The sequence below is a fragment of the Molossus molossus genome, unplaced genomic scaffold (genome assembly GCF_014108415.1).
Source record: "Molossus molossus isolate mMolMol1 unplaced genomic scaffold, mMolMol1.p scaffold_m16_p_11, whole genome shotgun sequence".
Lineage (NCBI taxonomy): Eukaryota > Metazoa > Chordata > Mammalia > Chiroptera > Molossidae > Molossus > Molossus molossus.
Window position 1 is genome coordinate 51,581,256 of NW_023425346.1, and position 244,833 is coordinate 51,826,088.

At 38.7% G+C, this 244,833-nt stretch overlaps 1 protein-coding gene, 1 non-coding gene and 1 pseudogene across 3 annotated transcripts; 1 reads left to right on the forward strand and 2 right to left on the reverse strand.

Moving 5' to 3' along the window:
• Positions 1-484: 484 nt before the first annotated feature.
• On the forward strand, positions 485-4,088 carry LOC118624992 (annotated as a pseudogene).
• A 26,860-nt stretch (positions 4,089-30,948) lies between these two features.
• BMPR2 (bone morphogenetic protein receptor type 2) lies at positions 30,949-224,594 on the reverse strand. Of its 2 annotated transcripts, XM_036254249.1 has the most exons (15): positions 224,590-224,594; positions 224,320-224,324; positions 205,951-206,057; positions 121,121-121,291; positions 118,914-119,084; positions 72,534-72,644; positions 71,697-71,788; positions 66,875-67,105; positions 65,617-65,731; positions 62,294-62,454; positions 61,187-61,334; positions 51,616-51,752; positions 37,535-37,707; positions 33,046-34,325; positions 30,949-31,576 (listed from the first exon to the last, which is right to left on the reverse strand). In XM_036254249.1, exons 3-15 carry the CDS (start codon positions 206,024-206,026, stop codon positions 31,326-31,328), a joined length of 3,117 nt encoding a protein of 1,038 aa, XP_036110142.1. In that variant the 5' UTR covers positions 206,027-206,057; positions 224,320-224,324; positions 224,590-224,594; the 3' UTR covers positions 30,949-31,325. The 2 variants fall into 2 exon arrangements, with proteins under 2 accessions (XP_036110142.1, XP_036110144.1); XM_036254251.1 differs by lacking the exons at positions 224,320-224,324; positions 224,590-224,594 and having other exon boundaries at positions 205,951-206,074.
• Positions 212,863-212,969, reverse strand: LOC118625892. The gene has a single exon (XR_004958750.1). It is a non-coding gene; the product is annotated as a U6 spliceosomal RNA (small nuclear RNA).
• Positions 224,595-244,833: the final 20,239 nt, after the last annotated feature.

The window sequence follows — 244,833 nt, forward strand, 5'->3', positions numbered from 1 at the left end:
CAGTTTGTCCCCAGCCCTGGTTGGTCGTTTGGGTGGCAGCCACTCGATGTGTCCCTTTCACGTCGATATTTCTCTCTCTCTCTCTCTTCCTCTCTTTCCCTCCCACTCTATCTGTACAAAAGATGGAAAAATGTCCTCAGGTGAGGATTAAAAAAAAAAAAAAAATTATTCCAAGTTTCAAATGTTAGATAAGACAGTGATGGTAGGTGATCAAAAAATATTTGTTGAATGCATGAATTGGTCAATTTAAAAAGTCACTATTATGTAAGGATTTGATCTCTTTTCAAATTAACCAGGCTATATACTAACTAAAAACACTGACAATTTTATTTCCAGCTGGCAGACAAATAAAATGTTTTCAAGAAGCAAAATATATCTACCCAGATTATGACGATGAAGTCAATATTTGGCCTAGACCATAGTCACAAAGCAACAATTTTAAAATGACCCATAAATTCTGTGAACTAAGCCACCCTTTTTGGAAATGAAGACTTCTGAGTTTACCGGACAAAGGTATAGAATTGGTGAGTACAGAGAGGGGCACTGAATCTCCTGCAGTTAGTTCCCTGGGAAAAGGTGGGAAGAGAGTTTTTGGTTGGTTGGCTGTTTTCAGCAAAAAAGAGTAGGCAGCCTATTCAAACCATCATTTCCTTTACCCTTGTGACTGTACCCTACTATGTTTCTAGGAGAGTATGTTCCTTATGTTTTGTCACTTCTAACTTCTGGATAACAATATAAGTGAAATGAATTTTCCACTGCTCCAGGATCAAAGGGGTTTTGGGCTTTGAGCTTTATGAATTCCAATCCCTGTTCCTTTTTTCTCAGTTTTAATGCCTGTTTCTCTGTCTCTGTCACACGCGCGTGCACACACACTCACACACACAGACACACACACCACATACACATACAGAGGCAAGGAAATACTTTTCTCTAATCACAGCTATAGAGGGACTTTGGGTGTTGGCTCACACCTTTAAGATGTCAATGCTGGCATGGGTGGAGCTTATCTGAAAAATTCAAGGAACTGTTTGAATTATAAGGGAAGTCCTTGCTTTGTCTGTTTTAGTTAAAATGTAAGCTTGAGCCCTGGCTGGTGTTGCTTAGTGGTTAGAGTAGCAGCCAGTGGACCAAAGAGTCACGGGGTCCAATTCCCTGTCAAGGGCACTTACCTGGGTTGCAGGTTCAATACCCGGCCCTGGTCAGGGTGATGGGGGAGACAATCAATCAATGTGTGTCTCTCACATCCATGCTTCTTTCTCTTTCTCCTTCTCTCCCCCTCCTTCCCTCCACACTCTCTGAAAATCAATGGAAAAAATATCCTCAGGTGAGGATTTAAAAAAAAAAAAATGTAATCTAAGTCAGAATCCAAATCAACTTATTTTGAAACCTAAAAAGGAAGAGAGATTAATAACTAATGTTTACTTTTTCCCTTTTTTAAATTAAGGAGTCTGTTTCCTTTGTATTTACCTACTCTCTGTTCGGAAAGGAGTTTATTTACTTAGGCAGAGGATAGCAGAAATGAAGCCCTTTAAATTTTGCTTTTGGGTGGAGTATTAAGAAAATACACGAAAGAAAAGTGTAGAGTAACAGAGTAGAATAACATGACACAAAGACATTGTAACTTTCTATAAAATTGGCAGCTTTGCCCCAGTCACACAGAACCGTGAAACCCAGGCTCCTGCCTCCCTTCAACCCCCTCCCGAGCAGGGCATGGAAGAGGAGATGGTTTGTGTTACACAGTGGCAGTTTAACTGGAGATCCAGATGTTTTAGAATATTACAAAAATGATCATGCCAAGAAGCCGATCTGTATTATTGATTTAAATTTGTGTCAGCAAGTTGATGCTGGATGGACATTTAACAAAAAGGAGTTTGAAAACAGCTACATTTTATATGTCAACATCATTGACCGAATTTTCTACTTGGTAGCAGACAGTGAGGAAGAGATGAATAAGTGGGTCCTTTGTATTTGTGACATCTGTGGGTTTAATCCTATAGAAGAAGATCCTGTGAAGCCACCAGCGGCTCCTTACAAGCACTGGCGGATTTACCTGCAGCTGTCATTACACCCCCATCCGCCCAGGTGGATTCATCCTCTGCTGCTGCTGCTGCTGCTGCCACCGCCTCCGTATCAGCTGATTAACCTTCCGCCGTATCTGGAAACCCTTGCCATCTAGGAGGATCCTCAAGACTACCTCTTGCTCATCAACTGTCAAAGCAAGAAGCCTGAACCCACCAGAACACACGCTGATTCTGCAAAATCCACCTCCTGAAACGGACTGCAACCATAACGTCCCTGCTCATAAAAATCCTGCGTCCTCCCAGAGCAAACACGGATGAATGGCTTGCTCCCAGCAGCAAATTGTGCACGACTCTCCGCCACCTCGAGCTGTCTGTTCCTGCAGACACCAGCCTTCACAACCTGCCCAGGAGTTATTCCCACCACGTTCTACCAAAGGTGTCTCCATCCGGTACCGAAGCCGATGGAGAACTCTATGTCTCTAATACCCCCTCTGGGACACCGAGTCTCGAGGCTCAACTGAGGCACGTGTCTGTGAGTTAGGACATTCCTTCCACACCTGGTAATAATCAGATTCCACGAACATTTCCAGATGGAACCCTGGGCCAGACGTCAAAGCTAGACACTATTCCACATATTCCTCCACCCCGGCCACCAAAACCACATCGGGCTCACGGCCGATCTCCTGTGGAAACGTCGGCATCACACGCACGGCCTCAGACACCGACGGGGGTCACAGCATTCCCACCGCAGGCCTGCCGCCGTCCCGCAGTCACACCCTCTCCACAGTGGATCTGAACAAACTGCGGAAAGATGCTAGTTCTCAAGACTGCTGTGATATGCCACGGACATTTCCAAGTGATAGATCTAGTTCCCTTGAAGGCTTCCATAACCACTTTAAAATAAAAAATGTATTGACAGTGGGAAGTGTATCAAGTGAAGAGCTGGATGAGAATTACGTCCCGATGAATCCCAACTCTCCGCCAAGGCAGCATTCCAGCAGTTTTACGGAACCAATTCAGGAGGCAAATTATGTGCCAGTGACCCCAGGGACATTTGATTTCTCTTCATTTGGAATGCAAGTTCCTCCTCCTACTCATATGGGCTTCAGGTCCAGCCCAAAGACCCCTCCCAGAAGGCCCATCCCTGTTGCATCCCCCCCCCCCCCAAAGGAACCTCAAACCGGACAAAAAAGGTCAAAGTCCTAAAATTTTAAGACCCAAACCCCATGGTTTAGAGCGAACTGATTCTCAAACCATACGTGACTTTGCTACAAGATGAAAGGCCAAGCCAGCACCTTTAGAAATACAACCTTTGCCAGAATGGGAAGAATTCCAAGCCCCAGTTAGATCTCCCATCACTAGGAGTTTTGCTCGAGACTCCTCCAGGTTCCCCATGTCTCCCTGACCAGATTCAGTGCATAGCACAACCTCAAACAGCGACTCACACGACAGTGAAAAGAATTATGTCCCCATGAATCCAAACCTATCCTGTGAAGACTCAAGTCTTTTTGGCAGTAACAGTCTTTTTTATTTTATTTTATTTATTTATTTTTTATCCTCACCCGAGGACATTTTTTTCGTTTTTGTTGTTGTTCAGGGAGAGAGAGGAAGAGAGAGAGAGAGAAAAAAAAACATTGATGTGAAAGGGACACATCGAGTGGTTTCCACCCACATGACCCAACTGGGTCTGGGGACAAACTGCAACCAAGGTACATGCCCTTAGCAGGAACTGAACCCGGGTCTCTCTGGACTGCAGGCCAACACTCTAACCGCTGAGCCAAACGGGCCAGGGCTGGCAGTAACAGTCTAGATGGAGGAAGCAGCCCCATGATCAAGCCCAAAGGAAATAAACAAGTGGAATACCTTGATCTAGATTTAGATTCTGGGAAATCCACACCACTCCCTAAACAAAAGAGCAGTGGCTCAGGAAGCAGTGCAGCAGATGAGAGAGTGGATTATGTTGTGGTTGACCAATAGAAGACCTTAGCTCTGAAGAGCACCCGAGAGGCCTGGACAGATGGGAGACAGTCCACAGAATCCGAAATACCAACCAAGAGTGTGAAATGAAAATGTTACTCTGCTGTGTCTGAACAAAAGAGAACTGAACTGTAAAGACGAATCCCATTTCACTGAAGATGACTTCACATCTCTACACTAGGTAGATCTTCAACTGAGTCGAGTTGAAGCCAAAGGACCTTTCAGACATAATCAAGCAATTTACACTGTCAATGGTGCTTTTTAGTATCTGAACAATTCGTAACATGTAAACTATGTGGGAAAATAGTGTTGTGTAGCTCCCAGAAAGAAAAAAAACACTTGGTTCCGTAGTTAACACACTTGTAGTATTACTGTATTTATGCACTTTTTCATTTAAAACATTGGTTGGGGTATTAGCAGATGTACCTTAAGGTAATTCCTTTGCAAGTTTTTGTTTTTCCTCACACTACTCTAGATAACAATACTAAGTTAACTAAGCTACTTTTAGATTTGTAAATTTCTCTTTAAACTTCAATGTAACATTAAGAGGAGAAGTAGTAGATTCACAACTGACCTTTCTACCTGACACTTCAGGTGGTAATCGTTAAACTACATAGTTGGACTCCTCAATCACTGCCTTCTAGAATGCTAAGGATAATATATGTACTGGCATTAGGACCTAGTTCTCTGGTTCATGATGTAGAGTTAGTTCTCAGTGGTAGAACTTTGTTATATTTTGTTAATTACAGTGTTCTTAGTTCGTTGAGTGAAAATTCTGCCAGGTGGGATCTTGTACCTTGGAAAGACTGAATAATTATACCACCATGTAAGCCTACAGATCACTGATGGCATGCAGTGATGATACGCTCTCACACTTGTTAACATGTATTAAACTATACATAATTTGCAAAACGTAGTTTATATAACTAATCAGGTACGTACCAGGCACTGATGTGCTAATACACTGATCGGGTTTAGACAGTGAGCTTTAATTGTGTTCTCCTTAGTCCTAATGTCTGGTTTCCAATTTGGAATTAATGACACAGTTGATATTCACTGTTAGTTATAGCAACATACTGTAATTATTTAATTAGTAATTCAGATTTATTTACTCTAAGAATGAAACTCTATCTTTTGAGAACATAGTGCCCTCTCTATGATTTTTTTAAAAAACTTTACTTAATATTCTTCTTGGCCTTATATTTAAATCCCTATGCAATTAATATTTTATACCTGCATTTAAATATATATATATAGATGTTATCTAAGTGATTCTCATATGTAGCACCTGTTGCTTTTCCAGTAAAAAAAATTAAGGATTTCTTTTTTGTTCAGATAGAGTGGGAGGGAGAGAGAGGAAGAGAGAGAAACATCGATGTGAATGGGACATATCAAATGGCCGCCACCCACATGACCCAACCAGGGCCAGGGACAAACTGCAACCGAGGTACATGCCCTTAGCGGGAACCAAACCTGGGTCTCTCTGGACCACAGGCCAATGCTCTAACTGCCGGGCCATACCGGCCAGGGCAAAAAATTAAGGATTTTATACTGTGATTTATATTCACTGTCCCAGTTCAAGAAATATTGGAGCCCTGGCCAGTTTGGCTCAGCATCAGTAACATTTGATGCTTTTGAATGTTTGCTTCTTTTTAAAATAAAAGCTAAAAACCCTGAAGTGAATTTTGAGGTGGATTTTTAAATAAAAAGATTGTTAAAAAATAAAAATTAAGCCCTGGCTGGTTTGGTTCAGCGGTTAGAGCATCAGCCTGCAGTCCAGAGAGACCTGTGTTTGGTTCCCGCTAAGGGCACGTACCTTGGTTGCAGTTCGTCCCTGGCCCTGGTTGGGTCATGCGGGTGGCAACCACTCGATGTGTCCCTTTCACGCCGATGTTTCTCTCTCTCTCTCCCTTCCACTCACTCTGAACAAAAAATGGAAAAATGTTCTCGGATGAGGATAAAAAATAAATAAATAAATAAATAAATAAATAAATAAATAAATAAATAAAAATTAAAATAAAAACAAAATTGGCAGCTTTTACATTGCTTCAAATTGCAGTTTTCTTGTTACCCTCTCAATTTATATAAGTACATGTTAATTTGAGCAATAAATATGTTACTGAAAAGACTATTTGTACCAGAGGAGAATCTTTTTTTTTTTAAGTATTGGTGAATCCTTTTATTGAAGAATCACTTTCTATTCTATCAAGCCAGATTTCCAGGTAGATTTGATTAAAGAGAGGCATACCTGTATGTTGTATAATAAAACATACACCTTTTGAATTATAGACTGAATTTCACTCAAGTTTTAATGTAGAAAAGCCAGTTTAGCAGGATTGGTAGCATCAATAACCTTCCCCAAAATGAAACTTTAAATTATTTATTGTATATTAAAGTTGAAGGTACCTAAAGGTCTGATTTGGGCCCCCATAATTTAAGTGGAAACACCACAGTAAGGATAGCAATAAATAAAGAGAGCATCTCAAAATAAGACTTAAAAAAGAGGCTAACAAGAAGGTGGAAGGGAATATTATAGTTTGGAGAAAAACTATAGGGGAGATTTTAACCTTAATTTTGAAATTTATTTAAAAGTATATCACCAACTATTTTCTTTGACATGAGCAACTAAAAGAATAAATATCCCAGAGTTATAACCAGAAAAATTTTAGGTGAGAAACAGTAAATATAAGTCTTGATTGTGAAGGTGAGAGGTAGATAGGTAGGTTTCTGAGGTCAGTATAGCACACAGCTCCACACTTCTTTGGTTCTGTCTGTTGTGAAGCAAGAGACTGAGAGCAAATGATTTTTACTCCCCATTCTCTCTGCTCCTACCATTCTAAAAGGCTCAACGGAAACTTCTTCTAGGACTTCCGGTCAAGATGGCAGCGTAGGTAAACGAGGTATCCCGTCCTCCCACAACCACATCAAAGTTACAACTAAACTACAGAACAACCGTCATTCAAAACTGCCTGAAATCATGCTGAATGGAAGTCCTACAACTACAGAATAAAAGAAGCAGCCACATTGAGACTGATAGAAGAGGGGGAGGCAGAGGGGCTGGTCCCATACCCACACGTGGCAGATAAAAATCAGGAGGACACCTTGGCTGGGAAGGTCCTCCCTGAGGACTGAGGGGTCACCGTCCCACACCAGGCGCCCTGCTAGGGTTCCAGTGCCAGGAAGAAAGTCCCCATAACTTCTGGCTGGAAAAACCAGCGGGAACTGAGCTCAGGAAGGCTGAGGCAGCTGGAGCCCCAGGCAGCTCCTGTTAAAGGGCCCGCGCATGAACTTATCGGACTCTCTCCCTCTAAGCTTGGAGGGAAGGCAGCTCGAGGGATGCCAGAGACATACAGGAAAGAACTGAGCTGTTTGGCACTGGAGCGAGATCTGGAGAGGGGGCTTTCTCCGGGACAAAGGTGCTGTCAGAGGCCTTTGTTCCTTTGGTGAGCCCTTCCCTGGGGTGGCAGACAGCCGCCATATCTGGGACTCCAGTAACCTGGCTCACACTGCTTGCCCCGCCCTGGTGATTCCCTGAGGCCCCGCCCCACCCAACTTTCAGGCCCACTCAAGCTGTTCTGTTGCTTAACCACAGGATTGGCCTGTCTTGGATCCTGCTTCAAGTTTTCCTAAATTATTTCAAACAAGCAGCATCTGGTCTCAGATAGCCCCATACCTCTCATTCAGTAATACACAGAAACACACACAGGGAGGCAGCCAAAATGAGGAGACAAAGAAACAGGTCCCAAATAAAAGAACAGAACAAAACCCCAGGAAAAGAACTAAGCGAAATGGAGATAAGCAACCTAACAGATGCTGAGTTCAAAACACTGCTTATAAGGATACTCAATGAACTTAGTGAGAACCTCAGTGAACTTAGTGAGGACCTCAAGAGCATAAAAAAGGACCAGTCAGAAATGAAGGAGGCACAGTAAGAAATGAAGGAGGCACTAACTGAAATAAAGAATAATTTACACAGATTCAATAGTAGAGTAGGTAAAACCAAGAAGCAAACCATCGATTTGGAATATACGGAAGCAAAAAATACCCAATCAGAACAGCAAAAAGAAAAAGGAATCCAAATAAATGAGGATAGTGTAAGGAGCCTCTGGGACAACTTTAAGCGTGCCAACATTCGCATCTTGGGGGTGCCAGAAGGAGAAGAGCGAGAACAAGAAATCGAAAACATTTTTGAAACAATAATGGCAGAAAACTTCCCTAACTTGGTAAAGGAAACAGACATACACGTCCAGGATGCACAGAGAGTCCCAAACAAGATGAACCCCAAGAGGCCCACACCAAGACACATCATCATCAAAATGCAAAAGGTTCAAGACAAAGAGAGACTCTTAAAAGCAGCAAGAGAAAAGCAGTTAGTTCCCTACAAGGGAGTTCCCATAAGGCTGTCAGCTGATTTCTCAAAAGAAACTTTGCAGGCCAGAAGGGAGTGGCAAGAAATATTTAGAGTGATGAAAAGCAAGAATCTACAACCAAGATTACTCTATCCTGCAAAGCTGTCATTTAGAATCAATGGCCATATAAAGACTTTCCCAGACAAGAAAAAGTTAAAGGAATTGATCACCACCAAGCCATTATTATATGAAATGATGGTCTTTTTGAATAAAAAGATAAAATATATGAACAAACAAAATGGCAATTAATACATGTCTATCAACAATTCAATCTACAAACAAAATGAACAAGCATAACAGAAACATTCTCATAGATACAGAGAACATTTTGTTGGTTGCCAGATGGGAGGGGGGTTGGGGGAATGGGTGAAAAAGGTCAAGGGGTTAAGAAGCACAAATTGGTTGCTAAACTGACAAAGCTCAAAGGGAAGGGTGTTGGGGGGTGGGAAGAAATAAGCCAAGGAACTTATATGCATAACCAATGGACACAGACAACGGTGGAGAAAGGCAGGAGGGGGATGAGAGGGAGCTGAGAGTGGGGAGGAGGAGGTCAATGAGAGAAAAATGAGGAACATCTGTAGTACATTCAACAATAAAGATAAAAAAGAAACTTCTTTTGTCTCCTTTTCTTTATCGAGTGTCCTTCCTTTTCTACTTTTCCTGAGCATCTCTTCTACCAAGTGAAAGACATACAAATAGAAAAACAGTAAGAAAGAGAAGTCTTTATGAAACCAAGCAGAGGTCAAGTATGGGGTGATTTCTGATTACCCCATTTTTCTTGGCGATGCAAAGTTTTTTTAAAAATATGTATTTTTTAATTGACAATATTACAGATGTCCCCCATTTTCCACTTTTGCCCCCTCTCCATCCAGCCCCTACCTCACCCCAGGTCTTCAGCACACTATTGTCTGTGTCCATGGGCTATATACTAATATAAGTATATAAATTCCTTGGTTAATCTTTTCCTGTCCCTGTCCCATCCCTCTACCCTATGACAAAATTTGTTTTTTATTTCAAGGAAGACATGTTGGGACAGGATAACAACTTTTTTTTTCTTTAATCCTCACCAGAGGACATGTTTAGAGAGAGAGAGAGGGAGGGAGAGAGAGAAACATCAATGTGAGAAAGAAACATCAAAAGGCTGTCTGTCCTTCACCAGGTATTGAACCTGAAACCCAGGTATGTATCCTGACTGAGAATCCAAATGGCACAGGATGATACTCAACCAACAGAGCCACTCTGGCCGGGCAGGATAACATAACTTTAAAAAAAATTTAGTTATTTACCCTATGAATGAGTATTGGACCCTTATCCATGTGCAGGTTTCAATGGGAGATAGGGAAGGAATGGAGAAATAAGATATAAGAGTGGACTTTCTATGGAGAAAGAGAAGTGCTCATCAGTGGAGGGATGGAACAAACTGCCTCATTCCAATTTTAGCCAAGGCTGCCTCTCAAGTTTATTCCAATATGCTAAGCATTTCCTCAAGGCCCTTATATCCTTGTTATGGATGGGATGAAATTTCCTGTAGGTAATATAAATGGGTATATCTTGTTGGGTAGAAGACAGGAATTGCTGGGTTTGGGAAGATTCCACTTCCCACCTAAAATAAGTTAAAATAAAAATGAATTTTAAATATTTGTAGGTTAAAGAAAACACAGCTGGATGGCTAAATTGAGTCCTAGGCTCATCAGTTTTTTTCCTTTCCTAGAGAATAGAGGTTAAAGTATTCTCTTTCTTTTTTTTTTTTTTTTTTAATCCTCACCCGAGGACATTTTTCCATTTTTTATTCAGATAGAGTGGGAGGTCTCGAGAAAGAGAAACATCGACGTGAAAGGGACACATCGAGTGGCTGCCACCCACGTGACCAACCAGGGCTGGGGACAAACTGCAACCGAGGTACATGCCCTCAGCAGGAACCGAACCATGGTCTCTCTGGACCGCAGGCCAATGCACTCACCGCTGAGCCAAACTGGCCAGAGCAGTATTCTCTTTCTATATGCAGAAAATAAAGACTAATTAAGAGGAAGAGCTAGATAGAGCATGATTTACATCGGTAGAACCTATTTCCAGAATTTTAGTCAAACTGTGAATTAAAGCAATCCTGGTTCTGATTCCTTATTTTAATTCTTCAAATCAGCTTTGAGCTGGGGAAAATAAAACATTTTTATGTAAATATCTTTGAAAGAATAGAGCTTTACCTCCCATAGATCAAATGTAAATTACTGCCCTTTTTGGTTCTTGTCTACACAGTCTATGTGAGGATATCATTCTTGATGTTGCTATAATTTTTCATGTTGAAAGAGGTCCTGTTTTAAAACATATAGAAGTCCTGCCCTGGTCATTTTTGGCTCAGCAGTTAAAGTGTCAGCCCAAGTACCAAAGAGTTGAGGGTTGCGGTTCGTCCCAGGCCCTGATCAGAATCGTGCAGGGGGCAACCAGTCTATGTGTCCCTCTCGTGTCAATGTTTCTCTCTCTCCCTCTCTCTCTTCCTCTCTTTCCCTCATTCCCACTCTATCTGAAGATAAACAGAAAAATATCCTCGGGTGAGGATTATAAAAGAATAAAATAAATAAAACATATGGAAGCCCTGAATGTGTGTGTTAACAGTAAAAACAGCCTTCCAATCCAAAAGGATTGTTGTTTGGAAGATGGGGAAAAATAGTTTCTCTTTTGAGACCATGAGAAAATAGTGGCTCATATTTAGGTAAAACACAAAATAATATTGAAAATTATCCAACATTTCTAAAATAGGTAACCTGAAGTCACATTTGAATCAGATATGATCTATGATAGCTCAACATTTCCCTGATCATTTTGGGGGTATTTTGGCTTATCAAGATAGAGTGATGTCTCATTCTTCCCTCACTATTTCATTTTCATCTTTTATAAAAGAAATATCCCCTGGCCAGTTTGGCTCAGTGGTTGGAGCATCAGCCTGCGGACCAGAGAGTCCCGGGTTCGGTTTCCGCTAGGTGCACATACCAAAAAAAAAACAAAAAAAAAACCTTAAAAAAAAAAGAAGCCCTGGCCGGTTTGGCTCAGCAGTTAGAGCGTCGGCCTGCGGTCCAGAGAGACCCAGGTTCGGTTCCTGCTAAGGGCATGTACCTCGGTTGCAGTTTGTCCCTGGCCCTGGTTGGGTCATGTGGGTGGCAGTCACTCAATGTGTTCCTTTCACGTTGATGTTTCTCTCTCTTTCTCTTCCTCTCTCTCCCTCCCACTCTATCTGAACAAAAAAATGAAAAAATCCTCAGGTGAGGATAAATTAAAAAAAAAAGAAAAAAAGAAATATCAGTAGCTGCATTACCACCTAAAGTTTCCAAATATGTTCTTATAATTAGGGAACTGTCAGTTTATACATCTGAAAGCATCTTAATGGAAACTTACAGAACAAAAAGCTTTATTTATTTATTTATTTATTTATTTATTTATTTATTTATTTTTATCCTCACCTGAGGACATTTTTCCATTTTTTGTTCAGGTAGAGTGGGAGGGAGAGAGAGGAACAGAGAGAGAGAGAGAGAGAAACATCGATGTGAAAGGAACACATCGAGTGGCTGCCACCCGCACAACCGACAAGGGCCGGGGACAAACTGCAACCAAGGTACGCACCCTTAGCGGGAACCGAACCCGGGTCTCTCAGGACCGCAGGCCGACGCTCTAACCGCTGAGCCAAACCGGCCAGGGCACAAAAAGCTTTATTATAATAGAAAAATGGTTCCTTTTTTTCTTCTTAATATACAGAGTAATACTGAAGACTGCTCAATAATTCTGAATATTGATAAGAATACAATTTTTAAGTAGAAAATAATCAGAGAAGAGAAAATAAGGAGAAAAAATAAGAAAGTTTCCTCAAAAATTAAATATCAAGAAAGCCAAAATCAATAATTTAGAAAATCTAAAACCTAAGTTTGCTTATGAAATGCCATCATTGAACTCTGTTAAACTTTGATAGAATTCTGGCAAGTGCTAGTATTACATGAAAATGTTTGAACAACTCTGGATTGGATACCTCTCAATGTCTCAGGACCTATAAATTATGTTTCATTGCAAGACTGAAGTGAAGTCATAACAAAATCATATTTGTTAAGTCCTGGCTTTGGTATTTTTGTTGTTCCAGAGAGAAGGGGTAACCTGTAGACTTTCTGTCTTGTTGCCCAAGTCTTCTCAGTCAGTAAGAAGCACTGAATTCTTCTAATGTAAATAGTGTTCACAGAACCATCCTGCTTACTATTCATAATCAATAAGAAAAGATTTATTTGAGGAGAAACGCTTAGACATTGAAAAGAATGGAGAGGACTCCAGTTCTTAGAACATGAAAGAAGAGAGCCGCCTAGTGGTCAAAATGGTGTACAGACATGCTGCTGGGCACCAGAGGAATGAAGTGTTTTACTGTTTTATTGAAAGCATTTAAGTGAACCCTGGCCAGTTTGGCTCAGAGGTTAGCGTCGACCCACAGACCAAAGAGTCGTGGGTTTGATTCCGGTCAAGGGCATGTACCTCAATTGTAGTTCGTCCCTGGCCCTGCTTGGAGTCATGTGGGAACCAGTTGATGTGTCTCTTTCACACGGATGTTTCTCTCTCTCCCTGCCCTCCCTCCCCTTCATCTGAAGATAAATGGGGAAAAAAAATATCATTGGGTGAGGATTAAAAAAAAAAATTTAGAACAGCATTTAAGTGAAGGACCTATTTTCCAATCCCACTCATTCTAATTCACTTTTTATTAAAACCATGCCTGCTGAATGTAATTCATGGGTAACAGTGGTACTCATTTATTTAAAATTATATATATATATATATATATATATATATATATATATACACACATTCTTTCATTTTGGTCAATTTTAACCTTAAAAATATGCCACAAATCTCACAGAATAACTTATTGAATGACGTACAGTTAAATTACTTTCAAGCACATACAGAATTCAGAGGGACTAAGATAGACATTAGATGAGAATCTACTTTTAAAAAATTATATGGATTATTTTGATATCAGCATATCAATTAATTAAAATTGTTACTTCAGAAAAAAACTGTTAAGACATTCTCCCTGATGCAAAACGCGGATAATCTAGTAAAGAGATAAAATAAATGGCAGCTATAAACGATAGAGTGCAAAAAGATAAGGCTGGAGAGGTAAGTGGTTGCTGCATGATAGACAACTTGGAATTTTAGGTTGAGCAGCTTGAACCATTCATTGGTAACCTGACAAGAGCATTGACAAGATGTCTGGCAGCAGAGTATAAGTTGCTTTCAGTAGGGAGAAATGAAAGAAGACTAAATGCCAACTGTAATTGCTCACAGTGGGTTTCTGAAGCTCAGTTAAGAAGGTGCAATTAACGTCAAGAAATTGATGGCATTCCTATACACTAATGATGAACTCACAGAAAGAGAAACTAAGAAAACAATCCCATTTACCATTGTGGCAAAAAAATTAAGATACCTAGGAATAAACTTAACCAAAGAAATAAAGGACCTATTCGCAGAAAACTACAGGTCATTGAAAAAAGAAATAAAGGAAGATATTAAAAAGTGAAAGCACATACCTTGTTCATGGATTGGAAGAATTAACATCATTAAAATGTCCATATTACCCAAAGCAATCTATAGATTCAATGCAATCCCCATCAAAATACCAACAACATACTTCACAGAATTAGAACAAGTACTTCAAAAGTTCATATGGAACCAAAAAAGACCTCGAATAGCCACAGCAATCTTGAAAAGGAAGAACAAAGTTGGAGGGATCACATGACCAGATTTCAGGTTATACTACAAAGCCACTGTAATCAAAACAGCCTGGTACTGGCACAAGAACAGGCATATAGACCAGTGGAACAGAACACAGAACCCAGAAATGGACCCAAGGCAATATGCTCAATAAATATTTGACAAAGGTGGCAAGAGCACACAGTGGAGTAAGGACAGCCTCTTTAATAAATGGTGCTGGGAAAATTGGACAGCTACTTGCAGATAAATGAAACTATACCATCAACTTACACCCTACACAATAAACTCAAAATGGATAAAAGTTAAATGTGACTCACGAATCCATAAAAATCCTAGAAGAAATTGTAGGCAACACAATTTCAGACATCATACGCAGCAGAATTGTCACTGACATATCACCTAAGGCAACAGAAACAAAAGAGAAAATGAACACATGGGACTACATCAAACTCAAAAGCTTCTGCACAGCGAAAGATACAATCATCAAAACAGAAAGGCTACCCACTGTATGGGAGAGCATAATTGCCAATGATATATCAGATAAGGGGTTAATTTCCAATATATAGAGAGTGCTCATACAACTCCACAAAAGGAAGACAAAGAACCCAATTAAAAAATGGGCAGAGGAACTAAATAGACACCTCTCCAAACAGGACATACAAATGGCTAAGAGACATATGAAGAAATGCTCAACATCACTAATCATCAGAGAGATGCAAATTAAAACAACAGTGAGGTATCACCTCACACCTGTCAGAACGGCCGCCATCAACAAATCATCAAACAACAAGTGTTGGTGAGGGTGTGGAGAAAAGGGGACTCTAGTGCACTGCAGGTGGGAATGCAGACTGGTGCAGCCACTATGGAAAACAATATGGTGTTACCTCCAAAAATTAAAAATTGAACTTCCATTTCACCCAGTGATCCCACTTCTAGGAATATAACCTAAGAAGCCTGAAACACCAATCAGAAAGAATATATGTACCCCCATGTTTATAGCAGCACTATTTACAATAGCTAAGATCTGGAAACAGCCCAAGTGTCCATCAGTAGACGAATGGATAAAAAAGCAGTGGTACATATACACAATGGAGTACTACGCAGCTGTAAGAAAGAAAGATATCTTATCCTTTGAGACTACATGGAGGGACCTGGAAAGTATCATCCTAAGTGAAACAAGCCAAACAGAGAAAGACAAGTTTCATATGATCTCACTTATTTGTGGAATATAATGAACATAACAATCTGAGGAATGGGGTAGTCCCAGAGATGTGGAAATGGGGTACAAACTGACAATACCTAAAGAGGGGGTGGTGGGGGAGAGATAAACCACAGAACTTATATGCATGTATGCATGAACAGTGGACATGGACAAAAAACTGAGGAAAGGGCAGGGAGGGAGGAGGAGGGGAGAATCAGTGGGGTGAAAAGGAGAAACATCTGTAACAAAAATTAATTAAAAAAAAATAAGAATTTGAGACGTGAAAAAAAAAAAAAAAGAAGGTGCAATGGAGTCCAGCTGGTGTGGCTCAGTGGTTGAGCCATGCACCAAGAGGTCACCAGTTTGATTCCCAATCAGGACACATGCCCAGGTTGTGTGCCCTATCCCCAGTAGGGGGCATGCAAAAGGTGGCTAATCGATGTTCTCTCTCACTCTCATTGATGTTTCTATCTCTCTCTCCCTCTCACTTCCTCTCTCTCTCAAATCAATAAAGGGGAAAAAAAAGAAAAAGAAGAAGGTGCAATGGAGCCCCAGCTGGTGTGGCTCAGTTGGTTGAGCTGAGCATCATTCCTAGCACTGAAGGGTCACCAGTTTGATGCCTGGTCAGGGAACATATAATCTCTCTCTCTCTCTCTCCCCCCACCCCCCTCTCTCTCAAATCAAATAAAGAAAAAAGATGTAGTGGAGTTATGAGGAGATAGGTGTAAGAGTTTTTACTTTTAAATTTTATTGAAAAAATAATTTTTTACTTTTCTTTTTTGTTTTATTTTTTCTTTATTGATATGAGAGAGAGAGAGAGAGAGAGAGAGAATGAGAGAGAGAGAGAGAGATCAATGAGAGAAAATACCGATTGGCCACCTCCTACATCCCACCACTGGGGATTTGACCCACAACCTGGGCATGTGTCCTGACCGGGAATCAAACCAGAGACCTCTTGGTAAGTAGGTCGATGCTCAACCACTGAGCCACACCAGCTGGGCATTACTTTTCTAAATGTAAGAAGATGTAACTCCTAGAAGGCATTACCAATGTTATGAAAAGGAGTTTAACAAACTTATTTATTTTAAAAACTAAATAAAATTTAGTTTTTTAAAAAAAAACAAGTAACTCTGATGTTCTTAAAAAGAATAATTTGTTTCCTTATATTTTTCCTTAAGACTTTAAGCATATTTTCAATGACCTCCTATATAAAATAATGATTGGTTCAATCTATGGCAAGGTTGCTAAGCAAACGAAAATTTCCCTTTGTAAAAATTAATAAACAGAAACCTCATTCAAAGTTAAATAGGGAGGCCAAGCCCTGGCCGGTTTGGCTCAGCGGTTAGAGCGTCGACCTGCGGTCCAGAGAGACTGGGGTTTGGTTCCCACTAAGGGCACATACCTCAGTTGCAGTTTGTCCCCGGCCCTGGTTGGTCATGCGGTGGCAGCCACTTGATGTGTTCCTTTCACATTGATGTTTCTCTCTCTCGCTCCCTCCCATTCTACCTGAACAAAAAATGGAAAAATGTCCTCGGGTGAGGATTAAAAAAAAAAAAAATTAAATAGGGAGGCCAGAAGGGGGAGCTCTCACACCCTCCCTGATCACAAAACCCAACAGGGAATCTCTCAATTTCCTGTTTCTCCAGACTTGCAAGGCTGCATGTTCCACATTGCAATTTTTTTGTTGTTCCTGAATAAAAGCTGACTGACTTTTTGTTTACAGTTGACACCTTTTATTTATTCCATTTATCACATTACCAAGAAAACAAACATACATACATTTGGGATGTTTGTTTTCTTGAATAGGAGTTTGTGGGCTTTTCTACCTTCCTTTCTAATTAAGTAGAGAGGGAAAGAAGCGAGAGCTCCAGGGTTGAAAAGCTGGTTGAGAACTTGCTGGGAGAGGTAAGCACTGGGTAAGAGAAGGGGAGCTCTTCTTGGACGGATCACATTCTACAGTCACTACAACTTCCTCACTACCTTTCCACCACCCACCATTTTAGGATAATTTTTTGTTGCTATTGCTCCTTCTAAGGCTATTCTTGATACTCATTTTATAGGGCAATTCTGTAACAAATTGGTCTAATAAGGCACTAACTCAACAAGAACAAACTGAACTTCTTTGTGACTTACCTAGGGAAGGTTCTGTTCTTAAAGCATTTCTACAGATATTAGGTAAAAGGTGTCTGCATATACTTCTGGAACCCATTTGAACACACGCTGTCAAAACTGTTCTATTTTTATTATTTTAAAAACTATTCTATTTTTAAAACCTATAATGATAGTCTCCTCTGTTAGTTGCACACTCCTGGGAAATTTCTCTGAGGGATGATCAGTGCTTTGCCAAATTAGACCTTGAAGTTATGGTATCTACCTCTCCGGTGCTCATCTTAGTGGTTCCCTCGATTCTCTTTAACCGTGACCCAGTCTGCTTCCTCTTCCCTACTGTCATTGACTCAACCTTGGTTTAGGCTCTCATTATCTTTAAAAAAATTGTTTTTTCTTTATTGACTTTAGAGAGAGGGAGAGATCGAACAGCAATGAGAGAGAACATTGATTGGCTGCCTCCTGCATGCCCCCAACTGGGGACTGGGCCAAAAACCTGGGCATGTGCCCTGACCGAGAATCAAACCAGCAACCTCTTGGTGTATGGGTCGACGCTCAACCAGTGAGCCAAACTGGCTGGGCTCTAATTATCTTCTGTCAGTGCCATACTGATCTCTTTCTTTCTTTCTTTCTTTCTTTCTTTCTTTCTTTCTTTTCTTTTCTTTCTTTCTTTCTTTCTTTCTTTCTTTCTTTCTTTCTTTCTTTCTTTCTTTCTTTTTCTTTCTTTCTTTCTCTTTCTTTCTTTCTTTCTCTTTCTTTCTTTCTTTCTTTCTTTCTTTCTTTTCTTTCTTTCTTTCTTTCTTTTTCTTGCATATAAGTTCTTTGGTTTATTTCTTCCCACCCACCCCCAATCCCCTTCCCTTTGAGGTTTGTCAGTCTAGCAATGCATTTGTACTTCTTAATCCCTTCACCTTTTTCACCCATTCCCCCAACCCCCCTCCCTATTTAACTTTGAATGAGGTTTCTGTTTATTAATTTTTACATATGAGAATGTTTCTGTTCTACCTGTTCATTTTATTTGTAGATTCCATTGTCGATAGATATGTATTCATTGCCATTTTGTTTGTTCATATATTTTATCTTTTTCTTCAAAAAGACCCTTCATCATTTCATATAATAACGGTTTGGTGGTGATGAACTCCTTTAACTTTTTTTTGTCTGGGAAACTCTTTATATGGCCATCGATTCTAAATGACAGCTTTGCAGGATAGAGTAATCTTGGTTGTAGGTTCTTGCTTTTCATCACTCTGAATATTTCTTGCCACTCCCTTCTGGTCTGCAAAGTTTCTTTTGAGAAATCAGCTGACAGCCTTATGGGAACTCCCCTGTAGGTAACTAGCTGCCTTTTTCTTGCTGCTTTTAAGAGTCTCTCTTTGTCTTGAACCTTTTGCATTTTTATGACGATGTGTCTTGGTGTGGGCCTCTTGAGGTTCATCTTGTTTGGGACTCTCTGTGCTTCCTGGACGTGTATGTCTGTTTCCTTCACCAAGTTAGGAAAGTTTTCTGCCATTATTGTTTCAAAAATGTTTTCGATTTCTTGTTCTCGCTCTTCTCCTTCCGGCACCCCCAAGATGTGAATGTTGGCACGCTTGAAGTTGTCCCAGAGGCTCCTTACACTATCCTCATTTATTTGGATTCCTTTTTCTTTTTGCTGTTCTGAATGGGCATTTTTTGCTTCCTTATATTCCAGATCAATGGTTTGCTTCTTGGATTTACGTACTCTACTATTGAATCTTTGTAAATTATTCTTTATTTCAGTTAGTGCCTCCTTCGTTTCTAACTGTGCATCGATCATTTCTGACAGGTCCTTTTTTATGCTCTTGAGGCCCTCACTAAGTTCATTGAGCATCCTTATAAGCAGTATTTTGAACTCAGCATCCATTTCACTTAGTTCTTTTCTTGGGGTTTTGTTCTGTTCTTTCATTTGGGATCTGTTTCTTTGCCTCATTTTGGCTGCCTCCCTGTGTTTGTTTCTGTGTATTACTTAACGTGAGGTATGGGGCTATCTGAGACCAGATGCTGCTTGTTTGAAAGAATTTAGGAAAACCTGAAGCAGGATCCAAGACAGGACAATCCTATGGTTAAGCAACTGACAACAGCTTGGGTGGGCCTGAAAGTTGGGTGGGGCGGGGCAGGGCCTCAGTGAGTCAGCAGGGCGGGGCTACCAGTGTGAGCCAGGTTGCTGGAGTCCCAGATATGGTGACTGTCTGCCGCCCCAGGGAAGGGCTCACCAAAGGAACAAAGGCCTCTGACAGCACGTTCGTCCCGAGAAAGCCCCCTCTCCAGCCCTCGCTCCAGTGCCAAACAGCTCAGTTCTTCCCTGTATGTCTCTGTTGCCCCTCAAGCTGCCTCCCCTCCAAGCTTAGAGGGAGAGAGTTCAATAAGTTCGTGTGCGGGCCCTTTAAGGAGCTGCCTGGGGCTCCAGCCGCTTCAGCCTCCCTGAGCCTCAGTTCCCGCTGGTTTTTCCAGCCAGAAGTTATGGGGATTCTCTTCCTGGCACTGGAACCCTGAGCGGGGTGCCTGGTGTGGGACAGGGACCCCTCAGTCCTCAGGAAGGACCTTCCCAGCCGAGGTAGCCTCCTGATTTTTATCCGCCACACGTGGGTGTGGGACCAGCCTGTCTCACCACCGTCTCGCCTCCGCCCCTCCACCCTTCCTACCAGCCTCATGCAGCTTCTTTAATTCCGTAGTTGTAGAACTTCCATTCAGCTTGATTTCAGGTGGTTTTGAATGATGGTTGTTCTGTAGTTTAGTTGTAACTTGAATGTGGTTGTTGGAGGACGCGATACTGCATTTACCTACGCCACCATCTTGACCGGACGTCTTATCTCCATGTTTCTATATTCAACTCCCTCTAAATCCATTCTTTTGTATACTACCAGCTAAGTTACATAATTTGAAACCCCGTTTAATTCTTCCTTTGACTTCCAGGATAAATCCAAGCTCTAGCATAATATGTAAGCCCTTCTGTGATATAGTCCCACATGGGTCATCTAGGTTCCTCTGGTCATCTCTTTCCATACTTACATTTAACCTCCCAAACTCTACTCTTATCTAACATCCTCCCATCCCCTTGAAAAAACTCCACCCTCTCAGGCCTGTAGGGTTTTGTACATTGCAATTTCTGTTTAGAGGGACATTTCTCATCTCTTAACTAACTCCTACTCATATTAATAGTTAGGAAAGTTATCTCAAAAAGAAGAAATTGCCTCTGACTCATAAAACTGGATTAGGTATCCTTGCCACGTACTTCCATGATACCCTGGGCTTTCACTCTGTCACAACACTTATAATCTGTGCTATAATTTTCTCCAAATCTGAGAGCAACTTGAGGGTGAGACCCATGTTTTTTTTTTTATCCTCACCGAAGAACATTTTTCCTTTTTTTTTTTTTTGTTCAGGTAGAGTGAGAGGGAGAGAGGAAGAGAGAGAGAAACATCGATGTGAAAGGTACGCATCGAGTGGCTGCCACCAGCACAACCAACCAGGGCTGGGGACAAACTGCCACCGAAGTACAAGCCCTTAGCGGGAACTGAACCCAGGTCTCTCTGGACCTCAGGCCGACGCTCTAACCACTGAGCCAAACCGGCCAGGGCGAGACCCATGTTTTTATCTCCTACTAAAGTGCTTGCTACAAATCAGGTGTTCAAAAGTTTGTTTGTGTTTTTTAATCCTCACCTGAGGATATTTTTCCATGTTTGTTCAGATAGAGTGGGAAGGAGAGAGAGGAAGAGAGAAACATCAATGTGAGAGACACACCAACTGGTTGTCTCCTGCACCACCCCTACCAGGCCAGGGATGAATCACAGCCAAGGTACATTCCCTTGACCAGAATCAAACCTGCAACTCATTGGTTCTCAGGCAGATGCTTTAACCACTGAGCCAAACCTGCCAGGGCCAGAAGTTTCTTTGATGCCCCTCTGAGAAAGGAACTTGTTGGTTACAATAGGAATTGCATTTTATTTGCAGTTTTTCTTGTGACCCCATTCAAATGCTCTCCTTTCTAATCTATGATGCACACCTGTCAGTCTAAACTTCTTTAGATTACCTCTATCAAGGTCCTCCCGTCCTAAGAAATCTGTCTCCCTATTATCTATGACAGCAAGTCCAGACACCTGGGTCTGTCTTTCAAAAGTCTTATCTGTTTGGATCTACTTGTTCTACTTTATTTCCAGTCCCTATTCTCCCTTATCTCTGGTCACTTCAAATATTCTGCTTTCACTTTTCCTATTGAAATCCCACCTTTCCTTTCAAGACCCTACTCAGTAATAATTTCCTCACTGAAGTCTTCTTCCTTGGTTCTTCAGACACATATTGAACATATAGCTTACCACTTATTTGGGCACTTACACATCATCTTGTTGGGATGTAACCATTTCCTGGGTAGGCTTTCTCTCAAGTGATTTAAGTTCCTAGGGGACAGGAATCATGTACTTTTTTGTATCAATACAGAATAATGATTCAATTTCAAAAAAGTGAATAATACATTATACCTATAAAATTAAAGCTGTCTAAATATAGAATTTGGCCTTTAATTTGAAAAACACTAGGAAGTAAAAAGGAAGATCAATCACTAGCTTTAGTCAGTCCTTTGCAGAGAAGGATGTAAACTTGGAAGATGGATCAGATAGGCATAGGTGCAAGTGAGAATAATTTTACTTGTGGTAAGTTGTTATTAAAACAATAAGCAGGCCCTGGCCGGTTTGGCTCAGCGGTTAGAGCGTCGGCCTACGGTCCGAAGAGACCCGGGTTTGGTTCCCGCTAAAGGTTTGTCCCTGGCCCTGGTTGGATCGTGTAGGTGGCAACCACTCGATGTGTCCCTTTCAAGTCGATGTTTCTCTCTCCCTCTCTCCTCCTCCCACTCTATCTGAACAAAATATTGAAAAATGTCCTCGGGTGAGGATAAAAAAAAAAACCCAATAAGCAGGTCATTGTTACACATATTTCCCAGGTCATTATATTTCCTTTAAGGACATTTAGTTAACATCTTGAATATTACATAGTGGGTTCTGTACAGAATTGCAGTAACACCCTGTAACATGATACTGTATTATAAAATTTGACATGTGAATCAAAAGGAAAAATGTACTCCAAACCTATAATCACCAAAATATTATTTAAGGTGACAACACAGCCTATGGGAATAGGCCATGCAATAATTCCCTTGACATCTAGGTAAGAGTGACCCAGCACTCTTTTTAAAAAATCATGGTTGTCCTGTGGGTTGACACAGTATTCTACTCCAGGACACTTAGTTAATACAATGAATTAATCTAGAGTAAAAAACAATGTTGCCTTAACAAACTCATATTCCATTTTAACAAGGTCCCCTAAAAATACAAAGATCTAACTAAAAAGATTATTTGGCCCGGCTGGTGTGGCTCAGTGGTTGAGCGTTGACCCATGCACCACAAGGTCACCAGTTCAATTCCCAGGCAGGGCACATACCCAGGTTGTGGGCCTGATCCCCAGTGAGGGGCATGCAGGAGGCTGCTAACTGATGTTCTCTCTCATTGATGTTTCTCTCTCTCCTCACCTCTCCCTTCCTCTCACTCTAAAATCAATAAAGAAAAAGGAAAAAAAGATTATTTGATGATGTGAAGCACAAACAGAATGTTAGGTCAATAGAGACACTTTTTTTTTTTTGTACCTGGTAGCTTTTCAGTAACCTCAAACTGCTTCATGTTCTTGGATACTACCGCTGAACCATTATCATTTTTTAGTTTCTCATGCTATAACCAGAGATTGAAAACTGTAGTTCAAAGCAAAATGGAAAATACATTAGAATTTCATCTTTACCAGTTCTGTGGCTTTGGGCAATGTATTTAACTTCTCTGAGCCATAGTTTTCAAAATTTATAAAATGGGGACAGTAATATGTATTTTGTAGGATTATTGTGAGAATTAACAACATATGTAAAATAACATAGTGTCTGGCATATACTAGGTGTGCAACTATCACTGTAACATTAGGTGTTTTTGATGTATCATAATGAACAATGAAAAGTCAAGTTAGAACATTTAATATCTTAGTGCGAAATACCTAAAATATCACACTAACAATCACAATTTCTAGTAACATCATAAAATCAAAAGGTGTAATTACTTCCCTGGCTGGTGTAGCTAAGTTGGTTGGAGCATTGTCCCATGCACCAAAACGCTGCTGGTTTGATTCCTGGTCAGGGCACATACCTAATTTGTAGGTTCGATCTCCAGTAGGCAATCGGTTGATGTTTTTTTCTCTCTCTCTCCCTTTCCCTCTCTCTAAAGTCAGTAAAACATATCCTCGGGTGATAATTTAAAAGAAAAGATACAATTACTCTTGTCATTAATATGATCTTTAATAAATGGAATAATGCACCATTTACAGCAAGCCTTTTTTAAACCTAAAGAACTGTCTTAAAATCTCCTTCTCCAATGTCTCTGTATCAATACATTCTTTTTATTTAGGTTTATATATATCAAAGCACTTACTTACAATTATTCATAGAAAACTCTTTAGTGGCTTAATGTCAGCTTTTATAGTGGCATCCATAGATAATACAAAAGAAAAGTGATTTGCTTTACTTCATACACTGACCCATCAAACACAACTTATACAGCATAGCAAGGTCTCAGACAGCTTATACAAAAGCAAAATAACTGAAATTATTCATAAATTCATATATGATATTCTATCTGTAATGTAAGAGCAAAACACACCAACAAAAGATACCCGTTAACAAGAAAGAGGGTTCTGAGGACTTGACAATATTTTTCAGCCTTTCTTATTCCAGAAAAGCATCCTCAGAAATGAATACTCTGTAGCTTATGTTTTTCCTCTCTATTCAGAAAAAGCATGACAGCTATGCATCTCCATGTGTTAGCTACAACACCCTAAGTTAGTGTATTTTACAATTATTCACTTATCTTCATTTGAAAAATTATCAACAGAAAATTAAGGATGATCCCAGCTTATACAAACACTTATACAATATAATCTCCATGACAACAAGGCATACAAAAACTGTTTAAATAAATAAATGTGACCTGAAAAAGAAAAGCCACAGAAGCCAAGCAATTCAATGTTAAACCAGGACCTATCTTTGAATTGCATCTTTCAGTAATTTAGTTTTCTTATTGTTAAGCTTCTTTAAAAATATGTTTTCCTACCATACTTACAAGGATTGGTAATAAGGTGGAGAGCCTGAGGCAACAGACTGGTTACAAATAACTTCATTGCTAGGATTTTAAGTATACATCATACTAATTTGGAGCTTGAATTTATCTGATTAAAAGAAAAATTCCATTTGGATCTAACAATAGGTTACCATAGGTTACCCTCTCAAAATAACCCAAGCTATTACTAAAGCTATAATTTCATTAGTTCATTTGTAGAAGACAGTTTTATGTTAAATTACCTCCTGAAAAAAAATTTTACCTCGAAGGAACTACTTTACTAAGTTCTCCCATTAAAAAACAAAATCTGTCCCATCATGTTTAACCATTTGACCAAAGAACATAAGTGGTTTGAAGATGATGCTTCAACTATAACACCTAAATATGTTGCAACACGTAGCCAATTAGTTGAATCATTTTCATCTCTCTTCAGTAATTATAGAACTGGGCATGTTTTTGTTATGCCTATGTAAATTAGGTCAAATCATAAGATGAAACATTAAATGAACTGTGTATGCAACAAACACTTTAAATATTTGAGTAGATCTAATTGTTTACTACCAACTGAAGTTTTGCAATGTGCAAAGAGATGAAAGGGAGGGCCCCTGAGTTTTTAAGTAATCTTATGTCTCTAGGGTGAGTCTAAACATGAAGATGTTTCTGAAATCTTAAAGTACAAATAAAATAAAAATAACCCACATTACCTTTCAAAACAACAATAACAAAACCAAGTTGTAGTTTAAAAGTTATTTGCTTTAGAATTCAGTCTTAAACTGGACACCATAATGATGTGATTTATTTCTAAAGATTTCTCCTCTTACCCAGATTTTAAAATCTGGGTTTCAAATTAAGTTTAAATAATGACTGTCCCATGTTTAATAGTAATACTACAAACATCACAGCAATAACGGAATTGGAATTTTCAAGATATGATAAATTTATTTGGGGCATAATTTTAATACACAACATAAATTCTTCTTAAGTATTTACTTTCCAATGTATCAGCCATGAGATAAACTCCTAAATTTTTCTTTATATGCACACTCAACTTTAACCAGTCACTTAAAAGTTAAATGAAAGTTATTATCTAGTCCCTGTTGCAAAACAGTATTTCAAAAATGGTCTGCAAAAATGTTCATAGATAATACCTATTATAGGGTTTGCTTTTGAAAGTTAATGTTGTACTTTGTGTTTAATCTTTTATACAAAGAAATATGTAAAACATACATATTTTTATGAGGCTCAATCATAATGCTAAGCTTGTTGCAATATAGGTTAAAATTTTTTAATGGCAAATGATATACAATTCTGTATGCATGGCATTTTAGTTATAACTAATTAGAATATAAAATCATAAAATTCAACAAGAGAAAATGTTAGATGATACAAAGGTAAATTAAGTGACTTGCTGACAATCTGATGATTGGATTCATTGTCAAATGGTAACATCTTAATTTTCAATCCTATCCTATTGAACTACTGACTGAAGTAATGGACTTGAATTTAACAAAACATAATTTTAGGTGTTCTTAAATATAAATAGCTATTGAAAAAAGACAGGATTAAATGCTAAAGGAACTAAAGCAATTTTGTCTGAAGAACTGAGACTTAGTTGTTAAATGAGAAGCCTGAAGCATACTGAAGAATAACAGTGTTGAAAAGGATAACCAACTTTTCTCTCTCTCTAACTACTGGAGAAATGAATATAAAATGAAAACAGGAGGGAAGCAGAATAGATATTTTAAAAAAACTTTCCTGACACTCAAGATTGCAAGTCAGATAACCAAAGGATAGAATAAGTCAGACACAAACTAAGAGTTGATTAAAGAAAAGTAATGTTTAGGTATACCAGAGTACCCTGGGACTTCCTTTCTTGTATATTAGTTCAATCTGGGAACCTGTAGAAAAGCCTTCTTTTGAATAGTAACATTTGTGTAACTAGCTCAAACTGTGATTTGCAAGATTTACTTAAGTACATTTAGGAGCAGGTCATGCAAGGTAGTTTTGGATAAAGTTTGCATAGTTCAGAATCTAAAAGTTAAAATATAATTTTATCTGCTGAAGAGCAGACTGACAGTAAAAGGTATGAATATTTAGAAATATCCTAGTCTGAAAAAGATTCCTGGGGTGTATGTGGGAATGTTATGCAATTTCTAGAGTAATTGGGTCTAGACGATCAACTAATGTTGGTTGTCAACTTTCAGGACTTAGCTTGGAAGAGAAAGTAATATATAAAGCAAACTGTGAACAGTTATGTAATAACCTGCATATAACTGGTAATAAGTTCAACATAAATATATAAAATGTATAGAAATATAAGTAATCTAAAGTTCTAGGATCTAACTACCGCCAATGAAATATTCATTTTCATAAATATGGGAAAAAAACAAAAAGTTTATTGAAATATTTTCCCATTTTAAATGACTTTGAGCCCTGGCTGGTTTTGCTCAGTGGTTAGTGTCGGGCCGTGGACCAGAGAGTCCCAGGTTCGGTTTCCGCTCAAGGCACGTACCTCGGTTGCAGCTTGTCCCCAGCCCCGGTTGGGATCGTGTGGGTGGCAACCACTCGATGTGTCTCTCTCATATGGATGTTTCTCTCTCTCTCCCTCCCTCTCCCCCCCCCATCTGATAAATGCAAAATAAATAAATAAATAAATGACTTTGAAGAGAGAGGTTTACGGGGAATGGAAAGTCCAGTAAATAGCTGCAGCCAACCAGGTGTTCCATTTGGCTTTAAAAGCCAAATTTGAAAAATTTTAAATAAAAATACTTGCCAAATTTTTTTATAATCCCCACTGAAACACATATTTGAGTATCTTCCATAGTTTTCACATTCAGAACCAACGTCAATTTTCTGAAACATGCAGATACATGTAAGGAAACTATACAAATTGCTTTATTAGAAGGACATTATCCTTGTATCCTTCCTACATCCTCCTCAATTCATTTTCTGTATTAGTAAAATTTTCCAAAGTCACTAAAAGCAGAAAATTTCAAGATGGAGTCAGGATTAATGAGACTAAAAGTCCACATTAAATTAATTCCTCCAAGTCAATATGAAATCAATTAAAAAGTCTGCTCCCATAATAAACCATCTTCACTTTACCCTTAAAATTTACTTTACATTAACTCTTCGATATAAAAATGTTAGGAGTGAAGAGAAGTGATGTGATTTTAAGATTCATGATGACAGAGATGGGATTGAGTTTTGTCTTGAATTAGGAATTATTCAAGAAACAATTAGCATAACTATATCTACATGTCTTCTTATGGTTGCCTAACTTCTGAGTTCGGCTTATATACAAGCCATAATGACTTACAAAATGTCAGTACATTATTCATCCTGTCATACAGTGTGCAGGCAATATGGTATGGATGAGAGATGTAGAGACAAGGCAAACCTAGGTTAAAATCCATCTTTGTCTACTACTAGATGTGGACCTTGGGCAAATTAGTTTCTCCTAGCTTCAGTTTCCTCATCAGTAAAGGGGGTATATTAACTATAATCCTTATATGGTTGCTATGAGTACTAAAAGAAATGGTATATGTCTATACAACAAATAGTCAATTAGTTACTTCACTCCTGCACCTTCCCAAAACTTTTTACACTGATACCAGGTTTTCCTCCCATTACACATTTATAAAAAGGGGCAACATTTTTAGGAATTATAACTAAGTCATTTTTGTCTAAACACAATTCAAATCAAGTTCTTTTAATGGCTTAGTTCTGGCATACAATTACAATAGTTAAGGAATTTAATAGACTTTACTTACCTATTATAATGCTTTTAAGATTGTAATACTATCTTGCAAATGAATCTAACATTTTTCCATTAATAGCCTTTTATTCAAAAGGATTCAAATGTTTTCACACATGTAAAATTTTGTGATAGCAGATATTAACTTTTAAAAACATTTTATGATTAGATGAATAAAACTGGTAAACAAGTATTTTAAGTAATTTTGCTTGTATATATTCTAAAAGTAAACCAATTTGATGTATAATTTAATTTAAAATGTATTAAAATGATCTAAACTTTATATTAAGAGTCTACTAAAAAAAGTGGGAAAAGGAAATTATTTAAAACATGCTTGCATAAAATAGGAAACTATGAGTTCTTTTAATTTGGTATGTTAACTTTTAAAAGTATTTTATTACTAAATATCAAAAAATGTTGGAACACTTACAATCAACTGGCCCAAACACAAAGCATAGTAGAACGTAAAATAACTCTGTCAGGAAAAAAATCAGTTGGACCTCAAATGGTCACTTATCCAGTTGAAGAAGGACTGTAATTTATTTTTATTCAAAGTTGTCCTACAAATGTTTGAAAATAATACCCTAAAAGATATCTAAAGGTAAGAGAACTATGTGAAATTTTACTGGGAAAGATCTAATTTGTTGCATGATAAAAGAATAAACTAAATTAAAAAAAAACACAAAAAACATTTTATACCAGAAGACTGAAAAATAAATATATTAAGGGTCTGAATCAAGGTAAGGGCCAATAAAACACAAAAGGTGGAGATTCTGGGCCCTGGCTGGTTCGAGCATTGGCTTGTGCACTGAAGGGTCACAGGTTTGATTCCTGGTCAAGGGCATGCACCTGGATTGCAGGTTCAATCCCTGGCCCCAGTTGGGGCACATGCGAAAGAGGCAACCAATCAATGTGTCTCTCTTACATCAATGTCTCTCTCTCTCTCTCTCTCCTCTCTCCCATCCACTCTCTCTAAAAATCAATAGAAAAAATATCCTCGGTAAGGATTTAAAAAAAAAAAAAAAAAAAAAAGGTGGATATTCTGGGCATTAGTAAAATAACCTTAATTCTAAGAATTCAAAACTGTGTTCAGCAAAATCTAGCTGAATAAATGGTAAGTGCTGTAACATCTAACTCAAGATCATAGCAAATGGCAAACAAGAGAGGCTTATATACAAGTCTTAAGTATTTTGGACAGCACATTGGGAAATTTAGGCTATTTTTAGCTAAATGATAAAGACAGAAGAATATGAGTGAGGAAATATTGTTCAGGGGATTTTTATTTTTCTCTCAGCTTTTTATATCCCAGAGAAATCATGTAATTTAATTATATAATGAGTACTAAGTACTCTGAGACTGTAAAAGATAAGTGAGACCATGTTTGCAAATTGATAGAAAATAATTTGTGCTTATAAAAAAAGTCCCTTATTCATAAAGTGCTTTATTGGAAAACAAAAAACGCAGAGGTTGTTGTTTTAGAGATGAACATGGGTAGTGAAGAAGCAAAAGAAGCTTTTAAAAAACAATGTGATTTGATGGATATGTAACATGTTAGCACTAAAAGGTATAGTCGAAGATAATGTAAATAATAAATGCTGCTCACATATCAAAAATCATGTGAAAAATTTGCAAAAAGAGAAATTATAAAAACAGGATTAGTAAAAAAACAGTTTTCAAAAGAGAGAGGTAAGTCTCAGTCTGCTCCAAGATGATAGGTTTGGCAGCAATCCTTCCTTCCATAGGGATTTGGCATACCAGTTGAATGATTTTTTTCCACACAGTGTTTTAGGTCATGGGAAAAGGAGAGAAATCTCAGACAGTCTTCAGGCTTTGCTTCAGAAGAGGATAAAAAGATACTACAGGTTCAAAACTATGAATTAGTTTTGAAGTTATTTTAAACAGGAAATGTAATTTTATTTGAGTCAAAGATGACCTATTCAGAGAATAAAGGATATAACACTATATTGTCTTAACCATCTACCTACTTTAAAATTCCATATAAGTATAGCTCTATAAGTTTTCTGATAAAAATGTGCTTCTTAAATAAATGAAAATGGAACATAACATACATATAAAAATAAAATAAAATGAAAAAAAGGCTAATATTTGACTTCCTCTACTTTGTTCTATGCTCTCTTGAACTTCCAAAACCAGAACCAAATTATGTTTCTTAAAATGCCTGGAAGGAAACATTTGTAATTTGGAAGGTTAAAAGAAATAGCATTTCAAATTAGGTTTTGGTAGTTCCTTCTTTAGAGCCCTTTGAGACAATGTTTTCTGCATTTTCCATAAGGAGAGAGAAAGCAAAATATCAGGTAGTTGCTTTCTCATCTGCATAATCCACTGTCATATAATAGACCTGACAAAAGAATGGGAGAGCAAAATGTTCATATTATGGAAGAATGTACGTGTTCTATTGGGAAGAGAGCTTACAAGAAAGCTTATTTGTGGCTACAGACTATTGCACATTCAAACAAAACACAAGAGAAAAGAATGTCCAACAGATAATATGTTAGGAACGTATCAACATATAAAATAAACTGCTTGTGCCCAGAAATAAAACATGGATCCCGGACACCACTGAAGTCAAACCTGTCTTAATTTGTTTGTTTTGATGACCTTTAGAAACTGTTTCAAACTGATTATCAGCAATACATTGTTTTTGCTTTTTTTCTTAAAAAAATATTTTGAGACCACTTTTGATATACACACATATAATTCTGTGGTCATAACAGACATATATAACTTTAGTGAGACTAAACAAAAGTGCAAAACTTAAAAAAACAAATTAAAAAATATGGAAGCATAAGCTAAATTTTCTGCATAGCTGAAATCTATTTAAAGCAAGTCCTTGTTGCAGGGGTGGGGTACTGAAAGGAGGATAAAGCAGTTTTTTAAAAATGTCTTCTGTACGTTTAAATGATGCAAAAAATAATTTTACTCCATAGGCTTGAAAACATTTCACAGACAGTTCATTCCTATATCTTTAGACACCATGGTTGTGGCAGTGCCTCCTTCTGCAAGGTAAACAGCTGTGCTAGATTTGGAATGGAATGCCCTGTCACTGCCATTGTTGTTGACCTCACAGTCCAGTTGTTCTGTGGAGATAACCCATGTGGAGGGTCGCCACCGCTTAAGAGAATAGGGAGTTTTCACACGTTTCTTGATCTTTTCACCAGATCCTGATTTGCCATCTTGTGTTGACTCACCTACTGAAAATAAAAGTACAGAAAAATGAACTATATATAAAGAAACTATTAAAAAGTAAAAAGTTAGAGTTGCAACTCAAGAACAGATCAAACTGATGTCTGCAGGAGGTTCTAATGGACATTTCTTGAAATTGATGATGCCAGGAAGTATTTTTCTAGGTAAAACTTAACTTATTTTTGAGACTCATTAAACCCAATGTTTTTGTAACTGGTTAAATTATTCTATAGGGCAGCGGTTCTCAACCTGTGGGTCACGACCCCTTTGGGGGTCGAACAACCCTTTCACAGGGGTCGCCTAAGATATAACAGTAGCAAAATTACAGTTATGAAATAGCAACAAAAATAATTTTATGGTTGGGGGTCAACATGAGGAACTGTATTATAGGGGTGCAGCATTAGGAAGGTTGAGAACCACTGCTTAGGGCAAGGAAGAAAATATTTAAAAAGCACAAGAAGCAAAAACAGGAGAAAATTCAAAGCTCTCAGGTGTATTATCAAATCCTTTGGTTACTGGTAGCAATTCTAACTAGGCAAAAAAGCATTTAATCGTTCTACTTAATGCTCAAAGTGAATCAAATTATAAAGGCATTGGCAAATGTTATTACATAAATACTAGAATACAAATTTTCTAGTAATTCCCCCTTCTCATATCAGAAAAGACATTTTACTGATATGGAGTCTTGCCACAGGTCAAGTGCTCTGTAATACAAATCACACACAAAAAAGGGCTAGATTCTACTGATTGATTTTTGAAAGCCAAATCCTTTTAAGCCCATTTTGCAGTCTTTGACAACAACCATAAAACATGACTTTGTTTTTCTTCGTAAGTGCTGTCTATCTAAAAGAGAAATTATTTTGTATAATGATGTCTGTTAAAGATCCTGTCTTGTTATAATCCCTTTAGGGCTATAAACTAAGTATCAAACTGTTTATTTGTTTTAATTGTTAGGGGGCCCATAGCACAATGCTATATGCATGTGGGAGACTTAACACATAACTCTTGGAAGAAAATGACACTAAAAAAACAAGAGCAACTTTATAGTGACTTTTCTGAATTTTCTCTGGATTTTTAAGATTTATTAAATCTGATAAAATCCAAATGTGTATATAATAGATACTAATATGCTCAACAAACTGTTCCTAAAGTTATACTGGTATCGTTTTACTTAGAGATTTTAAACTGGTGAATATTTATTTAATCTTAACCATTCACAACAAATACGAATTGCATTATAAACCAGTAGCTACATAAGTACATATTAAATCACATTATTGTGACACTGACTTTTTAATTATCAACAACAAAATTACTCTTTTCTTTATTTTTGAGGTCCAGCTAAATGGCCCATTTTATTTCTAGAAGTGGTAAAAATAAATCATTGCTAGTTGAAACACAATCTGATTATATCTAAGTAATTACTTAAATGGTCCCAAAAGACAAGCAGGAGAGATCACATGGCTCCTCCACTTACATTGCAAATTGCTGCCATCAAGGACATTTGTGCCTGAAAGATCTAAAGAATTAGGCCTCTGTGCTCTTCTGGGTTTTGATGGTCCAGGATCTGCTACTGTGCTTGGGACATCCTGTTTAAGAACATCTTGCTCTAAACATGGATTACTGTTGTTGTTATTGGAATTAGTTCGGCCACCTTCTAGTGGCCGTTCCCTTCTGTCCACAAGACGATCCAGAACACCTTCATCATGGCCAGCCTGTTGCTCTCGCCTCAATAAAGGTTCATGCTCATCAGGGCTGGAATTAATATTCAGCCTCGTGTCCTCACCAATGAATTGATTCTGCAGCATTTCTTGGGCCCTATGTGCCACCGTGTTGGCTGTCTGGCCAGATGGTATTGCCCCATTAACATACTGAGTAGTGGCAGCATGGGCATTAACGTTGTGGTTTCTACCTGCCACACCATTCATGGTAACTGTAACCACATGAGGTTCTACAGCATTGATTGTATTCATCTTGGCAACTCCAGTTTCTACTTGTTTTAAGTTTGATTTGTGCTTGCTGCCAAATTTTAGCCGGGGCTCCTTTGTTGAATTTTTGGTGTTTAAAGGCAAACTAGTAGGTCTCTTAGGAAGGTTCTGTTGCTTGGGAAGAGGATAGAGCTGAGCAGGTGGGACATCAGGAATTAAACATGCTTGGCCATTGGCAGCCTGTGTGAAGTCCTGCTGTCCAGTTACTTCGACTGCAAGCTTTATTAGTGGGTAAAGCAAGCTAGAACTGGTACTGCTCAGTGGGTCTGGCCCACTGAACTGTTTAAGAGAATGCTCCATAAGATTCTCATCAGAACTTTCCTTGAGGTTCTTATCAACTTCTTTTGGGTCTAGCTTGTTGGTCTCCAAGTCTTCTTCTGTCAGCTGTAAGCAGACAGGGGTTGGACCAATTGGCTGTGAAACATTGGTGGCATGAAGATTTGTTTCATCTGAGTATGGCATCTCAGATATAGTGGTCATGCCAGTGCTTGGAGTGAGGCCAGTGGTATTTGTGGTTGTTGTGTTGGTGGACAGGCTGGTGACACTTGTTTCGGGGCTGGGGATTCGAGCTTGTGCTTGCTGTCGTTCATAGTTAATTGAGTTTCGATTCTTTTCCCCTGTGGTCAAAGGTGTGCTGGACATCGAATGCTCAGAGGAAATATTCTTTACAATGCTGTCAGTATGATGGAGAGAGTCTTCAATGTATGAGGAAGAAGAATAATCTGGATAAGGGCCAATCTTTGGCACACGCCTATTGTGTGACAGGTTGCTTAAAGAAAGGGAAAAAAAATGCCAAATTGAGAATGTACATTTATGACACACTGATTTTTCCACATCTAACACCTCTGGTTTTAAACTGCTTTCTATTTATAACCCACATCATTCTATGTTATTTAAAAATTCTAATCAAATAATGAAGTGTCAATTAACATATTAAATGCTAGTTTTATATGATTTAATCCTACTGGAAAACCTCTATGGATCTAGATATGATTTTTATAAATGTTTATTATTTTGGTTTATAGGAATTAATAAAAAATCCTATAGTTGTGTAACATTACAAAATACACCTTTTTTTAAAAAAATTGTTTTTTCTTTTTCCTTTATTGATTTTAGAGAGAGAGGAAGGGAGAGGGAGAGAGAGAGACAGAAACATCAATGAGAGAGTACATCGATTGGCCGCCTCCTGCATGCCCCCAAATGGGGATTGGACCCACAACCTGGGCATGTGTCCTGACCGGGAATCGATCCGGCGACCTCTTGGTGCATGGGTTGATGCTCAACCACTGAGCCACACCGGCTAGACTATACCTTTATGAATTGTATACCTGCACAAGTTTTGTGAGAGGAGGAACCATGAAATATGTTTCATTTATACTATCATAATTCTAGATACATAGTGGCTATTCAACAAATCAATTCAGTTCCAATGACCAAACAGTAACAACTACTACTAGGCTATTCCAAAGCGCTTCCATGAAAGGCATAGTCTAGCAATAAAATATATCTTCTCAGGGTAGACTGAGCCATATCAATGAAAGGCCTAGAGCCTAGAGTATGAATGTGACACTCAGACAAAGGATCAAAGACTCAGAAACATTCTCCAGTTATCAAGGCTTCTTAAGTCATCAACACACCTTGAAAGTGATGGTTCTTGAGCATCACACTGTAATACATTTATGTTATTTAAAATAAAAACCAGGGATAGCTTTAACAAAGTATAAACATTGGGAACATTAATAGATGCAAATGTTATAGGAGAAAAGCAGCAACTAAAAGAGAGAAAGGACTATGAAGAAAGACTGATGAGGTTATAAGGGAACGGCAAGAAGAAGTAAAAAGCTGTTGTACTACACAAGAAAAGGAAGTTTAGGAGGTATGGAGGTAAGAGTCAATACAACGAAACTCAGAGTGAAATGACTCTGGTATGAACTATCATTTAGGGGAACTACTTAGAAATGACAGGGAATGAGAGGAAGCATATAAGGGGTATAACTGAATGACACAGAAAGCAAAGAATGGCCAAAGCAATGGGGAGGATCAAGGGTTTCTTCTTACCATTCAAGAAAAGTTAAAAAACACTTAAAGTAGCTGACTCTTGAGAGAGGTACAAAAAGCATACCAGAGCACACAGATAACACAAAGATAAGGTGAGAAGAAAGCAGAAGACTATCCTTAGGTATGTGTAAAGTGAGAAAATTTATATTTAGAATTGCTAATCTCTACCTTCCTTGATTTGCTGATATATAAAACATAAGGGTTTATATGCTGAAGTTAATTTAACCTAAACATATGTAGTGTAAACCCAATTTTGGGCCTATAGTTCATAATACAAATTGCTGTTAAAATGAGAACAATAGAAAATAGCACAGAAAATGATTCGAGAATCAAGTGTATTTTTATTTGTTGATTGATTTTTAGAGAGGGGGAGAGGAGGGAGGGAAAAAGGGAAGTGGAGAGGGAGGAAAGGAGAGAGAGCGAGGGAGGGAGTGAAGAAGAGGGGGAGAGGGAGGGACGGGGTTGGGGAAAGGGGGAGAGAGAGAGATTTGTTGTTCAACCCATTCATGCTTTCATTGGTTGATTCTTTTTTTTTTATCCTCACCCGAGGACATTTTTCCATTTTTTGTTCAGATAGAGCGGGAGGGAGAGAGAGGAAGAGAGAGAGAGAGAGAGAGAAACATCGATGTGAAGGGACACATCAAGTGGCCGCCACCCACACGACCAACCAGGGCCGGGGACAAACTGCAACCGAGGTACATGCCCTTAGCGGGAACCGAACCCGGGTCTCTCTGTACTGCAGGCCGACGCTCCAACCGCTGAGCCAAACCGGCCAGGGCTCATTGGTTGATTCTTTTTTTTATTATTATTATTTTTTTAATCCTCATCCGAGGACATTTTCCCATCTTTTGTACAGACAGAGTGGGAGGGAGAGAGAGGAAGAGAGAGAGAGGGAAACATCGATGTGAAAGGGACACATCGAGTGGCTGCCACCCGCACGACCAACCAGGGCCGGGGACAAACTGCAACCAAGGTACATGCCCTTAGCGGGAACCGAACCCGGGCCTCTCCGGACCGCAGGCGGACGCTCTAACCGCTGAGCCAAACCGGCCAGGGCCATTGGTTGATTCTTGTATGTGCCCTGACCGGAGATCAAACCTGCAACCCTGGCATATCAGCATGACACTCTAACCAACTGAGCTGCCTGGCCAGGGACTCAAGTATATTTTTATTTCAATTTTCTCAGGTAACTTTTTCCTTGATGCTTTTCTGAAGATGTTTAGCATATATTAGATAAAATGACAAATTCATGGGAACACTTTTCCCCAAAACATGAAACAAAGAAACACGGGTGACAGTCTGAAAGTTTCAAATTTTAGAAATGTTTTTTAAAAAGCCCTTTGATTTAGAACAAAAAAAATCATAGTTCTAAAAAAATAAGTCTCCTAAAATAATGTTCATGATGGAATGGAAAGACCTTATGAATTGCTCTCATGTAAAAGTAGTAGTACTATATTCTATAAGAAAGAACACTGGATAAGAAGCCTGGAAACAATAGTCTCTAGTAAAACAGGTTAGATACATAGGCAAGATCACAGTTCCATTTTCTTTTAAAACACAAACAAACAGCAGGGGAAGTAGGAATAAATATGACAATATATATAGAAGTGCCTATAATCTTTTGGAACTATGAAAATGTTTTACCTTTATTATTGTAGGAAAGTTGGAGCATTAATAGAAAAAAACTAACTTCTTTTACTGTATCTTTAGATATTAAAAACCCCACAGATTCCATCTTGCATTTATATCAAACAAAAATCTTCAGTAAAAGAATGGGAATATTGAAAGAAATAGTGCAGCTTCAGGTTGGATGAGTTAATCACTGCACTATCTGACTGGTTTAAGAATATTTATTTCCTGTTCTGTTTAGTCTCAGTTTTCAATACTGACTAATGGAATGCTTAATGCTTTTGGTCTTACCGCTCATTCTGCATAGCAGTAGACATTGGATTGACTGTTGGGCTCACGGATTTGTTTCTTTCCCATATCATCATAAGTTCAGCCATCCTCTCCTCTGCACACTGTGCAGTAAGCCGAGCTTCTGCATCCTGGTCCCAACAGTCTTCGATTGTCTCTTTGAGTGACCTCACTGCCTGTAATAAAGCACATATCAAATAAGTGTATTTTTATTTATTTATTTATTTAATCCTCACCTGAGGACATTTTTTTGTTTTTTGTTCAGATAGAGTGGGAGGGAGAGAGAAGAAGAGAAACATCGACGTGAAAGAGACACATCGAGTGGCTGCCACCCGCACGACCAACCAGGGCCAGGGACAAACTGCAACCGAGATACATGCCCTTAGCGGGAACCGAACCCGGGTCTCTTTGGACCGCAGGCCAACGCTCTAACTGCTGAGCCAAACTGGCCAGGGCAACAAGTGTATCTTTAAAAAGAAAAAAAAAGTATTGTGTTTTTAGTGACATGCGGTAGAAGAAAAATCAATTTTCTTTAAAAAATATTTTATGTAACTTTAATAAAATATTTTAGACTTCAGAGATTTGTAAAGGGTCACAGTTCTCAAATGGTGAGTAGCAAGTAAGCAAGGAAGCTTTAACTTAATTCCTTGAAAAAGTATGCATAAGAGTAAGCAGTTGTAAGAAGTTATATATGTTTCTTCAAGGGCACAGGTTTTTGACATTGTTGACCCACTGCACTGCTATTTTGATCAACAGCCATTAATTCCACTTCAAAAATAATTTTTGAATTTGATGAAATTTTGGCACCAGGCTATCTTCAATTTCGAGGTGAGTTTTTTCTCCTTTACTCCTATTACAGTGCTTCATTCCAACCGTAAAACTTAAAGGCTTGGCATTTCTTCTTCCTTAAATTAGTTTCAATAATAGTATCAAAAGCAGTCCCATTCTGCAGTATTCATCTACATCAGCAGTAAACAATAATTTCCCTTTTGGAGAGTTGGTTTAAACTCCCTTTTAAAAAACAGATTTTTGTATACTTTGATGGACTGTCATCCAGAATATTTTCAGGCTTGATTTTTGAATTTTTTAAAAATTAATTTGTTTTTGTTACAGATGTTTCTCCTTTTCCCCCCAATGACACCCTTCTCCCCATCCCCCCCCCTCTATCCCCAGCTTTGTTGTCTATGTCCATTGGTTATGCATACATGCATATAAGTTCTGTGGTTTATCTTGGGATTTGTTTTTATTCAGCTTCAAGTTTTTCACCTGCCCTAATATTCACACTTTTTGTGCCCTTAAAATATTTGCAAAAAAGTAAGGCTAGGGTTTGCCAGTTTTAACAAATAAAAATATAGGATGGCACTTAATCTGAATTTTAGATAATTGACCAATCATTTTTTAAGTATATTTTAAATAATACTTAATCTGAGTATTTATCTGGAAGCCTAATTTCAGCCAAAATTGTTATTAGCAATCTTAAGAACATTTTAAATTTTTCCCAATAATTTGTGTTCTGTAGCAAACTGATCTGAACCCTGAATCTGCAGGAAATTTGATAATGTTCTTTCTGGAGATAGCTCACTGCATACCTGCACCATGGCCTATCTTTAACACCATCATCCCCACTTCCTTGACTCTTCTGAGCTGTCTGCCTCAGTGGCTGTCTGCCACTGGTTCTCTAATTTTGGCCAGAGCACAAATCAAAGAGGATATATTTTAAGGCTGAACTTTACATTGAATTTTGAAATCTATTTTAATAAATGTTCCAGGCTCTGAGTAAAATTAAATTCAAATAATAGATATAGACATCAATTAATAACTTTCTCATTACACAATAATAATCTACCTATTTCTCAAAATTTGGAAGAACCTGAAAAATAGATACTGGATAAGGTGGAGTTTCACAAGTGTGTGAAAGTTTGGTGTTTATGCTAAAAGTACAGTTGAGTCTATTTATGGTAGTTGTGTTCTATAAATTTGCTGAAATATACACTGAATTAGTGAACAATGAATCACTACTTGTAGAGTAAATACGGGTTACTGGTTTCCAAGAGTGTTTGGCCAAAATATTTTTGTCAACCAATTAATATAATCTTGTTTTATTTGTGTTTCTGTTTAAAGACATCTTTTAAAATATTATCAGTTTATTAACAGTGCATGCATGACCAACAATACTACACGTCGTGCCCTAATCAAGCTAACCTAGTACACATTTTTCTTCTTCATAAGGCACATCGCAGTATTCTTTCCCTTAGGAACACTAGCCAGCACTTCAACACTACATTCGGGGACCATTTAAACTGTGAAATCGCCATCAAAAAGCACAAAAATGTGAAAAACAAGGCACAAAGTAAATAGCAAAAAGAAGGCAGAGTACCTTGTCAGACCTCGGTTGGGAACACATACATCTGGTGACTAAAGTGTTTCACTGCTCTGCATATATCCATGAATGACGATAAAAGTGTGTTGAGTACTGATTTGGGGACTACAAATAAATTGTAGCAAGTAGTTGAATTCCAAATGTTAAATTGTGAATAATGCGAAAGACTGTATAAAATGAATTTAAAACTGATCTGTAGCACTGGCCGGTTTGGCTCAGCAGTTAGAGCATCAGCCCACAGACCAGAGTCCCAGGTTCGGTTCCCGCTAAGGGCACATACCTCGGTTGCAGTTAGTCCCCACCCCTGGTTGGGGTCATGCAGGTGGCAACCAGTCAATGTGTCTCTCTCACATGGATGTTTTTCTCTCTCTCTTCCTCCCTCTCTCCCTCCCAGTCTGAAGATAAATGCAAAAAAAAATTCTCAGGTGAGGATAAAAAAACAAAAACAAAACTGATTTGAAGATAAAGGGAATTTAGGAATCAATTATAACTTTTTTTTATTTTTTATTTTAATTCTTATCCTCACCCGAGGCCATTTTTCTATTTTTTGTTCAGACAGAACAGGAGGGAGAGAGAAGAAAAGAGAGAGAGAGAGAGAGAGAAACATCAATGTGAAAGGGACACATCAAGTGGCTACCACCCGCATGACCCAACCAGGGTCGGGGACAAACTGCAACTGAGGTACGTGCCATTAGCGGGAACCGAACCCGGGTCTCTCTGGACCGCAGGCTGACGCTCTAACCGCTGAGCCAAACTGGCCAGGGCATAACTAACTTTTTTAAAAATGTTTTTTATTGATTTTTTTTTTAAATCCTCACTGGAGGCTACTTTTCCATTTATTGTCAGATAGAGTGGGAAGGGGAGAGAGAAACATCTACGTGAGAGAGAGGCATCAACATCGATCAGCTGCCTCCTGCACAATCCCTATCGGGGATTAAGCCAGCAACCTGGGCATGTGCCCTGACTGGGAAATTAAACCACGCTCAACCACTGAGCTATACCAGCCGAGCATAACTAACTTTTTTTGTGATAAATATACTCTAAAAAGTAGTTATACAGCCTTGGCCGGTTTGGCTCAGCAGTTAGAGCATCGGCCTGCAGTCCAGAGAGACCTGGGTTCGGTTCCCGCTAAGGGCATGTACCTCGGTTGCAGTTTGTCCCCGGCCCTGGTTGGTCGTGCAGGTGGCAGCCACTCGATGTGTCCCTTTCACATCGATATTTCTCTCTCTCTCTCTCTCTCTCTCTCTCTCTCTCTCTCTCTTCCTCTCTGTCCCACTCTATCTGAACAAAAAATGGAAAAAGATGTCCTCAGGTGAGGATAAAACAAAACAAAACAAAACAAAAAACTAGTTATACATTTACCTTATTGGATTTTGATATTGGTTTGACAAAATAAAGTAGTCCCAAGTTATGAAATGAGAATTTTCTTTTTATTATTTTTAATCCTCATCTGAGGATATGTTTCTATTTATCTTCAGATATAGTGGGAGGGAGAGAAAGAGAGAGAAAGGGAGAGAGAGAGAAATATCTATGTGAGAGGGACACATCGACAGGTTTCCTCCCACATGACTCCAACCAGAGCTGGGGACAAACCTCAACTGAGGTATGTACTCTTGGCCAATGAACCTACAACTTATTGGTCCATGGGCTGATGCTCTACCCCTGAGCCAAACTGGCCAGGGCTCTTTTTATTTTAAAATAATTTCAAACTTACTTTTCTTGCCTTTCATGACCTTGACGTTTTTTAAGATTACAGACCAGTTACTTTCAGACACTTAATTTGTCTGATGTTTCCTCATGATTAGATTCAAGGTTTGCATCTTTGGCAGAAAACCACAGAAGAAGAGATACTGTGTTCTTCTCATTGTACCTGATGTGGTACACAAAATGTGATTTGTCCCATTACTAGTGAAGCTAATCTTGATCACATTATTGAGCTGGTGTCTACCAGGTTTCTCCACTGTAAAGTTCCATTTTCTTTTATATTTAATCAGCGATTTTTTTTTCCCATTTCAATCAGTGTTTTGGGGTAGGGGGGTAAGTATTTAAAGCCTCTGTAAATATCCAGTTCTGCATCATTTTCATCCACTAGTTTTAGCATCTCCTAATGTTTCTAGGCTGAATTAATTATACCTATGAGGCTTGTCAGTAACAATATATTTTTTTAATATGATAGTAAATCCATAACAGAAATATGGATAAAGTGTACATAAATAAGAAATGCAAATGACTTACAAAATATGCGAAGATACTCAACTTTATTCACTATGTTGAAGTAGTACAGTGTAGTAGTAAAGAATATTAGTTCAAGTTTTGTAGTGAGAGTACCAGTTCAATTAAAAGCCTGGCTTCAACTCTTGGCTCTACTTAAAACTGATAAATTAAAACAAGATCTATTTTTACCTATCACATTAACAAAGGTAAATAAAATTTTATAACACAAAGTGTTGGTGATGGGAAAGCATGTACTTTATATTATTGTTGGGAGTGCCATCAATTTGGAGAGTAATCTGGCAATAACAAATTTTAAATGTATTTTACCCTTTGATCCAGCAATACTATTTCCAGGAATTTAATTCCTTAACTGCACTTACACATAGGTAGAAAAAGTACATGTATAAGATGTTCACTGTAGTATCATTAATAACAGCAAAAGCTGAAAACTTCATATTCTCTTATAGGGATCAGGCTAAAAACTTATGGTATAATGTATACTGTTCAGCATTAAAATAATTAGAAAGATACATATGTTTCCAATTGCTAAATAAAAATAGTAAGGCTAAGTGAGCATAGTAATTTCCATTTGCATGTTAGAAAAAATATAAAAACATATAGCCTTGTAATACATAGAAATTTCTGGAAGTCTACAAAAAGAGCTTAACAGTGGTTGTTTCTTCAGAGGAGCTTTAGAATGTCTGAAGTAAGTGGAAGAGTTTTCACTGCATATTTTTTGTATTTCTAAAGAATAAGTATTGTTTGAACTCTTTGAATTTTTATTACATGCATGAAAAACATTCAATTTAAGTAACTTTGTTGAATAGGTAATATATGTAGATGTCACTAAATTCAAAAGGTCAAAAGGGAAATCTCCCTCCCATTCTTAACCATCAACCACCAATTTTCCCTCTATAGGCAACCAAACACATGCTATATATAAAACACATAAATTTATAGTTTCATTCATGTTCTTAATTAGTAAACATAAAGTTCATAAAGTATACAACCTGAAATCTTTCTAAAGCAAAAATTTGGACACTTTTCAACACAAAACTGAAAGGGACCCTTTCCTTTTCAATTACAAAGCACCACCTATTATACAAAGTCCCATTCACCAGCTGCTGCCCACAAGAGCTCAGAAACACCAAAATCCAAGTAGCTAAAGATTGTATATTGGTTATTTTCTATATCTTGAGGAAATAGAGATGTTTAACGAGCATAAATGTATTACTTTTCATATGGTTGGGAAATAATTTGCTAAAATTATTTTTCTAGCCCTGGCCATTTTGCTCAGTGGTTACAGTGTTGGCCCGTGGACAAGAGTGGTGGGTTCGATTTCGGTCAAGGGCACACCTTTGGTTGCGGTTAGTCCCCAGCCCTGGTCGGGGTCATGTGGGAAGCAACCAGTTGATATGTCTCTCTCGCATCTATGTTTCTCTGTCTCTCTCTCCCTCCCTCCCATTTTGATCTGAAGATAGATGGAAAAATATCCTTGGGTGAGATTTGAAAAAAAATTATTTTTGTAAAATAAGACCTTCATAAAGGCATTTTACTGGTCAATGACCCTGGTAACCAGTAACCCTGGTCTCTGCCTCTAATAAGTTTCCATTTTTGAAGGCAGAATCATTGTTGATGATTAATAGTAGTAGTTAACAATAATCTTATCTACTTTTTTCCTTATTTTGGGGTATTCAGCATTGATTTAGGTAAGCGCGGTATGGCGTCCTCCCACAACCACATCAAAATTACAACTAAACTACAGAACAACCATCATTCAAAACCGCCTGAAATCAAGCTGAATGGAAGTCCTACAACTACGGAATTAAAGAAGCAGCTGCATCGAGACTGGTAGGAGGGGCAGAGGCAGACAGGTTGATCCCACACCCACATGTGGCAGATAAAAATTAGGAGGATACCTTGGCTGGGAGGTCCGCCCTGAGGACTGAGGGGATCCCCGTCCCACACCAGGTACCCTGCTCAGGGTTTCAGTGCCAGGAAGAGAAGTCCCCATCACTTCTGGCTGGAAAAACCAGCGGGAACTGAGGCTCAGGGACGCTGAGGCAGCTGGAGCCCCAGGCAGCTCCTCTTAAAGGGCCTGCGGACTCACTCCCTCTAAGCTTGGAGGGGAGGCAGCTCGAGGGGCGCCAGAGACATAACAAGGAAGAACTGAGCTGTTTGGCATTGGAGAGGGCTGGAGAGGGGGCTTTCTCCGGGACAAAGGTGCTGTCAGAGGCCTTTGTTCCTTTTGGTGAGCCCTTCCCTGGGGCAGCAGACAGCCGCCATATCTGGGACTCCAGCAACCTGGCTCACACTGCTTGCCCCGCCCTGGTGATTCCCTGAGGCCCCACCCCACCCAACTTTCAGGCCCACCCAAGCTGTTGGCACTTGCTTTACCACAGGACTGGCCTGTCTTGAATCCTGCTTCAGGTTTTCTTAAGTTCTTTCAAACAAGCAGCATCTGGTCTCAGCTAGCCCCATACCTCTTGTTAAGTAATACATAGAAACAAACACAGGGAGGCAGCTAAAATGAGGAGACAAAGAAATAGGTCCCAAATTAAAAAACAGAACAAAACCCCAGGAAAAGAACTAAGTGAAATAGAGATAAGCAACCCAACAGATGCTGAGTTCAAAATACTGCTCATAAGAATGCTCAATGAACTTAGTGAGAATCTCAGTGAACTTAGCAAGGGCCTCAAGAGCATAAAAAAGGACCAGTCAGAAATGGAGGATGTGCAGTCAGAAATGAAGGAGGAGGCACTAACTGAAATAAAGAATAATTTACACAGATTCAATAGTAGCATAGGTAAAGCCAAGAAGCAAACCATCGATGTGGAATATAAGGAAGCAAAAAAACCCCCAATCAGAACAGCAAAAAGAAAAAAGAATGCAAAAAAGTGAGGATAGTGTAAGGAGCCTCTGGGACAACCTCAAGCGTGCCAACATTCTCATCTTGGGGGTGCCCGAAGGAGAAGAGAGAGAATAAGAAATCAAAAACCTATTTGAAACAATAATGGCAGAAAACCTCCCTAACTTGGTGAAGGAAACAGACATACACGTCCAGGAAGCACAGAGAGTCCCAAACAAGATGAACCCCAAGAGGCCCACACCAAGACACATCGTCATCAAAATGCAAAAGGTTCAAGACAAAGAGAGACTCTTAAAAGCAGCAAGAGAAAAGCAGTAAGTTACCTACAAGTGAGTTCCCATTAGACTGTCAGCTGATTTCTCAAAAGAAATTTTGCAGGCCAGAAGGGAGTGGCAAGAAATATTTAGAGTGATGAAAAGCAACAACCTACAACCAAGATTACTCTATCCTGCAAAGCTGTCATTTAGAATCGATGGCCATATAAAGAGTTTCCCAGACATGGAAAAGCTAAAGGAGTTCATCACCATCAAACCATTATTATATGAAATGTTGAATGGTCTTCTTGAAGAAAAAGATAAAAAATACGAACAAACAAAAAGGCAATGCATACATAGCTATCAACAATTGAATCTACAAACAAAATGAACCAGCAGAACAGAAACATTCTCACAGATACAGAGAACATTTTGTTGGTTGCCAGATGGGAGGGGGAGGGGGTAATAGGTGAAAAAGGTGAAGGGATTAAGAAGTACAAATGGGTTGCTAAACTGACAAAGCTCAAAGGGAAGGGGGTTGGGAGTGGGAAGAAATAAACCAAAGAACTTATGTGCATATATGCATCACCAATGGACACAGACAACAGTATGGGAAAAGATGGGAGGGGAGCGGGAGTGGGGAGGCGGGGGTCAATGGGGGAAAAATGAGGAACATCTGTAACACATTCAACAATTTTTTTTAAAGTAGAAATATATAAATAATGATATCTAACAATTGGGTAAATGCGATAAAGGGCATATCATTATTAACACTGTAAGGAAAGATAAGCAGAATAAAAAAGAAAAGAAAGACAAGAAGCTTTAAAAATACTTCTACCTAATGACAGAAAGATGTAAGTTGCGGCTCATGTGTGGGTCACAAAATCAAGTTAGTGTGTTGGGACCAGTATTTAAAATAAATGACTATCAAGTCCCCAAGCTGAAATAGTCTAGACTAAACAGAAAATATACCAGGATGTATAGTAGATAGTAAGGGTAAGCGTTATCTTACGACACTATGTCATGATGTGAACATGTACCTTCCTAATGTAGGTTGTGTGAGAAAAAAAATGTATGGAAAATGCTGAATTCTAGATCACATCAGAATTTGTCAAGAGAGAAAATGGAAAAACTGAGATAAATATGAAAAGAAATGGCAGCTTCTGGAGTATATAGCACATTTTGTAAGACTGTGTTTAATGGGCAGAAAAAGAAAAAGACTAGAGGGAAAAACCAACTGTGGAAGAGGTCCAACCTTCTATGCAACAATATATTAAAATAGTTGAGCAAAAGAAGTTATGCAGAACTAAGACTAAGAAATAAAGAGAAACTGGACAAGTGATTTTAGAAAGGAAAAGAGAATAAGCCGGTATTCAAGACAGAGTAAGAAATGGAAGATAAAAACTTGGAAAAAAATGAAAAGTATGAAGAATGGTGATGTAGTTGAACGAATTATACTTGAATGTTTTACATATTAAAAAGGTATTAAAAATACCAGAGTAATTTTGTTTTCTAATTTAAAATATTTTAATATAAAATATTTTATATTAAACTGTGTGATTGTTACAATAACAGACTTTTACTATAAATTCCAGAAGTACAGAAAAAAAGTTATCCATAAACCCAATATTCAGGTGTAACTATGGTTAACATTTTTATATAGTTTTCTCAGAAAGTATTTTCTATACTTTTGTTTTCATCAGAAAACTATTCTTCCCCATTTACTGAATGATCTATGTTTAAGTCCCTGGCAGTTTTTAAAACTATTTTTTACATTCATTAATATTTGAAATATTCTGAGTTCTGTTGCTATAAAAATATTTTTTAATTTAAATGCAACTATGAAGCAAAAGTGTCTTCTTTTAGACACAAGGAATTTCTCTCTTTATAAACTAAGCACTTGTTATCTAACTCTGGTACTGTACTGTCACTGCAGACAAGCAGTTCTAAAGACTGTAGCACATTAAAGTTAAATGAATTCGCTGGAAGTGAACCAAGTATTACTTTATCCCTTACCTAGCAACCTAGTCTAAATTTGGAGTAAAAAAGTTTTCAAGTAAATATGCATATGATGCATATCCTATAATGGTAGAGTTGCCAAGATATACTTCAAAATCATGAGTCTAATATCTCTGGTGAAATAAATAATTTAATGAAGATGAAGTTGTATTTTACTAAGCAAAATTTCACAAAGAGATTTTTTCTTTGAGGGATGCTCTACTTTGAGGCTGGCACATCTAACAAATACTTGAAAAGGATTCAGCCTCTCACCTGCTGCCAGGGACCTTTTAAAGATCTGTCCCATTTCTCATAGCAAGAACTGCAGTTTGGAGGCAATCACAGACATAAGTGCTTGGCAATAGGTCTTTAATTGCCTCATACTTAAAAGAAGATTGTAATCTCACTTGAAGCAGAAGCCTTCCTTGAAGGTAATCTACTGACACAGATGACCAATGGAGAAAAGATTCAATATAAATCTGTATGGAAAACATATAGAATATCTCTAGCCTCTCTCTGACATGCCACCATCCCATATAAGCCATGATCTAGAATGAAAATATTCTAATCCTACCAAGACAACCTAACATTTAAATGTGAAAATACATAGTAAAAAGATTTAAACTGTTTGATGAAAATTTTTTCATTTTTGTTCTTTAACTATCAAGAAAACTAGAAAGTGTCAAAAATTCAAATTTACACCTCCAAAAATAATCAAATTCCTAATACATTCTTTTTTTTTTATTCTTCACTTGAGGATATTTTTACATTTATCTTCAGACAAAGTGGGAGGGAGAGAGAAAGAGAAAAACATCAATGTGGGAGAGACACATCAATTGCTGGCCACCCGCACGATCCCAACTGGGGCCGGGGACTAACCAAGGTACGTGCGCCCTTAACTGGAATCGAACCCAGGCCTCTCTGGTCCGCAGGCTACCACTCTAACTGCTAACCCAAACCGGCCAGGGCTCCTAATACTTTCTTAAAACAGAATGCTCTGAAAAAAGTAAACAATAAAAATTTATAGAAATTACAAACATGACTGTGGAAAGTAAAATTTTAATGAACAGATAATAAGTAGAACTGTAAAGGTGAAAATAAATGAGTGATTTGAATGGTAAAGCTGAGTAAATCTTAAACAGTATACAATAAAAAAATTGGAAAATACATGGAAAAGAACTGAGACCTAAAATGTCAGGTGATCCAATATTTGTCTAAGGAGAATTACAGAAGAGAGAAAATACCTTTTAAAATAATATTTAAAAATTCCTCTGAATTGCCCTGGCCGGTTTGGCTCAGCGGTTAGAGCGTCGGCCTGCGGTCCTGAGAGAGCCGGGTTTGGTTCCCGCTAAGGGTGCGTACCTCGGTTGCAGTTTGTCCCCGGCCCTGGTCGGTTGTGCGGGTGGCAGCTACTCGATGTGTCCATTTTACGTCGATGTTTCTCTCTCTCTCTGTTCCTCTCTCTCCCTCCCACTCTACCTGAACAAAAAATGGAAAAATGTCCTCGGGTGAGGATAAAAAAAAAAAAAAAAAAAAATTCCTCTGAATTGAATAAATTTCTGAATTTTCAAGCTAAAAACCTATCCAGTAGTAAACAAAAGGTGTGAAAAGATCCATGCCTACATACATTCATGTGTAATTTCCTAATTCCAATGATATAGTAAAAGGCCTAAAAGCTTACAGAGAAAAGAAAACAAATGAATAAAAGAAAAAGCAATGGAAAAGCCCTGGCCCACTGGTCTCAGCAGCAGAGCATCGGCCCACAGACCAATGAGTCATGGGTTCGATTTCAGCCAATGGCACGTACCTCAGTTGCGGTTCATCCCCTGTCCTGGTCAGGGTTGTGCAGGACGCAGCCAGTCGATGTGTCTCTTTCACATCAATGTTTCTCTCTCTCTTTCTCCATCTCTCCCTCCCTCCTACTCTATCTGAAGATACATGGAAAAATATCCTTGGGTGAGGATTGGATTGGGGCAAAAAAAAGCAATGGAACAAAACTGGCTGGCACTGGAATTCTTATTAATACACCTGCATGCTAGAGGACAGTTGAGTAGTGGTTTCAAAGTTGTAAGGAAAATGAGTTTGATCTTGAAACTGTTACCTAGCCAAATTACTACTCAAATGTGAGGGCAAGATAAAAACATTTCTGAATGTGCAAGGATTCATAATGCTTATTACCCATGCACATAACTAATACACATTTTTTTTAAATCCTCACCCAAGGATTTTTTTTTTTTGATATTTTGTTCAGATAGAGTGGGAGGGAGGGAGAGAGGGGGTGAGAGAGAGAGAGAGGGAGAGAGAAACATCAACGAGAAAGGGACACATGGAGTGGTCGCCACCCACAGGACCCAACCAGGGCCGGGGGAAATGAACCCTGGTCTCTCCAGACCGCAGGCTATCACCACTGAGCCAAACTGGCCAGGGCACTAATACACATTATTTAAAGGGGAACTTCATCAAAGAAAAAGTGATTTACAAGAAAGAGAATGGAATTTGCACTTCAATGCCCGCCCCCCCCCCCCCCCCCCCCCCCGTGGGGTTGAATCTCTGAGGGAGGGGCCATCACCTCACCCCAGAGCCCTGGGAAGGAGTAAGATGGCCACCTTCCTGTGTGGCCACAACTCAGCAAAAGTTCTGAGCGCCCTCCAAATCCCGAGTGTCCCCACACAGTTCCTGTCCAGTCCGCCATCCCTCTGCGGGAGCCCAAGACAAAGAAGTGCCATCATGTAGAGTACTGAGGAAACTTTCCAGGGCACAGCTCCCACTGAGGGCTGTGGGAAAATAATCCACGAGGAATAGGAAAGAGTCCCGACATTAAAGGGAGGAGAGATGGACTGTGATTAAAAACAAAAAACAGACATCAAGAGATGACATTTTATGACCCAAAGATTTATCAAGTCAGTAATCCATTCCCCAGGGCCAATGTCTATAATCCTTCCTCTGCCAGTCACACCTACTGAAGAATTTTGCTGAACCCCCTGAGAAAATGGACTAATTTACTTGTTTCAAAGAACAAGAATGACATCTTTACCAGCTGTACTTTGTCTATAGAGGAAAGAAGCTAATAAAGGTAATAAAAAAAAAGAGAATGACATGAGATTTTTAAAAAAATGTTGCTTCTTAGTAGAACCTATAAAGAAGAAAGAAAAGAAAGACAAGAAAAAAAAATCAGACAATCCAGTGGATAGTGACTTTTGAAACATTCCTCCTCAAGCAGTAGGGGTTTACACTAACTAAAATAGTATTTTTAGTTCCTTCTCTATGAATCCAAGCACAATACTGTGTTTACATAATCATAATTATGCAAACTTGTTTTAGTTTACTTAAATTTTTAGATTTGTAGACAAAACAAAAATTATTTAATAATAGGTAATTACAAAACTAGGACAGGATAAATAAGAGATAAGAAATAAGAAATATAGTGAAGTTATAATGGTAATGTCTAGAAGAGAAAATTAAATTCAAAGACAAGAACTGCAGAACAATGTTAACAGGAGTTACTTCTGAAGAGTGGTGGTAAGGGCAGATAGTCTTTTCCATTTCCTTTTTTATGCTCTTCTATTTAATTGGGTTTTGTTTACTATGCATAGGCATAACTTTAAGTCTTAAAAAAAAAATTGTTTAAAATAAGAAATACAGTGTACCATCATCAACAAGGAGTAATTATGATAATATCATACAACGGAATAATGGCCAAATGGGGAGAAAGAGAAACATCTATATATATTGACATGAAAAACTGTCCATAATAAAAAAATAATAATAAAGCTTCAGAAATGATAGTGCATAATAAGATAATCCTACTTATGTAAAAAGAAATTTGTATGAGATAGTGTGGTATGTGTGTGTGTGTGTAAATGTTTGTAAGATGTTTTCAGTGTTATAACAACCTTTTACTGAAATGACAGAGCCTTTGAAGATATTTCAATGTTGTGAACTGCACTTGTAGTATGCTGAATTTATAGGCTGTACCTTGTTTTCTTTTGGTGTATCTTTAATTTCTATTAGTCACTGAATATGTAAGTCTGCACTAATTAACATTTTTGGTACCATTCTCAAGAGAGTAAGATGGAATTTCAGTAACATTTAAAAAATTAACTTGTTAATTATTCCTTTTGTTACCCAATCTGACAAACTTCACACACAATAGTCTCTCTAAATAGTATTTTATATTTGCAAAAATCTGAAACTGAACAAAAAACTTAAAAAATTTTAAACGTATAATGAAAATCAAGTTCAGTTGGATTTCTGGCATCAGATAACTCTAAAAAACTATTAATATTGTTAACAGTCTATTTTTGCTTCAAGCAATATTAAAACATGCTCAGCCATAAGTCGTCTTTTTAATAATTTAGTTTTTTCTTACCAGGCTATTTTCTTTCCAAGCTTCTGGGAACTTGGGTCTCTGTTTTTCCCTGGACACCAGAACTTGCATATCTTCAAAAGTGGGATGGTTTCCAACTTCTGTCTGAAAAGCCATCTGGTATTCTGGTACAGATTCACCTATGAATTTTTTTTTTTTTAAGGATAGAATAAAATGTCCAATTATCATAAAGTGATAGAATAATGGGAGTACTTCTGATATTAAGCATACAAAAAACAATGTCACAATCTTCTTTTTAAAAAAATTTTCCCAGGCATATTTGGAAATCCCAAATAATTCCTTTTTGGGGTCTTAATGCATTATTATTTTTTTAAAATATGTTTTTATTTTATTTTTCGAGAGAGAGAGGAAGAAAGAGATGGAAACATCGATGTGAGAGAGAAACATGGATCACTGCCTCCTGCACGCCCCCTACTGGGGATCGAGCCTGTAACCCAGGCATGTGCTCTGACCCGGAATCAAACGCGAGGGGGTGGGGGGAGTGGGGGGGGACGGGACGGGACACGACGATACCCTCTCAGTCCATGGGATGATGCTCAATCTACTGAGCACACCAACCAGGTTTAATGCATTATTAATAAATGTTTTTGGATAAGTTAAATGGTTGTCTCAATGATGAAAAGCTATTTTTAAATGGTTTCTAGCATTACTAAATTTAGAGAAAAAAGATTATTTCACATATATATGTGCGTGCGTGCACGCACACACACACATATAACTTGAATATATGTCTGAATTCTTATCCCATAGAGGGATCAAGGACAGTGAATATGAGGAAATGTCTAAGATATAGTACAACAAGCAAGTCTATGAAACCAAACATAACTAGGAGGGTTGTACGGTCATGTCTAATTATATCATTTGCTCTATTATAATGCAACTAGATTGTATCAAATATCATAAAAATGTTTATGATAATGGCCATTTGACAGAAAAATTAATATACTGATTTTTAAGAATTCCTCTTATCAAGCAGTATCTAGATCAAGGATTTTAAAGTATCATTAAGTATTCTACTACTGTTCAGTAAGCACACAGGGGCTTGTAATAAGGCTTATTATTTTTACAAAATGTGATCAAATTAAACTTAAAAAACATATTGAGCTACACAGAAGACCTCTGGGACCAACACTTAGAAAACCAATCACCTAGTCAAAATCTTGGCAAAAAACTCAGGGAGAAATAGAGACCTTTGTGTCTCATCACCACCACTCCCCTCTCTCACCACCCCATTAAAATGACAGGACAAATTAGAAGGAAGAACGCCGTGATAAGGCAATAGGTTCTAATCTTGGCTTCCTCTCTACCTTGGAAGTCATTTTTTTTTTTTTTATCCTCACTCGAGGACATTTTTTACATTTTTTGTTCAGATAAAGCAAGAAGGAAAGAGGGAGGAAGAGAGAGAAACATCGATGTGAAAGGGACACATCGAGCGGGCTGCCTCCTGCATGACCCAACCAGGGCCAGGGACAAACTGCAACTAAGGTACGTGCCCTTAGCAGGAAGGAACCCGGGTCTCTCTGGACGGCAGGTTGACACTCTAACCACTGAGCCAAACGGGCCAGGGCTTGGAAGTCATTTATAACTGTTGTGTTTCAGTTTTCTCCTCAGCAAGATGGCAATGTCCATCCTTCCTTATTTCACTCACATGAATACAAAGATTATAATGACTGAGATAGAAAGTATATTACAAAACATGTAATTTAAATTGTATGTTTTAATTTGTTCAAAAAAACCTATAAACACCGTCCTCTACCAATATTAAAAAAGGTTTAAAAAGATTAATTCTATAATGTATGTAGCATAGTCCAAAAGTTTTTTGAATATTACACTATCTAGCCCTGGCCAGTTTGGCTCAGCGGTTAGAGCGTCGGCCTGCGGTCTGGAGAGACCCGGGTTCAGTTCCCGCTAAGGGCACGTACTTCGGTTGCAGTTTGTCCCCGGCCCTGGTTGGTTGTGCGGGTGGCAGCCACTCGATGTGTCCCTTCACGTCGATGTTTCTCTCTCTCTCTCCCTTCCTCTCTCTCCCTCCCACTCTATCTGTACAAAAAATGGAAAAATATCCTCGGGTGAGGAATATTACACTATCTATAAATACAAATGATATTTTCACACACTCTAAACATTTCAGCAGGTACTTATTTTTTTTTATCAATAACCATCAACAATGAACTTGAAAGACAAAATTAAAGGATGCAATCCTTACAAATGGCCAAGAGACATATGAAGAAATGCTCAACATCACTAATCATCAGAGAGATGCAAATTAAAACAACTATGAGGTATCACCTCACACCTATCAGAATGGCCGCCATCAACAAATCATTAAACAAGTGTTGGCGAGGGTGTGGAGAAAAGGGGACTCTAGTACACTGCTGGTGGGAATGCAGACTGGTGCAGCCACGAAAACACTATGATGTTACCTCAAATAGTTAAAAATTGAACTGCCATTTGACCCAGTGATCCCACCCTAAGAAACCTGAAACACCAGTCAGAAAGAATATATGTACCCCTATGTTCATAGCAGCACTATTTAGAATAGCTAAGATCTGGAAACAACCCAAGTGTCCATCAGTGGAGGAGTGGATTAAAAAGCTGTGGTACATGTACACAATGGAATACTATGCAGATGTAAGAAAGAAAGATCTCTTATCCTTTGAGATGGCATGGAAGGACCTGGAGATTATTATGCTAAGCGAAACAAGCCAAACAGAGAAAGACAAATATCACATGATCTCACTTATTTGTGGAATATAATGAACTAAACAAACTGGGAACAAAATTAACCCAGAGACATAGAGGTGGGGTACAGACTGACAAGCCTCAGAGGAGGGGGGTTTGTGGGGGAAGAGATAAACCACAGAACTTACATGCATGTATGCATGAGCAATGAACATAGACAACAAAGCTGGGGATGGGGTAAGGGGGTAGGGGAGTGGAGGGTGTCAATGTGGGAAAAATGAGAAACATCTGTAACAAAAACAAATTAATAAATAAAAAATATTTAAAAAATAGGATGCAATCTTGCCAGTTAGTTTATCACTTTCATGAGACCTCATATGATAAAACCTCAACCCATATCATCTATAAACTGTAAGATATTTACTAGTATATCTTATCTCTTTAACACATATACGTAACCCACATAATACTTTTCAAGTGTTATTTATTAGTTATTATTTCTTCAAATGCTGGTTTAGTGGAATAAGTAAAAAATACACAATTTTTACTGATTTGTTTTAATCAGGTCTAAATTATAATGAGAAAACTTGCTAAATGAAATTGATGCATAATCTTGTTTTATGATTTAACATTAAAAATTATTAAATTTCTACTAAATTGTCATGGTTCTAAGTTCCATAGATACTTGTTTAGAGCTAACTTAATATTAGGCACTGGAAACACAAAGATGAATGTTAATGACAACATTATCATGGAAGATACTATTCTTACTGGATCTCTTACTGGATTGCCTTAAAACTTTATAATCACTGAATTGCTCAAGGGAAGTTTTATAGTCCCATTTTCTTTCAAACTGTCCAAATAGATAAAATATCTAAGACTATTAGATGCTATTCCTTGCTTCTCACATCATTTGCTATTTGTTACTTATGCCTCTAAGCAGTTAGGAATTTGTAGTTCCTTCCTTAAATTATACTTGTTCTCTTTCTCCCTTTTTCTTTCTCTTCCCTCTTCTTCCTCCTTTATATAAACTCAGCAGCATTTCATTCTTCCTTTGTAATAGAGATATCATTCATTCATGGTGCTAATATTTTTTCCTTTTTTTTTTTATCCTCACCCGAGGACATTTTTCCACTTTTTTGTTCAGATAGAGTGGGAGGGAGAGAGAAAGAGAGAGAGAAACATCAACGTGAAGGGACACATCGAGTGGCTGCCCCCGGCACGACCAACAAGGGCCGGGGACAAACTGCAACCGAGGTACATGCCCTTAGCGGGAACCGAACCCGGGTCTCTCTGTACCGCAGGCCGACCGCTGAGCCAAACCGGCCAGGGCTATTTTTTCCTTTTTATTAAATTTATTGGGGTGACAATGGTTAACAAAATTATACAGGTTTCAGGTGCACAATTCTGCAACACATCCATCCTAACTTCCACCCATCACCATTTATCCCCTTATACTCTCCTCCACCTATATTTTACCGTCAGCCTACATCGTGTTTCCATTTATTAATAAAACATGTACTGCATCTAAAGGTATATCACATTAGTTTTAAAAAAATTTTATTATTATTATATGCTATTCTTTAGGCTTATTAATATGTTTATTGGATCCTTTCTTTTTTCAACTTCCATCCCATTTCATTGTTAAAATTTTGAGTGCCCTGTATACTCTACTTGTGTTTTCTTAATATGTTTCCCTCCTATACTCTGTAATATTTGTCCTCTCTATTCCACAGAAACTCCTCTGAGAATACCAGTGACCTCCTCTTATTCAAAATCAAAGATCATTTGTCAAGTTCTATTTCCTTTTGATCTTTCAATTACATCTATTGCTATCAATCTTGGTTCTTAACATTTTCTAAAACTGACTTCCCAAATACTATGATTTCTGTCTTCTCACTGTTTTTCTGACCATTTGTCTTCATAACTAATCTGTTTGGGGGAGTCCCCCAATATTCAGTCTCTATTCAACAATTTTTCTCTCTCTTCATGTTCTCTTAGGAAAGTGCATCCACTCATAAGTTCTCAATTATCATGTTTGTGTAAACAATTCCCAAATAATCATTTTAATCTTAAATCTGCCCATAGCCTCTTTATTCAATTAAAATTTTTCTTCAGGTGTCTATCAAAACCCTATCCAAAAGTCTCCATAATTATACATCTTTCCACTATAAACCAGGATTTTCCCTAAATTCCTGGCTGCCACCCTTACTATTTCTCAGATCCCTGAATATTTTTCAGTTCCTTAAACTTTCTTCCAATAGTTAATCAAAACCACAGATTCCTTCTCTACTTTTTCTCTCACATGTGCATCTTCTTCCTCATTTCCATATTCAAGATTACAGCATATCTTAATGCAACTCTCTTCTTTTTCCTTTATTTTTATTTCTCACTATGGTTAAATATACACAACACAAAATTAAGCATTTTAGTCATTTTTTTTTTTTTATCCTCACCTGAGGACATTTTTCCATTTTTTCTTCAGATAGAGTGGGAGGGAGAGAGAGAGAGAGAAACATCGATGTGAAAGGGGCACACATCGAGTGGTTGCCACCTGCACAACCCAACCAGGGCCAAGGACAAACTGCAACAGAGGTACGTGCCCCTAACGGGAACCGAACCCGGGTCTCTCTGGACCGCAGGCCGACATTCTAACCGCTGAGCCAAACCAGCCAGGGCCATTTTAGTCATTTTCAAGTGTACAGTTCTATGGCACTAAGAATATTCACAATGTTGTGTAACAATCACCACCATCAGTCTCCAGAGTTTTTTTCATCTTTCTAAACTGAAACTCTGTATTATTAAATGTAACACCCTATTTCCTTCTAGTTCTACTAAAACTCTTCCAAGATTTAATTGCCTTTCCCCTTTCAAACATCTAATATTGCTCTTTATTATTTATCAGATGAAAAATAGTTATTCTTTGAATGCAATAGCTATTAAAAAAAATGTTGCTGATGACAGTGTACTAATGCTGAAACCATAAGAATTGTTTCAGTCAGACACACTTCTAAAAAAAAAACAATTCTAGGCTAGTATATTTTTAAAAATCTGTGGCCTAAGTTTCAATACTACAAGTGAAAAGTTCCAAAGTTCCAATAACTCCGTGATTCTACTACAATTCCTGCCATTTGCAGAAAAACACCTCAACACCTCAACCGAGTATTCTGTACTTCCAATTAACTGAAAAATATACTTCTAAATAAGAACTGATATAGTTAATCTAAACAATTTATTTCATTATATTTTAGAATGGGAAACTATTGTTAAATGCCTACTGTTTTTAAATTTTTTTCACTTTGTGATATACTCTTTTTTTTTTTTCTATTTTTATCCTCACCCGAGGACATTTTTCTATTTTTTGTTCAGATAGAGTGGGAGGGAGAGAGAGAAAGAGAAACATCGACGTGAAAGGGACACATTGAATGGTCGCCACCTACATGACCCTACCAGGGCCGGGGACAAACTGCAACGGAGGTACGTGCCCTTAGCGGGAACCAAACCTGGGTCTCTCTGGACCGCAGCCCAACGCTCTAACTGCTGAGCCAAACCGGCCAGGGCTACTCCTTTTTAAAAAATGTTTTTATTGATATTAGAGAGAAAGGAAGGGAGAGGGAGAGATAGAAACATCAATGGCAAAAGATAACTATCAATTTGCTAACTCCTACACGTCCCTTGCTGGGGATCGAGCCTGCAACCCTGGCATGTTCCCTGACTGGGAATCAAACCAGCAACCTCTTGATGCCTGGATTAATGCTCAATCACTGAGCCACACCGGCCAGGTGATGCTTAGTGTTTTTAAAGCAAAAAAATTTCAACCCCACTACTAATCTCTGTTTTTATTAAATAGTTCCATTTCATAAATTTGTCCAATGTTGATTCAATGTTTTTCCTTTTTCTATGTTTTTAATAGTTATTCCTATAAAAGAGACCATATACATAAAATGATTTTGTACATCATCTAGATTGAAGAATGCAATGCACATATTGGTAAAGTTTCTACATGACAATTATGACAGTGATGTAAAAAATCCTAATACAAGGAGAAAAATTATAAACTCATTTGGTTACCTGAAGTAAGCCTCAAACAAGCATTCACATTAAATGAGTGTTCTTTCATTGAAAGGATGAAGGAAGGTAAGAGGAGATAATTAAAAAAAGAAAGGAAGGCCCTGGCCAATTTTGCTCAGTGGTTAGAGCGTCGGCCTGCAGACCAGAGGCCAGGGTTCGGTTCCCGCTAAGGGCGTGTGCCTTGGCTGCAGTTTGTCCCCAGCCCCAGTTGGGATCGTGTGGGTGGCAGCCGCTCGATGTGTCTCTTTCACATCGATGTTTCTCTCTCTCTTTTCCTCCTTTTCTCCCTCCCGCTCTATCTGAAGATAAGTGTAAAAATGTCCTTGGGTGAGGATAAAAAAACCAAAGAAAGAAAGAAAGAAAAAAGGGTTGCAGATTGCTTTGCAGCTTATGCCTGGTGGCCTCAGGTAGAATACAGGCAGTGGCTGACCTTGCCCCAGAGCCAGCACACCCAGTGGACAGCTACAGACCATGGCGAAGCACCACCACCCAACCACCTCCAAAAGCAACACATTTAAGGAGTAGACTCAGTAGGTACCAGAGCCCTGATGAAGTAAGTCTTGCTTGGTGTGGTAGGTCCTATACAGCTGATCCTCCAAGGTAGTCAGAGATCAGTTGTTAGTGGCCACAACCACTCCTTACAGATGATCAACCTGAGTAAATCCCTCCCATTGACGTGCCAACAGCAATCAAGTCTCAATTACAACAGAAGGGTGTACAATCCACATGAGGAGTGTACCTTGAGGGCCCAGCTGGGGTGATCAGGGAGGCTACAGGACACCTACTACAATAGGCCACCCTAGGAAGCCTAGGAGACATAGCAACTCTACCTAATACATGGAAACAAACACAGGGAGGCAGCCAAAGTGAGGACACAAAGAAACTTGTCCCAAACGAAAGAACTGAACAAAACTCCAGGAAAAGACTAAATGAAATGGAGATAAGCAATCTAACAGATGCAGAGTTCAAAATACTGGTTATAAGAACACTCAATGAACTTAGTGAGGGCCTCAGGAGCATAAAAAAGGACCAGTCAGAAATGAAGGAGGCACTAAGTGAAATAATAAAGAATAATTTACAGGGAATCAATAGTAGAGTTGGTAAAGCCAAGAAGCAAACCATCGATTTGGAATACAAGAAAGCAAAAAAACACCCAATCAGAACAGCAAAAAGAAAAAAGTATAAATTGAAAAAAAAAAAAAATGAGGATAGTGTAAGGAGCCTCTGGGACAACTTCAAGCATACCAACGTTTGCATCATGGGGGTGCCAGAAGAAGAGAGAGGGAGCAAGAAATTGAAAACCTATTTGAAACAACAATGACAGAAACTACCCTAACCTGGTAAAGGAAACAGACATACAAGTTCAGGAAGCAGAGTCCCAAACAAGATGAACCCAAAGAGGCCCACACCAAGACACATCATAATCAAAATGCAAAAGGTTAAAGACAAAGAGAATCTTAAAAGCAGCAAAAGACTTAAAGCAGTTAGTTACCTACAAAGGAGCTCCCATAAGACTGTCAGCTGATTTCTCAAAAGAAACTTTGGCGGGTTTGGCTCAGTGTTTAGAGCATTGGCCTGTGGTCCAGAGAGAACTGGGTTCGGTTCCCGCTAAGGGCACGTACCTCAGTTGCAGTTTCTCCCTGGCCCTGATTGGTCGTGCGCGTGGCAGCCACACGATGTGTCCCTTTCACGTCGATGCCCCCCGCCCCCCCATATCTGAACAAAAAATGGAAAAATGTCCTCGGGTGAGGATAAATAAATAAATTAAAAAAAAAAAAAAAGAAACTTTGCAGGCCAGAAGGGAGTGGCAAGAAATATTCAAAGTGATGAAAAGCAAATACTTACAAAGCTATCATTTTGAATCAATGGACATATAGTTTCCCAGACAAGAAAAAGCTAAAGGAGTCCACCAAACCAGTATTATACGAAATGTTGACAAGTCTTCTTGAAGAACAAAAATATGAACAATAAAATGGCAATAAATATGTATCTATCAACAATTGAATCTACAAAGAAATGAACAAGCAGAACAAAAACAGACTCGTAGATACAGAGAACTTTTTGTTGGTTGCCAGATGGGAGGGGGGTTGGGGTAACGGGTGAAAAAGGTGATGGGATTAAGAGGTGCAAATTGGTTTTTAGACTGACATACCTCAAAGGGAAGGGGGGAGAGATAAGCCAAAGACCTTATATGTATATATGCATAATCAATGGACACAGACAATAGTGTGGGGAAGGCCTGGGATGGGGGCGGGGAAGAAGGGGTAATAGGGGGAAAAGGAGGGACATCTGTAATATATTCAACAACAAAGATATGTTTTTTTGAAAAAATGAAAGTATTCTAATTGATAATTCATTGCTTCTAATTCCTTATTGGGTCAAGTCAGAACACAATGTAAGTGTAGCTTTTCAAATGCTATAAGGCTGTATAAAGAAAATGATGATTGCTAAAGCAATCAGAAACCAAACTAAACATGGTTAGATAAGCTATTGAGAACAATTAATTAAATTGCACTCAGATGCAAACATGGAGTCCTTTTAAAAAGTTTTTCCTTCTGGGCTCAGCCTTTGGAGATAACTCTGCTGGGCCAGCACCTGTGCGCATTGAACAGTCATTTTCTAATCCAAAAAAAAAAGTTTATCCTTCTGGCTAATGATGTTTCTGAACACTAGATGGCAATAAACTAAAGGTTTAAATGAGAGTAAAAACACAAAAATCATCTTATTTAATATAGGTAGAAAAAGAAGATATAACTGCTTCACATCAAATTCATATATCAATTTTTGATAGATCTCTTACCTGGGAAGAGGTCTGTACATCTCATAAATATCTCCCAATAGATGAGTCCGAGAGCATACATGTCTACTTGTTTCAAAGCTGATTCACAGTCCCTCAGGTTCACAGCTCCTTCTAGAACTTCTGGTGCCATATATCTGATTGTACCAACCTGATAAATTAGTGCAACATTTTTTAGAATTAGAATGAAAGACATACATTAGGCAGAAATTATACATCAATTTCACACCAACAAAATGTTAATGATAAGTTATTTGACGCTAACCATGTTACTGAAACTGTTCACACCTGATTTTTCCATCTATAAAATGACCTTGTTGAATAATTAAGTGGTAAATACATTCTATTGAACAGAATCAATAAAAAACAATGAGCTAGATCGTCCATTGCATATCATTGTTAAAAAAAAAACCTGTAACGCCCTGGCCAGTTTGGCTCAGTGGTTAGAGCGTTGGCCTGTGGTCCGGAGAGACCCGGGTTCGGTTCCCGCTAAGGGCATGTACCTTGGTTGCAGTTTGTCCCCGGCCCTGGTTGGTCGTGCGGGTGGCAGCCACTCGATGTGTCCCTTTCACATCGATGTTTCTCTCTCTCTCTCTCTTCCTCTCTCTCCCTCCCACTCTATCTGTACAAAAAATGGAAAAATGTCCTCGGGTGAGGATAAAAAAAAACAAAACAACCTGTAAGACAGTGAGAAAACTGCAAAACAATATGTACACCATTTAATATTTTTAAAAATTCACAGAAAATATAAATGCATGTATATATCCGTGTATGTAAATGCAGAGAAAAAGGTCAAGAAGGGTATGTTCCACGTTGTAATAGTGATTATCACAAGGTGACTATGTTCTATCTCACCTTGATAATTTTACTCTTGCTTCAAAAATCAGTTCCTACAAACTTCCTCCTAACGCTTATCAAAAATGAGTTGGAACGGTAGTGGCTTCCATAATAAATTGATAAAGTTTATGCAGTGTCTTTAGTATTTCTTAATTTTCTAATTCCTAAAATGCTATAATTGGTAGCATATGAGAATAATTATCCTGAGAAGTTAGTGGATTCTTAAGTGCAATTTCAAAGTATGCTTGTGTGATTTCTTTTGTATATATTCACCTCACTTATGGCTGCATTATCTTCTTCTCCAGGGCGCACCAGCCTATTTCCAGTCAATCTCATGGATAACCCAAAGTCACTAATAACACAGGTTCCATCATTTTTCACCAGGACATTTCTGCTGTTTAAATCTCGATGGGAAATTGCAGGTTTATAATGATCTGTTTGAATAATTTCAAATATTCATTAATGCTTAAATAACACTACTGGACATGAAATGAGCATTCAAGTTATAGGGACTACTACATAAATATAAAAGATAGTGTTATTTCCTACCTATTAATTTTCTAATAACAAAAAAGGTCGTAAGAAATCAAAATTTCAACTTGCAATTACCACTATTTTCAGTTACATTTTATAACATAACTCCTGTTGTATGTATAATTAAGCTTTAAACTTCAGCTGCAACTAATAGCCAACATGCTGTTGCTTCTCATTTTAACGCACACTTGTTATTTCTCTTCATTTTAGGGCAGTGATTTTCAACCTTTTCCATCTCCTGGCACACATAAAGTAATTACTAAAATTCTGTGGCAATCAATGACATGTATTTTTTGATAATCTGACCATTAAAAAAAGGTATACTTTTTATTCATTCACACTGGATAGCTATTTTTGTGTTGGCTGTTATTATTATTATTTTTTTTAATGGAAAAGAGGTCAGTGCCCCTAACTAAATAATCAGGTATTGCATGTTTTAAAAAACCTTGTGGAACACCGGCTAAAAATTGATGTTTTAGGGTAGCAAAAGGAGGCAATAGAGAAAGGGATATTTGGTATAAACAACAAGAAAAGGCCATTGCATCTAAAGCAAGTATCAATAAAAAACTGACATGCCTCCAAAATCTGTATACGTACTTACACTTTTCTTCTATGGCTTAACAGATCAAACCTATGACAGAACATCCCAGTTCTGCCCTGAGGTTTAGCCATGTCCCTAAGCCCACCTCACTTCTTGAAATCAAACTATAAAGAGTTTTACAACAGACTAGGGGAACAAGTGGTGGAGCTGGTATTTCTCAGCAAGATGTGAAAACCTGTTTTCTGATTTTACAGAGAAGCAAAGCACTATTATGTTTACTCTATTACATGTTTATCATTAGGCTATATGTTCCATGAAGGCAGAAAGAATATGTTTTTCCTAATTCACAAGACCTGACACAGAGCAAATGCTTGCTGACTGAAAGAACGTATCTAACCTAAGACCCTCATCAAAAACACCACATATTTTTTTCTTTATAAGGAAACTTTATATAAATCTTACATTAGAAGCATAGCTCTTGAAATGAAAAAAATTATATGATACAATTTCTAAAATTTAAAATAACTCACTAGATATACAAAGAAATACAGCAATCCAAACAAGGTCAATGATGTTTGTTGAGTGTTTATACTGAAGGACAAATAGACTTAATATTTATATTTATTACTCTCGTTAACGAGTATTAGATTGCAATTTTACCAACAAAGAAACTAAAGACAGAGGATAATGATTCCTTTGGGTGTGTGTGTGTGTGTGTGTGTGTGTATAAATATATATATATATACACACACACATAATATATTTTCTTAAGTACAAATGGAAGAAAAAATAGTAGTTGCCAAGTTTCTTTATCTAAGAGTTGATTTTGTTCTCATTTTCTCCCCTTCTCACTTCCTGGGCCCACCTTCCAAAGCTTCTACTAACATGGCTCAAAACTCAACCCCTAAAAGTTTCATTTCTAATTCCGAATAAAATGACAACATAAGTATATGTAGTATAAGCTGACATTTATATAAAAAATTTATAGAGACATTGGAAAATGTTTATATATCAATAATACCAAATCAATACTTAAACTAAAAGATCTTACACATTATGAAAACCAGGTTAATAACGGGGAGGATGTGCAATGTTTCAGTGAGACAACCAGAGGGGAAAACTGGGTAGCATTTTCTGCTACTATTTAAAAAAAATTAGTTAGAAAACAGAGAGGAAACAAAGGAGGAAATGGAAAAGAAGAGAAGAGAAAATATAAGACAAGATAGCATTCATCGCCAATGCAAAGGATAAAACTATAGACAGTCCTTGTGAGACTTTTTTTTGCCTTTGAAGATCCCCTCTGTATTCATTTTGATCTTTTATATTTGGGGGTGGGGGAGTGTTACATAGAAAGGCGCGAAACATACAATGATTTTTGCCCTGGACAGTAGCATGGCACTAGGCAGATATCACAAAGGAAAGGAGGAACATAATATTATGATTAAGAAAAAAACCCTGGCCCTGGCCAGTTTGGCTCAGCGGTTGGAGCATTGGCCTGCGGTCCAGAAAGACCCGGGTTCGGTTCTTGCTAAGGGTGTGTACCTCGGTTGCAGTTTGTCCCTAGTTGGTCGTGTGGGTGACAGCTACTCGATGTGTCCCTTTCACGTTGATGTTTCTCTCTCTCTCTCTCCCACTCTATCTGAACAAAAAATGGAAAAATGTCCTCAGGTGAAAATGAAAACAAACAAAAAAACCCCCTTGCTGAATTAGGGAAGCCTTGACAAGGAGGATCAGTTCTGTGCTAAGCCAGCTCTTTAAAGGAGCTATAATAATATTTAAGAGTTAGGAAACACAGTCCAAATGGTTAACTTGCTAAAGCACTAGAGTGAGTGAGTGCATCAAGTTGCTGACACAGGTATAACATCGGTCAATTCTGTACGCAGGAAAAGCAAGATGTCAAGATAAATGAACTAATAAATTATTCAGAAGAAATTATTTATATATGAAGCAGCAGCTAGAAAAGATGATCCATGCCATTATACAATGGAAAAAAGGTCTAAGAAATTGATACATTAAGGATTCTCTTCACTAAATAGGTCAGAAAAACAAAAAAAAAAACACAAAAAAAACAATGTTCTGGGCTATAGTATGACAGGAAAATGCTGTAAGAGATGAAAGCTTGAGAAAGTGCAAAAGCAGATTTTCGCAGCAAAGCTAATTTAGAGGTATCTGTGATATGAGGTATATTTTGAAACAAAGTAAGAAAGCAAATAAATTAAAAGAACATTTTTTAAAGTATGCCTATACATTTATCTTTGCTGTGAGAGTGTTCAGAGCTTTAATCAAATTCTCAATGATATCCATGACCCCTCTAGAGCCTTGAAATTCTTTTTCTTATTCTTTCTATTAGATTTAAAATACATTTCTCATGTCAGATCTTTCAAACAGCTGGGTAATAAATAAATAAATAATAAATAAAAAGTGTATAAAATATACTTTTACTTTGAAGATATGAATAAAATCTTCCTTTGTTAATTTTTACTCCACATGAGTGTCATTCATCTTCTATTCATTGTCTTACCTCCTCGTGGTAATTCTGTATGAAGATAAGCCAGTCCTCTAGTCACAGAATGAGCCAGACGGCAAGAGCTTACCCAATCACTTGTATGGAGACTAAGATACTTGCATAGAGATCCCTATATAGAGGAAAAAATACACACACAAAAAAAGTGGAATTAATTTACTTGAACATGAGAAGGTAAAGTGAGAAGCCTTATAAAGGATTTGCATAGGTTAGGATTCCATGGAGATCTAATAAATTATGACATTTCAGAATCTCAAAGGAGTTAGTAAGACATTTCCGTGGGTAGTGAGAAGGAAAAAAAGAATGTAAACATTATCACCCTGGCCAGTATGGCTCAGTGAATAGAGCATTGGCCTGCGCACCAAAAGGTCATGGGTTTGATTCTCAGTCAAGGGCACATACCTGGGTTACAGGTTCTATCCTGGTTGGGACGAGTGTGAGTGGCAACCAATCGATGTCTCTCTCACATCAATGTTTCTTTCTCTCTCTTTCCCCTTCTCCCTCCCTTCCACTCTCTCTAAAATTCAATGGAAAAAATATCCCCCGGGTGAGGATTAACAAAAACAAAAAATTTAAACATTATCAATATTTATTTTTCCAATATTAAAAATTATGAACGGCTATTTTATTTCAAATACTTCTTTGATTTCAAATTAAGATAGAAAATCATAGTCTTTTAGACTCTTTTTTTTTTTGGTATGTGCCCCTAGCGGGAATCGAACCCGGGACTCTCTGGTCCACAGGCCAATGCTCCAACTGCTGAGCCAAACCGGCCAGGGCTAGACTCTTTCTTTACACTGTACCTCTTACCAGTACAAATACAAATTATATTGTTATGTTTTACAAGTAGAAAAGAGGAAACTTGTAAATATGTGCCAGTGCTACTCAAGGTACTCATCACAAACTATTTACAGGTATTACCAACCAGTCTGGAATAAGGAGCTCGCATCAGAATGAATGTCAATCAAGCAAAGCACTGCTTCCCTCATCAAGAAACTCTTATGGGGGGGGGGGGTGTTGGAAGGGATGGGGATACTAAACAATTAACTAGAGATTTAGTTAATTCACATTCTGATGTGAGAAACGTTGACGCTAGACTCATCTATTGGTTGCCAGGGCCGGGCACTGAACCGAAACCAAGACACATGCCCTTGACCAGAATCATACCTGAGACTCTCTGGTCTGCAAGCCAGCACTCTAACTGCTAAGCCAAACGGGCCAGGGCAATGTCAGTTTATTTTAATGAAGAACTTACATTGGGATAATACTCCATCACAAGCAAATACTCCATGCGTCCATCTGCAGTGACTCTCTCATCTCCAACTATAAAGCGAGCAATGTTGTCATGTTCCATCAAAGGCACTCTGTAAATGTTCTTCTCATTGATAAAATTCTGACGGTTTGCAAAGGAAAACACTTTTACGGCAACTGGACGCTCATCTAAGGAACCTTTATATACTGCTCCATATCGACCCCGGCCAATCAGCTGTAAATTTGTTTTGAAAAAAGCAAGGTATTAATTCAAATTACAATGGAACAATCAAATTTACCAAATTAAATGTAAATCTGTAAGTGTGCCACAGCTCTCTATTGCTTAAAGGTTAAATTACTCCATTATCAAGGAACTAATGAAGTCCACATTTTATATGGTTCAGGAAGCACCTACTAGACCCAGCCCTCCCAAAGACAGTAATATAAACTCAGAACAAATTTGTAAAAAGAAACTGAAAGTGCTGGAGAATGAACAAAAAGAATTAGATAGTGAGGGGAGTAACACTTAGATAAAAGGAAAGGCATAATATGAGTTACGCACTTTATTAGCTTTTAGCCTGAGAGCAGGCTGAAATCAGCTTTGTGCACTGGAACTACAAATGCAATAGAAAATCCATAATCTTTTTTGCCCCCCAGAAATCAGAGGGTAAAATTTGGGATCATCACAGTTGCTGAAAAGTGAGGGGAGAATTCCAGAAAGGAGAATCAGAGAAGGGGAAAACCAGTGAATGCATGGGACAAATTCCTGCTAGAAACAAAGTAACTGAACTGAGATTTGAGCTTCTGCCTGAGACTAGTTTGTAGTGTGTCCAACCAAGATAACTGCCTACTAAAACAAACACTGAGGGACTACATCAAACTTAAAAGCTTCTGCATGGCAAAAAAAACAAGCATCAAAATGAAAAGGGAACCCACTCTCTGGGAGAACATATTTGCCAATGATACATTAGATAAGGGCTTAATATCCAAAATATATAGAGTACTCATACAACTCAACAAAAGGAAGACAAACAATCCAACCAAAAAATGGGCGGAGGACCTAAACAGACACCTCTTCAAACAGGACATACAAAAGGTCAAGAGACATATGAAAAAATGCTCATCATGCCCTGGCCAGTTTGGCTCAGCGGTTAGAGCGTCAGTGTGCGGTCCAGAAAGACCCGGGTTCGGTTCCCACTAGGGGCGTGTACCTTGGTTACAGTTTGTCCCCGGCCCTGGTTGGTCATGCAGGTGGCAGCCACTTGATGTGTCCCTTTCACATTGATGTTTTTCTCTCTCTCTCCCCCTCCCATTCTACCTGAACAAAAAATGGAAAATGTCCTTGGGTGAGGATAAAAAAAAAAAAAAGCCCTGGCCGGTTTTGCCCAGTGGTTAGAGCGTCAGCCTGTGGTCCAGAGAGACCCGGGTTCAGTTCCCGCTAAGGGCACGTACCTTGGTTGCAGTTTGTTCCTGGCCCTGGCTGGGTGGTGTGGGTGGCAACCACTCGATGTGTCCCTTTCACGTTGATGTCTGTCTCTCTCTCTCTCCCCTTCCCCCTCTATCTGAACAAAAAATGAAAAAATGTCCTTGAGTGAGGATTAAAAAAAATGCTCATCGTCTCTAATCAGAGAGATGCAAATTACGACTATGAGATATCACCTCACACCTGCCAGAATGGCGGCCATCAACAAATCCTCAAACAACAAATGCTGGTGAGGATGTGGAGAAAAGGGTACCCTAGCACACTGCTGGTGGGAATGCAGACTGGTGCAGCTACTATGGAAAATAATATGGTGTTTCCTCAAAAAATTAAAAATGGAACTGCTACTTGACCCAGTGAGCCCACTTCTTGGAATATATCTTAAGAAACCTGAAATACCAATCAGGAAGAATATATGCACCCCTATGTTCATAGCAGCACTATTTACAATCACTAAGATCTAGAAACCACCCAAGGGCCCATCAGTAGATGAGTGTATTAAAAAACTGCGGTACCAATGGAATACTATGCAGCTGTAAGAAAGAAAGATCTCTTATCCTTTGAGACCACGTGGAGGGAGACCTGGAGAGTATTATCTTAAGCAAAACAAGCCAATCAGAGAAAGACAAATATCACATGATCTCACTTATTTGTAGAACATAGTGAACAAAATAAGCTGTCGAGCAGAAGAGATCCAGAATCATGACAAACCTCAAAGGGATGGGAGGGTGAAAGGGGTAGGAAGAGATAAACCAAAGAACTTATATGCATGTATGCACAATCAATGGACACAGTCACTAGGCAGGGGAAGGCAGAAGGGAGGTGGAAATAGGAAGGAGAGGGTCAATGGGGGAAAAGAGGGACATCTGCAATACTTTCAACAATAAAATAAATAAACATTGAAAGTGAATACACTTCAGAAGAATCTAAAGAACATAGGGTCTGTACAATATAATATTCATAATATCCACAGTGTAATTAAAGGTTACTTAATATACAAAGAACCAGCAAAATCTAAGCTGTTCTCTTTATTTTTGGCTTCTGGGGATTTCTCTCTTTTTTCTGGGGATTTCACTATTTGAAATAGTTTAGGGATTTACCATCATCTATTTAAGGATATTTATTATATTTCATTCACTGTTTCTACTTAAAATTTTTGTTCGTTTTAATCCTCACCCGAGGACATATTTCTATTGATTTTCAGATGGAATGGGAGGGAGGGAGGGAGGAAAAGAGAGACAGAGAGAGAAATTGATGCGAGAGAGGCACATTGATTGGTTGCCTCCCACATGACCCCAACCAGGGCCAGGCAGGGATCAAACTGCAACAGAGGTACATGCCCTTGACTGGAACTGAACCCAAGACTCTTTGTTCGGAGGGCTGATGCTCTAACCGCTGAGCCAAACCAGCCAGGGCTAGGTTAAAATTTTTTTAAATATTTTTACTGATTTTTAGAGAAAGGAAAGGAGAGAGAAAGAAAAGGAGAGAGAAAGAAAGAAACATTGATGTGAGAGTGAAACACTGATGGGTTGCCTCCTGCACACCCCCACCAGGGATCAAGCCCATACCTGGGCATGTGCCCTGACCAGGAATGGAACAGCAGACCTTTGTTTCTCGGGAGGACACCCAACCAACTGAGCCACACCTGCCAGGACTCTAGGTTAGAATTTTTTTTTTTTTTTTTTTTTTTTTTTATCCTCACCCGAGGACATTTTTCCATTTTTTTTGTACAGATAGAGTGGGAGGGAGAGAGAGAGAGAGGGAAACATCGATGTGAAGGGACACATCGAGTGGCTGCCACCCGCACGACCAACCAGGGCCGGGGACAAACTGCAACCGAGGTACATGCCCTTAGCGGGAACCGAACCCGGGTCTCTCCGGACCGCAGGCGGACGCTCTAACCGCTGAGCCAAACCGGCCAGGGCTCTAGGTTAAAATTTAAGAAATAGATAGAATGTCCTTTAGAAAGGTTTATCAATGTATGATTATATCAGCAATGTTTGGGAGGGTTTCTTTTTACTCAATCCAGGATAAAATCCTATGGTTTTAGTAAGTATTTTTTTTCAATTGGATATCTAATTATAATACATTTATTAGCCATACTTGCTTCTTTTGTGAATTAGTAGTTCATCTCTTTTGTCCATTTTTATGAATTATTGCTTTCATATTGATTTATATTAACTCTGTATTAATTTTTTTGTGTTGAAATACCTTTTTTTAAAAAATTTGGCTTTTGCCCTGGCCGGTTTGGCTCAGCGGTTAGAGCGTCGGCCTGTGGTCCCGAGAGACCCGGGTTCGGTTCCCGCTAAGGGCACGTACCTCGGTTGCAGATGGTCGCTGGCCCTGGTTGGTCGTGCGGGTGGCAGCCACTCGATGTGTCCCTTCACGTCGATGTTTCTCTCTCTCTCTCTTCCTCTCTCTCCCTCCCACTCTATCTGAACAAAAAATGTCCTCGGGTGAGGATAAAAAAAAAAAAAAAAAAAAAAAAAAAAAAAAATTAAAAAAAAAAATTTGGCTTTTAACTTTGTTATATTTTCCCCCCAAATGGAAGGTTCTTAAAAATGTTTTATTATCATCAATCTTCCACGTCTATTAATTAACAGTCTCTGTAGTATGAGGATCATAGTTTATTTATCCTAATAAAGAATAAAACATTCATCACAACAAACCTTTTAACATAGGTTCTGAGAAATTACCAAATGAAAATTAAGTTCAATGGAGTATATTAATAGTCCTATGCGCCTATAAAAATATATCATATATGCACAGACAAGGAATATTTACTTGGCATCTTTATTTAAAATCCAATATTTATTGGATTCTTCGTCTGGTACATTCTTCTCAGAATTGCACGTCCTTATTCCCATCCTCTGTTCAAGACTGTATTCAAAGGTTAATTCTTTTCTAAATATATTTACTTTCTTTTTTTTTTTTTTGGTACGTGCCCCTAGTGGGAACCAAACCCGGGACTCTCTGGTCCACAGGCCAACGCTCCAACCACTGAGCCAAACTGGCCAGGGCTAAATATACTTTCTTTAATAACCCCTTTTCCATAATGTTCTTATCTCCTTATCTGTTTTATTTTTCTCCATAGCATTCACTACTACTTGAAATAATATACATTTGTTTACCTTTTTGTTGACTCTCTGTCACTACAATATAAACCTCAAGAGGGTTATCTGTATTGTTCAGCTACATTCTCAGTGCCTAGAATAGCCTTTGGCACTAAACTGATACTCAATAAATGCTTGTTGAATAAATAAACAAATGATTTAGTAAGTGAATAAAGTCACTGTCTCAGATATGGGAGCAGAAAGAATGGTCCATAATCTAAGAGCAAGCTTACCTCCAACAGTTTCAGATTATCTAGGTCAAGAGAGGGCTCTGATGCTGCTGCCTCCATCATGTTCATACTGTGAAGACCTTGTTTACGGTCTCCTATAGGAATAGGCAAAAGAAGTTACTTCTCTTAAAATGAAGAGTTTATTATACTTTTTTATTACCTTACCATTAAAAAAGAATAGCTACAGATGAGTAGGCAGCAAGACTTATGCCTAATGTCAATGGGAGTAAAACTATTTACTAATCTAGGAATAAATAAAGATGAATGATGAATAACATAAAAGCCGGTCTGGGAGATGATTCCAGTAACAAACCTAGTTTAAAACCTTAAGAAATTCTGCTAAGATATTAAAGATAGTTTTATTAAAATTATTCAAATCAATTAATGAGTGCTGATTTCCTAAAAGCTCACCGAACCTAAAATTTATTAGATAACTAAACATTTGATGATACTGAGAAATTACTGTTATTTTTTTAAGATGTGAAAATGGTATTGTGGTTATATATCTTTTAAGTCCTTCTATTTCAGCAATAATACTAAAGTATTTATAAATAAATAGTATGTGATTTCTTTAAAATAAACTGGTGGCACAGAAGGGTGTAGTGATGGGGCTATAGATGATATATAGATGTGATAATTGTTGAAGCTGGGTGATAGGTATTTCCTATACGTTTGAGACTTTTCATAAACTTTAAAGGAAAAAAGTTTGTTAAGAGAGAAAGATGGGAGCTATTGTACCACAGAAATATTTTTTAGCATGGAGATTTTAAAAAGGAGAAAATAAACTTCAACTAAATGGCATGTTTAATAAACAATAGAATAAAAAGTGATAGTTTTTACCTGTGAGCATCCTGTATCCGAAGCATAAGGCAACTATCAAAACAGCTAATACAGAGACTGATGCTAAAGCGATGATTATTGTTTCATCACGGTTAAATGAATGAGGTGGACCTAAGAGAAAACAAAATTTAAAATATAGTTATTGTTAAAGAAGATGTGGTACATGTATACAATGGACTATTACTTGGTCATAAAATAGAATGAATCTTACCATTTGTGATAACACGGGTGGACCTAGAAGGTATTATGCTAAGGGAAATAAGTCAGACAGAGAAAGACAATACCATGTGATTTCATTTATTTATGAACTCTAAAAAACAAAACAAACAAACAAATAAAGTAGAAACAAACTCAAATACAATGAGCAAACTGATAGTCGCCAAATGGAAGGGGTGTTGGGGGGATGGTTAAAACATTAAGAGAATTAAGTACAAATTGACAGTTATGAAATAGTCACAGGGAGGTAAAGTACAGCATAAATATAGTTTAATAATGTTATTAACTAAATATGGTGTCAGGTACTAGACATTTTGGGGGATCACTTCATAAGTTATATAAATGTCTAACTACTATGCTGTACACCTGGAAATAATTTATTAAATATCAACTATAAATAAAAAAATTTTAATGTAAAAATATAGTTTTCCTGCCCAGCTGGTGTGGCTCAGTGGATTGAGTGTCACCCCATGGAGTGAGAGGTCCCGGTTTGATTCCCGGTCAGGTCACATGCCTGGGTTTCGGGCTCAATACCCCAATTAGGGGCGTGCAAGAGGCAGCCGATTGATGTTTCTCTCTTACATTGATGTTTCTCTCTCTCTAAAAAAATCAATAAAAACACATTTAAAAAATATACATAGCTATCTTTTTTTAAAAGTATTTTCTTAAATACTGACAGAAAGGCTGTATCAATATATAGTCAAATCAGCAATGTTTTTGCATCAAAAGAAATAGATTATATATATTTAGAACACTGAAACCCCTGTTATATTCCTAATTATTAAAATATTAACTATATTATGGAATAGCATAGACAGAATAGTAATATTTAAGAGAACTGTCTTTGGAATCACATTTGGTTTTAAATCTTGACTTAGCAACTTATTTGACTCTTCTGATCTTCAGTTGTCACATCTGTAAAAATAATACTCTCTACCTCACAAGTCTTCCATGAGGCTTAAATAGAAATCTAAGTACTTAGTACAGTTTTGAGCATATATTATGTATGCAATAATGGTAGTCATGTTTACTAATATTATTATGATTAAAAGAGCCTGGTTTGTTTGTTTTTTAGTGGTATTTTTTTTATTTATTTTTATTTTTTTATTAATTAATTTTTGTTACAGATGTTTCTCCTTTTTCCCCCACTGATTCCTCCCTCCCCCACCCTCCCTGCCCTTTCCCCAGTTTGTTGTCCATGTCCACTGTTCATGCATACATGCATATAAGTTCTGTGGTTTATCTCTTCCCCACCACCCCCCTATTTAGGGGATTGTCAGTCTGTATCCCACTTCCGCATCTCTGGGACTACCCCCTACCTCAGACTGTTATGTTCATTATATTCCACAAATAAGTGAGATCATATGAAACTTGTCTTTCTCTGTTTGGCTTGTTTCACTTAGGATGATACTTTCTAGGTCCCTCCATGTAGTCTCAAAGGATAAGAGGTCTTTCTTTCTTACAGCTGCGTAGTACTCCATTGTGTATATGTACTACTGCTTTTTTATCCATTCGTCTACTGATGGACACTTGGGCTGTTTCCAGATCTTAGCTATTGTAAATAGTGCTGCTATAAACATGGGGGTACATATATTCTTTCTGATTGGTGTTTTAGGCTTCTTAGGGTATATTTCTAGAAGTGGGATCCCTGGGTCAAATGGAAGTTCAATTTTTAATATTTTGAGGAAACACCATATTGTTTTCCATAGTGGCTGTACCAGTCTGCATTCCCACCAACAGTGTACTAGAGTCCCCTTTTCTCCACACCCTCACCAACACTTGTTGTTTGATGATTTGTTGATGGCAGCCATTCTGACAGGTGTGAGGTGATACCTCATTGTTGTTTTAATTTGCATCTCTCTGATGATTAGTGATGATGAGCATTTCTTCATATGTTTCTTAGCCATTTGTATGTCCTGTTTGGAGAGGTGTCTATTTAGTTCCTCTGCCCATTTTTTAATTGGGTTCTTTGTCTTCCTTTTGTGGAGTTGTATGAGCACTCTATATGTATTGGAAATTAACCCCTTATCTGATATATCATTGGCAATTATGCTCTCCCATACAATGGGTAGCCTTTCCGTTTTGATGATTGTATAAAAGAGCCTGGTTTTAGCCCGGCCAGTGTGGCTTAGTGGTTGAGCACTGACCCATGCACCAAGAGGTTGCCGGTTCGACTCCCGGCCAGGGCACATGCCCAGGTTGTGGGCCCAATCCCCAGCACGGGGCACGCAGGAGGTAGCCAGTCAATGTTCTCTCTCATCGATGCTTCTATCTCTCTCTCCATCTCCCTTCTTCTTTCTCTAAAATCAATAAAATATATATATATATTTTTTAAAAAGAGCCTGGTTTTGTAGGCAGTTAAATCTAAACTGGACTTAAAACTCAGTTCTTCCACTTATTGTATGATCTTCAAAAAATTTCTTTTACTGTCTGAGCCTAAGTTTATTCAACTGCAGAAAGAGAACACACATATGTAAATCACAGGGCTATTATGAGCAAGCAAACCATTTTATATGTTAGTTCCTTCTATGGATCAGATCATGCCTAGATAAATACCCTTTAGGATGGATGTCTACAAACTAGAGTACATCCAGAAGACATGAAGGTATGTGAGAACTCTGAAATGTGATGGGTAAAAAAAAAGGAAGTATCTGGTACAGAAAAAGAGAAAATTTGAGAGCATATGATAGCTGTCTTCATGTGGAAAAATAGACTTGTAGCTAGAAAGAATAACAAGACCCAATTAGTGTGTGTTCAAAGGACAGCAGATTGAAAATACTGTTTTCAATCCATGGTTGGTTAAATCTGCAGATATAAAACCTGGGAATATGGAGGGTCAACTGTGTAATCACAGAACCAGCTCAAACTGGCCCTACTCTGTTTCTAACAAGACACTGAGTTGCTTTAGAGAGACAACAGATCAAAACCGCAAGGCTGCAGTAGAAGCATAGGACAGAACTATGACCTCCAGTTACACCTGGAACCAAAGTCTCACCACCCATCCCCGTACCCAGAACCCAAGGACCAAGACATAACCACAACTTAAACACCGGAGCAAAGGTTTGTGGCTCAGGAAGATTCAGTGCTAAAGCCTGTTACCATATCCAACATGGCCAAGGTCCAATGCTCTGCGTTCAAAACCAGTCCCACCAGTGCTTCCACATACAAGCCTATTTCCGCAACCCCTTAAAATTCACCCCAAACCCTGGATCAGGGAGACAATTTGAGACTTGCCTCCTTGCTAGCTGACTTAACAATAAAAGCTTTTCAAAAGCTGGTGCCACAGTATTGGCTCGTACGCACACTGGGCAGTGGGGCCCTCGCTCTGTAACAACTGTATATTTACTGAAAAACACACATGCATAAATGGACTCAAGCAATTCAAACCTATGTTGTTCCAGGGTCAACCATAGTGTATATTATGGACTGAACTGTGTTCCCTCAGAATTCATATACTGAAACCTTAACCCTAATGTCATGACTTTTGGAGAAGGGTTCTTTGGAAGATAATTAGGTTTAGATTAGACCGTAAGAGTGGGACACCACTGATGAGATTAGCGCCCTTATTAAGAAGAGACAAAAGAGCTTTTTTTCTCTCCCCCCTGTGAAGAAACATCAAGAAGGGGACCATCTGTAAGCAACAAGAGTATCCCACAGAACCCAGCCATGCCTAATCTCTAACTTCCAGCCTCAAGGTCATATTTTTTTTAATCCTCACCCCAGGACATTTTTCCATTTTTTGTTCAGACAGCGTGTGAGGGAAAGAGAGGAAGAGAGAAAGAGAGAGAGAGAGAGAGAGAGAGAGAGAGAGAGAGAGAGAGAGAGAGAGAGAAACATCGAGGTGAAAGGGACACATTGAGTGGCTGCCACCTGCACGACCAACCAGGGCCGGGGACAAACTGCAACCGAGGTACATGCCCTTAGCGGGAACCGAACCCAGGTCTCTCTGGACCGCAGGCCAACGCTCTAACCACTTAGCCAAACCGGCCAGGGCTCAAGGTCATTGTTTAAGCCACTCAGCCTATGGTATTTTGTTACAGTGTTGGGTATTAGGTATATGACTATATAAGAAAAAGTAGAGAGTACACAGAACCTCCAAATACCCAACACTATACTTTAGCAACTACCAACATTTTGCTATCCAATGGAGAGAGTTCAAATAATTGAACTCGCCCTGGCCGGTTTGGCTCAGTGGTGAGAGCATCAGCCTGCAATCCAGAGAGACCCAGGTTCGGTTCACACTAAGGGCACGTACCTTGGTTGCAGTTTGTCCCTGGCCTTGGTTGGGTCATGCGGGTGGCAACCACTCAATGTGTCCCTTTCACATTGATGTTTCTCTCTCTCTCTCTCTCTTCCTCGCTCTCCCTCTCACTCTACCTGAACAAAAAAAATGTCCTCGGATGAGGATAAAAAAATAAAAAATAAAAAAAATTGAACTCATGACTTCCTCAAATGGTTTGTTGCTAGAAACAATGAGGGGATGCTGTTGAATGGACGTTCTACTAGAGTAACAATCAAGTTCACATGTGTGCAGGTGATGAGTACCATATTTAATCAATTTTAAAATGCACACTGATTAAATCTAAAAATCTCTTAAAGTGGGAAGCATCATACAATAAATAGATGGTATTTTATCACTATTTCAGTGTTTTTCTTTCTTACTGGTTAGAAAATAATGGTAAGTCTTTCAATTGATGGAGTTTTAGATAAGTTCAAATATCACATCAGATATGTTAAAATGTGAAAAAGGTGACTTTCAATTCTATTTAGGGTATAAAAAGACGTAAGAGAATTTTGCTTCCACCCTAATAACAAGCCAAGACAGGCTAACAACAAACCAGAAAACCTACAAAATCATAGCCTTTCCATTAAAGCTCATTAAAAGCTAAGTACACAAACACCCAATGGATTAAAAACTAGAATATGACAAACTCTAAGAGAGAAAAGACCTAAATTTGCCTTTATCTTTGGTGATACAGTGAGCAGAGGAGGGCTCTACCATAGATCTGAGTAGGCAAAAACTGCTTCCTACTCACATCTACATTTAAAAAATTCTTTGTTGCTGCTATTGTTAATCCTCACCTGAGGATATTTTTTTCCAACGATTTTTGGAGAGCGTGAAAGGAAAATTTAAAAAATTCTTAAAGGCTGAATACTGGAGAGCATGACAGTTAAGAATACCTAGGAGCCACAGACACAAAGAGAGTTTGCAGTTACCTACCAACTCTTTTCTACAAGCCTTCACCAAGTACTCACAAGTTTGAATAGAAGCAGAACAAGAGAACTGAAATAACCCTCTGAGACAGTAAGTACCCTCAGTAGGTACACAGGGCCAGCTTAAGTCTGAGGATAGCAAGAAAGCTAAGACAAACATTCTCAGCACTCCAGGCCTTCACTAATTATAAGACAGTGTCCACCTGTGGCTCGGCAAAGGGCAAAAAAGTTGACAGAGCTCTTTCCATCCCACAAACAGTGATCCTAAACCCTACTAAAGTGAACGTTTATCCTGCCCTCAACTCACTTGAAATCTATAGTGAACTGAATCAAACTAAGGCAACAGCAAAGCCCAGACACAGCTCAGCTACAGACTACATTCCATTCACTTAGCACACCACCATTTTGGTAGCTTGACAAAACAGAGTGTATCCTTTTCTGAATATACATATTATTTATTTTAGACTCTTCTTTTAACCTGTAGTATTCATTATTCAACCAAAAATCAAAAGACACGTGAAGAAGCAAGAAAATATGGTTCAATGTCAAGTCGCAATCGATGAAAATATCCAGCGAAGACTTTAACGTAACTATGATAAATATGTCCAAGAATATAGTGAAAAAGGTGGACATATGACTGAACAGATGGGAAACATCAGATGAGATAGAAAAATTATTAGAAAAGTGCCAAATGGAAATGCTGGAATTTAATGTATGGTAGCAAATCTGAAGTATTCTTTTAATGTGATTATCAGCAGAAAGAGCACAACCGACAAAAGAATCAGTGAACTTGAATACATATCAGCAGAAATTATCCAAACTACATCATAAAAAGAAAAACGGGAAAAAAGAACAAAGAATTCAATATCTATCAGGCAATACTAAATGGCCTAATATACATGCAATTGGAATCACAGTAGGAGAGAGAAAATGGTGCAGAAGAAATACTGTAAGAGGTAACACCAAGACTTTTCCAAAACAGATGAAAGACATCAACTCACAGATTTAATCAGCAAACTCCAAGGATCACTACAAAGAAAATCTTATTGATGCACATCCTAGTCAAACTATGGAAAGTCAAAGATAAAGTATTTTTCCAATCCACATATGGCATTTTAAACAAAATTGAATTTACTATATCCAACTTTGTTCTCCTCCTTTTCAGTTAGCACTATCCTATATCATTAAGAATCTTTAAAAATGTTAAAGTTGTTTATACTTCATTGCCTTTATTTTATTATTATTATTTATTATTATTTTTAACCCTTATCTGAGGACATTTTTGCTTTTATCTTCAGATAGAGCGGGAAGGAAAGAGAGAGAGAGAAACATCAATGCGAGAAAGACTGGTTGCCACTCACACGACCCCAACCAGGGCCAGGGACAATGTGCAACTGAGATACATGCCCTTAGCAGGAATCAAATCTGGGACTTCCCGGTCCATGGGCCAATGCTCTAACCACTGAGCCAAATCGGCCAGGGCTATACTTCATTGCCTTTATTTATTTATTTATTTATTTATTTTTATCATCCTCACCCGAGGACATTTTTCCATTTTTTGTTCAGGTAGAGTGGGAGGGAGAGAGAGGAACAGAGAGAGAGAGAAACATCGATGTGAAAGGGACACATCGAGTGGTTGCCACCCGCACAACCAACCAGGGCCGGGAACAAACTGCAATCGAGGTTCATGCCCTTAGCGGGAACTGAACCCGGGTCTCTCTGGACCGTAGGTCGACGCTATAACCGCTGAGCCAAACCGGCCAGGGCTATACTTCATTGCCTTTAAAAGAAACTTGTAAACATGTTTTTATCTATTCATAGAATAGTTCAAATCTTCTGTTTATTAAATTTTTGACTGATTATTAATTACTAAAAAGTGGTATTAAAATCTTCCATTACAATTAAAAACTTGTCTCTTCTTTTGGTTGTATTCACTTTTGTTCATATATTTTAAGGCTATATTATTAGCTGTACACAAATTTTCAATTGTTCTATCTTCCTATTAAATTGGACATTTGTCACTATGAAGTGACCCCCTCTGTGTCTAAAACAGGCACACAATAAACCAAATACACCGAGCTCGCTATATCTTGGAATAATCATGAACATATAGGATTATCAAATGATTTCTTTAGAGTGAACTACAGAAGTAAATAAGAAGAGGGTGACAAAACCATTTAAAAGATGTTCTTAAATACAGTTGAACTGTTTTCCAAAGTTGTGGGCTGTTGAAAAATCACTAAGGCAGATAGATCAGCCTGATATGAAACCAAAAGGGCTGGGGTGCTGTTTGTGAGGACAAGCTTGAGGCTAAGCATAAAGTTAACAAAGACACTGCAAAAAAAGTAGATTCTGTAAGGAATCAAAGCAGTTGTAAATCAAAAAATGTTCTTCACACATGTGTATGTCTGGTCAAAAAGTAGCTTTTTCAACATTATCTATATGTAGATGGTTTTGTTAATGACACCTCCACATTACAAAGCAATGGTAGCATCAGAAATATATAATCAGGTAGTTTTACTCTGCAAAAGATCCATATTTATTCAGCAAAATTAACAAACATGGCACTATCTCTAAAATAAATAATGAGATCAAACTCTTTATGGATGGCACACATTAAAAGGGGGGATGAGCTGGAGGTGTTGTTCAATGGATTGGCCATCATGGACTGAGAGGTCCTCGTTCAGTTCCTTGTCAGGGCACATGCCCAGGTTGTGGGCTTGATCCCTAGTGGGGGGTATGCAGGAGGCAGTGAACAATGTTGATGCTTCTCTCTCTCATTGATGTTTCTATCTCTCTTGTTTCCTCTCTCGCTCTAAAAAAATAAAATCAATAAAAACATTTAAAAACTAAATAAAAAATAAAAATCAATGAAAAAAACAGCCTCAAGTGAGGATTAAAAATAAAAAAGGGGGTGGTGGTGGCTCTAAATAAAAAGCCAGTTATTCTGCCATGGAATTCAATAAATTTTGCAGTAGATTTGCTCTTTAACTACCATGAGGAAACTTGAAATAGCTGAGAGATGAGAAGAGCTATAACCACTCTTAAAAATGGTAGTTAAGCCATTAACAAAGGTTGTAGAGGGTATGACTGAAACGTGCTTCAAAAGAACGTAAGTGCTGGTTTTGCTTGGAATAAAAGGCAAGATAGCCTTGAATGATATGTTCTCCTATGCATATCAGATGTAGACAATCCATGAAGTAAACTACTGGGATAGAAATATGCAGTACTACATTCCACATTTGGTCTAACTAAAGCCATTCTTAAGTAGGTTACTAATGGCAGAGTTAAATATTGATTATCTAAGCCAAAAGTGAGGAGCTGGAACTTAAAAACTCTAAATAATCTTTTTAACAAAAAACAGGGAAAGAGATTTTTGCCCTAGACCTGACTCAACTGTTTAGCTGTGCAGGAAGAAACATGTGTGCTAGAAAAATCTCTTTGAAGTGGAGATACAGCAGCTAGACTGATATCTGAAATATGTAGATTAAATAATAGTATTAATCAATTCATGTACATCATAATTTCTTTAACAAATATACTTTATTTTTCTATTGAATATTTTAGAGATATCTAAAAAACACATTTTAAACTAAATGCCTTATCTTCCCCCAGCAATTTCCCTTATTAGTGAAAAATGATTAGTAAAGCAGAGCCAAAAATAGGCCAATGAGTATCTACAACTAAATGTTTTTTTAAATTTGAACGATTTTGTATAAAATGCTCTTAAAAACACACTTTTTTCCTGTCTTCATAAATTTAATATATTGGAGTAAATTTTTTTTCCCCTACATGATTGGGGACATAATTTTGCATGTCAGTTAGTCTATGGTGACACTCTCAGGGCCTATTAGGGATTCTCAGATCGTTATGTTTTCATAAATTATTGTATCTGATTTTCAAATTTTCCATCTCATCCTTTGTCTTCTCTGTGATGTCAATGTGCTTGCCTTCATGTTTTTTAATAATAATTTGGGCTTTAAAAACAGACAGCCTAACTTGTTATAAATGAATGTAAAGAAAACAGACTAAAGGACTTTTCTAAATAATTTAAAAGTGTTAATACAAAAATGTTGCAGCATCTATCTTGGCTGCTTATAGTGAGGAAATCTCATAGTACAGGCTAGGTACTGTAGCAGTCCATGAAATTAGAAATTATCAGAGTTCACTGAAATTCTGATTCCCAAATATACCTATCAGTGTTTGGTGTGAGAAATTGCCCAGGTGGTCAAACAGATATGTACTTCCACAATGCAGCTATTGGTGCTTTTGGAGGGTGGGGGAAAGTGAGGCTTATCTGATTGTCCTTTTTTGAGAACACCAATGTATGCTATCCATGCCAAATGTGTAACAAAAAATGTTTCAAATAACAAGTTTTGGAGTTCAACTTTATAACAACTACAAATAAATAATAAATAAATAAACCTGAACCTGTTACATGTTTCTAGAGAATGCCAACAATTAAAGACAAGTAAATTTCTTTTTTCTTTTTTTCCTTTATTGATTTTAGAGAGAGAGGAAGGGAGAGGAAGAGAGAGAGATGGAAACATCGATGAGAGAGAACATCGACTGGCCGCCTCCCACATGCCCCCTACTGGGGATTGGGCCCACATCCTGGGCATGTGTCCTGGCCGGGAATTGAACCAGTGACCTCTTGGTGCATGAGCAGGACAAGACAAGTAAATTTCTTAATGATAACAACTAAGTAGCATTTTTAGCATAGATTCCATCCATTTACTATGCTTTTCTGAGTTTTTGTACATTCAAATACATGTTTTTAATGTTTATCTTCTGTGCTGTTCCTAAAACTTTGCTATTAAAATATATTAAACTACTTTTAAAACATTGGTTATACTAGGTAACTTTTAAGGTCCTTCTAATTTCAAAATTCTGTATGACTTTTCAGTTTTTCTTGAAGCCTTAGTTAGCATTCTCTTTGCTTTTATTCCCAAATTTACAAAGAAAATACAACATAACTTTTACATAAAAATATCCAAAATTTGAAATAGAAAATATTAATTCATATATCAGGAGGATTTAAAAAAAGTGTTAAGTAGAGTTTTTAAACATGTTTTTAAAACCCATGCTAATGGTTAAATATTTCAAATGAAAAACTTTCCAGGATATGTCACATGGTCTAAAAATATGAGATCCCGGAAAAACTGCCAGAAAAAATATTTCAATATGTGCATTCACATATGTGTGCAATAAAAGAGGTCTTTACCCAGAAAAAACTAACTTCTATTTTTTTAAATTCTTTCTTTATGATATATATATATATATATGCTATACCTGAAATTGTTTTGTTCCCCTGGTTCTAATAAACCCTCTTCCTCCCTATTAGCTTTCTCAGTTAAATACTCAGCCAAATGTAAACACTGCTATGTATGCCTGCGTGCAATGGCTCAGATTGTACAAGCAAGCACTTCCTGAACGCAGAACAGACAGGGAACTGCTGTCTGCCTCATTGGAGCCTGGGATGTTTCTGTTTACAAATCCTGGAGCCAGGCAGGGGCCACTACTGGAGGCGTGCTGTTTGCTTCCTTGCTACACTCAGCCTTTGTCTGGGTCTGTATCAAAGAAAGAACAACATTGTTGCATGTGCAGCAAGCAACAAAGGAAATCTTAAATATAACACACTGGTGGTTATGTTGGCTCCTAAATCTTTTACGCTGTATGAAAAAGCAAATTAGGGATTCGTTATCTTTAAAAAAAAATTTTAAGCAATGTATTTTTCATAAAAGCAGGGGAAAACCATTTAAAATCAAGACAATTAATGTGATCAGAGTTAAATGAATCCCTTAGCAAAATAATTCAGATTGCTAACTATCGTTTCTATAATGATGATATTTTTACAGAGCCCATTGTTTTAAACAAATACTTCTACAAGGAATAAATATTTTTTATTTATTTTAATTAATATGTTTAGTACGGTAACTATAAAATAAGCATAATCAGAATAATGTAATGTTTAACGTCCTAAAAACAAGTTGAGAGGAGGTAGATTTATTTTCTTTTCCAAGCTGGTATTTAATACTATTTAAGACTTTAAATTTAACTTGCCTCAATCATTATGAATAGACTTAGTTTGTAAGAAACAAATAACAACAATAAACAAAAACAGCCCATACTCTGCTGAGTCCAGGCATTTTTATGGCTGAATTATAAAATGAATACATATTGGAAAACTAAGGAAGAGAGAAAGAGAACAAACAGTCTGAATTAAACAACAACAAAAAAGGTTTAAAAAGAAAACAGGAAAGACATTCAATGCCTAGCTTTCTTATTAATTTCTTAGTTTTGTAAGATTTATAATTTTAATTTCTTTAAAATAGGTGTTTTGTGATTTGAAGAGACTGAATTTCAGCATTATGTTTCATTTATTAAAGAATGAATTAAAATTAACAGTTTAAGTAAAGATAAAAATAGCATTTAAGTAAATACATTGATTTTTTTGAAAACAAAAAAGTAGAAGATAAAAATTAATCTGAAACCTATGCTACATTTAAAAATATTCATTGAAGTATAATGAAAACACCATTAAATATGTTCTCAAAACGTTTTTGGTATAATTCTCTCAGGCCTACTTGCCTCTGTTCTATTCAGATTTTATTTTCTTTTTAGGTTTATACACAGACAGAATAAAACAAAAGGTGTTGCTACCCCATGTAACAGTTTTGAAGATGATTATACTACTTCTTAGAAAGCATCAATCAATCAAGGTCCCAAAGAGCTAATTAAGAAAAGTCAATTTGAGCCTAAATTAACATTAGAAAAATGGAAATCTAATCACTATAATAATTGTTATTTAAAACAAAACAAAACCATGTAAAAATTCTCACAATGCAGAATCAAACCAAGAGTTGAATCACTCAGAGATCCTCAATCAAATTTTCTAACTGGTCTATAAATGATACTTACAAGTCCAGAATTCATACTCAAGACCCTTGTTCTCAGAAAATGACCATGAAATAATTTGATTATAAATATGGAAATTATAGTTCCAGTTATTTGCTGACTAGACCAAAAATATGAATTGCATTATACAAATAACTACTCCCCGTTTGATGTTCTTTAAATTATGATAGTAACTTGTACTCACTTTTTTTTTTATCCTCACCGGAGGACATTTTTCCATTCTTTGTTCAGATAGAGCGGGAGAGAAAGAGAGGAAGATAGAGAGAAACATCGACATGAAAGGGACGCATCGAGTGGTCGCCACCCACACGACCCAACCAGGGCCGGGGACTAACTGCAACCGAGGTACATGCCCTTAGCGGGAACCAAACCCGGGTCTCTCTGGAACACAGGCCAACGCTCTAACCGCTGAGCCAAACCGGCTAGGGCTGTACTCACTTTTATAAGAAAAGCATGAGAGACATGTAAAAATAAAAAATAGCTTTTTTCAAGTTTTTCCCATATTGTTTTCCGTCTTTTAAACCCTTTAAAAATTATAAAACATTAGCCATATGCACAAAAGTGCTTATAATATAAATCTACAGTTTAGTAAATTATTATGAAGTAAACACTCACATATAGTTACCACCTGGGCCAAGAAATAGAACATCCAGAATCCCCCAAACCACCTATCCACCTACCTGCTCCTTCTTGGTCATAACAGCTTTTCTCCTCCCCAGAGATAGCCACTATCCTTACTTTTGTGTTAATCATTTCCTCATTTTCCTTAATAATATTACATTCTCTGTATGCTTAGTTTTGCCTATTTCTGAATTTTATATAAATAGTATTTTTGTGCCTTGCTTTTATTTAATAATGTTTTGAAGACTTAACCATGCTGTTGTGTGTAAATGAAATTCATTCAGGGTTACTTTTCTATGTAACAAATACAGTTATTTTTCCTTGTAATGAGTCTGGAACTTTTGATAATTTAAAAATCACTGTAGGTAATCCTTATTAATCATCATAGAAACATTGCATAAACATATATGTTTAGTTTTTCAGTTTATTCAGTACTTTTATTTATTTTTACCCTCACCCAAGGACATTTTTCGATATTTTGTTCAGAGACAGTGGGAGAGAGAGAGAGAGAAACATCAACGTGAAAGGGACACATCGAGTGGTCACCACCCACACGACCCAACCAGGGCCAGGGACAAACTGCAACCAAGGTACATGCCCTTAGTGGTAACCGAATCCGGCTCTCTCTGGACCGCAGGCCAACGTTCTAACTGCTGAGCCAAACCAGCCAGGGCTTATTCAGTACTTTTAAAGTATCCAATTTTGTTGGCAAGAAAAAACAATATTAAACAAAGCAGACATATGAAAAGGCTGCACTGCACATCCTCTTGCTGTTTCTAATTTTGGGGCAGCAGAGGCAGTAAGTAGCTAGCAGCCAAGAAAGCCAAAGTTAATAAAAGATGCACTCTAGGGTAGAAACAGAGCAGAAATAAAAGCCTTTTGAAAGTTTGCTTTATGCCATTCCACTTTTACAAAATATCTCCATTAATACGTGTTTTTATTAACCAAACAAAATCTGAAGAGGATTTCTACTTTTATGAAAAAGGCTAAAAGTGAATATAGAGTTCAGCGTTTGTTTTACAGTGAGTTGTTATAGAGGCAGCACAAACCTGAGCAGAGAAAGTGGCACTGCCAACCCCCTTCTGTGGGAACTACACTCAGCAGCTCAGCATCAACCTGCCATTGCTTTGAACTATGTATGTGAACATCTGTTCTTTACCTTGATTTATTTTGTGCATCTGTTAGCAGCAAGATGTATCCTAAGGTAATTGCTTCTTTGCTTTACTCCATTTTGGCTTACAAAACATTTCATAGGAACGTACTACTTTGGGTTGTGGAAGAAATCTTTTTCTGAAACCAATAGAATCCTTAAAATTCATCTCTTCCACAGTTCTCAGATTGTTCTCTTATTCCCTACCCTGAAAGCACATTCTGTATCTTATTTGACAATTATTTAAAAGGGACCTTCTAAACATACACATCTGGTCTTCCATGAAAGGATAGTAAAAGAATAGTATCTTCATCAGATCATCATTGATGGTTCTCACCCAAACTGTTAATAAATAATTGCTCGGCTCCTACAAATCCCACTCCTTATTTAGTGAGAGTAGAGAGTTAAAGTGACAGAAAACCTGGGGCAGTGATGAGGCGAACGGAGTGTAGAATGTTGCTGGTACTGTTATCATTCTCCAACACAGGCACTTATTTTTCCTATCTCCTTAGCCCTTCTTTAACCTAAGCTCTCTTTTTAACTTAGCTTCTTTTTCATGTTTCCTTCTTTCTCCCTGTCTGAGAACTTGTCCTAGAGGCACCACATGTCCTGCTTAGAAACAAGGAAGCAATTGCAGGAAGTCCTATTTTTAGTCCAACTCATTCATAGTTTTCAAACAAAAACAAACAAAAAACCTTAGTTATGATTTTTGTGAGGTAAAGGTGAGATAAAAGCAATTTAAGTTAAAAAATATTTTAGTACTGTATCAAATTGCAAAACAAACCACATTAATCTTTTTATATGAGTTACTGTTCAACAGCTCCAATCATCTGATAGGTCCAGCACTTTCAAAAATCATCAACTAAAATCACCTAACAACAAAAAAAAATTACTGATCTTTAAAATAACTGACCGGCTATTTTTTTTTTTCTGACAGGCTATATTAAACAATGTAGAAAATTACACTACTAAAACATTTGTATTAAAAGCTATCAGAGTAGAAAATAATTTTTTTTTTAATCCTCACCCCAGGACATTTTTGCATTTATCTTCAGATAGAGTGGGAGGAAGAGAGGGAGGGGGAGGGAGGGAGGAAAGGGGGGGGGGGAGAAAGAGAGAGAGAGAGAGAAAGAGAGAGAGAGAGAATGAATCATCAATGTGAAAGAGACGCATCAAGTGGCTACCACCCAAACGACCCCACCAGAGCCAGGGACAAACTGCAACGGAGGTACGTGCCCTTAGCGGGAACCAAACCCGGGACTCTCTAAAAATAATTTTAATTTATACCTTTTTGGGGTATATTTTAACTTTATTTTTTTTTTTTTTTAATTTTTCTTTTTCTTTTTTTTTTTTTTTTTAGCAAGAGGGAGAGAGGGAAGAAGAAAGAGAGAGAAACATTGAAATGAGAGAGACACATCGAGTGGTTGCCACCAACACGACCCCAACCAGGGCCGGAGACAAACTGCAACTGAGGTACATGCCCTTAGCAGGAAACAAACCCAGGACTCTCCAGTCCGCCGGCGGACACTCTAACCGCCAAGCCAAACCATCCAGGGTTAGTTGTCTATTCTTATATACAACTATTTTTGTTTTTAAAGGAATGAGACATACAAAAAAGGAGTTCATACTAAATATATAGGTGCTAAAAGAAATTTGCTTTTTAATTTAGAAAATAACTCTTTTTATTTCCTATTTTGCTCACTTCCTTGTAATAGAAATATATCCACATGGCCTCATGGTAGATGGGACTTTGACTTTGAATTTTGCTGTGTGACTTGCTCAGGCCAATGGGAAACTGACAAATATAAAACTAACAAGTGATCTAAACTATGCTTAGGTAGTAGTGTTTGCACTCCTTGTGGCCAAGTAATACACTATGAGAAGAATTCATTCTGAGTCTATTAGTAAATGCTTCCCCTTGATCCTGAGCCCCAGAAAGAGAAGACCTGAACTGACCCTGTAGTCTGGGGCTAAGGCCAGCCTATATGAGGCAAATTCCAGCTACTCTACAGACCTGTGATCATAAAAATACATTTTTGTTAAAACTATTGAGTTTGGAGGTAGTGTACTGATAAAGTACTACTGGCAATAGCTGACAAATATAGGTCCATGTAACATCTTATGGAGATATGTACAAACATATAAAACTTTCAGTTATCTAAAAATTAGGAATAGTTTGGAATAAATTTTTTTCTAGTTCTACCCTTGTTTTTTGTTTTTTTTTCTCACAACTGTAGAGTTAGTAATATCCAAACAAAAAAATCTGTAAGTAATGCCTATAAACTCCACTATTAGCTACAAAATCAGTTTTTAACATTGAAAATATTATGTGTTTATTTAAAACATAGCTCTTCCATGTTTTGTGGGATAAGACGTAATACAACGATAAACATTTCATTTACCTTTTATGAACTTCAGTTTGCAAGACGAAAAGTATTCTGGACAATGATTGCAGAACAATGTGAATCTACTTAAAACTACTGAAATGTATGCTTAAAAATGGTTACAATGGTAAATTTTGTTACATGCATTTTACCACAATTTAAAAAGTTTAAGTGAATGGTTTTCACCTTTTCCAAATGACTTTTATTTATTTTCTTTAAATCATCACCCAAGGATATTTTTCCATTTATCTTCAGATAGAATGGAAGGGGGAGAGAGAATGGGAGAAACAGAGACATCAATGTGAGAGAGACACATCAATTGGTTGCCTCCAGCACATCCCCGACCAGGGCTGGTAACCAAGCCGCAACTGAGGTACGTACCCTTGACCAGAATCATACCCGGGAATCCTCGGTCTGTGGGCCAACCCTTTAACCGCTAAGCCAAATTGGCCAGGGCAGATGACTTTTTATTTTTAAAATATCGAGGATATATAAAGAAAAACCAGAATTTATTAACAAAATTTCCAGTATTTATAAAATGCTCTATAGATACTATTGGTACTTATTTCAGTGTGGTTTTAATCTATGATAAAGGAAATAAAAATGTCCATTTCCTTTTCCTCCACTTCAAAACACTGACCTCTGGTCAGCAGCTTTGGAAGCTGGAAATACCACATAACTTGCTCAGTGGTTTGGTGCTGATATGTGTATGATTCAATTTTTTTAAAGAGGAAATAAGTAATCTTTTACTTCTTTAAAATACACTGCAGTAGACAAAAGTCTTCCAAAACATGAAAGGACTCAGGACAGATACAAAAAAGAAGTCCTTGGTAGTGAAATGTACAAACTACTGTTTTCAACACAGGTATACATTTTATTGGGGGGGGGGGGTCTGTTAAAATTGCTTTCAAAATCTCATATTAAAATTAGTAGGAAAAATCCTATTTCACTGTAATTAAAAAAAAAAATCACAGGCTGGAAAAAAAAAAAACCACACCTCCATAAACTCTGCAACAGAATTAAAGACCGTCATCTCTTTTCTCCATCTTAAAATACTTCAAAATACATCATCATGAATTTTTCTTAACATATAACCATTCAAATGTTGCTGTATCATAACACTAAACCAGTTAATCTTATTGAAGAAGACATTTCACCAAGCCTGGTCTAGCAATATCAGTCTTCCCATCAATTAATCATTAACTCATTCATTAATTTAACAAAGTATTGAACATTCTGGAAATGCAGAGGAATGAGTAGAAAACAGGGATATGTATTAAAATAAGTCGAGACCTATGGAACGATGCTAGGATTGAAAGGTAACCAAATTAAATGTTAAGAGTATGAGAAAATGTAAATAATTTCAAAAATTGAGCATCGGCCTTTGCACCAAAGCATCACGGGTTCAATTTCCAGTCAAGGGCACATACCTGGGTTACAGGTTTGATCCCTGGCCCTTGTCAGGGTATGTGTGGGAGACGACCAATCAATGTGTCTCTCTCACAGCAATACTTCTCTCTCTCTCTCTCTCGTTCTCTCTCCCCCCGTTCCTCCCTCCCGTCCAGTCTGTGAAAAATCAATGAAAAAAAAATATCCTCAGGTGAGAACTAAAAAAAAAAAACAGTTTACTTTAGTGCTTAGTAAATGATCGAGGGAATAAATGCAAAATGAAGTTGTCAACCAAAAAATGGTCCAATGATAGACATAGTCAGGTAACTGCATCTTGATAATGTAACTTCTCCTTGCTACTTAAAAAATGTCATAGTAGCCCTGGCCAGTTTTGCTCAGCGGTTAGAGTGGAGGCCCTCGGACCAGAGAGTCCCGGGTATGGTTCCCGCTAAGGGCATGTACCTCAATTGCAGTTTGTCCCCGGCCCTGGTTGGGGTTGTGTGGGTGGCAATCACTCGGTGTCTCTCACATCGATATTTCTCTCTCTTCCTCCCTCTCTCCCTCCCACTCTATCTGAAGATAAATGCAAAAAAATAATAATAATAAAATCTTTTTAAATGTCATAGTAGATACAATAAAGACAGCCTCTTTAATAAATGGTGTTGAGAAAATTGGACAGCTACACGCAAAACAATGAAACTAGACCACCAACTTATACCATACACAAGAATAAATTCAAAATGGATAAAAGACTTAAATGTGACTTGTGAATCCATACAAATCCTAAAGAAAATGTAAGCAACAAAATTTCAAACATCACACACAGCAGAATTTTCATTGATATAATGCCTCAGGCAAGAGAAACAAAGGAAAAAATTAATACATGGGACTACGTCAAGCTAAAAAGCTTCTGCACAGCTAAAGAAATAAGTATCAAAACAGAAAGGGAACCCACTATATGGGAGAGCATAATTGTCAATGATACATCAGGATAAGGGGTTAATCTCCAAAATATATAGAGTACTCATAACAACTCAACAAAAGAAAGAGAAAGAATCCAATTGAAAAATGGGCAGAGGACCTAAATAGACACCTCTCCAAATAGGACACACAAATAGCCAAGAGACATATGAAGAAATGCTCAACATCACTAATCATCAGAGTGATGCAAATTAAAACAACTATGAGGTATCACCTCATACCTGCTAGAATGGCTGCTATCAACCAGTCATCAAACAACAAGTGCTGGAGAGGGTGTGAAGAAAAGGGGACTCTAGTACACTGCTGGTAGGAATGCAGACTGGTGCAGCCACTATGGAAAACAATATGGGCCCAGCCAGTGTGGCTCAGTGGTTGAGCATCAATCCATGCATCAAAAGGTCGCTGGTTCGATTCCTGGTCAGGGCACATGTCCAGGTTGTGGGCCCAATCCCCAGTAGGGGCATGTAGGAGGCGGCCAATCGATGTTCTCTCTCATCAATGTTTCTATCTCTCTCTCCCTCTTCCTTCCTCTCTCTCGAAAAAAATCAATAAAGAAAAAAATAATAAAAAGAAAAAAACAATATGGTGTTTCGTCAAAAAATTAAAAACTGAACTATTTGACCCAGTGATCCTACTTCTAAGAATATATCATAAGAAGTCTGAAACACCAATCCGAAAGAATATATGTACCCCTATATTTATAACAGCACTATCTACAATTGCTAAGATCTAGAAACAACCCAAGTGCCCATCAGTAGGTGAGTGGATAAAAAGCTGTGGTACATATACACAATAGAATACTATGCAGCTGTAAGAAAGAAAGATCTCTTATCCTTCAAGACGACATGGAGGGACCTGCAAAGTATTATGCTAAGTGAAATAAGCCAGTCAGAGAAAGACAAGTACCACATGATCTCACTTTTTTGGAATATAATGAACAAAGTAAGCTGATGAACAAAATAGACCCAGAGACATAGAAGTAGGGTCCAGAATGATAAACTTCAGAGGAGGGGGAGGGTGGAAGGGAATAGATAAACCAAAGAACTTATGCATATAAGCATAACCAACAGACATAGACAACAATGCTAGGGGGGAGGGGAGCAGGAATGAGAGAAGGGTGTCAATGGGGGGGAAAGGAGAAACATCTGTAACAAAAATAAATTAATTAAATAAAAAATGTTTTAAAAAATAAAATAAATAAAAAATGTCATAATAGAGTTGAGGATATGGATGGAATTGGGAGCAGAATTATAAAACTAGCAAAGGGTACCTGAATAGTACTTCTCTCTTCCACCTTTACCCCACTTCTCATATTCATATATTAACTCCAAAGCTCCCAATTTTCTCTCCCTACTAGCATTTCCTATTACTGATCAAATTAGCAAAGAAACAAACCCATGAATAAAAAAAAATAAAACAAAAGAAAAATAAAAGAACTTGTGCCCTTGTGTACCATTCTGAATTTCAAAAAAATGTCAGGTATCAAACCATAAACAAAGATGATGAAACTAGTCAAGGGATCACAGTAGTTAAAATATGGGATCACATGTTTTTTTTCAAGCACAAGAACATTTCAAACTCTTAGCTTTACTATGTGCAACTAAATCTTCCTAGTACAAATGCTATTCTCTGGTGTATAACACTATTTATCCAGGAAGTCAGGTCTTCATCTGTTCCATATTAATGCTATTTCTGAAGAGTAAATATATTTTCTATTTTTTAATTTTTTGAACAGGTAATACACTGACATGAATATTTCTATATTCACTGAAAAGTCTCTTTCATACTCCTAGACCCCATTAACCCACACTCCTGCATACACATACACTCATACATATACACGTAAACAGTATTTGTACTTTCTTGTGTATCCTTTCAGAATTTTTGTGTTTAGAAGCAAATTTGAATACATAGTCATATCCACCCCCACATTTGCAATAGCTAACAATATGCCAAGAAGATCTTTTTAAATTAGTCCAGAGAAAGCTTTTAATTCTATTTTATGTTTCACACTATTCCATTATACTGTTATACCAGAATCTTTTTTTTTTTTAATACTCACCCAAGGACATTTTTGCATTTATCTTCAGATAGAGCGGGAGGAAGAGAGAGAAACATCGATGTGGGAGAGAGACACATCAACTGGTTACCACCCACACAACCCCAACAGGGCCCGGGGACTAACTGCAACCGAGGTACATGCCCTTAGCGGGAACTAAACGCAGTCTCTCTGGTCTGCGGGCTGACGTCTAACTGCTGAGCTAAACTGGCCAGGGCTACCAGAATCTTTTAACCTATTCTCTATTAATGCACATTTAGTTATTTCTACTATTTTACTAGAACAAACAATGCTGCAATGAATGACTTTGTTTAAAATCATTTCAAAAATATATGTAGGATAAATCTGTAGAATAAATTCTCAGGAATGGAACTAATGAGTTTGAAATTCAGATATCCTAACTTCAAAACAGCTTATTAATTTAAAAATTAAAAATTTGACACAATTCTAATATCTTCTGGATGCATTCTCTGGGATTTACTTTCTATCAAATGGATTAAGGAATAGAAGGTATAATACAGTGCATCCCAACACTTTTAAACAATTGTTACTCACAAAATACATAAATGAACAGGAACAATCACATGTGCATTATCAATCATAGTTCTGAGAGATCTTTGTAATTATCTGAAATATCTGTCCTATCCAGTCTATAATCAACAAATTGTGCTTCTGAGACATTACCAATTTGAACACTCTGCAAACCACGTCACTACCATGCACTGTCTTAGATAATTGTTACTGATTTATTACCATGGCATGATTTTTAAAATGGACAATTAGTTGTTGTTTTTTTTGTGGTACGTGCCACTAGCAGGACTCTCTGGTCCGCAGGCCGACGCTCGACCACTGAGCCAAACTGGCCAGGGCATGGACAATTCATTTTTAAAAAATAACTTTAGAACAACACAACCATTGAATGCCTTGAGTGTTTAGACTCTAAAATACTTGAGCAGCTGAGTGAACTCAGGCTATTATATTATATTATATTATATGTAGAACAGACTAAGGGAGTTTATTTATTTCCTAGAAGTTAATCAAAAGTTCTTGAGAAACACTTCTCAGATTTTTTTTTTTTTTTTATCCTCACCCGAGGACATTTTTCCATTTTTTGTTCAGGTAGAGTGGGAGGGAGAGAGAAGAACAGAGAGACAGAAACATCGACGTGAAAGGTACACATCGAATGGCTGCCACCCGCACGACCGACCAGGGCCGGGGACAAACTGCAACCAAGGTACGTGCCCTTTGCGGGAACCGAACCCGGGTCTCTCTGGACTGCAGGCCGATGCTCTAACCACTGAGCCAAACCGGCCAGGGCACACTTCTTAGAAATTTTGAGGCTGCAAAAGAATCTTCCAAAGATCTCACGCTACTGCCCCTAGGAGTAAAAGCCCATGCTGATATACATATATAGGGGAAGGCAAGTGAAGGAGTGGAAAAAGGGGAAGTCCATGACAATATCCTGAGGCTGTTAGTGTATGTGCTTAAGAAAGCATACCACTACGATTCAGGACTTCAGTTACTAAAATATGCCTGAAAGAAGGCACCAGGGAGCAGGTGGCAAAGAAAGATCAGGGGCCCTGGATAAAGTGGCTCAGTTGGTTGTGTGTCATTCCATGCATCAAAAGATTGCCGGTTCGATTCTCAGTCAGGGCACAAACCCAGGTTGCAGGTTCGATCCCCAATTGGGGTGCGTTTTGGAGGCAACCAATCCTTGTTTCTCTCTCACATCAATGTTTCTCTCTCTCTCTCTAAAAAAATTAATTAAAAATATTTTTTAAAAAAAGATCAGGGAGTTGAAGGGAAGTGGCACAGCTGGACTATGACTGGTTCTTGGAAAAACAGAGAAAGAGAGCTAAGAGAGAGCATTGGAGTAGAAATGCCCTTTACCATTCATCAGCCCCGCCCCCTTACTGCCTCTCCGTAAACCCACCCCATTCTCTTAGAAAATTACATTGTGTAACTATAAAAAATGTGATAGATATTGTAATAGCTATTTTGATACTAAAATGATTATAATAATGTTGACAGATAGGTAGACAAGGACCAATCTTTTTTTAAATCCTCACACAAGGATATGTTTATTGATTTATTTAGAGAGAGAGAGAGAGAAAGTCACAACTTGGGTATGTGCCCTGACCAAGAATCAAACCCGAAACCTTTTGGTGTACAGGACAATGCTCCAACTAACTGACCCACCCAGCCAGAGTAATAAGGGGCAATCTTAATATCCACTCTTCCTTCATTCTAGTGTGCCTTCCTGAAATGCAAAGGTTAGAAAGCAAAAAGCCTACATTTCCTAAAATCTTCTGCAGCTAGGAATTAGATCTGATGTAATGTCAGCCAAATGAATGCACTTACAAAAGATTTGGAAGGCAACGGTGAGATGGATCAATTCTTCTACTATTTCTAAAAGCAAAAATGGCTAGTGGAAACTTAATCTTTCTGTGCTGTGTATTAGTTTCCTATGAATGCTACAACAAATTTATCACAACGCTGGTGAAATAAACAACACAAAATTTATTCTCTCATGGTCTGGAAGCCAAAAGTCTGAAATCAGTTTCACTGGTTTAAATCAAGGTGTTGGCAGGATTGTGTTCCCTCATTTCCACCTCTGGTAGCTGCTGGCATTCCTTGGCTTGTGGTTGTATCACTACAATGCCTCCCCTAGTCACACTACCTTCTACTCTGTATGTCAAATATCCCTCTGCCTCTGTAAGACACTTCTGATGGCATTTAAGGACCACATATAATCCAGAATAATCTGCCCATCACAAAACCATTAATTTAATCAACCACATCTGCAAAGATCTTTTTTCCAAATGTAGAAACATTGACAGTTTCCACAGACTACAATCTGATATCTTTGAGGAACCATATTTAACCTTCCATATGCTGTATCAGCGAGACATGTACCCAGTCAACCAATTCATGGGTATAGAAAAGAAGCACTAAGTACTCTGCTGGCGCAAGGTATGGCAGGTATTGCAATAATCTGAATCAGCAGTAGTGGTTTCCAGAATGGGGTGGCTTCCTAATATTTGAGTGGCAATATGGTTCTAGAAGAGTCAGCTTTCTCAGAAGAGATGTTAATTCCCTTGCCCTAGTTCTGTAGTATGGCTTTGGAAGTCATTCCTGAAAGTTCAAGCTAGATTCTCTATGTCCTTTTTTTTTAAGTGACATTTTGAGAAGTGCTTAACATTATTTTGAAGTTGTTAGTGCATTTCCAGGCAATGCTGTATCTGCTCAACTACTATTTTATTTATCAAAAAGACAAGAAATAACAAGTGTTGTAGAGGATACATAGAAAAAGGAACCCTTGTGCAATGTTGGCAGAAATGTAAATTGGTGTAGCCACTATACAGGTGCCTCAAAAAATTAAAAATAGAACTACCATATGATCCAGCAATTCCACTTCTAGGTATTTATCCAAAGAGAACAAGAACACTAAGTCAAAAAGATATATATAGCATGCTGGAGTGGCTCAGTTGATTGAGCGTTGTCCTGTGCACTGAAAAGTTGCTGGTTCAATTACCTGGCAGGGCACATGCCAGAGTTGTGGGTTCGATCCCTGGTAGAAGCACGTATAGAAGGCAACCAATCAATGTTTCTCTTTCTCTCTTTCTCTCTCTCTCTCTCTCTCTCTCAACATGGCATCTGGTGAAGATGATAAACAAACGAACAAACAAATAAATAAGTAAATAAGAAAGATATGCCCTGGCAGGACTTGCTCAATGGTTAGAGTGTTGGCCTGTGCACCAGAGGGTCTCTGGTTTGATTCCTGGTTAAGGGCATATGCCTGGGTTGCTTCTCTGAAAGGCAGACAATGAATGTGTCTCTCTCACTTCTTTCTTCCTTCCTCTCTCTCTCCCTCCCTTCCTTTTCTTTCTCTCTCTCTCTCTCTTTCTTTTCTCTTTTTCTATCCCCCTCCCCTCTTCCCTTACACTCTTGTCTTTAAAAAAAAGATCTATGGAAAAAATTCTTGGGTGAGGATTAACAAAAAAAATAAATAAATAAAATAAAATAAAAATACATAAATAAATATTACATATACACACCTGTAGTCACTGCAGCATTATTTACAATAGCCAAGATAGGGAAACAACCTAAGTATCCATCAATGGATGAACAGATAAAGAAACTGTGATACACATACACACACACAGAGAAATATTATTCAGTCATAAAAAAGAAGAAAATCTTGTCATATGTAACTACATGGGTGGATTATGAGGGCATTATGCTAAATGAAATAAATCAGACAAAATACAGTATAATCTTACTTATCATATGTAGTACATAAAAAAAAAAAAAAAAATGAACTCACACAGAGAACAGATTGGTGGATGCCAGAGATGGGAAGTAGGTGAAAGGTGTGAAAGGTACAAACTTCCAGTTATAAAATTTTAAAAAGTTATGGGGATGTAATGTACACCACGGTAACACTAGTTAATAACACCGTATTGAATATTTGAAAGTTGCTAAGAGAGTAAATCTTATAAGATCTCATCACAAGAAAAAAAATATTCTAACTACATATGGTGACAGAAGTTAACTAGAATTATTGTAGTAATCATTTTACAACATATAAAAATAATGAATCATTCTGCTGAGTACTTGAAACTAATATAATTTTATATGTCAATTATACCTGAAAAAAACCAACATATTTTAAAGACAGTTATTATTCAAATAATAGCTAGTTTAATGTTGGTTTTGAAAATACGAAGTGCTTTCATGTGTCTATTACTCAAGTTTTTATGAAACATTGACATCTGAAACCACTAAATATTTATTAGATGGAGAATTAATTTTTTAAATATTAAAATATGCAGACAATTCTCAGTAATCAGAGATACTACAAGGAAATGAGGCATAGGTCAAAAAGGTAAAGTGGAACACACATGGAAATAAAATTTATATAGAAAACCTGAAGAAGTTAAAATAAAGACAGAAATTATTTCTTGATCTATACCCAAATTTGTCTAGTATTTCAGAAGACATTCTTTTTAAATATCAATCAATTCTACCATACATGCTTCAGACTCAGACTTTACAGACCAAAAGCTGGAGTTTGATAGTTATGCCAGGTTAGTCAACAGGTTTTACTCTGCTCATCAGGACAATCAAGTAATATAAATTTTAAAAACACCCACATGAAGAGGGATTACTTTTTTGAGAAAATAGGGACAAAACAGGTAGGAATGGGATGGAAATGACATTCAATAGGGCAGAGCTAACAAAACTTCAGAATGAAAACTGACCAACACTATATACATGTGTAAATAGAATCTTGCTACTACTGCATTAATTATTTAATTAAATAATTAATACCTTTTTTCTTTTTTTAATCCTCACCCTAGGACATTTTTCCATTTTTTGTTCAGATAGAGTGGGAGGGAGAGAGAGGAAGAGAGAAAGAGAGAGAGAAACATCGACATGAAAGGGACACATGGAGTGGCTGCCACCCGCACGACCAAGCAGGGCCGGGGACAAACTGCAACCAAGGTACGTGCCCTTTGCGGAAACCGAACCCAGGTCTCTCTGGACCACAGACTGATGCTCTAACGGCTGAGCCAAACCGGCCAGGGCTAAATAATTAATATCTTTAATTTGTTTTTCTTTATTGTTTTTTTAGAAAGAGAGAGGGGGAGAGAAAGAGAGAAGCATCGATAAGAAAGAACATCAATTAGCTGCCTCCTGCATGCCCCACAACCTGGGTATGTGCCCTGACCAGGAATCAAACCAGCGACCTCTCAGTGCATGGTTGACGCTCAACCACTGAACCACACCAGCCGGGCAGAATTATTATCTTTAAAGGATAAATACTTTTCTCTATTTCTCTTGTACCTTCTCCTCTAATATTTTTAACAAGTATATAAAGGAACAACATATTTTGTTTTGCCTCTTGCTAAAATGCTTCATAAAGTACTAAGCAAAGTCCTTTTTAGCTACACTTATAAGCCATTTTGTGTCTATTCAATCACTTTAAAGCAATCACAGATGCAGTAAACACTGAGAAATCACTATAAATTCACAATAGCTAAAAACCTACCTGTAGCCCTATGCCAATATCAGCTTCTTTGAATGTAGGCTTTCTTTTCTAGCTTGGTATGAGATAAAGACATTTACTGCCAAACACTGAAATTAGAATTTCTAATCTTAACTGTAGAGCAAAAATTAGAATGTGATTTTTTTTTTAATCCTCACCCGAGGACATTTTCCCATTTTTTGTTCAGATAGAGTGGGAGGGAGAGAGAGGAAGAGAGAGACAGAGAGAAACATCGATGTGAAAGAGACACAAGGAGTGGCTGCCTCCCGCAGGACCCAACGAGGGCCGGGGGCAAACTGCAATCGAGGTACGTGCCCTTAGTGGGAAACGAACCCGAGTGTCTCTGGACCACAGGCCGATGTTCTGACCTCTAAGCCAAACTGGCCAGGGCAGAATGTGATTTCTTAAACCCAGTTCTAGATACAATTCAATCTTTTCTCATCAACTTGATCCAACCAAACACTTAATGAATAATGTAAATAAAAGAAAAAACCTTTAATACTAAATACAATGAATTGGGTTTAATATTTTATTATTTTTTTTAATCCTCACCAAAGGATATTTTTTCATTGATTTTCAGATAGAATGGGAGGAAGATAAGGAGAAAGAGAAAGAGAGAAACATCAATGTGAAAGAGATACATCAATTGGTTGCCTCCTCTACAACCCTGACCAGGGCCAGGGATAGAACCAGAGCCGAGGTATGTGCCCTTGACCAGAATCGAACCCTTGACTCTTTGGTCCACAGGCCAACACTCTACCCACTGAGCCAAATCAGCCACAGCTATTTAATATTTAAAAAAATATATTTTTTGCCATCTTTTCTACTACTTAGTCATTTTATTTACTTTATGGTTAAAGGAGGTTAATTATGCCAATTCCAGAAATCTTATCAAGAAATTATTACAAAATAAGTGTCCAAATCTTTTTTTTTTTTTTTTATCCTCACCCGAGGACATTTTCCCATTTTTTTGTTCAGGTAGAGTGGGAGGGAGAGAGAGGAACAGACAGAGAGAGAGAAACATCGATGTGAAAGGGACACATCGAGTGGCTGCCACCCACACGACCGACCAGGGCCGGGGACAAACTGCAACCGAGGTACATGCCCTTAGCGGGAACCGAACCCGGGTCTCTCCAGACCGCAGGCCGACGCTCTAACCGCTGAGCCAAACCGGCCAGGGCAAGTGTCCAAATCTTGCAATAATTATACTTCGTTCAAACTCTGGAAAAGTACAAACCTATTGGGATGAATTAAGTATATAAGTAGGTACAAGAATACTGTAGATATAAATTCTTTTACTTTAAATAAAGGCTGACTTTCTTTTTAAAAAGAGTAGGTATTGCAAAGTCTCTCATGGTTGGAAGACTCAGAATAATATAGTTCACTTTCCTAAAGTGTCAGACTTCTAGTTTTAGGTAATATGTGACACGTATTAGTAAAAGTTAGTTTTCTTTCTTTCCTCTGCTTACTAAAGAAGGAAATTTCAACTTAGTAAAAGAGTACCTCTATTATCTCTCAAACACTTGCTTTAAGTATCAGACAATTTAGCAAGCAAATGTATCTAGACAGTTAGTAACAGGGTTTTGGAATTCTGGTCAAGATGGCGGCATAGTATGGTACTCGCCTCCTCCCACAACCACACCAAAATTACAACTAAAAAAAAACCATCATTCAAAACTGCCTGAACTTGACCTAAATGGAAGTCCTACAACTACGAAATTAAAGCATCAGCCACATCAAGACTGGTAGGAGTGGCAGAGGCACGGGTGGGCTGGTCCCACACCTACGTGTGGAGGATAAAAATCAGGAGGGCTACCTCAGCTGGGGAGGTCCTCCCTGAGGAGCAAGGGATTCCCACACCACACCAGGACCTCCAGCTCAGGGTTCCAGTACCAGGAAGAGAGGTCCCCATAACTTCTGGCTGTAAAAACCAGCAGGAATTGAGGCTGAGGTTGCCAGAGTCCCAGGCAGTTCCCCTTAAAGGGTTCACGCACAGACTACTCAGACCCGCTCCCTTCAGGCTCCAGCATGGGGAGGCAGCTACAAAGGCACCAGAGACATACAGGGAAGAAGTGAGTTGTTCGGCATTAGTGCGACAGCTGAAGAGGCAGCTATCACCCAGACGAGCTGGTGGAGGCCACTGTTCCTTTGGTGAGCCCATCCCCGACATGGCAGGCAGATGGGTGCTATATATGAGACTCCAGAAACCTGGTTCACATAGTTTGCCTGCTCTGGTGATTCACTAAGGCCCACCCAAGCTGTTTCCAATGGCTTTACCATAGGACAGCCTGTCTTGGCTCCTGCTTCAGATTTTCCTAAATTCTCTCAACCAAACAGCAACTGGCCTCAGCAAGCCCTGTATCTCTCACTAACTGGCCCCAGGTCTGACACTTGAAGCAACCAGCATTGGTCCACAGCTTGGCTTTGCCTAGGCACCTCCAAGACCAGCACAAGAAGCATCCATCTGTAGATTGCTTTGCAGCTTATGCCTGGTGGCCCTAGGAAGAACATAGGCAAAGGCTGACCTTGCCCTAGAGCCAAGCCAGCACACCCAGTGGATAGCTTCAGACCATGGCGAAGCACCACCACCCAACCACCTTGAGAAGCAACATACTCAAGGAGTGGATTCAGTGGGTACCAGAGACTTCCTGAAGTAAGTCTTGCTTGGTGTGTTGGGTCCTATACAGCTGATCCTCCAAGGTAGTCAGAGGTCAGAGGTTAGTGGGCACAGCCAGTCCTTGCAGATGATCAACCTAAGTAAACCCCTCCCATTGACATGCCAACAGCAATCAAGACATAATTACAACAGAAGGGTGGACAGTCCACACGAGGGGTGCACCTTAAGAGCCCAGTTGGGGTGATCAGGGAGGCTGCGCCACCGGTCAATATACCTGTCAATAGGCCACCCTACCAAGCCAAGAAGACTTGGCATCTCTCCTAATACATAGAAACACAGGGAGGCAGCCAAAATGAGAAGACAAAGAAACATGTCCCAAATGAAAGAACAAAACAAAACTCCAGGAAAAGAACTAAGCGAAACAGATATAATCAGTCTAACAGATGCAGGGTTCAAAACACCGGTTATAAGGATGCTCCATGAACTTAGTAAGAATTTCAAGGAACTTAGTGAGAACATCAAGGAACTTACTGAGGACCTTAAGAGCATAAAAAAGGACAAGTCAGAAATAAAGTTTACACTAACTGAAATAAAGAATAATTTACAAGGAATTAATAGTAGAGTAGGTGAGGCTAAGAAGCAAACCATTGATTTGGAATATAAGGAAGCAAAAAACACCCAATCAGAACAAAGAAACCAAAAAAATGAGGATAGTATAAGGAGCCTCTGGGACAACTTCAAACCTACCAACATTCACATCTGGGGGGTGGCAGAAGGAAAAGAGAGAGAGCAAGAAAGTGAAAACCTATTTGAAAAAACAATGACAAGTAAAGACAGCCTCTGTAATAAATAGTGTTGGGAAAATTGGACAGCTACATGCAAAAAAAATGAAACTCGACCACCAACTTATACCATATACACGAATAAACTCAAAATGGATAAAAGACTTAAATGTGACTCATGAATCCACAAAAATCCTAGAAGAAAATGTAAGCAACAAAATTTCAGACATCACACACAGCAGAATTTTCATTAATGCCTCAGGCAAGAGAAATAAAGGAAAAAATTAATAAATGGGACTACATCAAACTAAAAAGCTTCTGCACATCAAAAAACAAACAAACAAACAAACAAACAAACAAATAAACAAAAAACAAGCATCAAAATGGAAAGGGAACCCACTATATGGGAGAGCATAATTGTCAACAATACATCAGATAAGGTGTTTATCTCCAAAATATATAGAGTACTCATACAACTCAACAAAAGGAAGTCAAAGAACCCAATTAAAAAATGGGCAGAGGACCTAAATAGACACCTCTCCAAACAGGACATACAAATGGCCAAGAGACATAAGAAAAAATGTTCAATGTCACTAACCATCAGAGAGATACAAATTAAAACAATAATGATGTATCCCCTCACACCTGTCAGAATGGCTGCCATCAACAAATCATCAAATAACAAGTGCTGGTGAAGGTGTGGAGAAAAGGAGACTCTAGTACACTGCTGGTGGGAATGCAGACTGGGGCAGCCACTATGGAAAACAATATGGAGTTTCCTCAAAAAATTAAAAAGTGAACTGCCATTTGATCCAGTGATTCCACTTCTAGGAATATATCATAAGAAGTCTGAAACACCAATCAGAAAGAATATATGTACCCCTATGTTCAAAGCAGCACTGTTTACAATCACTAAGATCTGGAAACAGCCCAAGTGTCCATCAATAGATGAGTGGATAAAAAAGCTGTGGTATATATACACAATGGAATACTACACAGATATAAGTATTCTTTGAGACGACATGGAGGGACCTGGAGAGTATTATGCTAAGCAAAAAAAGCCAATCAGAGAAAGACAAATATCACATGATGTCACTTGTGGACTATAATAAACAAAATAAGGTTATGAACAAAACAGACCCAGAGACATAAAAGGAGGGTACAGACTGACAAACCTCAGTAGAGGGGGATAGGGGGGAGATAAACCAAAGAACTTATATGCATGTATGTGTAACCAATGGACATAGACAACAATACTGGGGGGGAGGGGCGAACAGGACCGGGAGGAGGGTGTCAATGGGGAAAAAAGAGAAACATCTGTAATAAAAGTAAATTAATAAAAAATAAAAATAGAAATAAACAAAAAAATAATGACAGAAAACATCCCTAACTTGATGAAGGAAACAGACATACAAGTCCAGGAATCACAGAAAGCCCTAAACAAGATGAACCCAAAGAGGCCCACACCAAGACACATCATCATCAAAATGTAATAGATTCAAGACAAAGAGAATCTTAAAAACAGCAAGAGAAAAGCAGTTAGTTACCTACAAAGAAACTCCCATAAGACTATCGGCTGATTTCTCAAAAGAAACTTTGCAGGCCAGAAAGGAATGGCAAGAGATATTCAAAGAGATGAAAAGCAACAACCTACAACCAAGATTACCCTTATCCTGAAAGCTGTCATTTAGGACATACAAAGAGTTTTCCAGACAAGAAAAAGCTTAAGGAGTTCATCACCACAAAACTAGTATTATATGAAATGTTGAAGAGTCTTCTTGAAGAAGAACAAAAATATGAACAATAAAATGACAACAAATATATACCTATCAACAACTGAATCTACAAACAAAATGAGCAAGCAGAACAGAAACAGACTCAGATACAGAGAACTTTTTGTTGCCAGATGGGAGAGATTAGAGGAATGGGTGAAAAAGGTGAAGGAATTAAGAAGTACAAATTGGTTATTGAACTGATGAGCCTCAAAGGAAGAAGGGAGGGGAGAAGGGAATAGATAAAGCAAAGAATTTACTTAAATGCATATATGCACAACCAATGGACACAAACAATGGTGTGTGGAAGGCAGGAGGGGGGCAGGAGCCAGGAGGAGGGGATCAATGGGGGAAAGAAAGGGAGACATCTGTAACACATTCAACAATAAAGATAAGTTTTAAAAAAATAGTATTTTGTTTTCATCTTACTTTTTTTTTGTTAATGCTCACCTCAGGATATTTTTCCCCTTTTTTTTGGAGACACAGTGGAAGGGAGGAAGGGACGGAGGGGAAAGAGAGAGAGAGAGAGAGACATCAATTTGAGAGAGACACATCAATTAGTTGCCTCCTGCATTCGCCCCAACCTGGGCTGAGGATCAAACCTGAAACCCAGGTACATGTCCTTGACAGAAAATTGAACCTGCAACCCTTCACTGCATGGGCCAACACTCTAACCACTGAGCAAACTGGCCACGGCTAAATAAATTATTTTTAAAGTTACCTTCTACTTATGATACTGGTTTTACATTTACAGTAGTGATGAAAAGTTTCCCTTTAAAATATATGCTTTTTAATTAGATGATATGAACAAAAATATTAAATAATGTGTCATGTAAATATAGAAACATTTGTAATATGTACTCAGTGGTACACAGATGCGAAAAATCATGAAGGGGCCCGGAAGGTGTGGCTCAGAGGACCGAGCACCATCCCATGGACTGAGAGGTCAGATTCCCAGTTAGGGCACATGCCCAGATTGTAAGGGTTGTGGGCTTGATCCCCAGTAGGGGGCATGCAGGAGGCAGCCAATAGATGTATCTCTCTCAAATCCATGTTTCTATCTCTTTCTCCCTTGCTCTCTCTCTAAAAAAATCAGTAAGAACTTTATTTTTATTTTAATCATGAAGGGGTCCTTGAATTTTAGGAAATGTAATCAAGTATTTTTTTTTATTTTTTATTTTTTATTATTATTTTTTTTTGTACAGATAGAGTGGGAGGGAGAGAGAGGAAGAGACAGAGAGAGAGAAACATCGACGTGAAAGGGACACATCGAGTGGCTGCCACCGCACGACCAACCAGGGCCGGGGACAAACTGCAACCGAAGTACATGCCCTTAGCGGGAACCGAACCCGGGTCTCTCCAGACCGCAGGCCGATGCTCTAACCGCTGAGCCAAACCGGCCAGGGCTCAAGTATTTTTTTTTTTAAAGTCTTTTTTCTCCCCCTCCCAAATGAATGAACAAACAAATATAAATAGGGCCCCTGGTTTGAGTGTGGTGGTTATACAACAACTGAATATATAGATTAATGGTTAAAACCAATAGAAAGTAATGGTTAATAGCACATACTCTGGAGGCAAAACACCTAGGTTTTAATCTTGGCTCTACCACTTATTAGCTGTATGACTTGGTAAATTACATATCTGTGCCTCAGTGTTCTCAATGTTAAATAAGAATATAAGAGTAACCATCTCCTATGTTTCTGTAAGGGTTGAGTAGAAAGGTTTAAAGCATATAGAGGAATACTTAGAACACTACAAACACACACTGAGTACTCAAATTTTTACTTAGCTAGTTTTTATTTCACTATATATTAAATGCTTGACCTGGCCTGTGTGGCTCAGTGTCAACCCATGCACCAGGGGGCCGCTGGTTCGATTCCCATCAGGGCACATGCCTGGGTTGTGGGCCCAGTCCCAAGTGGGAGGCATGCAGGAGGTGGCCAATTGATGTTCTCTCTCATCAATGTTTCTAACTCTGTCTCCTTCTCCCTTCCTCTCTCTCTAAAATCAATAAAGAAAAAAAAAATTAAAGAAACAAACAAGAATATTAAATGCCTGAATTCCCTTTATGTTTACTAAAAAAACACTGCTGTCTAGTAATCATAATCCTGATAAAGTAAATTAAAATTTCACTACTAGATTTACTCCATCTGGAATAATATTCTCTAAGAATTTTAAGTTTATTGCAAGTATTTTATGAAGCAAGACCCATTAAATAAATAATACTAATATCTTAAGGCCAAGAAGAAACAGAATAAGAACAGCTTTTGTTAATGGGAAAGGAAGTACAATGCCTGAAAAAGTTACCATATCATACTGTATACAACAGAGGAAGAGTTTTTCCAAGAAAAAATAAAGGACCTCAGAAAATAAGATCTCAAGGGAAGAACCTTGAGATCCTTATTTTCAAAATTATGTCTAGAGTCAGGTCTACTTGTAACTATGTATTAAATAGGCACAGAACTACTGGCAAGTATTTTTTGTTTATTTACTTATTTATTAATCCTCACTCGAAGACATTTTTGCATTTATCTTCAGATAGAGCAGGAGGGAGAGAGGGGGGAGAGAGAGAGAGAGAAACATCGATGTGAGAGAGACACATCAACTGGTTGCCACCTCCAAGACCCCAACCAGGACAGGGACAAACTGCAACCAAGGTACGTGCCCTTAACGGGAACCAAAACCCAGGACTCTCTGGTCTATGGGCCGACGCTCTAACCACTGAGTCAAACCAGCCAGGGCCTGGCAAGTATTTTTTAAGTCTGCCAATAGAAAAGGATATCTTTGAAAAAAATAATAATTGAGGTATTAAGACACAGAATATGAGTTATCAATCCATAAATCTGTTCATCTCGAGCCAGTTTTGTCTTAGAGAATTATCTAATAATGTGGTTTGTGGTTGAAAACATGCTATGGGCCTCTGATGGCAAACTCAGATCTTAACCTTAGATCAGCAAAATAACTGACATGTATTTCTAAATATCAGAGTTCTTTTTTCACCCTTTCCCTTTTTATTTTAAAGGGTAATAATTCTTCTAAATGGAGGAAAACAACATGTATACTATACTTCAGATGCTGGGATTGAAGAAAAAGGCTCTTTTTGAGAATAGAGAGCTAGTGTCCTTATTGGCCAGAAATCATTTGTGATCTATAGTCCAAATAGAACCTTAATTTTTATGGTACACAACAATGTTCAGATACCATTTTCCAACATTAATAATTATTTAATCATTTTTCATTGATTTCTTAGAGAGAGAGGAAAGGAGAGGGAGAGAGATAGAAACATCGATGAGAGAGAGTAGCATCAACATCGATCAGCTGCCTCCCCAACCAAGGATGGAGCCCACAACCCCAGTATTTGCCTTGACTGGAAATTGAATCAGCACCCTCCTGATGCATAGGTCAATGCTCAACCACTGAGCCACACCAGCCGGGCCTATTTAATCATTTTATAACAGACATTTCATTCATGTCTCAACAAAAAATATCAGACTTCCCATTCTATTAAATTTTTAGGAAATGGTCAGAATAGTCTATGGAGATTTCATTTATTTGTGCCCTAATTACCTCGAAAAAACTATATAGTTTTGTAAGACTACACAAAATCTGTAATTAAAAAAGTAATTTTAGAACTGGAGGGAAGTGGAGTAACCTTTCTCCAATCCCCTAAACTGTACATCAAAGTAATCCTTGAGTGATTATAATGTGAGATTCTGTGGCTCAGCAAAATATATTCATTTATGGTCATGTGGTTAATTTGTCAGATTTTCCCAAACAACTCCCCCTACATTATTCTTAAAGATCAACTGCCACCATATGCTTTAGTTTATATCACTTAAGTACCTCATGGTCTTCACCTGCAACTGAGGGTGGTAAAAAAGAAACATTTTTTTTTCTGAGGGAAGAGAGCTATATCTTGTCATTCTCAGCCATCCATACAATTCCTTTTCTGCTGCTAGGTCTAACCCTACTCAATGTGCAAGTTATAGCAGTAAGAAGGCAAGTAAATATGTGGTGGAGAATACTGTGTAAATGCACAATTGATGAGAAAGATATAATTCCAGTAACACAATGAATGGTTTGTCGTCAGGAAGTAAACTATTCATTTGAAAACAATGTGAAGAGACATAAGTAGGATTAACAGAGTACATTAGGTACCCCTGTTGTTCCCTAGAGCAGCAATTTTCAACCTTTTTTATCTCATGGCACACATAAACTAATTACTAAAATTCTGTGGTACCCCCAAAAATATATGTTTTGCCAACTCGACAAAAAATAGATAAAATTTTAATTTATTCACACTGGACAGCTATTGTGTTGGCAATTGTCATTTTTTTATTTGACAATCTAAGGGGAAAGAGGTCAGTGTCCCTGACTAAATAATCAGGCACTGAATGTTTTAAAAATTATTTTGGCCCTGGCCAGTGTGGCTCAGTTGGTTGAGCATCTCCCCATGCACCATCAGTCATTGAAGGTTGTGGGCTCAGTTCCCGGTAGAGGGTGTAGGAGGCAGCTGATTGGTGTTTCAACCACCGATGTCTCTGTCTCTGTCTCTGTCTCTCTCTCCCCCTCTCACTCTGTAAAACCAATAAAAACATATTTTAAAAAAAATTATTGTGGCACACTAGTTGAAACTCACTGCCCTAGAGCATAACCTCACTCTGTTGCCTTTAAAAAAGCAATAACCTACTCATTCATCATTTTATTTACCAGTATGAAAGTATGCTACAATTGTACTTGTGGAGGAAGCTTCTTTGAAAATGAGATCATGTAATAGCATAGTTTTCTATATTCCTGAAGTATTTTTAAAATTATTTTTATTTATTTTTTATCCTCACCCGAGGACATTTTTCCATTTTTTGTTCAGGTAGAGTGGGGGGAGAGAGAGGAACAGAGAGAGAGAGAGAAACATCGATGTGAAAGGGATACATCGAGTGGCTGCCACCCGCACAACCGACCAGGGCCGGGGACAAACTGCAACTGAGGTACATGCCCTTAGCGGGAACCGAACCCGGGTCTCTCAGGACCGCAGGCCGACGCTCCAACCGCTGAGCCAAACCGGCCAGGGCTGAAGTATTTTTAAAATTAAAATCAATGCTGCCCTGGCCGGTTTGGCTCTGCAGTTAGAGCATCAACCTGTGGTCCAGAGAGACCCGGGTTCGGTTCCCACTAAGGGCATGTATCTCGGTTGCAGTTTGTCCTCAGCCCTAGCTGGGTCCTGCGGGAGGCAACCACTCGATGTGTCCCTTTCATGTCGATGTTTCTCTCTCTGCCTCTCTCCCCCTCTCACTCTAACTGAACAAAATAAACGAAAAAAATGTCCTCAGGTAAGGATTAAAAAAAAAATACTTTAAAAATTAGAGAAAATTAAAATCAATGCTTCTTTTTATGGGAAGTGAAAGAATAGGAATGATTATGGCTTTTTTGTACTTTTGCCATATGACTGTAAAATAAGGGAGTTAACAATTAATATTTGTTTTTGTCTGCACTTGCTATCCCATGAACTTTTTTGTTATATTTGTGCTTTTAACTGACAGTAGAAACAAGCTTCCAATAAATACCTTGTACATTAGTGAATGAATACATTAAATTTATTTTTAGCCAGATATAAAAACAAAAACTCTATTCCTTTCAAGCATTTGACAATATAGTTGCACAACAATGCTCTGCTTAACAATGGACCAAATATATAATGGTGGTCCCACAAGATTATAAAGAGCTGAGAAATTCCTACTGCCTAGTGACATTTTAGCTGTCAACACATAATAATGCATATTATTCAGGTGTTTGTGGTGTGCTGGTATAAACAAACCTACTGCACTGCCAATCATATAAAAGTGTAGCACATATGATTATGTACAGTACATAATAATGATAATAAACAACTATGTTATTGGCTTATGTATTTACTATACTATACTTTTTATTCATTATTTTAGCGTGCACTTTTTATACTTATTTTTGAAAGTTTGCTTTAAAACAGTATGCCATGGTATGCTGGCAGCAGCCTTACATCTCCCATTTACTGGATCTTCTGACCATCATTTCTCTTGTCCTTGATTTAATCTCCTGTTGTTTTATAAATTTAGTATAGCCTAAGTGTACAGTGTCTATAAAGTCTACAATAATATACAGTAATCCTAAGTCTTCACATTCATTCACTACTCACTTGTTGACTCACCCACTGAGCAAACATTCATGGTAAGTTACCTACACAGGTATACCATATTTTTACTGTACCTTTTTTATGTTTAGGTATGCTAATATCATGTGCCACAATGGCCTACAGTATTCAGTACAGTGACATACTGTATAGCTTTGGTAGCCTAGGAGCAACAGACTATATCATGTAGTCTAGGTATATAGTAGGTTAAACCATCTAGGTTTGCGTAAGTGCACTCTATTATGTTCACATGACAAAATCATCTAATAATGCATTTCTCAGGCTGTATCCCTTTGTTAGGCAGCTCATGATTGTATTTCAGAATTTACACATAAGCACATATCCCTTTGTTTATTAAATTATTTATTCAACAAATATTTCGACTATGTGCCTGACACTGTGGAGACAAGAGACATTAAAAAAGTCCTTATCACCCAAGACTTTAAACTTTAATATAAGAAACAAAGGGACGATTATAAAATATGTGAAAATTTAGGTATGATGTCTGCAAGTTATTTGCAAAAAATATGGATCTATATATATAAAGGGCAAATATAGCAAAATGTTAACAATTAATGAATCTGGGTAAAGGGTATATGGGTTTTTTTTATAAGTTTCAAATAATTTCAAATTTAAACATTAACAAAAATGTTGTTGGGGGCCCAAAATATTAAAACCTGACAGTTATTGTCTACCAATAAAATAATACGCAAAAGGTTAAAGGAAGATAAGCTGTAAGTCAAAACTCCTAGAGAAAGACAATCACTTAAATGACCATTCCACCTGAGTAGTATGGTTACTCATTAGGACAGACGGGCTTACTATTATTATTTTTTAAATCCTCACACAAGCATATTTTCCCATTGATTTTTAGACAGAGTGGGAGGGCGGGAGAGAGGGAGGGGGAGAGAGAGGGAGAGAGAAAGAAACATCTATGTGAGAAAGAAGCATTGACTAGTAGCCACCTGCATGACCCAGACCAGTGTCAGGGACAGGGAATAAAACCCCCTTCAACTGATGCTCCAACCACTGAGCCAAACCAGCCAGGGCCAGATGGGCTTATTTGTTTGTTTTAATCCTCACCCAAGGATATTTTTCCAGTGATTTTTCAGATAGAATGGGAGGAAGGGAGGAGAGGAGAGAAAGAGAAAGAGAAAGAGAAAGAGAAAGAGAAAGAGAAAGAGAAAGAGAAAGAGAAAGAGAAAGAGAAAGAGAAAGAGAAAGAGAAAGAGAAAGAGAAAGAGAAAGAGAAAGAGAAAGAGAAAGAGAAAGAGAAAGAGAAAGAGAAAGAGAAAGAGAAAGAGAAAGAGAAAGAGAAAGAGAAAGAGAAAGAGAAAGAGAAAGAGAAAGAGAAAGAGAAAGAGAAAGATCGATGTGAGAGAGACACATCGATTGGTTGCCTTCCACACGATCCTGACAAGGTATGTACCCTTGACGGGAATCGAACCCATGACTCTTTGGTCCTCGGGCCAACGGTCTAACAGCTGAGCCAAACAAGCGAGAGCAAGATGGGCTTATTTTTTACTGAACTACCTACATATTAAGAAAACATCTTCAAAAAGTTTATAGGTGTCACAGCACTTTTAAAGTATAAAATACTAAGCAAATGAAAGCCACCAGTAAAACATTATGTGAGGTATGGAGATAATGCTTCAGTGAACACTGTTCTCAGAGAACATTTTGTTTTAACACCTTTATTAAGGTTTAATTTACATACTATAAAATGATCATTGAACTTTTTGTTTAAATATATTTTTTTACTGATTTTATTACAGAGAGAAGGGAGAGATAGAAACATCAATGTGAGAGAGATACATCGATCAGTTGCCTCCTGCAGGCCCCCTACTGGGGATCAAGCCCACAACCCTTGCAACCCAGGCATGTGCCCTGACCGGGAATTGAAACAGGACCTCTCAGTCCCTGGAATGATGCTCAAGCCACTGAGCTACACCTGCTGGGAGTGATCATTGAACTTTTATTGAAAGATATTAACAGTATTTCCTTAAGAAGAGCCAAGGTTCAAAAAAATTTTTAATCTTACAATGTACATTAAATTACTGTTTAAAATGTAGCTCCTGTCATCCCTATCAACAAAAACTATCAGTATCAACAAAAACTGGCAAGAAAGGGATGAAATGGCTAGATTTCAGACTACTTTAAGTCATTTATCTCAAAGCTATTTAGCTTCATTATTAAAAAATAATAGTACAAATGGACAATGAATATAAGAAAATTTCAAATAGAAAACAAACAAAAACCATGTGAACTTCACTAATAAAAACAAAGCAGTCCGGCGCTGTAGCTCAGTGGTTGAGCATCGACCCATACACCAAGAGGTCGCTGGTTTGATTCCTGGTCAGGACACGTGCCAAGGTTGTGGGCCAGATCCCCAGTGTGGAGCATGCGGGAGGAGGCCAGTCAATGTTCTCTCTCATCAATGTTTCTATCTCTCTCTCCCTCACTTTTCCTCTCTCTCTAAAATCAATAAAGAAAAAAATATATATAAAAAAAAAAAGATAATTTTTCAAAACGATCTCAGGAGAGTTTTATTTTAATAATACTAGTGCCGATAAAGATACGATGAAATATGTACTCTAGTACATCATTGATAGAAATGTGAACTGTGTTGCCCTAGCTGGTTTGGCTCAGCAGTGAGAGCATCGGCCTGCAGACCAGAGAAATGTGAACTGCTTTAACCAAAAGCTATTTGACAATGTACGGGGAACTTTATTATTCTTACTATGGGATATAGAAATTACAATTCTGAAAATTGTAATTTAATATAATGCTATACATACAAATATGTTTAATGCAATAAAAAACTAGAAACAACCTAAATGTCTAAAACCAGGGGACTGGATAAGGAAAATATCTAGTTGATAAAATATTATACAACTATTAAAAATGACGACTATGAAACACATGCAATAACCTGGAAAAAACTTATTCTGCTATGCTAAACAAAAATGTAGGACATAAAATGCATTTATATAACTCATAGAACTGTACAAAAATTAAACAGAAAAGACCAGAAAGACACATTTAAAATATTAACAATGGTTGTATATAGGTATGAAGATTATTAAAGATTATTTTGTTCCGCCCTGGCCAGTTTGGCTCAGCGGTTAGAGCGTCGGTCTGCGGTCTGGAGAGACCCGGGTTCGGTTCCCGCTAAGGGCATGTACTTCGGTTGCAGTTTGTCCCCGGCCCTGGTTGGTCGTGCGGGTGGCAGCCACTCGATGTGTCCCTTCGCGTCGATGTTTCTCTCTCTCTCTCCTTCCTCTCTCTCCCTCTCACTCTATCTGTACAAAAAATAGAAAAATATCCTCGGGTGAGGATAAAAAAAAATAAAATAAAAAAAAAAAAGATTATTTTGTTCCTTTCCACTTATCTCATACAATACTCAAATATATCCTTTGGTGTAAAAATATGTGCCAGTGTTGCTCAATGGTTAGGGCGTCAGCCTGCACACAGGAGGGTCGGTCTCAGGTTCAATTCACAGTCTAGGGCACGTACCTGAGTTGCACGTTCGATCCCCAGCCTGGTCCAGGCATGAGTGGAGGCAACCAATCTATGTCTCTTTCACATTGATGTTTCTCTCTCTCCCTCTCCCTCTCTCCCTCTCTCTCTAACTCCCTCCCCTTCTTCCACTCTTTCTAAAAAACAATGGAAAAAACATCCTTGGGTGAGAATTAACAACAACAACAAAAAGAAGAATATGTAATCTCCCCCATCAACAGTCATGCCACACCATCCCCCTCTCTCTATCTTTGATAAGTTTGTACCTTGTTTACAGTAATTTTAAACATATGTAAAATTTTATTTGACAAATATTTATGTGAAATATTTAATGTATGGTACTTTTATAATAATTTTTAAGAAGAAAAAATTACCTTCACCAAACTTCTACAGATGTATTATTATACGACCAGAAACAAAAAGTTTTGCTTCTTCATTTTGTATTTTAATTAACTGCTTTAAACTTCAACACTTAAAACCAAGTTTATTTTAGTCAAGCACCTAGTATTTACAGTTAACTTTCATTAATATTCAAAAATTCTGGAGGAGCAACTGTGGTAATAAATGGTTAAAGTGGCCCTGGCCGGTTTGGCTCAGTGGTTAGAGCGTCGGCCTGCGGTCTAGAGAGACCCGGGTTCGGTTCCCGCTAAGGGCATGTACCTTGGTTGCAGTTTGTCCCCAGCCCTGGTTGGTTGTGCGGGTGGCAGTCACTCGATGTGTCCCTTTCACGTCGATGTCTCTCTCTCTCTCTCTCTCTCTCTCTCTCTCTCTCTCTCTCTCTTCCTCTCTCTCCCTCCCACTCTATCTGTACAAAAAAATGGAAAAATGTCCTTGGGTGAGGATAAAAAAAAAAAAAAAAGGTTAAAGTGAATTGTTAATATTAATTTTATTTCTGTATCTATAAAACTGAGAAAAGAAGGTTTGTGTACAAATATCACAAAACAACATCAATCATTGGGTAAATGTGGTTCTTCAATGCACACTTGAACAAGAAGAAAATTTTGTTGGTTTGAAGTTCTGGCATAAATATATTAAAGCTGACCAAAAATAAATAAATATATATATATATCAGGGCAAGCTACATCACTTCCACATACAAAAATGTACAAAACATTAGCGTCTAACTAGATAAAGGTAATACTTGTCTTCACAGTTTGACAATGAGTAACTGTGTGTCTTGAAATATTTGACGTTATTTTTCTTGAGATTAATGCAGAAGCCATATTCCTCTTGTTTGCTAACTTCAAGTTTACCTAATTTTGTTTTGTTTGAAAAACAAAATATATAAATTGGGTTAATGCTCCAAATTAGAGCACTTCACTTAAAACACTTTTCCTTTTTACTAGGATAACTTAACTGATTTCTAATTGGAAAGACTCCTGATTTTGGTTCAAAAGATTACAGTAGACCAAAATCTAGGTAACAATCTGAAATGTAGCTGTGAACATCTTTGAAGAGAACTTACGCACAAATTCAGTTCTCTTTCATGTAGCTAAATGTACAAGTGAAAATTATAGAAAATTGTGCTTGTTTGTGAAAAATAAATATAGCTACTCGGCTGGTGTGGCTCAATGGATTGAGCATCATCCCATGGACTGAGAGGTCCTGGTTCAATTTCCCATCAAGGCACATGCCCACATAGTGGGCTCGAACCCCAATGTGGGGCAGGCAGGAGGCAGCCTATCCATGTTTCTCTCTCATCATCTATGTTTCTATCTCTCTCTCCCTTCCTCTCTCTCTCTAAAAAAAAAATCAAAAAATCATTTAAAATAAATACAGCCAATTCAGCATATTTCCTAATAAAGCTAATAATAACTTGAGTAGATAGAAACTAATAAAAAAACTTCTTACTGCTTTAAGCTTGGTGTTTCATCAACAAATCAAAGGAAATAACCCAAAACTTAAAGATTTAAGAATATGGACTGATAAAACCCACTGACAGAAAATTCTTTGAGAAGTGCTACATTTTGAAATACATACACACACACACACACACACACACATATATGTATATATATATTTTTAATTTTAAACTTTTAATTTGGAAATAATTTAAAACTTACAGAATAGTTCCAAGAATAAAAATACAAATAATAACCCAATACCTTTACCCAGATTCACTTATTGTTACTGTTTTACCCATTTGCTTTATCATTCTCTTTCTATGCATGTGCATGGTACCCACATACATAGCCTCTTTTTCTTATATGACATTGACATTTTTGAAGACTACAAATTCCCTTTTCGTAGTAGAACATTCCTAATTTATGGTTTGTCTAATGTTCCCTCGTGATTAGATTCAGGGTATGTATTCTTGGCTGAAATACAGTACTATAGGAGCAATACTGTGTCCTCCTCAGGTTATCTTGGATATCCATCTATCCTTCATTATGTTAATCTTAACCACTTGGTCATAGTGTTGTCCAGTTTCCTCACTTTATAATTACCCATTTTCCCCTTAAAATGTGGGAAATACTTTAGAACAATGCAAATATCCCAGGGGCTCCTTACTGAAATTGCCCCTAGATTTAGGATCTTTTGATGAGTCTTGCCTAATCCAATCATTACAATCATGTTTTCAGAATGATAATTTTCTAACTGCTGCACTCCTACATTTATCAGTTGGCACTTGGCATCCTACTATAAACAAGTGCTCTCTCTTTTCCCTTCTCTGCTACCAGCATGGACTCATGAATTCATTTTCTTTTCAATGGTTTATAATTTATTACTGTACTTTTTTAGCACTCTGATGATCCCTAATTTGTCCACTGGGAGCTCCTTCCAGATGGCTTCTGTGTCCTTGTGACTAGTCTCCATCCTATTCTGGGGCATTTCTTTCCTTACTTTCTAGTGTTATGAGATGCTTCAGGCTGATCTTGCACCTATCCTACCTTCAGTCCTAGAATAAGTCATCTTTCCAAGAACTCCAAGTTTCTTTGAGTGGGGAGTAGTATTAGAAACTAAATCAGGGTATCATGTATGCTCATTGCTACTGGGTACTTATGCTTCTTGTCCTTTTCAACAAACAGAACTAAGAAATTCTGATACAGAATTAAGTCCATTCTGATACCTTGAATTACAATCTATTCTCATACGATTCTCTTGCCTTCCCCATACATAACTGTGTTCCTTTTCTTCAGTAATAACGATGGCTCCCAAGAACATCAACACATACACTCATTTTCTTAATCCTATAATACAATGTATCTACAATTGTTTTAGAACTGCTTTCTCCACACTACCAAAAAACAAACCTAAAAAGAGTTCAGTACTTGTTTGCAATTCTTCCTCCATCTCTTACATCCCACATAACCCAAAAGAATATATATATATATATATATATATATATATATATATATATCTCCATCCAAAACTATCTTTGTAAAAATCCTTAGACTAGTTCTGTCTTTTTTCCTTAAGTGTGATTATAATATAATTGGACTCATTTGTTTCAGTTTGCTTTTAGTTTGGAGTTTCCCCCTTTCCATCCTTATTGACTTAATTTTACTTTTACATATGTATAATAGTAACATGATTCCAAAAGTAAAAACTACATATAAAAGACCATACTCAGAGGACTGCCACTACTTCCTATATTCTTTCCACTCCATTCCCTCCATCCCTTGAAAGTAACCAACTGCATTATTTTCTCTCTAGTTTATCCTCGTTGTTTCTTTTTGTAAAGATAAGCTTTCTATATCTTACACAAAAGACAACATACTAGATATGATTTTTTTTTTTAATCCTTACCTGAGGACATTTTTGCATTTATCTTCAGATAGAGCGGGAGGGAGGGAAGGAGGAAGGGAGAGAGAGAAACATTGATGTGAGAGAAACACATCGAGTGGTTGCCACTCACAAGACCCCAACTGGGGTGGGGACAAACTGCAACTGAGGTACGTGCCCTCAGCAGGAACTGAACCCAGGACTCTCTGGTCTACAGGCCAATGCTCTAACCGCTGAGCCAAACCAGCTAGAGTTAGATATGCTTTTTATTCACATTCTAGATTATCTCTAGAAATCACTTCATATCAGTTCATAGAGATCTTACTCATTTCTTGTCCTTACAGTTGTGTAGTTATTACTCCATTACAGGTATGTATCATAGTGTATTTCAAGTAATCTCCTATTCTCAGACATTTGCATATAGTTTCCAATATTATGCAATTACAAATAATACTGCAATGGATAACTCTATGCATATGTATTTTCGTACTGTTGGAGGTGTACCTTCAAGATAAATTCCTACAAATGAGAGTGCTAGATGAAAGAGTAAGCACACATGCAATTTTCTTAATTTTGCCAAATTCCCCTATGCAAAGGCTGAAATGTACTATATGTTGATTCACTTGGTAACACATCAATACCTTGGAAATCCTAGTGCACTTCTTTTGGATTTCATGTGTTAGCTAGATATAGTCTCATGATGCTTGAACTCTCCCTCTCACTTCTGCCAAACCTAAATGTTTGTAAATATTTTTAAATTTTGCAAATCTTTGGAGAAAGGAATTACAAGGAAAAATAAGTTACTTTAACTACTTACTAAGTGGTGTTGTATCTGGAGGTGGAAAATTCTCAGTAAAGTTGACATTACACAAGTCTGTGCTACAGCAACAGAAACGATATGTTCCATTCTGAATTGAGGAAGGGGTAGTAGTTACTAAACATTCTTCATTGTTACACTCCTGGGGATCTCCGATGTGAGACCAACATCCTATAAAATTGATATTAATGTAAACATGTTAAGAGTCAATACAATAAACAAAACAAAAATTAAAACAACAAACTAAAAAATAATTGCAATAATTGCAATCAATCTGACAGAGTGAATACACCTCAGTTATAAAATAGTCTTGCAAATCAATAGGAGACATATTTTTTAAATAACAGAAAAATGGCAAAGTATAAACAAGGATTTCATCAGGGGTGGAGCCAACAACAAAATGTTTAACTTTATCATTAATGTAAGAATTATTCAAGTGCCTTGGCCAGTTTGGCTCAGCAGTTAGAGCATCAGCCTGTGGACCGAAGAATTGAGGGTTTGATTCCCAGTCAATGGCATGTGCCTGGGTTACAAATTTAATCGCTGGCCTCAGTGGGGGTCATGTAGGAGGCAACCAGTAGATCTGCTTCTCTCACATTGATATTTCTCTCCTCTCCCCCCACCCCTTCCAGGCTATCTAAAAAAAAAAATCAATGGAGAATGTCATCAGATAAGGATTAACAAAATCCATTTTTCTTCAGATAGAGTGGGAGGGAGAGAGGGAGGAAGAGAGAGAGAGAAACATCGATGTGAGAGAGACACATCGAGTGGTCACCACCCACACAACCCCAAATGGGGCCAGGGACAAACCACAACCAAGGCACATGCCCTTAGTGGGAACTAAACCCAGGACTCTCTGGTCCTTGGGCCAATGCTCTAACCACTGAGCAAAACCGGCCAGGGCAAAAAAAAAAAAAGAATTATTAAAGCAAGAGTAAAATTTCATTTTTGTCTGCATTAAATTCGTCTAAGTTTAAAAAATAATAATATACAATTGTAACATGGATTCAGTAACACTCGTACACTGCTAGAGGGAATATAAATGTATATAGCTTTTCTAGAAAGCCACATGGCAATTTTTATAAACAACCTTTAAAATATTCTTGTTTTATAATCTAATAATTCTAATTCGAGGAATCTATTCTAAAAAAATAATCAGATAAAATCAAAGATTTATGTTCAAAAATATTCACTGAAGTAGTATGTATTACAGTGAAAACCAGAAAACAACATAATGACCAACAACAAGAGTACTGTATAAGTAAAATGCAATATATGCATACAACAAAATACTGTGCAGAGGTTAAAATTTTTTTATATATAAGCCCTGGCTGGTTTGGCTCAATGGTTAGAGCATTGGCTCGTGGACCAATGAGTCATAAGTTCTATTCCAGTCAAGGGCACGTACCTCAGCCCTGGTCAGGGTCGTGTGGGAGGCAGCCAGTCAATAGGTCTTTCTCACATCACTGTTTCTCTCTCTCTCCCTCTTTCTCCCTCCCTCCCACTTGATCTGAAGAAAAATGAAAAAATATCCTCCAGTGAGGATTTTAAAAAAACGTTTTATATATAGAGAGAGTCATGGGGAAACATTCATGACATTACTTAAAATGGAAAAAAAATCGGCGGCCCTGACCAGGCAGCTCAGTTGGTTAGAGCATCTTCCAGATAGCCCAAGGTTGTGGCTTCTATCCCTGGTCAGGCACATATAAAACTCAACTGATGAATGTATAAGTGAAACAACAAATTCATGTTTCTCACTTCTCTCTCTCCCCCTCCCTCTAAAATCAATAAATAAAAATTAAGAAAAAATTGGGTATGAAATTATTTATAAAGTTTATCCTAACTTTGAAAAAAAAAGTACAAACACATATAAACATAGAGGAACACAGAAAAAACACCTAATAGAATAAACTAATAGAGAAAAAATATTCTTCAGAGTATAAGATCGTTTTTCTTAATTTTCTGATTTTCTCAATTTCATACAATAAGAATTTATTAATAACATTATAATAAAAAAGATGTTATTAAAATAAGCTAAAAACCAATGTCCATTTACAAATTTGGGGTTTGTGGGTGAATCTATACATGGATATATACTTTTAAATTATTATTTTCCAGGAGAGGGTTTTAATCTACCGCCATGCTTTTCAGATAAATTTCAATTGTATGAAACACAAAGTTATGTCAAGTAAGAAAATAGTACTTGCCTTGTTTTACAAGATTTATGTCCCCTTTTGATTTCTCCCAGAGGCCATAGCAGGTGCTACCTTTTGAGCATAATATGGTTCCATTTTCATAAGAAATTCGACTCTCGCCTATCCCAAGGTCTTGTTGATATGGATCTTTAAATGCACATAGACGTTCTTGATTCTGAGAAGCTGAATTAAACAAAATAAAAGAGTGACAAATTAATTTTATGATGAAATTTGAAAATTATTATATAAAGTCTTTTAAAAAGGCACTGGAAATTTCCCTACTAAATCCCTAACAAGGGTAAAATAAATCTGTAGTTTTATATTTAATAAATAGTTTCTCTCTGTTCATTAATTAATTTGTAACCTCTAAACAAGAAGCAAACTTGAAAATTCATTTTCCAAAAGCAATTCCCCTCTTACACAAATTATTCTCACCACTTTCTCCTATTAAATAATTTTGGCGTCTGAATAAAGAAATATCAAAACATGTCCATGCTCTAAATTATCACACCTCTAAAACAAATGAACCAGCCTAGAGAGCTAAATAATTTGGGGACATTCTATAGGATTCACTTTTATCATATTTTACAATCATCTGTAGGAAGCTAATTATGCATCATTAGACATGATAAACTAGAGACGAAGACAGTGACTACAAATGGGTACATGATTTCCTTTGGGGCAGATGGAAATGTTCTAAAGTTAGATTGTGGTAATGGCTACACAACTCTATAAATTTACAAAAAATAAATGTTCACCTAAAATGAGTAAATTTCATGGTATATGAATTATATCTTAATATATTTGTGTTTTAAAACTAGGGCTACCAGTGATCAAAAAGAAAATGACTTTTTTTGGCGAGGAGTTAATTCTCAACTGAGGATATTTTTTTCCACTGATTTTTAGAGACAGTGGAAGGGAGGGAGAAAGGGGGAGAGAGAGAGACATAAATGTGAGAGAGACACATCAATTTACGGCTGCCCCCCACATGAGGCCCGACTGGAGCCAGGGATGGAATCTGCAACCCAGGCATGTGTCCTTGACTGGGGATCAAACCCGAAACTCTTCAGTGTTTGGGCTGACGCTCTAACCACTGAACTACACCAGCCAGGGCAAGAAAATAACTTTGTTATTAAAAATATCAATAGGGCCCTGGCCGGTTTGGCTCAGGGGTTAGAGTGTCGGCCTGAGGTCCAGAGAGACCAGGGTTCGGTTCCCGCTAAGGGCATGTATCTTGGTTGCAGTTTGTCCCCAGCCCTGGCAGCCACTCAATGTGTCCCTTTCACATTTCATGTCGATGTTTCTCTCTCTCTCTCTCTCTCTCTCTCTCTCCCTCCCTCCCTCCCTCCTACTCTATCTGAACAAAAAAACTGGGAAAATGTCCTCAGGTGAGGATTAAAAAATATATATATATTTCTCTCTCTCAATATGATAGCCAGAAGAAATGCTCAATAATCCCTTATACTGAAGGGACAACTCAATTTAGTTTCAATGCCAATCAATCTTTTTCCATATATATAATCTGATTTAACTAATTTCAAGAGAACATTTGCCACATAATTTATCAGCTAACAAATATTTACCAACATTACTGAGAAGATCAATGAAGTAAAAAGTTTTCAAAAGCTGATCTTTATTTGGTTTTTCAAAGTAGAATTTCCTAATGTGTTTAAACAGAATAACAGTCTATTACACTTGGCCAATATATTCCTCATGGGCTTCTGATTTATTTCTTCATTTAGGGTGTATCTTATTTACTGTGGCTTAATTCACTAGCACCTTAGGACTAGAGACGATTCATTAAAATTATGTTTCTGAACCTACAAAACTAAGGACCAAACTCTGGAGAAGAAATAAAAGAGCCAACAACTGTGTGCCCAAGCCCATTTAGACTCCTAGACCTGTCATAAGCATTACTACAGAAAGCACCTTTCAAAGTGCTGAGCCAGGCCAAAAGGGTATTCACAAGTAGGTAATACAGAATTCTCAAGTATCTTATAATGGTCTTTTTGGACACAGACAGTAACTACTAAATTTAGTAATCATAGACAATAATTAATGAAAAATAAATGTGACTTGATTTCTACAACCTAAAATCACTTCAGGCAGTCTTCTAGAAGATATTTACTACTATCAACTAAATGGCCAGAAAATACAGTAAAAAAAATAATTTGAGAACATAACCTAATTATGATTCTACCATATTTTTACATGTACTTACATATTCAAATTCCTTTAATGACAAGCTTAATTAGATTTACCAGATTACCCTACACAATTAATACCAGTATTTCCTTAGATTATTCCCTAATTTGAAAACTTTACCAAATTTTATAAAAATTAAAATCAAATATATTTCTACATATAACACCAATTCATACTTAAAAAATTCAAACTACAGCCGGGCAGGTGTGGCTCAGTGGTTGAGCATCGTTGACCCATGCACCAAGATGTCGCCAGTTTGATTCCCGGTCAGAGCACATGTCCAGGTTGTGGGCCAAATCCCTAGTGGGGGCATGCAGGAGGCGGACAATCAATGTTCTCTCTCATCGATGTTCCTATCTCCTTCTCCCTTCCTCTCACTCTAAAAAAAAAAAAAAAGTTAAAAAAAAAAAAAAAAGATTCGCCTGACTCAGAGATTAGAGCATGGGTCCTCAGACCAATGAGTCATGGGTTCAATTCGGATCAAGGGCATGTACCTTGGTTGCAGTTTGTCCCTGGCCCTGGTTGGGTCGTGCGGGTGGCAGCCACTCAACGTGTCCCTTTCACACTGATGTTTCTCTTTCTCTCTCTTCCTCCCACTCTATCTGAACAAAAAATGGAAAAATGTCCTCGGGTGAGGATTAAAAAAAAAAAAAGAAACTAGAATGTATGCCCTGGCTGGTTTTGCTCAACGGTTAGAGCATCGGCCTGCGGTCCAGAGACCCGGGTTCGGTTCCCGCTAAGGGCGCATACCTCAGTTGCAGTTTCTCCCCTGCCCTGTTTGGGTCTTGCGGGTGGCAGCCACTCAATATGTCCCTTTCACGTCGATGTTTCTCTCTCTTTCTCTCCCTCCCACTCTATCTGAACAAAAAATGGAAAAATGTCCTCGGATGAGGATTAAAAAAAAAGAAACTAGAACATAAAGGTATAGCATAATTTGATCAGGTTTGTATCAGTTAACTGTCATTACAGACATAAATCTATAATAAGTATTACAGATGAAATATACTACTTATTTGCTTTTATGAGGGGAGAAAAGAAAAAAATGGTTAGTCTGAAAATAATAACTATTTGCCTTTTTCCCTTTTTATCAAATACACTTACATTATTTGAATTTTCATGAAAATATAGTCATGTATTATATATATATATATTTTTCTAAAACAAAAGTGTCCTTGAATTACTTATTTTTACATTAATTTTTTGGGGGGGGGTTAATCCTCATCTGAGGATATTTTTTCCACTGAACTTTAGAGAGTGGAAGAGGTGAGGTGGGGTGGGGTGGGGAGAGAAACATTAATGTGAGAGAGACACAGTTGGTTGCCTCCCACAAGAGGCCCCACTAGGGCCAGGGACTGAACCTGCAAACCAGGTACATGCCCTTGACCCAGAATTGAACCTGTGACCCTTTGGTGCATGGGCTGACACTCTAAACAATGAGCCACACTGGCTAGGGCTACATTAAAATTTTTTTTCATTTTAAAATAACTACAAATTTATAGGTAGCTAAAATGAAGTAGAAACAGATAAAAGTCCAATGCATCTCTTTTCAGAGCAAACATCCCACACAAAAACTGTACAGTATTAAAACCAAGAAACTGACATCAGCACAATCCATTGAGCTTATTTAGATTACCCCAGTTATACAAGAACTCATCTGTATATGTGAGTGTAAATCTATACTATTGTCACATATTATTACAATCAAAATACTCAACTGTATTATCACAAGACTCCCTTATGTTAAATCTTTATAGTCACCAACCCTTTCATCCCATTCTTAACCAAGAGCAACCACCAATCTATTTCCAACTCAATTATGTTATTTCACAATTCCTATAAAAATGAAATTCAATACATATTATCCATTTGAGATTGGCTTTTTTCACTGAGCAAAATTTCTCTGAGGTTCATCCAAGTTGTTGTATGTAGGAATAGTTAATTAATTTTCATGGAATAGTTTTCATGGTATGGTTATTCCACAATCTGTTTAACTCTTCACCCTCTGAAGAGTTATTTGTGTAGTTTCCAGTTTGGGGCTATTAAAAATAAAACAGCCCTGGCCAGTTTGGCTCAGCAGTTAGAGCGTCAGGCTATGGTCCACAGAGACCCGGGTTCGGTTGCCACTAAGGGCATGTACCTCAGTTGCAATTTGTCCCCGGCCATGGTTGGGTCGTGTGGGTGGCAACCACTCAATGTGTCCCTTTCATGTCAATGTTTCTCTCTCTCTCTCTCTCCCCCTCCCACTCTATCTGAACAAAGTATCAAAAAATGTCCTCAGATAAGGAATAATAGATAAATAAATAAAATTATGAACATTTGTGTACATGTTCAATTTTTTTAATATGTTTTTTAATTGATTTTTTAGAGAGAGAGGAAGGGAGAAACAGAAACATCGATGTGGGGGAAGAAACATCGATAGGCTGCCTCCTGCATGCCCCTCACCAGGGATGGAGGCCACAATCTGGGGATGTGTCCTTACCGGGAATTGAATCGAGACCTCTAAGCCCATGGGACAACACTCAATCCACTGAGCCACACTGACCAGGCTACATGTTCAATTTTAACAGACAGTTTGTTTATTTCAAATGGGAATAATTGCCCTGGCCAGTGTGGCTCAGTGATTAGAGCGTTGGCCCACAAACCAGTGAGTAGAGGTTCGATTCTGGTCAAGGACATGTACCTCGGTTGCGGTTGGTCCCTGGCCCTGATTGGGTCATGCGGGAGGCAACCAGTCGATGTGGCTCTATCACGTCGATGCTTCTATTTCTCTCTCTCTCTTCCTCCCACTCTATCTGATAATGAATAGAAAAATATCCTTAGGTGAGGATCAAAAAAAAAAAAAAAAAAGATAAAATAGGAATAATTTCCTTGTAAAATAAAGTATGGTGTCTGCAAAAAGCAACTTGACATTAACACCATGCACCATGCCTTGGCCGGTTTGGCTCAGTGGTTAGAGTGTTGGCCCGTAGACCAGAGAGTCCTGGGTTCAGTTCCTGCTAAGGGCATGTAACTCGGTTGCAGTTTGTCCCCTGCCCCAGTTGGGGTGGTGTGGGTGGCAACCACTCGATGTGTCTTTCTCTCTCTCTCTTCCTCCCTCTCTATCTGAAGATATATACAAAAGTGTCCTCAGTTGAGGATAATAAATAAATAAACAAATAAATAAATAAATACAAACCATGCACTATATAAACAAAATACATTGTGTTCCACCATTTACAGCTGTCCATTTATAAAACCCTCAAACTCCCTAACTTCCTTGCACCAAGTAGTTCTAGTACTAGGAGAAACTGACTTATGCTATGGGATCTTGGTTTAAAGAACCAGTCATGTAGTATTCCTTATATATAAACAAAGTAAAATGTGGCAAAATAAATACCAGCTAATTGTGTCATTAAATATCTGAGATGAGCCTGGCCAGTGTGTCTCAGTGGACTGAGTGTTGTCCCATGGACTGAGATGAGAGCTCCCGATACGATTCCCGGTCAGGGCACATGCCTGGGTTGTGGCCTCTATCCCGGGTGGAGGGCATGCAGGAGACAGCCGATCGATGTCTCTCTCTCACATCAATGTTTCTATCTCACTCTCCCTTCCTCTCTCTCTAAAAAAAAAAAAAAAATCAATAAAAACATATTTAAAAATATATATATGAGATGAGATCCATCCATGTTGTCACAAATGGGAATATTTCATCTTTTTTATGTGCAAGTAGTATTCCATTGTGTATATGCACCACTTCGTTATCCAATCAATCAGTCGAAGGACACTTAGGGCATATCTATGTCTTGGCTATTGTGAATAAAGCTGTAATGAACAAAGAGGTACATATACCTTTACGAATAAGTGTTTTCAAATTTTGGGGACAGATACCTAAAAAAGAGATTGCTGGGTCAGATGGTAGTTCTATTCTTAATTTTTTGAGATACTTCCATACTGTTTTCTATAGAGGCTATACCAATGTTCCCTTTTCTCCACCTTCTCTCCAAAACTTGTTATTTCTTATCTTACTGATAATAGCCATTCTAACAGATGTGAGATAGTATATCATTATGGTTTTGATATGCATTTCCCTTATACAGTACAAGATTTCATCACCCTACTCAGAATGGCATCCAATTTAAGTTACTAATTGTAATAATGAACATAAAAGTCCGAGGAATTGGGTAGAACCAGAGACGTGGAAGTAGGGTACAGACTGACAACCCTCAGAAGAGGGGGTGGTAGGTGGAGGGAAGAGATAAACCACAAAACTTATATGCATGTACGCATAACTGATGGACACAGACAACAAAGCCAGGTATGGGGTGGGGGGGATGGGGAGGAGGGTGTCAATGGGGAAAAAAAGGAGAAACATCTGTAACAAAAATAAATTAATAAAAAATTATATATATAAAAAGTTACTAATTGTTTATTTCTGGAATTTTCCATTTAATATTTTTGAACTGCAGTTGACTTCAGGAAACTGAAACCACAGAAAGCAAAACCTCGGGTAGCAGAAGGAGTACTGTAATCAACAGAATTAAAGACAGCAGGGAGAATTTCTGGAAATGAAGAGACTATAAAGTACCTACCCAAAAAACCTGACCACTGAGATCCACAATTTGACCATGTCACTTCCTTGTTTAATTATCATTTCCAAAATCCTTAAAATAGTATATAGAAACATAATCTAGCAACTGCAAATCCCTCTAGCTGTATCTAGGCAGCAGTCATAGAGTATCATTTCATTCCCACCTGGGAGCCTTCATGCATTCTCTTCCCTTCACCTAGAATTTTTATTTACTTAACTCCTATTTATATTAATATTTCTTTTTCAAAGACTCTTTTCCTAATCAACCCAGACCAATGAGGGTGGAACACCTACCATGTGCTCCATGGTGTTCTATACTTCACACAATTTTCACACTTCTTAATACTTACAATGTGCCTGGCTTATTTAACAAATTATAAGCTCTATGAGAGAAGGGCTTGAGTTCTTGTTCACCACTGTGTCTTCAGCACATGGCATTATACCTTGTATTCAATGTGTTTATTGAAAAAGTGAATGATTGATGTGTTATCTTACTCTATTTTTTGCCAAGGACAAAAAGTATTATTGGAACCACTATTTTTAATGAAAAAGGTAGGGCACACCAGCAAAATGAAACTCTATGTCCATGCAAAAACTAGTACAATAGTAGATTTATTTACAACAGCCTCAGAATGGAAACAATTCAACTGCCCATAAATTGGTGGATCAACAAACTGTAATATATCCATATAATACTGTTGAGCAGTAAAAAGAATAAACTACTGATACATGCAACAATACAGATAAATCTCACTATCATTATGCTGAGTGCAAGACACTACTAACAAGAACGTATCATATGATTCAATTTATATAAAATCTTAGAAAATACAAAGTAATCTAAAGCACATCAGTAGTTGCTTGGTGCTAGGGCAGGGGGAAAAACAGACTACAAAGTGTACAAGGAATCTTTGGGGAATGATGAAAGTGTTTTGTATGCTGAATGGTGGGGGTTGGGGTTTTCACAAATATTACAAATTATAAAAATTCATTAAATTGTACCACTTAAACATATGCAATTTATATCTCAACTAAGTCCATGTTTAAAAAGGCAGGAACACAATATAAAGCTGAACAAGAACAGGATGACATACTTCAGGTGAATTCTTCATGCATGTTGTAAACAAATTATATAGAGAGATGTTTCACTGAGTTACAGAATCTTGTGCCTAATCTATAATCCTCTTAAAAGCAGGCTTTATGTATGAATATAAATTTTCCCTTGTTCTGTTGACAGGAATTTTTTAAGGCTCTCATTGTCTATCTAAACAACTTAAGAGTCACATAACACCCATTTTTCAGTAGCTGTAATGTATTTATCTGTACTGGAGAAGTCTAAATGCCTTATCTTTACCCTGGAACAAAGTTCAGGGACTAATTCTGGGTATGCGTGTGTTTGGCTTCTGTTTATCTAAATGTCAAAATGAACTATCTAAAATACACAACACAGGAACCTTGTAGTAATGGGGCAAATAACTGAATAACTGAAGCAACAGTATCCCCTTCCTAGAACACAAATTTCTTAGGACAAACACAATGGAGATTTCAGCATATCACTATAATTCTATTCTGAAAATTACAAAGGAGAGTGTCTTAACCTAATAGAAATGTTCCAATAAAATTTGGTATAAACTCACACTTCTAAATTCAATTATAATAAATCAAGTAAGGAAGTTCCTTTTCTTCCAATCCTTTCAAATATGAAATGATTATCCCTTAATGTATATATTTCTACATCCAGATTACAACAGATTAAACTGAGCATTCTGATAACATCGAAGAGATAGAAAAATTAGAAAGATTACAGTCTTCATAAGATGCCTCTTTAGGCCCGGCCGGTGGACTCAGTGGTTAAGCGTCGACCCAAGCACCAAGAAGTCACTGGTTTGATTCCCAGTCAGGGCACATGCCCAGGGCACAATCCCCAGTGGGGGGACATGCAGGAGGCAGCCAATTGATGTTCTCTCTCATCGATGTTTCTCTTTCTCTCCATCTCCCTTTCTCTCTCTCTAAAATCAATAAAGAAAAAAATTGTTTAAAAAAACAAAGATGGCCCTGGCCGGTTTGGCTCAGTGGTTAGAGCAACGGCCTGCGGTCCAGAGAGACCCGGGTTCAGTTCCCGCTAGGGGCGCGTACCTCGGTTGCAGTTTGTCCCCGGCCCTGGTTGGTCGTGTGGGTGGCAGCCACTCGATGTGTCTCTTTCACGTCGATGTTTCTCTCTCTCTTGCTCTCTCTCCCTCCCACTCTATCTGAACAAAAAATGGAAAGATGTCCTCGGGTGAGGATAAAAAAAAACAAAGATGCCTCTTTAGGCCCTGGCCGGTTTGGCTCAGTGGTTAGAGCGTTGGCCAGCGAACCAAGAGTTACGGGTTTGATTCCAGTCAAGGGCACATACCTCAGTTGCAATTTGGTCCTCGTTTGGGAGGCAGCCAATCAGTGTATCTCTCTCACATCAATGTTTCTCTCTTTCTATCTCTCTCTGTCTCTCTCTTTCCCTCCTAACACTGTATCTGAAGATAAGTAGAAAAATATCCTTGGGTGAGGATTAAAAAAAATAAAATAAAATAAAATAAAAAGATGCCTCTTTAGGATGTTTCTAAATTTGATGCTATGTCAGAAGTCCCCGAAACCATGACACAGCTGGTGATTCACTGGGAGGATTCAAAGGAATCAGCACACATCACTGTACTCACAGCTATTATATATTACAGCAAAATAATACAAACCAAAATCAGCAAAGGAAAAAGCCATATGAGGCTATGTCCAGAGGAAACCAAGTACAAGCTTCCAAGAGTCTTTTCTCTACGGAGTCCTACAGAATGCACTTAATTCTTCCAGCACTAAATTGTGACAACACATGTAAAATGTTATCTAACTAAGGAAGTTCATTAGAAACTCACTATCCCAAGTTTTTATTTATATTTTTAAATTTTTTTCTTTATTGATTTTAGAGAGAGAGGGAGAGAGATAGAAACATCGATAAGAGAAAACATCAATTGGCAGCATCCTGCATGCCCCCCGCTGGGGATTTGGCCTACAACCTGGGCGTGTGCCCTGACCAAGAATCAATCAAACCGGTGACCTCTTGGTGCATGGGTTGATGCTCAACCACTGAGTCACACCAGCCAGGACACTATCCCAAGTTTTTACTGGGGACTGATCATGTAGGCATCCTCTGCCCAGCACATACCAAAATTACAAACTCTCAGAAGAAAAGGAGGTGCTCAACATAAATCATATTATTTGTACAAACAGTTTAGGCATAGTAAACAACCCTTATCAGGTATGAAATGGTGGGAACACTCCCAAAATCCAATTTCTCATATGCCAGCCAAGGGCCAATCTTGTAAGCAGATCTTTCTAAGGATAGCAAGCCTGCTATGTTAACTCTGTCTGCATATATACCTAATGAGAAAGGCAATCAAATGCTGATTAAAACAAACACAACTCTGAGCTGACAAAATACATCAGGTAATCCAAGCTCTTCCAAACAGATTGCTCTCCCCTAATTCAGAGCAACAGTAAACCAAAGAAAAGCAGATAATCCAGGCCTAAACCTCCAGAGGCTTATATATCCTACAACCAGTTACTAAAAAGTCAGTCAAATATTTATAAAGTACCTGTTATATGCCAGAGACTATTCTAAATCTGTAGATCTGGTGGGAATAAGATACAATTTAGATACATAACAAAATAGACAGTGTCCCTAGTCTCAAAGTTCTTATATTCTAGAAATGTAAAGAGATAAATTATAAAACTGTGTGGGAGTCAGGAATGAGTTTCCCATAGTACCACCCTGGCAGACAGATTATTTTGGCTGAAAACAATTAAAGCCCAAAACACTCAGGAAGAGTTTTTTACCTCTTTCCTTCTTAGAGATTCAAATAGAAAAATCTGCTCCAAGAAAGGAACCTTAGCATAATCTCCAGAGCATATTTACTTTAGCACATATAAATTAAGTATGATAGACTGGAAATTCCCATGCAAATATCTGTTCACTAGATTCCCCCCCAACTCCATTGTTTCTAAGTTGGCTAGCAAGAATTTGTTTGCTACTTTCTCATCTACCTGTAAATTGTCTACTTGGCCTTTGAAATCCCAGACCCTGTCCCAACTTTTCTTTGTCCAAAGTGACACATATACTCAAAAAAAAAAAAAAAAAAAAAATGACAAAGTGACACACATACCTCTCTTTTTGCCTCACTATCTTTGGAATTTTAACATTTAGGTGAATTCCCCGGGAGCATGTATTAAACTTTTATTTTCTCTTATAAATTTGCTATATATCATTTAAATTATTTGACTAACCAGAAAATTTTAAACAAATAAATATATAAGAACTTCATGGGAAGGCTTTGGATGACTCAGTTTTTCTCTCATGTTGCAATCAGTGGTCATTCTAAGTAGCTACTCTTACAAGAAAAGTAAATTTCAGAATATCCTAAAAATATTCTTTATCTATATAATTAGCCACAGCTTTCCTAGAGAGCAACTTGGTGTTTTTTTTGTTTGTTTGTTTTTTATCCTCACCCGAGGATATTTTTCCATTTTCTGTTCAGATAGAGGGGGAGGGAGAGAGAAGGAGAGAGAGAGAGAGAAACATCGACGTGACAGGGACACATCGAGTGGTTGCCACCCGCACGACCAACCAGGGTCGGGGACAAATTGCAACCGAGGTACGCGCCCTTAGCGGGAACCGAACCCGGGTCTCTCTGGACCGCAGGCCGACGCTCTAACCGCTGAGCCAAATCGGTCAGGGCCAACTTGGTGTTTTATACAAAAAAATTTTAGCCCTGGCCAGTTTGGCTCAGCAGTTGAGCGTCGGCCTGTGGACCAAAGAGTCCTGGGTTGAGTTCCCGCTAGGGCACGTACCAAAAAAAAAAAAATTAATATGGATGCTCTTAAGCCCCCAAATGGCCTTTCAAGTTTTATTTTTTTTCAAACCCTCACCAGAGGACATTTTTTTTTTTTTCAATTGATTCTTAGAGAAAGAGAGAAACATCAACTGCTTGCCTCTTGTATCCAACCCAAATCGGAATCGAACCCAAAACCTGAGTATGTGCCCTGACCAGGAATCGAACCTGACACCTTTTAATGTACAGGATGCTCCAACCAATTGAGACACACTAGCCAGGGCAAAAGAATACTTTCTTTTTATAATTGATTTTTAGAACAAGAGAAAGGGAGAGGGAGAGAGAAACAGCAATGTAACGGCAAAATCAATGGGCTCCCTTCTATAAGCCACCCAATGCCACCGGGGATCAAACCCACAATCCAGGCACGTGCCCTGATCGGGAATTGAACCAGCAACTTCTTAGTGCACCGGACCATGCCCAATCAACTGAGCCACACCAGCCAGGGCAAGAGAGACTTTCTAATCCAATTCAATGGACATTTTAATCCAATTCCATTAACTGCCCTTAAGACATCTGTCATTAATAACTACACATTCCAATTTAGCTTTTAACCTTAATTTTTAATCTTGATTTTCTTATCTCTCTGGTCACATCTTAATCTATTTTTCAAGCTCCTCCACCACCTGTATGGACTTCTTAAATGTTGATAATCTCCAGGGTTTTTCTGTTCTATTCACTCTATACTCCATCACCTGAACAACTCACTAGCTTCAAATATCCCCTGTTCATTGATGACTTACAAATTTCAAACTTAAACCTTTTCCCTGACGTTTTAACTTCATAATTCACAACCACCTCACAACTCAGAATTTCCCAAAATGAACTCATCATTCTCCCTCTCTCGCCATTTCAAACCTGTTACTTCTCTTGTAAATAGAGGACAGGGAGGATTGTGAAAAGGTGATAAGGAAGATTATAACTGACAGGCAGTACAGTGTTGTGTTAAAATTAAGAGCACACAATTTAGAGCCAGATTGCATGAATTTAAATCTCAGCTCCTCAGTTACTAGTTGTGTGATCTTGTAGTTTTAGCAAAACTAAAAGCAAAAGTTAAGCCAAATATTATACTATGACATCACTAGTCTCCACTTCTATTTTCTTATCTTTCCCTTGAAATTTTCATTTTCTTGAAACTCAATCTAGAGATGTTCTTGTCACCTACTCCTTATGATTTCACTTCCATCATGAACCACCTTCACCGAAATTAAAATATTCAATGAAAAATTATACTTAATAATCCTAAAGAGCACAGGGGTCCAATAAAAAAGTAAATTTAAACATAAACCTTGCTTGCCGCCAATCCAGCAAAGCAACACTCTGAACATCCTAGACAGCTGCTACCTTACCAGTTAGCATATGGTTATATAATTTCAACATCACTAGGTTATGGAATATGGTCAGGTCAAATTTCAAAGCAGCAAAGTACACTGAGCACTTAAGAATCACTATCTCCCTGCCAGTTTGGCTGAGCGGTTAGAGCATCGGCCTGCGGTCCAGAGAGACCAGGGTTCAGTTCCTGCTAAGGGCACGTACCTCGGCTGCAGTGTGTCCCTGGCCCTGGTTGGGTCGTGCAGGAGGCAGCCACTCGATGTGTCCCTTTCACATCGATGTTTCCCTCTCTCTCCCTCCCACTCTATCTGAACAAAAAATGGAATAATGTCCTCAGGTAAGGATAAAAAAAAAAAAGAACCATTTTAGTTTAAGAAAAACAGATCTGCTGCTGAATTTGGGTGTGTTTTTAATTAAGGTGAAAACTTGCAAAGCAAATACCAACACCATACGATAAAATGACTTTAAATACTTTAAATTAAAATCTGAGAAACAACTTCCGGTCAAGAAGGCAGCGTAGGTAAACACAGTATGGCGTCCTCCCACAACCACATCAAAGTTACAACTAAACTACAGAACAATCATCATTCAAAACTGCTTGAAATCAATCTGAATGGAAGTCCTAACTCTATGAAAGTAAAGAAGCCACATCGAGACTGGTAGGAGGGGTGGAGGCGTGACAGGCTGGTCCCACACCCACGTGTGCCGGAAAAAAATTACGATACCTCGGCTGGAAAAGTCCTCCCTGAAAACTGAGGGGTCCCCGTCCCACACCCGAAGCCCTGCTCAGTGTTCCAGTGCCAGGAAGAGAAGTCTCCATAACTTCTGGCTGGAAAAACCAGCGGGAACTGAGGCTGAGGCAGCTGGAGCCCCAGGCAGCTCCTCTTAAAGGGCCCACCCACGAACTTACTCTGACTCACACCCTCTAGGCTCCAGCATGGTGGAAGCAGCTTGAAAGGCACCAGAGACATATGGGGAAGAACTGAGTTGTTTGTCATTGGAACAAGGGCCGGAGAGGTCACTATCTCCTGGACAGACGTGCTATCAGAGGCCTTTGTTCCTTTGGTGAGCCCTTCCCTGGGGCAGCAGACAGCCACCATTATCTCGGACTCCAGCAACCTGGCTCACACTGTTTGCTCCACCCTGGTGATTCCCTGAGGCCTTGCCCCACCCAACTTTCAGGCCCACTCAAGCTGTTGCCAGTTGCTTTACCACAGGATTGGCCTGTCTTGGATCCTGCTTCAGGTTTTTCTAAATTCTTTCAAACAAGCAGCATCTGGTCTCAGATAGCCCCATACCTCTCGTTAAGTAATACATAGAAAAAAACACAGGGAGGCAGCCAAATTGAGGAAACAAAAAAACAGGTTCCAAATAAAAGAACAGAATAAAACTCCAGGAAAAGAACTAAGCGAAATGGAGATAAGTAACCTAACAGATGCAGAGTTCAAAACACTGCTTATAAGGATGCTCAATGAACTTAGTGAGAACCTCAGTGAACTTAGTGAGGGCCGCAAGAGCATAAAAAAGGACCAGTCAGAAATGAAGGATGCACAGTCAGAAATGAAGGAGGCACTAACTGAAATAAAAAATAATTTACACAGATTCAACAGTAGAGTAGAAAAAGCCAAGAAGCAAACCATCGATTTGGAATATAAGGAAGCAAAAAAAAAAACCCAATCAGAACAGCAAAAAGAAAAAAGAATCCAAATAAATGAGGATAGTGTAAGGAGCCTCTGGGACAACTTCAAGCATACCAACATTCGCATCTTGGGGGTGCCAGAAGGAGAAGAGAGAGAACAAGAAATTGAAAACCTATTTGAAACAATAATGACAGAAAATTTCCCTAACCTGGTGAAGGAAACAGACATACACGTTCAGGAAGCACAGAGTCCCAAACAAGATGAACCCCAAGAGGCCCACACCAAGACACATCATCATCAAAATGCAAAAGGTTCAAGACAAAGAGAGAATCTTTTTTTTTTTTCTTTTATCCTCACCCGAGGACATTTTTCCATTTTTTTTTTTGGTACAGCTAGAGTGGGAGGGAGAGAGAGGAAGGGAGAGAGAGAGAGAAACATCGATGTGAAGGGACACATCGAGTGGCTGCCACCCGCACGACCAACCAGGGCCGGGAACAAACTGCAACCGAGGTACGTGCCCTTAGCGGGAACCGAACCCGGGTCTCTCCGGACCGCAGGCCGACGCTCTAACCGCTGAGCCAAACTGGTCAGGGCCAAAGAGAGAATCTTAAAAGCAGCGAGAGAAAAGCAGTTAGTTACCTACAAGGGAGTTCCCATAAGACTGTCAACTGATTTCTCAAAAGAAACTTTGCAGGCCAGAAGGAAGTGGCAAGAAATATCCAGAATGATGAAAACCAAGAACCTACAACCAAGATTACTCTATCCTGCAAAGCTGTCATTTAGAATGGATGGCCATATAAAGAGTTTCCCAGACAAGTAAAAGCTAAAGGAGTTCATCACTACCAAACCATTATTATATGAAATGTTGAAGGGTTTTCTTGAAGAAAAGAAAAAAAATATATAAACAGCCCCAGTTTGGCTCAGCGGTTAGAATATCGGCCTGCAGCCACGAGAGATCCGGTTCAGTTTCCACTAAGGGCACGTACCTTGGTTGCAGTTTGTCCCCGGCCCTGGTTGGTCATGTGGGTGGCAGCCATTCGATGTGTCCCTTTCACATCAATGTTTCTCTCTCTCTCTCTGTTCCTCTCTCTCCCTCCCACTCTACCTGAACAAAAAAATGGAAAAATGTCCTCGGGTAAGGATTAAAAAAAAAAAAGAACAGAGGGGGAAAAAACAGTATGAACAAACAAAATGGCAATGAATACACATCTATCAACAACTGAATCTAAAAACAAAATGAACAGGCAGAACAGAAGCATTCTCATAGATACAGAGAACATTTTGTTGGTTGCCAGACGGAAGGGGGGTTGGGGGAACTGGTGAAAAAGGTGAAGGGATTAAGAAGTACAAATTGGTTGTTAGAATGACAAACCTCAAAGGAAAGGGGGGTGGTGGGATAAACCAAAGAACTTATATGTATAGATGCATAACCAATGGACACAGACAACAGTGTGGGGAAAGGCAGGAGGGGAGCGGGAGTAGAGAGGAGGAGGTCAATAGGGGGAAAATGAGGAACATCTGTAATGCAGTCAACAATAAAGATAAATTTAATAAAATAAAAATAAAACATGAAAAAAATATTAAAAAATAAAATCTGAGAAACAGATGAACATCCCGGTTACACATTAGGTATTATCTAATATAGAATCACATTAGATTTAAAATTATAAAATTACAAGATGAATAAAATGAATAGTCAACATAGACGATAATTACAGATAGAAAGAGAGGCCATGAACTTAGTCAATTCTATTTTTTTAATCCTCACCGGAGGATATTTTCCCATTTATCTTCAGATTGAGTGGGAAGGAGAGTGGGAGGGAGGGAGAAAGAGAAAGGAAAACATTGATGTGAGAGAGACACATTGACTGGCTGCATCCTGCACAACCTGGACCAGGTCTGGGGACTGAACCGAAACAGAGGTATGTGCCCTTGACTAGAATTGAACCCAAAACTCTTTGGTCCACAGGCCGACGCTCTAACCACTGAGCAAAACTGGCCAGGGTATAGTCAATTCATTATTAAGGCTAATGCAGGGGTTTTCAATCTCACCATTTCTGATCTTTTGAGCCAGATAATTCTTTGTTGTAGAGGTTTGTCCCGTATCTTATAGAATGTTTGTCAGCATCCCTGGCTTCTATCCAATAAATAAATGTCAGTAGCATCCCTTATAGTTGTTACAACCAAAAAAAATCTCCAAATATTGGCAAGTATCCTGGGTACAAAAATCACCCCTGGTTTAGTACCAACCACTATGCTAATAAAATGAAACATCATGATATAGAATAATTTCAAATAACTGATAAGAAGTAAGTCATACCTTATGTTAGGTATTACTTTCTACTTATATGTGAATATGGGGAACCTTTGTGATCTGAAAATTAACAGTATATTAAACTATAAAATGAGCCCTGGCCGGTTTGGCACAGCGGTAGAGCGTCATCCTGCAAATCAATGAGTCGAGGGTTTGGTTTCGGTCAAGGGCACATACCTTGGTTGTGGTTTGTCCCGGCCTTAGTCAGAATCGTGCAGGAGGCAATCAGTCGATGTATCTCTCTCAAATCAGTGTTTCTCTCTCACTATATCTGAAGATAAACAGAAAAATATCCTCAGGTGAGAATTTAAAAAAAAAAATTTTTTTTAAAATAAACTATAAAATGAAAACAAATTGTAAGGGAATTTTCTGACTGCATGAGTTCTTAAGAAACCATCTCTTCCTGAAAGGAAGAGGAACTGCATTATGCTAGTTATTTTATATAATTCATGATCTTTAATGATAAAATAAACTACAGTGATAAATATATATATAATACTGATATATAAATAGGATACTTCTGAAATGAGGTAAGAAACTGGCAACAATGGTTGCCTTGAAATATGAAGACAAAGAATATGAGTTTTGGAGTAGAAAAATGGCACTCAAAACTGTAGTCTGGTCCTTGTTGGTTTGGCTTAGCGGTTGGAGCATCGGCCTGTGGACCAGAGAGTCCTGGGGTTCGGTTCCCGATAGGGGCATATACAAAAAAAAAAAAAGTAGTCTGGAAGCCTTCATTAGGTACCTATCTGACTTAAATAACACATTATCAATCTCATTCTATAATGCAATTAACTCTGCTCATTCAACAACTCTTGGAAATATATTCAAAGTCCAAAATATACAAAAAAGATGAAACAGTCCCTCCTCTTAAGAAATGTATAATCTAATGGCAAAGATAATCATGTAAACAGCAAACCATAAAATAAAAATAAATTGACAATTCTTTCAACAAATAATTTGAATACTACTATGGACTAAGGCGAATTCCCCAAAATTCAGTGTATTTTCCAAAATTCAGTATAACCCCTACTGTGACTATATTTGGAGACAGAACTTTTGCAAGGTAAAGTTACATGAAGTCATAAGGGAGGGGTCCTAATCCAATAACATTGTTGGTCTTATAAGAATAGGAAGAGAGAGATTTCTCTCTCTTTCTACATGTACCTACCAAGGAAAGGCTATGGGGTACACAGTGAGAAGGCAACTATCCACAAGTCAGGCGAGCCCTGACCATGCTGGTACCGTCTTGGACTTCAATACTCCAGAACTGTGAAAACGTAAGTTTCTGTTGTTTAAGCCACCTAGTCTGTGGTATTTTGCTATGTAATTTTGTATTAAGCAGATTAATACAAATACTGTGCCAGAAATGACACTAGGGACTAGAGTTAAAAGATACTCATCCTGAGTTCAAGAAAAAAATCCTGCTTTCAAGGATTACACCCGCTAATGCATAAGAGTACAATGTGATAAATGCTCTACTAGAAGCAAAAAAAAAAAAGAGGACTTAGGCAAACCTACCACTGCCTCATCCCTCTTGGAAATATCAAGGAATATTTTTAAATGTCCACATCACAGAAATGTAGTTTGAATTGAATTGTAACAAATAAGAAAGGATTCACAAAGCAGACCACGAAAGAAGAAAATTCCAAGCAAGAGGAAAATTCCAAAAGCAAAAGCTTGGAGAAAACATGTTAAGTTCCAGTAACCATAAATAGTTCAATGTTGCCGGAATGTAGACCAGGGAAAGGAGACTAGTAGGAAATGATGCTGAAAATGTAAGCAGGAACCAGATGATGGATGTGCCATGATAAGGAGTTTGAACTTTATTTTGTGGGCCACAGGGAACCACTGAAGAATTTTAAGCAGGGGAATAAAATGAACAGATCTGTATTTGGCAGAGTATGAAAAAGAGATTGGGGGAGGGAGAGAAGAAAGGCACTGTACCAGTTAGAAAGCTATTGCTGCACTAATCCAGAGAGAAAAATGATAAAGGCAGAAACAGAGAGAAATAAGGAGAAGGAAGTGAGTAGAGAAGTATTTATGGGGCCAAATGAAATTAGCACAGTCACACAAAAAATTTAACATTTAACCTTACTTATTACCCTCTATGAATTTTAGTTCCCTTACCTGTATAATGAAAATTTTTTAAATTCCTGAGGGTTATTATAAGAGATAAGAAAATAATTTCTGTATGCCACATATACTATTGTTGTTTCTAGATGTTAATTTCCTTAGAAATTATAGGATTACCTTGCTGTCTAGTTGGATGTTCTGGTGAAAATAGGCATGGAAATGAAGAGAATAATCAAGAACCAAAGATCACCCCTGTGTTTGTGGCCTCGACAATAGAGTAAATAGTAATGGCAATAATTTAGCCAGGCCCTGGCTGATTTTGCTCAGCGGTTAGAGCGTTGGCCTGCAGTCCAGAGAGACCTGGGTTCGGTTCCCACTAAGGGCATGTATCTTGGTTGCAGTTTGTGCTTGGCCCTGGTTGGGTCGTGAGAGAGGCAGCCACTCGATGTGTACCTTTCACGTCAATGTCCCCCCCCCCCCCCATCTGAACAAAAAATGGAAAAATGTCCTCGGATGAGGATAAATAATAATATTAGCCAGGAAATAAAAAAATACTTTTGGGGGAAAAAGTGCCATGACAGAAGTAAATAAAATGCTTTAGGCACAAGCAAAAAATTCCAGCTAGGGGCATGAGGAATGATGGAGGATTCATGATGAACTCAAAAAACAACTAAGAGGTACAAAGGCATTCAAGAACATTATGAAAAGAAAACTACCAGAATAGGAAGTATAAATCATTAAATTCTGATAAACTATAGAGAGTGTGAGGGGTGTGTGTGTTAGAGAAAGAGTAACAGGAAAAGGTAAGGTTAGTAAGGTAGAATGTGATACTTTATCCTCTAAACTTTGGTCTGCAGACAGAAGGCTGCTACAGTTCTTGGAGCATGTAAAAAGTGACACTGCAATTATACCTGGGAGATCAGACTGCTCAAAATATGGAAGAACTGTAGTAGGAATAAATAGATGATAGGTGAAACAATAAAAGGTATGTCTCCTAATAATGCAATGTAGTCATAATAAAATTCTTAACTAGAGAAGTGCTATGAGAATGGAAATAAAGGTACAAATGAAGTGAAGAAATTAAACTACCTCAGAGAAATGATAATACAGGAATGGAAAAGTTTTAAGCCTCAGAGGATAATGAAACCTTATTATCTAGCCTCTAGCTAGAAGTTCTTTATTTTTTACTTAACTTAAAAGTACTGCGTATTCACTATAAAACTTACATTGCAGAAATACATAACATTCCATTAATCACCAAATGCAATGAATCTTAGCTCCAAGATATCTCTAAATTCCATCTATATATATCAATCTCTATCCAATGCACCATCCTAGTTTTGCCTGTCATCGTGTCTTGCCTGATAACTTTGATAGCCTCCTTACTGGTTTTTCCACATCCTCTAATAATCGAGTCTCTGTAAGGTTATCATAATAATTGCACTTTTAAAAATAGGTAATACAGGTACATAGTAATTTATTTATTTATTTTTATCCTCACCCGAGGACATTTTTCCATTTTTTGTACAGACAGAGTGGGAGGGAGAGAGAGGAAGAGAGAGAGGGGGAAACATCGATGTGAAAGGGACACATCGAGTGGCTGCCATCCGCACGACCAACCAGGGCCGGGGACAAACTGCAACCGAGGTACATGCCCTTAGCGGGAATCAAACCCGGGTCTCTCCGGACTGCAGGCGGACGCTCTAACCGCTGAGCCAAACTGGCCAGGGCAGTACATAGTAATTTAAAGGTATACCAGGACATATCCTTAAATTTCCCCTCATCCTAGTCCCAAAGCCATTTACTTCCTTTGTGATCAGTCAAAATAAAATAGATCATGTGCATTAACAATCCAAAAATCTCAATGGCTTTAAACAACAAAGGTTTATTTCTTGCTCCTAGCTCCATATCCTACTGGTCAATAGGCAAGCTCTGCTGACTACTGGTAACTCAGAGAGTAAATGATGTGCTACTTCTAGCTATAGCATTTAATTACTAATGTTAGACCCTCCAGACTTTTTTTTATCTTCTTTCTGGAGTTTCCTTGATTAATGATGCATCCTTTCAGATGTTTATTAACCATCCAGGTTTCCTATTGTATGAACTACCTATTCAAATGCTTTTCCATATTCCCTTTGAATTGATGGTTGTATTTTAAAGGTGTTTTTCATATTTTGGATAATAATCCTTACTTGGTATTACAAATATATTTCTCAATCTGTAGCTCCTTTTTTCACTTCTGTGGTGTCTTCTGTTGTACAGAATTTTTTTTTTTTTTTTGTACATGCCCCTAGCGGGAACCGAACCCAGGACTCTCTGGTCCACAGGCTGACACTCCAACCACTGAGCCAAACTGGCAAGGGCGTACAGAAATGTAATTAAATGTATTATTTCTTGGGGGCGGTTGTACCTTTTTGAAGAAATCCTTTTTGCCCGGCTGTTGTGGCTCAGTGGATTGAGTGTTGTCCCATAAACTGAGAGATCCCAGTTCAATTCCCGGTCAGCGCACATGCCCGGGTTACGGGCTCGATCCCTAGTGGAGGGCGTGTGGGAAGCAGCCAATCAATGTTTCTATCTCTCTCTCCTTAAAAAAAAAAAAAAAAAAATCAATAAAAACATATTTAAAAAAGAAATCCTTTTCTAAACCAAGGTCATATAGATATTTTCTTCAAGTTTTGCACACAGATATTTTCCACATATAACAATAGGTATCACTTTTGGATAACTTCCAATAACCTTCCTCAGTATTACAGTCTTTTCATGCTTTGAAATGAAAAGATTTCATGTTTGTTCTCTCTTTCCCTGACTCCTACTTACTCACTACCTTCTCTCCAGCATATTTTCAGGTATTTCCCTCTTGATATCAATCTCTTGTCCTAAGTCCACAGCTAGGTCCTATAATGGATCTTGAAATTCCAATCTTGCACAGATATTAGGGATGTTGCAGTTCCTGTCATGGATCAAATGAACTTGGCTAAGTTCCTGATCATAAGAATGAGTGCCTTGCCCAGCTGGTGTGGCTCAGTGGTTCAGCATCAACCCATGCATCAAGAGGTCACTGGTTCAATTCCCAATCAGGGCGCATGTCCAGGTTGTGGGCAAATCCCCAGTGGAGGGCATGCAGAAGGTGGCCAATTGATGTTCTCTCTCATCAATGTTTCTATCTCTTTCCTCCTCTCTATTGACTCTCTATTGACTCTTCTCTTAATTGACTCCTTTGTAGAGTCAATAAAGAATGAATGAATGAATGAATGAATGAGTATCTTCATTTTCATATTCCTTAGGTACACAATTTATGAAAAAATTCTTAGCCCCAAGAAGCACTTTTATTGTTTGTTTGTTTTGCCTCCTTTCAAGGAAAGAGAACCCCTAAACTTTAAGCAGAGAACCTGGTTCTGATCCTCTCACGTGGTCACTTTTGGACCCTGTTAAACCTATAGGAACCTAGCTCATGTTCATCAGTGCCAACTTCTAGACAGAGAGTTTGGTTATGCACAACACTTTGCTTTTCTATTCCAAGACGTTATACTTGTGTTTGAACTTGGGCATGTTATCTTTTATTTTATTTTTATTGATTTTTAAGATAGTAAAGGAGAGGGAGAGAAAGAGAGAAACATCAACGTGAGAACACAACACTGATTGGCTGCCTCCTGCACACCCCTTACTGGGGATCAAGTTGGAAATTGCCTTAATCAAACTGGCAACATTTTGGTGCAGGGAACAATGCCCAACTAACTGAGCCAACTAACTGGCCAGGGTAAGCATGTTATCTTTTAATATTACAACTGCCAATACGGTTTTTGGAAGAGATCACTTATCAAATCATGAAGTTAGGGACAACTTTACTAAGTCTCTGAGTCATTATCTGGTCCCCATATCTTTGTAGTTACTGTCTTGCAATATCTAGCTCCTTATATTTTTTATTTTTTTTAACAATATATAACAGATACTGGAAATGGCATCTTGAAGAACTCTGTAATGAGTACCCCAAATTAGCTACAGGATAAGATAAATAGCAGCTATCATTCACAAGTTTCTTCAAAAGTGTTTTCTGCTTTTTGAAGTGAGCTTAAGAAAAACATTTAATGGCCCTGGCCGGTTTGGTTCAGCGGTTAGAGCGTCGGCCTGTGGTCCAGAGAGACCCGGGATCGGTTCCTGCTAAGGGCACATACCTGGGTTGCAGTTTGTCCCCGGCCCTGGTTGGGTTGTGCGGGTGACAACCATTCGATGTGTCCCTTTCACGTCAATGTTTCTCTTTCTCTCTCTCCCTCCCACCCTATCTGAACAAAAAATGAAAAAAAAAAAAAATGTCCTCGGGTGAGGATTAAAAAAAAAAAGAAAAACATTTAATGAACTTTTTTTTTTTGGTACGTGCCCCTAGCAAGAACCAAAATCGGGACTCTCTGGTCCGCAGACCAACACTCCAACCACTGAGCCAAACCGGCCAGGGCATGAACTTTAAAATAACAATACAGTACATGTTATTTACTGTACCTTTTTTTTTTTTATCCTCACCCAAGGACATTTTTCCATATTTTGTTCAGATAGAGTGGGAGGGAGAGAGAGAGAGAAACATCGAAGGACACATCGAGTGGCTGCCACCCGCCTGACCAACCAGGGCCAGGGCCAAACCACAACTGCCAAGGTACACGTCCTTAGCAGGAACTGAACCTGGGTCTCTCTGGACCGCAGGCCGATACTCTAACCACTGAGCAAAACCGGCCAGGGCTATTTAATGTACCTTTCAAATTCTTGTTTTCCTCTCCACGCCATACTACATGCAAAAAAAAAACAAAAAACACAATACTTATCCCCACTCTGCTTTCCCAACATCTGTGAATTAAACAAAAAATTGTAATGTCCATGGCTGAAAATCTTTTTATTTTTTTATTTATTGCTTTATAGAGAGAGGAAGGAAGAGAAAAAGGAGAAACATCCATTTGTTTTCCCACATATTTATGCATCCATTGATTGATTCTTATATGTGCCCTTACCAAGGATCAAACCCACAATCTTGGCCGACCAGGACAATGCTCTAACCAACTATCTACGTGGCCAGGGTCTGAAAATCTTTTTAAAAGAAAGGGTTTAGCCCTGATTGGTGTGGTTCAGTGGTCAGAGCGTCGACCCTTGGACTGAAGGGTCATGGGTTCGATTCCCAATCAAGGGCACGTACCTGGGTTGCAGGTTCAATCCCCAGCCCTGTTCTAGGAGCATGTGGGAGGCAACCCAATCAATATGTCTCTCTCACATTGATGTTTCCCTCTCTCGCCTCCTCCCTCTCTCCCACTCCTTCCCTCCCTTCCACTCTCTCTTAAAAAAAAAAAAGAAAGAAAAAAAAATCAATGGAAAAAATATCCTTGGGTGAAGATTAACAATAAAAAAAAGGAAGTGGGGTTTAAGGCCATTGTGGCATAGAATCTAAACCACCAGCAGCATGACTAAGTAGAAAAGACAACATTTTGAAAGGATTTACATTAGCTACAGGCAGAGGAGATGGGAGAAGGTGAAGCAGGGCTACTTCTGGGATAGGTGAAGCAGGGTCCACCAAGAAGTGTCTGCTCCACCCTGGCCAGTTTGGCTCAATGGCTGGAACATCGGCCCGCAGACCGAAGAGTCACGGGTTCGATGTCTCTTTCACACTGATGTTTCTCTCTCCCTCCCACTCTATCTGAAGATAAATGGAAAATGTGTCTTTGGGTGAGGATTTTTTAAAAAAAGAAGTGTCTGCTCCTATGGATTAGCTGTGGAGAGCAGACTGGAAAGTTCAGGTATAAATGAAAAGCAGAGACTCCTGCAGTTCTATGGTGCCTGGCTATTCTCTCTTTTGGATAAATGAAAATAGCCACCTGGAAATTAATCCTAAATTCCAACAGATACAAAGGAATGTGAGCTGGTTCACAGCTAATAACAGACTAACTGTTTTATCCCTTTTCTATCACTCTCTGGCCACTATAATTTTAATTCGGAACATCTCAGAGTATTTTTTGTCAGAATCTTAGGGAACTGTCTTTTTGTTGATTGGTTGGGGAAGAGGGGCAAAAAAGGGAAGTTTCTTATCTGTGGCTGAACTCTGGTGCTACTCAATCCTCTACCTCCAAATACCAAAAATTCCTCTCCTCTAAGCTCCTCAGTCTTAAATTATGAATCACTTGTTAAAAGGAGCAGCTTTACTACCAAATACTATAGAAAGTACAAAAAGTACTAGTCATATAGAATTAAGATACTGGTGGGTGGAGGTAACTTCAGTATCTAAGTCTGAAATTATATCAGTGCCTAGTTTAAACGTACATACACACATACACACACACACATCTTGTTTTTTAAGTGTAGTTTGGTAATATTTTTTTCCCCCGATATTGGACCCCATATATAAAACAAAATAATTACTAAAATACTGACTTAGATACTTTTCACCCTTCTACAGATGTTTTCATACTCCAGGCTGATGCGTAGGGTTACAAATGTATATTCAGGAATGTCCAGGCAGGCCACATCCTGCAACTAAGAAGCCTTAATTTGAAGCAAAGTTTGAGAGTGTGAATGTGTAAGACAAAGCAATAAAATTCACTGAATTGCCATGCATAAATTAATTTCATTGAAGAAATTCCTTTAAGCTTAATTTGCAATTGCTCAATATTTATTTGGATTTTAAACAGATGTTAGACCTTTTCGTTACTGTCAATAGTCTTTTTTATTTTTCTTAGAATCTTATTTTTACTTTTTGTTAGATACACCCTAATTCCTCCGTTGTTGTGGTGGAGGTTCTTTTTGCAAGCAATAGCAGCATTTAGGCAATCAACTATTCGATTCTACCTCTAGGAGAAAAAAGAAAGAAAGAAAGAAGAATTGTTATGGAAATCTTCTGATTTTGGAAGAAATCTGTTCTTTTTAAAAAAGATTTCTTATTGATTTTTAGAGAAAGAGGAAGGGAGTGGGAGAGAGAGAGAAAAACATCAATATGAAAGCAAAACATCGACAGGCTGCTGCCTCCCTCCCACAAGCCCCACACCGGATATGGAGCCTGCAACCCAGGCATGTGCCCTGACTGGGAATCAAACCAGCAACTTTTCAGTGTACAGGACGATACCTAACCATTGTTCTACGATTCCCACTATAGGAAAACTACTGATATAATTTTTAGCAAATGAGAAAATATGTCTAAGAACACTTTAAATACTGTAAAATACTACTAAAATTCAAGTGATAACCTTTAATCTTGGCAACTTTCCCTAGGATATATTTTCTTTATATGACTTCAAATAAAATAAAAATTCAAGACATACATTCTAAGCTAAAGGGAAGAAAACTCATTCCATTTGGCATAAAACCAATAGCACAATAGCAATATTACAAATTGGCCATTTCAGAATTAGGTTAGTAGATAATAAGGAAGCCTGAAATATGCTGTAGTCCATTTCCATACACATTTAAGTAACACTGTAGCAAGTAGATGTTAGCTCACTATGGAAAATATTCAAAAAACTATGATTTGCATACCCAGGCAGGTTCCAACAAAATTCGACTCTAAAGCTGGAGCCAAAGGTGTTAGAAGGTGCCAACATAAGACAATTTTAGCACATATAACACTAAATCATTAGGTTTATATGGAACCACAAAAGCCCACAAATAGCCAAAACAATCCTGAAAAAAAAATAAAAATGAAGCCACAGATATCATACTCCTTGATTTCAAATTAAACTACAGAACTATGATAATCAAAACAGATACACAGATCAATGGAACAGAATTGAGAGTCCAGAAATAAAGCCACATGTATATGGGCAAATAATTTTTGACAAAGAAGCCAAAATCACATAATGGAGAAAAGAAAGCCTCTTCAATAAATGGTGCTGGGCCCTGGACGGTTTTGCTCAGCGGTTAGAGCGTCGGCCTGCAGACCAGAGAGTCCCAGGTTCGGTTCCCACTAAGGGCACATACCTTGGTTGCAGTTTGTCACCGCCCTGGTTGGGGTTGTGTGGGTGGCAACCAGTCAATGTGTCTCTTTCACATCGATGTTTATATCTCTTTCTTCCCCCCTTTCTCCCTCCCACTCTATCCGAAGATAAATGCAAAAATGTCCTCGGGTGAGGATTAAAAAATAATAATAATAAAAATAATAATAATATTAATGAATGGTGCTTGGAAAACCACATGCAAAAAAATAAATCTAGTTTGTTCTCATAAAATGGATCAAAAACCTAAATATAAGCTCTGAAATAATAAATAACATAGAAGAAAACATACATACTAAACTTACGAACCTTGGTCTTAGAGAACATTTTATGAATTTCATCCCAAAGGCAAGGGAAGTAAGGGCAAAAATACATTAATGGGATTATATCAAACTAAAAAGTTTCTGCACAGCAAAAGAAATCAACAACAGCCCAGCAAGCATGGATCAGTGGCTGAGTGTGGACCCATGCACCAAGAGGCCACTGGTTTGATTCCCCATGAGGGCGCATGCCCAGGTAGTGGGTTCAATCCCCAGCAGGGGTTGTGCTGGAGGCAGCTGATCGATGTTGATGTTTCTTCCTCTCCCTCTCTTTTCCTCTCTCTCTAAAATCAGTAAAAAAACATATTTTTTATAAAAGAAAAAGAAACTGACAACCAAACAAAAAGGCAACCAATAGAATGGGAGATGGTATTTGCAAACAGCTCTGATAAGGGGTTAATGTCCAAAATATATAAAGAACTCATACAACTTAACACCAAAAAAAAAAAAATGCAATTAAAAAATGGGCAGAGGACTTGAATAGATATTTCTCCAAAAAGGACATAGAAATGGCTAACAGATATTTGAAAAAATGCTCAACATTACTAATCATCAGAGAGATGCAAATTAAAATGACAATGAGGTATCACCTCACACCTGCTAGAATGGCTACCATCAACAAATCAAAAAATGGACAAGTGCTGGAAAGGGTGCGGAGAAAACAGGAACCCTAGTACACTGCTGGTAGGAATACAGATTGGTGCAGCTACTATGAAAAACAGTGCATGGAGTTTCCTCAAAAAATTAAAAATGAAACTGCCATTTGACCAGTGATCCCACTTCTAGGAATGTATCCTAAGAATTCTGAAACACCAATCAGAAAGAATATATGTACTCCTATGTACACAGCATCTCTATTTACAATAGCTGTGATCTGGAAACAACCCAAGTGCCCATTAGTAGATGAATGGATAAAAAAGCTGTGGTATGCCATGGCCAGTATGGCTCAGCAGTTACAGCATCAGCCTGTGGACCAGAATCTGGGGTTCGATTCTGGTCAAGGGCATGTACCTCAGTTGCGGTTCAGTCCCTCACCCTGGCTGGGGTCGTGTGGGAGGCAGCCAGTCCATGTGTCTCTCTCACACAGATGTCCCCCACCCCCTCTATCTGAAGATAATTGCAAAAATATCCTCTGATGAGGATTGAAAAAAAAAGCTGTGGTACATTTACACAATGAAATACTATGCAGCTGTAAAAAAAAAAAAAAGAAGGATCTCTTATCCTTTGAAACAGCATGGTGTGACCTAGAGAGTATTATGTTAAGCAAAATAAACCAGTCAGAAAAAGACAATTATCACATGATCTCACTTATATGTGGAATCTAATGAACAAAATAGATCCACAGACATGGAAGCATGGAACAGACTGACAAATCTCAAAGGGAAAGGGGGGTGGGGAAGAGAGTAACCAAAATACATATATGCATATATGCATAACCCATGACACAGACAATAATGCAGTGAAGGGGGGATGGGAGGAGAAGGGTGGAGAGGCCAGTCGGGGGGAAGGGGAGGACACATCTGTAGTACTTTCAACAAAAATAAATTTTTAAAAAAATGACCCTGGCCCGTTTGGCTCAGCAGTTACAGTGTTGGTCCACAAAATAAAAAATCACAGGTTTGATTCCAGTCAAGGGCATGTGCCTTGGTTGTGGTTCAGTCCCTAGCCCTGGTCAGGGTCATGTAGAAGGCAACCAGTTGATGTGTCTCTCTCACATTGATATCGCTCTCTCTCTCTCCCTCCCACTCTATCTGAAGATAAATGGAAAAAATATCCTCGGGTGAGAATTAAAAAAAAAAAAGGCAAAGGACCTGAACAGACACCTCTCCCAAGAAGACATACAAATGACTACCAGCTATATGAAAAGTTGTTCAACTTCACTAGCTATTAGGGAAATATAAATCACTACAATGAGAAATCACCTCACACCTGTTAGAATGGCTATTATCAACAAGACAAGTAATAACAAGTGTTGGAGAGGCTGTAGAGAAAAAGAAACCCTCATTCACTGCTGGTGGGAATGTCAACTGGTACAACCACTATGGACAACAATACAGTGGTTCCTCAAAAAATTAAGAATAGTTACCATATGACTCAGCAATCTGGGTATATACCCGAAAAACTCAATAACATCTAATCACAAAGATATATGCACCATTATGTTCATTGTAGCATTATTCATGGTGGCCAAGATATGGAGACAACAAAAGTTGTGGTCTTCGACAGAGGATTAGATAAAGAAGATGTGGTAGTCCTGGCTGGTTTGGTTCAGTGGTTAGAGCATCGGCCCTCGGACCAAAGGGTTTGATTCCTGGTCAAAGGCACGTACCTGGGTTGCACGTTTGATCCCGAGTCCTGGTCTGGGTTGTGTGGGAGACAACCAACTGATGTGTCTCTCTCACACTGATGTTTCTGTTTCTCTCCCTCCCACTCTATGTAAAAATCAATGGAGCCCTGAGGGGCTGGTTTAGCTCAGCGGTTAGAGTGTTGCCCAACAACAGAATGGTTTCAGGTTCCATTCCCAGTCAAGGGCATGTACCTGGGTTTGCAGGTTCAATCCTGACTGTGGTTTGTGTGTGTGTGTGTGTGTGTGGGGGGGGGGGGGGTAATCAATGTCTGTCTGTGACTGTCTGTCTCTGTCTGTCTGTCTGTCTCTCTCTCTCTCCCTCTTCCACTGTATCTAAAAATCAATGGAAAAATATCCTAGGGTGAGGATTAACAAAAAAGAAAGGAGGGAGGGAGGGAGGAAAGAAAGAGAGAGAGAGATGGTATATATATATATACTATGCAATACTACTAAGCCATAAGAAAAGATGAAATACTGCCATTTATGACAACACGGATGGACCATGAGACTATTATGCTAAGCAAGATAAGTCAGTCTGGAAAAGCTAATAAGTGATTTCACGCATATGTGGGATATAAAACTGAAACTCATAGACACACACAACTGTATGCTGATTACCAGAGCAAAGTTGGTGTTGGGGTAGTAGTAAAAAGAAAAGTGGGCCAACTATATGGTGACAGAAGATGATATGACTGTGGGTGATGGGCACATAATGCAATATACAAATCATGTATCATAGAAATTTACCCTTGAAACCCATATAATCTTATGTCACCCAATAAATTTAATAAAAGTAAATAAATAAAGCTGGAGCCAAAGGTATTAGACAGAAAAGTGCCAAAATAAGGCCGTTTTAGAGCACATAACACTAAATTAGTAATATGTAAATTATGGAATAATAGTTATTACTCTATTGACCTATCTTTGTACCCAGAGTCTAATGTGAAGAGTTCTAAGTTACTGACCATAAATATCTGTGATACTGATGAGGTTCAGAACATGCTACTCCAAAATATGGCACCTTGGCATACTGAACATCTTAAGCTGAAGAAATTTGAGAAATAGCACGTGCAGAAAGGACTCTTTGACTTGCCCCTCCTCCCCTGAAGCAGGTCATAAGACCCTCATGTGAGAGATACCCTCCATTTTGTAAAGGAGCATCCTTATCTCTAATGATAGAGGGATACCAAAAGGAATCTAAATGAATAGGCCTTTGCTATGTTTCCCTCAATTTATTATGTTTAGCTTTCTTTTTGTCCTATCACATTTTTTTTCTTTGTTGATTTTTGAAAAAGAAGAAGGGAGAAGGAGAGAGAGCTAGAAACATCAATGAGCGAAAACAACAATTGGCCGCCTCCTGCATGCCCCACACTGGGGATCGGGCCCTCAATCGGGACATGTGCCCTGACCAGGAATCAAACCAGCAACCTCTTGGTGCATGGGTTGACGCGCAACCACTGAGCCACACCGGCCGGGCTGCCCTATCATATTTTTTCTACAACTTTCAACTCTTCGTCAAACCTACTATAAAAATGCTCATATTTATCTATTTCTTTGGGTCTTCATTTCCTTATGAAGGCTAATGTGTCATGTTAAATAAGTTTGTATGCTTTTCTCATTTATCTGTCTTTTGTTACAAAGCCTGGGCAGAGAACCTAGAAAAATAGAAGGAAAATATTTTTCCTTCCCTACAATATCATTCTATGTTTCCAACATGTAAAAGTCAGATCCTCAATCTAAGATTTCAAGTTGAACTAAAGAAAAGCCTATGTAAACAAAGACAGAAAATGAAGTAAACTGAGAATTCAGTATCTATAATGATTCTTGCATCACACAGTAACTGATAAATCAATGACTGTTGGAAACACCAAGATTTATGAGAATTAACACACAAAATAAAGAGTCCCCCCCATCACCATTTATCCCCCCTAGGTCCTCTTCCACCTCCACCCCCCTCCACCACCACCCCCAAAACGACCACACTATTGTTCATGTCCATGAGTTCCCTTTTACAATCTTAATTGTACCGGGAAGACAATTCTAATGCTGTGCAGATACCATACCAAAGCACAAAGTTTTTCAGAAGCTTTTATTTTAGCCATCCTAAAATGGCACAGACGTAGCACAAAAGCATCTATAAATGTGTACAAGTACAAGAGAAGCCATGTATAAAGTATGACATGCCAGGTGGAGTCTTACTATGTCTAAGTTACTGATTTGTTTTTTTGTTTTCAGGTTAAACTTGAGGGCTGAAAAAGGATTTTACAATTTGCATAGAACAAAGTCTATTCAAACTAAAAATCAAAACTTGCATTTCAAAATTTTCTGAAAGATAATTCTCCTAGAAATTTCTCAACTGGCCTTTATTATGCTCAGAATACAGAAATGTATATTCAACTTCTCTAAGCTAAACCTTTCTATCCTAATCAACACAGCGTACAAAAGTTCCCTCCAGCTTGCTCTCTCCTTTGTCTTATTTTTAAACTTTCCTAACAGCTTAACTGACTCTCCATCTTATCCTGCAATCTCTACACCAACAAGTTAAAGGCTCCTAATTTCCCCCCACAACCTCATGCTATTCCACCTATAGATCCTAGTTACTAATCTCATCACTTTCATTTACAGGGCTCAAACATCTAGACATTCTTTCTTCTCAACCATTTCCTTTCTGTGGCCTAACATAGCACCTCTCCTCTCTAGGTTGAAAGTACCCTCTATCCACAATGATTTGAAGCAGAAGGTTTTGTTTTGCTCCTTTATTCAAATGTAAAGGCTCAAACTAAAATTGTTTTTAGCTTTTTCTTTTCTTTTTTTATCCTCACCCGAGGACATTTTTTTGCATTTATCTTCAGGTAGAGCGGGAAGGAGAAAGGGAAGAAAAGAGAGAGAGAGAGAGAGAGAGAGAGAGAGAAACATCAATGTGAGACAGACACATTGACTGGTTGTCATCCGCATGACCCCAACTGAGGCCCGGGGACAAACCGCAACCGAGGTACATGCCCTTAGCGGAAACCGAACCCGGTACTCTCTGGTCCGCAGGCCGACGCTCTAAGCGCTGAGCCAAACTGGCCAGGGCTACCTTCCTTTTCTTATGTCTAAGATTTTTCTCAAGTCAAGGCATTCCTTATTTTTATTTTTTTCTTTATTGATTTTAGAGGGAGAGAAACGAAAAAGTAGAGAGAGATGAAAACATCAATGAGAGAGAACACCAACTGGCCGCCTCCTGTATGCTTTACACTGGGGATTGGGCCCACAACCTGGACATGTGCCCAGACTGGGAATCAAACTGGCATCCTCTTGGTGTGTGGGTCAACACTCAACCACTGAGTGACACCGGCAGGGCAAGGAGTTCCTTATTTTTTATTCAAAGATTTTATTTCCTAATTCTTAAAGGGCAGAAATTTTTACAATCATAAGTACATGAACAAAATACTTACGTAGAGGAAAGGACACTTTTTGTGACAATTTTAAAGTAAAATTTGTCAAGGATGAATGAATCTGCCTAATAAATTAAGTAAAATTTAGTCATAAGCTTTGGTGACTTTATTTGATTACCTCAAGAACTCCTTCTACCACAATGAATATTTTTAGATGTATAAGGGACACATACCTCTCTTTTCAAATGTTTTATTTTGAAAATATTTTAAACTTATAAAAAATTTGCAAAAATAGTATAGTTGTGGTATATAACCAAACTTCCCATAAGATTAACATCTTATACAATCATAGTTCAATTATGAAACCAGAAAATTAACATTGATACAACTAATAACGTACACACCCTATTCAAATTTCATAAATTTTCCCACTAATATCCTCTTTTTGGTCCAGGATTAAATCCAGAATCCCCACGCTATTATGTTTCTTTAGTCTCCTACAATCTGTGATAGTTTCTCAGTATTTTTGTTTGTTTTTCATGACCTTTTTATTTTTAATGGTAAATTATAGAATGTTCCTCAGTTTGGGTTTCTCACTGTTTTCTCATGATTAGACTGAGATTAAGTTTTTCTGGCATGAATACCATAGAAGTGATGCCTTGTCCTCCTCAGTGCATCTTTTCAAGAAGCATATGTCATGTTATTGTGTCACTTGGTTAGGGTGGTGTGTCTAGTTTTCTCCACTGTAGTTAAGGTTTCCCTTTGTAATTAAAAATATCTTGTGCAGAAGATACTTTGAGACTATGCAAATATCCTGTTTCTCACCATGCTTTCATTCACTAATTTTAGCATCCATTTATTGGTCCTTGCCTATAACAAGAAACTGTGCGATGTTTGTCCAATGACGATATTTTTCATTCCTTCATTCATTCTCCATTTATTGTCTGGAATTTTATTTAAAAAGATTTGTCCCTCAATGTTGCTATAAACCTGAAACTGCTCTAAAATATAAAGTTCATTCATTTAAAAAAATAAAGAGCTGCTCCTCCATTTGTTTATAATATGGACTCACAGATATTTTATTCTATGGATTCTGATCCAATGCTATCATTACATATTTTGTCCCAGCTCTGGCCAATGCAAGTGCCTTCAATCTGGCCATATCCTTCCACCATACCCTCATCATTTTTTGAACATTTTCTTACTTTCTGGTATCATTAAATATTTCAGGTTCATCTTTATTTCCCTGCCCCAGACCTGGGACCAATCATTTCTCTAGGGTGCCTTTTATTGGAGAATGTTATTTAAGATCTGAACAGCAGTATATATTCACTGATACTGTAGTATCATTACTTCTAGGTCTTATCAGTGGAGAGATTTTAAAACGTAGCTCTCATTATCCACAATATTTTTATTTCTTTGTTCAATACAAGTATATATTAAAGTAAAATTGCTAACTACAATTCAGAAATGCTAACCCATGCCTCTATGAGAAAGAAACTTATTAGCTAGAATATAATATTTGTGTATATTATTTTGTCTTTAGCTTTATGATTTTTCAAAGTAACTTAGGCTAGTTCTTTACTTCTCGACCCCCTTCAGTATTATTATATTATTCATTTAAGAGACAATTACGTTCATTTGTTATTATTTATATATCTTTTTTAGTTCTTTCTACATCCCATTTGATATGAATGATTTATTTATTTTTAGAATCACATAACCTGTTTTAATGAACATTTAAGAAGAGTACTTTGTTTCTTTGACTAATGAATGGGAATGGGAAGAAAGCTCATTATCTCGTTGACAAAGAACACTCACACTGTTCCTGATATTAATGAATCAATTCAAGACATTCCAGACATGTCTAGACATAGGACATTCCATCCCCAGTATCCTAAAATAAAAATATAATACAAAGTAGATAAAGAGATAGATAAAAAGAAGCAAACAAAAAAAAAACCCAAACAAACCTTATACAACCATTGTCTGATGCCTTACCCTGTGTTTCCAAGATAGTTCAAGTGGAATGTGAAATAAAAACATGGGTAGACTTCCTGTTTCCTTGTAGGTCCTACGCCCTATTTCCTGCTTCTTTCAAATCTCAAAGATAGAAGACTGATTAGTGCCTGAAAATCCTAATATAATTAATACTGATGCCTACAAGAATTTAAATTTTTGTTTATTTTTAAAACACTTGTTACATGCATCCGCTGTCCCAGGCACAGTGATAAGCACTTTATGTACATTTATCTAATTAAAGGAGAGCTTTCGGGAAGACCCACCAATTCTGCTATGGTTCACAGTGATTTGTTTCCTCCCTAGATTTTATACACTATTGTGCCAGTACAATCAACATCTAGTGAAAATGAAAAGCTAACAGTCAAGATTTGTCAAAACCAATATTTTATGAGAAGCAATTTAACCTACTGGTACAGACAGGTGAATATTTGATAGTTAGAGCTAAGAAGAAACCATAATACATGATTTCTGTGAGGAAATGAGTATATGAAATTATTTTGCCACTTAAAACTGCAAAGCTTTTTTAAAAAGGACTTCATAGAAGGTATTTTATATGACAACCCACAAAATTTTGGACATTAACCCAGCTATTAAATCTTTTAGCATTTTACTCATCATCCCAAATACAATTACAGTTAAGAATTATACTTTACGCCCTGGCCGGTTTGGCTCAGCAGTTAGAGCGTCGGCCTGCGGTCCAGAGAGACCCGGGTTCGGTTCCCGCTAAGGGCATGTACCTCGGTTGCAGTTTGTCCTCGGCCCTGGTTGGTCGTGCGGGTGGCAGCCACTCGATGTGTCCCTTTCATGTAAATGTTTCTCTCTTTCTCTCTCTTCCTCTCTCCCTCCCACTCTACCTGAACAAAAAATGGAAAAAATGTCCTCGGGTGAGGATAAAAAAAAAAAATAAAAATAAAAATTTATTTATTTATTTATTTATTTTTAATCCTCACCCGAGGACATTTCTCCATTTTTTTTTTTGTTCAGGTAGAGTGAGAGGGAGAGAGAGGAACAGAGAGAGAGAAAAACATCGATGTGAAAGGAACACATCGAGTGGCTGCCACCCGCACAACCGACCAGGGCCGGGGACAAACTGCAACCGAGATACATGCCCTTAGCGGGAACCGAACCCAGGTCTCTCAGGACCGCAGGCCGACGCTCCAACTGCTGAACCAAACCGGCCAGGGCAAAAAAATAAAAATATTTTTTTAAAAAAAGAATTATACTTTATTTTTATAAAATAGATTCATTTTTCTCAATCAATCCTGTTTTCCTTATGAAATTCTGAGTTACAAGAACATCTTAAAAAAAAAGAAAAGAAAACCCACTAGTTGTGCAACTCCAGTGTATATTTATGCAGAATACAATGTAAAAATCGTATTAAGAAGTACCTGAACTAGATTGATCATACCAATATTTATTTACAATAACCAACAAGGTGCCTCAAATAGAACAAACATAAGCATGGAAAATGATACCTGAACAGGACTGCTGAGGTATACTAACCCAGACCTCAGCCACTACTACTATCAATTACAGCATCACCACACCTTTAAGGTTATTAGACCATTCTTGCCACCCCTGTATAGCAGCCAGGGCACAGTAGTGATAAAATGAAACACTTGAATTACCAAGTCACAACCTCTAACGTGTGCTTAACTCCAAGTTGGAATGACACCACAACCTATAAATTCTGCCAATCTCCGGCACAGAGGTTTATTTATTCATTGATACTTTGTATGGTTTCCCCTTAAAACCAGGGTCAAACCATAATGGATTAGTTAGCTGTAGCTAGAGTGCAATTTTAACTTGCTAAAAATATTCAACACTTATGAAATTATGTTCTTGTCCCAGAAAACAGAACAGTAAGACTCCTGTTCTGGACTGGTTTTATATTCCTATTAAACAGTTTAATTCTGTGTATATAGTTAATAGCATACAATCAATTTCCTTAACTCACTGGTTACAACACAGGGTCCTTCTGATGGTGATCTACAAAAGGACTAGCAAGGATCATTAAAAAAAACAAAAAACAGTCTCTTCCTCAGCCACAAAATACAAAGAGAATTATATTAATTCCCATCTGGGGAGGAGTGTACTCACAGCCCCAAGAGGCCACAAGTTACTTGGAACACAGAAGTCAATGGTGTTCTAAGAAACATGAACAACCAAGAAACCCTAGCATATACTTTGTTACTCGTTACTTGCAGGTCTCTTTGGATTCATCTTGTTTGGGACTTCTCTGTGTTTCCCAGACTTGAATGTCTATTTCTTTCACTAGCTAAGGAAGTTTTCAGGCATTGTTTCTTCAATTAAGTTTTCAATCCCTTGCTCTCTTCTCCTTCTAGTACCTTGATGATGCAAATGTTGATGCACTCGATATTGTCCCACAGGTCCTTAAAATACCATGATTTTTTTTTAATTCTATTTTCTTTCTTTCTTTTTTTTTTCTTTCCTCACCTGAGGACATTTTTCCATTTTTGGTTGTTGTTCAGATAGAGTGGGAGGGAGAGAGAGAGAAACATCGACGTGAAAGGGACACATCAAGTGGCTGCCACCCGTATGACCAACCAGGGCCGGGGACAAACTGCAACCGAGGTACGTGCCCTTAGCAGGAACCGAACCCAGGTCTCTGGGGACCGCAGGCCGACACTCTAACCGCTGAGCCAAACCGGCCAGGGCTTTATTCTATTTTCTTTCCACTGTTCAGATTGGGTGTTTTCTACTACCTTGTATTCCAGACCACTGATTTGTTCCATTGCTTCATCTAATCCGTTACTGAGTCTCTCTAATGTATTTCTCATTTCAATTATTGTAGTCTTCATTTCTGACTGGTTCTTTTTTATGTGTTCTATCCCTTTGTTGAAGAACTCACTGAGTTAATCTATTCTCCTCTAAGTTCACTGAGATCCTTATAACCAGTGTTTAGAAACTATGTATCTGATAGATTGCTTGTCTCCATGAGATCCTTTTTCTGGAGTTTTATCTTGTTCTTTCATTTAGGGCATGCTTCTTTGTCTCCTCATTATGGTCCACTACCTGTGTTTATGTCTGTGTATTAGGTAAATCTACTAAGTTTCCTGGTCTTGACAGAGTGGCCTTATGTAGAAGGTCTCCTGTGGGGCCCAGTGGCACAGTCTCCCTAATCACCTGAGCTGGGAACTCCAGGGGTGTCCCCGTGTGGGTTGTGTGTGCCCTTCTATTGTAGTTGGGCCTCAATTGCTGTTGGCATGTCAGTGGGTGAGATTGACCCTCCAGCTGGCTGGCTGTGAGGGTTGGCTGAGATTATAGGGGATGAGCTGTTGTGTGGGAGCTGATCCCGCTGAGGAGGAGGCACTTTAGTGGGGCTCTGATGACAGCCAAGTACACTCGTCAGGTGTGTCATTTGTGGAGCCAGTTGGGTGGTGCTCTGAAGCAGGCCCCTAGATGTGGTGGGTCTTGGAGCTCCCTGACAGGGTCTCCAGTAAAAGCCAAAATCAGCAGTAAATTGTGTGGAGCTTGCAATCGCTTATAGGAGCTACAAAGTAATATATGAGTGGCTGCCACTTGTGCCGGACTCAGAGATGCTTGGGAGAGGCTATACTGTGAACTGAGGCCAGCTGCCACTTACGCTGGGCTTGGGACATTTTGGAGAACACCATAATGTGAAATGAGACCAGTAGCCACTTATGCTGGGTTTGTGGTCACTTAGTTAAAACGGCATTCCAGACTAAGACTGACTGCCATTTATGCCAGGCTTGGGGCCACCTAGTGGGAGTTACAATGCAAGTTGAGACCAGTCACTACTTGTGCTGGACTTGGGGCCACTTAGCAAGAGCTACAGGGCAGGCTGGTGCTTAGTTGGTATTTGTGGACCTTTGAGAGATTTAAGGAAAGTCCTAACAGTGAGCCAAGGCATACCTGCTTGTGTGGCAGAACCCCTAAGAGGCTCTGGTAAGGCGAGTGAGTTGAGTGGGGCAGGGTCTCAGGGAATCACCAGGGTGGGATAAAGAGTGTTAGCCAGATTAATGGAGAGTACAGATTTGGTGCCCAGCTGTACTAGCCAGCTGACTGGGGAGAGGGCTCAACAAAGAAACAATGGCCCCTCTAGCTCTCGCCCTGAAGCTAGTCAATTTAGTTCCTCCACTATATCACTTGCATATGTCCCTGGCACTTTTTGAGCTGCTGCCCCTACGCTAGAGCTTAAAGCGAATGAATTTGTGAACAAGTGAGTCTGTGCAAGATCCCTTTAAGACCAACACCTTGGTCTCCTATAGCCCTTAGTCTTTCTCAGATGCAAGACTGGTTTGCACAGCCAGATGTTATGGAACTCCTTTTCATGGACTGATGCCCCAGTGCTGGGAGCCCAGTGTGGGGCTGGGACCCCTCACTCCTCAAGGAGAACTTCCACAGTTGTGATATCCCTCCTGATTCTTAATCACCACAGATGTAAGACCTCTCCATTCTACATCTCAGCCCCTCCTATCAGTCTCAATGTGGCTTCTTCTTTATATCCTTTGTTATACAAATTCTTTTCTGCTAGTCTTCAAATGGTTTTCAATGATGGTTGTTCATAATTTAGTTGTAATTTTGATGTGGTCATAAGAGGAGGTGAGAGCACAGAGTTTACCTACTCTGCTATCTTGACCAGAAGTCTCTAAAAAGAGTCTGTAAATATTTACCAATCTCCTGATGAAAGATACAAGTTTTCGAAAACTCTAATTATTCACTGTGAAAGAAAATTTTATTACTGGCAATAAATTCTACCAGCTGATTTCCTTGAAATCACAAGATCACTTCATTCAAATCCAAGAAAATGTCTGCCAAAATCTGAATAACCATAGTCTGTCTCTGTTGTTCTTCTGAAGTTAAAATGGTGTTCCATAAAAAAAGAGCTGGCTCTTCTCTCAATTCAATCACACAAGTGCTTTTGCTCAAGACAACCATCACACTTCAGTATGCAACAGAAATACTTGTACTTCCACTTTTGCCACACAAAACATTAAAAATACAATTACTCAAAGGACTAAATTTTATAAAATTAAGAATTTTCACTGCCTCAACTAAGGATATTCTTAAGAAAAACTGCCCCCCCGCCCCTTATTAATTGATTTTAGAGACAGGAAAAACACCGATTTGTTTTTCTACTTATTTATGCATTCATTGGTGGATTTTTTTTTTTCTCAGATAGAGTGGGAGGGGGAGAGAGAGAGAGAGAAACATCAACGTGAAAGGGACACATCGAGTGGTCACCACCCACACGACCCAATCAGGTCCGGGGACAAACTGCAACCGAGGTACGTGCCCTTAGTGGAAACCGAAACCAGGTCTCTCCAGACTGCAGACCAATGCTCCAACCACTGAGCCAAACCAGGCAGGGTGGTGGATTATTTTTTTATCTTCACCCGAGGACATTTTTTTCCATTTTTTGTTCAGATATAGTGGGAGGAAGAGAGAGAGAGAGAAACATCAATGTGAAAGGGACACATTGAGTTGTTGCCACCCGCACGACCCAACCAGGGCTGGACAAACTGCAACCGAGGCACGTGCCCTTAGCGGGAACCAAACCCGGGTCTCTCTGGACCGCAGGCCGACGCTCCAACTGCTGAGCCAAACCAGCCAGGGCCACTGGTGGATTCTCGTATGTGCCCTGACCAGGGATTGACCCACAACCTTGGTATAGCAGGACAATGCTCTAACTGAGCAACAAGGCCAGGGCCAGCCTTTCTTTTTTTTAAACTGCTTTAAAAAAAGAACTTTATTTTAAAATTCTTAGTGATAATCATAATGAAAACTAGTATAGTTATTTTTTTAATGTTTTTATAGAGTTTTGAGTGAGAGAGAAACATCAACTGGCTACCTCCTGCATGCCCCCTACTGGAAATTGAACCCGAAACCTGGGCATGTGCCCTGCTTAGGATTCAAACTGGGACCTCTCAGTCCATGGGATGATGCTCAATCCACTGAGCCATACCAGCTGGGCAAAACTAGTATAGTTTTGTGCCACCAACTTGATATATTGAGGAGCCAGAAATTTTACACACTATTTCTTTTGCAATATCAGTGTAACTATCAACATAGTGAAAAAAGCAAATAACATCTTAGAACTCTTATGAAAATGTTTGACCTTGCAGATCCTCTGAAAGGGTCTAAGAGACTCTTGAGGGATCCATGAACATTACTTAAAGAGCCACTGAACTGATGTATTACTTAGTACCTCTAGTGCAGATATCACTATATGAAATATCTTTCTCCCTTGGTCAAGTGCTCATCTACATATTTACTTACACACACACACACACTTTTTACTGGTCCACTGAAAAAATATTAGTGAAGTAAATGTATTGTATATATGAGAACATCTGATAGAAAATTTTCTTTTTGCAATGTCTCCTTTACTCAAATTATTTAGTACTCTTTTTTTTTTAATCCTCACCCGAGAACATATTTTTGGTTTTTTTGTTGTTGTTGTTCAGATAGAGTGGGAGGAAGAGAGAGAGAGAGAGAGAAACATCGACGTGAAGGGACACATCGAGTGGTTGCCACCCGCACGACCCAACCAGGACCGGGGACAAACTGCAACCAAGGCACATGCCCCCAGCGGGAACCGAACCCGGGTCTCTCTGGACCGCAGGCTGACGCCCCATCTGCCGAGCCAAACTGGCCAGGGTTAGAACCTCTTAAAGATGTTAAAAATCAAAAAGTTCAAGTGCTTTTTAACCCACACATTTAAAGTAAAATATTCCTACATGCCGGTTTGGCTCAGCGGTTAGAGCGTTGACCTGCGGTCCAGAGAGATCCGGGTTCGGTTCCCACTAAGGGCGCGTACCTCGGTTGCAGTTTGTCCCCAGCCCTGGTTGGTCGTGCGGGTGGCAGCCACTCGATGTGTCCCTTTCACATCGATGTTTCTCTCTCTCTCTCTCTTCCTCTCTCTCCCTCCCACTCTATCTGAACAAAAAATGGAAAAATGTCCTCAGGTGAGGATAAAAACAAAAATAATAATAATGTAAAATATTCCTACATTTTCTTTAAAATATTTTTCAAAAACAATTTAAATTGCTCATCCTCAACTATAAACTCTATAAAGGAATATATTCATCTACCACTGTACCACCAATATCTGATGTTAATTAATTATTCATTTGCTAAATAAACACTAGTTTTCTCTACGGGATACTCATTTATAAATCCATATATCTGGAAATGACAAAATTTTAGCTATAAAATAATTTTAAATAAGTCATTTTATTGGGTTTTAGAATTATATTTCTAATTGCGATACTTACAAATTTAGCAAAAAGAAACTCAAGTACCACAGAAAATGTAAAAAAGGTAGAAAGTGAAGGCCCTTAATATCTCACTCTTAAGTGAATGTACAACAGTAGGCTAAAGAAAAAATTTTTTAATCCTCACCCTAAGATATTTTTCCAAATATCTTTAGATACAGTGGGAGGGGGAAGGGGGGGGGGAGAGAGAGAGAGAGAAACATCAATGTGAGAGAGACACATCAATTGGCTGCCTCCCGAATGACCCCTACCTGGGCCAGGGACAAACTGCAACTGAAGTATGTGCCCTTGTCCGGAATCGAACCTGCAACTCTTTGCTCTATGGGCCAATGCTCTAAATTGAAAAATAAATATTACTTTGTTCAAAACTATGCTAGAAAAAATGCAAATCTTTCTATCAATATTGTTTCTCATTAACTGAAAAAAATGGAAAGGCCAACAGTAAAAATGCTACAGCAGAAAAAGTTTAGAGGACTTTAAAGATTTAAATTAATTTCTAAAAGTCTGCTAACCCACTTGATATAATAAATACATGAGTTACTATATAAAAAAGCCCTGGCCCTGGCCGGTTTGGCTCAGCGGTTGGAGCATCGGCTATGGACCAGAGAGTCCCGGGTTCGGTTCTCGCTAGGGGCACCTACCAAAAACAAAAAACAAACAAACAAACAACAAAAAAAAAACCACTATAAAAGCCCTGGCCAGTTTGGCTCTGCGGTTGGAGCACTGGCCTGTGGACCAGAGAGTCCCGGGTTCAGTTCCCGCTAGGGGCACGTACCAAATAAAATAAAATAAATAAATAAATAAATAAATAAATAAATAAATAAATAAATAAACAAACAAACAAACTTATTCTACCTCCCACTCCCACCTCACTCCCTTTCCCATCTGCTCCTCTTGGGTCTCAGAGAAGGCTGGGGACCTGAACAACTGAATGTCTGGCTGTAATCCAATATTAGCTTAATGAAGTCCTGGCAAATTTGGGGCATTACAGTCTTCTCCTAAAAGAGAAGAACCACAGGCAAAATTGTGCTAACAACAGAGCTCTTTACAAAAAGCACCCCTGAATTCTTTTTGCTGCACATTCATTTTAAACAACCACTGTGACTGCCAACGTGTTACTGCATCATAATTACAGAACAATCTTAAAAGGAAAATGTAGATGGTCTTGAAATCATTCAGCGATAAAAATTGAATTATATTTATTGTTAAGAAGCTGGGTTAATTAATACGTTGAGACTCTTTGGTTACTGCCACATGATCCCTTAATCTAGTACTTAAACAGATTTGTTGTAAACTATATGTATTATGTATTGTTGACTTTTTTTTTTTTTGGTATGTACCCCTAGCAGAAACCGAACCTGGGACTCTCTGGTACGCAGGCCGATGCTCCAACCGCTGAGCCAAACCGGCCAGGGCTGTATTATGTATTGTTAAAGATTAATATTTTGGCTCACTTTTTTGCTTTAAAAATAAAACTCTAATAATGCTGCTCATTTATTTCAACTTAAAATGTTTCATAGTGAAGATTTATCATCTTATTGACTTATACCAAAGAAGATATTAACTAAATATATATAATATATTAAAAATTAGCAACCTGTATAAAAGATGAAGTCATTTTAGCTGGCATGCAAAACTTGAAGTAAATGTGGCCTTACTGACAGCTCCAAAATTCATTAACAAAATAACATTACTGGTATCCTCATTTTATAATCCCCTTTGGAATGCTTCAGCAAAGTTCTTAATATACTGTAATTGTTTGTATCAGCTACCAGAAAAATTTGTAATCACTGTGGTTAAAGAAAAAAATCTACAACTGGTTAAAAACAACAACAAACTTTAATTCACTTTTATTGTATTTTTTTTGTGGTACGTGCCCCTAACGGAAACCGAACCCGGGACTCTCTGGTCCGCAGGCCAACGTTCAACCGCTGAGCCAAACTGGTCAGGGCTTAATTCACTTTTAGAATCATATTCCTTTTAGGTATTGCCACCACATGCCATCCAACTTTATGATTATATATAAAGGAGAGACGAAATGTGAGGTACTGTTGGCAATCTTTACCAGTTCCCCTTAACTCACTACCGTTGAGCTGGGTGGCAAGCAAACAAAAGATATTTGCAAAAAAAAAAAAAATATTTGCATATTTGATAGGTTGAATGCCATCTAATTGAAAGAAAGCTGCCAACCTTCCCCTGGCTTAGAGAATAAGAATGTTATAAAATGTTCCTATCATTGTATGCCCTTTCATACAATTTGAATTCATTTGGTTATGTATATATATTATTTTGAAATAGCTGTATTGTTTTTAAGTTACTAGTTCACTATTTTATCTAAATCAAGCATAATTTAGGAGCTCAAAATTTGGTATTAGAATTATAGATTATAGCCCTGGCTGGTTTGATTCAGTGGTTAGAGCATTGGCCTGTGGACCAGGGAGTCCCAGGTTCGATTCAGGCAAAGGGCACGTACCTCGGTTGCAGTTCATCTCCAACACCAGTTGGGGTCGTGCGGGTGGCAACCACTAGATGTGTCTCTCTCAAATCGATGTTTCTGTCTCTCTCTCTTCCTCCCTTTCTCCCTCCCGCTCTATCTGAAGATAAATGCAAAAATGTCCTCAGGTGAGGATTAAAAATAAATAAATAAAAATAACTTTCATAACTAGTAGCTAAATTAAAAATTACGAGAATTTTTGGTGATAAAGTTAAAGATTTTAAAACTATGCACTATTTAAGCTTGGCCGGTGTGGCTCAGTGGTTGAGCGTCGACCCATGCACCAAGAGGTCACCAGTTCAAATCCCAGTCAGGGCACATGCCCAGGTTGTGGGCCTGATCCCCAGTGGAGGACATGTAGGAGACAGCCATCGATGTTCTCTCTCACTGATGATTCTATCTCTCTCTCTCTATCTCTCCCTTCCTCTCTCTCTAAAATCAATAAAGAAAAAAATTTAAAAACAAAAAGCTATGCACTATTTAGCTAATTTATTTTAAGACCTGAACATAAGTATCATTTTATGAAAATCACCATGTAGGAATAAAAACACAAATTTAAAATTTCTTCTTCGATTTACTATAACCATTATGTTCATTAACCATGAAATGACAGTAATGTGTGCTATTATTATTATATTTTAATAAAATCTAAGACTACTTCCTCTGTTAGAACTTCAAAAAGAACTTACTTTTCAATCAAGGCATAGTTAAAATCTGTCTTTCTATAATTCAATTTGAATCTAATTCTGCAGTCAAACAATACTACATTAAACATCAGCTAAAACCACTGGGAAGTTGAGAAAAGGCAAGATATTCTATATTCTATAGCTGCATTAAACTATCCTTTCAACCTGCTTAAGTGGGGAGAGAGTAGACACTATACATCAGGAAGAGGCGCAAGTTCTGCAGTAAACAAATAAAAATAAAAATTGTAAGGAATTTGATCTTCCTAATTGTATATAAAATAGCACAAGAAAGGACCTATTGGCAAAGAAAGTGCTGGGGTTTCTCCTGCTTCTTTGCTCTTTAAGCAAATGCTGATAAAACTATTCTTAATTGTAAGATAGTTATGGTTAATAGTATTATAACTATTAACATCAATTTTACCAACTATGCAGTGACAGTTGGTAATTTCACAACTATTGTCACAAATAAATAGGACCTGGGTATAGTACTATAGGTCCTCAAACCTTTATTATGAAACCCTTATAACCAAACGTGTTTTAAATTCTGATTTTCCGGATTTTAGAAAAGTATCATGTGCATATGCCATGTCTTACATGACATTCCCAGCAGTCTGGGGAAGCTCCCAGTAATTAAATACATTAGTTATTTCTTCAGCAAAAAGTATGAATAGTCATACTTAGATAAAAACCATAAATAACATTATATCAGGCTATCTAAAATCGGTTTTGCTACCAACTGAGTATGCTACAAGCTAACAAAATACTTAATACGGTTTGTTTTTTTCAAATCCTCACTAGAGGATATTTTTCCATTGATTTTCAGATACAGTGGGAGGGAGGGAGAGAGACTGAAAGAGGGAGGGAGAAACATCCATGTGAGAGAGACACACCGATTGGTTGCTTTCCGCACAACCCAACCAGGGCAGGGGATCGAACCTCAACCGAGGTACGTGCCTTTGACCAGAATCGAATCTACGACTCTTGGGTCTTTAAGCTGTTACTCTAACCACTGAGCAAACCAGCTAGGGCCTAATACTGTTTTAAATTTCAAAATATCATGAGATTATAAACCTATAATATGAATACGCTACTAGCATTTCACATCTTTAATTGCACTTAATCGTTGTAACACCTTAGGAACTGGGGGCTTAATAGAGTTAAGTTAATATCACATACATTTATTTATTTATTTATTTATTTATTTATTTATTTATTTATTTTTTATCATCCTCACCTGAGGACATTTTTCCATTCTTTGTTCAGATAGAGTGGGAGGGAGAGAGAGGAACAGAGAGAGAGAAACATCGATGTGAAAGGGACACATCGAGTGGTCGCCACCCGCACAACCAACCAGGGCCGGGGATAAACTGCAACCGAGGTACATGCCCTTAACGGGAACCGAACCCGGGTCTCTCCGGACCACAGGCCGATGCTCTAACCGCTGAGCCAAACCGGCCAGGGCAATATCACATACATTTAATAAGAATCTAAAAAGCAGGTCTTCTCCCTCACTTTAAGGAATTCATTTATTTCCCTGACTGGTTTGGCTCAGCAGCTAGAGGGTCAGCCTGTGGTCCCGAGAGACCCGTGTTCGGTTCCCACTAAGGGCATGTACCTCGGTTGCAGTTTGTCCTCAGCCCCGGTTGGGTCGTGTGGGTGGCAACCACTCGACGTGTCCCTTTCACATCGATGTTTCTTTCTCTCTCTCTTCCTCCCACTCTATCTGAACAAAAAAATGGAAAAATGTTCTCGGATAAGGACTAAAAAAAAAAGGAATTCATTTATTAGCCCTGGCCATTGTGGCTCAGTTGGCTGGAGTGACCACCCATATATCAAAAGGTTATGGGCTGAATGGCTGGTTTGGGCACACACCAAGGTTGCAGGTTTGATCCTGGGTCACAGCATGTGCACAGGGCAACCAATCAGTGTTCTCTTTCACATAAATGTTTCTCTCTCCCCCCCCCCCAACCCCCTTCTTTCCTTCTCTCTGTCTAAAAATCAATAAACTTAGCCTTGGGTAAGAATTTTTTTAAAATGTGTTAACTAAATTCACTGAATAAAATAAAACCCATCAGTTCCCACTGACATGAACAAATAAATGAATAAAATAAATGGGGAGAAAGGAAAGTTCTTCCTTATGGTAGAATGGCAATTAATAAATGTAGAAGAAATATTAGATTTAGAAAAAAATCACCATTTGGCAAGAATCATCAATGAATGCTGAAACTAGTCTGATAAGAAACAGGATATTCACATAGTCTCAAATATCTCTTCACATGTTTCTTTTTAATTAGATACGGAAAAATCGTAACTTTATCTGGCAGATATCACCCTAACCAAGTGATAATAGTTAATACAAATTATCTGGCATTCTAAAGAAACTCATGAAATCTCAAAGACATTACCTTTTGTGTTGCCATTATATGTGTGATTTTCTTTCAAGTATCAACATTTCCTAATATATCAATACTTAATATCAACTAATCCTAAAATGAGTATATCAAATCTAGTAATGACTTAATTTCTGCTACGATAGATACCAATGATTAAGACAAACTCCCAAACCTGAGTCTTCCAAGTGTTACTATTTACTTAGCAAGTAAAATATTCTGTACTAAAAAAACATATATACATATATATGTAATTGTAAGATAGTTATGGTTAATAGTATTATAACTATTAGCATCAATTTTACCAACTATGCAGTGTTTACATATATATGTATATACATATATATTATATTATATATTATATACATACATATAGAAGTAGAATCACTTTAGAGAAAACCTCTTGAAGTATTTTTAAGTCCATTTAAGCAATTTTAATATTTGAAAACAAAACACAATCATTACTTTCTCTTTTAAAAACAACAAAAAGAAACATAAAAAATCAAAAGCACTAGAATTCAATTCTGAGTCTCATTTGTAAAATGAAATTTTCATTTAAAAGTTAATTATATTTCCTTTCATAGGAATTACAACAGCAATGTGTTTCACTGGATTACTTCATATAGTTTATTAATGCTGCATTCTTGGCAGTCTTGATATTATCATTTGTTATATTATCCTGGTCATCATAAATGTATTTTAATAGATTTTTTTTTTTTATCCTCACCCGAGCACATTTTTCCATTTTTTCTTCAGATAGAATGGGAGGGAAAGAGGAAGAGAGAGAGAAGAGAGAAACATCGATGTGAAAGGGACATATCGAGTGGCTGCCACCCGCACAACCAACCAGGGTCGGGGACAAACTGCAACCGAGGTACGCGCCCTTATAGGGAACCGAACCCAGGTCTCTTCTGGACCGCAAGCCGATACTCTAACCGCTGAGCCAAACCGACCAGGGTTAGATTTTTTTTTTTACACACCCCTGCTCTTCCTTAGAACACAGACCCAACTCATTTATTTCCTTTCTAAGATATTTTAATGGAAGAAAAGAGAAATTATTATTCTCAGGTCTTGCACATAAGACAGTACTATTGAGCCATTAAAGCCAATTATTGGTTCCTTTCAACTTAGACCCTTAGATCCTTAATAAGAACAATCAAAGAAGCTAGAAAAGTTACATGCTGTCAATAACGGGATGATCTTGGAATCACAGATTACCTGCATTCAAATCCCAGCACTATCACTAGTTAAATTACCATGGAGTAAACTTAATTTTTCTAAGCCTGTGGTTTCTTTTAAATTAAATACACACACACACACACACACACACACACACACACACACAGTTAAAAGATTCTGTATTTCATAGAGGTTGAAAAATTAAAGATGATAAAATCGGCACAGTACCTTACACATGTTAAATACTCAAAAAGTGATAGCTAGTGAATATGTTGTTAATTTTTAGGGTCTAACACTTAACAATAATTTATAATGTATGTAGAGAAAAAGAGCTTTTCCCCTTTTGGATAGGTTGATTTTAATTAAAATAACTTTTCCAGTTAAATTTTAAAAATATATAATCAACACTGATAATGACTAACTTTCTATCACATCAATTGTCTTTCTCATCTTAGTTGTAAATTTACATGCCAAGGTTATGTACAAGAATATACTTTTGTAGAGGATTCTAATTAAATCTACCTTCCAACATAAATACTATTACTGTAACACAAATGGGTTCAAAAAAGAGAAAGGTGTAAGAGACTGAGCAAAGACTATTGAATTTTATAATTTCTGGAAATGCTCTCTTAATAAATTATAGGGGTAATTGCAAAGAGATAAGAAATCTAGCAGGGAAAATGATAAAACAAAGGGCAACGAGGTCATTGAATGTATCTGTTGTCTATTTTGTTTCTTTGCTTTTTGTTTTTAAGGATAAGAGACCTGGTTATGATTCTATAGGTAAGTAAGATAACAGGGAGAAGGGGAGAGAAGTATAGACTAATTAAGATAAGGGATAGAATAATTAGTCAAAAGAATATATATCACAGCCCTGGCTGGTTTGGCTCAGTGGTTAGAGCGTCGGCCTGTGGTCCAGAGAGACCTGGGTTTAGTTTCCGCTAAGGGCGTGTACCTCAGTTGCAGTTTGCCCCCGGCCCTGGTTGGTCTTGCAGGTGGCGGCCCCTCGATGTGTCCCTTTCACGCCGATGTTTCTCTCTCTCTCTTCCTCTTTCTCCCTCCCACTCTACCTGAACAAAAAATGAAAAAATGTCCTCGGGTGAGGATAAAAAAAAAAAAAAGTATATATCACAGTGAAAGTGTTTATGAAAAAAATGTGAGTTTGCTCTGGCCAGTGTGGCTCAGTGGTTGAGCGTCGACCCATGCACCTAGAGGTCGCTGGTTCAATTCCCAGTCAGGACACACGCCAGGGTTGTGGGCCTGATCCCCAGTGGGGGGGGGCATGTAGGAGGTAGCCAATTGATATTCTCTCTTATCGATGTTTCTCTCTCTCCCCCTTTTACTTCCTCTCTCTCTAAAATCAATAAAAAGGAGGAAAAAAAATTTTTTTTAAATGTGAGTTTTATGTACCAATTACTCGTTAAAGATTTTATGTATAACCCTGGCCGGTTTGGCTCAGCGGTTAGAGCATCGGCCTGCAGTCCAGAGAGACCCAGGTTCTGTTCCCTCTAAGGGCACATACCTCAGTTGCAGTTTGTCCCCGGCCCTGGTAGGGTCATGTGGGTGGCAGCCACTCGATGTGTCCCTTTCATGTCGATGTTTCTCTCTCTCTCTCTCTCTCTCTCTCTCTCTCTCTCTCTCCCTTCTTCCCTCCCTCCCACTCTATCTGAACAAAAAATGGAAAAACGTCCTCAGGTGAGGATTAAAAAAAAAAAGAAGAATTTATGTATATCATGCAGATGTCATGGTCTGATACACGTAGGTAATAATTCCACATCTCTTACTGACAGATAAAAATAGTAATTTATAGAAAATCCTCTCAACTTGACAAATATTTCAGTCCTTTATAAAATATTTCAAGTTTTTGATAACTTATTATAAACCAACTTACATATAAAATATATCAAATGCATTTCTCCAGAGAAAGTCAAACACATTATATGGCTTTTTCAGCAATTCCACTTTAGTAAACTATGCTTAACTGAAATCCTAACATTGTTCAGTGAGCAGTATAGATATGGAGTGACTTAATGGGCTACATAAACCACGATGAAATGTCATTTTGAGACTAGAAATAACTACTGCACCTAGGAGCCTGAGGTCTTTTTAAAACAGAGAGTTAGGGAAAAGTTGTCTAACATACAAATGTTTTAACAGAAAAAATAAGCAGAAGGAAAATAAAAGCTTCACTTACTGGCAAAATTGACAGATTTTACACCTGCTTAGAAAATGTGAAAATGTTGCCAATGTTAAAGGAACAACTGCCTACATATGTGTTTCCTTCACTCTTATTCTTTCAAGTCCACTCTTAGTCTCCCAAGCATGGATTTCTAGGAATACTGGTATAAGAAATTTAACAAATAGATTTTCTTCCTCCTATTTGGTTATATCTGATATTACCTACTAACTTCTAGGTTTTACGTCACACCTTCAAAAACATCAAATAGTTGATTCTGCCCATTTAGTTTTATTTTTTCTTCAATAAAGTTTCTGCACAATTGCAATTCATAGCCCTCAACCCCACGAAAAGGGCTAAATAATTTGTTAATTCTTTAAGTAGGAACAATAATAACTGCAATAATTATAGGACTAATAGAAAGATAAAGTAAAAGAAGTTATCAGGAAAAGAAATGTTAGATAACTAGTCAATATTATCCTAAAATTAAGGGGGAAAAGTTATGTAATTGCTTCTCCCTAATTAAGACAAATTCAAATAGAACTTTAATTAGATTAGCCCAGCCAGTATGGCTCAGTGAACTGAGCATCATCCAATGGACTGAGAGATCCCAGTTCGATTCCAGATCAAGGCACATGCTTGGGTTTCCGGGCTCAGTCCCCAGTGGAGGGCATGCAGGAGGCAGCCAAAAGATGTTTCTATCTCTCTCTCCCTTCCTCTCTCTCTAAAAAAAGTAAATAAAGTTGTCAAACTCTTTAAAAATTTTTAATTAGATTAAATTAATAGAAAACCTACACAGTTAATACTTCAATAAATGTAGTCCAGTATGGTGATATCAAACCTAAGAAATAACATTTAGTCTATATTCAATACTAATCTACAGTACTACAAGTCAGGATGGTGACCCCCCCAAAAAGGCACAACAGGGCTTCCGGCTTCTGTTAATGTACAGGGTACTGGTCATATACGTGTGTTTTTTGTTTGTTTGTTTTTTCTTTATATGTGTTTTTACTCTGTAAAAAATATTTTGCAAAAATTCATGATGCTATCACTTGCCATATACCTTTAAAAGTCAAATATGGATAGCCCTGGCCGGTTTGGCTCAGCAGGTAGAGCACTGGCCCGCGGACCAGAGAGTCCCGAGTTCGGTTCCCGCTAGGGGCATGTACCTTGGTTGCAGTTTGTCCCGGGCCCTAGTTGGGGTCATGTGGGTGGCAACCAGTCGATGTGTCTTTCTCACATTGATGTTTCCCTCTCTCTCTTCCTCTCTCTCTCCCTCCTGCTCTATCTGAAGAGAAATGCAAAAATGTCCTCAGGTGAGGATTAAAAAAAGTCAAATATGGATAAAATTTGGCTCTTAAAAGCTAATCTCCAATGTGTTTGGACTTTTTTTTTTTTTTTTAATCCTCATCCGAGGACATTTTTCCATTTTTTGTACAGACCGGCCAGGGCTGGACTTAACTATTTTTCTTTATGAAACTATAATATATTAAATAAACTTTATTTTTCAATATTAAAGGTCTGGGAAATGAATAATAATGGTGCTCCTCCCCATCTCCAAAAAAGGTACTAATTATAAATATTTCTCTTAATTCAAGATAGTTTTTAAAAGGGTATGAAATCTTCCTGTAGGAAAAGCAATTAAGAACGTTAATATAGCCCTGGCCGGTTTGGCTCAGTGGTTAGAGCGTCGGCCTGCGGTCCGGAGAGACCCGGGTTCGGTTCCCACTAAGGGCACGTACTTCGGTTGCAGTTTGTCCCCGGCCCTGGTTGGTCGTGCGGGTAGCAGCCACTCGATGTGTCTCTTCACATCGATGTTTCTCTCTCTCTCTCCCTTCTTCTCTCTCCCTCCCACTCTATCTGTACAAAAAATGGAAAAATATCCTCGGGTGAGGATAAAAATAAAATAAAAAAAAAGAACGTTAATATATTAGGATATTACAGTCTAGAAAAACTCCTTTGAGAGATTAAAAATTAGGAAACTGATGGAAACCTTTCTTTAAATGTGTTCTCTGTATATCTACTGTTTTTTGTTTGTTTGTTTGTTTTTTTGTTAATCCTCACTGGAGGATTTTTTCCCATTAAATATGTTTTTATTTATTTTTTAGAGAGAGGAAGGGACAGAGATAGAAACATGGACTGGCTGCCTCCTGCACACCCCGTAATGGGGATCGAGCCCAAAACCCAGGCATTGAACCCGGACCTCTTAGTCCATGGGACAACACTCAATCCACTGAGACACACCGGCCAGGCTCCATTGTTTTGTAGATAAGAATGGGAGGGAGGAAGGGAGAGAGAGAAAGAAACATAGATGTGAGAGACGCATCTACTGACTGCCTCCCACACGACCCTGACTGGGGCCAGGGATGGAACCTGCAACCTGGGTAGGTACCCTTAACCAGGAATTGAACCTGCGACCCTTCTGTCCACAGGCCAACGCTCTAACACTGAGCCAAACCACAGGGCACAACTACTGTTTTTAAAATAATAGTACAAAACAAAGCCACTAAAGCTACATCTCTTGTGAATTTTTAGAAATCTACAATTAAAATGGTAAACTTTTGCTGCTGAAGTATCAGAAAACTGACTCTGCCAGCTCAATCAGATCTTCAGGCAGTTTGCCATAAAACCTTCATTTCATTTAAATTTCACCCTAATTCCTACCTTCATTATTCCTTTGCCTTATAAAGCTTTCATTTACTATTAGAGACCTTTACTAGTCAAACTCTGGTATTGCTCATAATTTAAAGTCTAGTTAGAAGAATTTTTATAATGAGACATTACAGACTGCAGTCATGTCAACTTTATTCTAGAGTCCAAGTATGAAAACTAGCAATCTCCAATCTTATTTGTAAGTAACTAAGGATGAGAAACAGTTGCTCTGGTGAAATGCTACTAGGGATATACGAATGAGCAGCATTTCCTTATGAAATTAAGGGAAAAGAAGACTATCAACAAAAAACAATAAAAAACTCAAAATGATACAATGAATACATGCTTACATAGGGAAAAAAAGATTACATGTGCTTTAAATGAGACCAAGAATGAGACAAAGACCCAAGTCTTCAAACAACGCAATAATAAGCTTTTTAAGAACAGGCCAAACAGGAAAGTCCTCATCTACAAAAGGCTGTATGACTAGAAATTATTCTTGTAGTCTGTATTTTCTGCATCATAAAGGGAGTCCAGGGAGATGGACTCTAATCCTATACTTTCAATTATTCCTGAGGCAAAATATTTTTCATGTTAACATTTTTCCAAATAAATAAAAAAGTACAGATAACACTAATACATATTTGTAGTGCTTACTGAAAACTTGAAATAACATAGATCTCTAACATAAACATTGAGGAAAATAGGTATTCAAAACTAATTCTACTATACCTCCTACAGCCAGAAATAGTCCTTCCTATTAAAAAACAAACAAACAAACAAAAAAACTGTGTATTACAGAAGTAGGTGAGTAATGATACCAAAATGTTACTTAACAGTACTAGGGGGAAAACTCCAACCTGCCACAATTTGACTACTACAACTGCCTACCAGTCTTCCTGCTTCTCCTATGGCTTCTCTCTAATCCTTTTCCATGTACAAGCCAAATCTATCTTTGAAAAATGAAAATTAGATCATGAAATCAATCTGCTTAAAATCTTTCAAAAGCATTTCCCATTTTCTGAGAATGAAGTTCAAACTCTTCACCTTTCTACCATGGCCTAAAAAGCCCCACATGATTTGGCTCCTGCCTGCCTAACCCCCTTGTCATGACCCTCCACTCTACCTTAGACTTGAGCCACACCAGTTTCTTTTCTTATCCTGTAAAATACCAAGGTCTTTCCTACCTCCAAGACTTTGTACTTTTTGTTCCTCTACTTGAAATGCTCTTCCTGCAATTAGTCACATATCTGGCTCATTTTAATGCTTTAGATGTCACCTCATCAGGAAGGCTCAATGGACTGCCTTAATTAAAGTGGCCTTCCCCAATTACCCTCTAATATAGCCCTGTGGTATTTATCACAATTTCTACTACCTTGTACATTTATGTATTTACTAGTTATTTATGATCTGTCTTCTCAACAAGTATGTAAGTACCACTGGAGGCAGGGCTCCAGATACTTCGATAATGGCTATAAAATACTATGGTAATCTCTTAACCTAAGACTAATCTTCATAAATACAACATGTAAAAGCTCAAGTACAGCCCTGGCCGGTTTGGCTCAGCGGTTAGAGCGTCGGTCTGCGGTCCTGAGAGACCCGGGTTCGGTTCCCGCTAAGGGCGCGTACCTCGGTTGCAGTTTGTCCCCGGCCCTGGTCGGTTGTGCGGGTGGCAGCCACTTGATGTGTTCCTTTCACATCAATGTTTCTCTCTCTCTCTCTGTTCCTCTCTCTCCCTCCCACTCTACCTGAACAAAAAAATAAAATTAAAATTAAAAAAAAAGCTCAAGTACAGAATGTAAGGGCTCCTACCTGTTTGTGCTCAGTATCTCCTTATAACACTACTATGCAGCGTTCACATGCCAGAAGATAAAGAAAAACCACAAGAATATTAAAAAATAAGAAGGTATTTTATATCTAAGTTCATTTCAGGAGTGTTACAAATTTGCCTCCTTCTCCTTAAACTTATGATGTTTCCAAACTTGTTTTAACTGCTTTCTTATACAAAAAGCACTAGGCTAAGTTGCCTCCCTGGATGGCTACGTAGCTTTCCCACCTCCTTTATTGAGTGTACTTGGCACTATCAAGTGCTTCACAGCATATAATTTGCTTTATTACAGCCCTCCTTATTTTAAATATGTTTTCATTGATATTTTAGAAAGAGAGAAAGAGATAGAAACATCGATGTGAGAGAGAAACATTGATCGACTGCCTCCTGCATGACCCCACAACCTGGGCATGAGCTCTGATCAGGAACTGAACCGGGACCTCTCAGTCCATGGGATGACACTCAGTTCATTAAGCCACAATGGCTGAGCTACAGCCCTTTTTTATAGCGAGGTTTTTTTTCAAGTGTAACTTTAAAAGAGCTAAGTGAGAAATTTCCCCAAAAACACTGCAAAAGAAAATCTCTAAAGATGACAATATAAAAGAAGTATTTTTAATTTAAATTATCTACACTCTTCTCTATAGAAATGTTGTCATAACACATCGAAACCAAAGAATCATTTTCTCTTATTACTATGATCTGCTTAAATGAGATTACAGATCAAAAGTTTTCAAGTTTAGCCATGGCCTGTGTGGCTCAGATGATTGGGCAATGTCCCACACACCAAAGGGTTGTTGGTTTGAGCCCTGGCCAATTTGGCTCAGGGGTTAGAGTGTTGGCCTACAGACCAAAGAGTCGTGGATTCAATTCCCAGTCAAGGGTACTTAACCTAGGTGCAAGTTCGATCCCCAGCCTCATCGGGTCATGCAGAAGGCAACCAATAGATATGTGTGTGTGTGTGTGTGTGTGTGTGTGTGTGTGTGTCTGTCCGTCTCTCTCTCTCTGTCTCCCTCCTCTCTCCCTTCTTCTCTCTCTAAAAATCAATTTTTAAAGATCTTTTAAAAAATGTTTTCAAGTTTAGTGAAACATAGTATTTCTTAGTATACTAAAGATTTAAGATATTAACAAAAGTTTTGTGCTCAGAAAACTGTAAGGCACTCACCTCAAGGAAATATATTGTTGCTACACCTGTAAAACCCCAAAAATTCAAGCATACATATCTCTGATGAATCATTTAATAAATATATCATAAAACACACTACCTAATAATTAAAATTATTTAATTATTTTCCTATATCTCTTTATCATACCCTCTGCCTCTTATTATTTGCTTTTCATTTCAAGTATTTCCTCTTACCTGATTTAGATTCTGTGGTCACACAAAGTAGATGTGGCAAAATATCCCCAAAACTCCAACTCTCAAGAATAAAAGTAGCGAGAGGAACGTAGCTGGTAATTACAACCATAAACAGCATCAACAAGCTCTTACATGCATACCTCTGTTCTGGTCTGCTACTTAACCATCTATACTCCCCCACAAAGGATGATATGCATTAGCCAGATCTCAAGTCTTCAGAGCTAAACACAGCAGTTGAGCCAATCAATGTAAATAAGGCAGAATATATACACACCAAATAACCTCAGCTTTAATCATCACTCTCAGTTTATCCAGTAGCTCAGTGACAGAGGATTTACTCAGGTTGCTGAATTTTCCCTTCCTCATTTTTTATACAGTCAAACCCACTTGACTAGGCCTCTTAACCTCTGTCCCTGCTCATTAGCATCATCTCACATTTTTTACTACACATTAGGTCACCATGCCTTGGCCACCTGGGTGCTCTTCTAAAGAATATCTCCACAATCAGGCCAGTCCCCTTAGCCCAATTCCAAGAGAATTACGAGCTCCACTACATGTCTGTCCAGCTACAAGGACTTATCCATTGCCCAAATGGATATTATTACTATCATTTATTTGGTTACTGCCTATATGCATTCTGTGTATCTTATTTCAAATTTGCATTTTTTAACCCAGTCGGCAGTTGAGCATACACCATTGTATTTATAGTCTTGTCCTAAAACAGGGTTAAGTTTGTCAAATATTGGCACCATGATTCATATTTCTTTATACCCTATCACAGTTGGGGTACTCATATTCAATATATATTGCTTGGAAACAGAAGTGATCAAGTAGTAGTAGTCTTTCTGTTAATAAATCAAATATTCTTACTACACAACTGATGTAAAGATATTAATTTATACTAACTTTATTACTTTACAGAGAATAATTCACAGAATTTCAAAGTTGAAAGGCATCTCAATGTGATTCTCTTTTACAACACAAACAAGTATTGAAAGAAAATATGGTTAAAGACTTTCAGAAATCACCCTGGTCGGTTTGGCTCAGCAGTTGGAGTATCGGCGCACGGTCCAGAGAGACCTAGGTTCGGTTCCTGCTAAGGGAACGTACCTTGGTTGCAGTTTGTCCCTGGCCCTGGTTGGGGTTGTGCAGAAGACAGCCACTCGATGTGTCCCTTTCACATCGATGTTTCTCTTTCTCTCTTCTTCTCTCTCCCTCCCACTCTATCTGAACAAAAATGGAAAAATGTCCTCGGTGAGGATGAAAAAAAAAAAGACTTTCAGAAATCAAGAATACTTTGGTTTCAATTCCAGCTCTGCCACTTTCTAAGTATATGGCTTTGGGTTATTTATTTAACAACTGAGGAAACCTCAGTTTCCTCATCAATGAAAAAAACAATATGTTTCAGTAAAGCTGATGTAAGGATCATCTGATAAAATTTAAAACTTAGCATAATGCCTGTCACAAAGAGGTAGTCAATAAATAATTCAATAAGTAAATAGTTATTATTAGAAGTATAGCCCTGGCTGGTTTGGCTCAGCAGTTAGAGCATCGGCCTGTGGACCAATGAGACCCGGGTTTGATTCCGGCCAAGGGCACATACCTCAGTTGCAGTTTGTCCCAGGCCCTGGTCGGGGTCACACGGGAGGCAACCACTGAACCAAACTGGCTAGGGCTAATGTCACATATTTTTGATAAATCTTTTATACAACAGGTTCCTTCAAATGGCAATGAAATATTCATTAGCTGTAGAAATTCACTGCTTCTCCAAAACAATTCTCAAGATAATTACCGAGGCCATTACTCAGTTGAACCTCACAGGAATCTCTCCAAACACCTTAACTAGATACCATCTACTAAACAACAAATTCTCTAATTAGTGAGCTAAATAAGTAAAATGAGCTGAAAAGATTTCAGGAATCAGTTCACCTAAGTGACAGGATGAAAAACGCAACCCACAGTAATTTGAGTACTGCTGACTGTATAAAACTTCCTTTTGATACTGTCATTTTCTCAGTTGTTCAAAGTTCTCTTTTCAAATATAATCTTTGCTTTAAGTAATAGCCCCACCACATTCCAATATCAAAGCTACTGTTTAGTACATACTGACAAGCCTCAGAGGAGGGAGGTTAGTGGGGGAAGAGATAAACCACAGAACTTATATGCATGAATGCATGCCCAATGGACATAGACAACAAAGCTGGGGATGGGGGGGGGGATGGGGAGGAGAGTGTCAATGGGGGGAAAAGAAGAAAATCTGTAACAAAAACAAATTTAAAAAATTTTTTTAAAAAGCTACTGTTTAAAATATCTGAATTCACAAACCCACAAGCAGTTACACAAATAACGGTATGCGTCTTTGGAGCCTACACCAGTATAGAAATCAAAAGCAAGGACCACAAGGTCAAACCAAGCAGGGACGATTTGGGTGGAGAGCAACAAACAATATAAGAGGAAATAAAGTAAATTACTTTTTCTCCCTCCTCCCTCAGACTTCCCCCAACTCTGTACCTTCACTATTCATTCATTCATTCATTCATTCATTCATTCATTCATTTTTATTTGAGAGAGAGGGGAGAGAGAAACATAGATGTGAGAGGGAAATAACGATGGGCTGCCTCCTGCACATGCCCCAAACAGGGATCAAACCCACAACCTGTGTCCCCTCACCTTTTGCTACCATTATTCTTTCCTACATCTGTACCACATCCTGTGAAAGATGATCACTAGAATGGACAGCTAGGATGACAAAAGTATTCCTGTTAATGCTATGTATTCCCATACACTAACTGCAGAGAATAAACAGGTTAGAACTCAAACTTGTTCTGAATACATTAAATGAATATACATGCTCAGGCATTTTAAGCCATTAATATTAGTCATCTATTTACTTATTTGATGCTCCCTCAACTTTTATTTTTATTTATTTATTTATTTATTTATTTATCAGATAGAGTGGGAGGAAGAGAGAGAGAGAGAGAAACATCGATGTGAAAGGGACACATGGAGTGGCTGCCACCCACACAACCAACCAGGGCTGGGGACAAACTGCAACCAAGGTACGCACCCTTAACGGGAACCGAACCCAGGTCTCTCTGGACCGCAGGCCGACGCTCTAACCGCTGAGCCAAACCGGCCAGGGCTCCCTCAACTATTATAAGCTAGAAACCCAAATAACCAAGGTTTTTAGAAATTTTTAAATTAAAATAATAGCTAAGGCTCTAAACAAGAACTAATAAAAATGTTCCCAAGCTCAGGAATTTTAAACAACTGATATTAATTACCCATTTACCATAACAAGCAACAAATTTATTATAACATTTTAGCAGAAGTATATTTTATGCATTTCAAATTAACTGCCCCTAAATGATACTTTCACTACCCAAATAGGACACTTTCTTTACTTGGAATTCAGTGGTTAAAAAACAACCTAGCTATACGTATTAAGCAGCAGTAGAGCAAAGCAGTTAAAAGCATGGGCTGCCTGTGTCTATTATTACAGCTCTCCCTGTGTCTATATTCCAGCTCTATTAGCTATGTTGCCTTGGGCAAGTTTCTTAATTCCTCTGTGACTAACATTCCTTATCTTTAAATGAAGATAATAATATCTACCTCGTACTATTATTGAGTTAATATATGTACAACACCAAGAATAGTTTCAGGTGGATTAAATTTTCTAAACATTAAAAAAATATATAGAACTATATACTGTAAGATAGAATTTTGGGTAATTGTAACTATGGTGAAGCCTTTCTAAGATAACACAAAATTCAGATGTCATAAAGGAAAATATAAACAATTTTAATGGGAGTAAATAATTTTTATTATATATCACTTTCAAATCAATAAGAAAAACAAATCATTAGAATAATTAAACTGATGTATAAACAGGTAATTCAGAGAAATACAACTTGCCGATAAGTATATAAAAAAAGCTCAGTTTCACTAATAATTAAAGCCCTGCACACTGAAACCAAACACGATGCTTTTGCTTCAGAAAAATAAAAAAGATTATACAGTGTATAATGAAAATGGAAATTCTGATCTATGGTGAAAATAAAAGGAGGTAAATTTGGAAGTTCATATCAATATTTAAATATGCAAACCTCGACCAAAGAATTTTACTTCTAGAACTATCCTACATAGATTATGACAAAAATTTAATATGATATACATAACATGATTCCACCTTTGTTTAAAAACCAAACTAGTAAAAGGTAAAGGGCACCAAATACAGGGTGTCCCCCAAAAATGTATACAGAGTGTAGCTTCCATTACATTTTGAAAAATGAAATGTATTTTAATAAACACTGGCTTTATAATTACTCAAAGTTGTGTATACATTTTGGGGAGGACATCATATACATGGTGATGGAAGATGATTTGACTTTGGATGCAATATGCTGGTCATATACCAGAGAAATGTACACTTGAAATCTATATAATCTTATTAACCAATGTCAGCCCAATAAATAAAAATATAATAAAAAAACAAACTCTAATTATACAAAGATGTTTACTTATAATGCATAGCAATAAACTGTGAAAGATTATACACCAAACTATTAACAGTAGTTACATCTAGAGAATGGGATTAGAGAAAAAATAAAGAAGGAATGGGTCTTTTTAATTTTCATTGCTATTTAGAAATCTGGCCAGTTTGGCTCAGCGGTTAAGAGAGTGTCAGCCCAAGGACTGAAGGGTTTCAGGTTTGATTCCAGCACATATACCTGGGTTGTAGGTTCAATCCCCAGCCCCAGTTGGGGTCATGCAGGAGCAATCAATCTATGTCTCTCTCTCACATAGATGTTGCTCTCTCTCCCTCCTTCCTTATACTCTATCTAAAAATCAATGGAAAAATACCTCAGGTAAGGATTAACAACAACAACAAAATTTATATATATAAATAAAAATCTTTTTACAATGACCTTATATTACAACTTTAGGATTGTAAAAACACAAATATTTTTAAAAAGAAATAAAGCCAAAGTCTAAAAGCAAAAAACAAGTCTTAAAATACAAAGCAAAGTCAATATTATCTTACTATTTCCTATAGTCATCAATGGTTCTATTTCCCAAATTCCTTTTCTAAATAGAAAGATTACATTTCCTAGAGGTTGGGGGAGACCGTAAGATTGGTGAGTTGTAAATAGAAGTGAGGTGAATCTTTTCTGGGCAGAGACATAATTATAATAAAAGATTTCTTTATATATTCAAACCTCAGTTCTCCAACGTCTCCCATCTCGAACAATTCGGTTCTCAACCAAGCTGTTCACAGGGGTGAAAAATGTCTCCACTGTCAAACCAAATTTAGGTTTCCACCTTACTACCCTTTCATGTTGATACCTCAGCATATCAAAAATGCATCTTTCAGCCCTGGCCAGTTTGGCTCAGCGGTTAGAGCGTCGGCCTGCGGTCCGGAGAGACCCGGGTTCGGTTCCCGCTAAGGGCACGTACTTCGGTTGCAGTTTGTCCCCGGCCCTGGTTGGTCGTGCGGGTGGCAGCCACTTGATGTGTCCCTTCACATCGATGTTTCTGTCTGTCTCTCCCTTCCTCTCTCTCCCTCCCACTCTACCTGTACAAAAAATGGAAAAATATCCTCGGGTGAGGATAAAAAAAAAAATGCATCTTTCAGGCAACAAAGGAGAGAATGCTTCTGTTCCTGGCTAATCAATGATTAGCACAATTTTAAAACATAAGGAGGCCATCAAGAGTGATAATGTTGCTCAGGGTGTGAAAGAAACAATGATCACAGGCAACTGAAAAGGCAGAAAAACTGTTGTTGATCTGGATAAACAGTTAGCTGGTGACACCATTTCCAAGGCAGTAATATGTGAAAAAGGGAAGATGCCACAAACTGACCTGAAAGACACCCCTGAACTGAGTGTTGAAAGTGATTCGTTTAAGGCTAGTAGAGGCTGGTTCGATAAATTTAAGAAAAGAAGTGTTTGTTTATAGAATAAACAGTACATTAGACATGTACTGTGTATAAGAAAGATTAAAACAGGGAATCAATTGTGGATCTGGAAAGGATTAATTCAATTTACATTATTTCTAATGGGAAAAAATGATTTGGTTTTCTAACAAATCGCTTCCTGAATAGCCTTCTAGAACAAATTAAGTTAGAGAACTGAGGTTCCACTGTACTTTTTTTACCTCTGGCACAGCAACCAGCAATTTTCAAGATGGTGACACTCTATCATCTCAGATTCCTGAATGATGAATGGAATACCTCTGCAGCCCTGGCCGGTTTGGCTCAGCGATAAGAGCGTCAGCCTGCAGTACAGAGAGACCCGGGTTTGGTTCCCACTAAGGGCACGTACCTCCGTTGCAGTTTGTCCCCGGCCCTGGTTGGGTCATGCGGGAGACAGCCACTCAATGTGTCCCTTTCACATCAATGTTTCTCTCTCTCTCTCTCTCTCTCTCTCTCTCCCCCCCCCCCCCTTCTCTCCCTCCCGCTCTATCTGAACAAAAAATGGAAAAATGTCCTCGGGTGAGGATAAAAAAAAAAAAAAAGTATACCTCTGCAAGTTCTCAATGGACACAAAGCATGAGCAAGAAATAACCACTGCTATTTTAGAATAACCTAACCTATTCAATTGGTAAACTTTCATAAACCATGACTTAACACACTGGTTTTTCATTGCAAATAACTAGAATTTAACCTATTTTCAGTAATGAATTTAATCAATTTTCATTAACAGGGTGATGTGAAATATAAAGCTATTATTAGCTTTTTACTGTACAAATCTAAGTTCTCTTAGTACAAATCTAAGACTTCTATCTTGCTCTTAAAAGTAGGACTTAGCAGCAATTTCTCATAAATCAAAGTAAATGGATAAAACAATGATTACAAGAGAAGAGCTAGATAAATGGGAAAAGTTAGTGCTAAAGGCTACACTGAATTTATAGATCAACATTTCTCATGACATTTCATCAAGCTAACACATTGGTTTAGCCAAAGGAAAAATAATTAAATATTCCAGAAAAATTATCTCCCACAAAAACACTTTGCTTCAGTAAGTAACATGAATAATTTCATCTCTTGATATCTTTTGGCTATTTTCAATCTTGCCTTTCTTGTCACCACAATATGCCCCTTTGTGTAGTAACTAAATATAAAAAGTCACTCTTCACACTAGACTGGCCCCTAGGGATTCTAATCACTAACAACAAATGGAAACATTGGAAACTTATCCTCAACTAAATATGTCATCATCACTCTTCTGATCTAACTGATGTTCCTTTCCAAAACCGAAGCTTTGAATCTTCAGTGAAAATGTTTATTATCCATCAACATTTAAATACTACACACAAAACCTAAAACATGTGTTGTCATTTATAGCCAAATAAGAAACCATAACTAAGGCACACCCCAATCTGGGCAAGTAATGCTGAATGCTTAAAATGCCAGTAAGATTTTTAAAAAAAACACTTCTTTTTCTTTATTGATTTTTTTAGCGAGAGAGGAAAGGAGAGAGAAACATCAATGAGAAAGAACATCTACTGGCTGCCCCCCCGCATGCCCCCCACTGGGGACTGGGCCAGCAACGTGGACATGTGCCCTGACCGGGAATCGATCAGCGACCTCTTGGTGTATGGGTTGATGCTCAACCACTGAGCCACACTGGCCAGGAGACAGTAAGATTTTTGAGATGCCTAAAATATTTCAAATATTTTATACCTTCAGGCTAACACGGTAAATATTATATTAATGCTCTGCTTTGCAGACACAGAGAGAAGAAGAGAGAGGGAGAGAGAGAGAAATAATGATGTGTGAGAGCAAAACATCCACTGGCTGTGCCTTACATATTTACTCTGTTATCTTACTAACCTCTAAACAGACTGATTAGTACTGTTATTTTTCCTTATTTTACAGATGAGTAAAATGAGTAAAAGGAAGGAAGAAAGGAAGGATCCTTGAAAATTAGCACTACAGAAATTATATAGTCATCACAAAGACCCCAGAAACTCTGACAACTACCTCAAATAAAGGAAATTTCTTCAAAAAACTCTACGGATGACCTTTCAACTTATTTATATGGTCTAATATACTAAAACAAAGGAGATTTATTTTTTTCTACTTCTACATCGGTCACATTTGCATTCTCAGAAGCATAATTTATTGTGCTGGTATAATATTAAATATGAAAGGATGCTAAATTATCACATCTTTCAAGAAGGATGCTGAATAATCACACCTTTACCTCACATTTTTCAAGACGACATTATTCCTCACTGATAAAGATTGTGAAATTGCTTGGCAATACCCTGTAATTCTTTTTTATTTTTTCTTTATTGATTTTAGAGAGAGAAGAAGGGAGAGGGAGAGAGAGAAACATCGATGACAGAGAACATCAATTAGCCGCCTCCTGCATGCCCCCAACTTGGTGCATGGGTCAATGCTCAACCATGGAGCCACATTGGCCAGGCAACACCCTGTAATTCTTTAGTTAATGAAATTCCTATGGGTCCACTAGATGTATTGCTTAAAGAACATCCTATATGTTTTAATGTAATATAAATATAAAAACAGAGGAAATAGCAACAGCCAAACTATCAGTAAACTACTTTAAAAATGAATTTACAAAAGTGAGATAAGCCACAAGAAAAATTAATGTAGTTATCAAACCTTAAAGGTTAGCAAATTCCTCTTCATTTTTAGCAACTGCTATCTGGTCAAAAATGCTCTACAAAACAGTGTATTAAAATAAGGATTCAGGCCCTGGCCAGTTTGGCTCAGCAGTAGAGTGTCGGCCAGCAGACCAATGAGTCACAGGTTCAATTCCAGCCAAGAGCACATACCTCAGTTGCGGTTCATCCCTGGTCCTGGTCGGGGTTGTGCGGGAGGCAACCAGTCAATGTGTCTCTCGCACATGGATGTTTCTCTCTCTCTTTCCCTTTCTTTCCCTCTCTCTCCCTCCCACTGTATATGAAGATAAACAGAAAAATATCCTCAGGTGAGGATTAAAAAAAAGATAAGGAATCAGCCTGGCCGGTGTGGTTGAGTGGTTGAACGTGGACCCATGCACCAAGAGGTCACCGGTTTGATTCCCAGTCAGGGCACATGCCCAGGTTGTGGGCCCAATCCCCAGGTGGGGGCATGCGGGAGGCAGCCAATAGATGTTCTCTCTCATTGATGTTTCTATCTCTCTCCCTGTCTCCCTTCCTCTCTCTCTAAAAATTAATAAATGAAATAAAATAAAAAAGATAGTGATTCAATGACAGAATTATTCTTAGATGGCTTAAACTTTTTTTAAAATTAGAGAAAAAAGTCAAGATTACCTAATCCTGTCAACTAATACAATTGTGAAACAAGAAATCAAAACATAGAAAACACATTTATGGTTTATTAAACAGGAATTACCATATGCCAAATCATATCTATTAAGGGTACAACATAAATTTCCAAAATATTCCTAACAATTTATTTAGGACTGGTACATTGATAAAATTTATTTTACTTCATGTGTGCCATAACAAAGTTATTTTCAGTTAACCTCACTGAGGAAGAAATGAAACAAACAAAATTTTAAGCCCTGGCCAGTTTGGCTCAGCGGTTGGAGTGTCGGCCTGCGGTACAGAGAGACCCAGGTTCGGTTCCCGCTAAGGGCATATACCTCGGTTGCAGTTTGTCCCCGGCCCTGGTTGGTCGTGCGGGTGGCAGCCACTCGATGTGTCCCTTCACATCGATGTTTCTCTCTCTCTCTCTTCCTCTCTCTCCCTCCCGCTGTGTCTGAACAAAAAATGGAAAAATGTCCTCGGGTGAGGATAAAAAAAAAAAAAATTTAAGTTATTCTTGTAGGTTTAGTCATGATTAAAGTATAATAACAATCAAAATCCTCTTCACCAACATATGTACCTAAAGTAAAGTTTAAGTAATCAGCTATTCTATCAGCTTTTCAGAATGGAAACAGTTAAATCAATAAAAATAACTATGTCAATAGTAACAAGTTTAAAGCCACAAGTACATCAAAAGTGAATTCTTCCATCATTTTCCTTAACAATTAACGCAAGGAGTAGAGTTCACCAAATTATTAGAAATACTATACAAACCAAAAAATAAAATACCTGAAAATAAATTTAACCAAGAAAGTGAAACACTTGTACACTAAGTATCACAAAACATTGCTGAAAGAAATTAAACAGGACTTAAATAAACAGAAAGACTATGTTAATGGGCAGGAAGACTTAATACTAAGATACCAACACTGCCCTGGCTGGTGTGGCTCAGTTGGTTGAGCATCATTCTGTGCACCAAAAGGTCACCAGTTCAATTCCTGGTCAGGGCACATGACCAAGTTGCAGGTTAGATCCATAGTTGGGGTGCATACAGGAGGCAACTGACTGATGTTTCTCTTTCACACTGATATTGATGTTTCTCTCTCTCTCTCTCTCTCTCAAATCAATAAAAATATTATTAAAAGAGAGAGAGAGAGAGAGATACCAGTACTACCCAGAGTAATTGCAGATTCAAAATTTCTACAAACTTTTTTTTGCTGAAATGGAAAAGATAATTATCAAATTCACATGGAATTGCAAATAATAAAATAGCCAAAATAATCTAGATGGTAAAAGAACAACATTGGAGGACTCACAATTCCCAATTTTAAAAATTACTGCAAAGCTATAATACTCAAAACAGTGTAGTATTGGCACAAAGACAGACCTATAAAACAATGGAATAGAAATGAGAGTCCAGAAATAAATCTATACATATGTGGCCAACTGACTATTGACAAGAGTGCCAATTCCATTCAATGAGGAAAAAACAGTCTCTTCAACAAATGGTGCTGGCACAAATGGATTTCCACATGCAAATGAACCAAGAATGTTGGATCCCTACTCACACCATATACAAAACAAAATGAATCAGTGACTTAAGCATAAGAGGTGAAACCACAAAACTCTTAAGAGAAAAAAAAAAAATAGCCCTGGCCATATGACTCAGTGGTTAGCGCATTGGCCCTCAGACCTAAGGGTCTTGGGTTCAATTCTCAATCAAGGGCATGTACCTAGGTTGCAGATTTGATCTCAGCCCCAGTTAGGGTCATACAGGAGGCAGCGGATCAATGTGTCTTTCTCACATCAATGTTTTTCTCTTTCACTCTCCCACTCTATCTAAAAATCAATGGAGCCTTGGCCAGTTTGGCTCGGTGATTAGAGCACCAGCCCACAGAAAGAAGGGTCGCAGGTTTGACTCCTGGCCCTGTTCGGGATCATGCAAGTGGCAACCAATTGATGTATCTCTCTCACATCTATGTTTCTCTCTCTCTCTTTCTCTTTCTCCTTACTTCCCTTCCACTCTCTCTAGAAATCAATGGGGAAATATTCTCAAGTCAGAATTAACAAAAAAATAAAAATCAATGGAAAAATATCCTCAGGTGAGGATTAACCAAAAGAGAGAGAGAGAATAAAAGTAAATCTTCAATGGCCTTAAATTTGACAGTGGATTCTTAGATATGACACCAAAAGCATGTATTTCAAGGACAAAAAAATAAACTAGACTTCATCAAAATTAAAAGCTTTTGGAGTGACATCAGCATCATAGTGGAATGAGAAGACCCCTTTACATCTCCCCTTAAATCTACAACTAGTTAGACATTTATAACCAACAAAGGTTCCTCTGCTCAACAAACTACAATTTACACATCAGTATACCTGAAGATTATATAATGGAACATGTAGAGGAGGCAAGCCATGAGAAAGACAAGGACAGTACCTCCCACAAACACAATTTGTGAGCTGCCATAGCTAATACAGAAGCTGTGGAGGAGTTGGGGTACCGCTACCCCACTATGGCCCAGCAGAAGCGGAGCAGAAGTAGCATCGGCATTCAAGAATTCCAGCAATGACATCACAAAAAATTACAGACCAATATCTCCGAACACAAACGTAAAAATCCTCAACAAAATACTAGCAAATCAAACACACCACCTTAAAAGGATCATATACCATAATCAAAAAGGATTCATTCTGCCTGGCTGGTGTTGCTCAATGGTTAGAGCGTCGGCCCATGCACCAAAGGGTCGCAGGTTCAATTCTCAGTCAAGGGCATGTACCTGGGTTGCAGGTTCGATCCCTGGCCCTGGTCAAGGCACATATGAGAAGCAACAAATCAATGTGTCTCTTTCACATCAATGTTTCTCTTTTTCTCTCTCTCCTTCCCTCTTTCCCTTCTACTCTCTCTCTAAAAAAAAGTCACTGGAGCCCTGGCTTGTTTGGCTCAGCAGTTAGAGCATCAGCCTGCAGACCTAAGAGTCCTGGGTTCGATTCCAGCCAAAAACACATGCCTCGATTGTAGTTAGTCCCCAGCCCCGGTTGGGGTCGTGTGGGTGGCAGCCAGTCAATGTGTCTCTCTCACATCAATGTTTCTTTCTCTCTCTCTCTCTCTCTCTCTTTCTCTCTCTCCCTTCCTCCCCCCCTCCTGCCGTCCCTCCCACTCTGTCCGAAGATAAATGTAAAAATATCCTCAGGTGAGGATTAAAAAAAAAAGTCAATGGAAAAAATATCCTTGGGTAAGGATTAACAACAACAACAAAAAAAAGAGGGAAAGAGAAGGTTTCATTCCAAGAATGCAAGAATGGTTCAACATCCACAAATCAACCAACATGACACACCACATCAGCAAAACAAAAGATAAAATCGTATAATTATCTCAATAGATGCAGACAAAACATTTGGCAAGATATAACATCCCCTTACGATTAAAAAAAACACACCTCAATAATATGGGTCAAGAAGGAAAGTACATGAACATAATAAAGGCCATATATGACAAACTCACAGCTAATATCATATTCAATGGTGAAAAACTGAAAGCTTTCCTCTAAGATCAGAAGCAAGACAATGATGTCCACTGTCACACCTCCATTCAATATAATATTAGAAGTCCTGGCAAGAGCAATTAGGCAAGAAAAAGAAAGAAAAGGCATCCAAATTGGAAAGGAAGTAAAACTGTTAATATTTGCAGATGACATAGTGTGTGTGTGTGTGTGTATGCGCGCGCGCACGCACGCACGCATGTAAAACCCTAAGGACTCCACTAAAAAACCATCAGAACAAATTAATAAACTCAGTAAAGTTGCAGCAGACTAAAACCACATTATGTCACTTATATGTAAAATATAAAATCAAACCAACAAAACAAAAACAGACTCATAGATACAGACATCAGAATAGTGGTTACCAGCCCTAGCCAGTGTGACACAGTGGGTTAGAGCACTGGCCTGCGCACTGAAGGGTCCTGGGTTAGATTCCTGGTCAAGGACACGTACCTGGGTTGCAGGATAAATCCCTGGCCCCAGTTGCAGTTGGGGCATGTGCAGGAGGCAACCAATAGATGTTTCTCATTCTCTCTCTCTCTCTCTACCATCCTTCCTCCCTCCTTCCACTCCCTCTGGAAAAAATATCCTCAGGTGAGGATTAAACAAACAAAAAAAAGTATAGCGGTTACCACAGGGGAAGGTGGTTGGAAAAGGCAAAATGGATAAGGGAGCTCTAATGTGTAGTAACAGGAGGAAACTAGGCTTTTCGTGGTGAGCACACAACAGAGTACATAGATATCAAATTATGCGGTAAACCTGACATTTATATAGTGTTATTAACCAATGTACATCCATTTTTTTAAATGTTAAATGTTTTTATATCAAAGGATATTATTAAGACAGAAGAAAAAAAACAAAAAACTTCAATAGGAGAAAACATTTGGTTTCTTAGTCCATTCAGGCTGCCATAACAAAATACCAGAAACTGTGTGGCTTATAAACAACAAAAATGTATTTCTCACAGTCAGGAAGCTGGAAAGTCCAAGATCATGGTTCCGATAGATTCAGTAACTGGTGAGAACCCATTTCCTAGATGGCCATATTTTTGCTGTAACCTCTCATGGCAGAAGGAGCAAGGAATATCTCTGAAGTCTCTTTCATAAGGGCACTAACCCCAATCATAAGTGCTACACCCTCATGATCTAATTACCTCCCAAAGGCCTCAACATCTAATACCATCACCTTGGGGGTTATGATTTCAACATATGAATTTCTGAGAGGACACAAACATTCAGTCCACAGAATTTGGAAATCATTTATCTGAGAAGGAGTTAATATTCGGAATATAAAAAGAACTCCTACCACTCAATGAAAAGACAACCCAATTTAAAAATGGACAAGTGTTGGTATGGATACAGACTTGCAACTAGTAGATAAATAAGTCCTGAAGAATATACACAGAATACAAAGAATAATGATTATAGACAACAATATTGTATTATAAACTTCAAAACTGCTAAGAAACTAAATCTTATTTGTTCCCACCACAATAAAGAATTAATTAAGTGACATAACAGAGGTGTTAATTCAATCATATTGTAATATATAAATTTATCAAATTAACAACATTGTATACCTAAAACTTACACAATATGTCAATTATATATCTGAAAAAGAAATAAGAAAAACAAAGGACTTGACTAGACATTTCTCCAAAGATGATATAAAAATGATCAATAGCCCTGGCCAGTTTGGCTCAGCGGTAGAGCATCGGCCCGCAGACCAAAGAGTGGCGGGTTTGATTCCAGTCAAGGGAATATACCTCAGTTGTGGTTTGTCCTGGCCCTGGTTGGGGTAGTGTGGGAGGCAGCCAGTAGATGTGTCTCTCTCACGTCAATGTTTCTCTCTCTCCCTTTCTCTACCTCCTACTCTATCTGAAGATAGAGAAATGTCCTCAGGTGAGGATTAAAAAAAAAAAGCAATAAACACATTAAAATAATGTCATTTATCATAAGGGAATACAAATAAAAACCACAATGAGATACCACTTCACTGTCATTAGGATGGCCAATAAATAATTTTTAAAAAATAATACAGAAAAGTCCAACCAGTGTGGCTCAGATAGTTGAGCGTCATCCCATGCACCAAGAGGTCGCTAGTTCGAGTCCCAGTCGGGGCATATGCCTGAGTTTCAGGCTTAATCCTGGGTGGGGGATGTGCAGGAGGCAACCAAATGATGTTTCTATCTCTCTCTCCCTCTCCCTTCTACTCTCTCTAAAAGTCAATAAAAACATATTTTAAAAAATAATATAGAAAATAATGAGTGTTAGTGAGGATACAAAAAAACTGGAACCCTTTGCTGGTGGGAATGTAAAATGGTGCAGCCACTATGGAAAATAATTTGGTGGTCCCTCAAAAACTTAAACATAGAATTGCCATACTATCCAGCAATATACCCATAGGAATTGAAAGCAGGGACCTGCACACCAAAATTCACTGCCACATTGTTTACAATAGCCAAAAAGTGGAAACAACTCAAGTATCCATCAACTGATGAATGGCTAAACAAAATGTGGTATATACATACAATAGAATATTATTCAGTCTTAAAAAGCAATAAAATTCTGACACATGCTACAACATGGATAAACCTTGAAAATATTATGCTTGGCAAAAATGAGCCAGTAATAAAAAGACAAATATTGTATGATTCCACTTACATGAAATACCTAGAGTAGGCAAATTCTAGAGACAGAAAGTAAATTGGAGGTTACTAGGAGCTGGGAGGAGGGAAGAATTGGGAGTTATTGCTTAATGGTTACATAGTTTCTGTTTGGTGTGATGAAAATGTTTTAGTGCCTGGCTGGTGTGGCTCAGTGGATTGAGCATTGTCCCATGGACTGAGAGGTCCCAGTTCGATTCCCAGTTGGGGCACATGTCCAGGTTGTGGGTCAAATCCCCTGTGGGGAGCCTGCAGGAGGCAGTCAATCACCAATGTTTCTCTCTCTCTCTCTCCCCTTCTCCCTTCCTCTCTCTCTAAAATCAATAAAGAAGAAAAAAAATTTTTTTGTAGTTATAAAAATTAAGTAACATTTCTTTCAAATATTGCTTTTACAATTTCAAAATGACTCACAGTTTTCCCCAACCTAAGCTAAATTCAAAGTACTATATACTCGGTAATAACAAAATACATCATTCAAAAAGTACTATTCACTTTCTATTAACTAAGTATAGCACTGGCTTTTCTCATACCATAAGCAAACATACTGTAAGTATTATATGCATCATAAAGGCTTACTCACTTACTTTACAAAAGAAGTGAGTTACTGAAAGTAAACAGCTAATGGTACCATTAGCAAGAAATTCAAATCTTTCTAGCTTCCAATTGTGGTAGCCCGTTTGGACTTAGAAATCATCTACTTTTAAGGATAATTAAAGCCTGGGAGAGGAGTACCAATAAGAGAAAACCAACAAGGGGGAGGAGGTAGCACTGGAAAAAAAAAGACAATCCAGGGAGATTTAAAATAAAACAAAGCAAAAAACATTTAGGGAGAAGAGAGGATAAAGAAGACATAAACCCAGGGAAATGCAAAGTCATTAAGGTCAGAAGAGAAGAGTTTCTTTTTTTTTTTTTTTTTTTTTTTAATCCTTACCCAAGGACATTTTTGCATTTATCTTCAGATAGAGTGGGAGGGAGAGTGGAAGGAAGAGAGAGAGAGAAACATCATTATGAGAGACACACACCGAGTGGTTGCCACTCACATGACCCCAACCAGGGCCGAGGACAAACTGCAACAGAGGTACATGCCCTTAGCGGGAACCGAACCCGGGACTCTCTGGTCTGCGAGCCGAAGCTCCAACCACTGAGCCAAACCGGCCAGGGCAGAAGAGGAGAGTTTCAAGGAAGGGGTGACCAAAACTGTCAAATTCAGTAGTAAAGTCAGAGAAAAATATTAAAAAGTGACTAAATTTGGCAATTAGGGTCACTACTGATCTAATAATATGTATATATCACATGAGGAGGGCAATTAAAAACGTTTAGAATAAGGAAGTAAAGAAGTGTTCAATGCTCTTTCAAGAAGACTAGCAGAGAAGAAAGATATAAAAGAAGAATGGAGATGCACAGGAACATAGTTCTTTTCCTGTGTTGCAGAATACCTACAGGAATTTCTCATCCTGAAAGGTAGGCAGAGAGAAGAAATAATACACTAAGGGTTTGCAAAATACCTACCCTTGTTTCAAATAACATGGGATCTAATTCTCTTTATGAAGTGATATACACTATGACAGGAGATGGTTGGGGGAGGAGGTGCAGTGCTTCTTATTTTTCTTTGTATCCATCAACATTTAAAAAAGAACTTTGCACAAAGGAAGCACTAATGAATGTTTGTGGACTGGACATTTTACTTCTCCTTTTACATGTTACCTATCCTATTAATTTCCCCCTACCCTTCTAGCTGCTCCCATGGGTTCATACAGTAATAGAAACTAGGTCTGGTCAAATACTGTATTAGGTTCAATTAAGAGCAAGTAATAGCCCTGGCCAGTTTGGCTCAGCAGTTAGAGTGTTGGCCTGCGGAACAAAGAGTCGTGGATTTGATTCTGGTCTAGGGGCACGTACCTCGGTTTCAGTTCAGTCCCCGGCCCTGGTAGGGGTAGTGCCGGAGGTGGCCAGTCGATCTCTGGTCTGCAGGCCGATGCTCTAACCGCTAAGCCAAACCAGCCAGGGCTGGCCAGTCAATCTCAATGTATCTCTATCACATCAATGTTTCTCTCTCTCTCTCTCCCCCCCTCACTCCCTCCCACTCTAACTGAAGATAAATGGAAAAATATATCAACGGGTGAGGATTAAAAAAAAAAGAGCAAGCAATAAATGTGTTCTAATAGTTCTGATAAGGCAATTTATTCTAAAACATTCATTTCATTTATGTACAGGCTTATTTCTAAGCTCACAGACTATACATAAATTTATACATATTTTTATAATACAGTAGTCTTAGTTGTCACATCCATTTCACAGACAACATAAAAAAAGTTTAAGAAAAACAAACAAAAAAAACAAACTCAAGTCTATAGCTCTCAAAATTCAACCAATGTACTCTTCATTGCTTCTGGAAGGATTCAAAGACTAGATCATTTAAGTGAAAAGGGGAAATAGTTTAGTAATATTGTATGAGAATCTCTTCAGCATGTGTGTCATGCAAGACGGTCAAAATTCATGAATTCTTAGATACTATATCACTCATACTTAATGTTTTCCAGCAGACATCAATCAAAGCAGAACAATTCTTTGGTCTACAAAAATTTAATATATGCATTTTATCCACCTGTAGGGCTCCATGGAATATTAATTTGTAACTAAAACAGAAATAACGTTGTTTAACTCAGTTTAGCACTAATTCTTTTATCAACAATGCTTATCCAAATTTACTAAAAGTAATGCCAAATTTACTAAAAGTAGAATACTGTTTCTATTCCCAAAGTAATTTATTTTTCTGGCAGAAGAAAAAGGGAAATAAAATGGCCAAAATAAAAGAACAAATACAATACTGAGTGAGCAAAGCACTTTTCATTAAATAATACGTTGCCTTTAAGACCAAAAATAAACTTCTGATCAAGATGGCAGCGTAGGTAAACGTGGTATCCCGTCCTCTCACAACTACGTCAAAATTACAACTAAACTGCAGAACCATCATTCAAAACTGCCTGAAATCTGCAGCTGTAAGAAAGAAAGATCTTTTATCCTTTGAGAGACATGGAGGGACCTGGAAAGTATTATCCTAAGCGAAATAAGCCAAACAGAGAAAGAAAGTATCATATGATCTCACTTATTTGTGGAATATAATGAACATTAACAGTCTGAGGAATGGAGTAGTCCCAGAGACGTGGAAGTGGGGTACAGACTGACAATCCCCAGAAGAGGGGGTGGTGGGGAAGAGATAAACCACAGAACTTATATGCATGTATGCATGAACAATGGACATGGACAACAAAGCTGGGTACAGGGCAGGGAGGGAGGAGGGGGGTGGAATCAGTGGGGGGAAAAGGAGAAACATCTGTAACAAAAATTAATTAATTAATTTTAAAAAACAAAAACTGCCTGAAATCAAGCTGAATGGAAGTCCCACAACTACAAAATTAAAGAAGCCACATCGAGACGGGTAGGAGGGGCAGAAATGCGGGCAGGCTGCCGGGTTGGTCCCACACCCACGTGTGGCGGATAAAAACCAGGAGGATACCTCGGCTGTGAAAAATCCTCCCTGAGTAGTGAAGGGTCCCCGTCCCACACCAGGCGGCCAGCTCAGGGTTCTAGTGCCAGGAAGCAAAGTCCCCATCACTTCTGGCTATAAAAACCAGCGAGAACTGAGGCTGAGAAAACTGAGGCTGTTGGAGCCCCAGGCAGCTCCTCTTAAAAGGCCCACTCACGGACTTATTCGGACTTGCTCTCTGTGAGTTCCAGTGTGGGGGAGGCAGCTCAAAAGGCACCAGGAACGTATGGGGAAGAACTTAATTGTTTAGCACTGGAGCGATGGCTGGAGGGGCAATGTCTGGAGGGGCAATGTCTGGAGAAGCGGCTTTCTCCTGCACAGATTTGCTGTCTGAGGCCTTGGTTCCTTTGGTGAGCCCTTCCCCCACAAGGCCGGCAGAGGGCAGCCATATCTGGGATTCCAGCAACCTGGCTTACACTATTTGCCCCGCCCTAGTGATTCCCTGAGGCCCTGCCCCACCCAACTTTCAGGCCCACCCAAGCTGTTTCCAGTGGCTTTACCATAGGAATGGCTGTCTTGGTTCCTGCTTCAGATATTCTTAAATTCTCTCAAACAAGCAGCATCTGGTCTCAGAGAGCCCCATACCTTTCATTAAGTGGCCCCATACCTCTCATTAAGTGGCCCCAGGCCTGGCACTAGAAGCAGCCAGCCTTGGTTCACAACTTGGCTTTGCCTGGGCACCTCCAAGCCCAGCACAAGAAGCAGCCATCTGCAGACCATTTTGTAGCTTATGCCTGGTAGCCCTGGGTAGAACACAGACAGTGGCTGACCTGGCCCCAGAGCCAGCTCACCCAGTGGACAGCTTCAAAACACTGCAAAGCACCACCACCCAACCACCTCCACAAGTGACACACACAAGGAATGGACTCAGTGGGTACCAGAGCCTTGCTGAAGCGCAAGTCTTGCTCTGTGTGGTGGGCCCCAGCACAGCTGATCATCCAAAGTAGTCAGAAGCCAGTGGTCAGTGGGCACAGCCAGACCTTGCAGCTGATCAGCCTGAGTAAAACCCTCTCATTGATGTGCCAACAACAATCAAGACTCAATTACAACAGAAGGGTGTAAAGTCCACATGAAGGGTGCATCTCGAGGGCCCAGCTGGGAGACTAGGGAGGCTGTGCCACTGGACCCTACAGGACACCTACTACAGTAGGACACCCTAGGAAGCCCAGGAGACATAGCAACTCTACCTAATACATAGAAACAAACACAGGGAGGCAGCCAAAATGAGGAGACAAAGAAACATGTCCCAAATGAAAGAACAGAATAAAACTCCAGGAAACAAATGAAACGAAATGGAGATAAGCAATCTAACAGATGCAGAGTTCAAAACACTGCTTGTAAGGATGCTCAATGAACTTGGTGAGAACTTCAGTGAACTTAGTGAGGGCCTCAAGAGCATAATAAAGGTTCGGTCAGAAATGAAGGAGGCACTAAATGAAATAAAGAATAATTTACAGAGATTCAATAGTGGAGTAGGTAAAGCCAAGAAGCAAACCATTGATTTGGAATATAAGGAAGCAAAAAATACCCAATTAGAACAGCAAAAAGAAAAAAGAATCCAAAAAAATGAGGATAGTGTAAGGAGCCTCTGGGACAACTTCAAGCATGACAACATTCACATCTTGGGAGTGCCAGAAGAAGAGAGAGAACAAGAAATTAAAAACCTATTTGAAACAATAATGACAGAAAACTTCCCTAACTTGGTGAAGGAAACAGATATACAAGTCCAGGAAGCACAGAGAGTCCCAAACAAGATAAATCTGAAGAGGCCCACACCAAAACACATCATCATCAAAATGCAAAAGGTTCAAGAGAGAGAATTTTAAAAGCAGCAAGAGAAGCAGTTAGTTACCTACAAGGGAGCTCCCATAAGACTGTCAGCTGATTTCTCAAAAGAAACTTTGCAGGCCAGAAGGAAGTGGCAGGAAATATTCAGTGATGAAAAGCAACAACCTACAACCAAGATTACTCTATCCTGCAAAGCTATCATTTAGAATCGATGGCCATATGAAGTTTCCCAGGCAAGAAAAAACAAAGGAGTTCATCACCACCAAACCATTATTATATGAAATGTTGAAGAGTCTTCTTGAAGAAAAAGAAGATAAAAAATATGAACAAACAAAATGGCAATAAATACTTATCTAGGACAATTGAATCTACAAACAAAATGAACAAGCAGAAAAGAAACATTCTCATAGATACAGAGAACATTTTGTTGGTTGCCAGATGGATGAAAAAGGTGAAGGGATTAAGTACAAATTGGTTGTTAGACTGACAAACTTCCAAGGGAAGGGGGGTTGGGGAATGGGAAGAAATAAACCAAAGAACTTATATGCATATATGCATAACCAATGGACACAGAAAACAGTGTGGGGAAAGGCAGGAGGGGAAGCAGGAACAGGGAGGAGGGTGTCAATCGGGGGAAAAGGAGGAACATCTGTAATACATTCAACAATAAAGATAAGTTTTTTTAACAAAGACCATAAATAGGCACACAAAAAAAAGATTTATGCAAGTTTTAAGAAAAAAAAGGTTTTGGGTAATTGCCTAATGCATAAAATAAGAAATTCTTGGTATAAATATTACTAAATAAAAGACTCAGAATAGGTTATATTTAGCCAAAAAAGTAAAAAAATAAAATAAAGTAAAACCTGACAGAAGAAACCTCAGATCCAATAGTTCTCAAACTTTAGAGTACATAAAATTTACCTGAGGAATGTTTGTTTAAAGTACAGATTCTAGCCCTGGCCAGTTTTGCTCAGTGGTTAAAGTGCAGGCCCTCAGACTGAAGGGTCTCAGGTTCAACTCTCAGTCAAGGGCACCTACCTGGGTTTCAAGTTCGGTCCAGCCGGGGTCAAGGTCCTGCGGGGTCAAGGTCTCTCTCTCTCACTGATGTTTCTCTCCACCCCCCCTCCACTCTATCTAAAAATCAATAAAAAAATATCCTTGGGTGAGGATTAACAAATAAATAAATAAAGTGCAGACTCTAAAACTCACTGTCCATATATTCAGATTAAGTGGGTCTGAGGTAGTGCCCAGAAAGCTGTATTTCTTTTTTTTTATCCTCACCCGAGGACATTTTTGCATTTTTTGTTCAGACAGAGCGGGAGGGAGAGAGAGGAAGAGAGAGAGAGAGAAACATCGATGTGAAAGGGACACATCGAGTGGTCGCCACCCGCACGACCAACCAGGGCCGGGGACAAACAGCAACCGAGGTACATGCCCTTAGCAGGAACCGAACCCGGGTCTCTCTGTACCGCAGGCCGACGCTCCAACTGCTGAGCCAAACCGGCCAGGGCAGAAAGCTGTATTTCAAACATAATCTAGTCCAATCCTATAATATTACAATTGAGAAAACCATATTAAATAATCTATTTGCATAGAATCTAGGTGTCATTAACTCAAGACAGTAGTCTTCCTACTACACTACTTAAACTACATTACAGTTGAAGGAACTGGGACAAAGAAAAAAATAAATTACTAATACATTATTTGAGTAAATGAGCAATCTTAGAAGACTTCCTAGCTCTAATTCCTTTTTATTATTTATTTAGTTTGGGTTTTTTTAATTTTTTTTTTCCTTTATTGATTTTTAGAGAGAGTGGAAGGGAAAGGGAGAGAGAGATAGAAACATTGATGAAAGAGAACATTGACTGGCCACCTCCAGCATGCCCCCACTGGGGATTGGGCCCACAACCTGGGCATGTGCCTTGATCGTGAACTGAACCGGCAACCTCTTGGTGCATGGGTCAACGCTCAACCACTGAGCCACACCCCGGCCAGGCTATTTAGTATTTCTTAAACATCTACGTGCATAGGAAAAGATGGTAGATTACAAAACAATCTAAAATATGAACCCTGTCCTCTAGAAGCAATTATCAGTTGGGAGGACAAGGTTTAACAGCAAGGCAATATATGACTAAGTGCCGAAATAAGTGGTTTGGCCAATTATAAAATTAACCAATTTACACTGACTTCACTCTGTACCTTTTATATATAGTTAGAATTTATCCATTACAGGAAAATATAATTTCTTCTCTTTCACTATTAAGAAAGTTCACCTTTAAAAAGGAAAGCTATTGTCTTTGTGTGGAGTATCTTTCCCCACACATTTCATACAAACACCAACACTAATATCACTACCAGTACAGCACCCCAATGCCAGGACAGCTTCTGTAGAGACCAAAGTTCATATAATTTTTTATGCAAAGGCCTAAAATTAAGATTTTGACTCTGTTCAAATGGTAAAGAGAAGCTCCCCTTCTGGACTATCTTCCTGATCATATGTGGTAGATTAAAAGGTCCCATTTCTTCATTTCCCCACAATAGTATTATGCATCCATATAATACCACGGCCTCATTAGAGGCAAAGTGTAGTTTGCTACCCCTTGTCTTTGGGCTTGGCCAATAAGATGTTATAGGACCAGAGTCTGGAAATGGCTGGTGGGATTGGGCTTATCCTCTTGTACTATTTTTTTTAATTCCTCACCTGAGGATATTTTCCTACTTATTATCAGATAGAGTGGGAGGGAGGGAGAAAGAGAGACAGAGAGACACATCGACTGATTGCCTCGTGTACGACCCCGACCAGGGCCAGGGACGAACCACAACCGAAGTATGTGAATTGAACCCATGACTCATTCATTGGTCTACAGGCTGACGCTCTACCGCTGAGCCAAACCAGCCAGAGCCTCTTGTACTTCTAACATTGCCACAAGACAAGTTACGTTATCTCAGAGAGATATTACCTTTCCCCCAAGCCAGGGCCCCAGAATGAGACAAGTGAAGCAGAATAAATGCTTATTGTTGTATACCACTATGGTTTTGTGGTTGCCAATTATTATTTGGCAAAAGCTGACTGAATCACAACATTTTAAAATCCAAACAAGACTGATTAATTATATAAAGCAGTGGTTCTCAAACTTGCCTGAGTGAGAATCTTTTGGGATTTAAGTTTTAAATATATATATAGATCCCAGAAAGATCTATTCAGCACATCTAGACTATGGGGCCAGAAATACAATTTTATCAAGTGCCCACACTAAAATAAAGATCACTAGCCCTGGCCAGTTTGTCTCAGCGGTTAGAGCATCAGCCTGCGGTCCATAGAGACCCGGGTTCAGTTCCCGCTAAGGGTGCATACCTCGGTTGCAGTTTGTCCGAGGCCCTGGTTGGTCGTGCGGGTGGCAGCCACTCTATGTGTCCCTTTCACGTTGATGTTTCTCTCTCTCTCTCTCTCTCTCTCTCTCCCTCCCTCCCTCCCTCCCTCCCACTCTATCTGAACGAAAACTGAAGAAATGTCCTCAGATGAGGATAAAAAATAAAAATAATAAAATAAAATAAAATAAAGATCACTAAATTTCCAGTTCCTCAACAATATTCATTAACTGCTCAGGAACACTAAATAGGTTAATCTTGTTTGAGAATGTGTTTGTTCATAAAGAGATGTATGTGAAAACTGAAATCTAGTCAAGTGGATTATTTCAAATGCAGAAAGAATCAGCTGACATTGATGCCAATTCAGCCATGGACATATCTGAGCCGATCAAGGAGGAGGAGAATTATGATGTGATGCAGGACCTGAGTTCCTTAAGTGTGTCCTGGAAAAGTAAAAAGAGTGTCCTGGAGACTCTTCCAGGTGTGGATCCCAACAATGAGAGCACCCAAAATGCCATGGGCTCCCTGGCCTCCCAGGTGACCAAGGATGGTGTCAGGAGTAAGTCGCCCAAAATGTGCCACCTTGACATACAGATTATTTCTATATGAAAACAAAGCCCAACAAACTCAAAAAGAGTCTGTTACCTCCCCCTTACCTGCCTAAAGAGATTTGGACAGAAAAACCTTCAGGAAAGGAACTTTTTCACCTTATCACTCATGAATTGCCTACCTCCCTGCTCCTTAGTTCAAAATGACATATATACCTCATTTTGCCTCACTGTCTTCAGAATTTTCATGCTTATGTGAATTCCCCATGCACATGTATCAAAATTTGACTTCCTCCTATTAATCTGTTGTAAGTCATTTGAATTATTCAACCAGCCAGAACTAAAGGGGTAAAGGGAAAGTTTCCTAAGCCCTGACAATGGCAAGGACAAGAAGAAGGACAGGAACTAAGACTGGAAGTATAGGGTAGTTTAGCCTGCTCAGGTGATTGCACTGGATGGGGTAGGATATAGATATGTTGTCTGTAACCATTACCACCTAAATTGGTTTTTTTCCAGGAAAAACAATTTTTTACAGAAGCTGACCCTTAGCAAGTATGGCACTATATTGTGTCTTTTTATTAAAACAAATAAATTCATTTATAAACCAAATAAGCGCATCACATTTTTATAAATTCTGATGTTTTGCATACCCAATGTTCTCAGAAGGAATCCAAGAACTAGATAGAGTAAGTGGAAAAGAGGGATTCAACATAAATAAAGGATTTAACCATGACCCCCAAAGATGGATGTGATATTGGTGCTTCTAGTATTTTTTCCTTTCATCTGCACTATTCGCACCTGTTTGGCTACATCACTGTATCTACATATCCCCCAAATCTACACAGGCCCTCTTTAGTCACCTTGCACTTAATGAAACTGCACTAGCCACTCCAATATTAAGCAAAGCAAACTTTTACACATTTAGAACCATGATATTTGCATAATCAGTGTGGTACAAAGATCATGTCAAGTGTCCCTACTTCTCTGTAAAGGCTGATCTGGTGAAAGCACTACTCTATTTCATGTTGTTAACATTAATGTTGTAGGTAAGGGTGCAGGCTATAATCTCGGCTCCGCAATTTACTGCCTGTGTGGTAAATTATTTAAATCTCTGTACTTCACTCACCTTCTCAGTAAAAAGAGCATAATTAAACCTGCAATATAGAACTGAGAATGAAATGAGAAAATATATGTCAAACTATTAGAATAGTTGCTGGCACATAACTAGCACTCAATAAATACTAGCTGCTATTACTACTATTATTAGTATTATTGTTATTACTCTGAAATCCAACTTCACAAATGTGGCCATCTGCTGCTATGTAGTACTAAAGAAAAAGGAAGACTAAATCACTTTTTAAAGCATTGATTCTTTCAATCCATCACTTTTAAGGGACATTATTCTAATATTTTATTTACCAAATAGAAATTGTTTCTAAATCAATGTTCTTTCTCTTACTTTTATCAGTTCTGATCACAAAATGGTAAGCCTGTCAACCATAAATGAGAAGTTAGATGATAAAAAGGTCAAAAATAACAAAGAATACTGAAAAGTCTATGCTCTGAGATTTCTGCTCTTAGAATGACTGCTTAAGCTTAAGGCCTTTTACTCTCTACATATTTTACAGGAACCACATGATACATGGCTAGAGAATTTAAATAGCTAACACTATATAAAGAAATCTAGTAAAATATTCATTTTTATCTCAAATGATTAAGAATATTAAAATGTTTCCAAATATACTCAATTCAGAAGTTCCAAATATTTTAACACAACTATATATGGATGTATCATAAACATAATAGACATAATCAAAAATGTCAATAGCACAAAAGGAAACTTCAAATTTTCTTTCAGTATTTTCCCATTGCAGATTTTCTAAATGAAAATAAGCAAACAACCTCTGTCTAACATGGCGATGAGAAATTTATTGAATATGAAAAGTGCACTTACAAAAATAAAAAAGTCATGTCATTCTTGATTCGTTATTAAAGTCATAATCTATCTGACCATCCTAAACCAAATTTAAGAATTATATGTACATTTCACTCCTGAAATTTTCTAAAAAATCTATGCAAAAGGAACATGGGGCTTTTTTTTTTTTTAAGGTGTCTAAGAACTAAAAAGAAAATATCCTAAGAAAAGGATTATCATTTCTCTTTAAGCTTTGGTAAAATAACAAAGTACTTTCAGGACTCAGATCTTCTAGAAGTCTGATGTGAAGTCAAAGTTGTCTCAATGACAGGACAGCCAATAAATGCCAGATGACTAAATGTAAAAGAGATCAAAAACACTTTTAAACCCAATAGCAATTCCTAAAGCATATAAAATACCAGTGTCCAGATTGAAAGATAGAAATATAATTACTAAAATACTTTGGAGTAAATAACACTAATGATAATAAAATTAACAGTATTATACAATGTATTAAGAACCTCACAGTTCTGGCTTCCTCAACATTTTATTCAATTCATTCAGTAACATTTTTGAGTACTAAGAGAAACATGGATTCCCAAAGAGTGATTTAAATCTAAAAATGAGGTTCAAGTGTGTGTGTTCTATCGTCTATAGTTGATGTCCTTTTTACTGTAAGCCAAATCCGGTTCTTTACATTAAAAACAAACAAAAACAAAAAAACAAAAAACACTACAGCTCTGTTTCCCAATATCTCATAATAGACACTATCCACTGGTGATTAAAATATTATTTTTAATCTTTGCATTACCTCACAGCTAAAAATGTCAAGAAACCACACCCAATATGTCTTTTCCTCCCCCGTGGGAGGTGTGAGGGGGTGGGAAATATAGGCGTGGGGATTCAAAACTACACAAAAACCTAAAAGGTTATTCCCCTGGAAGGATCGGGAAAGGAGCGCAGGTACACCGTGGTCGCGGTTCCCTCTACACTGAGCCGGGGACGTATCACAGGGCGAGCGCAGGCCTCGGCCTCTGCAGGCTCTCTCCCTCGCCACCCGAAGTGGCCCGGACGCGTCAGCCGGGGCTACTCACCAGCCGCAGTGCTGACTAGCAGGACGGTCCATAGCAGCGAGGGCACCCGCCAGGGCCGCTGCAACGAGGAAGTCATCCCTGGGTCAGCCAAGAAGCAGGGGAGCACAGAAAAGAAATATGGAAAGTAAACACGGGCGGAGAAACAGGGCCGGGAGGCTTGCCTTCTTTTTCGTCTGACTTAACCGGCCCGTATTACAATGCAGTTTGAAAGGACAAATGGCAGATGAGAGGACCTGGCTGCAGAGCTTTCATTCCGCTGAAGGAATTCCCTTTAGTTCTCTCCCTCGCGGCTGGGGGCGTTCATTCGCCTAGGACAGGGTGCCTCCGGCCCCCCAACTGAAGGCATGTCCGTGAGGAGAAGCAGAGAGACAAGAAGCAAGCCCCGCAGTTATTTCCCTCGTAGTTTCACGATATCAAAAAAATATCCAGGTCTGGGAGAAAACATATCCAGGGTGCAGAGGGGTGGAGAGCGGGCATTCGATGGGGGAGCCGCGGATCAGAACTAGTTCCCGACTGCCGGGAAAGGCGAAGCCCGGCGGGCGGCGGCGGCGGCGGCGCCCGGCGGCCCGAAAGGCATCGCCCGTGGCTCCTGGAGGGCGGGATTCCTTTTTAAGTTTCGCTTCACTCCGATTTCAAAAATAACAAATCTCCTTTAGCAAACCGATCGAAAAAGGGGTCTGTCTCCATGGACAAACCCACGGCCTCCGCGGAACAATCCTGTGAGGGTCTGGCCGGGTCTATTCGGAGGGCTGAGGGCAGTGGGGAGCGGGGGAGGGGAGGGTTCGGCAGGCTGGGCCCCGTGCTCCCCGAGACAGCGGGCGGAGGAGGGTGCTGGGAGGCTGCCCTTTCTAGCTCTCCCGGGTGCGCTCCTCTCTCTTTTTTTATTGCTGCTGCTCGATCTCGCTTGAGGTAAATTCCACCATGAAAGCCTCGTCTTCGCCCGTCAATGACTCCAGTAAGCGAATCACAACCCCCGAGGAAGCCTCCGCCGCCGCCGCCTCGTTATCCCGCAGCTCTGGGCTCCGGGCGGAGCTCGGGCGTCGGGAGCCGAGGGCGGGGGGCGGCGGAAGAGCGGATGTAGATGGCTGGGGAGGGGAGGTGGACACCGAGGCGGCGAGACACACAGCACCCCTCCGGGAAGCACTTCCAGTGGCTCCAAGCAGACGAGACACAAAAGGGGGAGTCGCCGCAGCTGCCAGTCTGCGGTGCTCCCGGTCACCGGAGTCGCCCCGCCTCCGCCGCCGCCGCCGCCGCCTCCTCCACAGTCTCCGGCTCTTCCCGACCTTGTCCGTCTCGGGCCAGTAGAGCAGCGCGGGAGGCGGCGGCGCGATGGGGGACGTAGTGCGCCTGCGCGCTCGCGGCCCCGCCCGGCCCCGCCCCTCGCTCCGGGGCTTGCTGAGGCGGACTCGGCGGCCCTCGCGCGGCGTGTCTCACCCTAACCAGCCAGGGCCGGGTGGGGCCGGCAGTCGGTGATACGGGCAGCAATGGCTTTTCTGCTTCATACACACATACCTTCCATAGGCGCTCATTTGGAATCTGTGTGTGTTAGAGAGGGCGGCCACATTTTTACCCAGCCTTTGGCAAACTCTTCCGAGCTGGATAATTTAGCCCCTGGCTGGCGTCGCGGTCTCCTGGGGGACTCGGAGTAAAGCCTGAGGGGCAGAACTGCCCCTATTGTTTCTTGGTGCCGGATCCTGCCTCTCCTTAGCCTTAGGAATGCACAGACGGTCACGCCTTTCCCAGAACCGGAGACCTTGGCCTCCTCGGCCTCCCCTCACTGACTGAAACAAAAGCCGGAATTGGAAAGACCACCCCTAAATTGATATTTTTATATTTTTGCCCTTATCGGCGTCCTGCTTTTCTCAGGCACCCATTCCTGTAACCCTTCTTAGTTGACAGGAATACTGAACATTGGAAAGGATGAGAAGCCAGGAAGAAAGCTCTTCATTTTAAAATTCTATGCTCTATTCTGCTGTTTGTGTGCATGTCTGAGCAGTGAGGTTTCCACTTCGAGGGTGGGCCTTTATTCACAAAGGCTGGGGGGCCTTAGGGGTTTTTTAGGGCAAGGAAAAGAAAAAGTGCAGTAAGGAGTTGCTGCCTTGGGGTACAGTGGGATCGAGTATTCTCACCCCAGAAAATCAGAAGGTCCTGTTGGAAGCTTCCTTGAATCTAGAAAGGATCGGCTTAGTCGTGTTTTTTGTTTGTTTGTCTGGGATTTTTTGTTGTTGTTTTTTTTTTTGCAAAATCCCAAGCAATCAAGCTAGGGGAAGAGATTCCACACACACACACACCCACTCCCCACCCTCTACCTCACCCTGCAGCCCTTACACATCCCTGCGGGATCAGACCGACTGACTTGGGTGGGATTTTGCTGGGGGAGGAGGGAGAAGGTGACGTGCGTGGCGCCATGATCGGAGGTCTGGGTTTAATTCTTAGCTGCGAGGTGGAAAATTGACTTGGGAGTGCGATCTTAGAGGTGAAGTCTAGCTTCCCCTTTTCCTACTGAGCCGAAGCGTTATTCTGAAAGCTAGTTTTGCCGGTCTTTCTTTCACATTCTGGCAAAGGGCAGTTCCAAAGATACATTCGTAGATACACGACTCTCTGCTAGATTATTCAAGTCCCCTTTTATCTCTATCTGAACTTGATGTAAATAAATCTCCACATTCCTTAAACTAGTTGCTGTTATCATACTAAATATCTTCTATAATTAGGGGTTGTGTAATATCAACCCAGGACTCTCAGACTCTTTCTTCTTAGTGGAACTGTTTTTATACGGTATACCCTTCAGGCAGAAAGAAAGAGTTCTATAAAGTAAAATCCCTTTTCTTTAAAATTTGAAGGAGCATATGCTTTGATTCATTAGCTTTATTACTATGTTTCGCTTTGCCCAAGAGGCCTAAAATAAGAATGGTATTTTTTTACCATTTGACTTTCAAGAAATCAGATCTAGCACTCAGAGAAATAGGATTTTAAATATGTTAAGATACAGAAAGTTTATTAATTGAAAGTTTACTGTTTTTCATTCTTAAATTGGGATCAAGTACTTGATTATTCTACTTTTATTTGCACAAAAATCTAAGAAACAATAAGTACCCTTGTACAAATTGTAAATATGTGATAAATTATGTAGAAAAGAAGAAAGGGTCCCAGCAAATTCACATGAAAAAAGACATGCCACTGATTTGGTAGGAATAATTAGTAGACCACCAAATAGGCAACCCTCTTCCACTTCTATTGCTCCATTGGGGCATTGCTGTTAATTCACTATGTGAAAGAACATGAGAGAAGAACTAGAATTTAGCAATCAACCAGTCCACTAAGACAAGACAATTCACTCTGGGGAAAACAAAGGATTGGCAGGGCAGGCAAGGTTTAGTATCTGTAGTAGTCAGGATTAGCTAGGTTTTAACAAACATCTCAGCCCCTTGTTGCAACAAAGGTTTATTTCTCACACAGGTTACATTTGGCACAAGTCATCAGGTAGCCTGTTTCAGTGAGGTTCACTGAAGAACAGACCCTAAAACTCATATTTTTATCCAGGAGGTTATTGGGTAGTGCTCTCAAGAACAATCTGGAGAGAAGGTCACAAGATCAGGCAGAGGGAGAAATTGAAGTGCAACACAGTTGTAAATGAGGCTCTAACCAATTCTGCGGAGAGCACTGAGGTATAGACCTTCTGCATTGTCCTAAATTGAGGCAAGGGGCCAGGTGTTTATACCCTCATACCAACCAGTCAGTGTACAGGGCTGCACATAGGGAAAGGAGCTAACCTTTGAATAGAGAGCTTTCTTTAGCCAACAGCAACAACCCCACAGAGGGATCCAGCCAAGAGCTGTCAGCCACCAACAATTCCAGCAGTTGTGAGAGCTTGTGCTTTAGTACTAGAGGGTAAAGCTGGGTAGCTCAGCACAACATTTACTACATGGACTCTGCTCATTGTAGTCGCTGAAGTCCCCAGACTGATGGAAGCTTCAAAGACATACATACTTTCAAGATTGCCACTGTAGGGATCATGAAATTTAATTGCTAGTACTGCAGTGTCTTGGTATGTCTGAGGAATGAAAAGGAGGCCAATTTATTGGAGCATAGGAGATTAAATTAGAGCGTTAGGCATGTTCCACATCACAAGGCTAGTAAGGCCATAATAAAGGTGTGGATCATTTGCCTCTTTGCTCTGTTCTATTCTCTTCCCTTTTCTTCTTTTTCCAGGGGCTAACTACTACAAAGTAAATTTCCAGCACTTCCTTGCCCACTGCCTTCCATTTAGGTTCAGCCAATGGGAGGCACAAAATTAACCAAATCCAAGCTCCCAAAAATGGACCAGACACTCCTACTTATTCATTTCTATGTTCAGCAAATATTTATTGTTCACTGTGTTCCAGACTCTGTGCTAGGCTACTTTGGATACAATAAACAAAACAATCAAAGCCTCTGCTCTCACATTGCTCTGTGATACCAAAGAATTTACAGTTCCTCAAACACACATGCCTTTGTGCCTTTGTACTTTGTTTTGTCTGCCAAAAATGCCCTTTCCCCTCTGATTGTCTCTTTAATTCTTTTTTACCATTCAACATCCAGCTCAGATTGTACTACCTCTGAGAAGATTCCCCTGACCCCAAACCCCAAACAGAATTATTCCCTCTTTGCATTACTTACATTTTCTTTTTAAGTAATTTATAGTATTTTTATAATAAACATGCAAGAGCTTTATGATAAAAGTATGGTTCACTGTTTTTAAAAGAACAAATATGAATGATGCCTATCTGGTGCCTGAATTTCAAATTAGACATTTGTTTGTTTTCTTCAATAGAGACATTTTTCTTTATTAAATTTTAGGTAACTCCACCTACCCGACATTCTTTTCATAATCAGTCTTTTATACTTTTTGTATAAATTAGTTAATAACATACTTTCAAATAGTTAATCCAGAAAACATCTGTTAAGAAGGACAAGAATATGAGAGACTTGATTGGGTTTGAGAGTTGTTCAAAAGGAAAACAGATACTGAAAGAATGGAGGAAGCATAAACAACTTGATTACTTCATAAATTTTCCTGGGCTAGCCATGTCTATGACTAAAGTAAAATAGATTATCCTCATTTTATTTCAAAAAGTGAAACGTATAAATTTCCAAAAAAGTAATTACTCAAGTGTATATACCAAAAGAGAATTAAAGTCCTCACCCTGGTAAAGTGTTGTCCCAATATGCCAAGGTTGTGGGTCCGATCTCTGGTCAGGGCACATACAAGAATCAACCAATGAGTGTATCAATAAGTCAAACAACAAATTAAAGTTTCTCTCTCTCTCTCAAATCAATAAATAAAAAGAGAGGGAGAATTGAAGTCAAATATTGAACTAGGGTCTCCTAACTCAGGGTTATATCCTTCGTCTTGTTATTTCTTTTCTTTTTTTTAAAGAGAGAGATAGAAACATGGATTGGCTATTTCCCTTACGCCCCCCCCCCACACACACACACCCCGCACCCCTACTGCAGATCAAACTCACAACCTGGGCATGTGCCCCAACTGGGAATCAAACCAGGACCTCTCAGTCCATGGGATGATGCTCAATCCACTGAACCACACCAGCCGGGCTTGTTATCTCTCTCTCCCTTAGCGGAAACCGAACGCGGGTCTCTCCGGACCGCAGGCGGACGCTCTAACCGCTGAGCCAAACCGGCCAGGGCTCCTTAATGTCATTAAATCATCTAAATCTCTTCCATTTGTGATTAAACAATTACATGTACTGAGGAAAAATATTAAACCAGAAAACCAAATTTTTAGGAACAGCTCTACTACTGATTCTATGACTTTGAACAAATCATTTCACTTCTCTAGGCCACAATTTCTTGTCTGCAAAATAAATTTGGACTAGCTATTCCTGTTTCCTTGCAGCTGTAAAACTGTTATTTATTGACATCACTGACTTTTCTACATTAAGAAAATTACATATAATGACAAATTTAATTTTTACCCTAAAGAACGCAAGTTGAGCCTGGCTGGTGTGGTTCAGTGATTGAGCATGGCCCATGCACCAAGAGGTCACCATTTTGATTCCTGGTCAGAGTACATACCCAGGTTGTGGGCCCAGTCCCCAGGGGGGAGCATGCAGGAGGCAACCAATGGATGTTCTTTCTCATCGATGTCTCTATCTCTGTCCCTCTCCTTTCCTTTCTTTCTAAAATCAATAAAGAAAAATTATTTTTTTTAAAAAACAACACAAGTTGAAAACAGAAATATTTGGGGGAAAGCCTTTTATAGCATATTACATTAGATTAGTGGAAATGTAGTGATTCTTTGTTCAAAATTATTTCATGAAATAATTGGAGCTATTTGTATAATTTTGAGTTCTGAGTTATATAATTTTATAGAAAATAAATAATTGGTGCCCTGGCCAGTTTTGCTAAGTGGTTAGAGCGTCAGCCTGCGGACCAGAGAGTCCCAGGTTTGGTTCCTGCTAAGGGCACATGCCTCAGTTACAGTTTGTCCCCAGCCCCGGTTGGGGTCATGTGGGTGGTGACCACTCGATGTGTCTCTCTCACATCTATGTTTCTCTTTCTCTCTTCCTCCCTCTCTCCCTCCCTCTCTATCTGAAGATTAATGCAAAAAAAAAAAAAAAAAAAAATGTCCTCAGGTGAGGATAAAAATAAATAAATAATTGGTTTTTACATTTGTCTTCTTAATGTTGATTCCCACTGTTCATAGCAAGAATGTAGAAGCAAGATATTTTTCCACTTACGTCCTAATATGTGATCAAAATATACAGTTTTCTCTTTATGACCCCAGAAAAGGTCTGAATCACACCTTACAACTTATTCAGAAATACTATGACTTATAAAAGTTACTAATTAATCAATAAGCATTTATTGAGTCTCCTCTGGGTATATGGCTTTGTATAACTGCTATATCAATATTAATTTTTTTAACTCTTCATGAATTTGAGTGTCATCTTTGCTCAGGAGCCATACTAATCCTCTCTGTACCACTCCAATTTTAGTATGTGTGCTGCCAAAATGAGCACTCAATATTAATTTTTAAAAGCTAAGTATTTCAGTATGATGAGTGTAATGTAGTTACCTAATATTGAAGTAATGAAATCATAAGGTATTTTTCTCTAATTATTTCATGTACAATTATGTAATCTGTGAAAATCTTATTTTGCTAGAAAGATTTATAACATTAAAAAGCAGTGACTAACTCATACGCTCCTATACCCAGAAAATGTTCAATAGTCACTGGAGTGAAAAACAAGATGACTTAAGACACAGAACAAGACAAAAATATTTGATTCTGCAAAGTCTTATTTGTATCTTGAGGATTGGAGAAAAATTATACAAAGTATATACATCCTACAGATGTTTGAAACTTTTTCTAGTTATTGTGTCAATATTATTCTCACTTAGATGCTGAGGCTGTTGCATAAACACTGAAATGCACAGAAGTTAGAAAACAAGACTGCCTTATGGCCTTGCATTCTAGTGTTTCTGGCTTTTGATAAATATTTATCTGGCCTCTCATAATGACCTCTAAATAACTGCACTAGACTATCTGCTTGCGGAAATTACACAAATAATTTCAAGAGCAACTGAAACTACTGTAATACCCATCCTCACAACCTTCACCCTATGTAAAATTAGTACATATTCGTTCATCTTAGAGGCTTCTGAAATATATCTACATCTATAGATATATCTACATCAAAACTTACTTTATTTCTTCTTAATCTAGAGTTTCCCTAATTAGAATTGGTTAGACATTTAGAGCTAAAATGTAATGTTTTTTCTAAGCACAAAACTAATCATGCTTAAAATTTGAACCTCTTCTACTCAGTATTCCTTTTCCTTTCAACTAAAACATCAACTTTAAACTCCCCATTGCAGTAGAAAATTAAATTATACAACAAATTTAGGATAATGTCTTTGTCTAAATTTTGTCTCAAATGTGTTCAAAAAGCAAGAAGACCACCCACTCCTTTTTATGGAAAGAAATCCAAATTTCACTTATAAAAATAACTATTTAAAAGAAGGCTGATCACGGGCAGGTCATCTCAGAGCATGTCCCTATTTTATTTGGCATGACACTAATAGTATCTCTAGCATCTTTAATATTCTTTTGCTTCAGAACAATCATTGCCTTCTCCTGGTTAACTCATTTGTCCTGGGGGGATTCTCTTCCAGTATATAATGTTCATATTAATCAAATTTCTCAGTATATATGTATCTGCTATTATCCAGAAATCAGCTCTATAAATGTATTCTTCTTAAAACACAGAATTAAAATATGGAATTGTCAGACTTATGGGTTTTTTTCTCTTTCAAATATTACAGAATAATATTTCCTTATACCAAAAATAAATCCCTTTTGGAAAAAGCACCAAGCACAAACTAGTACTAGAATATTTTCACAGCACAGAATTATACACATTCTGTTTGCCAAGTTTTATGTAGGACATCTGTCAGAAATCTTATTTGCTATTGTCTCTCTTTCCTACATCTCCCGCTAAGGATTTTTTTTTCTTGGCCACAAAACTTTAGTAATAGAAAAAATGGGGTGGAGAGGAAAATCTGGTGGTGTGGTTAGCCTCAGTAACAATTTCTAATTAAAAGGTTAATGATCGCCCTGGCCAGTTTTGCTCAGCGGTTAGAGCGTCAGCCTGTGGTCCAGAGAGACCTGGGTTTGGTTCCCGCTAAGGGCACGTACCTCGGTTGCAGTTTGCCCCTGGCCCTGGTTGGGTCGTGTGGGTGGCAGCCACTCGATGGTGTGATGGTGTCCCTTTCACATCGATGTCTCTCTCTCTCTCTCTCTCTCTCTCTTTCCCTCCCACTCTATCTGAACAAAAAGTGGGAAAAATGTCCTCGGGTAAGGATAAAAATAAATAAATGGCTAATGATCAATATCATATAATCAGTCGTCCATTACCTCACCTATCTCCAAGGACAACCCTACAGGATGAAGACTAACTCTTTACCTTATGAACAAAGGTCTTCACAATCTTTCCAGCCCTATCCACCCTTTCACCCCCTAGAGTCCAGATATACTGAGCCTCTTGCAGTTTGTTGAACATATCAGGCCCTTACGCCAATTTCACTTCCTTTCTAACTTAAAAAAAAAAAAAAGTGGAGGAGGGAGTGCTATCATTTTTTACAGATTATTCCCTTCACCTTCAATGCTTTTCCCTGAATCATCTCCAGGCAATCTCCTATTCTTTTTTCAAAATCCAGCTTTATTGTCACCTCCCTGGTTAAACATTCTTCAATACCCAGGCCATTACAAGCCTTGTCCTCTTTGTTTCCAAAGTTTTGTTCATACTCTAGAGTAGTGTAACATTCCTCTTCCGTTTTTATTGTTCTTTGTTTTGATTTCGGAAGAGAGAAGATGATACGTCAATTTTAATGTTATTTTTTTTTCTTTATACTTTTCTATATTTTTTTACTTCCTACAATGTATTAGTTAATAAATTCAAAAAATAGAAATATTATTTCCAAATAGTATTTCAGGACAAAGAAAATAAAAACAAGTAGTCTTCAGTATCCAGAACAAAAATTGTATTCAAGGTAAGGAAATGCAAAAAAATTATGCAAACTCTCTGTATATTATCAAAAAAACAAATTACTTCACAAATGATACTTTATGATCGGCATCATATTCTAATACTTATCAAAAGCTTCTGGATTTTTTTTTTTTTTTTATCCTCCCCTGAGGACATTTCTCCACTTTTTGTACAGACAGAGTGGGAGGGAGAGAGAGGAAGAGAGAGAGAGGGAAATATCGATGCGAAAGGGACACATAGAGTGGCTGCCACCCGCACGACCAACCAGGGCCGGGGACAAAATGCAACCGAGGCACACGCCCTTAGTGGGAACTGAACCCGGGCCTCTCTGGACCGCAGGTGGACGCTCTAACCGCTGAGCCAAACCGGCCAGGGCTGGATTTTTTAATATTATATTTAGTACTTTGATTTATTGCTAGTTAGATTTGTGACTCATTTTAATTATTTTCTATTTTGTTGTATTACCTCATTCATGTAAGCCCCCTAAAGCCTTTGGTGAAAGAGAAACAGTGTAAACAAGCCATTTGGGCACTAGAATTTTAACTGTCCCTGGCAGGTTCTACCAGATGCACATATTTAGCTGGAGTGGGAATACTTCTTTAGAGCAAGTCATCATGAAAAGAGCAAAACAACTAACCATGTGACTAAAATCCATAGTATAAAAGAGCTCCCAGCCCTGGCCGGTTTGGCTCAGCAGTTAGAGCGTTGGCCTGTGGTCTAGAGAGACCACTGAATGTGTCCTTTTCACACTGATGTTTCTCTCTCTCTCTCTCCTTCCCACTCTATCTGAAAAAAATATCAAAAAATGTCCTTGAGTGAGGATAAAAAAAAAAAGAGCTCCCATATGCAGTCAGCATAAGCACACCTATATACAACAATCATAAATGATATGCAGAAGGTTCTAATATTTATTTCTATCTAGTCTTGATTATAGAACTGATCAAAACACTTAGCTACAAATGGCTAAGCTGTGTTTTCTTTTCTTCTTCTTTTTTTTTAATCCTTACCCAAGGACATTTTTCCATTTTTTGTTCAGATAGAGTGGGAGGGAGAGAGAGAGGGAGAAACATCAATGTGAAAGGGACACATCGAGTGGCTGCCACCTGCACGACCCAACTAGGGCTGGGGACAAACTGCAACCGAGGTACGTGCCCTCAGCGGGAACCGAACCCGGGTCTCTCCGGACCGCATGATGACGCTCTAACCGCTGAGCCAAACCAGCCAGGGCTAAGCTGTGTTTTCTTCTTTTTTTTTTTTCCCTTTTATCCTCACCCGAGGACATTTTTTTTTCTTTTCATTTTTGTGTTCAGATAGAGCGGGAGGGAGAGAGAGAGAGAAACATCGATGTGAAAGGGACACATAGAATGGTTGCCACCCACACGTAAGCTGTGTTTTCTTAAATGTGTTTTATCTTCTCCCGATTTTCTTCTATGTGTTCTGTTCTTGTGCATTGAAGATCTGGCTAATATACAAGGTGGCTTATGAGATCAGTACCTTTATTATTATTTGCTAAAGCAGTGATACTTTCTAAACCTGCAATTTCTTTTTTTTAATTTTTAAATATATTTTTATTGATTTTTTTAGAGAGAGATAGAAACATCAGTGTGAGAGAGAAACATTGATTGGCTGCTTACTGCATGCCCGCCCACCACTGGGGATCGAGCCTGCAACCCCAGCATGTGCCCTGACTGGAAATCAAACTGGGACCTCTAACTCCATGGGATGACACTCAATCCACTGAGCCACACTGGCCAGGTAATACTTTTTAAATTTTTTCTTTTTTATTTATTTATTTATTTATTTATTTATTTATTTATTTAGGTTTTTGGTACATGCCTCTGGTGGGAACTGAACCCGGGACTCTCTGGTCCGCAGGCCGAGGCTACAACCGCTGAGCCAAACGGGCCAGGGATAAAATTTTTCTTTTTTAAATATGTTTTTGATCGATTCCAGAGAGACAAAGGGAAAGGGAGAAAGAGAAACATTGCATGTACCCTGACCAGAGATCGAACCCAAAACCTGGGCATGTACCCTGATGGGGAATTAAACAGAAGACCCTTCGGTGCACAGTGATGACGCTCAACCAACTGAGCCACACTGGCCAGGGTTCTTGAAGGATACACTACTTTTTAAGAACAGAACCATACGTGAGAAACACAATAGATCTTAAAGGAAAAATGTCTGAGTCCTTATATTCACTTTAGAAGCAAGACAAAATCAAAATGATGACATTGAATCACATCTTTCCCCTGGGCCTTTACCTGATATTATCAGCATATTTATACACAATTTGGTTTGTTCAGAACAATGATTGAAATCTTAAGCTGTTTTAGGTTGTACAAAGGGAATAAAAACCCTTAACTTGTAAACTATAGGCCTTAAAGTAGAAACTAGAATTTGTAAGCTTTGCTTATATTACCAGTGGCCTTTCTACTTCCTTCAGAACTCTTGTACAAGCAATTGGTGTGTTAAGCAAGAGACAGAACTGTGATAAGACAATTTCTTATAATAACAGTGTACCTGTATCCCTGCTGAGATATCATCTATTTGGTGACAGGCTTGTTTTAAATTTTCCCAAAGAACTGCCAGCAAATAATACTATCATTCAATCCCATGCAACAATTATAGCAACCAAGATGATGAAATTGATAACTAATGGTAAGAATCCATTATAGTGCCAAAGCTGGTCACTGGTTGCTGGTCTCTACATCACAGAGGATTTTGTACTAGGATTGGAGGGGGAAAAAAAATGAGGTCAGAATGGAAAACAAATGACATAAGAAGAATGAGTGAAGTAACTAGGATTTACTTAGAAATCAACTGAACTTTTCAAGCATTTTTGCAAATACAGTAACATCAAAGCAAGGATGGAAATGTACTTTAGTTGCCTTCTAGAACAATTTCAGGAGGATAGATTTATATGATTTGTTTTAACAATTAGTAAACAATTAGTAAAGTGACATTTACTGCGTGGCTAGTGTGGCTCAGTGGTTGAGCATTGACTCATGCACCAAGGGGTCGCCAGTTTGATTCCTGGTCAGGGCACATGCCCAGGTTGTAGGCCCAGTCCTCAGTGTGGAGCCTGCAGGAGGCGGCTAATTGATGTTCTCTCTCATCAATGTTTCTATCTCTCTCTCTCCCTTTTTCTCTCTCTAAAAGTCAATTTGTAAAAAAAAAAAAAAAATGACATTTACTTAAACTTTACAGAGTATTTTCACATCTGTTTTTGCATTTAAGTCTTCCTCTCATGGGGTGGCTAAAATAGTATTACTTGTCTCATCATCACCATCATAAGAAATGACCTATACTGAGTTCTTGTATCTCAGGCAAGAAGGGAGTTTTGACCCCACCACTTTAACCCATGAATGTTTTGACTGTATCACAGGGAAAAATAAATTTCCTGGATATTAGCCACAAAAGAAAGTTCACCATAGCAGTAGGTAAAATAAAATAAAGTTTATGCGGATAAAATCTTGATGACTGAAATGAATCGCATTGTAAAATGTACATGAAAAAAGTTGATCCTGAGCATAATCATTCCAGTAAAATAAAAACGAGAATAGAAAAGCATTGGAGACTCACTTCCAGTCAAGATGGTGGCGTAGGTAAACGCGGTATTGCGTCCTCCCACAACCACATCAAAGTTACAACTAAACTACAGAACAACCATCATTCAAAACCGCCTGAAATCAAGCTGAATGGAAGTCCTACAACTACGGAATTAAAGAAGAAGCTGCATCGAGACTGGTAGGAGGGACAGAGGCCCGACGGGCTGGTCCCACACCCACATGTGGCGGATAAAAATCAGGAGGACACCTCTGCTGGGTAGGTCCTCCCTGAGGACTGAGGGGTCTCCATCCCACACCAGACGCCACGCTCAGGGTTCCAGTGCCAGGAAGAGAAGTCCACATAACCTCTGGCTGAAAAAACCAGCAGGAACAGAGGCTCAGGGAAGCTGATGCAGCTGGAGCCCCAGGCAGCTCCTTAAAGGGCCCGCACACGGACTTACTCGGACTCGCACCCTCTAAGCTTCAAGGGGAGGCAGCTCGAGGAGCGCCAGAGACATACAGGGAAGAACTGAGCTGTTTGGCACTGGAGCGAGGGCTGGAGAAGGGGCTTTCTCCAGGACAAACGTGCTGTCAGAGGCCTATGTTCCTTTGGTGAGCCCTTCCCTGGGGCGGCAGACAGTCCATATCTGGGACTCCAGCAACCTGGCTCACACTGTTTGCCCTGCCCTGGTGATTGCCTGAGGCCCCGCCCCATCCAACTTTCAGGCCCACCCAAGCTGTTGCCAGTTGCTTAACCATAGGGTTGGATCCTGCTTCAGGTTTTCCTAAATTCTTTCAAACAAGCAGCATCTCGTCTCAGATAGCCCCATACCTCTCGTTAAGTAATACACAGAAACAAACACAGGGAGGCAGCCAAAATGAGGAGACAAAGAAACAGGTTCCAAATGAAAGAACAGAACAAAACCCCAAGAAAAGAACTAAGCGAAATGGAGATAAACAACCTAACAGATGCTGAGTTCAAAATACTGCTTATAAGGATGCTCAATGAACTCAGTGAGGGCCTCAAGAGCATAAAAAAGGACCAGCCAGAAATGATGGATGCACAGTCAGAAATGAAGGAGGCATAAACTGAAATTAAAGAATAATTTACACAGATTCAATAGTAACGTAGGTAAAGCCAAGAAGCAAACCATTGATTTGGAATATAAGAAAGCAAAAAATACCCAATCAGAACAGCAAAAAGAAAAAAGAATCCAAAAAATGAGGATAGTGTAAGGAGCCTCTGGGACAACTTCAACTGTGCCAACATTTGCATCTTGGGGGTGCCAGAAGGAGAAGAGAGAGAACAAGAAATCGAAAACCTGTTTGAAACAATAATGGCAGAAAACTTCCCTAGCTTGGTGAAGGAAACAGACATACATGTCCAGGAAGCACAGAGAGTCCCATACAAGATGAACCCCAAGAGGCCCATACCAAGACACATCATCAAAATGCAAAAGGTTCAAGACAGAGAGAGAATCTTAAAAGCAGCAAGAGAAAAGCAGTTAGTTCCCTACAAGGGAGTTCCCATAAGGTTGTCAGCTGATTTCCCAAAAGAAACTTTGAAGGCCAGAAGGGAGTGACAAGAAATATTCTGAGTGATGAAAAGCAAGAACCTACAACCAAGATTACTCTATCTTGCAAAGCTGTCATTTAGAATGGATGGCCATATAAAGAGTTTCCCAGACAAGAAAAAGTTAAAGGAGTTCATCACCACCAAACTGTCATTATATGAAATGATGAAGGGTCTTCTTGAAGAAAAAGAAAAAACATGAATAAACAAAATGGCAATGAATACATGTCTATCGACAATGGCATCTACAAACAAAATGAGCAAGCAGAACAGAAACATTCTCATAGATACAGAGAACATTTTGTTGGCTGCTAGATGGGAGGGGGATTGGGGGAATGGGTGAAAAAGGTGAAGGGATTAAGAAATACAAATTAATTGCTAGACTGACAAACCTTGAAGGGAAAGGGGTTGGGGGGTGGGAAGAAATAAACCAAAGAACTTATATGCATAACCAATGGACACAGACAATAGTGTGGGAAAAGGGGAGTGGGAGTGGGGAGGAGGGGGTCAATGGGGAAAAATGAGGAACATCTGTAATACATTCAACAATAAAGATTTTATATAAAAAAAGAAAAACATTGGAAATAGTTTCACTGTTACTGCAAGGAAACTTGATCAAGAATTATATTGGTTAAAATTTATGTTTTAAAAATGCATGTCTCAAAAGCATACTCATTTTTTTTTTCATTATTTCATTCTTCACATATGATACCAACCAGAGTTACACAAAGTGCTCAGTTTAGCATTAAAACAAATGTAGCAACTCTTTTGTATGGTTATGGTATTATGTTTTCAAATCTTTCTTGCTTTTTCTATAATAAAAAATATGCAATTGTTAATTGTTTTTTTTCCAGATTCATAATTTATTGTACACATTGAGTATCACATGAGTTGAATTAGCTTCTCCTGCCATGGGAAATTAACACATGAGGTGCAGTTTAGAATCCTTTTTATATAAATTTTTTTTTTATCCTCACCCGAGGACATTTTTCCATTTTTTGTTCAGATAAAGTGGGAGGGAGAGAGAGGTAGAGAGAGAGAGAAACATCGACATGAAAGGGACACATCGAGTGGTTGCCACCCACATGACCCATCCAGGGCTGGGGACAAACTGCAACCAAGGTACGTGCCCTTAGCGGGAACCAAACCCGGGTCTCTCTGGACTGCAGGCCGATGCTCTAACCGCTCAGCCAAACCGGCCAGGACATATAAAATTTTTTTAATTGATTGAGTTGAGAGAGAGAGAAACATCAATATGTTGTTCCATTTATTTGTATATCAATTGGTTGCTTCTTGTATGTGCCCTGATCAGGAATCAAACCCAAAACCATGGTGGGTGGGGATAACTGAGCTACTCAGCCAGGGCTAGAATCCTTTTATGTTACTTTCACAGCTGAGCTCTTTTTTTTAAAGACTTTAACTTGAAGTATAAAACCAGAAGAGCAGCCCTGGCTGGTTAGCTCAGCAGTTAGAGCATCGGCCCTTGGACTGAATGGTTTAGAGTTCAATTCCCTGTCAAGGGCATGTACCTGGGATTATGCAGGAGGCAACCAACTGATATGTCTCTCTCACACTGATGTTTCTCTCTCTCTCTCTCTCTCTCTCTCCCTCCCTCCTTCCCTCCCTTCCACTCTACCTAAAAATCAATGAGGGGGGAAAATGTCCTTGGGTGAGGATTAACAAAAGCAAACCAAAAAAAATACCCCAGCAGAGCAATGCCTCCATATGGGTCTAATATACAGTTCATTCTACCTGTGAGAGTATAAGAATTGAAATATTTTTTGACAACTGTGAAATGGAATTGGGTATCAGTTTCTGGACCTGCCATGATTTCAATCTTGCCAAAAACATGAATTCTGCAGCCTCTGTCCTTCAACTTTTGTGTGGCTACCATTCAACCTACTGGAAGAAGCCACCTCCCCTGCATGTGTTCAACCAGCTGTTAATATTTTTTAACAAAATATTTCAGAAGTATATGATTTCAAAAGTGAAAATTCTCCGTATTTATATGCCCCAGAAAAAGCACTGCTAATAGTTTGATATATAGGTAGTCTTTCATTGCTTTCCCTTTAAAACATGCACACACACACAAACACACACACACACACACAAAGTAATAATATATAACTAATTTATAGATACATGTGTGTATATATTGCATATATGTATACATACATACATGTATATGCCCTCCAAAAAGTTTGTACCAACTTACACTATTATACATATTTATTTATATATGTAATTATTTACAAATATGGGATTAATTTAATACTGTATTGCAGGACTGAAATTAGAATGAGGAAGAGGAGAGAGACTAGGATGTAAAATTGAAGGAGTTATTCTCAGGGGCCATACCTGCACTCCTAGAACCCTAACAGTGAGTGCTTCCTTAAGTATTATGCCCTAGGCCTTGCCAAAATAGTCCCAGTCCCTCCTTTGTGCAACTTGCTTTTTATTTTTCCTGTTTAATTTATCCTGAATATATTTCCATATAGAATTATTTCTTTTTAGTGGCTACATAATCTTTCATTTATGAATAAATCATAACTTATTTATCCAATCACCTTTTGAAGGACATTTATTTCTTTTATTTTTTAATCCTCACCCAAGGATATTTTTCCATTCATCATCAGATAGAGTGGGAGGGAAGGAGAGAGAGAGAGAGAGACCTCGATGTGAGAGAGACACATCAACTGGTTGCCTCCCACACGACCCAACCAGGGCCAGGGATGAACCATAGCTGAGGTACGTGCCCTTGACTGAAATCAAATCCATGACTCATTGGTCCACAGGCTTACACTATAACCACTGAGGAAAAGGCCAGGGCTAAGGACATTTATTTCTAATTTCCAGTGAGCATCTTTGTCATATACATCTATACCAATTTGTGTTAGAATTTCTCTGTGTTGAATTTCAAAAGAGAACAACTGGGTCCAAGGCTGGTATGCACTTAACTTTTTCTTTTTTATAACTAAAGGCATTTTTACCATCAAAAATATCTTCAAAAGTGTCTGTTTCCTTACATTCTGACCATAACTAGGTGTTATGAATTTTTTAAAGCTTTGGCAGTTGGATAGGTAGAAATAATCACTTGTTTTTATTTTAATTGGCATTTCTGTAAATTACATTGGGAATTTCTTTCTCCTGCTTAACCATTTGTTTCACTTCTTTTGAGAATTGCCTCTTTATGCAATTTGGAAAATTTCCCACATCATTTTTTTTCCTGAAGTTTTATGAGGTCTTTTTATGTTAGGAATTTTAGTCTTTTCTCTAAATAAATAACAATAGATTAATAGATAGATAGATAGCTTTTTTAAAAATATTTTTATTGATTTTTTTTAGAAAGAGAGAACTATCAATCAGCTGCCTCCCTCATGCCTCCTACCAGGAACTGAACCTGCAACCCAGGCATGAGCCCTGTCTGGGAATCAAACCAGCCACTCTTAGGTGCACAGGATGACACTCAACTAACTGAGCCACATTGACCGGGGCTCTATATATATTTTGAAAATACTTTTTCTCAGATGGTCTTTTGTCATTTATTTTCTTTTGATGTTGCTTATTCATCTTTTTTGTTTGTTTGTATTATTTTTTGGAGCTCTATTTTTTTTTTTTAATCCTCACCCGAGGACATTTTTTGTTCAGATAGAGTGGGAGGGAGAGAGAGAGAGAAACATTGATGTAAAGGGACACATCGAGTGGCTGCCACCCGCACGACCAACCAGGGCTGGGGACAAACTGCAACTGAGGCACACACCCCTAGCGGGAACTGAACCAGGGTCTCTCTGGACCTCAGGCTGATGCTCCAACCGCTGAGCCAAACTGGCCAGGGCAGGTTTTTGTTTTGTTTTGTTACTTTTTAAAAAAACAAAAACCTTTATTGTTTAATGTATTACAGATGTTCCTCATTTTCCCCCCATTAATCCCCTCCTCCCCACTCCCACTCCCCTCCCGCCTTTTCCCACACTGTTGTATCTGTCCATTGGTTATGCATATAAGTTCTTTGGTTTATTTCTTCCCACCCCTCAACCCCTTTCCCTTCAAGGTTTGTCAGTCTAGCAGTGAATTTGTACTTCTTAATCCCTTCACCTTTTTCACCCATTCCCCCAATTCCCCTCCCATCTAGGAACCAACAAAATATTCTCTGTATCTATGAGGATGTTTCTGTTCTGCTTGCTCATTTTGTTTGTAGATGCTATTGTCGATAGATATGTATTCATTGCCATTTTGTTGTTCATATATTCTATCTTTTTCTTCAAAAAGACCCTTCATCATTTCATATAATAACGGTTTGGTGGTGATGAACTCCTTTAACTTTTTCTTGTCTGGGAAACTCTTTATATGGCCATCCATTCTAAATGACAGCTTTGCAAGATAGAGTAATCTTGGTTGTAGGTTCTTGCTTTTCATCACTCAGAATATTTCTTGTCACTCCCTTCTGGCCTTCAAAGTTTCTTTTGGGAAATCAGCTGACAACCTTATGGGAACTCCCTTGTAGGGAACTAACTGCTTTTCTCTTGCTGCTTTTAAGATTCTCTCTCTGTCTTGAACCTTTTGCATTTTGATGATGTGTCTTGGTATGGGCCTCTTGGGGTTCATCTTGTATGGGACTCTCTGTGCTTCCTGGACATGTATGTCTGTTTCCTTCACCAAGCTAGGGAAGTTTCCTGCCATTATTGTTTCAAACAGGTTTTTAATTTCTTGTTCTCTCTCTTCTCCTTCTGGCACCCCCAAGATGCGAATGTTGGCACAGTTGAAGTTGTCCCAGAGGCTCCTTACACTATCCTCATTTTTTGGATTCTTTTTTCTTTTTGCTGTTCTGATTGGGTATTTTTTGCTTTCTTATATTCCAAATCAATGGTTTGCTTCTTGGCTTTACCTACGTTACTATTGAATCTGTGTAAATTATTCTTTAATTTCAGTTTATGCCTCCTTCATTTCTGACTGTGCATCCATCATTTCTGGCTGGTCCTTTTTTATGCTCTTGAGGCCCTCACTGAGTTCATTGAGCATCCTTATAAGCAGTATTTTGAACTCAGCATCTGTTAGGTTGTTTATCTCCATTTCGCTTAGTTCTTTTCTTGGGGTTTTGTTCTGTTCTTTCATTTGGAACCTGTTTCTTTGTCTCCTCATTTTGGCTGCCTCCCTGTGTTTGTTTCTGTGTATTACTTAACGAGAGGTATGGGGCTTTCTGAGACGAGATGCTGCTTGTTTGAAAGAATTTAGGAAAACCTGAAGCAGGATCCAACCCTATGGTTAAGCAACTGGCAACAGCTTGGGTGGGCCTGAAAGTTGGATGGGGCGGGGCCTCAGGCAATCACCAGGGCAGGGCAAACAGTGTGAGCCAGGTTGCTGGAGTCCCAGATATGGACTGTCTGCCACCCCAGGGAAGGGCTCACCAAAGGAACATAGGCCTCTGACAGCACGTTTGTCCTGGAGAAAGCCCCTTCTCCAGCCCTCGCTCCAGTGCCAAACAGCTCAGTTCTTCCTTGTATGTCTCTGGTGCTCCTCGAGCTGCCTCCCCTCCAAGCTTAGAGAGTGCGAGTCCGAGTAAGTCCGTGTGCGGGCCCTTTAAGGAGCTGCCTGGGGCTCCAGCTGCATCAGCTTCCCTGAGCCTCTGTTCCTGCTGGTTTTTTCAGCCAGAGGTTATGTGGACTTCTCTTCCTGGCACTGGAACCCTGAGCGTGGCGTCTGGTGTGGGATGGGGACTCCTCAGTCCTCAGGGAGGACCTACCCAGCGGAGGTGTCCTCCTGATTTTTATCCGCCATATGTGGGTATGGGACCAGCCCGTCGGGCCTCCGCCCCTCCTACCAGTCTCGATGTGGCTGCTGCTTTAATTCCGTAGTTGTAGGACTTCCATTCAGCTTGATTTCAGGCGGTTTTGAATGATGGTTGTTCTGTAGTTTAGTTGTAACTTTGATGTGGTTGTGGGAGGACGCAATACCGCGTTTACCTACGCCACCATCTTGACCGGAAGTCTCTCTTTCTTTTTTTTTTTATGGAGTTTGACATATCAGTCTTTTCTTTTATGGTTTCTGCATTATATTATATGTTCAAAGAGGTCTTTATCATTCAAAATAACTTTTGCAACAGCTTTATTAAGATGTAATTTGTATACCACAATCAATATTCACCCTTTTAAAGTAGATAGTTCAGTGGTTTTTAGTATAATCCAGAGTTGTGCAACCATCGCCACTATTTAATTTTAAGACATTTCATTACTGCAAAAAGAAATCCATATCAACTAGCAATCACTCCTCATTGCCCCCTCCTTTCAGCCTCTGACAACCACTAACTTACTTCTGTCTCCACAGATTGACCTATTCTGGACATTTCAAATAAATGGAATCACAAACATGTGGTGTTTTGTGTTTGGCATCCATTCAGCAAAATGTTTTCAAGTCTCATCAATGTTGTGGCATGTATTGGTGTTTAATTCCCTTATGTGACTGAATAATATTGTTTACACATATATCAACTGATGAAGAGTTGGCCATTATGATTAATGCTTCTGTGAGCATTTGTGCATACTTTTTCTTTTTTTGTATGTGCCCCTAGCGGGAACCGAACCCAGGACTCTCTGGTCCGCAGGCTGAGGCTACAACCGCTGAGCCAAACCAGCCAGGACTGTGTATACATTTTTGTTTAACACCTATTTTTAATTATTCTGAGCATGCTGGGTAATCTGGTAACTATGTTTGAAATTTTAAGAAATTCTGTTTTCCTAAACAGCTATACCATTTTACAATTGCACCAGTAATATATGAAGGTTCCAATTTCTCTACATCCTTGTCAACACTTGTTATTGTCTGTTATTTCTATTTTAGTCATCTTAGTTGGTATGATGTGGTATGTCATTATAATTTTTATTTACATTTCACTAATGGCTAATAATGTTGAATATCACCCTGACCAGTGTGGCTCAGTTGTTTGGGCGTCATCCAGTGCACCAGGAGTTTGCTAGTTCGATTCCCAGTCAAGGGCACATGCCCCGGTTTCAGGCTCAATCCCCAGTGGGGTGCGTTTAGGAGGCAGCCGAACAATGTTGTACTCTCACATCAATGTTTCTATCTCTCTCTCCCTCTCCCTTCCTTGCTCTTTAAAAATCAATAAACTATTAAGAAATAATAACATTGAGTATCTTTTCAAGTACTTATTGGCCATTTGTATATTTTCTTTGGAGAAGGGTCTACTTAGATGTTTTGCTCATTAGTTAATTGGATTTGTTGTAAGGGGCGCCCAAGTTTTGCCACCCCAAAATATGCCTTTTGGGGTATTGATTTTAAGCTGGTTATTAAAAAAACAAAAGACTCAGAAAGAACTTTTGACCCTTCCCCCTTACCTGCCTAAAGGAACTCATGTAGAAAAATCTGCTTAAAAAAAGACTATATAACTTTAGTCTCATAGCATAAATTAAATGTGGCAGACGGGGAGAAATCTAGCAAAGCTTAGCTGTTAGACTTCCCTCTGTGTCCCATTGTTTCTTAGTTGCCCAGCAAAAATTTGTTTACCACATTTGCTCTTTGTCATCTACTCGTGAATTGCCTACTTTGCTTAGAAATCCCAGATCCCTGCCCTTTTCCCCTTTATCCAAAATAGCATATAAACCTCAACTGCCCAATGCATCTTTGGGTTTCATTTCTTATGCCACCCTGAAATGTACATTCATTATACATTTTGGACATTTTCTCCTGTTCATTTGTCTCTGTTAATTTGATTATTCACTCAGATAGAAGTATTATCGGTGGAAGTGGAATTCTTGGGGTACTCCAAGGAAAAGAGTTTCATGAGGGTCCCATGGGAGGATGGAGTTTTGTGGAAAGCTTTATTGATTATGTAACATTAAGGGCATGCCCCTCCAAGGTCCCAACTCTGTTTATCTTGCCATAGAAGAAGTTCAATCTTGTTTTCAGTAGGGCCAGGATTAAGGCCACTGCCCATATTTCTGCTCCATATTAAAGTACAGTCCAGCCCTGGCCGGTTTGGCTCAGTGGTTAGAGCGTCGGCCTGCGGTCCGGAGAGACCCGGGTTCGGTTCCCGCTAAGGGAACGTACCTCGGTTGCAGTTTGTCCCCGGCCCTGGTTGGTCGTGCGGGTGGCAGCCACTCGATGTGTCCCTTCACGTCGATGTTTCTCTTTCTCTCTCCCTTCCTCTCTCTCTCTCCCACTCTATCTGTACAAAATATGGAAAAATATCCTCAGGTGAGGATAAAAAAAAATAAAAATAAAAAAATAAAGTACAGTCCAGCCCTGGCCGGTTTGGCTCAGAGGTTAGAGCGTCGGCCTGCAGTCCAGAGAGACCCGGGTTTGGTTCCCGCTAAGGGTACGGACCTCTGTTGCAGTTTGTCTCCGGCCCTGGTTGGGTCATGTGGGTGGCAACCACTCGATGTGTCCCTTTCACGTCGATGTTTCTCTCTCCCTCTACCTCTCTCTCCCTCCCACCCTATCTGAACAAGAAATGGAAAAATGTCCTCAGGTGAGGATTAAAAAATAAAAAAATAAATAAAGTATAGTTTAGCCCGGCCGGTGTCGCTCAGTGGTTGAGCATCAGTCCATGCACCAAGAGGTCACTGATTCAATTCCCAGTCAGGGCACATGCCCGGGTTGTGGGCCTGATCCCCAGTGAGGGGCATGCAGGCGGTGGCAAATCGATGTTCTCTCTCATCGATGTTTCTATCTCTCTCCTTCTCCCTCTCCCTCTCTCTCTCTAACATCAATAAAAAGAAAAAAAATGTTAAAAAAATAGATAAATAAAGTCCAGTCCAGTCCAGCATCTGGCTAGCTTAGCTTCTGTTTCCAGCTGCAGTCCATTTTTGTGTGTGGGGTCCACATGGCCGTGGGCCATGCAGCTGTTTATGGCTACATGTCTATGGAGAGAGAACAGGAGAGTGCACGGGTGAGTGCAAGTCACAGAGTAAGAGAGAGAGCACCTGTGCAAGAACAAGTGATAGGAAATTCTTTGGAGATTTTGACCTTCCAAGTTTCATGGGTTTCTAATGGGGTCCACCCCCCAAGTCAGTCCATTGTTCCCCATGCTGGACTGACAGGCAAGCACTTCCTCTGTGTCACCCCAACTTCTCCTGCGCATATGCCTGTCTTCGCCTTCCCCCCCAACAATCCAGTACCAGATGGGGGAAGGGAGGAGTGTTAATCCCCTTGGAGGAATAATAAATACTGTGTGAAGCTGTAACTTCCTGATGAAGCTGACCAGATGACCATGCTTATAATGACTGGCCTCGCCCTGACTGGTTTGGCTTAGCCGTTAAAGGCTCGGACTTCGGACTAAAGGGTCTCAGGTTTGATTCCTGGTCAAGGGTACACACTTGGATTGCAGGTTCAATCCCTCCGCACTGGTCAGAGTCATGCAGAAGGCAACCAATTGATATGTCTCTCTCACGTCAATGTTTTTCTCTCTATCTCTTCCCCCCAATACTCTCTCTCTCCCTCTCTCCCCCCTATTCTATCTAAAAATCAGTGGGATGGGAGCCAGGAGGAGGGGGTCAATGGGGGGAAAAGGTGGACATCTGTAATACTTTCAACAATAAAAAAATAAAAATTAATGGAATAATATCGGATGAGGATTAACAACAATAACAACAAATAATAATGTCTGGCCTCCCCTTTGCACTCTTCCTATTATTAATGTTAACAAACTAGCTAATTATGATGATAAAAAAGAATTTAGAAGTTGGGAGAAAAATTATTTTTTTGTGCCCCCATAGTTATTGTTGTTGGGTTGAGTACTTTATATATTCTGAATACTAGAACTTAATCACATATATGATTTGCAGTAATTTTTTTCCATTATGTGGATTGTTTTTTCTCTTTTTTTTTTATCCTCACCGGAGGACATTTTTCCATTTTTGTTCAGATAGAGTGGGAGGAAGAGAGGAAGAGAGAGAGAAACATTCACATGAAAGGGACACATCCAGTGGCTGCCTCCCGCACGACCCCAACCAGGGCCGGGGACAAACTGCAACCGAGGTATATGCCCTTAGCGGGAAACAAACCCAGGTCTCTCTGGACCGTGGGCCAACACTCTAACCACTGAGCCAAACCAGCCAGAGCTCTTTCTTTTTTTTTTTTTTTTGGTATGTGACCCTAGAGGGAACCGAACCCAGGACTCTCTGGTTCGCAGCCCGATGCTCCAACCGCTGAGCTAAACCGGCCAGGGAAAGGACTCTTTCTTGATAGTCTTAAAATATGAAACTTTAAAATTTTGATGAAATCTAATTTATCTATGTTTTCTTTTGTTTCTTGTGCTTTTGCTGTCATATCTAAGAAACAATTGCCTAATCTAAGGTCATGAATTTTATTCCTATATTTTCTCCCAAGAATTGAATAGTTTTAGCACTTATTTTTAAGTCTTCGGTCTATCTCGAGTTAATTTCTGTATGGTGTGAGATAGTGTGGTTCAACTTCATTTTTTTTGCATGTGGTTTTCCATTTACCCAGCACCATTAGTTGAAAAATCTATTCTTTTCCCAGTGAATTGTTTTGGCATCATTGTCAAAAAGCAATTGATCTTACATGTATGGGTTTATTTCGGAACTCTCAGTTCCATTCCATTGATCTTCATGTCTATGCTTGTGCCAGCACTACACAGTCTTTATTCAGTGTTACTTTGCAGCAAGTTTTGAAATTAAGAAGTGTGAATACTGCCTTTGTTCTTTTTCAAGATTGTTTTGGCTTTACTGAATCCCTTTCATTTCCATATGAAATTTAGGCTCAGCTTGTCAACTTTTGCATAAAAGAAGCAGCTAGAATTGTGCTCATTCAATTTTTTAAAAAGAATAGTGTATTGATTTTTAGAGAGAGAGGAAGGGAGAGGGGGGAAAGAGAGAGAAACATTAATGTGAGAGTGCAACATCAATCGGCTGCCTCCTACATGCCCCCTACTGGGGATCAACCCTGCAAGGGCAACTGGGCATTTGCCATTGACCAGGAATCAAACTGGCAACTTCCTGGTGCAGGGGATGACACCCAGTCAACTGAGCCACATCCAGCCAGGGCTCATTCAAATTTTATTAAATATTTACTCATGATTTCTTTTAGGACTTTTGCTCTGCCAATATTATCAACAAATCCTTTGAAATCCACTTTACTGACCTGTGATCTAGAAACAGGCTACAAAAAGGTACAGAATTTTCAGGCTCTCTGAATATTTGCCTTCTCTGTCCAATCAGGCATAAAAGATGCAAATACCATAGTATTTGGTTACTATCTACAGGGAATCATTAGATTCAAATATAAAGGTAGCTTAGTGCTGTGCCCACATCCAGAAACCAGATTGTGAATCAAATGTTGTAGCACAATTTATTATCACTACCTTGAAAACTTTCCTCCCATTTCATGTTTATGTCCCAAATGACTGAGACTTTAATTCATGCCTATTTGAACCCTGCTCACTCCTGTTTATTTATGCCTGATAGTATGGTACAAAGTCAGACAGCAGGACATTTTAGTTAATAAATAAATTATATATCTTATTTTGTAAAATATCCCTTAATGTAATATAAAAATGAATTTATAATTGATTTGACTTAACACGAACTGCCCTGGCCAAAATTATAATTCTAAGAATTATTCTCTATTATATCATCTAATACCAAATGCGGATCATGCATCCAGGATTCATTTTAATATAATTGCATTAAACATTGTGTGAAACACTATATAGGTAGTATTTTATGGTCCTAGTCAAAATTAACATTTTAATTTGGATACTCATTTGATGGGGTTAGCTGACAATAACCCTTTTTTTTTGTCTTTATTGTGACAATAACCTTTTGTTATAAGCATTTCCCTTTCTCTGCAAACTGCTCTAGCATATATGTTTATTTGCACCATTAATGTAAGTCTTTCCATATTATCATTAATGATGTATCTTTTTAACCAATTATTTTAAAAGAAAAGTTAATCCAATCTTATATTTCACTGTATTTTTGTCTTCCAAGCCATAAACTTTTCACCAGCCAGAAAATCAACATGATTATCTTCAGATTGAGCAGGAGGGAGAGAGGGAGAAAAAGGGAGAAACATGGATGTGAGAGAGACACATCGGGTGGGGTGGTTGCCACCCACACGGCCCCAACGGGGCCGGGGCCAAACTACAACCACGATATGCGCCCCGGGACTCTCTGGTCCACGGGGTCGACGCTCTAACCGTTGTGCCAAACCGGCCAGGGCTGGGTACTGTTTCAAAATCACCAACACTTGCCCTGGCTGTTTTGTTCAGTGGTTAGAGTGTCGGCCTGTGGTCCAGAGAGAACCTGGTTCGGTTCCCGCTAAGGGCGCGTACCTGGGTTGCAGTTTGTCCCCAGCCCTGGTTGGTCGTGCGGGTGGCAGCCACTCGATGTGTCCCTTTCACATTGATGTTTCCCTCTCTCTCTCTTCCTCTCTCTCCCTCCCACTCTGTCTGTACAAAAAATGGAAAAATGTCCTCGGATGAGGATAAAAAAAAAAAATCACCAACACTTTGTATGTATATGCAGACCTCAACCCCCCCCCCCCCCAGCCCTCTATTAATGGTACAGTGTTGCCAAACCGTGGTGACCACTATTAAATCTGGATTCAGAAATGCCCTGGTCAGCCTAGATGTAATAGCATGGTGTTGAACTTTCTCAACTGAGTTTAAAAGTTGTTTCAACCGCTTTCACAAAAACTCAGCTGATGCAACATAAATTGATAAAAGATTAATCATTAAGAATGTGGTCTCTGAAGTTAAATCACCTGGCTGGAATGTAATATCCGCTGTGCCACTTTCTATTTGTGTGGTTAAGTTAACTAACCTATCAATGCCTTAAGTTCCTTACACAAAGAATGGAGATAACAATATTAATTTACTCATGGGGTTATAAAAAAGCTTAAATTAGTTAACTGATATAAGACAGAAGAGTGCATAGTACATAGAGATTACTTAATAGATGTAGTCATTATTATCAATGCTCCTTGACTTAAATATATAGATGGACTTCATGAAATGTTTGAAATTGTAGGCAGAATTTTGGAGGTATATGTATACTGCATTTTCTGAAGTGTTCGTACTTCATCACAATCTCAACAACTTTCATACCTGCAAATGTTAAGAACCACTGTCTTTCAATTAAATTAGTCAGATTTTAAAGCAATTAGAACTGTTTGCAAATTCACAGAATTTTAAGTTTTTCTATTGTATGTAATTATAAATATATTATTATTTTACTTTATTTTTAGTGTATTTTTTAATGTTTTTATTGGTTTTAGAGAGAGAGAAAAGGAGAGGGAGAAAGAAGTAGAAACATTGATGAGAAAAAAACATCGATTGGCCACCTCCTGCACACCCCCTATTGCAGATTGAGCCTGCAACCCAAGCATGTGCCCAGACCAGAAATCAAACCAGTGACCTCTTGGTGTATGGGCGGATGCTCAACCAAATGAGCCACACCAACTGGACTTTAGTGAATTTTTATTATTTTTAAAAATGTTTTTATTGATTATTTTAGAGAGTGAGATAGAAACATCAATGAGAGAGAAACATTGATCGGCTACCTTCCTCATGCTCCCCACTGGGGATCGAGCCCACAACCCGGGCATGTGCCCTGACTGGGAATTAGACCAGTGACCTCTCGGTGCATGGGACAATGCTCAATCCACTGAGACACACTTACAGGTAGTAGTAATGTTGTTGTTGGGTTGCTGTGTCCCCACCTGTTACCAGTGGAAGTGAAGTTCTTGGGATACCATGGAGAAAAGAATTTCCTGAGGCCCCCATGGGAGGATGAAGTATCATGGAAAGCTTTATTGATGATGTAAAATTAAGAGGATTACCCTCCAAAGTCTCATATCTCTCGGTCTTGCCATGGAAATAGTACAATCTTGTCCTTAGCAGAGTTAGAACTAAAGCCACGATGCGGAGTTTCTGCTCCTTTTATAGCATGGTTCAGTCTAGCATCTGGCTAGGTTAGCTTGTGTTCCCATCTGCAATCCATTGCATGTGGGGTCCACATGGCCATGGGCCATGCAGTTACTAAAGCCACATGGCAGGCTAGTGCACGGACAAGTGAGGGTCACAGAGCAAGTGAGAAACAGGAGTGTAAGAGGGAGAAAGTTTCTTTGTTTGGGGATTTTAACCTTCTAAGGTTCATGGGTTTGCAGTGGCTCCACTCTGTAGCCAATTATCTTTTTCCTAGGCAAGCACCTTCTCTATGTGACCCAGACTTCACTGCAAATGTGCTCATCTCCCTCTTTATTGGACCCTTTCCCCCAGTGATTTGCAGGGAATGGACCAGTGGTTCCTGGGGAGTATGAAAATGCAACTTCCTGGTGAAACTGTCCAGATGACCATGCTTGTAATGTCTGGCCTCCCCTTTGCTTTCTTCCTATTAATATTAACTAGCTAGTTACGACGGTAACAGTAGGTTCATTGGTTATTTATTTATTTAGGTTGATCCTTGTCCAATGATATTTTTCCATTGATTTTTAGATAGAGTGGAAGGGAGGGAGGGGGGAGGTGAGAGAGAGAGGGAAACATCTATGTGAGAGAGAGACATAGATTGGTTGCCTCCTGCATGACCCTAACTGAGGCTGGGGATCGAACCTGCAACCCAGGCATGTGCCCTTGACCGAAATTGAACTATGACCCTTTGGTGTGTGGGCTGCACTCTAACTTCTGAGCCAAACCAGCCAGGGTCATTGGTGATTTTGTATTTTTTTCTGTATTGATTTTTAGAGAGAGAGGAAGGGAGAAAGAGAGAGAGAGAGAGAAACATCGATCGGCTGCCTCCTGGGCATGTGCCCTGACTGGGAATCGAACCAGTGACCTCTTGGTGCATGAGTCAATGCTCAACCCCTCAGCCACACCCACCATAGAGGTTATTTTTAATTTTCTTTAAATTTTGTATAACCTCCAATCTTACTTTTATCATCAGAATGTTTAAAAGGATTTAGGGGTAGAAAAAAAAAAATCTGACAAATAGTGAGACATTTTATTTAAAAGGCCACTACTTCAAGGAAAATTAATCAAATATTATCATGCTTCTCCTCTTTAACACCAAGTACCAGAATACAGTGAAGAAATGTCCACAAAATTTGAGGGGAAATTATTGTGGTCCAAGAATCCTATACCCAACTAAGTTGTTCATCATATGCCATGCGACAGAAAGTTCTCACGCATTCTTCATTTTTTCAAGGACCCAGAAAACATACTCTCCACGCACATTTTCTAGAACAATATTACTCAGAGAAGTACTCTAGCCAGCCACCAAATGATTTAACTTAAAGAACTCTTGAAAAGCCCTGGCCAGTTTGGCTCAGCGGGTAGAGCGTCGGCCTGCGGTCCGGAGAGACCCGGGTTCGGTTCCCGCTAAGGGCACGTACTTCGGTTGCAGTTTGTCCCCGGCCCTGGTTGGTTGTGCGGGTGGCAGCCACTCGATGTGTCCCTTCACGTCGATGTTTCTCTCTCTCTCTCCCTTCCTCTCTCTCCCTCCCACTCTATCTGTACAAAAAATGGAAAAATATCCTCAGGTGAGGATAAAAAAAAGAGAGAAAAAAAAAAAAAAAAAAGAACTCTTGAAAAGAAAATATTATGATAAAATAAAAAGTTAACAATGATCAAATTATAGAGTTTAACCCAAATGAGTTATAATTTTTAAAACATTTTAAACTAAACTTTCCTACTTATTTACTCAAAAGTTTCTTGAGAAAAAGAAACTAGGACTCATTACTCCCTGTTAAGCATTTTTAAGTAAGTTCTCTTTTGGCAAATAACACCTACACACTTGAGAAATTTTCATCACAAAGCAGAGGTGGGAAGAAATGAGCCCTCAGGTGTATGGGCTGCACAGTATGATCAACTGACTTTAGTGACTCAAGCCAAGTAATAAACAAAGAGAGAACCTGAATGTGCAGGACCCAGCTTGATGGGGAATCAAGGGAATTCAGAAACAATCATCCAACATTACATGGTTTGGGCCTTAGTTTTTCAGAACACTATAATTTTTCATAATCTTTGCCTTGAATTTTCTGTTATTGGTTGTATCTCTTCCTGTAGATTCTTTTGAAAGTCTCTCTTCATGTCACCCTGAGGGTCAGGTTTGTTCTAGAAGTGCAATGAAAAGAATGCCAGACCTAATCAAGATGCCTGGATTCTAGTCCAGCTCTGCTAGTTAGGAGAATGATCCTTAGGCTAGTGATCAAAACATTCTTTCTGAGCTATAGTGTCGTTATTCCTCACTACTGTAGTCAGGGTTGAAAAATTAATGGATACAAAAATGCTTTGAACATTCTCAGATGCTATTGTAAAGGTAAAATACTATCCTTATTTTTTACTTTGAAATCATCGTTATTAAATCAGTCTTGATTGCTTAGCACTGTTCATTTGCTCTTAAGATCAGTTAGTTCCACTACCATAGTGTATTAAACAAGTACCAGACATTTTCTGAGCTTTAAGCCAGATCTTACTTGAGATAAGCAGAATTATCTTTGGCATTTCCACCTCTAACCTTCTTTCCCATTTTTTTAGGAACCCAGAATTCTTATGCTACCCTAGAATCTTCATTCAATCTGTAAAATGAACCAACAGACTAACTTATATCACTGTGTTAGTGTTACCACAGTGTTATCCCTAGTGCTGTACTATTTCTATTTCAAAAGAATTATCTTGTAATTAAAGTGCATGCTATTCTCTCCATCTGTAAAAACCTTCTGTGTTTACCTGGTAAAATCTTATCCCTCCTACAAATCCCAGTTATCCTGCAACCTCCCCAGTGAAACCTTTCTACATTTTTCTAAAAGAGTTGCCATTCCTTGTCCGGGTGGTATGGCTCAGTGGTTGAGCATTGACCCATGCACCAAGAGGTCGCTGGTTCAATTCCCAGTCAGGACACATGCCCAGGTTGTGGGTCTGATCCCCAGTGGGGGGCATGCAGGAGGTGGCCAGTCGATGTTCTCTTTCATTGATGTTTCTATCTCTCTCTCTCTCTCTTTCCCTTCCTCTCTCTCTAAAATCAATAAAGGAAAAATAAAAATAAAAGAAGAGTTTCCATTCCCTCCTATGAATTTCATCACCCTTTGCATATACCTCTGTTATACTTGTCACTTTAAGGGTTAGTATATATGTTATAATAGGAAAATGTTTTATATGAAACAGTTGTACCAGTATTCCTTGGGGTAAAGAGAGAAGGGAGGTAGGAGGTGAGACTCTGAGGGGCCTGGGTACAGGCAGAACTGTTATATACCAAATAAGAAAAGGAGTTTGTAGTAAAGTTTACTCCAAAGAAGTAAGGCAGCTAAAGACATACTTTTAGATAAAAAAGCATATTAAATGCTCTTCAAATCACATTTCTGAGGACAGTATCTATATAATACTTACTGGTATCCTTTGTTCTCTATCGGGGAAAATTAGGATATTCAGGACCAAAAACTTTAAATATCTAAATATTTCTCTCTTTAATCTGTCTTGCTTCACATAGTTAGCATAGGAATCTCATGAAATAGAATCAAAGAATATTAGAGCGGTAAGTACCTTAAACACCATCTAGTCCCACCCTACATTTTACAGATAATAAAACTGAAGCCCACAGAGCTTAGGTTATGTCAAAGGCTTAAGACAATGAAGTGGCTAGGAAGGTCTAAAACACAGTCTGGCAGTTTGGCACTTTTCCCCTATAGACTTCATTGCCTCATATTTATGAGCAAAGTACTTCAAAACTATAAAGCATCTTAACAAACATTCTTTTTTATTGCAAACAAGACAAGTCTTCCCAGAGGATATTTTATTACAGAAATATAGGGACAGAATGTAGTCAGACCTCAGGAGGAACTGGAACCAAGAACTGGAAAGGTATAAGAATCAAGAGAGCTGCTCTGGCCAGTTTGGCTCAGTGGGTAGAGTGTTGGCCTACGGTCCAGAGAGACCCAGGTTCGGTTCCCACTAAGGGCACTTACCTAGGTTACAGTTTGTCCCCAGCCCTGGTTAGGTCATGCGGGTGGCAGCCACTCAATGTGTCCCTTTCACATCAATGTTTCTCTCTCTCTCTCTCTCCCTCCCACTCTATCTGAACTAAAAATGGAAAAAATGTCCTCGGGTGAGGATAAGAAAAAAAAGAATCGCCCTGGCCGGTTTGGCTCAGCGGTTAGAGCGTCGGCCTGTGGTACAGAGAGACCCGGGTTCGGTTCCCGCTAAGGGCACGTACCTCGGTTGCAGTTTGTCCCCGGCCCTGGTTGGTCGTGCGGGTGGCAGCCACTCGATGTGTCCCTTCACATTGATGTTTCTGTCTCTCTCTCCCTTCCTCTCTCTCCCTCCCACTCTATCTGTACAAAAAATGGAAAAATGTCCTCGGGTGAGGATTAAAAAAAAAAAAAAAAAAATTAAAAAAAAAAAGAAAAAAAAAGAATCAAGAGAGCTACTTCATCCATCATGCTCTCCCTGCATCTCTCCAGTATAGCCTTGTGGTCTTCCTCTGTTTAATTTCCCTTTATTTCTGTAGCTTTCTCTACCTCTCTGTGCTCTTAATGGAAAGGGTCACTAGATACATTTTAATTTACCAAACATTCTGGTTCAAGCACTTAATAAAAATGAACTAGATCTGAGTCCAAATTTCCAGAAGAATATGATTGATGCACGTTGAGTCAGGTGTTCATCCACTTCTGATCCAATTAGCCATGGCCAAGGGAGAAGGGTCACATAGAATAAATTTATGGTAGAGCCCTGCCCAAGGATAGCCACACTTTGTGGTTAGAGAAAACAGTCCCCACAAGACTGCCCTTGCTTCTAATACCAACCACAAGTTCAGAGATTCCCACAACCACCCCAAGTTTGATAATTCTCTAGAAGGGCTCACACAACTCACTGAAAACTCTTATACTCACAGGTATGGTTCACAGAGAAAGGATACAAATTAAAATCAACCAAGGGAGGAGACACATAGGGCAGAGTCCAGGAGAGATTCAAACGCACTGCTTCTGATCATCTTTCCCTATGTAGTCACGGACAGGATAACCTCTTCCTACTAGTTCTTTTTTTTTTATCCTTACCCGAGGACATTTTTTCATTTTCTGTTCAGATAGAGTGGGAGGGAGAGAGAGAGAGAAACATCGATGTGAAAGGGACACATCGATTGGTTGCCACCCGCACGACCCAGGGCCGGGAACAAACTGCAACTGAGGTACGTCCCCTTAGTGGGAACTGAACCTGGGTCTCCCTGGACCGCAGGCTGACGCTCTAACCGCTGAGCCAAACCAGCCAGGACCCTACTAGTTCTTATTGGGGCTAGAGCACATACAGCCAGTGTGGCTGACATTTAGTCTCCACCCCTCCCAGAGGTCAGGCTAATATCTTTAGTCTCCAGTCCTTCTAGAAGTTAGAACTGATACAGTGTGGCCCACAGCTCTCATCATGAATCATATTGACAGACTGTCCAGTGACCAAACGCCACAGGCACAAAAAACATATGAGGCAGGACATTCCAGAAGCCTAGCAATCATCTTTGCTGAGGGCAAAGACCAGGCCTCTGTTTGGGTAAGGTTAATTCTTCACTATACCAGGCCACTTCCATTTGTGCATAAGGAGAAATGTTCTCAAAGGCGTAGGACATCTCAGTTTGGGAAATACCCACACAGGTATATTCCACTGTGTATTACATAGGTAAATAACTCCAGCTGTTGTAATAAGTAAAACCTAAATGCCCAGTAGTTTAACATAATAAAAGCTTATTTCTCTTGTTTACAGTTCAATATGGTTTAGTGGAGGGCCAGGGGCCAGGGAGAGAAAGAAAGGGAGAAGTAGGAAGATAGAAAGTATGGAAAGAGGGGGAGGAGAAAAAGGAGATAAAACAAGGAGGGAGAAAGGGCTCTGCCCCATATAATTATTCAAAGACCCCAGGCTTTTTCCATCTTGTGACTCCACAGTTTTCTTTGTCTTTCAAGTCCTCTCCATTCATCAGGAGAATGGATGGCAAGAGTGAGGATTGTCTTTGAGAGGTTTTTATGGACCTAGAAGCGGTGCCCCGCCACTCCTGCTCACACTTCAGTGGCCAGAGCTCAGTCACATGGCCACACCTAACTGCACTGGTGGCTGGAAAATGGATTCTGACTTTGGGCCAGAAAGAAGAGGACACAATTTTTGGTGAGCACTAACAGTCTCTGCCACATGTAAGCAATCATGTGGCACCAACATTAGTTAAGCCAGATATTATTTTTCTTTCTTTGGAATTCCTTCAATATTTTCATACCCCCTATATTATAGTTTGTCATAATATTTAATTACATATTACCTTAGATTTATGTACATCATAAGCAGAGGTCAATAATACCTTTTTAAAGTAGAATTTTAAATGATTTTTTTCCCCATTTCAAATAAAGTTTCATGTTCATTTAAATAGACTCCTCTCTCAAAGTCTGTCTTGGTTCTGGAAAACTGTCCTGGTGAATAATCTGAAAAATATTTCTGTCTAAACAGTGAATAAACATACAAATTCCAGAAACTTTCATAGGGTATCATTGCTATAGCGTCTTTGGGAAACTCTATAACCATTAATAAAATTTGAGTGTATCATCTATCTTAGAAATCACCATTAGAAAAAGGCCAGTTTTATATAAATAGTTCTGGTAGGACAAATTCAGTGCTCAGAAAATGATTATGACCACTTTTAAAATTCAAGTGACTGTTTTTCCCTTGCTACCTTCTCAAAGCCACAAGTGAAAACATAAATAAATCCTTCTCACATTCCAATTAAAAATAAATGTTTCTCGCTCTGGCCGGTTTGGTTCAACATTGGCCCTCGGACCAAGAGTCATGGGTTCAATTCTGGTCTAGGGCATATACCTCAGTTGCAGTTCGGTCCCCAGCCCTGGTCGGGATCGTGTGGGAGGCAACCAATCGATGTGTCTCTCTCACATGGATGTTTCTCTCTCTCTCCTCCTCCATCTCTCCCCCTCTCTCCCTCCCACTCTATCTGAAAATCAAAGAAAAAATATCCTCGGGTGAGGATTAAAAAATAATAATCTAGTGAATAAAATACGGTTTAAAAAAATGAAAATAAATGTTTCCTTATTTTGAACAAAATTTAAAATATTTGTAAGGTTGTTTATAACAGCAAAAATAGTAAAAAGCAAGTTAAATATTCATTAAGTGTATTATTGACATGGGAAAAATGGTAACTGGTAAGTGATACACATATACACATGCACATCTTAAAAAGGAGAAAGAAAAGTACAGCAATGTATTGATAGTAATTATCATTAAATAATTAGATAATGAGTCATTAATTCTGTTTCTTCTTTTTAAAATATGTTTTTATTGATTTTTTTTTTTTTGAGAGAAAGGAAGGAACAGAGATAGAAACACCCATATAAGAGGAAAACATTGATCAGCTGCCTTCTGCATGCCCCCTACTGAGGATCAAGCCCACAACTCCAGCATGTGTCCTGATCTGGAATCGAACCAGAACCTCTCAGTCCACGGGATGACATCCAATCCACTGAGCCACACCGGCTGGGTTCCTCTCCACCTTTTTGAGAGTAGGCTAAACTTAGTGATTTGTTTCCAAAGAACAGATTATGGAATGGGAGAAATCGTAGCTTTAACCAAGTGGTAAAGGTTAAAGGTTAACATCACCAGGGATGTCATATAATGTCATCTCTCCCTGATATGATGAGAAGGCACCTCACCTCCGAGGCGTTCTTTCCAAAAAAATACCATATCACCTATCTAATTGTGAGGAAAACATCAGACAATCCCAATTTGAGGGACATTCTACAAAATAGCTCCCCAGTGCTTCTTAAAACTGTAAAGATCATCAAAAAACAAGGAAAATCTGCCCAGCTGGTGTGGCTCAGTGGATTGGGTGTCGTCCCATGGACTGAGAGGTCTGGCTTTGATTTCCGGTCAGGGCACATGCTGGGGTTGCAGGCTTGATCCCCAGAGGGGGGCGTGCAGGAGGCAGCCAATTGATGTTTCCCTCTCACATCCATGTTTCTCTCTCTCCCTTCCTCTCTCTCTAAAAAACCAATTAAAAAAAAAAAAAACTCACATACACACACAAACAAGGAAAATGTGAGAAACTGTCACAGCCCAGAGGAGCCTAAAAAGACATGATGATTAAATGTAATATGGTATTCTGGATGCAATCTGAAATGGAAAAACAAAACAAAACAAAAAAACCTTAGGGGAAAACTAGTGAAATCCAAATAAAATGTGGAGTTTACTTAATAATAACAGACCAGTGTTGGTTCATTAGTTGTGACAAATGTACCATGGCAATGTAAGATATTAACAGTAGGGGAAAATGGGTGAGAGGTCTATGGGTACTCTGTATTATCTTTGTAGCTTTTCTGTACATCTAAATTTATTCAAAAATTAGAATTTTAGTTTTTAAAATTCTTATAGAAAATAGGAGAAAAGGTAATTCTTTGGAGGATGGTACATATGGTAAAATATACATTTTTATTTTATTTTATTGATTTTAGAGAGACAGAGATAGAAACAATGATGAGAGCCCTGGCCGGTTTGGCTCAGCGGTTAGAGCGTTGGCCTGTGGTCCCCAAAGACCCTGGTTCGGTTCCCGCTAAGGGCACGTACCTCAGTTGCAGTTTGTTCCCGGCCCTGGTTGGGTTGTGCGGGTGGCAACTACTCGATGTGCCCCTTTCACGTCGATGTTTCTCTCTCTCTCTCTCTCTCTCTCTCCCCCTCCCACTCTATCTGAACAACAACAAAAAAAATGTCCTTGGGTGAGGATAAAAAAAGAAAAAAAAGAAACAACGATGAGAGAGAATATTGATGAGAGAGAATTTTTTTTTTTTTTTCCTCACCCGAGGATATTTTTCCATTTTTTTTGTACAGATAGAGTGGGAGAGAGAGAGAGGAAGGGAAAGAGAGAGAGAAACATCGACGTGAAGGGACACATCGAGTGGCTGCCACCCGCATGACCAACCAGGGCCAGGGACAAACTGCAACTGAAGTACGTGCTCCTAGCGGGAACCGAACCCGGGTCTCTCCGGACCGCAGGCTGACGCTCTAACCGCTGAGCCAAACTGGCCAGGGCGAGAGAGAATATTGATTGGCTATCTCCTGCATGCCCCCCACTGGAGATTTGGCCCACAATCTGAACATGTGCCCCAACCAGGAATCGAACTGGCAACCTCTTGGTGCATGGGTGGATGCTCAACCACTGAGTCACACCGGCCAGGCATAAAATACATTTTAAAATAAATCATTCTCCCTTGGAAATGGTCCTACAAAGAGATAAAGAAGCAAGAGATTAAAAGTGAGATGCCCTTGGAAAGGATCCCTTAATTTTATAAACTGTATTTTAGGCCCCGGCTGGTTTGGCTCAGCGGCTGTTTGATTCCAGCCAAGGGCATGTACCTTGGTTGCGGTTCCTTCCCAGCCCTGGGTGGGGTTGTGCAGGAGGCAACCAATTGATGTGTCTCTCTCACATCTCTCTCTCTCTCTCTCTCTCTCTCCCTCCCTCCCTCCCTCCTAATCTGTTTAAAGATCAATGGAAAAATGTCCTCAGCTGAGGATAAAACAACAACAACAACAACAAAGAACAACCGTGTTTTAGGGTAGAATATATTAGCATTTGGTCTAAAAACCTCAGGCCAAGCATTTATCAGGAAATTATTAGAATGTTCACATAGCAACATAAGGGCCTTGCCTGCAGCTTTATTCATCTGTCCCAGTTTTCTGGTAGAACCTGAGGAACTGATATCTAAAGGGACATTTTCCCACCAATTTCTTCTGCTAGCCTGGGCCTCTGAGAACCAGCAGGGTGAGCCTTCAAGTGCAGCTCTGAAATTGGGGAGGACCAGCAGGGGGGTGATTATGCAGACAGAGCTTTCTGCATTTTCCCTTCCTCCCCTTGGCCGAACAAGTACAAAGTTCTGAAGACAAAAGACTTCCATTAATACCAAACCAATGAAAGTCAAAGAGATTTCTTGACTACGCTTAGGTCATAACCACACACCCCTCCCCCTTTCCTTTCTTTTTTAAAAAAACAACATGTTTATGAATCAAAGTCAGGATTTTGGCTGCCTTGGGCTATTTTTTAGCTTCTATATTCTAAGAATACAGCACATATTCAAATGCAGTTATAATGGTTCCCAAGAAAGAGTAGAAGCAAATGCATTAATCCCTGCCAGCTCCTTTTCCAGTTTCCAAGGAATAAGAGGGAAACAGGGAAACAATAGAAACTGTCTTTTCCTTCTCTGTCACATATTGTTTCCTACTTCA

Bases quoted from the DNA above. Each gene is read 5' to 3' on its own strand.
- BMPR2 (XM_036254249.1), bottom strand. From the start codon at position 206,026: ATGACTTCCTCGTTGCAGCGGCCCTGGCGGGTGCCCTCGCTGCTATGG. The intron at 71,789-72,533 runs GTAAAAACTATC...CTATTCCTATAG, and splicing joins CGGATACAGGATGCTCACAG to GAGACCGTAAACAAGGTCTT. The intron at 65,732-66,874 runs GTAAGTTCTTCA...TCCTCTATATAG, and splicing joins TGATGGAGTATTATCCCAAT to GGATCTCTATGCAAGTATCT.